The following is a 262,637-nucleotide window of genomic DNA, read 5'->3' on the forward strand; positions in this document are numbered from 1 at the left end:
TGTATAATTATGAAGTAATTTTCTCACTGCATTTTGACCTATTTTCTACTTTTTAAAGACGTGAACAAATAGATGTTCTGTTTTTGTTCCTAAACCTTGTCCTGAGCAGTCCCTAGTGACAAGTAATCATGTATCTCAATGTCCAAGAGACGGGTATTTACTCCTCAGCAGCACCGTTCATCACTCGGCTGCATCAATCCAAAACTCGTACCAGGCCAAGTGGAAACTGGAAACTGGAAGCTTACAACTCGGCATCAGTTTCGGGTGAAGCGACAACAGGATTACACAATTCAAACATCTTTTCCTTGTTTACTTTCTGACATTATATAATCATAGACAGGTGGAACCCGACTTTTTCTTATTGTAAAGGTTCGAGGGGAACCACCGTCCACTACACACACACACACACACAAACATACAGGGCAGGACTTGTCTCTGTTCACAAGGCCCAGAGCTGGTGTATTTGGACAGGGGCTTGCGGAGGTCTTCGAAACCTCTGGTTGCCACGTTTTACTTTCCGTAGAAACTGAGGCGAGCTGGTGAGTCTCTAAACAAAACACGACACTGAGATGCAGAGGGGAGGTAAACTGGGGGAGAGTGAATGAAAAGACCATCTGGTGCAAGAGGCTGATTATAAAAACAAACCAGAGGGTGGATGGAGAAGGAACAGGAAATGCATTAAAATAACTGACAGTATAAAGAGGTGATGGAGGCTCAGACGAGTCAAATGGAAGAATATGAGGAATCTGTATTCTGAGACACTATTGGTTTAAATGGACTGGTACCAACTGAGGATATGCCAGTTCATATATGTCATGATAATAAACCAGTCAGCGACACTGCTTATCCTGTATGACCCTATTTATTCATATATTCATTCATTTACTGAGGGATTTCCTATGTCACCTGCCTGTGCGCTGGTAAAACCGCCCATAACACACATGTATGAGTCATAACATCCCCTTAATTTAATGTTTCAAACTCAACACTAACAAATCAAAACAGGAAGTTAGCTGCTAAGATCCTAAAAATGTAATATCCTCTGCCAAGGAAATTATGCTTTCACCGGTCCATTTGTTTGTGTGTAAGCAAGATAACAGTCGGCAATTAAATTTGGGTGCAGATCTGGATCAGAGAGCAGATCCAGGATGTCTTTCACCCACTTTCATAAAAAATGCAAGATAGGACATTTTTCAACACTGATTCCTCAGAATAATTCATGGATCTTGATGGAAAAATATCTGACATATTTAGAGGACTGATATTAATGTGTGCAATTTGGTGCGCATCCACATAAAAATCCAGACGCAGGGAATTTAAATGTGGTTACATAAGGATCCTGTTGGAGGGTATAAACTAATGAGTGCCCCTCTAGTTTCAATAAGTGTTTGGAAACTGCCGACAGTGGTAGCATCACTCTTAACAAATACTTCTGACTCAGTCACTTAAGATAAAGTTTCAAGTGATAAAAGGTTTCGTAGATGAGTCACATGTACGTCTGTCGTCTTGAGTCAGAAACACGTGTTAAGGTGAGCCAGAGAGAAGAATCCCATGTTATCCACCGAGTTCGTATTTTACAAATCTGGTGACATTTGCTTCCAGGATCTGAAGACGTTGTCGTCGCACTTGTTTGACATTGAGCTGTGCTGGTTTCTGGTCTTTTCAACAGCAGGTTTAATATTGGTCTCCTGCAGTGAAACAAATGACTCAGCACAGTTAAAAGAGGTTGTGTTGTGCGTGGAGCAGACAAGTGACTTGGATCCTGAGTTTTCATCTTCCGGCGACATGGAGTTTGATTTTGTTGCTCTGACAGGGAACAAAACTTGAGATTTATTATTTTTGGTCCTTGTGGCTTTAAACATCTCAAGTGACCCAACATCTCATATTACACAAACAAAACATGTACGAGCTCCATTGTGACAACAGGAGCTCTACTGGTCTTAGCACATGCTATGATCATTACTGGCTTGTAATCACTTGTAATGCACCACGCTGTCATATAAAAGGCCCGTGAGGTGGAGGCTAATATACAAAGCAGATTAAAGGGAAAAACCCAGAAAGACTTAAATATGCATAGACAAATTCAACCAGTCTGTGAACAGGAGCACCACTCCTCCGAGAGATTTGGTGTTTTGGTGGTGGAGGAAAACAGTCTGACAAGATGCTCCTGGATTCTGTTGTTCTAGTGACTGCGTATGATCGTCATGATTTTCAAACCATTCAGTGACACCTCATGCTTTCTCCGTTCATTATGTTCTATTCAATTTGACATGTTTGTACATTCACCGCTGTCCCTTACGCATGGCACACAGACACTTGCGTGTATAGGTGGTCTGTCAGTGGGAGTTCAAACATGTAATTTTCTCTTCTGGTTGTGGGCCTGTAAAAATAAAAGGACTCTTTTTGTTGCCTTCTGACATCAAGAGGGTAAGTCCCGTCCAAAAAGGCTAAATGTTTGTAAGTTGAAGAGCGAAGCCACATTTCAGTCGACGTCAGAACTGTAGTAAAGAGGGAATAAATAGTAAGGAATACTAAAAAGGGCAGAAAAACCTGACGTTGCAAATTTTTCACCGATGGTTCTGCTTCCCATCAAAACAAACAGCCACGGCCTGAAAGGGCAGTGTGGGCACCGAGGCAGCCAGCGAGACCACAGCCGGGGGAGATGAGACATACTACACATAGTATATATTGACATGCAGGAACAAGAGCGCAATTAACAGTGTGTGGTACACCAAGACTCTATGGATTGTTTTGTTTTATTGTGCACATTGTTCTGGAGGCCAGGCTGTAGTCTCAAGACTGCAGATGTTTTCAGTATATTATGAGAAAGCCAAGTAGTCTTCTGACTGCACGTCATTAGCAAACTGCTTTTTGCACAATCCTTTATTTGAACAATAAACAAAATAGAATGCTGGAGGCTTAAAATTAAAGACAGAAGAGATTGTTTTTAGGTCAATATACCAACAATTTCCCAGCAGACAATATAGTGTTAGGAGCACATACTGAAAGGAGACATTTGTTGAAGCGTTTCACCAGCACATTTCCTGACCAGCCGCGAGAGAGGGGCTGGGATTTTAACTGTACAACAGAAAGCTCATGGTGTCCATTTCTAAATCTCAGCTTCCACACATTCTTTAAAAAAAAAAAAAAAAAAGGGGGGGGGAGAAAAGATGCAAATTAACAATTTTGCAATTTGTGCAGAAATGACCACAAAGCCAACAGCACAACTGAATTGTCATGTTAAGTTCTACGATGTATGGGCTGTCTAAGCAGCGTGCCGTTTCCTGTATGAAATGAACTGTGTTCTGTGACGACGGTGATATGGCAAAACGACGTCGGATGGAGAAGGCAAAAGAAACGTTTGAATGTGGAACGACGGAAGGCGTTCAGTTTTCCTTCGGTTTAGCTGGAAACAGGTATTTTTTTTTAAACCACAGAAAGTCAATATGCATCTCAATGTTACATCACACATGGTTAAAATCTGTGTAACTTTGAAATTCATTTTTCTTAAATTCATTTTAAAAGCAAAGATTGAACTTTTCAATCTATCAATTACCAAACAAGGGACATTTTAAATAAACTTAAATGCATGTGCTGCTCTTGAATACAGGAAAACGTTTGCACATTATACGCCGGGATCTGAAGCCTTTACATGTAGCATAACCACGTCCTCACCTGTGTGCCCTGATGGACAGATGTACGTGTGTGAAAGTGACGTCTGTAAACGTTGAGGAATTGTTTTTAGATAAGTCAAAGAACACAAGTGTAAATCATGAAGAAATATTGGAGCTGACATTTTTGCCAAGTGTTAATACTGAGATTGTGGCACTGGTGGTTAGAATGAAATGGGTCTACAACAAAAACTAATAAAAGAAAAATATGAAGAGAAAATGACAAAATGGAAATAAATATCAAGCAAAGAACTATCAATTTTATTCATTGTTGTGCTTTAGCCTGTGTAATTTCTTTTCAAACACCAATTCAAATGCAAGCATATTTTTCTGTAGGGAGCGAGAGCAAGGGGACATCCAATAAATGATCAATGACGAAAAAAATGAAAATATGACAACTTTTAGTAACTCAAACAAAATAAAAATCATTGTTATCAATGAAAGATCCTAAAATCATTATCTTCAACAAAAGCAAACACTATTTCCTTTTGTGCGCATGTCCGGGGGGGGGGGGGGTCTTTATGCAGAGCGCGGCACAGGTGTAGTCCCGTTTCCCCTCATCGCTCAGTTTCCCTCAACTGGGAGGAAACGCTGAGCCACAAAAGAGTCAAATACAGGAGGTGTGGGGTACATTCCCCGAACTCGTCAAAGAGGCTAGATTTGCTGTTGCTGCCTGATTTTGATTCTGATTTCTCGTACACTAAGTGGAATAAAAATAAAAAAAAGAAAGAAAATATCACACGTTGAACCGAAGGCAGCCCCCCACTTTCTGCTGAGTTGGGGATCAGAGGGGAGATGTGGCTCAGAACTACACTGATAAGCCACCTTTACACAGGTGGAACCTTTAGACGAGACAAAAGAAAAAACGAGTGGATAAAGAAAGAAATGTACAAAGTAAACAAGGGCGGGTTTTGCAGTGGAATCTGTCTTGATTGCTTGCCATCTCTCCAGTGCAGGAACTGATTCTAAAAACTAGTGCAGTCGTTTAGGACCCAAACAAGTTTTCAGTCAGCTAGATTTTATATATATTTTTTTTTTTTCAACATTTTAGTCTAAATATTTGCAAAATATGCATTTGCCTGTCATATCATAATCATCAATCAGTTTATACTTTGTGCACAGAAGCTTATTTGTTATTAAATTCTAAAGCGCATTAATATTTTTTTTTTAGGTAAGTCTTTCTAAACCTAAACCCAGATACCATAACAAGGGTCTCTCAAACAAGGAAGCTTTTCATCACACATTTTGTGTACCACTCGTCTTTTTCTTTCCTGTTTCTGATGGCTCGAGTACCTGGATTTAAAAGCATCGTAAAAGTGAGGAAATGGAGGACTTGTTGGTGTTGGTGGCAGCGAAGACGACAATCTGGCCTTGGAAAGAGACGCGTGATAATGCTGGTGCCGGGCCTTTTCAATGCATGAGGGCAAAATTCAAACAGGCAAATTCTTTAGGCCAACAGTTCTCCTTTACTAAAAGGCAAACACTGATGTTTCTAGGTCATTTCCTTAAAAAAAAAAAAAAGAAAAAGGTATTTCAAACAAGAGAAATTACCCCAGCAGTCCACTTGGTAGATAGTTCTTCCTGTGTGAGTGAGTCCACTGTTTGCCATCTGAGCCAGGCTGTGGGCTCAGTCAGGTGAGTCTCGGCTCATCACCTGTGACCTCAGCCCCGCCTGTCTATTCAACAGTCCTTCGTTGCTGCTTTAGAAGTAAAACAAAAAAGGAAAAGAAAAAAAAAAAAGAAGAAAAAACAGCAGTGGTGCACAGAGAAGAGAGAGCAGTCACAGGGAAATCTTTGTGAATGCAGCTTGTTTCTCTTCTTCCGAAAAGAAAAAGGAGACGAGGAAAAGGGTGTTGGAAAAGCTGGTTCTCAGGAAAGCAGGGAACAGGAGGGAAGAGGAGGAAAATCTTGCAAGAGAACAAGTTGGGCAGTGTTCCTGTTCATCGGTTTGGTGTGCGTGTCCATGTGTAGATGTACTGTACTGTCAACGAGTGCATTTTGAGCTTGTATGCATGTGTGTGTGTGTGTGTGTTTGTCAATACATTGGGGTATTCTTGCGTGTGTGTGTGTGTGTGTGTGTGTGTGTGTGTGTGTGTGTGTGTGTGTGTGTGTGGGGGGTATGTGTGTGCATGTCTACAGCAGGTCGACGCGGCGGTAGTACAGCAGGTAGGCGGTGCGCTCAGAAGTCTGCTTCACCACCTGGTACTGGCTGATGACCTTCACCGCCTGGTCGTCAATGCGCAGCCAGCCGTTAAGACCAATGTGGAAGACATCCGTGGTGTAATGACCGCCTGTCGCACTGTTCCCATGGTGATAGACAACTGGATGAGTAGAGAGAGAGAGGAGGAGATTAATGTGGAATGTTTTACAGTACTTTAGTTATTACTCATGCATTACTTTAAATTTGTTTCCTGACGTTTTGCATCTAATGTAAATGTACTAAAATAACAGACACTAAAACTTAAATTGAACCAGACTTATTCCAAAATCCCTTTGTTATGATCTCAAAGTATTTCCTGGTGTCAAATGAAAGAATGTGCTCAGATTTAAGACAGATGGATACAGACATTCTTACTGTAAACTTCTGAGCACCATTATCTTTTTGGATCAAGGAGTAGATGCGGAAAATTTTGCAACAAGACTTAAAAACATTAATAGCAAAACACAAGCACACCTGCAAAGAGCCGGTAAGTTCTTTGGCCTTTCACAACTTTGCTCCGGACTCCAGAGGACAAGAGATCTGAAAAGGAAAAACACATTTATAAGACCAAGAACATCTAATCCATGTATTAAATTATAATTAAATACAGAATTGGTTGCATCATGTTTTTTGCTGCAAAACAAGTCAGTCTTCAGTGAATTCTGCCTTCATACTGATGCAGGGTACAACCACAGATGTCCCAATCTGTCCCAATCATCAGTAGGACATTGTTCCGAGTTTGTAGAATTGTTAAAAAGCTTTTATCAAATGAGAAAGTACCAAGACATTTAAATGGTACATGTTGAATAACTGCAGCCACAGCTTAATTCTGATGCTATTCTTCTGTTTTCTCAAATGTTGCAATGCAATAATGTGAAATTAATTTAAGGCTGCCATATATAACATATGTCTGATGGAAAAAGTCTGTTTTTGCAAAAAATGGTGGAAAACAAATTAGGACATGCTTCACCACCGAATCGTAATCCTAAATCATTCTGAATCTCGAGCCTCCACAGATGTCTACAGCTACTCTACAGTAGTTGTACCTGGTAACCTGATTTTTCATTATTATATGTATTTATTTTTTGTTTGATGCTGCAAACCAATTTCCACATTGGGATGAATAAAGTATCTATCTAATCCGCAAGATGATTTTGCCACCAGATTCAATCAGGCAGTTCACTCCCCTTTAGAATGACTCGCCAGTCTTCTTAAATATCGAAGAGTCTTCTTCTGGGGAGCCATCATGTGCTGACTGTGACCTTTTCATGTGCAAACTCATTGATTTAGATATTTACAGGTAAACTTAAGAAGCCTCTCGATGCATGTTTTAAAACGTTTTCAAGGCTACAGTCCTGATGATTGGAAACAATACTACTTGTGTCTTAAATGCAATAGTGTTATCATGATTTATGGACAATATATAAATAAAGGGGGCTTTCATTCAGATTATGGGTCCGTACCTTTGCTGATTTCCAGGTCAACGGGGTAATCAATGTTCTTGATGAGTTTCTGGCAGCCTCCAGTCTTTTCAAAAACGAATCTTTTCAGATGGAGAACCAGCACAGGGGGCAGTTCTTCCAGGGTCACCCTTCGGCTGATCTCAATCTGAAAATGAGGACAGAGAGATAGACACGTTTATTTGAAACTCTAGACTTTGACAAAAGCCTAATAAAGTTCTACTCAACAACACAGAAAAGACCAAAACAAGTAAAGAACAGGAGGTAACATTGTGTTAGTATTACAAGAGCAGCTTGCTGAACCTTCCAAAGAAGAGACACGCGAATCACTATGTTCTCTGGCTTTTTATGAGGACAAAGGACAAGTGTCAGGCTCCGGACCAAACTTAAGTGTTTCTAAATATGATGAAGATGAGAATACAATACAATAATGTCACCAAAACACACACTTCAAAGATGTCCATTACACAGCTGTAGAGCAGATGTTGCATGCACCAGTTGGTTCCAGCTTCATGTTCACTGTCTGTACGGTTTCCAGTCATGTATTTTCCACAGTGGTTAAACCTTGTGCTCTCAGACCAAACGCAACATTTAACAAAAGTGAAGGTAATTAAATTAATACGAGGGGCCAACATTACTCCTCATTTGTATCTTAAACTGTCAGAACACAGGCCAAGCAACAAAACATTTCGACTAAAATAAAACATCACAAAGACCTTTGAGCGCTCCAAACTTTCCGGCAATAAATAAAGTAAAAAACAACAAGAACACAAAAATAGCCAATATATTTTTACAAAATGTTACAAAATGTATTAATAAGTAGTTTTATCTTTTTGTTTACCTCCTGCTTGGTTTTAGTAGTGTAGCCCTGGACCGACTCCCTTGCCACCAAGGTTTCTAGAGCCTCCTGGACAGTGCGGATCTTCTCTGACTGGATGTCCAGCTGCAGGGTAAAGAAAGGCTGCAGAGTGGCCGACTCTTTAGAGTTCTGTTGATAGACCACAGATCTGACAAAGAAACAAAATGCACAGTTAGAAATCCTGAGGAAATACAAGTTAGACATCTAGGAACTGTAGGGCCATCTACAACTGAGGCAGGTTCATGTTTAAACATTTCAATATCAGTGTCAATGCGATAAATTCCAAAAAATTATATTTTTACAATTTTCTTTGCTGCCAGTATGTGATCCAAACAGTTACTGGTGAATTCATATTAAAACTGAAAGACATTTTCAGGAAAAAACTATAAGAAATAACTTTCAAATTATTGCACTGATTCCTTGAGACAAAGCAATTACTCTGACGAGTGCCCAAAGAAGTCCACAGGTTAAAGCCAAACTCAGTGGGTGTACAGACTACCCTCTGTAAACACACACTCCTGTATTCCATTCTCTCGGGTCACAACCGTTTCTAAAAAAACAATTCTTTAAGACACTGTGCAACCAGTGTAGAGTAGGACTGTGCCAAGCCAAAACCACAGAGCATATTATTTAAGCAAGCTACACCCGCACAGGTTCTTAACTTTCCAATTTGTCTGAAAGCTAAGACCTTTGTTTGTGGATGGGTGCCCCATGTCTTGCTGTCCAGACTTCTGACCACAACAGACCCACAGTGGCTGTTATTTTGCAGGACTGGTATTTGGTGGACAAAGTGGGACATGGTGGCTGGTGGCAGACTGATCCTCGATGACCAAGAACAGGGGTCAAAAACTTATAGTCAGAAACCTTATTGAACCAGCAATGTCCCTTTGAGATGAGAACATCTCTTTTTCCAAGGGAGACATGGCAAAGACAGCAGAACACATAAAAACTCAAAGTTAGACAGAAAAACAAAAAGAACACAAAGAAAAGAAATCCAGACACGAAGATCCCATATTTAAGCTCTGTAACAAGGCATGTTAAAAACAATGACTGTATCCCATGCCAGGGGTGCAAGAAAACAAAAGAGCCATGATTCTTTCATGATTCTTTCCCCTAAATACAGTGGTGACCAAAAGTCTAAATCCACTTTAACCATAGATTTTATTAACTTAACATTGAAAAGTGTTTGTGAAACACATGTTTGCAACAACCTGTCAATGTACCTGATGTGACCACCGAAGATATCAGTGATGGGTGTGCGGACAAAGTCAGCTTGGCGAGTGATGGACGTCTTGTTTCTGGGACCAACTTGCTCCCACTCATCCTCGCTTCCTTCTTCCTCCTTTTCAGCAACATCTTCCTCCACAGCTGCCTGCGACTCAGGCCCGTTGGGTGTTGAAGCTTCTGTTGCGAAAAAAACCCCATTAAAGATTAATCACATCAAATGACCTAGGTATTGAAAACTGGCTTGAAGTAAGTAAAAACTTTGATTTCAGTTTAAAACTCACAAGAAAAGAAAAAAGGCAACTGTGAATTAAGTGGGTAATGATACAAGTTTCATTTTAAACTGGTGAACAAATATTTACAGGAATAATCTGCATCATTGTCTATCATATCCATAAAGTTCCTGTTTACTGTTACCGACACAGATGTGGAATTAATCTCTAACATATGGAGATCAATCCTATGAATAGTTTCCATTCAGTTAAATAAGTTTAATGGCCTTATCTCAGTTGTGATACAGTTTTGAAACAAAAGAGGTAAAAAACTGCTTACTCTCTTCCTGAGGCGATATTAGCTTTTTCAATGCCAGCATCTCCTCGTGTAATCCGTTGAGAGTGAAGCCAAGATACTCCTCTGCATCTTCTTGTCGGCCCTGAGAGCAGCGCATTAGGACATCAGTACCAATTAAAAACACGTGTGTGCACATATGAATGTCAATGAGGTAAACAGACAGGGAAGAATGTTTTACAAGTGAGAGAAAATGAGATTAAGTCTCATTAGGTATAAAAATGCCAACGTCTCATTCTGAGGATTTAAGTAATTTCATTCATTAAACATGCCGAGTTAGAATTGACTCAGCATGTACAACCGAAACTTCCTTTTTTTTGCCTTTCAGGTGAGTTGTAAATATCTGAGACGGAAACAACAAGAACATTTTCTTCGAGTACTGTCTGTTCCAGAGGAAGTGGCCATGAGCAAAACCATTAAAAAAAAAAAAATCGTAAATCACTGCTTCGAAGTGAATGAGTAATACATGAAATCCAGAGGCAGCATTAGTTACCTTCTCAGAGAGACTGGACTTGATGAGTGTGAGGAGTCTGTAAATGTAAGTGGGCTCAAACGCTGCACCAGGCCGGACGTCTTTCATGATCTTATCACCAACGGCTGAGGACACAAGTTTCACAACATGAAATTAAGACAGGAAATGTCTGTGTCCTTTTTAAACATCTTTTGTATCATCTTTGACAAAAAACTAAATGGCAACAATTACAGGGCAGAACATTGCAATTTAGGCAAAAATGGGAAGAGGATGCAGAAAAAATGCTATTGAATCAGTTCATAATCAATTTGTTTTTAAATGTATGTCCGTATCTTCCAGGAAATGTTTTTTAAAAATCTGACCCGTCTTACCTTGCTGTTTGGCTTTAGATGGCACAGGCATGTTGTTGAACTCATTCACCAGCCTTACACTGTCAGAGACAAAGAAACAATGATGACTTCTAAGTAAAAATCACTTAAACAATTTGAGATCAGCTTGCAGAGACGGCACTTACAAGTTGTCCATCATGGGAGTGGAGGTACAGGGTCTCTGCGTTTCAGTGTGCAGAGGAATAGACTTCATCAGGTGATACATGGGGGGACATGCTATCAGGGCCTGTAGGGTCTGAGTGTTGAGAGTCAGGGAGAAAAACAGTGCAGGAAAAGCAGTACAACACACTTTCTATCTTTCTTATCTGGTACAAATAGATTGATATGCTCCGCTATGTTGAAACTTCTCACAAAAAAGTTTTGAAGTTGGTTATTTTAATTAGTTTTATCTTCTCAAAGTACAGAAGAGAAATCTCACTTCAGTTTTCATTCGGACTGTAACTAATGATTATTTTCATTATCGTGTTATCTGCAGATTATTTTCTTGATTGATCCGTTTGTCAATTAAATATCAGAAAATAGGACTCAATATTTTCTGCAGTCCAAGGGGCTGTCTGATTTACTGCGATATAAAACAGAAGGATCAAATCATTTAAAAAATCAAAACATCTGCAGATTCCACCTTTTTAACTTTAAAAAATGACTGAAATATTTATTCGACCATCAAAATAGTTGACAGTCTATTTCAGCTTTAATTTCCATTAAACGCCACCAAAAACGATTAGTAACTCATAACATGTTTTGAGCTTTCCTTGAAAGAAAAATGAAATTCTAGGACTTTTCCTGGCAGAGTTGAAACTCACTTCTCATCAAGTGTCCGCCAAAGAAAAACAACTGCATTTCAAAATAGCACAGTATTTTTAAAACACGTGTCTGGGACCTGACTTCACCTAACTTAACACGTTAAGAGCAATTCATGCAGCCAACAGTGAACCAGAGAAAAGAGTAGACACAGGTCAGAGGGATTCAAAGAAGTGGGTAGACAAGTCGGAGTGAAAGGATACAGCATTGATATAGCACCAGTTGCCCTTGTTGATCAGTCCTCTCGGCTGCAAAGACACTGGTTTATGTATCAACTTCACATTCTCAATAAGTTCTGGGGATTCAAAACAAACAAAATGGTCTTTAACACGCAGCCCAGTACAACTTCAAACAATGTAAAGCCATGTCAGTACAACGTTTTGAATGAGATAAAGTGGTAAATATTACAATACAGATTTCCGTTACGCAATCATGAATAAATTTCATTTTGAACAAAGACAAGTGTTTCTCCTTCAATCCCTGCCTCTTGTTAAACAAGACAAGAGACAATCTGAGAAAGAGGGAGAAGTTGCTGTACCACGCCTAGGAAGGGAGACTGTCATTAAAAACACAGCTCCCATGGTAACGTGGATATTTATACAATCGCTATTTAAGACAGGAAACAGTAAACATTAATGCTTTAACTACAAGTACAATTACATATACATTAGTCAATACAAACAGATCAGCACATTCAATCGTTCCCCCAGTACTTACACAGAACCTAAAACTATTGCTTTACAAAAAGACGAAGCATTATCAGAACAGGCCAATCAGTGGTGGGTGATTACTAAACACACTTTATGCTGGAACAACCAGTTTTAATGGATGTAGCTTTATTTATTCAGACCCACCTTTCTGGCCAGTTATTTACTGTTTGTTTCACTTAACATTTCCCGGTGTATCAGTTAAAAGAGAAAGAATAAAGAAATATTGAGTATTTAAAGTACGAACTACTAGTGGGCAATACTGAATGAAAGATTTCTCTTTTAGGACAAAGATGTGACATACAGAGACTACAGACTGTACTGAATGATGCATGTTGAATCACAGAGAACTGTGGGATCTGAAAGAGGCTCTTTGCAAACGATCATTTACTTTGTAATTTTAGACCTGTTCAGTACATGACTATATATCTGCTTGTGGTCTCCATTTGTAACTTTATACACCCGTGACCATTTCTAACCATTTAAGGCACTTGTGCAATGCAAGGCTTTAATGAACAAGAATGCTTTTTACATTTCAATCAATTCATTCAGTTAAAGACTTCATCATCAGCTGGTTTGTAGCTGCGTGTGAACAGGTCTCTTTTTGCCTGCCTGCAATATATAGTGCTGATTAAGATGTATAGTGTTGTGCTGCAAAATGCTCCCCCATAGAAAATAGTAAGTCTGTAGGATCAGTATGACCCACTTGTTCTTTTCAACGGTGCTGGTGGTTTTAAGAGAAACACCGGGACTGATGCCTTTCAAGATAAATAAATTTCTGCGTATAAAAATACAGCCATGAGCTTTTTGGGATTCATAAGTATGCATAAGGAAAATTTTCCTCTTAATGGAAGGAACATAAAAATGAACAATGCGGATCTCTAGTTACGCCTGATAAGTGCTGGGTAGTTGAAAATGAGCAGATTTGACTGAAAAGTTTTGCATTCAAAGTGGAACTCGAACCAAAGTGTTTGAGTAGGCAGAAACCATTGAGGTCTCTGGTAAGTTCCCAACAACTCAAGCATGTTCATGCATGCAGCATTATCAGGTTTATCTAAATAAAGAAATCTAAAACACTGCACACACTTCTTTAAAGAGACAGAAGAAAAAGCAGTTCACAATGAGTTGGGGCAGCAAAATACTTTGCATCTTGTATCTATTAAATAATGATCCTCAACGTGATCTCAAATCAGACTTAACTGTGCTTGTAACTGATCCCTTTACATATGAGGCCAATCCACAATGGTTTGGCCTCAGTTTATTTTCTAACCCAACGTAATCAATGAGATGTTTCAAGAAATAATTTTTCCCTCTTTTGCCTGACAGTGATAGTTTCACTTAAGAAAACATTGAAACTGTCTTTATCAGCAAATATATTGGTCTGTTTTGTTTGATTCAGGTTATCATATCCCTAAGAACCAATAACAGGGTATGTGCAACGTATTATTTCACCCTTTAAACATCTGAATGCCTAATTCTATTTACTTTGCAGCTGTGAAGGGAAAGTGCGACTATCCGTGGAAGTAAATATTTTATGGGAATCTAAGCAGGAGCTTGAATTATGGCACTTGTACCTTCTTAACCATATCTTGAAATATAAATTATATATTTGCACATAACATATTGTAAGTCTCTTTAAATATCACACAGGGACAAGTGTACGTTCTCAAAGATCCCTCTAACAAGATAATAAGAGTCCAGAAACCACCCACCTGTCCTCCAAACGTATTCTCTGACTACTTATACTGGTGTTGGGTTGTGAGATAAAATGAATTACACAACTGTGCCTAATGACTTACTATCCAACAGCTATTCTGGATGTAATATCACCATCTAGTGTTCGTTTTTTTGAATTTCTTGAACATATAACATCATGTCTATATTATATTCTATGTGTAATAAGGTGTTATCGAGCAATTTAAGCTTCTTAATTCAATTAAATACAGGATATAAGGTAATCAGTAGCAGAATAGGAAGTTTGGCAACTTACCACTTGAAACATCAAATGTTTAAAAACTTATACTCAAGAAAACAAGGATTAGGAACAGAGCAGTTGACTCAATACTGCCACCAAGTGGACTAGAAGGGAATTTAGCAGCAATGCACATCTCTCCTTTAAGCTAAAACATGAAAACTTTGTGATGGTATGTTTCTAAACATATAAAATTAACATCTACATTTAATACCTGCAAGTTTAGGGGCCATGGGATCCTCTGATACATGGACCGGGCCATCTTTGATGTCCCCAACTTTCTCGGGCTCCTCTGGCGTAGCAAGGGTGGGAGACACAACTTCCACAACATTCTTTACCTCCACAAAGGCCTGAGGGCCACCAGGCAGAGGCTTAGAGTTGTGGAAGAGGCTAGCCCAGGACTTGGGGAGGTTGGCAGTGGGTGCAGCTGGAATCACAGGCGACTGGGCCTGGTCTGTCACTACCGGCTGTGCAGCAGAGTCTGGGGAGATCTGCAGAGTCTGCTCCACACTCTCAGAGTCTTCTTTATGTCCATCTGCAGTGATGGGAGTTTCACTTTCCGCTAGCCCATTGGCCACCCCACTATCTGCTACCTCGCTTTCCTCCAGTTCAGTAGTCGTAATGGAAGTGGCGACAGAGGGGGTGGCCACAGCAGTTGAAGCAGGAAGAGGTGATTTGGAGCAGGGGCTGTGTGGAGTATCTGAAAGTTCAGGGCTCTGTGGAGCCAAATGATCTGGCTGCTGATCTGCAGTCCTCGGTCCTTCTGTCATCCCTCTGCTTTGAGAGGAGGATGAACAGGAGGAAGTTGCATTGTTGCCATCTGATAAAGAGGCAGCTCCACTTGTTAAGTCCAAAGAAGAGTCATCAGGGCTATCACAAGTCCTCTGATTGGCAGTGGATGAGGGGGAAAACTTGGCTGCAGCCACAGCAGCTGTTGTTGCCGTGGAGACAGGTCCAGGGGTGGAAAGTTCAGCCCCCAACAATGCCTTACCGTCCTCATCCTCAGCACTGTGGTGTGGGCCACCGAGTGCATGTCCGTTTACCAGTGCTGTCATAGGCGTCCCATCTACTGTATTGCTGCTGTGGCCAGTTGATGGGTCCAGGTAGTTGTAGTACCCCGGCGGTCGCTTTTTCTTTTTCTTCTTCTCTCGCTGTCCCAGGCTGCCAGGGTCCATGTCCTGGCAGGCCTGATTGTCCATGGCCGAGACCTCAGAGTCAGGGCCATCCAACGAGTTGAAGTCAGTTTCATCTGGGAGGTCTGCTTCCGGAGAAGCTGTCTGTTGGGCTTTCTGGGCCGACTGGCAGCCCAGGATGAACTCTGGAGCCTGGGGATTGAGGGTGCTCGAAACCTTGAATAAAGGATCGTTCACCCCAATAGGCTTGGAATCCATCACCTCATCAACGCCAAACTCAATGCGCTGATAGTCTTCTGCTGCAGATGACATTTCAAAATTAGAATCAAAGATTTGCCTCTAAATACAGCACATAAATCATACTTCAATCAATAACACTGTTCGTAACTGACGGCTGGAGAGTTTGGATTGAATTGTTATTTCTGAACAAATAATCCATCACTCAATAAGAATCTTAGGAGCTTGCAGTCATACCAGTAAAAACAAAAGTGGGGTGATTCAACAATAGTATTTCCAATTCAGCACAGGGTCGAGGTAGTTAAGAATAGAAATATTATGACTTGCTTTTAGAATGATATTTTTATTTGCCTAACAAGTAGCAGCTATTAAATGACCAGACTTGAACTGGACCTGGACTTTGGTTTTGTATCTGCTCTGATTTTATCAACATTTTGTGAAACAATGTTAATGTGATGTAATACCAGAGGAGAATCGTAATAAAATGATAATATGGTGAATTCCGTTTCTGTTATTAACAGCACATTTGATTTATCTTTACCTCTAAAATCTAACCTAAAAAACAATGCAAAATTAACCTGTGCACAATGAGTGGAATTTTATTCTTTCTTAATTATTGATAGTTGTATTTTGCCATGAAATAAATTTAGACTGAAAATAATTAATTTCTAGTCATCTTAAATATCTTAATTTTAGAGGAAGGATGCTCCAATTGATCAGCCACTGATCGGTATCTGCCGATATTCCCTCTTATTAATTTGATTGTCGATCTCTATAAACGCAGATCAGGAAGCAAACTCTCAACAGAGGTGAGAAGGAATTGAGATTGCTCACTCGTCATTTTTCTGTAAATAAATTTGTATTCTCAGGTAGACTACTTTTTAGTTTTTCCCCAGAGCTGATCTTGCTTCTCTTCTCATCTTTGTTGAGAGTTGCACATGCGCAGTATCGATTAAATACGACAGTGGCTGCTGCATCGTGGGCTTCGCCGGTCGGACAGTTTTTCAGGTGTTTGTGTCCTTTAAAATCGTGTACTTTTGGAGTTGTTGAGAGAAGAGAAACTTGATCAACTTTGTGAAACATGTTCTACGACTAATTCTTTATTATTTGAGCGTTCTTGGAAATTCAGCAAATGTTATACATTAAGTTATTATCTTTTTTCTTTGTTTAAAAAAACATTTGCGTGAGTTTGTCCCAGTGTTTTGGCTAAGTAGTGTTGCAGCAGTCTTTGTTTAAACACATTGTATCTTTGCAAACTGGGTGATGTACGTGTTTATTTGCATATAGAGCGGGAGAATCTATCAAGAGTGGTCTGTCTGATCGGGTTGTTAACCGCCTCTACTGCAGTCCGCTGAGTGCGACTCCCGAGTGAGAGCCTGTCACAGCCCGGCAGGACAGACAACTGACTGCGGTGCGAACAGGACTCACATTTTCTTTTCTCTGGTATTAATGCCTTTCTCTGTCATCTATCTGGGATGTGAAAACATCAGATTTCCACACAGTCAGAGAAAGTGTGTGTCCTGCTCATACAGTTCAGCAAATAGAATCCAAGAGAGTTTCACTCCTGCAGGTGAAACATGTGACACTGACACAAGTTTAATGTGGCACTGAATTGAAAAAAACTATAAAACACTAACAACGTGAAAGTGATAATGGACATTTACTGACAAATGTAGGAATTCTGAGTAGGATTCAGTCCTGTAGTGTTTATTTGCATATAGAGTGGGAAGAGAAATCAGATCATAACTGGTCTCTTCAATCACCCAAGACGCAGGTTAATGAGACGCAAACAGGGCCATAGACCCTGTGATCGGTATTGGCTGACACTACTTTTAACGATCAGTGCTCATCCACCCAAAAAAACCTGATTGGAACACCCTTATTTTAGAGGCATGCTAAAAGGGACTGTCTAAATATTCTTCATTCAGTGATGTAGATAAATCTGTATAATTTCTTAAAAACCTTGTTTCAGCTACGCACAAAAACAAATATTACAAATCAAATTTAATTCATTCGTTACTGTTTGTTGTGTAGCAGCTTAAATAGAAATTACTGTGCAGTGAGAGATGCAAAGTGAAAAGGTGAAAATCATGAAACATTAGTAAGAGCAAATCAGAAAAATCAACCATGTCTTTCATTATGACACAGGTCACCAAACTGTAAACCCTGATGTTCAGCAGGAGTTAAGAAGGTATGAAAACAGCAGTTACTTCCTCTACTGTGATTAGAAGATCTTCTGTTAGTGTTATTGGAATCACACTTCATGACTGTAAAATGCATTTGCAGTAAAATCATTACAATTTAAGGATAAATACACACATGTTAGCAATCACATAAAACCTTCACTGTACCTAGCAATTTGATTGTTAAATGATATTGAAATTCAGATTTTAATTCAACCCTTCAGTGGTGAAAATGCATTGTATGCAAGAGAAGATAAGATACGTAACAGTATCTTGAGCATGCAAAGCTCTACAGATTTTACCAACAGGCAAGAGAAAGAATACAGGCGCAAGGTTTAGAAAAGCCACCAGTTTTTGAAACCTGGATTTTGAGTTTTACAGCAAACGTACAAAAGCTAGTCAAACCACAGGGTGTCGGACTCCTCAACTCACCGCAAACCTGCAGTCCCATAGACTCCATAATATAAGGTACAGCAGGAGTGCAGTAACTTCCTAAATAATCAATACAAATCAAGGTAAGGCAAATATCATGTGCAAACGAGAACCATTTCAAAGAGAGGTGCCTGCTATTACATTTTTCATATGGTGGCTCAAAATCTAAAGAATAAAAATGGTGCAGAAACGTATTTTTTTTTATCTTTAAAGTTATTACTCAAGATCTACCAAGATCTGTAATATGTTATACAACTGTATCTATAAATATATGGAAATATAAATCAAATGAAAAGCATTGCTCTGCCAGGTAATCAGGGCAGATCAGCCTGGGCTTCAAGCTTACAGTTTAAAGACCTACAGTGATATAAACTACGAGCATGGTAGCTCCTGACAGCCGGCAGGGAATTTTGATGAATAGAAATATAAAAACGCATTATCTACTAATGTAGTGTAAATGGAGTGTACATACCAGAAGTCTGACTGACGCACTGGATTTTGTCATTGAACGGAGGAAGCTGAGGAGAAAAAGAATTACAAATTAGAAGAAAAAAAACCCCCCACACATTTAGAAATTCAACCAGTATAAGAATTACCAGAACTTTTTATAGAAAAATATATAAATAAAATCACCCTCATTTGAATAATATTTGAGGGCATAAGCAGAATATAATTGTTTTATCTATCTGATTTCTGCGAGATTTATTGGATCCCTCAGTCTGAAGGTTTCAAACATCGTTTACAGGTAGTCCTTGTGGTGGACCGGACGACTCAACTCTAAACTTAAAAATGTCACACTGCCCATCTGAATTATGAGTGGCATCAGTGCGTGACAAAGACCCAACAATAATACAAATGGGCTATTTCACTATTTTTAACAGCAGGGTGCAACATAACTTTTTGGGTACAAGTTATTATAATGGTCTATTAAAGCAAATGACTAGGCTCCATTTTCTTACCTCAACATAACATCGTGGTGTCACAAAAAACTGATTGATCTCGTCAGGGCTGAACTCCCCGAAGATGTACTGTGGGAAGAAATCAATGCAACAGTTAGTAATCAAAATCTGGCCATGATGCAAAATTCGAAAGTAATCCTAAATTACCCAAAGTCACAAATATAAAAGAACATATTAAGCAAAATTCATATGTAAGTCACGCACCCAGTTCAGACCTGGCATTGAACACACCACAGTATTGATAACAGATTAAGATCCAATGGCTCTGACCGCATTCAGGAGGAGGTCTAGGAAACATTTCGTCCACAGTAAGTACATCTATTTGAATGGGTTCTTGGCCACATTGAAGCACCGCCAACTCAATTTCAATTCTCTGGCCTACTACAGTTTCCTTCAGAAGCAAAAGATGTTTACACTTAAACATACATATTTATTTGTGACCATCGCCACTATATTAACACTCACCAACACATACAGATTTTTGTCCTTTCAAATTAGTATAATCTTATTATTTCGAGCTGTGTTCAACACCGATTCAGTAACTGAGCCACCGCTCAGTCAAGACAGCCATGGTAGCATGTACAAAGGTAAAGCACAACATGAAACGATGAGTCATGCAGCGTTACACATGAACACAAACGGCTCAGATTTGATTCCTTGACCGTTTGCTTTTAAGTGAGTAGGGTTTTACAGGCGAACAAAACAAAACACAAACGTCATCTTCAAAACAAGCTAAAGCACGTGTTTGTATTGTTTTAACTCCACACACTTTTTTTGACGGAAGGAAAAAGTCAACAGAGCAGAGACATTTGACATTTTAAATTCTACATGGATCCAGACAGAACCTCTGCTAACTTCACCCTCCTTATGTCAGCTGGAAATGTGGATCAGTAAATAGTTAATAATTAAATGATGAATCAATCATTTAAGATAACAGCATTGGTGGCTGATTTTTTACACATTAAACACTAATACATTTCTCCAAGATGCATGATACAAAAATAAGAAAAAGGGAACCTACTGGATTGGTCTACAAGTTTCCATATTTTTGTCATTTAAAAGTTCAGAATTTTAATTTGGTGGGCTACTAGAAAATGTTAACAAGTTGTAATGTCTAAAATAAGTAGTATTTGTCTCACACCATACATTGCTCTGACTGGTCAGCTGGCTGCTTAGAGCCGGAAATTATACGCCCATTACCCAGAGTCATCCTGAGCAGGTTTAACACCCGCTGTAGAAATGGTAATTTCGGTCTCTATCTCTATTATACCATTCCAAGCCAAACTCGGTGAGCGGGAGTAGATTTTACTTGGTGATGTGGATGCTTTTAAGAAAAATAAATCAGGAATGCAAACAAGGTGTTTCAGGTCTTTCCAGAACACCGTTAGAGTTTGCTATTCCAAAGAAGGATCTGCTAAAATCAAGCAAGCCTCGTGGAAGAGTTCAAGGAATCTGGAAATGGTCACCAAGTCATTTCAAAGACTTTAAATATTAATCAGTCCACAGTTAGACAAAGAGTCCTAAGACAGTGCGGATGCTCAATGAAGTTATAAACCATTGCTGGTTACCATCTCTGATAATAAGTCCCCCATATGGAAATGCATGGAGCATGTTGTCCATATCAGGACTCAAAGGAAGCTGCTGCTCCCCCCCCCAAAAATAACAAACTCACTGCACACAATGCTACAAGAAAAATGTTTTTGTGAAGTGATAAAACCAAGGTTCAATTGTTTGGGATGATCATCTAGCCACAAGTATGGTGTCAAAAGGGAAATGCGGCCCACAACACAACTCCAACAGGGCAGCACAATAGAGGGAGCATCATGATTTGCAGCAGCTTTTACTCCTCTGGCGCTGAACAATATTATCAATGGGAAGATAAATTCCCCAGTTTAACACAGTATCTAAAAAAATAATGTCAGGGTGGCATCTCGCCAGCTGAACTGCAGAAGTTGGGTGTTGCAGCAGGACAATTATGCTAAACATGGAAGTAAATCTGCAGAGGTTCTGAGGAATGACCTCAAGACAGCGGTCATGGGAATATGTCGCAATTGAAGTTCTACAAAGAGGAATGGTGCAAAATTTCTCCTGATCTGCAGCTAATGGAAGCACTCGTTAGGTTACTTCTGCCAGAAAAGCGATTTTCAGAAGGGTCAGACTTTCTTCCCACTGATTTTTTTCAAAATTACACAACTAGCCATGAGAATGAGCAGTGAATTGAACTGACCTCACACCTCAGGAATCATGATTCATGAGGTATTGAGTGCAGTATTTTCAATTCAGCATTTTTACATCATAAAAGTGTTACAAGTCAAACTGAAATATTACTTAGCCGCAGCAGTGAGTGACTTCTAGTTCAACAACTGATTGGAAAGATACATAGATAGGATGAGCTCAAATGCTAATCATGAGCAAATCAACACTTGGAACCGACACTTTTAGTCGGTTCAAAGTCGCTGCTGCTGGTTACAACAACAAACGTTACGGTTCGTCATCAGCTGTCACTAAATAAACTTGGCTCCTGTTTGTGTGCTCACTGGGAAGTTCGTCAAATATTGTTTGTGAGACAAGAACCACCGAACTATAACATTAATGTACAACCACGAGTGAACCGATTCTTCAGTTCCAACTAATTTAGAGTTACACATCTTCTTTTGGGATGAAGTCATGTGGCTGTCAGTGTGGGCATTCACCTAAATGATATTTTCATAACACATCATTAATTCAAAGTTATAAAATGTATATTTTTGGACCATAATCTTGAGTATTTGGCTTAAGAAGATCTTAAAAATTTACTTATTTCAATGTGTCAATGTTTAATTAACATCCGAGTATCAGATAGGGCCAAGTATCAGCAGAAGTAGTAGTGTTAGTAAATGGACTCTGGTTTGCATCAGGACCTAAAAACTTGATCAGAACATCACTAATACAGTTTGAGGCAGAAGTGACCTACAGCCTGGATGGAATATTAACATGTGGCTAAAAATAAAACTAACCATTTGATTAAATTGTGGGCTCAGGCTCACCTCAGGCTTTTCCCCCACACTGCGCATTAGAATGTCGAGTTAAGTGCTCGTACCGATTGGGTGAACGGTCAATGTACCTAAGAGACGTCAATTACCACTCAGTTGTCTGTGTGTCAAACCCTAATTATCAGAGTGCCAACAAGCCAATAACCGGCCACTGACTGTATAATTAATAGCAGGTTAGGAAGAATTGCACAATGTGCTACACAAAATTTAATTAAACAAATGACTCAAATGCAATATCCCTCTACCCTGATTTCTCATTACTCCTAATATTTATGAAATAGATTGATTAATAACAAATAAACATTATATATCTTATTAATTGTGCAATTGTGCTACACCCCTGTCACATGACCTCTGGAGCTTCAAGGGAAACACCAAACTGTGTCCCCAAGTGTCCACATGAGCATGGAAAACAAAGCCACTGAGAAAAGGTGAAATGAACTCACTAGCCATGCCGTTAATCCTCTCAGTGCAATAAACAGAGGGACGTGAAAAGGGAGGGCACAGAGAAAAGAAAGTGCAACTCAAGCATATGTAACTCTTTGCAAACGAGGCCCCACGCGAGGGCCCACAGTGCTGAAATGGCACTACAAGCGACAAACAGCCAGCCATAATCCAATGGCCTCAGGACTGCTAATACAATCACAACAGAAAGAATGTCACTTTGCTTCTTTCTGCAGGCGTGCCACACGTACCACACTAAGCTTCCCTTGCTGTTTGTTTGGACTGAGGATTACAACAAATTAGCCATCTGTATGATTTCCACACAGTTAAGCGACGACACCACACACACAACAGGGATAGAGGAAGGGCCTAACATAACATAGCTTGGCTGCAGTAGTATTAGAAATTGGGTTGTAAAAGTATGTGATTTTGGAAGTGTGATGACAGTTTTAGAAAATATCAGTTTCAATGCATTACAAATAATATTCCTTACAGGAAAGAAAAAGGGTTTTTGGTTGAACATGTTAGTTTGCCTGGGCACAGCAGTGGTGGAAGTATTCACATCCTTTACTTAAGTAAAATGAGTAATACCAGACTGATAAAGTTACCACTACAAGTTAAGACCTGAATTTAAAGTATTAAGTCAAAAGCAGGATTTTACTGATGTAGTTGGTTGAGGTGGAGTACTTTTACATGTTTTTTTCCCATTGATGTTAATTTTCTCTATCATTTATTGGTTGTTTGGTCTGAAAATAGTGAGAGATGGCATCACAAATTCTCTATACACTATCAAAATAGTTGTCCATTTACTACACGTCGTCCCTGTGAGTGGGGAAAGTATATTTGTTTCTTTATAAGGTCAGATAAGGGTCAGTGTGCCTGTAAGTCAAAGGTAACCAACCAGAGATACAACTGAGATGTACCTGGATCAGTGATGTTGTAAATCATTTCGATAGCACATTTTAAGGTTGACGTTTAAATCTAATATGTGTTTGTTGGGGATTATGGTTTTAAGTGTAACACATTCTTTGATCTGCATGGAGGGATGGCATTTCTCCATGATGAAAGACTTTTAATTGTTTCCAACATCCGCAGCTACTCTGCACCGATGGTCCTTTGAGACATCTTAAGTAATACCATGCTGCTGATTTCAGTTTCTTTTTGGTGGATGGAGTTTATCAGTCTGGCTTCTCACTGTCATTGTATTTATGTGTGGAGAGAGTCTGACAGATAGTAAAAGAGACGAGCATGTGTCGCACAGGTGAGATTCTCCGTTTGTTTGCATTTTTTCAATACAGCAACAAGCAGATGGTATGATAATCTCATACTAAAGTATAACATAATTCCAGGATGCCACTGCAACCCCAATTCAGAAAACATACATCTTAATCCGCTTATCGACCATTTACTTAAATTTTAGTAACACAAATTTCAAGTAGAAACATATGGGCAGAATATGGAATCAGGTCATTTACAGGTAACCAAAGGAGGTGTACCAGAACACCTGATGAATAAAGCAATAACTTTTTTCTGTAGTCACAATATACAATTTTGGATAAACTCTTATTATATGAATACACAAATTAAAAAGGTCATAGCCGATGCATTTAGGTCGATGTGTTCCAACTCTTTTGCTCTGCACACAGGAAGCCAAAGCCTGTTCAAAGGTGATTGCTCAAACTAGAAACATACACCAGAAGGCTTCTAGCCCAAAAATCTTCTCCACACCTACAGATTCTGTATATTCAAATGCATATTCTGTTCGTAGAGACTTCACAATATATACCTGAGGGGTGTTTAAAAACATGATTAGTTAACCAGACAACTCTAAAAATGATTGTTCACTGGCAACAATCATTAAATCATTACCATAACTGGGGTTACAGCCAGCACTACTGTGCTCATTCCCTTAAATTGGCATGCAGCGTTATTAATGGAAAACTTGGCTGAACGTGATAATGCTTCAGCACCACTACAAATAAGGTCCGACCAGCTTTCAATGAATCCCTGGAGCATACCTGGGCCTGCATATTACAGTGATGAAGTAATAGGTTAACTCAGTGATTAATAAGCGTGACATATGGAGTATGACAATGGAAGAAAGGAATTATTGTCATGTATCTGCTTAAAGACAGGTGCTATCAAACGAAAATAACCCATTCAACTGTGGCAACACCATTTTTTGATGTCAGTGTTTCCCAAATTATAAATAGGCCACAAAACAACCATCTTAGTTATCAATTATTATGATTTAAAGTTATTCAAACTTGCCTTTTAGCCCATGAAGAAGGATGGTATTGGCATGTTCATTTTGCCCCCAACTTATATCAATGTTCAGAATAAAGATTAGTGCCATTATGTGCAAATTACAGACTCTGTAAAAACCCTTTATGCTTTTCCAGAGAGGTTACAAAGGAGGAGACAAAACCACCTTTAGAATGCTAAATTCAATAGTCCATGACAAAGATAGCAACTGTGGCAACTGTACAACACATGTTCCACCACTCTTCCAAAACAGTCATCTGTCTATCTGTGAAACATAGCAAGCCAACTGTGCATTGTTCTGTTGTAAGCGCAGAGTTGAGGTTTGTGACACTTTAAATTTATGGTGGCAGCAGACGCAGAGAGATGTCTAATCAACATGGAAGAATATAAAATAAAAGGTTTGTACTTTTAACTTTTTGATCAGATGCACTTCCTGAGGACGGCCACTCCAACAATGCACCATCTACATTCCTGGGACATTAGAACTATATGAATGGATATTCTACTTCCTGTATCACACTTAAACTGCAGAATAACCCCACAGCATGTAGACATGGGCACATGCCCCGATGCCGAAGCACCGGCGGCAACCATCCTGCAGCACCAGGTCGGTATGCTGGGCTGTAAAGGAAAAGAAAGGAGGAAAAAACAGTATCCTGAGGTTTTTAGAATGTTGGCATCGACTAAGTAACGAAGTATTGGTTCTCGTGACATCCCAAGTACTTGTGTTGTTGTATAGAAACGTTGGAAATTTGATCTGTAGGTGAGACCACAGAGGAGTAAAGTAATGCGTATTCATTTGTAGCTTTGCTTCTGGTGCATTTTCCTTCAGTAAGCATTTGGCCATGACTAAGCAGAAAACTTTGGGCAACTTGAACCAGTGTTGGATTTGTTTGTGCATATTAGGTTTTGTAGTATTCCCAAGAATGGTGGTGAGTATTACTATCTCACTCAGAATTATGCTTTGCAGGAAAAATAGCATAAAAAAATAAGGTGGATATCACAACAGCAGAGTTCATCATCACTTCAATGAACACAGATGATGTGGTTTACACTGAAACTTATGTTTGACTGCATTTTTTAATCACAGAAGAGTAGATCAGACAGTTATCAGTAAGCACGCTCTGCCATGGATGTTTCCGGCGTTCACCACATCACCAGACCGATGAGTCGAATTAGATGTACATGTACAATGCAATAAAGATGCGTCATTTGAGTGCAAAGTATGGTCCCTGTGTGATTTAAAGTCTTGGGATGAGCATATATAAAGGCATAAGGACATAATCTAATTCAAATGCCTGAAATAAACCAATGAGCATAAATGTGACTAGGGAAACTAAGTCTTTTTGTTTGCTTCGACAAATCTCCACGTCCATGGTGACATCTGCATCGACGGTGATAATCACAAATTACTGACTGTTTCATAACTGTTCAAACTAAACAACTGAATTGCAGTTTGTCTATATATTTCTAATTGCAACACAATAGGTTACTATAACTCAGATAGTATAATAATAACTATTTTAAGCATTTTTAAAAAAAGTAATTTGTCTGCCATCATCTGAAACAGTGGCCCAGCCTCGCTATATAGATGAAAAATAGACAATGTAAACAAACTTCTTTTAAAAAGGAAAGATCATGGATTAGCAGGATAGATTATTAACATATGTTGTCGAATTTTCCGGTTGTTGACAGAAGCTCAGTTTTATTTGCTGCTGCAGTCACATAACAGCATTTCCAGAATGACCAGTTTTGCTAAATTCTCTTAAATAAATGACATGCCCTCTGCTGCCGGTGTCTTGTTCTGCCTCGGATATTTTGGCTGCTCCACCTGTTTAACAGCTTATCATTCATTTGAGTGTGGTCGTCACATCGGCCTTAATGCTACAGTCATAAATGAAACTCCACTCGCTTATATATTGATAACTTCTGACAGAGTAAATCAATGTGACAGGAACACTTTCATTTAAATATTTGTTCAGACAATATTTTACACAGAGGGAGAGCTGTTAGGAGTTTTTGTTAGAAATGAAAAAACAGTTGCCAACAGGGACACTCAAACCCAACAAAACAGTTAATAGGGGTCGAAATGTGGTTGCCTGAGGACTAGGCTGAGGCAGAGTTGAAAGAGTTCCACTGTGGTGTGCAGTCCTTTCTGTCCCTTGTTACATTTGACAAAGTACAAAATCTATTGTCCACTTATTCGCTGCATATTTATACAGAACATGACAATAAACCAGCATCATGGTAGAAAATATTTCAACATAAAGTTGGAGCACGTGTTGTTCATTCATTTGTAAGAACAGGAAGTGTGAAAGCATGCACAGTTCAGTCTTTTGTCAGGTTTGTACAGTCGTTAGCCACGTTGGTTCAGAAACTGTCAGCCACGTTTGAAGCATGCATCTAAGGATGTTTTCATTTTTAATAATGTGGAGTTTTGTTTACGTTTCATTCGGTCAACTACCAGAAACCCCAGGCCTGGTGTGTCCCTGCATGCACAGCTCGACTTCAAAATGGGCCTTCCCACATGACAGCTAACTTCCTCCCATATAACACCGAGCTGGCTAAGTAACCGGCAGCTTCAGCCTCACAGATCCCGGGTATGTGACCGCCCAGCCGCGTGCAAGCTCCCCCGTGTTTCTGGTAGTTTCCATATTAAAGAAATCTTCGCTGTGAACCAAAGGCCTCCTGTCGCATTTCTGTTCAGCTAACCAGCTAGCGGGCTGACTGCAATGTGCAGCCACACCACCTGTGCAAAGCTGTTAGCTTGCTAGCGGCTGAAGGACCAGCAGGGAAACGTAGCATCCGAGACAACGGCTTAGAAACTGCAAATATTTAAACGCAAAACACTCCACAGACTCGCCAGTACGGCTCCTGAATGCCCAGATAACAAGTAATAAGCAGCTGTACGCGGCTGTGAAGATGTGCGCTGGTGGGAGGCCTGTCGCAGCACTGACTGAGCAGGTGGGCCATGCAATACACGCAGCAGTTTTGTGGGTCACTTTTCTCTGGGAAATTACACATGACACTTGTAGCATTTGGCACCGACGCGTCGCAGACTTCGACTAAATCGCAAGTTTCGTGTCTTTCAGCGAAACGTAGCAGTCAAGTCCCGAAAAACTGCAGCAGAAACCACCGCTGGCCCATTTGAATGGAAGGACCGAGGGCCTGTTAGCTACCATGCTGCTGCCGTTTCAATGAGGCTTAAGGGGGGCATTAGCAAGCACTTTTCGGTCCTTACGTGTTCAATGACACGAGGAGCGACACGTTTCATTTAACAGAGCGGCCCTGACAGATGTGCGACAATAATGTGGCGCGGATTTGTGTGTAAATGTTGAAGAAACCCGCGGCTGCGAGCAGCGCTGCACGGCGTGCGGCAGGGGTGGTGTGGCAGGCTAACGTTAGCCAGCTAGCTTAGCTACCTGGTTACTGTGAGAAGCCATGCTCCCGGTGAGGTTCCCTCTCCTCCGCTGACAAGACGAAAACTCCCCCGGGAAGGTGTCGTGGGTTTGCGGTGACAGTCACGAAACGTGTCCTACTTCGACGCCATTGTCATTTTTCCAACGGTGTCCTGCCAGTCGTGAGTTTCGCTCCGTGTACTGCATCAGCACTTCACGCCGCTCGCCTGGCCGTCACCGCCATTTCTGTCTGCCATCTTCCTCGCTTGCTAGCAGAGCCAGCGCGCGGTCGCTTGTAGCGGCAGCGTGAGCCCGACACGAGCCACAAACACTTCCGGTCAGGGTTCGCCCCCGGATTTCACAATAAAGGTGTCTATCCTCCCCCCAGAGAATTCCCCTCCTGTAATTTACTGTGGGTCGGAAGTATTAAAACTAGAAGAAAGGTTCCCTGTTAGTATTTTATTATTGTTTACTGTTATATAATAATTATATTATTAATCATACACTAACTGGCCCATCATAACAGTTAAAATAGTTCCGGATAAGTCATATTCCCAAACAACACATTTTATTAAACCAGGTGAAGCCATTTGATAGTAAGTCCAGTGCACTTGGGTCCTGAGGCTATGACAGCAAATATTGTAAATAATTTACTCACAGAAAAGAAAAAAAAAAAAAAAGCTGCCATAGTCAGTAATAATTAACATTACATACATCATGGGTGGGTTCCTAAAGTGAGGTACAGTATAGCTTCAACCATTGAGGTCTTTAGTTTAAATGGTAATATCACTACATTCCTTGGTCATTGCTTGAATTTTAGAATTTGATGAATACACCATTTGAATGCGCACATGGCCCATGTCGTCACACGAGGGACAAACATCCAACGGTCACACTTTTAAGACACATTTATTTTGAATTGTGAATGCCAGACCGGAAACACCAAATAGGACTTTTACCACTAGCTTCACGAGCGTGACCGCGTGCGCTGTGTGCGTTCACGTCCGGGTTGAGGCATGATTCGCCAATTTTTTGTTTTTGGAAGTTGAGTGTGACTGCAGCCAACATTTTTTATACTCTTTCCGGTTTTTATTGACATTTAGAGACGCTCCCTGTCAGCACTTTACACTCCAATATGAACAGAGCAGGGAATCTAAAGATGTCTGGTTTTATTCTGTCACCAATAATAAAAAAAACAATAACGGGTTTATAATCCGAGGTTTTGCATAAACATGATTCAAGTATTTCATTAACTTTATGATAGTAAAATGTGGAACAAGAAGCTGCAGAAAGTAAAGTTTAATTCCCAGGCGATAACTAGTGGGCGTGGCACATAACAGGTGGATGACTGCAGGAGGAAATATGAAGCCGGAAGTGTGATAAACTGGATTGCTACTTTCTCGGTGTGTGAACGTAAACAAAACCGGATCTCGGAGAGACTCTCACAGTAAGAAATTATGATTTATTCGTCTTCTTCACGAGCCTTCGACTCTTTCACTTTCACGTAAAACATTGAAATACACGGAAGAACTTTGTGAGAGGGGAGATCAGACTGTTTCATGTCGACAAACCTTTGGGCTCCCACGTTGACATGAAATCACGTTAACGACTCTTTTGATTTTTTACTTTATATGATCAGGTTTATAACTATGAAAGCAAGCGTATACAAACTGGAGACTCTTACTTAAAAGACCTCGATGGTGTAGTGCGAGTGACATGTTTGTGGCTGCAGGAGTCTTTTCAATCTATCCCAAATCTGAAAATTAAAATAAGCTTGGTCTTATCAAATATATGGTTTAGCACAGTCATGCTACTGATCTAAGCTGTGGATTGACATATAGACATTGATATAGCCTATATATGTTTATTTAAGTGTTTTTTTGTTCCTTTTTATATATTTTATTCTATGTAAGTAGGTAACTAAATTCAATGGGTTCATCTCTGGGCCATACCTCATCCGTCCACCATGTTTGGTGGAAATCTGCCCAGCTGTTTTTTTGTAATCTTGCATACAAACAAACTAACAAACCAGCCAACAAATGCATAGGGGTGAAATCGTACCGACCTTGGGGGAGGTAATGGAGAAACCTCTGTGTTTGGACCTTCACCTAACCCAACCGTTCATCTCCATTAATTAACCCTTAATGCATCTTTACTGTCCATGGTGGCAGCAAAAGAGGCATAAGCCAACAATCCACTTAATTTATTAGTCTGTAAGAGGATTCATGTCCACATCTTCTTTTGTAGGCAGAAGATGCCAGAGAGGGGGAGACACCAGCAGAGGAGCGATGAGTACAGGAGCAGGGAGAGGGAGAGGGACCACTCACATGATGGAGACCATCACCCTCCCTCCGGTGACAGAGGTCGCAACCAGAAGCCCAGAGACATGGACAACAGAGGCTCTGCTGGTGACAGGAGGCCCAAACAAAACAGGCAGAGGGACATGACAACTGCCCCTCACAAGGAGCCACCTGCTTACAGAGAACACAGCCGCGGCCGTGAAGGACCCTCCACACTGTAAGGGACCTGATGCTCTCTGTAAACAACGGCCAGCCCTCGCTGTCGTGTCTTTCCACACAAACTGAAGAGCACCTGGGGCAGGGCTCTGTAACGTGCTTATTTGTATTATATGTGAAATGAGATGTTTTGCAGAGGAAGAATTGATTGTAACTCACTGAAAACAAACTGTATTGTTTTTATAGGTCCAGAGAGACACCAGTGCCCCACTCTGAAGAGGAGAGTTATGAGCCACAACACAGACGAGCTCTTTACAATCTGAGATACATCTTAACCAGTAGAGGCAAGTATATTCATCACAGGGTCCTTCTGTGAAATGTTACGTGCAATCAAAGCTTCACAGACAATTTCTAGAATTTGTTACGAGGGCCCCTGAATATATTTAACAATATTACATTTCATGTAATTTTTTTCCTTTTTTAAATCACCCACTTAAAGTTCTTGAGAAGTGAAGAGCGAGCGACGAGTCAGAATGGAGCACTTGTGCTATTTTGAGTTGACTTGTGAAATCAGTTCAACATTCTCAGGTCTATGTTGGAACAGTGCTTGTTCCTTCAGTTGTTACCTTCACAAAGCACATACTGTACCTCCAGGGTTACCTCCTAACACCCAAACAGTCCCCCTCGAATTCAATTGAGCTGCACCGAAATTCACACATTGACAGATATCAGTCCCCTAAATATTATTTCAAAATCACGAACCATGAATTATAAGTGGAAAACACAAAAAAAATGGTGTTTAAGAAAAAGAAAAATACCGGATCCGCCCCCTGATCCAGGTCCAGTTTTTTGTGTAATCTTGTTTACGACCAAACAAACAAGTGCACAGGGGTGAAAACATAATCTCCTTGGCGGAGGTAATAAAGTAGCTTACTACTATGAGCTTTTTCAAATGCTGGAATGGGAAAACGTTTTTTGATGATTAATTATTTTGTATTTAAAATGTCAGAAAACAGTTAAAAAAAAAAAGCATCAGATTCATCCAGTTTCTTGGATTACATCAAAAGTCTTTTTTGGGGTTTGACAAAAGTCCAAAACCCAAAGGAATACAGTTCATTATCATTTATGACAAATAAAAGAAGCAAATCCGCTTATCAGAAAAAACGCTACTTATTTATTTTGAATATTTGAAATTCTCAAAATAAATTGTCTCATCGTTTCAGCTCTACATTCTCGTCAGTATCATTTTTATCCTGCCTCCAGGTCTGTGTCAGATTATGGAGCTGTTTGTGAATCTGCTCATCGTCATCTGTGCTGGGGTGCCACACAGCAACCAAGGGGGTTACCGGGACCTGGCCAGCCTGGGCGGCATCTACTATTACCACTTTGGTGGAGCCAATGCCTTCACCGGGGCTGACGCAGACAGGGTGAAGGAGCTGGACCGGCTGTTCCATCAGCTCAAGCTGCCTCCGTACATCTTCACCATGGCCTGCGGCGGGGTTCTGATGGTCTACGCCTGCATCATGCTCGGCCTGGGGATTTTCCGAGTCCCTTACCGCTTTCCGCCTGTGCTGCTGGGGGAGGCTCTGCTGAACTTCCTGATCGGCCTGGGCTACATCCCTGCCCTGGCCTTCTACTTCATTAAGCTGCAGGAAACCTACAATAATCCCATCTGTAAGGAGAGGGAGCAGATGTACAAGAGCAAAGGGCACAAGGGCTTTGAGTGCCAGTTCCACGGGACAGACATCGCAGGAGGACTCTTCGGGGTGTTGGGGGTGTTTGTGTTCATCTTTGGTACAGTGTTAGCTATCAGAGCTTTCAGGTCAGTACGAGCGCTAAAGAAGCAAAGGACAAATGAGGACGATCGTTTTTAAGCTGCCTTTTCTCCTCGACATGGCGGCGGTGGGATTGAGAAAGAATCCCTGTGAGAAGAAACCTTGTTAGGGTTTATCATATTAGGTCATATCAGAATCAACTTTTTATCCACTTTTTTATACTTTGATGAATTGTTTACTTTTACCTCTTAACCAGTTTACATACATGTTTATCTTTTTTGTGTAACTGTGAAGTTATAATAAAAAACTCAAATAGCATTTTATTATTTACTTCTAATGTCCTTTAATTCCCTCTGGAATAGGGTGTGTAAGTATATCAGCATTTGTCTTTACTTTTAAGGACGAGGTTGGCTGATTTGTTCCCCAGGTCAAGTTCTACAGGCCGACATCTCATAGGTAAAATAACTTATACCCCACGACTAAATTATTGTGGATTCCATAGATCTCAGCACAGTCTGTGGATCATTAATCCTTCAAAGTGAATCTTGATACACACTGATGAGGGAAAATGTGCAGTTATCAGTGTCGCTATTGAGCGACAGTATCTTTTCATTTTCTTGGAATCAATTTGAACAAAGCAGAGTCACATTTTGTTCAAGAGTCTTCCTGTTTAAACCTAATTCTAAACTTCTCCAATAGAACACAGTTCTATATTGTGTTTAGGAATTTATTCATGACATCAGTGTTAACCTTGATTGTTCCTGTGATTCATTTTCTTGACCTGAGAACCGTTTTCTGTGCATTTATCATAACTGAATAACAAAGAACATCCCATCCATAGGGACCTTGGCAAATATCCCTTCCTGTTACATAGTGTGGGTATTTAAAATGAATGACAACACACTACAATCCACATCATATCTTATACTGACCAAAGACAGTAACTTTGATCATATTTATTGGCATGAAATCATCACGGAATGGTGAGCAAAATGGACACCGGACAAAAAAAAACTAAACAAATCACAGTAAAAAGTTTATTGCTACTTGGCTTAAAGTTAATTTAAAAACAGCTCGTCTGCTTAAAACTAAAGATAGCAGCATTTCAAATAAAACGACGACTACCTTCCACTCTCAAAATTCAAGGGAGTACAGTTCTGTCTGACACACAGCGAAAGTGAACATTGTTAGTCCTTCTACTAAATAATAAATCATTAAACATAAACCTAAAAGTTTAGCAGCAATCTGCCTGCTAAAATACAAACCCCCAAAAATATTAGATATGATTCCATTTTTGTACAAATAAAACCCATTTTGTATGTGTTTAACATGACTTATATTTAGGGCATGCTTTGAACAGTAAATACAGTTATAATTAGTACCTTGAAATAAAAGTACCGTCATGAGAAACCGTTTTATGTGGAATCCCAGTCACTTTAGATTCTGTGGTGGAGAGAGAAATATAGATTTGCATGAAAACAATGAGGTACAAAAATAAACGTCGGCTTCTTGGCATTGTGAAAAAAATATTCAAGCATTTCTAGAAAATAATGCAGAGAAAGGAACTGTGAAATCGAACAACGGCTACTTTGGTCACATGTTAAACAACTGGAAAGCCTCTTCAATCGGTTCCATTCACCACGTTCACACGGAATTACAGTCGGTCCATTATTCACACGAGCATGCATACACTTACTGTACGTGTGCACTTAAGCTTCATTTTACATACACATAAAAGACATGTTGCAACAGACTGTAGTTGTACAAGGAGCGAGTTATGTTGTGCAGACAGGAAATTATCCTTTACACGTAGTAAATGATGCGCAGGTAAAAAAAAACCAAACACAGACGCTGTGGCCTACTCTTTTTCAAAATTTGGTGCAGGAAGGTGGGTGATGAGCTTTTTACCACTGGACCCCTCCACTTAAGAATTAAAGGGAATATTTCAATTCAATGCACTGTACCCTGTGCTCCCTCTTCCTGTATCTACGCACACTGTTGGCATATGTACATGCACACTGATTAAGATCCTAATGGCTTGTTTCATGGAATACGCTTCATGTTGGAAATGTACAGGAGACAGGACCGCAGGTGAATATGTGATGGCAGCCAGGAGACGGACAGTAGAAATGTACAGTGAGCGAACAGATGTGTAAAAAAAGTGACCCAAGTGGTTTTAGAGGAGCACGAAATGTGCGATACAGTCGACGCCTGACTTGGCCCAGAATAATAAAACTACACTGCAAATGAGCACAAAAAGAAAACACACAGTCATAAAGGAGCAAATTACATACAAAGCACATACATCATACATACATACACACATCAGTCAATATTTATTTTCAGACAAATTGAAAAAAATGATTTTTGTGGATTCAGGTGATGGAAAATGAAGCTCTGGTATACATTTATATTTATACACACTTTGCATATTTGTATGGGAGAGTTGGCAACATCTGTTGCAAACACCACTACTTTGTATGAAACCTTTAGGAAAGTTTAACTTCTCCAACTCCAAACTCACTATAAACAGCTCAGTTTCCCAAACTTTGTTTCAGACGTGTACTAATAATATTCACAATCATTTGTCTTGCAGCTCTTTCTAGCTCCTCCTGTGGCCTGTGGCAGGTGCACCCCCGGTGGCCCCCAGTGTTTCACCGACATCAGTCCAGACACCGGATAACGTGTGTGGGTGAAAGGCAACAGTCAGAACCACACAGAGTCGCGGGTGTTTGGCATCTCAGACACTGATCAATAAAGTGACTGGAAATAAACGATTAGCCTTAAATTCCCACTGGTGAATTTAGAAAAAGAAAATAGAACCTTCAGTTGAAATAAGTGAATCATGAATAAGCATAATGAGGAAACTAACAGTGCTTCGATGTGAGCTTTTTATGCTACTGTTTTTTTACATTATTTATTACTACTTAAATGAAGAGAGATTTCCAAAACCATTTCCATGTAGCTCTACTGGTAAGGTATCAATTAGCTCAATATTTGATCCAACTATAAATACTAGATATATAAATACATACATAAAGATATGTATGTATCTAGATACATAAATAATGGTAAACATAACTGTGTCCTCATTTTCAGCCAGAAGGGGGCCCAATAATTTAGTTTTTACTGAGTCAGATTGCTTTAGTGTTAGTGATGTTAAGGACGCTGCTGTTTGTGGTGCTGATGTTGAAACTTTAAATATCTGTCAAGACAAAATTCTGATGAAACTGAGAGAAAACTAAATCATATTTACTAAAATGGGAATGATTCATTATATTAAAAACGATCGTAAATGAATTGTTATGTCACTTTACATTGTCATCATTCTCACTGGCTATGTATTCTTAAAGAAGAGGTGATATGTTGGGCTGAGGGAAGCCCCAATAATCCCAACACACCATGTTGATCACTATCTCATATATTAAAATCACTACTTTTTTTTATGTACAAAGTGCCTTTAACAGTGTTTATTCCTTTCAAGAGACCAAACTTTTAAATAACAGGAAAAAGATTCAGACTCACACATCAATTAAGGCTTCAGCAGCGACTTATCACTCATTCCTGTGGAGCAAAGACAAAAGGAGCGAGGGGGGGGGGGGGGGGGGTTTGCTTTAATAAAAAAACCTCCTGCTCAGAGCTGAAGAGTTCAGTAACACACTGAACACGAGTGGATGAATCAAAGGGGGCTCCTCCTTCTAAAAACACTGAGTCGTGTTTTACTTTAAGGCTTAAAGGGAACACTGAAAGGTCCAGCTGGGTTTCAGCCGAGGAATGCCAGAACTGCACCACTACCAAGTTGGAGTGCTACATAAAAATATACATCTAATGTAGAAACCACGAGCTATTACCAAACGTATGGCCGTCATGAGCACAGCAGCCGAGCAGCAGAGCTGACCTCTCTTTTGGCACAAGGTGGGGGCAGTAATGTTAGTAATGTAGTTTTTGACAACCCCCTTTCAACTGAGATGAATATGATTGGTCCAACATATTTTAAGAAAACAATTAGGAAAACACAGCGTGTAACTAAATAGAGAAAATAGAGCAAATCCTCTGAATCCTACAGAAACATTGTCTCTAGATCAGGAATAAGGATCGATGCAATGTGTCTGAGTGACCAAGAGAAGCTATATCAAGTTATATAAAGGGATAACCTGCTTCTATAATTCCAACTAGAAATGTGGGATCTGCTGCAAAATGTGTGACACCTTGTGTGCACAGACCAGATCTTCCAGGAAACCAGACAAAAACATAACAATAACGCACACTGACAATCATCTGGGTTGTGCATTGGAGAGGTGAGCTGAAGAAAAAGATTTGAAATGAGAAGTTAAAATGTCAGCAGGTCCCAGGGACGTGGGTGGATGTTTAGACATGTAAAAGTGAAGCAGCCTCCAAAGTTTGGATAAATACTAAAATGTACAATCTTAGTACCAAGGAAAATATTTCATAATTTGCAATACATAAAAATATTGCATGTATCCTTCATTTTGTAACAATACACAGTGGAATATTTTAGTTTTGTGCCTCAACTGGTTTGTTAAAAAATAATAAATTAAATGAGATGATTATTTGGACACTGTTACAGGGACAATATTTAAACACTCATCCTTTCAAGACTATGAGTGGACATCTAACATGTTGACTTCAGACAGATTTACCATTTACCTTTTTAAATGCTATTTTGCTTGACCTTAATTATGTTTTATATATGTTTTCATTTATCTTTTAGTATTCTTCAAATATTATATATGTTATAATTCTATATCCTTCTTTATTTTCTCTGTTGTTTTGGTTTTTAAATGTTTAAATTCAATACTTTAAGTCATAAGAAAATAAATTAAACTTTTATTTTCCGGTGTAGTTTTGAATATGACCAAGTGAGTCACAGATTATACTGATCAAAGGATTTTTGAATCCACGACACATCAGCTCACGACAGTTGAATGACGTTTATATTATAATTGTCAGTTTTCAAAAATACATTGCTCTAAATGGAAATACCTTTCAATCTCAGTGTCAGCAGCTCAAGCACACTACATCAGCTAGAGGCTGATTATGAGTGTGTATAATTCATTTATCTGATATAGGAGATTTTCTATCTATATTGTGTGGGGTTATTAAAAATAAAACATGACTGCAATGGTTCTGGCCATGTAAATGCAGTTATTTTGTCCTCGCCTCTTCTTATCCGATGAGCCTTACAAGCATTTATACTGTGTGTTCCCTTTGTAAGCCACAGGAAGAGGAGGAGAGCGAAAGCTGTGCCAGCGCTGGTCTCTCGGAGACACGGTCTGTCCCTAACTAACAAGCTCACATCCCTAAACACAGCCTGGACGTGGAGGAGCTCTAGGCTGGATCGTAGGCACTTCTTCAAGTTTCAGTCACAGGGCTTTTCTCCAGGACCTGAGAGACCACAGAGTCCCCGGAGAGGAGATCTGACCTCACTGAACACCATCTTCCCGTACACACCCTCCAGATTGCTTGACTTTCCAAGTAAAGGGAAATGTTGCTGACATGTTTACACACATGAGGTACCCCATGTCAGGTCAGGTTTGTTTTACTCTATAGTAACCTGCAATCTTTTTCACAACATCCTGTTATGAAGTAGAAACTTGGTCACCCCTGTTTTTCTTGGATACTCACTAGTAGTCCATGACCTTGACTTAATGGTACCACATCGCTGATGACGACTGTCAAGGTCCAACAGGTTTGTCTTGTCCTCGCAATGGATCTGAATGGCAACTTGAATTGGAATATCCCACACGTGTGAGAAATATCTCTTCTTCTTCCCTGGAATGGCACGTTCACAGAACTGCAGCCACATGCCGCTCTGCTGTGTCCCCCCCTAGAGGGCAGTATCGTAGACTTCCTGCTGTAGAAAGGGAGCTGGGCCTGGACCTGGAACCATGTTGGAGGGAAATGCAGGAGGGTGCGGATGATCCCACACGGGCTCTTTGAAGGAGGGTGTTATGGAGGAGCCTGAGACGAGAGGGCTCTGGCCTCTTAACTGCTCCCTGACTTCCTGCTCCAGACTTGGTGGAACAATCAGCTGGTCCTCTGGGTCCTGCTGTGCTGGGGCATTGAAGTAACCAGACTTTTTCTTTGGAGCCTCCAGGGCCACTTCAATAAGATTGTGACTGTCCTCAGGAGCCACCACAGAGCCATTGGACAACTTCTTCCCAAACAAGCTGCATGTGGAAGGGGACTTCTTAAGGTCAGCGATCTCTCTCCCACATACAGCCAGCAGGCAGCCGTTTGTGGCAGAAACCACCACGCTGTTCTGTCTGCGCATTTTGCCGTTGGGGTAGTCAGAGTTACGCTTTTCAAGGTCAAAGTCCTGGGCGCTCTCAGTGGACCCTGACCGTAGCTGGAAAGCACAGCAGTGAATGTCCACCTCTACCTCTAGCTTGCTGCCATTGGAGATGACACCCTCAAGTGGAGCTTCATCGTCACTGTCCAAGCCGTTGTCGGACTGGTTACTCGAGAACGTGGCACAGGAGGGCTGACGCTGGAATAGGCCCGGGTGGGTTCCTGAACCACCTGAGCCTGGCACCATGATCCCACACAGCGTGGTGGCAGGGTGTAGGCTACACCGTCTCTCTGGGCGGGGTGCAGGCCCAGATGATTGGTGCTCGTCTGATGCGGTGGACCCCGCCTCACTGCCCACCTCTGAGGCTGACGTCTCACTGCTGAACTCAGAGACAACACCACTGCTGGATGAAAGGGTGGCCGGTTCACTGGGGCCCGGGGTCACGGTTACAGGCGCAGGGGCAGGAGGGGCACCGCGGGGTTCAGTGGTGGAGACTGGCGGCTCACAGGTGCAGCTGTCCACGCCGATATGCAGCGACACCACCACAGCCCCGATGTTGTCCTTGCAGCCATAACTCTGGGCGAGCGAACACAGCTTCTTGGCAGCAGCACGTGGATCTCGCACGGCCTGCACGGTGCACACGGCCTCCTGGTAGGAGACCCATTCGAACAGAGCTCGATTACCCAGGATCAAGAACTCATCCTGGGAACAGAGCGGCTCAGTGTGCACCCAGGGCTTTGGAAGCACCCAGGGAGACAGGTAAGAGCAGCCCAGCAGCCGAGAGCAGCATGTCACTCCACTCACTTTGTTATCCTATAAAACAGGAAGTGCAATTAGAGTTGTGAATCAATGTGAAGCTTCATAATAAAGTCTGCTATCTGCTGTCAGACTCTACAACACCATCCGATAAAAAAATTAAATACTGCCCTGTTTTTCTCATGTCACTCTACAACAGAAAAGGGCAGTTTGCATATATATACACTGTATATACAATTTTCTATAGTTGTACTATATAAAATATACACTTTTTATCCATGTATATACCTACATTTATATATAAATATATATATATATAATCTGCACATATATAGACAAATCTACACATCTATCCAAATATCTCTACCAAATATCCACATATCTATACAAATGCAGTTTTAGATGCTCGGGCAATCATCCTGTGCCATTGCACTTTCCTCAATAACATATTCAACCTTTATTATTCTCTCTATAGACTTTTTACATTTTGATTCTTTCGTCTACCTCATTCTGATTTGTCTGCTGCTGTAACAAGTGAATTTCTTCAGTGTGTCTATCAATAAAGTTTATCTTATCGTATCTTATCTTACATGTACCTCAGAATATGAAGCTACACATTAGCATTTGATCAAACGTTCTACATAATGGCTCTAATGTAAACACACAAACATATGAGCTGTTCATTACCTCTGTAATTATGGCTTTACTGAGTTTAACTCTCTCCATCTCCTCAGTGCAGTTCTCCAAACTGTAAACCTTAGAGAGAGGTACCGGCCGGCCGTCCCGACACAGCACTGCCTGGCAGGTGCCCACGTTGGCCACAGTGAGGCTGAGGTAGCCCCCCGGATCTGAAGGCTTATGGTGGATGTAACACAACAAGGCAGAAGCACCCAGTTTCTGTCCAGCCATTCCTAGTTTCCTGTCCCATTCCAGGAGAAACAAACTCTTAAAGTCACCAGTTACAGCTACACACAGCAGTCACTGCAGTTTCGTGATACAAAAAGGTTTAATGAAGACCAACTAAAAATCTGTCTTACCTGTGTGAGGTGAGGAAAGTGTTGCACATGTACACGTTGTCGATACTGGAGTGCTGAAGCTCCTCACACAGCACATCTCCCATGGTGCACTGCAGCAGCCGAGGCACTTCCTCATTGCGGTCGCCATCAAAGATACCGTAACATGCCTCCACACCGTCTCCAAACCGGTCGACAGTCAGCACAGACACACACAACCTGTCGCCAAAATGATATCCACTTTAACAAATAGACCTTACATTCAGAGATAAACGCTTCAGCATGCAACACTGCTCCTCCGGGTCAAGCGGGTGACAGCTGATATCAGACGCTGCTGTCTGGGCCCCTGTGGTGCCAATGATCCTGGAGGAACAGCCGGGCTGTCAGCACTAGCACAAGCATTAAATTGCATTAAATCCAACAGAATTATTAGGCCCCACTGCACCAACTAGGCTTAATAAAGATCCAATGACTGTCCTGATGCCAGAGCTATGTAGGTGCCTGTCAATGATTCAGATACTGACTCAGTTGTAGACATCTGCTCTGTGTTTCTATGGCAACATCCAGACAGAGATCTATACAATAAATCAACGCACAAAAACATTTTGTAAAGAGTTATTATATATTTGACAAAAGAATTACAGGGTAAACCAGACCCCATGTAGACAAGAAAGACACTGAATGAATAGTCAAGTGTCTTAATTTAGGGAAAGAAATGTAATTTACTTGTACGCAAAACAATTACTTTATATATGTAGCTCTATATGTTCACAAGCAAACAAAGAAAACACATAGGAACCCAAAGCAGTGCTCACTTGTTTCTTTGACCGCTCATTTCAGAGTAACCATGGTTCCATGGAGTGGAGGCACTCAATGAGTCCCCTGCTGTTGTGGTGGATTTCTGGTCTAATTTGAGGGTTGTGATGTGACTGAAAAAGGAGAAGAAATACAGTAGAAGGATGAATGCATGGATGCACAACATACATACACAATACATGTTTCACTTCAAGAATTACTCCATATACTCCGAGTAGGTCTATAGACAACCACACAATCTAAAACCAATGTGTCTGTTCTTAATTTTCTATTGACACATTCTCAGGAAGTAATTTCCAATTATTTTTTTTAAACGGGGTCAGGGTTTTGTTACTCACCTGAAGAGGTTGAGGGTTTTGTGTTCCAACATCAGGCTGTTGTTGCCCGTCAGGTCGAGATCCTGCAGAGTGGCAGGCAGCGAGTCGGGCAACTGGATCTCAGTCAGCTCATTACAGCTCAGATCTACAAGCTAGAAATGTTTTTAAAAGACACATTAGCTGAATCAGGCTAAATGTTATCATACACCAAACAAGTCAGGCTGGAAAAAAAAAACTGACCTTGATCTCAGGCAGGTTGAGGATCTCTGGGAAGACAGTAATGTGGTTGGAGTGTGCGATGAGGGTGTGCAGTCTCTTACAGCTGGACACAGTGGAGGGGATCGTCTTTAGCTTGTTGCCACTCAGATCTAGCTCCTCCAGCAGCTCCAGCTTACTCAACTTGCTAAAGACAGACAAACATTAGAGGGACATTATAATACCATCACCTCACTGGGTACAACAACATGACACTGTACATGGGCTTGATGTTAAATAAAACGACAGTAAGTGAATGATGGCAGAAACACAAAACAGACAATCAGTGATGCCAAAGAAGGGATCCAATCAAACGTGATAAATTAAGGGACAAAAGACACAATGAAATATAATGAATTATTCCATGAATTTGAGAAAACGATAAACAGAATAAAACAACAAAAAGCCACACTATGATTTTAATTTTTTTTTTTTATTATTACAAGACAAACACTTTATTTAAATTATTGACTAACATGAGAGCAAAAGCAACAAACCTGGCAGGAAAGGAGAGCATTTGGTTGTAGGCGATGTGAAGGACCCGCAGGTTCTGGTGTCCAACCAGCAGAGCACCACAGTTCTCATTCAGGTTGTTCCCCGTCAGGTAGAGCTCCTGGAGCGTGCTGAGGCTCTCCTCGGATTGGCTGCTAGGAGGAATGCTTTCCAGGGCATTGGCTGACGCATTTAAGAATTTCAGGCTGTGAGGAAAGACAAATAACAATAGAGAATGACAAAAGCTACAGTAGAGAACATCGCCAGCTTTTCATCCAACACTGTATCCAACCCTTCATTTCTTGTTGGCCATGGTTTTGGAGAAGTTAAAGCAAAAATTTAGGGATCCCAAATTCTGTTTGAGTCGGAAGGAGCAGCTCATTTTGGGCAAGAGGCCGGGTACATCCTGGACAGATCGACAACTATCCCAGAGCTGACATATAGAGACAAACAATCATTCAATTTATAGTATATATAGTGTATAGTCTTTGGACTATGGGCGGAAACCCATTCAGACACGTGGAGAACATGTAAACTCCACACAGAAAGGACCTGGCCAGCCAGAAACCTCCTGTGAGACAACCACTGCCCGTTTATCCCTTCCTGAATCCATTTTTAATCATCCAGGACAAAGTGGGTACAAACAGATTAGACGCTGGATGTAAGTGAAGCTGACCTCAGCTCCACCAGTGAAAAGGATAGAGGACAGATAGTTTTGTTGGTAGGACAGGATACTCTTAAAAAGTATCCACATAGGCCTGCGTAGAGTACGGACAGTAATTTGAGCTTCAGTGGTGCTTGTGCTGTTGTTAAGTTACTGCCTGTGTGTTCACATACTGAACAATAATAAAACCTGTCCTTCAGGCCCATGAACAAGTGAACCGTATCCCACTGTTGCTTTAAAACAAAGTCAGGCATCGCAGTATCTGGGCAGTGATACCTCTGCAGCCTTCGAAAGACTGTTGACGTCACCCTGTGTCTTCACAAGTATGAATATGATAAACCTGGTTTCTGAAGCCACACTCATACTGTTTTCATCAGCCCTGAGTGTAACCGCTCTCCCTCGTAAGCTGCACAGCTCTTGGAAAGGATATCAGGAAACCCATCATGCTGAAAACAGTTACTGCCATTACGTCTCTGCATTAGAGACAGTAAAGTACATTTGAGCTTCTGAACTGCTAATGGGTGTTAAGTGATTTACCGCACAGGAAATTGGAGTGCAAGCGAGGCTCCAGTTACCGTCTCAAATGCTCCGCTGATTTTGACCACAATCCCTACATAGACACTGTACATACAATATATACTTCATTATTTTAGAGATGAAACATACAATCTATATTTTATACTTCCAAAGCAGTCAGATGCGATGAATATTCAGCTATAACACAGCAGGGAACACAATACAAGTAAAAGTTTCGAAGCAGAGGAACGAGCTGAGAACGGACTTCGAGTAATGGCATAAAAAGACTTGAGGACAGAACGGAAAGGAAAAACACAAAGAGAAAAGGGAGAAAAGGGGTTGGGAGACTCACTTTAAGGCTTTGTAAAAGAGACTCTCAGGGAGTTCAGCCAGCCTGTTGTGCTGGAGGTCCAGGGCTTCCAGAGGGACATGGTCAAGTAGGTCAGGCACTCTCTGCAAACGATTGTTCCCCGCCAGCAGCTTTCTCAAACTCAAGCTGTTGAGCAGTCTGTCCGAGGCCAGAAGAGACATTAGAGAGCATGATTAGGACAAGAACAAAAAGAACAGCGCCCCCCCCCACAAAAAGGCAAAGAACCAAAGTACATCTTCTCCCCGTGCAGACTGGACCACTGTGAAGCAGAGGATGGATTTATCAGACATGGCAAAACACGCTAACTAATCCATCAATGACCTTTGCAGCTTGGCTACCCAAACAGACCAGCAGCCTTTTCTTCTCTCCTCAAACCCTCTCAGAAGTCATGAGGTGGAACAGTGCAGAGAGGAATATTATCTCATTTGCAAGAGCTTCTCACATGTCTTATTCAAATGCAAATGCCTCGGCTGAGAGCTGGCAGTGAGTGATGGCGAGTCTGAGCCAAGCACTACAGCAGGCCACGTTTTACTGCTGCGACCAGAAGACGGATACTGCTTTTCACAAATTGACTGATAAGAGCTGTTTTTTTGTCCCTTGTTCTTTCCATGATTCCACCACCATCACAAAATCTTCAACTGGGCATCGTGAAAAGCAGTTTGGCATTAGCGTGAGATATGAAAAAGCCCGACCATGTGTACTGAGACTCCTGATCTCCTGTTTCTGCACGGTATAGCCAGCTGTTTGGTACACAAGGCTGAATGAATTCATATTACACAACATAAGAAATAAAGCAGAGCAGAGAAGGTTCAGGACTAGTGAGAGAAAAAGGCCAATAACCTGGAAGGAAGCTCAGACAGGAGGTTGTGTGTGATGTCCAGCATCTCTATTTTCCTGCAGTCACACACCCAGTCCGGAAGGTACTCCAAAAGGTTCCTGTCTCAACACACACACACGCACACACACACAAGCGCACACACACATACAGATACACACACAAACCTCAAACTGAGCAGAGTTGGCATCTTGCATTTCACTGTACAGATGAGCAAACGATGTTGACATTAGAGTAAATAGGAGGCAAAACTAATATTTTCCAGGGTACATTATTATAATATTAAATTATGTGATTTTGTATGTTCACAAAAACATGGGAGGTTGAGTGGAAAAAGGAAATTCTACAGATATTTTCTACACCTGGCATCTGGTTCAAAAGCAGCTTGAGGCAAATATACGCATAATGAGCCCTGACATACTGTAGCATTTTCTACATAATTACACAGTAAACCTACAGTCACCCAGCTTTGAATACATACAATAAAATAAAGCAGCCGTTAATTCTGTGTATAAGGCAAACGTCTATACCAAGTCAATCCATTCTCAATTAGAAAGGAGGACTGTGGCTCATTATTATTATTATTATTATTATTATTATTATTATTATTATTATTATTATAATATTGTAGACAGGATTGTTCTTCTCCTTCAACATTACCACAAAAAAACAAGAGACACAACAGAGCTGAGGCGTCACTTCTTAAGAGTTTAACTATCAATTACACAATTAATCATTCAAATTTGGCTACACCATCTTTTAGATGACAAACTACTTTTATTAAAGCACAGAACTTCTGTTGAAAAAACAGATTATTCCCAACCAGAACTCACTGTGATAGCTCCATGTGTGTCAGCTGGTTAGGGACTGGATAGATGTTGACTGTGGTGAGGCCTGTGGACAGAGTAAAAGCGCAATCAGCAGCTCTACATCGGGACCATTTGTTTTTATGTGTGTGTGTGTGTGTTTATGAGATGCACGTATCACTGGGGAGAAAGGCCTGACACGCACAGTCAAACAAACAGTCGGGCCATAACAGCAGCGATTTGCCGCTCTTGTCTGACTCACGGTTGCTGCTGGCATGAAGCATGCGCAGTGTGAAACCGCTGAGCGTGAGTGTCACCAGCTGGTTGCGCTGGCAGTGCAGAGTCTCCAGGTTGCAGATGGAGCTCAGGTCTAACGTGGCCAAGCAGTTGTCCCGTAGGTCCAGCTGTGTCACCTGGCTCACCGCGTCTGGACTCTCACTCTTCACCCAGCGCAGCCCATTCAGCCTGGATTAACAGAGGAGGGCACAAGGGATTAAATATCATCGGTTATTACCGCAGGAGCAGAGGTGAACGCCTTTGAACGGAAAGTTAAGGTGACATTTAACAAAAGTTTCAGTGCAGGAAGTCCACTATGCAAACTGTATTTTTTATTTAACCATCTTCAGTGACAAATAGTCTAAATACGTGACTGGGAAGCAAATACAACTACTGTTTACTATAATAAATGCACTGTATTCTAAAATTCCCAGTGTGAACATATGAGTAAAACATATTTCTAGTTACAGGGGACCATGCACAGTCATAAAATTAATTTCACTGAATAACCTTAAAGCTATTTTTTATCTGCATATATCATCTTGTTTTCAGTACCCAGAAGCAAAAACACACATTTCTTTGCATAATTGAGCAAAATTACTGTCAGAAAAATCCACAAACTCTGTTATACTAGAGTTAATGTGAATTTGAAAATATTTACAAGTACACAATTACTCATTTAATGCTAATTACACACATTACTACCTCGGGTATGAAAATCTATTCGTGGCATCAAAGATTTTGTGTGTGTGTGTGTGTTTTTTTTAATGACAGATGCATTGGGGAAGCTTCTTTTAACTTTTTTTTTTCAGATTTGACTATTCAGCTCTAACAAAGGGTGTGAGTTTATGACTGTGCTCCACTGTGAGATCCGTGCTCTCCCTGACCTCATTCATCCCGTTAATAAACAACAATTTCTCTTTTTTTACGAGAGCTGCCAGGCCACTAATCCACCACAGACGCACCTTGCCCTCACAAATATCGCCTGCCACTGCCAAACCACAACTCCACTCCTGGGGTTGAATTATTAGCTGGCAGTGAGTGGAGCAGCCGTAGCTGGTCTGATCTGCACACTGGTGAGAAAATCAATGACCAAAGCTTTTCCCTCCATCATTACCTAGAGCAGAGGTTCCCTTGAGCAAGACACTTAGCCCCCAGTTGTTCCTAGGGAGCTGCTACCAAGCCAACAACTACATATGACTGAAGTTCTGGGCAGCTTCCAGGTGTGAGCATAGGTGTGAATCAAGGTAACGCAGAAAATAAAACCCATTTGGGATCAGCAAACCTGGCATCTACCAAAACAAGTAAAAAGGAGAGTGTTACAGGAGTGGTTGGGTACGTGACAGACGATCAGCATGTTTGTATGGGAGAGAGAGAGGTAGAGCGAGGCAAAGGGAGCTGTGGTTTCAGCATTTAAAAATAAACTGTGGATCCCACGATTTAGTTTGCAGCATTAACTATCAGATGCTCATCTACACACACAAATTCTCTATATGCACACGCACAGCCCCTCTCTCTGGTAGGGGATGTGGAGATCGCTGAGAGGAGATGGCAGAATTTACAGGTTATCAATGAGGATGGAATTTTGGTTTGAAGAGGATAGCATCCCCCCCTTATCCCCCTCATCCCACTAAAACTCGCCTAATGGATATGAAGATGCATTCTCTATCTCTTCCTGGTTCTTATTTGTCACCTCTCGACTACCAGCGGTGAAGGCTGTCAGTAACAGTTTCACCTCATCATCGCTCCAAGAAAAGAAATCCCTCACCGTACTTTTCACCCTTGTTGTTTCTCAAAGGTATTATTTTCCGTATCAAAGCAACCTGTGTCTGCAGAGTAGACACCAACTGCTTCCTGTTTACACCAACATGCACAGTGCAAGTGATCGGTGATGTGTTTTCGGGTGTGATAGTATGGACAAGGTTTATTACTGATACAGAGCTTAAACGTTTGTGTGGACAGATATAGTTTTAAAAATTCAAAAAGTAGTATGAATGTAACCTGATACGGCCGAAATCACACATTTACCGTACATTATCCAGACAATGACATATGGGAATGTTGAGAGAAAAGAAGGATGAGAGGATTAGAAAAGAGAGAGAGACAGAGAGAGTATGAACTATGCAGAGGTTGGGAGCTGTGTGTTTCGGGGCCGGGCCTCACCGGAGGTCGATGTTTTTCAGGTGGCTCATTATGGCCAGAGTACACAACTCCAGAGTCTCCACTCTGTTCCCAGCCATGGCCAACTTGTCCACTGCACTCAGCCTCTCTAGCACAGCAGGGATGTGGGAGAAGTTGTTGAAGGAGAGCCCCAGGCTGTTGAGCTGGGACAGGCCACCCAGCTCCTCGGGCAGGGAGCTGAGGTGGTTTCCATCCAAAGACAGAGTCTGCAGGCTACAAGACAAAAGGTCAAAACAGTCATGTTTTACTTACTTTTACTTCAAAGAGTGGACAAAATATCCGCTTTGTGGATACAGTCATTATCTGCAGGGAAACAGCCGACATCAAGTGGATACACAGCTTGAAAATTAGAGCGATTTAGCATCCTGACTTAGTCTGATTGCATAACCCAATTTATTCTTTCACTGACTTCATAAAAACAAAATGTAAGGACATGAATTATATCCCAAAAAATAATCTGAGAGAACAAAATTCAAGATCAAGATCACAAAATATTATTGAAATAAAAAATATAACATTTAAGAAAAGAAGTTAAAGAATAAGAATGTTGATACCGAAGACATTTTCATTCTCTTCCTTAATTCTGAAAGAACACAGATAAGCTGAAATACATTTTTTTATGTTTTCATGGTTGTTTCTCTTATGTTGGTTTGCACTGGAAATACTGGATTTTTGTAAAATTGTAAAATTATAATCAAATGATCATTATATTATAATTAAGTATGTTCACATTTTTGCTTAATGCAACTGTGGGGAATCTGTGTGACTGTATAGTTTCACATTTAAAACTTAACTCTCATTATATCTTCTAAAGGTGGCAACAATTGCAATGAATGCAGGGTTTCACTGTGTGTCTGTCTTTAGGATTCACCCCCTATGGCATCTATTGGTTTAGTTTCACATGTGCTGCTATAGTAACTTATTTAAATAGTGAAGTGTGTACTCTCCCAACGTATCTATTGTTTACTGTGTGAACTCTGCAGTGTGTACACGGTGAATGTGTCTCACTGTGTCGCACCTTTGAAGGTTGCCTATCTGTACTGGGACGACGTGGAGGTTATTGCAGGAGAGGTTGAGCTCGGTCAGGGTGAGGATCTCACACACACATTCAGGGAACACACCCAGACGGTTGTGAGACAAGTTCAGGCTCTTCAGCTGGGAAAACCTACACAAAGACAGAACAGCATGGAGGACCATAAGCATTTACAGGGTGACACCAAAGAAATCAGCAAAAACAAGGAACATCTCAACTTTTTCTGTTTTGTTTATTAAGGTTTGTTGCCAATTTCATTTTCTAAAAATAACATAAAGTAGTGCAATGATTCTGGAACGATTGCCCACAATCTGGAAACACTTTATTGTGATGTAGCATTGTCCTTGTGTCAAAGAAAATGTACATTTACAAAATGCAAAGCACTTTCTTTAACCCAACAGCAATCAAAGGCTGCTGTCTTGACTGTGGGAGTTTTGTGCTGTTATTTGTGCTTCAGGCTTGCACCATGTTATTAAGACACTTAAAAAAAAAGTAATGAGAGTAAAAAAGAAATGAGAGAGTTCACAATGGGAAAAGCATTAAAATTACCCCCACCGGTGCCTTAGTATTACTAGCAAATGATGGTTCTAGATTTAGACCAACCAGTCGTACACTTTAGTGCCTCTAAGCCAACAAGAGGATCGGAAGCACTCTGCTGATGTGTGTTTGTTCGTCCAGAAAATGTATTGTCGCACCTGAGGTCTCGGCTGTTACAAATGGTAACACAACCCAGTTCAGATGTGTGCAACATGCAGGAATGAGGTGATGAATGAGGTGGTGCAGTGCGTGTGCACAAGTCAGTCAGATCATCCACATTAATATTATATTTTATTCCTCTTGTTATCTCAGGTGCTGTGAGTGGTGGAAGTGGCTGCCACGAATCACAGCACGTTTCAAAGAACAGACCATTTCCTTTAATTCATGCTTCCTCTTACTAAATATGCAGACAAGCAGGAGGCAGCAACAGAGGGGTGCAAGACAGTTAGGTGTAAATCTTCTTCTTAGCAAGTTGCAGAATAGGTTCTGACATCATGTTATATATTCAGCAATACAACACACACACACACACACCGAGCTCTACGGCTGGAGGGATACAACGGGGACTGGAGGGGTTGGAGATGATTAGCACTTAATCCGTCTACTGATGAATCCTACTTTCCAGTGCAGAACTGGACATGAAGCTGAATTGTTGTGTGGAACTCGTTTCCTTAAATGAGAAGAGATCATAAGCTGTGTGATGAGCCTGGTGGCCTGGTGCTATATAAAGGGCCTAACAAAAAGCATGTCATGGTGCAACACTGAAACAGCTGAAAGCTGGTGACCATAACTGTGGAAAACCTGCAGTGATACAGCAGATTTTCTGTAGCACTCTTTAAGAGCTCGAGAGCATGTGTTTACATTATCAGTGCAGGAAACAGATAAGCTGGAGCCAAAATGACAGAGGTCTGGAGATATCACAAAACATGGGATAATACAGCACTGACTTAATGAACAAATGTAAATATCTGCATAGCTCAGGCAAAGTTTGACTGGTTTGATTGATGAAAGCACAGTATCAGCTCCAGAGCAGCACCTGAAAACACAGTGAGAATTTTCTCTTGTGCAAAAACATATATTTCAGTAACACCAACCCTGTTGGCCTCAAGAACGAGATTCACTGATTCTGATGTTCCTGGGCTGAAGGACAATCTCCTTTGTTCCATTATGTCATGACGGTGTGATTACCTGGGGAGGTTGAGCAGCCCTCCAGGCCCCTGCAGGCTCATGAAGTTGTGTCGCAGGTTGAGGTGGGTGATGTCCTGACTGTAGAACAGATACTCGGGCACTGCTTCCAGACTGTAGCAGGAAAGGTCCACCATGCTGACTGTCTGAGACACCACCTACACACACACACACACACACACAAACACACACACACAGTGAGTTACGAGGCTTTAGGTGCATGAAGGTACTATTCTCATTTTCTGTTTTGTGTGTCAGCATCACATCCTCCATATCATCACATCACAGAAATCCTCCAGCTTCACTGATGCATACATACATACATACATACATACATATTTCTGAACTGGTGCAACTAAAAATGAGGTAAAAGAATTTCCCAAAACTAAGAGCTATGACACTCAAGTTGACTTTGGCTTACATCTGCAGCTTTACTCAACAGTTAACCATTAGCTATGCTATCAGTGTAAAACCCAATCAAATCCAATCAAGAAAGACCGCAGCACTCATTTCCTTCTTTACCTTTGACCAACACAGGCAAGAGCCACACTAACACCACGTGCCTTGTGGTGAACTCCAACCCGACATACACCAGTAGTTTCCACTGTTTAAAGAGTCTTTATCTCAAGTGAGTTGAAACGACGGAGAGTGAGAGCAACTACACTGGCCTCAGATTATGCAAAAATCCAGCCGCTTTGCTAAGAAACTCACTCACTCACACTTAAGACAGACAAAGCCACAGTTTCCAGGCCATTAAAGTTCATCTTCCACGGGGAACACAGTGATTGTGAATTAAAAGACTAACTCTAATTAATGGTCATTACAGTCTGGCATTTGCAAACGTGCAGACATACTTGCATTGAGATTCCAGCCTAAGTCATCAGGTTTGTTTGTTTTAAGACTCTTTTTTTCCAGAGGACTTGATATGAGGTCATGGTCATTGTGAAGGCTTTAGTTTGTCGTGTTGTTGAGTTGTACTGTGTGAGGCTTGAAAAAAACTTGTTTAAAAAAAATGCAGGGTGCACAATGTTCTCGCATTGGGCCGCAGTAACATGTGCGATTGTGCTTGTTGTGGCACAGTTCAAGTCTCAGATATGACTGTCTGAGAACAGTCTCCTCCATTAACTACAGGACTGCACACTGTGCAGCAACGCAGAAAATGGGACTGCCGCTCAGCAGAGCGTGACATCACATCACTGCTTTAGAGACGACAAAGACTAAATCCGCTCATCTCCCACAACAACGACTGATCTGCCAGCCACTTTAAAAATCATCTCCTCTTTAAAAGGAGTAATTAAGTGATGCGAGAGTGGGCGATGGACACAGGCTGACGGAGAAGAGGTAGAAGGAAAACAGGACAGATATGCGGTTTTGGACGATTTGCATTGCAATTAAACAATGCAAAACACTTTGAAGAAATGTGATAGAGGACGTCGACAAGTACAGACCACGTCCATCAAAAATAATGGCTCTGTTGTAAGGGAATTAAATGGCACTAATGGAGCTTCAGTGATTCTCCAGTCTACACATACAACAGTGCTGTTGCAGAGCCAAGGAACCAGGGCAGTCGTGTTTTGTGCGGTTAACAAACTTGTACAATTAGCACCACTGACCAGAATTCTTGTCTGCATAGTGATGTGTATTCTGGTTTATATACTGTCAGGGTTTTGGATTTTATTGACAATCTTTACAAATATCTGGATGGCACAGTGACGCAGGGGTTACGACTGAGGCCTTAAAGCACTATCTTCCTCCCACAGTCCAAAACCATTAAGATTGGTTTTAGGTTGATTGGAGACTCTAAATTGTCCATATGTGTGAATGGTTGTTTGTCCCTGTATGTTGGTCCTGTGATATGGTTAGGGTTAGGGTTGGGGGTTATGGTGAACTGTGCCCCACCTCTCCAGCCCCCCGCAACCCTCAAAGGGTAAGCGGTAAAGATAATGGATGGACAGATGGACTTAAAAATAGGTTAACAGCACTGTTCACAAACCGCTCAACTGGCCACTTGTGTCATTTCGTCTAAGTTATCAAGTCCGGTCAGGTAGCACTTGATTGACACCTCCTGTCCCGTTTGTTGTCACGCTGAAAATCTCCTGATGAGGCCACTGACAGAAACATTCAAAAGATGAAGCGGTAGTTCAGCTTTCTCTTTGCATTTTGACCTTTTAAACACTGAGGAGGGTGTCATGTCGTCAATTTGGTCTGATGGTTCCTGGAAAATGAGTTACACAATACAGATCCTTCACTGAATTACTTTCCAACACACACTGATGTGTAGTTAGGTCTAATGAATGAAAATTAAATGAATCTACCGGTCTGAATTTCACACATTCTGATTTCCTATAAATATAAATGCTGATATGCTGCTCTATATAATGTATCTCTACGCTCCAGTATTCAGTCTCATCCTTCATGCTCATTTTTCAGGCACAAATGCACTTGCTGATTTGCTCTCTTTCTCTCTTAAAAAAAACACACACACACACACACACACACACACACACACACACACACACACACACACACACACACACACACACACACACACACACACACACACACACACACACACACACACACACACACACACACACACACACACACAATTTATGCAATGTAGCATAAACAGTGGCCCAAATCCACCAAAAACCTTCATCAGTCATCATCCCCAGTCTCCATAGAAACCTCTCAGAAGAGTCGCAGCCTTAACAGAGAGTGCTTACAGGCAACTCTAACCCAGTAATCCATACCACCATGGTAGAGAGAGATCCTGGATTTAGCATGAATCTGCAACTAATTGGATTTTCTTTTTTTATGTTGGCTCGCTCCTTCCACAGCGAACTGTACGCCGGCTCTGCCTCAGCGGAGCCGCTCATAGAGGCCGCTCGGGCTACAGGAAGGAGCTGCAGCACAATGGCCAATAATTAGGATATTAGAGACAAAGCGAGCTAAGCAGAAGAGACACAGAGCAGCTGAAGACCTGGCAAAATGATCTGAAAGACACAAAGTACAACACAAATACATGTACACAACTGTGTCATTCAGAATCTTCTAATCTACAGTGACATGTACTGTTGAATAAAAACACTACTGTTGAGGGGGAAAAAATGTCCTCTACGAGTAGTGTAAAAGGTAAACTGTGTGAATACAGGTGAGAGTTCATCTCTGGGGAGCCAATCAGATGCACCCAGACAAGCGGTTTCTGATTGGACGACTCACAAGGCAGGAGGCAACTGTGCTCCCAGCATCTAATCTGTGATTAAGTACAACAAGACCAGAGGGGCCGACTGGAAACAAACAAACTGTTGCTAAGAGAAAACACAGACAACAAACACACACAGTAACCCACACACTCTGTCTCTTGCTTACTTTGGACGCCTGTCGATGCCATCGCTGGTAGTCTGCCAGTGTGTCAAAATTGACAAAGTACGTCTGGGCCTGTGATCCAGCTGAGCTAAACATCAGACAGTGTAGCCTCCGTTTCACCTCCTCCACCTCAATACAAAGACAATACACAGATTCAATGAGGAGCAACACTGAGAGAGACCGCACAAATGGAAGATGACCATTATCATTAATCATTATTACACCAATTGAGAAATACAGATAGATAGATAGATCGATATACTGTATATGTCAATCTATGTTGTTTTAATATTCATTTTGTTATGTTGGATGTGCTGAAATTGACATTAATATCAACTTTTACTGTACCTGTCACTGTCTTACTCCATTTCAGTGATTGAGTTCCTAAATTTGCTAAAGGACCCCAGGAGAATATGTCTAAAAGGGTTCAGTGCAGCTGTGTGATAATATTGTAGAAGAGTGTGAAGTAAACAGTGAAAAATCTGCAAATTGAGTGGAGTGAGTAAGCAAAATGTGACTTTGAAAATCACATCAGCACAGACATTTAGGCTGCATCATTTTTTGTAAAATTGTTTCATTATTTAATGTGCACACATATTTTCCTCTACGTTGGTCAGACTCATGATGGATGGATAAACATGATGAAAATTGTAGAACAAAACGTACAGACCTGGCCCTTACATTACCCACAATGCAACCCGATCGACAACAGTTTACTCAGTTATAGCCTCAAGCCACTAATCTCAGGTAGAGATGAGGAGTGGGCTATAGAGGTCAGGTAACTTCCTCCCCCCTCTTACTGATGCCACACAGATTTTTTTATCATCTTCAAATTTGTAGTTTTTCGCTCTAACCAACACTGACTCAAGCTGCATGACTTGGGGAAAAGCTACGCTGGAGCAAAAAACACTTTTAGGCCTTTTTTGACTTATTTAAAGCCTCAGCTTGGTTTAGATGTGGGATCCAATGTTTTCAACAAAATATTTTTAAAGACCAAGAGGTTAAAGCTTTTCATTAAAACCAAACACTTGCTCTATTATCTACCCCTTGAGGATTCAAGGTGATTAGCTAATTCAGCAGCTGTATTTTCTCGGGTTAGAAGGACAAATACTGTGCGGCCTAAACAGCCTAAAAGATTGCGGTGTGTTTCTTTGTATGACGTAGCTCCCCATGTGAAGTGCTGCATCATCTTTTTAACTCCATCCAGCTGTTCAACCCAGCTGTGTTGTTGTAGGGGAACTACACTGAAACATGGTCCCTACCCCGGGGAAAGTGAAAGGTCAACACCTTGTCAGTTTGTCTGAATGCCAAACTCTGATCTCTCACCTTCCCCCCCACCAGGGGTAAGATGTGCAACTTCCCAGTCAGGCTGTCTTTCACGGAGGCCACGATCAGACAGGTGCCACAGAGGATGACCTTCCGCTCCGCCCACTTGTGCAGCTGTGTCTTGCCCTTCCTGACGCTGAACACGCCTTTCAGCAGAGTGCGCTCCTGCTGGTCGGCGTTCACCGGATGCTCTAGAAGAAAAGAGTCCACATCCAGAGGTTAGTGTTGATGTACAGACATCGATCTGATTCTGAAGAACCCCCACCCCTCCTGTGATAAACACATTTAGCAAATTAATGGAAAATGTTCTGCAGTGGAAGATGAAGGGGTTTCCGAAAATGAAGTCATGTAGAAACTCACAGGTCAGAATGATATCACCCATAGCGTGGTTGACTCATTAACGTAGTAATTCTAGGAACTGGTCTGACATCAGCATCGAAGGTGTTCGCTGCCCAATTATCTCATAAACTCTACATCTGGATACATCTCACTGCAGAATAATTGGTTTGACCTGATAATGAGACGGTTTATCCATTAAACTCCATTATTCAAAATCCAATCAATTAAAGCAACATTAGCGCTGCTGCACAAGATATTTGGGTCATTTTGTTGCATAAAGCTCGACTCAGCCGACTGTTTCACTATGAATCTAAAGTATTTCAACGCTTATCAGTGTGCAAACATTGAATTATTTGTGGCCACCACCACCTAATGATATTCTATTTTTTTTAATAAACATTTATTTCATTGTGAAGCTACATACATTGATTCACTCGGCCCTTCCTGCATGGCTCTGCTCTCTCCTTTAGTCCTTTACTCCTTCTCATCCCAAAAGACACACACACACACACACACACACACACACACACACACACACACACACACACACACACACACACACACACACACACACACACACACACACACACACACACACACACACACACACACACACACACACACACACACACACACACAGTGTTGCATCCAAATCCAATACAATGGCGACCGATTCTTCAGAGATAAAAAACAAGAACAAAACCCTGAAAAGGCCACCGTACTGCTCCTGTGTCGGGGCTTACAGACACTTGGATGACACCACAGGAGCAGTGTGGAGGCTTGCTATGTTTCTTTTCTGTTGTTTTTTTACGTGGTCACCAGTTACTTTAATTGTCACCCACCCCCCATCAGCATAGTGGTGAGTAGATAATGAGGGAGTCTTCATTTTTTGGGGTGAGCTATTACTTTAATCTTCACTCTTTTCAATTAAATGATGGCAACTTGCACAACACACAGGCTCAGCTGGCCCATGCTGAAGGACACACCTGGCATGAGCTGCTGTCTCTGCCAGTTTTCAAGTACACTCAGGTTAATGGCAGGTCGGATGAGCACAAAGGAGACACAGCCTCAACCTTGTGTCCTCTGTTGTTAAATGTTCCTCAGAACAGCCTATGCTGCCTCCCACTCATTGGCAATTTGCTCTCTTTCTCTCCTCTCTCCCTCGATGTTGCTCTCTTCCCTTTCCCTTCACATCCAAATGAAATGAAAGCCTCCACATGTTTTTCTTCGACGGGGAAACGGACGATGAAGAAGCCAAGTGCTTCTCACAACAAACTGGCTCCCCCTGGCAGATCGATAACAGCGTCTGATCCTCGGGTGTCCCCCTGACTCAGAGGGGAAATTAGAGACACAAACCCTTGCAGCATCAATGCTGGGTAGTATACAGATATCTAAAAAGGGGAAACACCTGGACTGTGTGTCAGTACTTCAAAATCAAGCAAAACACAGAAAAATGTCAAGTACCAAACGTTGGCATTGAATTCTTGCTCATACTCTTCTTTATTTAACCAAAAAAGTTAATATTTAATTGATTTAACATGACCAGTTCTAGAGGGTTATGTATTTGGGCAAAGGTCTGTTTATTTTCAGCTATCAGATACCAAAACTCAGATGTTTTAATCACCCTTTCCTGTGTATCATAGGGAAAATCTGAGGAGTCATCATTACCATCGTTTATACTGATTTTTAAACCCATTCAATGAATCCACACATACCTCCCTTCTCCAGAATACAGCCGGCAGCTGAAAGCTTAAGTTATAATAAACCAAATATAATATATTCATTAAAACAAGTAATTATGCAAAACACTCGCCCACTGCTGCGCGTACATCAATAAACTCATCATTGTGCGCCCACTCGCTACGAGCGGACACAGGTCTACAGGATCCCCTGGCCGGCTTCACAGCACATCACCAGCAACAAGTCCACTCCACACCAGGCCTCGATATGCTGTCCAAGGTCTTAAATACAGGATACCACCTCACAGTCTGATCCACCTTATCGATGTGCTGAACAGCTTTACTGCAAGAGACGGTTATAAAACAGCCCTAAAATCAGCTAGAAGTGGTTTGGTTAAATAATTCAGACCCTTGAATTCTATCATAATATCTTAATCTACAAGCTATAAACTCTATATATAATCGTTATAGCAATAAATAGCTCACCATTGTGATGATGTCTTCATGTTGACATATGGTTCCCTTTGTATAAGTATGTATGTGTTCTTCTTCCCATCTACAAAACATTCCCTTCCTTCAGCTGTTGTTGGGTTGTTTCACTTTCAATGTCAGGTGCCATGAGCGTGGGAAAAACATATGCATGCCCGCAAATCTGATGCTATATGGGTCACACGGCCTGTTGCCCTACTGCTATTTGACTGACTATTTGCTAATTTGCCAGGACAAACTTATATAATAATACATCTTTTAATGTTCTACAGCATTAAATTGAACATCTGATGATGTTCATCTGCTGAGGAACATTGTTAAAAATCAATCCGGTAAAAAAATGATTGGGACAAAAAGGCTAAGGTAGCTTTTCAAAGATGTTTTTTTCATGTATTTTCCAAATCTGTTATTCAGGAGGGAGAGTCAATAACTTGTATGGTGCTGATTGTGCAACCTGTCCAAAGTCATTTTTTCCCTATGTACACAACATATTGCCTTTGCACTCCCATATCAATACAACCACTTGTCTGAAAACCAATAGCCCATTTATGTAAACAGGTCCCAGCCATAAAGAGCCAACTTCTAAAACAAACACAGACAATCCCTCAACGTCTACAGGGCTGTTAGTTGCTTGGGCAACAGCTTGCAAACTAAATCAAAGTCCAACGAGAATCTTTAAACTTCCATCATGTCTCCAGCAAACTGTAGCTGCTCTGCAGAAAACCAGCAAATCAATCCCATCCCACGGATAATGAATATTGGTGACCGGTCCCAATGGCTCCAAAGGGGTTAAGTGACATGGCCGTAGATTATGTGTAAAAATGTTTTCTGTAAATGCAGTGGGACTCTGAGGGAGAGGCCGGGTTGCCTCTATTAAACAAATCATCAAGCTGCGGCAAATGTCCTCCTCGGAGGAAGCTGCCAATCCACAGGGACAGTGTGACAAGTGACAGATCAGAGAGTTGGTACGACTTCATATCTCTCAAGTGTGGCAGCAGCTTTCGCTCGCCTGCAAACTGAGTGACATCCCGCTTCACAAGGCAATTCCAGATTAGCAACAAGCTTGCGACAGGTCAAGTCCTGCTCCCTTTTCCTTGAAGAACGAAAATGGACAGAGAAACAGAAGGAGGGATGGACATGGATGGAAGGAATAAAGGAACTAAGAGTGATTTGAAAGGTGATGAAAAGTAAGAGAGGAAGTGAACTGAGGAACTTGAAGAGGGTGGAGGAGTAAAGAGGATTTGGTCAAACGGAAACAATTTGTCAAATAGATCATTACAGAAGAATAAAAGTGAGGTCACTCTGGGTCTTTACATCTATAACTGTAACTATGAAGTGATATCACTTCTGCTCTCTTCATAGATAGAGCAGCAAAAACGTATCGATTATCTAATGTTGACTAACAGAAAATTGACTATTTTGAAAACAAAGAAATCTTTTAAGTCATTTTTCAAGCACATATTTAATGTTTTTTTTAGCTCTGATAAACTGTGATAAAGACCTTGATTAAGTTTGTTGATGATTTATAGACCTTAAAAATTAATTGAGAAAATAGTCTGCACCTGAATGGATTAATGTCAAAATTGTGATATAAAGTAATTGTTGGTTGTAGCTCTAATTCAAATGATAAAGAACAGTAGGTGTCTATAATTCAGAACGGCCGTTGATCAGCTGCGCGGCGGCATGCATAATATATTTCGGCAAAATCCCTTTTCAAAGCACGTCTGTGCACTCAGTCAGTATCAAGACAGAGTTAGCACCACTCTGTTCAAAGTATCTGTTCTCCTGAAAACCACTTAAGAGTAAATGAACGCTGCAAAATGCTTCATTGAAAATGATTTGTCATTATAGGGAGGATCAGGAAAATTACTTTTTCCCCAAAACTATTTAAAAAATTGGCCATTTTGAGAGACTGGAGGGTGTTTACTCTCTTTTATTTGTTTTTAATCACGTATTGGAGTATTTCAATTATTGCAACTGTTGAACACTCAGCTGAACACTCATCCCTGTATCCCAGAGCTTTATGTCTTGCACAGTTCCGTAGCCGGCGTTAGCATGCAGTAGGGGGTCAGTGGATGGAGGCGGAACCATGGTCGGATTTGACTCAGAACAGCAAGCTCTTTTTGGCAACAAATTCAAATTCAACCCACCACCCAGATGCCTCCTCTTGGTGGTCTGTGTTTACCTCCATTTGAAAAAACTCTTTGTGCTAGAGACTCAATACTGATATCGAATATGGAGAGCCTGCACTGCGCAGAGCAACAGATGGAAGACACAAAAAAGAAGACTGCCTGTGAATACAGATAAAACAGACCATTAAAACGATGAATGTCTCTCAGCAGCAGTAAACCATCTGACTTGAAAACTGACCAAGAGTCTGGAGACAGTCTGCCAGTTTGAAATGGCAAACAGGAAATCCTCCACAGAAACAGAACTCCATCACAAAAACATCATTTTATGGAGGAGCTGGCAGGAAACCACGGAGAGCCCTCTCTCTGCAGAGCTCCCTTGCTCGGGGCGATTCTGTGGGAACCCAGATCTGAATAGAAATTCATTTTTCTCCTACACTTCATTCTGACTGCTTCTCCACTTTTTTCTCCCTGTGAACCAATTCCTTCTCCCTTCCAAGCGTAAAATGAAGAAGCAAACTTGGTGCTGGGTTATCCTGTTCCTCCAGGACATGATTATTACGATGAACCACTGGGCCTCAGAGTTTAAAACGTGACTCCGCCATCCATGTCATAACATCTTAGGACATCCAAATGCCTCGTTTAGGTTTAATTTCCGCTGGTAAATCAGCACGGGCCAAATCAATAACTCATTAGGTGACTTCAGGCTGCTGGTAGATGGCTTCCTTCTGCTCTGACACGGGGCCTGACATGAGCTGTGCACAGCAGCTTCAGCTCTCCGAGCTCAGAGACAAAGATGTAAGAGTGAGATCACCCAGGCAGAGGTGGACTGGGGCCCGGTGGACCAGCGCCAGTGCTTTCAGCAGGCCTCGTCTGTGCTGCAGCTGAATGGGCCGACACAGAGAAACACTGGCCCCTCAGGTCTCTGCGGTTGTTTTCACTAGAAGAGTTTTTTGATTAAGTCGGCATTTGGAAGTGTTTACTCGTTTCGCCATGTTTGTTTTCATCTCATCGGTGCACCTCAGCAGGAGGGTGTTTGTATGGGAAGTAGGAGGGTGGAGAAGGTTCAAGATGAGTTTCCTGAACAAATAAGAGGACGGTGAAGTTTAATCAATTACCTGCTGTATTGCACTTTGAAACAGTGGAAGGGCTCGAGAGGAAAAATTGAACTAATATGGGAATGAATGGGTACACAGACAAATGCACACATGAAAATGACAACACAAATATATTAAATAAAAGCATGGCCTCTAGTAGCAAGTAGATCACTGACTTCTTATAATATAATACTTATAACCCTGTGCAGGTTCCTTAGCCAAACGATCCACACAGCTAGATTCTTATCAGCCTAAATGCAGAGATGACACGCACAGTGCACCACGTCAGTCCATTCTCTAGCAGAAGCTGTAGCGAAATAAGGATTTTCCGTAAATCAGGGACCACAATTCACACAAAGCGGCCAATTATACATCCAAAATCCATTCACAGTATCTGATTCAGTAAGGTGCACATTTAAGTCACTCCTTGTTTACTGTTAAGTCAATAGCTTTTAACAAAGTCACAAATCATTGAATATATTTTGAAAAATATTCCTTGTTCAGGCATATTGTGTTCTTCAAAACAGCTTCTAAGATAACAATGCACAACAACTTGTCACATTTATTGTTAGTATTGTTCATAAGTGACAATAGTTTATTAAAAAGACTTCAGAGTCCGCCTCTGAGCAGACAAAGCCCTCCCTGATGGGCCACAGTTTTCCTTTATCTCCTTAGTGAGATCATTACCACCGACATTTTTCAAAAAACTAAAGGCGGTTGTGTGTTTTAACAATGCAAACAGAAGCTGAATGACTGATGAGCTCCTAAATAGGTAGTTCTATATACTGAGATAATACAAAACAAGCATAACAACAGGCAAACCACCAGTTCATTCTTTTCCAGTTCTTTGGGAATCAAACAGCCAAATCAAGTTGTCTACTTGGCGTGAGCTGGCTATTGAGAGTGTCTGAGAACCAGTCATGCTCCCGGTCCTCTTTTCCCATGAGTTGACAAAAAGAGGCAGGAAGTCTCCACGGAGCCCAGACTCCAGCCAATGTGGCCTGGCCACAGATAACAGCCAAGATCCGTTGTTATGTTGGCAAGAGACAAACAGCAGCTCCACTGGACACATACGAGTGAGGAATAAGACGGAGGTGAGCAAGCTTGAGATCTGACAACTAAACAAACACTCAGTTTTCTGACCCAGCAGAAATAAAGATGAAGCTGTAATACTAAAGAGTCTGGCTATAGTTAGAAAAAAACTAAATAAAAGCAAAACAAATTCTTTTCAATGAAAGATAAAGCAGGACAGGGTATTTTATTGCACACAGATGCTTATGATTCCCCAAGTACTGAGCATCAAAAATGTGAGAGAACTCACAGTTATATCAGACATATTACATTTATAGATATCTTTCCACAGTCAGGGTTTGTAATGTGTCCTCATGTGTCTCATCAACCTGGGAATTTCAATACAGAGATTTGTGTTCAGTGTGTACGTCTATTCATTTCAGTGCAGGGCGGGTTGTGTACTTTAAGTCGGGGGAATTACGTGTGAGCCCTTCAGACGATGTGGTTTGCTCAGTCTTCCTCTTTCTCTGGCACAGCAGCACGTGAGCAGTTCCAACCCAAAATATGAGGAGTTCCACTGACTCAGCAGAAAAATCAGTTAATCAGTTAATTAAATGAAAACACATCACACAACATCATTTTTTACCCTTAATGGCCAATCCCTTGATTGCCGCTACTGTAAGAGTATCATTAGACCACTGCACAGGCTCAAAGGAGAGCTGCAGACGTCTGTGGGCTGTAATAAGATACATTGAAGTCCTGTGCACAGCTCCTATCACGCCTAATGTCAGTGTCATCCAGAATTTGTCACCGTTTTTTTTTTACAAGGAGTCACATCCATTCTGTGACTGCATTAATAAATCCCTTTCATATATCACACCGACACATTTAATCACTCCAGTCCTGGGGTTATGGGAGAGTGTTGACAGTGGCAGGTGAAAAGCAGCCCACATGGGGATGGAGAAACACCAGGATGAAGGATGGTCACTCACCATGAGGCCATGATGGGCGTGTGTTTGTATTTCGGGCTATAATGAATATTACAGAGTGGCCACAGAAACACATTACTTTACTCCTACTACCTTACTTTTTGCCCAGAGGAAAATACCCACTGCGTGCACAGTTTGTTTTTGGGCCTTTAGGTCCGTTTTCAGAGGACGACATCAGGCTCCCAGTGAGCAGCATCAGATAGGGAAGACTGGGGACGATAACCCCCGTGTGTACTCACCGCTGTAGAACCGGATCAAGCAGCTGAGGTCGGAGTTGGCTGCTTCTTGCTGCACCCGAACAGGGTCTGCGTAGCCCATAGACGCCAGGTAGTCGTACAGAATCTGGAGCGGACGCTCGGAGGGGTCCAGCCTCCTGATGGACAAGAGAGAACAGAGAGGAGATGTGATGATGACCACCACACAAAACGACAACGCTAGTTTCTTATAGGGGAAATACATGGAATGAAACATTACAGTAAAGGTGGACGGTTTGAAGTTCATTAAAAGTAGCAGGCAGTTTTTGATTGGCATAGCAGAAGAGTCCGGGTCAACGTTCACGACGACTAATCTGTTCTAATTATTCCACTTGTCCAACAGGCCTTTTACCCTTTATCTTGTTAGTAGTAATAATGTATTTGAGTTGTAAGTGATCAAGCTACAGGGGTCCCACGAACCTTACTGAGGTTATGTGTGATCTTTCAGAACCAATCAGAGAGGTTTTCTGGTTCCTCATCATACAGAATGTAGAGCAGACACAAGCAGATCAGATGAGATTTGTGTGCACGGTGGCTGGCTTCACTTTACGTGTCAGAGTGAGGAGCTTGGTGATTTGGGAGGCCCGTGGTATCAAGCTGCTAACCCCTCTGAGGAGAGACAGTTGAGACGTCAGGGAGCCTCTCTCTGGGAGACGCTCAGGGCATGACAAACTGCAGGGCAACCCCAGGGATACCCAGGACATGTCAGAGCAGAGGACTGATGTATCCCATTCCCCTCCCCCTGAGGACCACTAGGGCCTGTCACCTCTGAGGGACAACTCATGCAGTCGGGCCTTCAAGCTCTTTTGACCTGACTCAGGTCCTCCACTGTGTCCACATGCAGGGACCGTCTGACATCACATTTAATCGTCTTCTGTGCTGAGAATCCTGTCATATATTATTCTGAAATTGGCTATTCTGCACTTTACTTCAAGTACATGCTGATTAGGGCTTGGTATCGCCACTGATTTCCCAAATCGTTTTGATTCCGATTCACAAGAACTAGATTCGTTTTGATTCAATATCGATTCAGCTAGGGATTCATTCTACAATACCAATTTTACCTGGATATGACTGGATATTCTCAGAGAAACAAAGCTGTAGACTGTGCAAGGAAACCTCTGACATTATTTAAAATATTAAGGGAGACCTGTCATGATAACAAATTATGTTGGATGATATATTATCCCAGAAATGGTTGTGATTAATGATATTATTGTTATAATTTACAATTTTATGATAATTTTTGAGATAATCCTGCAAGTCCACCCTTTCAAAGAGTAATGAACTTTGAATTCTTAAGAATATTCATTCTGGCATTTGAATTAGAATTAAAAATATAAAAATATAAAAATATAAAAATATAAAAATATAAAAATATAAAAATAAATAAAATAAACCACACACAACCAAAACAATAAATAAAAAAGGACTCTCTGGCTCTGCTAACAAAAATTGCTCTTGAATAAGTATGAAACATTTGGCTCAGGGTTTTTGATGTCGTCCATCAACTCAGTAAATTTATCTTAAAAGGGAGTTTGTGTGACTGAAAATAAAAATGTTACCATTGCAGGAAAGAAGCCAGACCAAGTCTTCCTGTAAGCAGCACATTACTACAAGCTATAAAAAGAAAATCACTAAAAACAGCTTCCATCCCTTCCATCATGTCCTTAGTTACAAATCCTTCTTCAGCTCTCGTCTCAGGGCTGTCACCAGCTTTGCATGCGTACTTGAAGAGTACGTGCATATATTGTCAATCACAGTAACAAAACCTACTACACATGGATTTACCCAGAGAGAACATATAAAACTAGAGGTCAATTAAAGGTTAAACATAAATAGAGTTCTTGCGAGTGTATTTTCCATTGAGATACTAATTCAATGCATTAAATGCAACCCTGACTTGGCTTTATTGTATTGCTTATGTGCTCTCTGTAGGAATGTAGACATTTCTTTTTCTGAACAGATATCATGGTTTTCTTCAGTCTCCAGTGGCCTGTTTTGGATGGAGAAGACTTCTAATATTACATTTAAATCCACCTGATCATACTCACAGGCAGACTGCGATTTAAGCTCAGCACTGCTTGAGTATAGCCTGAACCAGCGAAGCCTATCCACAGGCTTACCAGAAGCCTCTCACTTAATGCCGTTCTTCATCACTCTGCAATGCCTACGGCTTTTAATCAGCGTACATATAACGAACTGGGCCCATATGCTGTTGATTGATCATGACACACTGCAAAATCATTAACAGTCTCCAGTCATGTGTCTGTGGCACGATCTTCCAGCTCCCGATGCTCACTAACGCAACCTTTTACAGGTCTCAGACACAAATACACCCACTGGCCATATTGTTTCAACCCCACATTTCAGGAGATTTTAAGATTTTGCCGCATCAATATCCCACATCATTAAAAAAAAAAACGGAGCAGACAGTCAGACTCGCACAGAATACGCTGTGAGCCACTGCAATTTAAGCTATAGCGGTTTTGTTATTTTAGACTCTCCCGTCTAATATCTTGACGTTGGCTTTCTCCCAAAAGCAAAAGGAGGAACAGCCCAGATTCCTTGGTCACGGATCAGTGAACCAGCTTTTTATCCTTTCACAAATAATCAAGGGGTCATTTGCTATTTCTGTCTCCATATGTCTTCTCTCTGGCTGGGAGAGGCGTAGAGTCATGTTCCCTGAGGGTATCCTGGCTGCGACGCTCTGAGAGCATGGGATGTTACGTTAACTGCAGCGGGTCCTCGGCGCTGCGTTTGCCCACTTTGCAAAACTCAAGCCTGTTCATGGTGACATGTGGTTTTCAGGGACAGGATATCAAGTTAATGCTATGGCCTGGTGTATTTCTTACATAACATAAATGAGAACAAGATGTGGATATTTACCAAGAAACATAACTCTTCTAAATTGTTTTTGTTGGATGTCAGCGTATGTCATGATTCCCGTCTCCGTCGTGTGTTTATTTGTGTGTCTAATGGAAGAGATCCGCTTTAATGAATGCAGCTGTCTAAACCTGCTGCGTAACAGCTCATGTTTCCCTCGCGCTACACACACACACACACACACACACACACACACACACACACACACAACCACAACACAGAGCAGCTTTCTACGCTTCATGTCACGTTTTATTTCTTTCACTTTTTTCAATTTCATTAAGCTGCAAGCCGCTAGATGCTATGAGTGCACAGGAATACTGTATTGACTGCATGCAATGATGATACTAATGCAGAGCTGCAGCTGATGGATACTGGATGCACGCGTTTTCCCATTAAGAGAAAGTGATGCAGGTTTAACCCACATTACGGTGCTGCTCTAAAAGGGCTGTAGGGTATTTGCAGCACTTCTGCAATGGATCTGCACCGAGGAAGACACTTCAGATTCTGAACTACAGTTGGTCTCTAGGCAGCCATCTAACTTTTTTATTATATGCCAAATTATTAGAATTGATCAGAATTATAAGATATGAAGCATAACTTATCTTAAATGACTCAACACGGTGTGTCTTTACCTGACTAGGTCTCCGTGCAGCTGAACATAAAGTCCCTTTCCGTCCCTCTGAGCGCACAGCTCCTCAACTGTGGTGCTGGTGGAGCAAAGCACCAACTGCAGGTCAGTCTGAGGGGTGGAGGAGGCCTGAGGGCCGGAGGCAGGAGGCTGAGGGTCCACGGTTGCGCCATAGAGACACACACAGCCCCGCTGGGTGTCCCCCTTCAGCCAGTCCCGTTCTCGTGACCCAAATCTGGTCTTTCTTGTCACACAGCCACGACTCCCATTCCGCTTCATGTTGCGCTGATGACACAGAGAGAGGCATTTCAACAGAGACAGACATGAGCACGTCTAACAGCCTAGAGAGCTTGAAGGGGGTTGTTGTACTCAACACATCATCTGTGGTGGTAGTTGCATCTGTGCACAACTGGAATAACAAACCGGAATAAGAACTATGCTGTGGAATTAAGTGAATTTGACACTGCCTGACATTGGTGCAGTGGTGTTTGGAGTACGGAAGTAGAACCCCTCCTTCAGTGTACCAGGCTACAAATAATCAGTGTTTTATGATCAATATTTAGTCATTGGCAACTGTGCAACAAATAATTCCTGTCTTCTGTATCTTGATTGAATTTATGGTGGCCGTCAGGTCTTGGTGTGGTAGGCGGCTTATTGAGTGTCTTCTAGTTTATGTTTTAATTATGTTTTGAACCTTCACCTCCCTGTAGCAACAACTTTCACTTTCACTACTTAAATAAGTCCGAACTGGAGCAGTGTCATTCCAGTTAGAGAAACAGAGGATGTGACAGTGCAGAGGTCATGAAGTTCCACAACTGTTGCATAAACCGTGTGGCCACAGATTGAGTGAACTGCCAGCTTTTGTCGAGGTGTATCTGAATGAAGCACTGGGCTGCCGCTTGCTGCCGCTGGCTGCTGTGGAGCTGCCTCAGTCGACGTCAGATGCAGCAGACATCTGTGACCATGTGTGAATGGGAAGCAGGGCCATGCTGAATAAGGGCATGCATGTTCAACCAACCAAACCTGAATCAGAAAGAAGAAGATACATGCTGTGTATTCTCCTACCTCCTGAAGAAAAAGAGGTTTGTTAATGGCTGACCGGGCTCTGTTTCTCATTTAGCTATGGAGGTCCCTTGTGGACTCATTGATCTATGCAGTATGTACGTAACTACAACACAAACTGCATCTGGCTCATCCGCAAATCAACAGACGTCGACATCTCTTATCATGAGGGAATTTCTTTGCTGCAAAGCACTGGATTCCTTTCTGTCTTTGTTAACAGGCAGAAAATAAAACTAAATAACACTTTCCCTTCACTGTTGATACTGACTGAATTATGCTTTCACAGCCAATATCTATGAGCAGAAATACTGAATGGAAAAATCTACATTTTAGTTACGGCACTATGAGCTTGTTAACAGGGTGACCTATTTTACTTTAGGACTCTCGATGTGCTCCCTCCTTCAAATACAATAACGGAACAATGCGTACACATTAAATTTAATTGCACAACTGAGATTTTGTGTGCGTGTGTGCGTGTGTTAGCTTGTGTGCCTTTGTGCGTGTGCTGTCCAGGTATTACGTGTATTGTGGGGACCTCAATCTGTTAACACAGTCACATTATGGTGGCAAAAACCAAGTCACCATAGAGTAAATCATTACACATAACATGTTAAGGTTTAGTTTTGGGTTAAGGTCTCGATTAAGGTTAAGGTTAATGATCAAGTTAGATTATGGTTTGGTTAAGGTTAAGGGTTAGACAAGTAATGGTTGACATTAGAGTAGGTCTCCAGAAAAATCAATGTAAGGCCGTATAATGTCCTCTGAAGTCATGGAGACACAACTGTGTGACCGTGTGGTTGTGTGTGTGTGTGTGTGTACTTTAGGGACTTGTATGTTACAACTCATTTGTCTTGCCTTAAAATGTCATGGACAAATTGCTCAGAAGTGCAGGGCCTCCCAATGAAAGCTCTGACATCCTTCCCTGTGTGCGTGCGTGTGTGCGTGTGTCTGCTACGTTCCTCACTGAATGACAGTCATCTCCAGATCAATCATCAACCAGGGGGAGATCATCAATCAGCTGATACACAGCACGTTACGTAACACTATTGCGAGGATGCGTTTGAGTTGTGTTTGAATAAACCACCGCAGTGACAGTAAAAAAAAAAAACACACAACATGGAGAAATAGTCCGGTGGGAATCCGCCGCTGTCTCCTCTCCACTCACCTTTAACACTCGGATCCCCGTCGCAGCCCCCGGACCACTGCGGCTGCCGCGACCCGCAGTCTGATGCAGCCCCGCCGGGTGGACCCCCTTGTCCGGCTGCCTGTCTATGCAAGCCCCGGTCCCTCCGACATCCCCTCCCTTCTTGCTGGCGCCTGTTTGGGTGTTGTTAGTCGCGACGACCGCCGCGTTGACGTCCTCGTCCTCCATCGCCATGTCTCGTCCCTCCCATCAGCAGCGGCCGCGAGCGAGAGGTGTGCTGCGGGTACGTGACTGGCAAATTCCCGCGGAGCAGCGAGGACTGGTCCGGAGTCGGTGCAGCGCCGCCATGTCCACGGTGACTGTGAGCGCTGTCAGACGGGCCTGGGAGAGCCGATCAGTCCACATGACGGGGGCGGGATCAGGGGGCTGGTCCGGCGGCCACTGCCCCTTTTCTCACAGCGACACATCCACGTTCATGTGTGATGTTAGTCAGAAGTTCACCACGGTGACATCACGACGGGCCATCGTAGGGTGTGTCTGTGGCCGATCCGACGTTCTATCTCTGTTAAAGGGATAGTTCACCCAGAAATGGAAAAACTCACTCATTATCCAGTCACCACTGTGCTGATGGAGGGGGTGGGTGAAGAGATGGAATCCAGAAAACACTTCTGGAGCCTCAGGGGTAAACAGCGTTGCAGCCAAATCCAATAGAATCGAAGTTAATGGCGACCGATTCTTCAAACAGGAAAAAAACACAACATGCCTAAATACTGCTGGTGTGGTTCAAATTCAAAGTTTTTATTCTAAAGGTGAATTTGAATGTGTGGCTTACAGACACTTGGATGACACCACACCAGCAGTATTTAGGCATGTTGTGTTTTTTCCTGTTTGAAGAATCGGTCACCATTAACTTCGATTCTATTGGATTTGGCTGCAACGCTGTTTACCCCTGAGGCTCCAGAAGTGTTTTCTGGATTCCATCTCTTCACCCACCCCCTCCACCAGCACAGTGGTGACTGGATAATGAGTGAGTTTTTCCATTTCTGGGTGAACTATCCCTTTAACAGAGATAGAACGTCTGATCGGCCACAGACACACCCTACGATGGCCCGTCGTGATGTCACCGTGGTGAAGTAAATGGTGACACTTTGAAGAAGTGGTCACCATTTACTTCAATTATATTTGATTTGGCTGCAACGCTGTTTACCCCTGAGGCTCCAGAAGTGTTGTGTGGACACAAACACCCTACCCTTGACTCAGGGAATTTTCATTTTTAGGTGAACTATCCCTGTAATGTTTTATTTTAATCTTTCACTGTATCACGTCAATATTGATAGAATAATATTTAGTGTTATATTCTAAACCTTTATAAAGGTTTTCAGTGAATTGTAACGTATGTCTAAATATTTCAAAGTGGATACAAATCGAAAGCAGCATTATTATTTATATTATACATAATGTCTCCCTCCATTGACACGTCTGTCAAAATATTTTAGGGATTTTAGAAATATTAAAATTTTAACTTTTGTCATATTGCTTTTGATGAAATGTTCACTTAAAATCAATAGGTAAATCTAGTCTTTAGTTTTAGTAGCTCTAATCTAAAGGGCTGCAGTTGATCTGGACTTATTGTCGACAACCTGTTCTTTATAAGTGAAAAGCTATGACCCGTTATCAAGGACTTTATCAATATATTGAACAGGATTATTTGTTTTGTTTATGATATCTATAACCGATAAGTTTGTGGCTTATTAGGGGTGAAAATCTGGAAATCCCTACAGGAACATTTTTTTACTGAATGGTATGAATTCAACGACATCACTCGTGTATACAACTCTCTGACACTCATTAGCGATAATGTGATAGCTTGAAATCCATGATTTTGTTTATTTGTCATTTACCTAACTTTGCTTTATTATTCTAAAAAAATTATTTCTCCTTGATTATCTGTGATGAGTTGATCTGTGTTAAGTTCCAAAACCTTAAACCGTCGTCATTACTGGGTAGCATTTTGTAAAAAATCAATTAACATATATTCTAAACATGTCTGAACTTACTGCCTCTTTAAAATGATTTTAGAAGCTTTCATCATTATAGCTGAGTATTATGGCATACATACAGAATGTTGTCTATATAGTCTAGATAAATAAAAAAATCTGTTGAACAAGGGGTGGGCAATCGTGATTAAATCTGTCACATTAATTTATATTGCAATACTTCACATTTTCAGTAAAGTCAACTGAAGAACTTATGAACAAAAGTATTTTCTAGCAAAAGCAGCAAATTGAAAACCACTTTAACACATTGGTGCAAAACTCATGTCACATCCTGTTCTTCTAATTAACTGATGACAGTTCCACCTACTTTGGTGTAAATGGTATCGTAAAATCTTGGCTGACAAATTTAAATAGTCTCATATTATGTGTCCTCATATTTTCCGCCCAGCACTCCTTTTGATTAAATCAGAGTATTACACCACACCCCAAACAAAAATAAAAAAACAAACTACCATAGTTCAACTAGATTTTTATTTGACTTTATTCGCTTGATCATTTTCTCCAACCCAAAGACAAGAATACACAGCATAAATTGAAAATATCCCATTTAATAGTTTACAACTTCTCATCTTTAATCATCTTTTCATACTTTCAGTCTGACATTCACACTCACCTTGACTCCATGGAACTGCTGTTCAGTTCAACATGTCAAACTCGACTGGGAAAAAAAAAAGTGAACCTTACATCTCCACCCTCCCCCCCGACAAATCAGATACCATATTGTTTTACAGTCAGGACAGGCCTGGGGGGGAGGGGTTACAAACATTTTGTTTTCAAAATACAAGGTTTGCATTGTTTGTTTAAACAGGGAAACTGAACACGGTCGCAATTCAGATGCTCTTCCAAGCCCTTTACACACTGAATTCACCCCCAACAAATAAAAAAAACAAATCAGTTAATCCAAATAATCCAAATGACGGATGTGCACTTTCAACACCCTCTTAAAAACATTAACAGTATTGTGAGCACTAGCTGAACAACATCCTATTGTACATGTTAGTCCTGACCCATGAAGGTGGTGTGACCAATTTGTATCGTTTGAACTTGTCTTGCATCTCAAAAAGAATCTCAGGCCAAGAGTAGAAATGACATTATTTACACTGGTTTTTCACATGCAGCTCAGAAGCTGAAAGTTGAAATTGCAGCCCAAAAAAATCATGTCCTATCTAGATAAAAGACATGTCACACAGCGCCTCTCAAGCATCACTTCTTCTTCTCTCACACACTCGCACACACGCACACACACTTACACACAGTAATATAACTTCAAACGCTGATCACACCGCTGATGGGTATTTGTTTCCGTTTCTTTTCTTCCTTTTAAGTTACACTGTCCAAAGCACTTATGTTGGGTTCATTTCCATTTGTACATTTAAAACGGCATGGATTACAGTTTCATTAGAAAGAACTCAGATCAGATGTGATTAACAAGGGTACATACTGGATGAATAAGACAATACAAACAACACCAACAAAAACATTCAGGAATAGATGTAATGAAACTTCCTTTCCCATCCTATCAGCCTTCCGTTTTGCACAGCTCCCCCTTGTGGTTATCTTGTAGCACAGGCGTGTCCCAGGTTTGTTCTGAGCAGCACTCCACAATACAAAACCAAACAAAACAAAAAAGGAGAAAAAGAATTGATCCATTGCCTTCCTACTACATATCGTGCTAAAATAGTGAGGGCTCAGATTAATCTGATATGATGGGCTACAGCCCCACCTTTTATCTTAGCAACAGAGAAGCTGCAAGGTGTGTCATGCAGGTGATAGAGGGATGAAAGTAAAGAAAGGAAGTCAAAAGAAAACCCTGCACTGTTCCGACCAAGGGAAGGACACTGCCACTCCCAACATGCATATGTGGAACCACTTAGGACACAAAAAGCGGCACAAGTATCGGCTCTAAACTCAATTCCGATTTGAACCCACTGGCCATAATGTGGCTAAGTAAATCACAAGTGAGGATGGAAACATCCGCATGTGGCCTTGAGACACGAGGCTTGGAGGAAGGTGCTACATGCCAGACAAAAAGGCAACCTTGTAATCAACGAGAAGAGCCGCGTCGACAACGAGGGGCATCAATTCACAGATCAATTTGTAGGTAGAAGACAGTTCAAGTGATGTGAATTGTCGAGAGTGCAGGACACTAAACCGCACACGAGGCCAGAGGGAAGAGTAAGATCCTGGCAAGAAACCTGCTCCTCTTCAACAGAGGGCCCGGACACATGAAGAGTTTGAGGGGCAGGGAAGCAGGATGAAGTAAGGTGCCACTACTGCCGCCGCGCAGCACTGTGCTTAGGTTTCTCAGTAGTACAGTACATTATTCAGACAGATTCAACCCATATCTCAACAGCCAAGGGAACCCAGACAAGTAGCCTACCGACGAGATGACACATCTGATCCTGAATGAAGTGTGAAGAATAGCAAATCAAACCAAATCTAGCTCAATTGCATCCCTTTTTAAGATTCTGTTTTGTACATATATGCATACAATTATACTTCCTAGCTAATCTCTTAATTCTTCATGTGGGTTTTATTTCATCGGATCAGATTTGTTTGTTTTACAACTATATACAATGTACAGGCAGCAGATCATATATCTTTTACAATGGGTTATTGATGATACAGGGAAGTCTCAATAGACTGATGTTGACTGGATCGATTTAGACAATATACATCGTGAATATTTAGAATTTTTAGAAAATGGTATCTAAAAAAAGGATGAAAGATAGTACAAGAGACAAAATTGTAAAAGCCCTCAATATATACAGAAAAAAAAACCAATATAGCATTTGTCAACAACAGAAAAAAAAGTCCTAACTGAAATAATTTCCTCCATATACACATATCATAGCTCAAAAATATTTCCAAAGCTAATAGTCTCTCTGATTTGGTCACAGAAGTTAGATCGTGAAGCATAGTGAAAAGAAGAATACAGCCTGATTGAACATCTGAGGATCTCAACACAGCATCACAGGGCTGCTCAGCTTGTTAAGTAATGAACGTACAAACTACCACTAGTCTCTCTCTCGTGCAGACGCTCCCCTTGATTGCAATTCATGACTAAACAAAGCGCTCACACTACTGCCACTGACGGTTAACAGAAAGAGAGAACATCGTGAGGTATTAGGGTTACTGTCGCCGACAGCGTGGTCAGAATCGGATTTAAAGAAGACGAGAACTACTCCCCACAGAACAACCCGTACCTCACCGTGTGATCCACACTCACTTCAACGTTTGTCGACGAGGACACCTCACTTCAGTAGAATATTTTCAAAAACACTCTAAACCTCGATGTCAGCTTATGAAACGTTTACATCTAGTAGCTGCCGTAGTCTTGAAGATTTTCCTTGTTTTTAGGACACGTTATTAATAATATCCAATTTGTGTATTTGTAATTCTGCCACACAGTATAAGGGAGAACGATCAGATTTGTGAAGCTGTAATTTAAGTTTTCTATCAAATCCGAACTGTGGACAACTGAGTATGTCACAGTGAGGGAATGACTATTATTAACTCTTAATGAGATACAGAATTGAGAACGTAAAACTTCTGTGATGAAGTGATACATCTGTTCAAATCAATCAGGGACCATTTCTCTCAGATTGAAAACACAATCAGCACACGAGCAAACTTACAAAGCTCATACAGAACTCAAGAGTTTCGGAGCTTTTATCCAGCTAAGTCAGAAAGGCACATCACTTCGATATCAGGCATAAATAATTAAGTCAATTTACTGCAGAAATAAAAGTTTCACAAAAATAGTGCCAATAAGATGAGCGTCCCCATCAAAAAAGACAGCCATGAAAAAGAAGACTTGAGGGAGAGAGGGGGGGAAAAAAAGCATTCAGTGCATGTAACTACATTCATAACAAGCTTCATTTACATGTATGTGCATGGTGACCAAGTTCAACCAGGTTAAATTAATCTGAAATGTGTCGAAATTGCAAACATGACTGTGAGGACAGAGATGCAGTAAAAGGTTTAAACAGAGATCCCCAACACAAATGCAATCAACATGTCTTCAGATAAATTTCAGGCGTGGATTCAATCCATCCCGATGAGTGAACAGCGTCAAACTATGCAAAGCAATTATCCTTTGAATTAAATATACACATCTAGAACTAAAGCTACAGATGAGATGATTTTAGAGAGAGCTGTGTGGGCTGAGTATCTTCTCCTAAAACTTCCCGCGGGTGATCAAACCGGGCATCTCGGATCTGTTCATGCTCGTAGCGTCCATCGCGACAACACAAATGTAGACGACTTCCTATAGAAACATAGGATAAAGAGATCTACTACCAGAGAACCCCCTCCGAGCTCGAGTCAAGGTGTGATTGTGATCCTAACAATGCTCAAACATGCTTTAAGCAAATTAATGTAATTCAAAATGTATACAACTCTCTGAGAAGTTATATCACTTATGATATGGAGTTTATGACTGAACTAAATAGACCTTTCAAAGATTCTCTCCGCTGCCATCACAGGACCGAAGGTTCATAGAAAAATCCTGAATGCAAAACCAATCATGAATAATGGAGCAACGTGTTTATTTGAAGTTTAATCATAAATTTAAGTAAAACCAAGGTTATTGCATTGCTTGTAGCAGGCAACGCGTTTTCCCAACAGTGACTTGAGTGGTTAAGTGTACCACAGTGAATGGTGTACATACTGTATATGTGCTTTTGTGGGTGGTGATGGTGCAGGGTGGGGGTGGGGTGGGGGGGTGTTTGTGGAAAAGAGTACGGACTAAGCAAAGAGATCATGGAAACCGATTAAGAAAAAGAGAAGATAAAGTTCATTGATTGATATGTTTCCCCAATTATTCTGGTGATGTCAATAGTCAACAGGGTCTTCGTAGCATCCGTATTTTTCTCCTGTGTTAAGATGCTCTGCTGCTTCCCATGCAACTCGAGGGCAGCGGTCTGCATTGTCGTCACAGGGGGATCCATTGGAAGAGAGGAGGGAGGTGAAAGAAAATCGTTTTCATAGTTCCCTTGGTGGGGCTTTTAAGAGCAACGGGCGCAGCTCATCACTGCCAGGACTGAGGGGGGAAATTATTAACCTCAGCCAGGTCTTGCATGGGCGAGCCTTTGAGGGTGTACGTCAGCTTGATCCTCATTCGTAGCTGTTGCTGAAAAGTTGCGAGGACGGTCATGTTTATAAAAAAGTAGAAAATTCTGGCAAATCATGTAAAGTTGCAAATGTCTTTTTTGTCCTTGGTGTTTCAAAAAGGACAAAAATAACAGATTCAAGACAATTTGTGAAAAACAAACTCACCTTCTGTGGGTTGAGGACTCGGATGACCTGTGTGACAAATCCCTGGTTGAGTGCTGGGACAATATTACTGCTAGGGGAGAGGAGCTGCAGCTGGAATGTCTGAAAAACAGATATTGGACAGTTTATTAGAGGACAATTTAATGGACATCAATTGAGAAATGGGGTTATTATAGCCGTATGAACCAGAGATGCACTTATTGATTGGGCGCTGACCACAGATGTTCCGTTCAAATGACTCAATTGCACTTCTATCGATCAGATAAGACGATTGTATAATTGGTGATGTGGGCAAATGAACAACACTCAATGATTTTGTTGCCTGAAGCGTCATGGCAGCCAGATATTGACGGCACACATTTATGATTTGTTCTTTCTGTCTAAACAAACACAGACTTGTTATGGTGTCAGGTAAACACTGTTTTGTGGTTAGTAAAGCGATTAGATTTTTTTATTGGTCACAAAAGTTAGTGATTAAAGCATCCCTACATTAATTTAGGAATAACCACACCAGTTAGTTATATGGTTTATTTCCACTTGTCATAAAGATGTTTACAACATTCATGAGGTTATGGAGACATTATCTACATATCAGTGGCATTAAATGCTATAAAAGCCACTTCATTTCAGGAAGTGAGTGTGCCTGCTTACCTTTGGTACTGCAGCCTGAAAAACAAATTCTGTCATATCTGCCTCTGTTGAGTTGGAAGCATGGATGGTGATGACGGCGATGTTTGGATTGGGATTAGCTCTCTCAAATGTGAAGTCTATTTTCAGACCGTTCTTGTTGTACGCCGTCATTGGAGGAATACCTGAGCAGAGATATGAGAGGAGCAGACCATCAAAAGATTTAGATATATAGCTCCTTACAATTCACAGCATGCATCATGGTAATCCAAGGAATGAAACACAAAACAATTTAACATAATCTTTTAATACACAAGACCAGAAGCACAAACTACTGTTTATATGGCAGCAGATGGAGAGAAGGAGAGCAACTGACTCTCACCTGCAGCTGCAATGTCATTAAACAGGGGCTGTGAGGAGAGGCCATCCAAGAGGAAAGGGGGTTGGGAGGAGGGGGCAGGGGCTGGACCTGAGGGGGGGGAAGCAACACACCAGGGTTTAAAAGGACACAGACACACTATTATAAATCCCACTGTTCCCATGTTTCTCCTCTTAAGTTGATTTATAGCTAGTTTGACTTATGCTGCAGAATTTCTCAAAAACAGCGACCAACTTACAATATGTTATTGTTGTTGTCGTCGGGACACAAAGACCAAACAAACAATACATTTGTGCTACACCTTGTTTGAATCAATATTCTCAACAGAACAGTCAAATTCAATGCAGTTAAAAGTGAGCTCTATGGTGTTGATATTGGAATGATGAATAATGAGGAGCTGCTTCATAGCTGCAAAGTACATTACTATGGACATGTTCAAGCATCTCTGCAAGTCATTTAAGTCAAACTCCTAGTTGCCATGTCACCACGGGTATCAAGAAGTTAACATATGCTGTTTATACAAAAACCAGGCAGTTTAAGAGCAGATGCATCAGATTCCCACTTCTGCAAAACACAGGTTTATACTAGGTCCTTGCATTGCTCTAAATGGGGTGATGCAGAGCTGTAAACAGAGTATCCTACCACTTAGCGAGAGGTCACCAAGCAGATCAAGCAGCTCTCCTCCAGCTGAGGCAGGCTTGGTGGGGATTGTGGTCTGGATCACTGGCACCACATCATTACCACCCAGCAAGTCTAATAAATCATTAGCCTGGGGGACAGGGACGACATGAAAACATGACAAATTACTTACAGTGTTCACCACATTAATTAATCATGAGACAATAAACATTTAAAATATATAACTATTCATTATCAGTATAGTTAAATTGAGCTCAACCATCTATTTTCTGCTACTTACCTTTAGTCAGATCTTTTAAATAATTATATACTCTCTGAGTAGTACAGTCCACGTTAGGATTTTAGATCTCATATTGGGAAAAAAGTATCCTGCTGATTGCTTATCTAGTTAATATATTCAAGGTGTGAGTGTTTTATTTGTTCATTTTAAAATAATGAAAGCTGTCCTCACCTGGTTGGCTGGCTGGGTGACAGGAGGTGGATGTTTCGGTTCCACACCAGAGGGCTCTGTCTCCCCATTTGTCTGAGCAATCTCTGTGGGGCCATTAGATGCAGATTTCTCCATAATGGGCATTCGCTCAAGCAGAGCTGGCCTATAGTCAAGAAACAAGCACAGAATAAGGAGGGAGGCAGAAGATGTTCCAAACTCAACCATGTGAGGATTTTCCAAAATCTGCTAAATGGCACAATGAGGTTGTGATGGATGTGATGATGGAAGATAGGATTGCATATTCACCTCATGTGGTCGTATTTCTTGAAAAGCGCGTTGTACTCCACAGCTCTCTGCTGGAGCTCCACATCGATGCTACTGCCATATATCGAAACCACCTTCTTGATTCGGCTAAATATTACAGGTTAGCAAAAGAGAGTGGTTTCGGTTAATGAACTTAATCACTTTGGCAGCCAAAGGTTTGCAAAGCTTCAAAGTCAAAGATTAGTATTAAAGGTTGTTACTCACTTAACACCGTTGAAGCGAGTCGACAGCTTCATGATGGCAGTGAGGGAGTAACCCCGGGTCACAGGTGTGGACATGTTGGACACCAGGAGTCCTTCTAGCACGTCCAGAACTTCATCTTCAGAGACCTTGATTCATCAGGAAGAAAAGAAAAACATCACAGATTAAAGGTTTGTCTTCAGTTTGTGTGTGTGTGTGTGTGTGGGGGGAGGGGGGGGATCTTTCCAGGTGTACCTGGATGGGTTCCTCTTCTTCACATTGTCCGGATACTAGCAGGTCTCCATACTCTCCTATGCACCAGGAGGCCACCTGCACTAGAGGTTGCTAGAGGACACAGAGTAACTCACGTCAAACACTGATGAACTGTTCAGCCACCTGGAAACACTGCATTACATAACCAAAATGGATGTAGGCTCCATTAATGAAGATGTCCCAAATCTAATGAGAACTGCTCTGACCTGTGAGATGTCATCCAGCAGTGCTTTGTAGAGTCTCTGAACTGTGTAGGCATGCATCTCCACACTGTTGGTGATGAGCTGGATGAGGTTTGGAACGGAATCGTCTCGCACATAGCTCCCTGCCTGTTAGGAAGAACAGAGAGGCCAATGAGAAAGGAAAATTAATCTTCCTTAATCTTTCTAGATTTGCATTAAAATGAAAGCAAGTGTTGGCTAAGGTGTGTCCCCAGATTTGGTGAGAACACACGTGTTTTGTGGGGTAATACTTCTATTGTTTAGAATGCTGAGAATCCAAATCAAACGGCATTAGAGGTAGGATTGTTATTTAATATACGTACTGTTGTCAGGACTCTCATAATGGTGTCTATGTGCCATCTTTTCGAAGGGGCATACCTGTAAAACAAAGAATACATTCATTGGTCCCAAAAAAGGATGATGAGCGTGGAAGTTTAATAAACTCTCTACATCAAGGAGACAAATGCTGTCAGAATATAAATGGTATCAACATAGTCTGTCAGACGATGGATCACTCATTTTATCATCATACAGCATTTTAGCACGAGGCATCGTCTGTCCACTGGAGAGCAAACAAATGATCAGCTTGGTGCAGGTATATTTCATATTGTTTATATAACCTCTTCACAGACATAACTCATCTTCAATTCATGCAGACACAGTTACTTCTAACAGACTGTATCAACCTTGAACTCTGTGCTGGAAGTATTAGCAAAGAGCAAAAGCTGAGAATCATTTGCAACCTTGCACATGACAAGGTCACACGGAATGTGCTATCATATTACTACAGAGCAGCTGTACAGTTAGTATGTGTAGTGAAGTATGTGTGCCAGTGCCATACTTCTCTGCAGCTAAAAAGACTCCTGATGCACAGTCTGCTTTGAATTCCGGGTCACAGGAGTCCAGGAAGTAGAGCAGCTCTTTCATCATGCCTCGAATGTTGTTGCCGTTCACCAGGGCAAAGCTCAGTTCCATTGCACGTCTGCGCAGCAATGACAAATACATCAAGGTCAGAAACAAAAAGACTGAATAATAAGACATGTAAAATTCAAACCGAAGGAATGTGTGCAGTGAGACAGTCACCTCTTGATGGACACATCCAGGTCTTTTAAACAATCCACAATGGTGCTCCGGTGCCTCTGCACTGCATTGTGGTCCGTCTGTACCGTCTTTAGTAGGGAGGTCAATGCTACGTATCTAGGATAGTGAGTTGAATTACAGGAAGTCAGAATCACATTTTGGAGAACCTCCTGGCAAAGTCAAGTTCTGTGGGTGAATTAATTACCTTATATTTTTGTCATTGTTAAGAAGGAAGCGACCTAGTATGTTAATGGCCAAGACCTGGAGGAGAAAAGACATTTAGGTCATGAAAGAATATTTCAAACTGCTCGTACCGATGCATGCTCATATGTTCATTTAAATCAAATCAGCTTACCCTCAAGCCACTTTCAGACTTGATGTCCATTATGGTCAGCACGGTCTCATACAGGATCGCGTTGCCTACATTTTTACTCGTCTCTGTGTTTGTTGCAACCTGCAAGTTTAAACACAATTAATTTGTCAGAATGACATTTAATCCATGAGCGTTAAAGTGAAAACAACGACTGAAAGTGCAAGTCTGACCTGTGCGAGAATGTCATTCATTGCTTCACTGGAGTCGTCATCACTCTTGCCTAAAATTCGCAGTAGTCTCAATATCCGCACCTAAGAGAAAATAATCAATTTATTTGACAAATCGGACACACTAGTGATCCCTAATAGGAAAATTCAGACTTCTCTTGCACCATCCCTTGTTTTCTTCTTGTCTGTTGTCACTCTTTTGCTGTTATTGGTGTGCCATCCCACAATTACTGTATACATACATATGGTTTGTAAATCTGACCATTATCTCACAGTTTAACCTACATTAAATCAAGATCGGGATTTATTTTTAGATTTTTTTAACTTCCACAACGGCTGTAAAAATCTCTGTCCTGATACAACATATTTATTGCTGTCATTTGATCCTCAGGAGTTCTGACTGCTCTTGGTATGGAAAGCATCAGGATAAATTGGGCTCTGCATGTTAAGCATAGATGGCTCACTGGAAGAAAGAGGGAGATTTACCTGCAGGAAAGGGTCGCTTATGCCTGACACATCATGCTCAGGAGAATATCCAGACATGATTAGGTTCTTCAGGATTCTCACCAACTGCGGAACCAGCTACAGAAAGATCAACAACACAAGACAAAAGACGAGGTGTCACAATATTTGCGTGAATCTCACTAACTTTTCAAGCTAATAATTATTCATTCACAAAGGAAGCCATTTAAACTACTGTCAAGAGCAAGGGGTTAAAATATTTGTTTATTGAAGTAGATCGATATGGTTAAAACTCAAGATGATTTCAAATTTTTGGGGTTGTAAAAATTAAACCCTCGGTCGTATAATTATATTAGGTTAGAATATTTGGCTTAGAAAGGAAAATCTAGAAACCCTCTTATTTTATAAATGAACATGGCTAAATAAACTGATAAGTATTGAAACCTAGAATTTTACAAATAATTTTATTGTATTAAAAAAAGTAAATTTAACATAAAAAAATAATTGCATTATTATTTCGATCTCTGTGCCTTTCAAAGCAGCTTATCAAAATATAACCTGAAAAGAACACTTGAAATATTTTGCAAACAGCTTGCTGTCTTATGCAACATTAAATCTGAAGACTTGAGAGGTCTAAGATGTGTTCAGTTTTTTTGTTACAGGATATGTAGATACGAAATTAATATATATATATTTTACTCTGCTGTGGGTGTGAGGACAAACTTGCATCCCGAAACGCCAGATTTTCAATGTATTAACTTCCTTTTTGCTCGTTTGTTGTAGACTTCTTTAATGGCCAATATGACTGTAAATATTCTTAACTAATGAACCACAACAAAAAATTGACTAACGTAAACTCTGCAAAACTTTTGTCAAACCCTTAACTTTTGCTCAAGACAGATAAACACCTCTTTAAAGTTACAGTTATAAAGAGCTAAAACGGTTACTGACATGACCCATAAGCTACTCCCTTACAATGACACAGATACAGTGAAGATCACCTGATCTTAGTGACAACGTCCTGTGCAATTAAGTGAAAACACACCCACCCAACTGCTTTTAAGTAGACACTGATCAAATGAGTTGCATATATTTACACTGAAAACAATAGTGAAAAATGTATCTGACAAATGGACCAAAAACTCATTTGTACAATTCAAAAAACACTGACATAGTAATGATCACTGTGCAAGTTAAAGAAATCAAATTGTAAATCAAACACAAGATGACATTACTCAACACAAATTTGGTTACGGCTGAGGTGACTGTGAAGAGTGATTACTATTTACAGCATGCACCAGCTATGAGATCAGAATGTACTCTTACCTTCTCATTCTAACACAATGCAGGAATTGTAACAAAGACAAATGACAGAAAAAATATGAGGTAGATGTTAGGGAGGGGAAACTGGAAATCATTCACTTTCAGAGAGCTCAGAAATTAATGTTTAGATCATGAGCATGAGGAGTGGTGCTTCTGGCACAGTATTTGTCACACCTAGAGGAGGAAGAGGTACAGCAGTGTTTGAAATACATGAGGAAAAGACAGAGGTAGGAGATATAAGATTGAGACATACTTTGAATGTAGAGGAAACCTGTAGCACAATCTAAACCTCAAAGTTTGACTAGCTTAGCGATATCAAAAGGAAATGTGTACGCAAAGGGAGAATGAAATGTGACATGAGCTTACGACAAATGCAGAAGAAATTCCTGAGGAAATTTAGAGAGTAGTATCCATCTGTACCTTTCTGAAGTGGGACAGCATGTCAGGACTTCTTTCACACATTTCAGTGAGGAGGACAACTGATGTATGGAGAACACCTGAGGGAACACACACAGGAAAGGTTATGTGTTTTGAAAGAATATGTTGGCAAGAGTTCAGGTTTGTTCTCCTATTTATTACCAGGATATTCAGACCTGTGTAAAAATGGAAATGTATAGCCAATATAACCACTGTTACAGTTATGAATTATATAGACGGATAGCCTGAGTAAGAGATAGGTTTAAACATTTCCTGGACTAAGTTTTAAAACTTATCATAGCTGAAACACTGCATTGGGATCTTACAACTCTAAACAATGTCATGGTAATAATTATATCCTCTGTATTGACATTTGCAAGGTTGACCACAGAATCAACCTCATGTTATTAAGTAATCTTATAGGAATGTGTACTTGTCCGCATCTGATTGGTCAACACAGTACACGTGGAATGTGGTTTCTTTTAGAGCACGTGCCAGCATTTCTTTTATGTAACTCTGCCATTACGCCTTTTCAAAGCAACAGATATTTAGACACGTCATAGTAGAAAAGGCACATGCGCAAATATGATGATGATGACTGAAGCTGCTTCAGGCTATTGGTCATAAAACTTGTGCGTACCAGCTGACTGTCACATGTCTTGTCTTACTGGACCACTTGAACTGAACTGCCATTGTTAATGTTATCTCTCATACCTGTGCTTTCCTTACATGACAAGAAAAAATGTAAGCTACGCAGTGGCCTCATAGAAATTAATGAATGTGCTGTGTTATTGCCACGTACTGCCACTGGCAGAATATAGATACGAGTCAAATATTTAACTTTTCTTAGTGGGTTTTTGTAACAACCATATATTCTGTATGACAGACAAGATAAATATCTGCAAAGTTGTTTTTAAAATGTTTTACATACATTGCAAAACATATATACCAGTACGCAGGCTTTGCTTTTGTAGTACTTAGTACCAATATGATGTCAACAATTATGATGAACTAGCATACATATGATTAACCATAGAGGACGTCAGGTGACAGCCTCATAAATCTGCGCAGGTTTATCATTTCCTAGTGACCTGAAGGTTGAAAACACATCTGTGGGATTGGAGTGAAAAGCAGTGGTGGGTGAATTCTGAAGCTACGTGATGCATTCATAAGTATGTCATATTTTTAAAACTATGTTGAAACTTTAACTAATGTAATAATAATGTTTTCTATTTTTACATGTGAGAGAACTTTCCCATCAGTGAGCAGGCTGGTCGCTGAGTACATATTAGTGGATGTTACGACCATGTCACACCATCCTAAATTTACACTTTATTCAATGACGTTTACTAAAAGGACAGACATGAACCGTTTGTTTATTTTCTGATTGTCTATTTTCAAGCAAACATTAATGCATTGCCACACAATGTCAGAGAAGGGCAAGTTATTTCAGCACACCAGCAAACTTCCCTTGGAGCATATCTCCCCTGCGTGGGGGGGACACACGCGCCGAATACTTTATGACAGACTCATTAATTCTGCTCTCCTCTGCAAAGGACACCACCAAAAGGACACGAGCTGTCCAGCTGTTATGAGCGAGGCACTGTGAATGGCAGTAAATAGGACAAAGTCTACATTCGTGTCGTAGAACGAGCACATGAGACAGCGACGGGAACCTGACAAACCGTTTACACTCACCATGATTCTTCTCGCTCAACAGGTTTTTTGTGGCTGGAAGGAACATTTCCATGAGTTCTGGAACCTTCCTGATGACATGAACTGCACACAACGCTGCCTGTCAAATATTTACACATGAGAAAATCCATGAAGAAAAGTTCTGGTCTTCAACACTATATTGTACTTCAGAGAGTCAAGTGTAACTGCATACATGCCTACATTTTCTATGACATTTCATTCATGTAAAAATATATAAACATGAAAACAGTGAGGCTTACTTTTTTCCTCAAGTAGGAGTTAGATGTTTTGAGCAGCTTCTCTACCTCCCCTGCCAGGTCACGACACATTTCTGAGGAACCCATGCAGCCCAAAGTGCACAGGGCTAGACCCTGTACATATTGTGTGCTGTGATTTAAGTCACTGGTGTGGGAGAAGAGAGTTGAATCAGCCACGGAAACAGACAAGAATACATACTAAAATACTCAGGGATATATGAATTCAGTGGAAAAGAAGTTAAAACAAGTTATCAAAGTTTCTACAAGGGTTAAGTGAGGTTTTGGGGTGGTGCCCAAATAGACATCTACTTAGAGCACAAGTCATAAATTTGATCTGTCAATCATAAACAAATCATTGTGCCTCTCAAATGCAAATAAGCAACCACTTAAAAGCTGAATATTAACTATATTAACCGGAGATCTTGCACTTACTTCTTAATGCAATTTGTCATTAGTAGGTGGACGTCCTGCCTCTCATCCAACAGCAGCATAGCTCCCAAATAACCTATCCGTTTGTCAGTGAACTTCTGGGATGCGATCAGCTTCAGGCACTCCAGCTGGAAAACCAATCATCATGTCACAACACTACCCAGGGTATAAGCTTTGTTCCGATAATGTCACTGGAAATCTAAAAAAGACCCCCCCGCCCTGCCATCGCCAAACATACCTGCCCAAAGTGTGCTGGGTAGCCCAACATGTGCATATAAAGTAGCTTGGCCACATTTCTGCAACGGTATGTATTGTCTTCCTCTCTAAAGGACGAGCGGATAGCAGCACACTCTTTCTGGATCATCTCACGCTCCTCTGCCTGGGTCCGTGCTGTCCGGATGGTCCGGATTAGCTCCCGAAGTCTAATCGGAGCTGGCATTCTCTGGAAAACATGAAGAAGAGAAACAGGTTGGCACACATTGCCTCAGAATGGGACTGGGACACCAATACAGAACAGCTACATTTAGAATGAAGAAAAGGGGAAAGAGTCATACACGTCAGCATGGGCTCAACAGTATGGTAATGAGAAGGAAAGAAATTTGATTGCTGGCCAGCTGTTTAAAAGCCGCTTCTCTAATAGTACTGGTATGCAAAGTTGGATGGAAATGAAGGTGAAGCTTTGGAGAGCACACAAGCTTTAAACAACAGGTGGAGGTTTATATAGTAAATAAGGAAATGCTTAGTCGTAAGAATAACCTATTGAGAAACTAATTTCTCACTCAAGATGAATAAACTCTTTCATGGAGCATGATAAGTGTTCGGTTGTGTGAAAGTATATATATTGAGCTATTAATAAGTTCTAATAGACAAGCAAATAAAACTTCCGAGGAGATAAAACACAGTTCATTACAACAAGACAGAACTTAATAAAAGTCAGTGTTTTATGACAAAAACATTTAAATTGTTTTTGAATCAACAGGATGATAGTGCAGCTCTTTGGATGCGTTATGACATCTCTTAAGTTCCATTGTTTATCATCTTGTTCAGCATCTTAAACAAGTTTACCATATCATAAAATGTTCATATGTATGAAATGTCCAATAAGTATGAAAGCAAGTCGGTTTTTCAATAAGTGGGACAGAATCCGTCTGGTTGTTAGAGCAGATTTGAGGAGTGACAAACAGAAAGTTTGTATTCTCACTGGATAAATGAGAAAATGTGTTCCAAGTTTGATCTATTTTAATTAGCAATGAAATTGTCACAAAAAGGATGTGAATATTACTCCTATAAAACTGGAGAGTTATTAATGTTGGCTTCTCTATGAGAAAGGGACACATTTTTGTCTCCCATCTCCTGGAGCCTTTTATCTGGTAACATGCAGCACATAATTAAGCTGCTCCAGCAACAGAAACAATGGTTATTACTTGTCAACAGATCTATTTTCTTCAAATAAGTACCCAGTCCTGAAAAAGGATGTTTGGCAGAGAGAATAAATTTCGACAGAGTAGCGACCTTAAAAATCTAATGGGTGAACTAGTGGATGTTGTTGCTGATAGACAACTGTTCTCATAGATAATGTAATTATTCTCTTCTCTAAATGTGAGCCTGCACTCATTAAATCATGTCTACAATTTTAACTGCCCAGACAGACTGTCCAAGTTTTTACAATTCAAGGAAGGTAGAGGATTCAAATTCTCCTGGACAATTACTTCACCACAGGAAAAAGTGTTGTTAATTCAGACGCAGGCTGCCTTTGCTGATATATTTTCAGATTTTTTTGTAGTTGAGTTAGCATTTATCCCTGCGGCTAGATCGTTGTCATGTTAAGAGGAATAACTCTCAAAGTGGGGTATTAGATGCGTTAGCTTAGTGATTTTCCTCCTGTGATTTTCACTGACACTCACAGGTGTTGCTATATGTAGTGTACCACCCAAACCGACTCGTCTTGAGGCTCTGTTTAACTTTTATTTGTTTAAAAAAATGTTGCTGACAGTTATATTGCTACTATCGTTCTCACTAGATATATTCTATAAGACACCTGGAGATCTTACAAGGTCTTGAGCTGGCTAATTGCCAAAGCACTTTACACGGAAAGTCAACTCCAGCTCCTGTCCCCGCATGACACAAACTCTGATAATTGACTGTGCATTTTTAGATAAAGGTGACTGCAAAGAACAAGCCTTATTAACCATATGAACTTTAAATCTCCTTTCAGCATACCTAGTTGCCTTGTTTTAAGCCTGCATAACTGTGCAGGTTGTAGTATTTTTACCGGAATGTTCAGTGGAAAAGCTCACGACATACTTTTTAATCATTAACCATCACTGATGAGATCAAGTGAAATAATTTGAAACGCTGCCAATCTACTGAGGGAAATAAGTATTCAGATATACAGAGAATGAGGACATCCTTTGTTGAATGAAGTGGTGGTTTGTAGAGACTGTGAGAATTCATGGTCATTAACGGAATAGTTTCCAGCGTGGCCTGGGTGCTCGGGCAAGGCTACAATTTAATAAAGCCAGAGATCTACTGTCTGTCTTAACACCATTTAAATTACCTGAGCTGAATGGACCTAGTGTTGGGCTCCATGAAAAATGGCTCCCCGTCTCTTGCTGTGCTTATAATCAAATGTGTTCACATTCAAGAAAGTTAATCCGGCCTCTGCCGAGTTTAATTAAATTTCAGTTCCTTGTTCTTTCAGTCGCAGTATAACTGAACATTTATCTACAATCAACAAATGTTGTTATTATCTATAATGGCCATTAGTTTGTATAAATATTTATGGGAAGTAGAAGTGTCTTTAGCTTAAAAGATAAAACTTACAAAAAAGTGGGGGCACACATAGTAGGTGGGTTGCAAAGACCATGGGATGGGGAGCTGAGAGTTTATTTAATAGTTGGGCAGCAGTGTAGGGTTCCAGCTTGGCATCAGCAGACAAATTCACATTAGCAAATGGACCTGGAAGTTCTCGGTTGATTTTTTTAAAGTTTCCAAGCATCATTGTCAAGGTTCAGACCAAAACGCCTCAGGACAAAATTGGACCAATTACAGCAACATAAAGTGTGATATAAACAAACTGCTATAAATGCAATTCTTCTTTCCGTGAAAATTTACCATCCACTTCATTTAATACTGTCAAGTCAGAGGATTCAACACACCTCTCCACACCAGTGGCAGCCACCTTGGTTGTAACGAAAAACTGCGCCACTATTCTGTCAATTTATCAAAACTGGCCCCTTTCAGATGAATGGTTCTGATTGGCCCCACATGTCTCTGGAAGGATGGTAATCTGTATGAACTGCAAGGGGGGGGAAGGGACAGGACCTATCTACGAGAGTAAATCAACTGAGCTTCCTGATTGGTCTGGTTTCCAGGCAAGTGGTCTTTAAGGTCCACTTTACTACAAAGACAAAAAGGCTACCATTATATCACAGATAAAGGTGGTGACCACACACATGAGTCACTTCAGCTATTAGAGATTGTGTAAAACTAAACGACTCAGTTTACCTGAGGATATCTGGCCTGAGTGTGACTATGACAAAAATGTGCTGCTCTATGCCTTGGCCAGTGCCAAGGACATAAATAAAAAATGAATGAAGTGAATACATAAATAAAAACATTTTGTTAGAAAAGGAAAGTGTTGCACTCAGAGTTTTTTTAAGCAAAACATTTTTAACCAAGTATTTCAGAGGGATTATGCCCCAAGTCATCTTCACTTATACAAACAACACTATTGGAAGTTTTGTCAGCCAAAACAAAAACAAGACGTAATCAAACACATCTTAACAGGCAAAGTACAAATCATACGCAACAATTTATGAGACATCAAAGTAATAAAAAAAAATGACCATAAAAGCCATGATACAAACTTACAATGAGGTAATATGGATGCATTTGGAAACATGATCTAATATCAATAACATATCTTTCCTATGTAGGCCTACTTTGCATGTATTCTGAAATGTTCAAAACAAGCTTTTCCTCTCATGAGATTTGGAGAGCCAGTCGAGATAAGCTTTCAGAGCCTGACAACCAGCAACAAGCAAAAAGCTTTTACCACAGGGAGCATTCAACCTGTTGAGTATGAGACATCGTACTTGCAGCATCAAGAGATAGAACACAGTTAAAATGGTTTTACAATAGATAACTGAAAGCTGCCAGGAGTGCATGGTGAGAAACTTAAAGCACAGATGTGCTACCTTCTTGGTTTGGAAAGAATTGCACTAAAAGATCATCAGATGGCTGCAAGAGGAAAACATATACAGAGCTACCACAGGGGAGAAGCATTTTCCCTACTCAATTTTGCAGGCTGTTGGAGCCTGCACTTTGTCTCTTCATGTTCTCTATGTACTCAGTTAGAGTATGTACACAGATGTTGCAAATGAAATACTATAGAAGAAGACTTATTTCACCACCTCTAAGTGACCAGCTACGCACAGCTAAAAAATAACAGACACCAAATATACAAACAAAACTGAGGAGCAACCATGCAAGAGTATCAAATGTCAGCTTTTACATGTTTTACATTTATAATCTGCTTCATATAAATTCAAATGTTGAGTCCTGCACCTTAAGCCAGACTCAGAAGATTTGAAATACCTAACCAATTTTGAAATCATATTATATCCCGGACATAAGGAGGTACTTCTTAAACATCACATTTCTTGAAGAAATTTTAAACGTGCCTAAGCTCCAAGATTTCAAACAATGGCACATCACACACTACAGGATATTATAAACATTATCATTCCAGAGGGAGCAATCAAGGAGCAGTACAATGCCTCCTGTATTCCCACGTGATCCCATGGGAAAGGAGATGTAAACAAAATGGAGACAGGTGCAACAACTTTCTCTTCTGTTAGTACTAACAACAAAAAACAAAAGCATTAGGCTTAACCAGCCTACTTTAGAAGTGGTCAACACTGGTAGTCTACTCTTCATTGAGAACTGGAGGTCAGTTTTAATATCTGTCCACAGATCTATATCAGCATTAGTTAGCCTAAAGGGATAGAATGTTTACATTGCTCGGCATCACGCTATCAGCTGAAAGAAGTGATGCGGGCATAAACATTATCATCCAGACTTGATGTTATTGAGTCGGCCCAAATGGGTTTTTGGGCCTGCAGGTTTAAGACTGACTAAGTAAACACCTCACTTTATCAGATAATCTAAACATTGGTACCGACCAAGGTCGTGGACAAGAATTCTCCTCTGATTGTCAGGAGGGTGAATTCCTGGAAAAAAATCAGCCCAATTCTCCTCCGCCCAGATGATATTTAATGTATTCCATAGTCAAAATATCTAGATTAGTGTTGGGTGGTCAAGATTCTGTTTGAAAAAAAAACAACAAACTGAATTCATTATCTCTTCTTTTCAAGTAACTATAAAGGTGGATCAAAAAGTTGGCCAGATTGTTACATTCAACACTGTTTGCAGTCAGCCCCATTCCTCCTCCTACCAAGGTCCACAACCACATACAAGTGTTCAATCTGCTGAGGACATTGTTAAATATATGTGAACTTACTTGAAGCATATGTTCAAAGCCTTTACGAAGCTGAATTACAACTGCTCATCATCCTAGGGAATGTGTAGTTGAACATGAAGGGGCTCTCCACCTGCACAGCAGGCCCCCCCAATCGACCACCAATGGCAGCATCATGGAGGTCTAATAAAGAACTCGCTGAGTGCAAGGATTATGACATCATGTCCTAAACCCTGGCTATTATCATATTTTTTCTCTCAAGATGTTGGTTCAGTTAAGCTCTGCAAATAATTGCCAACTGCCAACAAAGTGAGAATATTGAATTTCAAAGTCAAAAGAGGAACATCACACAGAAGCATCACCTGCTAGTATAAGCATTAGGCCACAGAGTTAGTCTTTGTTGTCAGCGGACATGAAGGTTAAGTAGTTCTAATTAAGATCATAGCCGTCTTCTTTCAACCATATCAACTTGTAATGTTAGGATCCTGAGAGTTTCACCTGGAAGGACACCTGAAGTTTCTGTAGAATCCTGGGTATTTCTTCACCACGGGTAAATCATAGACAACTGAGTCATTTCACATAGAGATTAAGACAACAGGAGGAGGCTGACATTTTGGAATGGCACTTCGTAAATATGAAGGATCTGACACAGAAGTACAGGAATCACGCAAAAACAGTTCACGTCACACTCATGTGCACACTTCCTACTTACAGCTGACTTCCTTAGCGTCAACCTATTCATTGTTACGCGAAAACCAAGTGACAGTCAGATGATATAAAACGCATTATTAGAAGATAGCTGCTCTCTGCATTAAGGCGATGGGAAGGTAGCTTCGGGAACTGGCACAAAATGAGTCAACTTCTACCAAGACAGGAAGCTACCGATCTTTGGATCCACGGCTACAACCAGATGCAACGTGAACTAACTACTGACAGGTTTACTATTTGTCAAATGTTAGAAAAGTCTGACATCACTTAGGAGAAGTAGAGCCAAACATGAACCTTGTAGAGCCATATGCCCCTTAGCAAAGGCACATTACACCTTGCAAACAGCCAGCTAACCCCCAGCTAGCACACTTTGAGAGAAAGGGCAACATTTTGGGATGACACCACAGCAGTAGCTTCACCTTGGCTGACATGATTTAAGGGTTAAATGAAGATTTAATTCAACAGCAGCATAGAGTCCTGCGTAAAGGTGCTGAGGCCATTACAGACTGGATCTCACCGCCGAATGATCGGGACCTGATGCAGTTCAGGCCCTCCTGAAGCATTTGGATTATCAAGCTAGCGAGTCCCCTCTGGCGTTAGCTAGCTACCTGACAGTTTCTGTCATACTTACTTCGCGTACTACCTAGCTTTGAAAAAAAAAAAAGTACAGCGGCACAAATGTGGGCTTTCTGTAAAGACGTGAAGTGTCAATCCGGGATAACACGTTGTCACTGTGATGGTGACTCGTGGAGCGAGAACACAACACGAATGTCTGAGGAGTTTCACATCCCTAGCACACAGCAGGTAGTTAGCCGGGCTAAAGGGGCATGCTAACCGTGCTAGCTCCCTTAGCTGCTGACAGGCACAACCCCGGCGCACTGAGGGGCTGCGACTTCCTCTGCAGCGCCACAGTGAGCGTTGTCAACGTGGATGCGATCGAACCCCGGGCGGCCGGCCCCGCGTAAAGACACTATCACACACTCGCGCCGACATTTTATCCCTGGGAGATACTTACGAGCCGTAGTGGTGGCAGAAAACGACCGGATTCGCCTCTGTTAGCAATGGAGGGAGGAACACACTAGACATGCAAAATGGTGGCTACTCCAGCCTCGGCGCATCTACAGCAGGCGGAGGGTTACACTGGCGGAGCGCAGAGGTTTTGTGAAAGAGGCGCGGACTGGCCGTCGCACCGGGCTCGACCTCCTCACGCTGACCGCACACTAACCGCAGCCGTGCCCGGGATCGCACCTACTATGCCCGTGTTCACTGGACACCATGGGTAATGACCGATCCGCGTCTGCATGTCTGTCAAAGCTGTAGTTAGCCGATCGCCCTTGCTTTTCATTTGCTGGTTGCCGTCTTGCTAGTGAGCGTCTCCTCCACAATAAAGGGCTAACGGGCTTGATAACGTTAGCCAGCTCGCTAACGTCATCTCATTGATTGCATTAGTTATTGGTGTGTTTATCGGTTTGCGCGTTGATGTGTGTCACGTGCCACTTGTCGCACGTAAATCTCATGACAGGACGAGATTGTGTGTGTTTGTTTGTTTGATGCGATGCCGTATTTTCTCTCAACCTCGCGGAGGAACACGTTTCCAGCCCTGTCAAGGTTGTGCTGCGGTCCGTTTACTCGTGGCAGTCAGTGATGACGACTGCATGTGATGTTATGACATTATCCGTCCAGTGGTGTGTAGCGCCCTCTAGTGCTCACACCGCGCTGTTGAAGAGACACTGATGCTGTAGGTTGGGTTTAAAGGTATAAACTCTGTTAACTATACAGATACTGGACTGCATCAGGTTTGGTTTTATGTGTCAGTAACTTGTAGAAACTCCATTGATCTAAGATTAAGATCGAAATAAAGCTGATTGGAATCAAGTCAGATGGAAGTAACATTCCATTCCACTTCGCTGTAACGAATGATACGTCACAATAACAAAAAATGAAAAGTGATATAACAAAAAACTAATTTGGTGTCATTGAATATAAAAATGTTCCAAATTTTCCAAGGCTTTTAAAAGGTATCTAATCTACTCCTTTGTGCCGAGGATTAGATACGGTGACTGTTGTGTGACGTGAGGATTTTGAGTTTCAAGTTTTATTTGTCATATGTAAGTTAGCACAGGGTCAACAGAACAGAAGTCAAATATATTACAAAACTAAAAAGCTCTATACATTTTAAGGTGCAGTGTGACATTCGTTGCAAATGAAGTAACAATTTTAACTGTATGGAGTGTGTGTGACTAGTTATTGCAGTGTGTGTATCAGTTGTTTCACATTTTTCTAAGTAAAGCGGATGTGCAGAGGGTTGTTAGTCATGAGTTGACTGCAAGTTTAGAAACCTGATGGCCTGATGGTAGAAACTGTTCTTTCATTCATTCATGTGCTTGGGGCCTGAATGTCGTAAAATGATCATAAACCTGTCAGAGACTAGTTCTGTGTTATATGGTAGAAAAATAAACGGGGTCATTATGAAACTTTAAAGGAGTACTGTTGTTGTCAGTTAGTTGTTTGTGTAGAGTCTAATGTGGCCTTTCTTATTGGAAATGCTTTTTCTGAATCGTGCAGCGCTCTTTCACGACTCATTCTTTTAAGATTGGAGTGTATGAATCATCATTAATGCTTTCCAGTGCTTGCTCAAGCCCACACCCATCAGGTCACCTTTTCATATTTCTGACCGGCCCGCCCAGTGGCTTTTCATCTGGGTGAACAATCAGCATTCCTGCTCATTCAATCAGTGGCCTGTATCACACATGCAAACAATACAATGTTACCCTGGTAACGTTACCATGTAAAATTCAAAGCTTGAGAGCGTAGACTTAAATACAAAGGGTCTGTTCACAAGTCACAAAGTAATAAGTGGTAAATAGCAACGCTGATGAGTTTGGTTTAATGGGACCTCTTTGCCTCTGATATCTACTTCAGTGAATTTTCTTGATCTTCTGGTGAGCTGTTCTTCAGCCTTCACCAGGGAATATCTAACAGAGCCTGATCAGAGGATTTAAAGCTACTTTTAGTTCTGGGGAGAAGTGACTCAGAAGCTCAGCCTGGTAGCTCCATATGCCATATCACGCAGAGCTTCAAAGGTCAACAGGAACGTTTTAATATCATTTCTAATCCAGAGAAGTTGATAGATGATGAACCCAGGGAGATATGTGTTTGGACTGAACTGTGCAACATAAGTCATCTACAAAGGCACTTTAATGACGTGTATTCTGAAGCTATGGCAGGATAAAGCTTCCTGTTGTGTTTTATGTCTGTTTAATGACAACCAACACAAACTTAAATGTATCACTCACCATTAAAAGTGCTAAATCATGAAATAGTGGGAATAATATGCACATTAATTTCAGATATCCTACTTCTACTATTACTGCTGCTGCTACAAATATTAATAATTATTATTTTTTGAGAAAACATCATTTATGGGTTTTATTATAACATTAACTAAGGAAATATGTTTTATTCCCCAAAAAGTTTGATTATAACAGGCCCAACTGTTTTCTGTCTTTAGTAGTGATGTTTGATGTGATTCAAATATTAAATGAAATTTGTGTATGTAGTATATTAATATATATTACACAATAATTATAGTATCGAAATATATATATATATTATATGTTATTATATATATATATATATATATATTTTTTTTAAAATACACCACACCATGGAAATTCTTTTTTTAAAGAAGTAGATTGTAAAAAAGAGGAAAATGAAAGTATATAATAGAGTAAAAGTAGTAAATAAACATCATTAAATAAAAATATGGAGAAATGTACACAATATAGACCTTTTACTACAGACAGAATAGTCTTGGTAGAGAAAGCAGTAGAGCACAGGATGACTGATAGAATCAGGTAGAATACACAAAAATACACCAATATAAAAAAGGTACAATGTTATTTATACTGTTGCATAGTTTCACTCCATCGTCGCCTTATCTCCCACACGCCGTGAACGCCGCAGCACAGTATCTTTAACGTCCCCTGCATATCCCATAATCCTGTTCGGCGGGTTTACGCTGGAGATCAGCTGAGCTCATGCATCGCTGCAGTGAGCGCGCGGGTGCTGGCAGCGGAGGATCGGCGCGGCTCGGCTTGGCTCGGCTCGGCTCGGACCGGACATCGTGTGAACCCCCCGCCCCCACCTCCCCCCCCTGCTCGACCGGAGGACGGGGTGTGATTCCCGGCTGCGAGAATGTGACGCCTCGGTGTGTCCGGTGGAGTTTTTTTTAAAACTCACGAGACGAGCGGCCGATTGTTTTTTTTTGTGGTTGTGTCGATATTTGGTTCATCAGTCGTCCCCTCGCTGCGGGAACACCTGGACGGAGCCGGACGGGGAGCAGGAGGAGCAGGAGGAGCAGGAGGAGGAGGAGGAGGAGGAGATCCGTGTGTGTGGCTGATCAGCGGTTCAATAATATGTCCAGGAGAAAACAGACCAACCCCTTCAAAGTTGACTGTAGGTATCCCAGGTTCCAGCTCCGTGACCGGGAGCAGTTTACACCCAGCGTCTCCGGCACTGATGCGTTTAAACCTCGGCACATAGCATCACACTCTCGTGTTGTATCATGGCTGCAGCTGATATCTGGAGATTCTGCGTGTTTCTTAATGGAAACACGGAAACTCACTTTTAATTGGCTGAGTCAGTATCATGATTAATTTCCTTTTTATATTATTCATTATTCCACCTCTTGAGAATTTAAATGGTCAAATTTACACATGAATGGAAATAAGAGGAAGGATTGAACTGCAACTCAAATTAACACGGAGTCAGTATGAAATGGGCATCAAGAAAACTATTTTAAAAGCAGTTTTTGCTGCTTAAACAAACTCAGAAATGCTTGTTGGTGTCCGTAGTATTTTCAAATATGGTTTTTCCAACACAATCTCTCATTTCAAATTGATTATCTGTGTAAACTCTCGAGTACCGCCCTGGGACAAGAGTGTATTACATCTTAATTTGTATGTTACAGACTGATTCACATGTAGCTCCCTCCAGTTGTTCTGTGGCGGACCATGTTTCTGATCTCTGGTTTTGTTTAAGGTTTCATCTCTGCAGATTATCTGAGTGAGAACATGTCATGGGTTTTAAATAAGACGTGGGTTTGAGGGGCACCATAACTTAGCTTAATATTAAAGCGTGATCAGAGCGGACGAGCGTGTCCACTTTGTCACTGTGTGGATCTGCAGAGCACGTAGTATTTTTTTTATTTTTACATGATGGTGTTCCCTGAAAATCCATGTTGCTGTTATTTCTCCCTTTCTTCCTCTGTACAGTGACATACCTTCAGTGTTTGTTGCTGCACTAACACCATTCATGTATGTTTACACCGGTGCTGGGCTGCAGCAGGCAGGCGTATTGTAATCAGGGCTGTCACAGTGATAAGTCAGGCAGTTTTAATCTAATTTGGATTAAATTTGGCAAATTGATCGCAGGCAGGGTCAGGACCTGTGCTATAGATTCTTTTTTTTTTACCAAATCCATCAAAGGTCAAGGTCACAACATGTGATCAAAGTTGAAATGGTGGTTAATGCAGTTACAATTTCAATTTATTTGTCAATTGGTAAAATCCCTCATTGCCTAAATATTAAGACTTTTGATGCCTAAACATTTTAACAACGTATCACAAACTGAATATTAAGACAGCATGCAGCGCGGGTTTGACATCTTTCTGAATTCATCTCTACCTTTGAACTAAAGATAGTCGCCATTTCAAGAATTTGTCAATTGACAGCAAATGAATTTGAAATCTCCAAGCGAAGACACCGAACATTTTTCAGCTTCTTTGGTTTAATGAGATTAGTAATCTGGTAGTAACAGTCAGGTGTATTGTAATGGGTGGTGTGTATCTGCTTGTCTGTCACAGCCATGACTTGGGCAGTTTTAATCCAATTTGGATTCAATTTGTGAAGTTGGTTGGTTGCAGGGTCAGGACCTGTGCTATTGATTTTTGTTTTCTCAAATCAGTTAAAGGTCGAGGTCTCAACATGGGATCAGGAGTTTTATCCTTATGTTAATGCATGGCTACGACGCCGGTAGCACATATACATACATATACAATTGAAATTGTCTTTATAGTGATAATGTGGGAAACTACGAAAAGATGCAGTGCGTGGGAAGCGTGTCCCTGAGTGCATTTCTGATTTTGTAAGGTTTTGTCTGTTTGGTCAGATGAAACAAACTGTTTTGAATATGTCACCTGAGCCTTTGGGAAATTACATTTCACTACCCGGACATTTATTGTCCCAGTGATTCATGTGTTATTTGATCAGCAGAATCATCAATAATGGAGATAAGCGTTATTTGAACTTGCAGACTCACTGAAGTACCTTGATTCCTCAAGAGGAGGAGAATACATTTGATTGAAACAGCAGGAATTCTGGGGAGAGCCCTGATGTAGATATATTGTTGTCGTCCCCCCCCTCTCTCCCTGTGTGGCTTTGCCCCCTGGCCCTCTGCCCCCTGAATCCCCTTGTTGGTGGACAGCGTGCTGACCTCAACACGTCTCAGACCTCAGGAGGGGATTTCCCTCTGTAATCTACTGAGGTTGTGTATGCTGCCGCCCTCCTTTCTAAACATAGTTTGTTTAAACTGCAGTTGAAATACATGTTGCACTTGTGGCTGCAGTAATCCCTGCGAGCTAATGAGCTCATTTTCTGCTCCCTAACACGTCTCCACGAGTCTGGAGTGGGAGCTGAACACCCACAAGAGGGGATAATATAATGTAATGCTGGCTCGTATCGTTAGTGCACCTCACGCTGCGATAAACGGCATAACATTTTTTGGACTGACAAGCGGTACCCCCCCCACTGTGTCACCAGAGTGTGAGTTCACACGTTGCGTTTTTTGTACATTGATACTTTCGTCTGCTTTAGCTCGATTGTTACTTTATTACTTTGTCTTTTCATGTGAGGTATGAATTGCCTCAGAGCTGCCCCTCCCCCCCCCCCCCCCGGAGAGGGTCAAACCAGACAGACAGACTGACAGACCAGACAGGCAGGGAGACAGTCTGACAGGCAGGCAGGCTGACTGACACAAAAGCACACAGACACACACACACACACACAGAGCATTCCAGACAATAATACAACAGTGTCTTGCCATTTGTTTTCCTCCTTGACTTTGATTTACAGCAACACCAGGAAACACAGCATCATATAGAAGTTGATGAGGATTTGGAGGTGGTGCTTCCATCAGGTTAACAAATAAATAGATATCAGTTTGTTTAACAGTTTCCAAGTTTACACCCTGAACAACTGTATTTGAACTTGGAAATTATAAGAAAAAGATGATTTCCCCTGCGTGCTTACACTCGTCTTGGTCTTGTTGCCAAATAAGTTTGTACATGTTTCTTTTTTGTTGCATTCACCGAGGAGAATTTAAGTTTTAAGGTCATGGTGTCAAACTTCCTGGAAAATTTGGTGTATCATTTCATCTTCCTTTCTATAATGTCAGGTGAGCTGTGTCATAGTGAGAATTGATCACTTCTGGCCCACCACTCTTGTTGTGCTTGGTGTGTGTGTGTGTGTGCTCAAGACGGGGGGGCCCCAGCACATCCTTCAGACTTAGATAGTGTTGTGTGTGTTTTGGAGGGGACTGTGGCTGAAAAGGCGAAGGAAAGGGGGCTTTGAATTCATCAGGACCCCCATTGCTTGGTGTTTGAGTAGAGTTTTGGCATTCTATCTTTTGTCTGTTTTATTTTGCGCGCTCCCCACCCCCTCCACCCTCCCCACCCTTCTCTTCCTCCACCTCCTCCTCCTCTCTCCCTCTTCAATGTGTCTGTTGGCTGATGAGTTTGTCTCTTTGTCTGGATTCAGTCAGACACTGCGTCACCTCCTCCCTACAGACACACAGACTCAGAGATAACATCACAGTGGCACAGACCGGGGGGGGGGGGGGTTCTAGGAGAGACAGATGTACAGACAGAGCTCTAGCAGCGGGGGGATGGGTATCTCTCACACATCAATCTTTGGCTACGTGCCGTCCATGCAGCCAGCTTGTTGTAGTATAGTTTTAATAGTTCTGACCCACTCTGCCAACGCTAATGAATGCGTATGCATCTATGGGAAAAGTGCTAAACTGGGTTCACACACCAACTTCTCACCAGTAGCCCAGGAGCAGATTGACCAACTTCAATATTATACCTCACACACACAGAAAGAGCCAGAGAAATACCTCAGGCTTGTCATGGGGGCTGTAATTACTTCTGTCAGACTCAGGTAACTGAAGTCAGGATCTCTCTCCTATCTCTGATCTGTGGGGTAACAGAGCTCACCAGGGAAGAACGATGGATTTCAAGATATCGTTAATTTAAGCTTTCTGAGGTGGGAGGTTCTTGCGTGCGGATGCCGGAGGAGCTTCCACTGCAACCGTCTCCACTGAGGCAGTTTAATACTTGTTTTCAGGGTCAAGTGTAATAATAACAAAGGTGAAGGTATTTTATCTACTCCCGCAGCCGCCAGGGCGACTGTAAAACAAAGAGTGGCGTCACAAAGAGTTAAATGAGCCACATATGGGCTGTCATGGTATGAAGCTTTATCCTCCCCCTGCGAGCCGATGCTATAGATATGGAAGTAGTCAGAGCTCCGTACAAGCAGGGAGGACAGAGGGCGAGCCAGGCTGTTCATTGTGTGGGTGGTACTGAGAGAGAGAGATAGAGAGAAACACACTGAGTAGCAAGGCAGTTAGCTAGAGGAAAACAGTGCAGGCTGCCCCCCCCCCCCATGGGACTGCAGCATGCCTGTCGAACAGCGCTAGCATGTATCTGCGAGTGTATATGCGTGTGAAAAAATGGGGGTTGGGATGCAAATGAAGTGTGTGCACGTATGTCAGCGAGCTCGCCTCGCTGGATGCGCTTTCATTATGCTGCAGTGTCGGAGAGTTCACATGAAAGCAACAGAATCGATGAAGATGTTTTCGTGGTGCGCACATTGGTTGAATCCCAAAAGTCTTGGAGAAAATGTGGAATTGTATAAATAGAGATTATTTATTTTTTTCAGAGGCTTTTGTTGCTATTATGTGTTTTGTGTATAACCAGATGAGGAAATGTTCTGAGAGGCCTGGATACATGTTGCGTCTTAAAAATGTTAAAAATTCATATCTTCTTGTGGTTTGCTATGACAGTAGATGCTGTTTCTATGGAGATAAAGCACTCCTGCTGGAAGAAATGTATGTGTAGAGATTTTCACTTAATATAGTGATATGAGATTATTAGTTCCATCAATTGAAAAGCTGGTTATGTATGAAATCAGTTCCTCAACAAGAGGCGATGCCACCGTGGTGCACAGTCATAGCAGCGTCTCTCTGTAGACACACTTGTGTTTTGTCTATGCTTCACTGTGTTCAGGAAATTGCAGCGCGTTTCCATAGACAGAGACAGTCTCCTGTATTGTGTAACTTCATAGTTTGGTGTGGCTTTTCATTCATGTGTTCCACACCTTTTCATGCAACTGCAAACATAATAACTAGTTATTATTAACAGTTTCAATCTGTCATTCCAGTTCTTGGAATTGTGTTCCTTCATTGTCGTATACCAACCATCAATACTAAGCCTTTTTTCAAACAATGATGCCAAAGTTTTGCTCCATCAAATCAGATTCATTTGAATTAGGTTGATTAAAAATTAGAATCACTTAAGGTATATGTAATTTTCTATCTATCGTCATAGTAGATATCCCTGTTTACTGTATGGGGATAGAATACATTTTGTATATAATAAATTAAGGACTCTTTCATGGATAAACCAGATGGTAATGACTTGTTTTGCTCATCCAGCAAACTAAACATCACACTGAGGCAAAAATGATATTAACACTTCAAACAATATACTTAACACACCCAAATTATTAATGGGGGCATATGCATAATATAAGCGGGACTGCAAAATATCTGTTGATGGCATGAGGTAAATGCACCATGTGTATATACATATAATGGCAACAGTTATACTATGTATCGTGCTCTTCTAGTCTTACCGACCACTAAAAGCGTTTTACAGTTCAAGTCATTCACCCGTTCACACACACTTATTCATACAGCGCCTCCACACACAGCTCTTTTTCTATCACAGACCATTCAGACACTGTGGCCCAAGGACACTTTGGCGTGTGTACTTGAGGAGCCGTGGAGCGACCCACTGCCTTTCTGACCCGCTCCACTTCCTGATCCACAGTCTGTATTGTATCTCACACTTACCGTTATATGCGGGCTGAGATTTTTCTATATATTTTTATGTAGGTTGAGTATTAACAGACCTCCGACCCTAGTCACCTGTCCTACCTGGGGTTACCTGACTGGCATCACTTTTCTTCTCCCGTCAGAATAGTCCACTTACGCTATCTATTGTCTTTCTTTCTCCAGGGCCATTCCACACTTCAGGCATCACAGGAATACAGCACACTATTAACATGGACGGCAGGGACGAATTCACCGTAGACAGTGAATGCTGCAGCAACAACTCCCGGGAAGTCCAAGGGCAGGATAGCATCACAGGTACAGGATGGAGGGACGGGACGGGGACGGGGACGGGCTGGCTGGACTCTGTAGGAACATCCTCGGACTGAGGGGTGTTAGTGAGAGTAAGCCCTGCTCTGTGTTCTGTTGTCCGTCTGTATTGATAGGGATGTGTTTGCCTCCATAGAAGACAGCGATAGTGACCTTGACAACCACGGGGAAGACTCGTCCTCCAACACCTCCGCTGACGACCACATGTCCACCAACAGAACACCGTGCCGCCTTCAAGGAGCGGGAGTCAAAGAGGTGAGCGGGCTGGTGTCCACGTCAAACAACAGAAATCAGGCCAGACTAGTAATGACATAAACAGTAATTTTCATATGTATTATTTATATATTGGCCTTTTTGGCCTCTATAAGACTGTGGCAGCGAAAGAGAGGAAGCGGGGTGAGAGGAGGGGAATGACAATCAGAAAAGGGCCCTTGAGGATTATTTATGCTCTACGTTAGATAAGAGCCTTCTGTCCGAACTCTGTTAAAATTCCGTCCATATTTGTGCACGTCCTCTAAAAGCCTGCTGACATGGATGGAAACGACGAAACTTCAATGGTGACGGAACTTTGTGAGTTTGTAAGAAACTACAGACATCTACTGTGTGTGATGGTTCTTCACCCGGGCACAGGGACGAACAGCCATGTATGCCTCTTCTTTAGGAGGTACATTATCACAACCTCCTCCACCGTCGACGTGTATGTTGTTGTCAGGAAGTCTTGACTTTGGCGCAGTGGAAGTATGTGGGCAGATCGTTTGAAACCGACTCTTTTAGTATGTAAAGGTCGCATAAATGAACCTTTACTGCTCAAGGCTTATGTGCCCGAACCGTTTGCCATTGCCCCCCCTACACTTTTTAATGTGATCTTATTGTACTCCTTTGTTTCAGTGTATGCCACTGTAGTATTTGCTGCAGTTTTAACAGGTTTAATCTTAGTTACAGATCCACTTGCGTCGGGTTTCTTATCTAATGTGTTGCACGTGTGAGAAAAGTAGCAGATAATTTGAACTGTGAGGTCAACTCAACAGAAGGTATTGTTATCTGTCATGTGACATTTCCTTCTCATCTGCTAAAACCTTACTATACTAACTGGATTTCAACTACAGCACCCATTTGAATGTGTTTTTGACAACTTTTGTCAACTAAAATTTACCACCAGAAAATAAAAGTTCCAAGCACTCAGATGTCCTTGATATAGACTTGAATAGAACACCCCCTGGCAGAGGTGAATATGTTTTCTGCTCAGACCTTCTGTTTGAAAATGTTCTATATTTCATCTCGTGTGTGAGTCACAGATGTGACAGCAAACCGCATCATCGTGACACTCGTAGTGAGTCACTGGGGCTTGTGAGGATGTAGCTCATTCATACACTCAACACATCACCATGCAGGATTTGCAGAAATGCTTCAGATGGAAAGAAGTGAGGCGAATAGTGACAGAAACGCCTGCGTCAAATCACACGATGCAAACGCTTATCTCCTACAAATGAGGGAAAAACGATTCTATAATGGATCAACCTTTACTTTTCAGAAATTGTTGTGAAATAATATAAACATGGAGATGATAACGTTGCTTTGGAGGGAAATGGATGTTGCAGAAATGTTGCGAACACTTGCATGCATTATTGGATTTTCTCCTGAAGAGTGTTTTTAATGGTGCTTGGTTTTCTACAGGAGAGTGAGGACGGGACAGACCACATCAGCACCTTTGTTTGTCCTCTCTGCCCGCTGGATTTCAGCAGCCCTGAGAAACTCATCTCCCATGTCTACCAGGTGAGGACAACCTTGTCTCATCTGTCCTGATCTAGTACAGAACTGCAGTGGGTTTCTACCAAGGTAGCAGTCGCTTATCGCGTTTAAAAGCCCTTAAGTAGCTGTCAGCATCAGTACTTCAGTGAAGTGCAGATTTAGGGAGAAGGCGTTGACTCGTATGTTATGTTAACTGTAGAGCAGCCTTGCAGTTTGCAGTGTAAGGGCTTAATTAAACAGTAACATCACAGTAAACCAGACTGAGATGGTTTACGAGTTAAAATCCTAAGTTGATTACAGTTAAAGTTATTTAAACAAATTACAATAAGTGCTAAATATGTTTAAGGTTATTATATTGTAAACTTTTACTAATTCTCTGTTTTAAAACGCTGTAGTTGCAAATTGATCTCTTCTTCCAAGCTCGTTTTTCTTTCTGTTTCCAGTCATCTTCACTTTTCAACACTAACTATGTGTCTTCACCAATGTCACTTCATATGCACTTGCTTATTTTATATTTTTTTATTTGATACATTGTTATTAGTGATAAAATAATTAAGAGCAGTTCTTGGCACTCATTTGAACGTTATTTGTAATATGCGAAACGTCCTGTCATTTGATTTATATGCACAGAAACGGGGTCAGCTTTCAATTTTGTAATTCCACGTTTGTATAACATTTCTCGTATACATATATTCTGGCATTATTATTCCATTTAGCAGTAAAGACAAAACATGTTATGTTCATCAGATGCTTTCGTTTTCTTTTGATGAAAACCTAATTTGCTTAAAACATCTACAGTACAGTGCATTAGAATATCTTTTTTCTTTCAATCATTGATCATCTATATTTAAAAACATGTTACTCCTCAGTATTTCACAGCCATATTTCCATTATTATCTTCTCCATCATGGTTGGTAATGCACACAAGCTGAGAAGTATTGGACTTAAACAACAGTATATATAGAATGACTTTTGATTCAGATTGGTTTCTGTTTTACGTTTTGAGAAGTGACTGTTCAAAAAATCAACCGTTTTTTGTCGTGTACTTTAAATGTGTCTTTCTTTTTTCCCCTCTCTTGTTTTGCTGTCTCTAACAGCACACGGCCATGATGAGCAACACCAAGAGCTATGTGTGCCCAGTGTGTGGGCGAGCCCTGAGTTCGCCTGGCTCACTTGGACGGCATCTTCTCATCCATTCCGAGGACCGCCTCTCCAACTGCGCTGTCTGCGGCGCACTCTTCACAGACATTGACAACTTTAACAGGTTCGGCTCTGTCTTTTCCTGATGCCCCTGAAGTTTCTGTGTTTTCTTCAAATAATCGCATGTTATCAATAATTAACCAGTTGAGTTAAAAATGTTAAGTCAGCTGCTTCCACAATTTTCAGGTAAATAATAAATCAATATGAATAATTTAAAATACACCACCTCTGTTTTGTTACGGATCCTATTTTCACTTGTAACTTTATTTAACATTATCTAAGTGTTCAGTAACATACAACAGATCCTTTTTATCAGCATATAAAAATGCAGCAGATATTCAAAATGATTTTGGCAGGAATGCTGACAATGTTTCTTCAATAATACACTGAACTACAATGGAGGAGTTATTATAATATGAGTGTGATATTAGGCCGTATGCAGAACATGACTGATGAATATATTAGAACAGGAATGACTGGTTTTAATGGAAATAAACGTGCATGTTGCTTAGCAACTACCATTACCTACTACCCAACTACTATGTCAAATTCAAACAGCACAGACAAGGTCAGAACACACAGCTCTTTAGTAGAGGGAGAGAACATTCATGAGCTTTCATTGGTCGGAGATATGGTTGTTAAGATGTATAAAGTAAATATAAACTGAGCACAGATCTATAGAAAATAGATAGTTAAATGTGGAATAGCTATTTCAGTTTGTCATTGTTATGGCTGTAATAAACTATGAATAACTTTTACAGCATGTAACATAAAGGTTTTGTTAGGGTTGTAATCTGTCAGCTCTCAGGCCATTACCAGTGAACTAAACTCTTCTTCACGAGACACAGTGTGTGATTTATCTCTGAAACAATTATTTCAGGAACTGAGTCAGATGAAATGAGTCATTGTTTCCCATTAGAACAAAACGGTTTAACGTCATGTCAATCATAGATAAAGCCTTAACCAGCTAACTAACTATGTGACTAACAAGAACGCAAGGCAGGCAACTAAATGTTTAAATATTTCAAACGATACTTCATATAAAATGATTGTAACCTCGGTTACAGTTGAGTAAATACTTTTTATAGGCACGAATTCATCGATTTTATTATAAGCGATATGATTTGTAAGATAAAGAAAGTAGGAGGTGACTGTGTCTTGAGACTTAAAAAGTAATTTAAGACTAAACCCATAATAATATTGACTTTTTAGCAGTTCAATTTAGTTCAGTTTAAAAAAGAACCTGGAGTCGAAACCTTGAGGTTGTTCTTTTGCTTTTCCCAAGCTGATTAATGTTGTATCCTATCACAGGGAGAAGCTTAAAGACGTCCTCGAAACAAACAGGATGGATGTCAGTGGTGGAAGAGACTGCTCCATGTCCCCGTCCCTCTCCAGCAGCCCCATGGACAGCCCAGGCTCCGGCACTCGCTCCTGCCATGGACCAGGCCCCAGCCCGAGTTCATGTCAGGGTCCGCACCCGTGTCAAGCACCTGACCCGAACCCCAACTTATGTCAAGCCCATCGCACCTGCCAGGGACAAGGACACATCTCGAGCCAGTGTCAAGGCCCCAGGTCATGTCACGGCCTGGGCTCTGGGTCGTGCTCGGGCCCAGGACAGTGCACAGGCTCTGACCAAGGACCTGCCTTTCCCTCGCTGCCCGACAGTCTCCTCTCTGAAGGGCCGTCACTCACATCTATCCCTGATGCGCTTAACTCCTCTTCCTCAGGCCTTCCTCCTATCCCCGACATAATGAGCCCCATGCCGGTGTATCCTGCAGGGGTGCTGCTGGTGTGCAACAGCTGCGTTGCCTACCAGCAGTTGGTGGAGGCCCAGTCGCCGATGCGGAAATGGGCTCTGCGCAGGAAGAACGAACCCGTCGAGGCTCGCGAGCAGCGTCTGGAGCGCGAGCGCACGGCAAAGAAGAACAAGCGGGCGTGTGAGACGGACGAGGAGAAGGAGATGAGGAGGCTGCGGGACCGCGAGGCCAAGCGCATGCAGAGGATGCAGGAGAGTGAGGATCAGAGGTCGCGCAGGCTGCAGAGGGACAGGGAGGCCATGCGTTTAAAGAGGGCCAACGAGACGCCGGACAAGAGGCAGGCTAGGCTGATCCGTGAGAGGGAGGCCAAGAGGATCAAGCGACGACTGGAGAAGATCGACCCTGCTCTGAGGACACAGATAGAGCATGATCCCGCCGCCATGGCCGCGCTCACAGCTGACATGAGTCTCTTTCAGTTCCCCTATCCTATGCCGGTCCCTTCCATTGATAACGGCCTGTTCATGAAGCTGCCCTGATCGCACCAGGCCTCTGGGGGAAGGGTTTTATGACAAACTGGCTTCTGAACAGCATCATTAACCTCTGCACTCCACCAACATGCTGTCGTGGTCACAGCAAAAACCATTCCTCGCTGGTTTACTCCCAGCGTCTTCTGTGTCGAACAGATTCACAAACTGTTTGTTGAATACAGTAAAAAAAACGACATCAGTTTCTAATTTATTACAGTGGAGAAAACCTTGGAAACAGGGTTGAGAATGTTTCATATTGTATGGATGATGACGTAAAAGCATGTTGTAAAGAGATTTATCTTTTTTCTGTGGACTCTCAGATTTAACACAGTTCATTCTAGTAGGAGCAGTTGTACTTCCTTTGAGGGAAAATTTTAAAAAAAGTCTTTTGCACATGGACCTTCAGTAAAGGGAGCGGGGACTCTGTAGCCCCAGCCCCCTCCTCTCTGGTCCACTCCGCCAGCCCAGTGACTCGGGTTTACTGGTAGCTACACCTCTCTCTTCAAGCTGCCACCGAGGGTCCCTGGGAAGTTCACATTCAGTCAAACTACTACCTCAGCCGGCGCCGTGGTGGCGCCCTTTGTCCTGTGGCTTACTGCGCTCCCACTCCAAGCTTCTAAAGCTCTACATGTACTGTTCACTACTACAGAGGACGGGTTGTTTTCCCCCAGTTTTTGTTTGCATGTATCACTCAGGCACTTTAATAGGACACAAACATTCATAGGGACGAGCAACTGAACTGGTAAAAACATACCAGTACTACACACATTTCTTGTGGTTGATGATAATGATTAACAGACACACTCTGAATGTTTTGTCCTATTGAACTCGCCCAGTGTCGAGCAACATTCCCCCTCATCTCCTGAGTTGTACATTTGCTTCTTTACATTCTCTTTGCCAATATTTGTTTTTCTTTACGCTGTAAAACGTTTCGCCAGTGTCATAAATAATTTTGACTTTCTGTTACAGAGCATTTCTCTGGCTCTCAGAAACCACTGCTGTTCTTGTACTGTACAATACATTAGTTACCTCTTGTGTATTTTGGGCTCATCACTCACATTAAGGAGTATTGTGCTTAAATGTTCTGTTAAAGTGGAACAGCACCTGATTACGTTACCCATTACTTGAACTCTGCCCATAAAGATGCATTTGTTTTCCTGATGATGGATAAATTACGATATGAAAGTGGGTTATTACTCTGTCGAGGATGATGCAACCACTGCAGTACCTTCAAAATGTCTGAACAGTACCACTTTCTTATATTTTCTCTGTCTGCAGAAACACATCTGTTGAATCACGACAGGTGGGAATTATTTTAACTTCACGTTCAGATTTTTTTTTTTTTATTTCCCCATCTGCTACCGCGCACTGAGGCTAAACTCAAGTCCGTTCTGGGAGAGAGATTTTATTCATCGGTATTCATTAACCTCATTCCAGCACATATTTATGCAATATGATGTGAATATATTTTTCTTGTGAAAATATTTGGGTTACTTTGTTTCCGTCAAGTGGTGTAAAATTCTTTTCATGAATGTGTTGAATTAGAGGCCATGTTGGGATGATCCCGTGTTTTAATATCCTGCCTGTAAAGTTACCTCCAGCTTTTCTTGACTTCACCTCACCAGATGCAAACGTTCATAGCGTCGGATATGAACGTTTCTGAAACACTCTTCTACAATTATCAGAGACGGGGGACGAGTGCTGGTCCCGTTTGAGTCACTCCTAGACGAGAGTCCCTCTACCTGGCTGCTTGTTACAGAAAACCTAACGAATAATGAAGAAAACAAATTGGGATTTTTTCTTTCTGTCTCATCCTCAGAGACTCTTCTAGGAGTGCATCAAACCTCTATGCAACAGATGTGTTATTTATTCCAAGGGGAAGTTAATTCACTTTTCACTGAAACTATGCAGAATGCGACTTTAATTTAAACAGACTTCAATGTTAAAGAGTTTAGCTTCTCAGGCAATTTAACTCAGTGAGAGGGTTCAGAGCCTCGATGCAACACCCTGGTCCATAAGAATCATTTAAAGGTCGATCATACGATGTGACGGAGACGGGCTTTGGAGACAGTCGGCCTCCTGAAATGTGTTTTCTCTCTGAGGTTCAGCACATGAAAGCAACAGGGTCTCACTGCCATCCTGCTCATGACATTTAGAGGGTAGATCAGTGTTCTCGACAGGCGTCACTTGTCTCTCCTCTCAGACTGAATTCTGGGTATTCTCAGAGGTTGCTCTTGGAAACTGCTGTGATCCCTTTTGTCCCACAGCAGCAGAATAACGGGACAGGAAACTTCAGCGTCTGAAATACTCATGCTAAGGAAAGTACGAGGAACCCGGGAGTGACGTTGGTCTTTTACAAGCAGTACGCTCAGTCTGGATTAAATAAGCACTGCATGTCGTGAATCTGCACTTGTCCTAGAATGGTTCGATATGAGCTTGTGTTCTGTTAGTTTATGCCTGCCTGTTTTTTACAGTTAAGTCAAAAGAACAATGTTGTTGATGACGTTGGCCTTTCTATATTAATTCTATCAGGATTTTCTCTCGATGTCCATGTTTACAGAACAAATCTCGCTGAACAAGGCCAAATGAATGAGCTAAACTGCAAATGAGAACATTCACGCTCGCTGTGATATCAATGCATTCTGACTGGATGGGCCTCTGGGGGCGCCATCCTCTGTTACTGGATTAACAGATGTACAGACCCCGATGAAACATGGTGAAGAATGTGGAAATAAACATCAACTTTACTATAACGACAGTGTCCAGTGTAGTTTTCCTCCTCTGTGCCCTTTGTTTTACACAAACCACTGTTTTATTGACTCACTGTCACACAAACAATTCTCAAACACTGACAGGTCTTCTCAAAACAAAGTGTGGGTGGAGTTTCAATTTGATTTTTCTGTTATTTATAATTTTAAATCAATACAGAAACAGGCAAATAACAGCCATGTAATTTGTATGTATAAGCAACTATATGTAATAGTGAATTGAAATCAGTATTGAATTCCTTCAGTATTAAAATTCAATGCCACAAAATGTATGCCATTTTATTCTATGAGAATTAATTTTAAATTCAATAAGAATTAAGTCTTGGCTCTATTTTATTACACATTCAGTAATAACTATTATACAGCGATTACAGGTTTCTATATGAAAAAATGTATAAACTAAAAACAAATTAGTTTACATGTACATTTTTTCCAATTAAAGTTATCAATTGTGCTAAATTAACTTGAATATATAAATTTATTTGTTTGTGTTAGATTTAAGTATTTTTAAGTTGGTGCAACATTGTTCTTTTCAGTGCGAGTAGATTCAGTATTTGGTTTCAGTATCAGTAACTTATAAAAAGTAGGTTAATTAGCTCCTCTTTAATCAGCCCCAGCATCAAAACAAATCTTTCACTTTGCTTCTGAGCTTGTTCATAAACAAACTAATGCAGTTATTGCTACTTTCATTTTAGTAAAACATCAATACTTCCTCCACCTCTAAAACAAATAAGAACATACATTTGACTAAAGAAACACAGCACACCATTTGGATAATAGTTTATATTTATATTTGTATATATATATATATTATATTGTGTTTACTTAACAAACATGATATATGCAATGTCTCCAAGTTAGCTGTAACAATAAAAATACAATATCTTTGTGTCCTTACATAGAATTAAAACAGCAAAACAAAAGAACCAAAAACCGCCCTAAGTAGTTCACAGAGAGGTACAAATATACAGTACAAATCTATTTTATTCAAAAAGGGTACAAATAAAAATGCAACAAAATAGAGATATTAATGCTTTGTTAAAGTCAGGTAGGTGTAGGGTATTCTAAGGGAGCACTTTGGGTCGACAACTCTAAGGCTTCTGATAAAGATCAATACATATTGGTACGGCCATACGATATTAAAACTCACTATACAAAGTTCATACAACCTGGATTATACTTGAGGATTGAATGTTACACGTACATCATTGCATATATTTTGCAGATTTAGGCATTTAGAAAAAAAAAAAAAAGGATGCTGTTTTTTTTGTTTGTTTCGTTTTTCAATAGTTACACATCACATAAAAAGCAGTGTCACTTTGTGCCAAAAAAAGTACAATGTCAAATCTGAAAATACAGACTTCTTTAAAACTTTTAACCGTTCGATTCTCCTGATTTGAAATTCGACATCAGAAACAACATAACCGTCCTAAATTCACCTTTTTTGCAGTTCAAATACTGGGTCAAACGTCACGACAACATTAGAAAACCATCACATTACCAACAAGTGAACGCTACATATCGGATTTATGCAGCCGGCCTGTCTCTGAATTAAAACCCAACCCTCTGCTGTCCAGTGACTGTCGGACAAAACACATGACACCAAACACAATCCATTAATTCCAGGGATAAAATTAAAATAAAAAAAAACTACAGAGCTTGTGCAACAACAATTAAAAACAACTAATGTGTGTGTGTGTGGAATTAATGGACTGCCCTCTGTTGCCGACGGTTTCGGCATCGTCTTGTAAAAAGTGCAAAGAAGAGCTTCCATTTACTTCACTTGCACACACACTGAAAACTAGAAACTAAATGTTAAAAGTATCTAGAGTGTATGAAAAAAAAAAAAAAACCATAGCAGAAAACAGAATAGAAAATGAAAAAAAAAAAAAAAAAGGGGAAACCCACACACATGAACAAAAGGTTGCAGACTTCATGGTTGAACCGTCTGGGAACCAAAGAAGAGTCACTGTCGCCCTTTGAGACATCTGAATAAGAGTTTCCGCTGAGAAACATGAAAAGTGTGGAGCCTGAAAGGGGAACACCGAGTCTACCAGAAGCATTATTCCATTATTTCAATTTCACACATTGTACACAGCAGAATTTAAGGCATTATTGACAAGCATCATCAAAACTATACACAAAAAAAATGAGAAAAGAAAATACGTCTATCTACAGAAACACACAACCGGTGATTTCTCCATGATTTTGTGTGCTTTTCATTTTGAAAATCTTCAATTTGTCAACGTTTTTCAGTTTCAAAAACACTGAAGGAGGGCGTTTAGTGCAATTACAGACAGCGACAGACTACCAGAGATTCCCTGGACATCTTTGTAGAAGTCGAGCACACGCTGCTCGAAGCAGAGGGCTCATGGCTGCACACCATGGTTTTGCGGTGAGAATTATCAGGAGGTAAAGTCACAGGAGGCACTGCTTTGCACCGTTTGAATCCCATTCAATGCATCTTGACCTAGTAATACGATGTTGAAGTGGCTTGGCAGTTGTACCAAAATAACGCTGAATACACACGAACATCTGAGGGACACTCGTCTCGAGTGATTTGGCTCCGACTGTGTAGCATCATAAGAAGACAATGAAGACTGCGATGCGTCAGTGTGAGGAACTGAGGAAGATGGGGACCAATGAATAGAGGAAAAAAGCTAAATACTGGTTTATATTCCTATTTAAGAAAAGTCATTTAAAGTAAAAATCCTATAACCAGACATTAGCGGGAAATGACTGCATGTGGCAACCTGCCCTACAGCTTCAAAGAGCTGTACTTAAGACAATGAAGGGTACAACACTGAGGTTACTGCATAGAACAAGCCAAGACTACATGAAATGATATCAGGTTTATGCATATTGCTTAAAGCATGACAAAATAAGAAATTCTACAGGCTGAGCTTTTGATTGTAAGATGTTTAAAACTGTATTAAAAATATTTTAAAGTTCAAATGTTTATGTTGATTTTACCAGAACACTTGTTGGACTATAAGTACATTGAAAGATTTATTTGTCATTGTAAACGTTCCTCTTCTTCACATTGGCCTTGTAGTGATCTATTCCAAATGGGATTCCAGTTTAAGTGATGGGGTGAAGCACAAAAACCTTAAAGTCGGAGTTCTGTGAGTAAACACATTGACAGTTGATCTGTAGCTGATAAGAAATAACGCAGTAGTACTTCAAGAAGTCACGTGGGTGATTCATCTGAAGGTAGTAACTACATTGTTTTTTTTATATCGTCAGCAGGATCACACAAACACCACTTATCAGATTTCCACAAAACTTGATGGAAGGATGGGACGTGGGCCAAGAAGCAATCAGTGACATTTTGGCAGTGTTCCAAACAAAGGGGCATATCAGGAATGTTTTTCTCCTCTTTTTAACTTTGTAAAATGGGGCTTTTTATTTATTTTCACCATTTGATGAAAAACTAAATCATTAGTTTTTTATCTTAGAGGAGTGATTTCTACGAGTGTGTGAAATTTGTTGCCGTTAGATTTAATCTACTGGGGCTTTTTTGGCTTGGCCGGAGATGTGCACTAAACTAATTGCCACTCTGGTTTGAATATAAAATTCTGTTTCCTTGCTGAGCACAGGAGCAGTAAATTAAAGAGTGAATTTCGTATCCTGATAACTTTGGAAGATTGATTCGTCTCTGACTGCCTCAGTCTCATATTAACTTGAAGTGCTTTACTTAACAAAAACATGAAAGCTGGTTTAGTCCCATATCGCTTATTACTGGAATAACATCAGGAAGGAATCTTTACGCAGCCACGGAGCACAGGAGGAATGTTTACAGCGAGCAGTAAGTCTTTATGGGGTTGTGAGAACTGCTTTAAAACAGAACTGGAAAAATGTGGAGCCATCTTTTAAAGCTGCTCGTAGTAACAGCACCAGAGGAGGAGAGTCTACCGGGGCCGGTTCAGGTTACCCAGTCTGATACGTCACCTCATGGCGCCTCCATCTGCTGACAGAGGGTCAGGGTGTTCTACTGAGGGAACCACGGCGGCTTCAGAGAGAAACAGACGTACACAACAGTGTCTGAGGCTGATGAACAAACTAGTTCAACACATTAATCACACACAACTTTCCAGGGGGAAAGACATAAAAGAAAAAAGAAAGAAATATTCAAATGTAATCCTATGTTTTGACAAGAGGACAGTTTTAAGATCGATGACAGAAAACAAGAGAAGTGTGCGATTTCTATTTTGCGATGGGAATGTCCGCGTGAGGAATGCTATCTGATCATAAACCTCTGAATGATTTTATGTGTGGTCTAATTGCACTTATTTTCTGTTTCACCCTTTTTTTGATCTTTCGAGTGACAAGGACACGTCAGGAGGAGGAAACTGCAGCATTCATCTTGGCTAATTTGTAAACAGAGAAAATGCACATCAGTTGTCTTTCTTTCTCTCGCACACACACACGCCACAAAACAATATTACTTCAAACATATTCCCTTCATTAAAAAAACGAAACACCTACTGTGCTGTGATTCCTATTAACAAGGTCAGTGTGAAATCAATGAGTGACATTTTCTATGTGCAACACGAGACAATCTTAAGATACACTGGATAAGATATCCTGGTACAAAAAGAGAAGGATGTTAAATGTTCAAAACAAAGAAAGAAGAGGTGGAAAAATAAAAGATCATTGGTGAGATGGAAAATCAAAGACGAGCAGGTTTATCTACAAAGATTTCTGAAGGAATCTGTCAGAGGATTTGCTTTTGTAGAACTACTAACGAATCAATAAAAATGAATAGTGCATCAGCTTTTAAAGTCTGGGTTAAAAGAGGGTCAGGAGGGTCTCACACCTCTGATGTTTAGAAATATAGAACCAACGGATAAGAGGGCGGTAAAGCCACAAGCTGTAAAAGAACTATTGCTTTTATTTTGGTAACTGAGCAAGAGGAGCTCAAGGTGAGGACGAAGAGTCCTCTTCATGCAGGGTTTAGGCTGAAGTGGGCTGCAGCCACTGATGTGACAGGGTAATGTCACTCCCACAGATGGCTTTGGTAAGGTATCATGAGGCGGGGGGGAGGGGGGCATGATTCTGAAAGAGGGTGAAGGTAAATGCTAAATAATGGATGTTCTCACTGATGATGCTGGAATGCAAAACATTTCTAATTCCCAATAAAAGCAAATTTCAATCTGCGGCATTCATGCAAACAAACACACTCGTAAAGGCCCTCCAACTAAACCAGAGTATGTTATAAAAGCTAATATTTTTTTGGAGTTGACACTGATTGCAGAATAGACAACACTTGATTGATTGATTTATCATTATTTCGATTGTAAGACAAGCAGGACATGCTGCACTTGAGGCCTGAGAGAGAATCCCATTCCTTGCAGACCCGCCTCCTGAAGAGGAAGGAGGGGAGAAAGAATCTCTGCTGACAGCAGAGGTTTTAGACTCCTGTCGGAGAAGCATAATGTAACATACACTGACAGTTAGCGTCAACAGTGCCGACATCACCAGAGGAGCAGCTGATATCAGCAACTCCACTCTTTTTTTTTTTTTGGGTAAATGCTTTTGAAGTAAACGGGATCCTGGGAATGGAGATAAAAGATCCCTGGCTGTGGTCTTTGCAGAGTCGATAGCTTTACTGTGCTACAAACACATTCTCTGTAGTCCGTCGTCTTCCAAAGAGACAGTTTGGTCAAAAAGGAAGCGAGACCGCTTTGAATGCGATGGGAACCTCCAAGCATGGGTATGAGGAAGTGGCGACAAAGGAGGGAGGGAGGAAGAGAAATGCAGTGTGTAAGGACTATGGTAGGCATTTCATCAGCTACATACTTTCTACTCAGCTTCTCATGTCCCCATCAGCCCTCAGCTGGCTGGGAAAGCACTGGCTCCGATCCTTTGGCAGAGTGACAACCAAAACAAACCAGAACTTCTCACCAGACACAGAAAGATCTTGTATTTTTTTGTATATTTTAGGTGTGCAAAATCTCAAACATTCTGAGGCTACATTCACACTCTTTGTTTCCTCTTTCTCTCCTTGTCAGACTCATTCTTACTGATGGCAGTCTCTTCTATATTTGCTACCAAACGTGATGCTACTTCCCTGCATTAGAGCGCCCCTCTATGGACAGTTTGACCTCCTGGGGGATGAACGAGGGCCTTATGTGGCCGGAGTTGCTTATCTGAGGGCGTGGCCCTTCGTCTCCCTTCATACTGTATCTTTGGAGGCCAGGTGAGGACCAGCGTCTCTGAGAGGCACCGAGCGAAGGATGCATTGCTCCCATCCCCGCCCCTGCAAAAGCAGAGCCTTCTGTGTGCAAGTGGTAACTGCTCTGGCTCCTCGGATGCTCTGCTGAGGTCCTACTTGGTCTGATGTGCGACTCAGTGTGGCCAACAACCCCCAAATATGTTGCTTCCTCCTTATCAGCCATGTCTTTCTCCCCATCCCTCTGTCTTTCTCTGTGGATGCGGTCTATCCTGAAATGAGACTGAGGCCGTGACTGCTGGGGGGCAGGAGGCCCCATGAGCTGGTGACTAAGTCCTGATGTGGCATTAGTTTTGCTCAAAGTCCTGGACAGGTTCTGCTGCTGCTGCTGTTGTTGTTGTTGTTGTTGTTGCTGCTGTGAATGATTGTGCTGTGGTTGTTTCTGCTGCTGGGGCTGAAGCTGCTGCTGCTGCAGGGTGATGGACACACACACATCTCCCACTTGCAGATGATGGCAGGCCAGGCCATAAAGCTGGGCCGTGCGCTCGGGGCTGCAGGACGACCAGCCCTGTCCGAACACAAAGAAGGGGTGCTCCGGAGGCACGTCGATGGTCACTTTGCTCTGCTGCTCACCAACAGTGAAGTGAAGCGACACGAGACCTGGTCTCTGCTGGCTGGCTCGGATGTCCACCACCATGCTGGAGTCAATCTTAAGCCCCCCACTCACCTCCGCACTCCGCACAAAGTCCTGAGTCTGCAGGTCCTCCACACGCTTCAGTTCCCCAGTTGCCAGCTGGATAATGGCGCCCTTCATGAAGTGTGACGGGTTGCTGGGAGTGGCGGCGGGAGCGAGGCTTGAAGCTAAGGCCTGAGTTATATCTGCTGAAGGCTGGACAGGAGGATGATGGGCAAGCTGCTGCTGAACTGTGGGCGGCTCCGCCTTTTCAGAGAGGCACACTCTGGCTGAAGAATCTGAGGCTTTAAAGTTCGGGTTGAAAGAGGCCATGGTGGTAGAGGCATGGCTTGCTGAGGCATCATTAGCCAGTTCTTGGTAGTGTTGCTGTGGTGCTTGGGGCTGATGCTGCAGGTGATACTCCAGGGGAATAAGAACTGGTTGCCCATTAGCAAGCACAACAGCATGTTGTCCTGTTTGCTGCTGGAGACCGGTCACTCTGGGGTCACTGTAACTCGCCTGCACCGCGTACGCCGTCCGGCTGAAATTGATGCCCGTGCTCTCTCCATGGATCTCTCTGGATCTCTGGTGACCCTGAGAGAGGTTCAGGGGAGCGAAGGAGACCTCTTTCCGCACGCCACTTCCACCTTGGTTAGAGGAAATCAAACGACCAACCACCTGCTGCACCTGGAAGTTTAAAAAAAGGAAGCGAGTTTCAGTCACGAAGCTTTGGCCTAATGAGACTTTGGGCAATGAGTGAACGCACGATTACCTACGGACTCCTGCACGCAAGAAAGGAAAAGTCGAAAATTAACATATTCTATAAATAAATACTGAGGTGAGAAGGTGTAGAATGCACACACACTCCACATGTTTAAATAATAATAATGCAGACTACAACAACTTCCTTAAAATGACACAATTACATGTAATTATTCTACTAGTATCACTACTACGAGTGTTACAAGTGTTTGATAGTAGTTAATATAGGTGTATTGAAAATAGAGGGGGTCTGCCTGTCACAGCAATGTCTCGGGCAGTTTTGATCAAAAGTGGATTAAACTTGGCGAGTTGGTTGGAGGCTAAAGGTCACAACATGAGATCAAAGTTTTAGCCTAATGCTAATGAATGGGAAATACATTGAGAGCAAAGATATACATTTGAAATCATCTTTAATTCAGTTACACACGTATTAATAAATATTCACACACATAAATACACTGTGCTCTATCAATGTATTATTATTTTACTGGGCTGCATATCACTTATATTAATCAAGTTATAAAAATAAGGGAACCTCACCAGGGCTTAAAGGTTAAAACTTAACAAATCGCATACTGAATAATTAAGACTGCATGCAGTGCGGGTGTAGCATCTGAGTGTATTTCTAGTCAGTCATTCAGTATTCCTTCCCTATTTTTTCAAAAGATCTGTAAAAGTAATAGTATCACACATGTTGCAGTGAGGAGCTCCCTGTGTATTTTATTCTGTTCATCATGTTGAACGGTTTTGCACTGACATGGATTATTAACATCACCTCTGCTACCAGTGGGGAATATTCACATTAACAGAAGTCACATTATGAGGCCATCAGTGAGTCTTACCTCCAGGTCACTGTCTGGAGTGCTGCGCTGGCCAGGTGAGCTCCTCTCCTCCAGCCTTCGGTTCTGCAGACCTCTGTCCTGGTTGTGCTCCTGTGCTGCAGTGCTCGGTGCTACCTGCAGCAGACGTACATTTCTGGCAGCGTAGGCCGAGTCCAGTGCAACCTCCCGGGCTAACTGCTCTTTATCCCTTCCATTCATCTCTGGTTCATTCTCCTGCTGGGCACTGTGGGGGTCTCGGATGGCAATGGCAGCCCTGGCGCCCTGAGTGTGGTAGAAGACTGGCATCCCTCGAGAGCTGAGCTCGGCTGAGGGCAGGACTCCCACAGCACTGAGGTGCTGCTGGGCAGCTTGCTCTGACTGCAGCATCATCGGGACACCACTGGATGCTGCAACTTTGGCAAATGTATGAGCAGCTACCTGGGCCTGGGGAGGTGGGGAAACAACCCCTTCCTGTATGACAGATGGATAGGGAACCAGATGGGACACAGAGTGGGACTGAGAGATGGCGCCTGATTGAGAGATCAACGATCCCGGGACAAAGCCAGGGGGGAGAGCGTAAGGTACCGCTGCATAGGGGGAACTAACAAACTGCAGAGAGGAGTGAGGGATCTGGGTGTAACCAAGAGGAGGATAGGACAGTCCTGGGTGCTGCAGGAGAGGAGAATGAACAGTGTAGGCTGGAGAGATGTGGCTTAACACTGGGTGAAGACTGGTAGGCGAGTAGGTAACAGAGGGAAGAGCCACTTTGTAGAGCATGCTGTACTGGTCAACAGGGACTGCTGGTATGCCATCAGAATTATCCATTCCATAATGAAGTCCTTGCTGAGCTCGCAGCCACTCTGCAGATGGGTTCCCTCCCTGAGTGTCACTGTTGGCTGCAGAGTTCTGGATGGAAACCACTTCATCTTCTCCAATACCCCCACCTGTACCACCGGCACCACCGGCACCACTTCCACCTGTAGCCCCAGCTCCCCCGCTCGCTCCAGCTCCACCTCCGCTGTCACTAGGTGGGAGGTCCCTCTTCTTCGGAGGCAGGGACTCCTGGTTCCGCTCCTGAGCTGGTTTCATTGTGATCGTCTGACTGGGCAAGTTGCTTTACTGTACTGCACAGGAACCGACAGGAACTGCAGGCCAGTCAGCCGGCACTGGAACCAGTTCAGAAATCACCTGGCTGACCTTGTCTGCCAATTCACCTAAAAAATAGAAGAAGAATAAAAAGATGGACATACTGCCTCGTCACACCACAACTAAATGATTATCATACATGTCAAAATTAGATGAAAACAATATAGTTATAACATTTTGAGCACATTAACAATTCCAAAGATTCTAGTGCATGTGTTCATTTAGTGAACATACATCTCTGAACTTTTCTGCTTTCAGGCAGTTCAGTCTTTTGCCCCATTTTGAAAGATGTTCCATATCCTCATGTTGTTGAGCCTGTTAAAAAGTCTATCTACATGCACTTCACTTCACAGCATTACAGAAGTTGATAAAACTGTAAAACTGACAATATGAGCTCTACTGCTGCTTTCCTAAAACCTTTGATTTTGAGTTGTTGCACACTAGAAAACTACAGTGATATTCCAGACAAAGTGTTCAGTGTTAGGTTGCAGCTCATGGTTCCTCTTTCATTACTGGTGTGTCTGTTGAATATTTTCTTGATTATTAATTTAGTCTACGATTTGTCGACAAGTAGTGAAAAATGCCCATTCAAACCACTGACCTCCCGAGGCGAGTCCAAAACTCAGAACATATTTTATTAACATCTCAAACACTACAAAAGAAGCAGCAATTAGTCACATTTAAAAAAAAGTTCAAATGTGGCAAATGAAATATATATAAAAATTATATTACGATGACTATTGATATTATTTTAACGTTCAGCCCTAAGTTCTGCGTGACAGAAATTCTGTAAAATTACATGAATTCAAATACACAAATGTCCCTTTGTACATGGGCAAACAGCAGTTTTGTTAAAATTGTATTTCCTAGAGGTGGGCACATTGGGCTGTATCAAACAGCATCAATAGTTATTGATGATTAATTTTCATTAGTAGCAAAATAAGTCAAATACATATCAATATACTGCTTTAAGTGTAAAAACACCATTGAGGAACCATAATTGATCTACGTCAGATTTGTAAAATGTTTTCCATTTATCAAGTGTCATTCTCTGCTCATAAAGAAGAGTTTAAAACCACAGCCTTCACCCAGGAAGAGAAATCAGTCTCTAAACTTAACAGAAACATCGAACACTATCGAGTGAAACGAACGCGTTTCTATCCTGAAGTCACATCGTCCAGTGCTTGTATTTCCTGCTGGTTTTTGGTGTGGTTGCATATTCTCTCTTCTAACACAACAAGACACTAACAGCTGATCCTCTTCCGTCCTGTGGGCTTGGGTTGTAACACAGTCTGAGCTGTAGTAAACACCAACGCGTTCAGTGACTGGACCCGATCTGAGGAGCAGATTCACTCATTACTCACAACTTTGGCTTCACATCAGCCCACACACCAGACCCGAGTGTGTTCTCGGTGTCACTCGACACTAAACACAGTCACTAAAGCTGCCTCCTGAGTCAAAGTCCTGACGAGGAGCAGAAAACAAACTCTCTGCTTTATAAAGTTAGTTCAAACTTAGAAGTAAGAGGTTTCTTCCAGTTGCCGCCACACTCCTCTTCAGAGTAGCTGTATTTACCGTTAGCTAGTGGCTGACTTGGCTAAAGTTAGCTCGCCGCTTAGCCTCGTCATTCCCCCGTGATCACAGTGAAACGACAGCGTGACACTTGCTACACTAACACCACGCACATGTTGCCCGTTGCTGTCTGGAGCCGTTTACTTGTCACCACTACAACCCACTGGGCAGGTCCAGGCTGGTTTAGCATCCGCGGCTAGCACAGCTGCACCTAGCTTACATGAAGTCGCCTCACACATCTGCCCCCGGCTAAACGTGGCTGTGCTCGGGACGCGGGTCACGCGTGTGTCCGCGGCGTGTCGTTGTGTGGACGTACCTCCACATGTCATCGCGATCAGACGTCCCCTCATGGAGAAAATGAAGTCGACGAGCTGAGGGAGAAACAGCAGAAATCAGGGCTCAGCAGTCGAGCCCATTTGGAAGGCCAGCAGAGGCGCTCACCGATGACGTCACCGGGTTTATTCAATTTCCTGTTTGTCTTTTTTTTTTCTCGCCTGCACAAAGTCCAACACGCGCACAAGAAATGACTTAGCTTTTTAGTAAAAGTAAAAAAAAAAAGTATATTTGTATCTAAAGCTAACCACAGTTTAAATATAAACTCATAGTGTGATCCCATAACAAAAATAATATCAAAGTTTATTTGATTTTTACATTTTAAATGTAATAAAATAATAAAATAACTTTTATAAAATAAAGATTAAAACAAAATTCAAAAAACAAAAAAAAGACTGAAGATATCATTGAATCTCAAGCTGTACAGTAGGGGGCGCTGCAGCCACATACACTGATTATATGTTTAGCTGCACCAAAGTCTATAATTATGTGCATTTACACAGAAAATAGGGGATTTCTGGAACCAGTTATTCCACTTATTACAGCGAGTGTAATAAAAGTGTATAAAGTAATTGCTATAGAATCTTATCCAGATGCATCCCAGCATGTCATGTGTGCAGGCGATGCAATCTGCTCTGACCTTTACAGTAATTTGGTGCAGTAGTAAAACGAGCGGTTTCATTGTCGCCTACACAGCTGTACTATTCTCAGTGATGGGATGTAATGAAGTACATTTACTTGAGTAGATTTATTTTCAGGTACTTATCACTTGTACTTCACTGTCATCAAATATCTGTAATTTCTGCTGTAGTTTCTGCTTTGTGTTACATGTTCACAGTTTGTATATCTTCAAAAGTACTCACAGGGTTGAACAAACGCCTACAATGGATCGGGAAGAAGGCCACAACCAAGATTCAGACATAACAATGCAGTAGAGAGTTGCATTATGGAAAAGGCTACACTCAACAAGTACTTTTACTTGAAATACTTTAAAAGCATGTACTTAATGACTTTAACTCAGGAAGAAAAGATGTGCTGCTTTTACTTTCACATAAATATTTGAGTACTTCCTCCACCACTGACTACACTATAGTACTATGCTGCTATGTACCATGCGTACAACATCAAATAAAATGACAAAGGTTTCAAACCAATCTTGAGTGCTATACTACATATTAACTTTTTGTTCCAGATGTGCTACTTCTTCTATTGTTCCTCTGGTTTTAATGACACAGCAGCACAATGTAATAGGAGGATTCAAACAGTTTATATGTTTGTGAGTGAGTGAGATAGATTAGATTAATAGATAGATTAATAGATAGATAGATATAATATGATTAGCATTTGCAACCAAACTTTACCTGTGAATGATCCAGATCACTTGTCCTTTTCTTATCCTCGTTTTTTTTTCTCCTCACTATTTTATTTTTGCAGTTTACACCAGGAGTGATCCTAATGGCTAATAAAGCCATGTATTTATTTTTATTAGGATTTAATATTTTAAATATACGACTGTCAAAATAAAAAAAGGTGAATTCTTAAAGCACATAATATTTTCATGACCCTGACACCAATGAAATAAATACCAGAACACAACTTCTTTTGAAAAATATTGTAATTGATTGGTTACTGGTACACAGTTGAGCCTTATTTTCTGTTAGGAAAGACAGCTTCAGTGCTGTACCTCTGGATTTCACTAGAATAGATTATAAAATCATCAGTTTTGGAAATTTAAACTATTTAAGAATATAGTTATAGAAATGATCAATCTTCCCAAAAAGGCACGGGGGTGTACAGTAGCATCTGCATCCCTCTTAGAGAACATTTGCATAACTGAATAAATACATCTGCTGCTAATCAATATCCAACTGTGTCAGGGTGGAAACACCGTCATCATACAATCACAGCAGAGTGCAACATTGTGTATTAGTGGAAGAACACAGTATATAAATATCTCTCCATAAAATATAAAAACTAAATCAAGGATAAAAGCTATTTAGTACCATTAATCAAAAATATTAATTGGAAGATTTTCAAGCATATACAGTATTTATAATATTTGCCAAAACTATATTCAAAAACCACTTTAAACAAACTATCCTATATATTGAGTAAAATGTGCAATGAATAGCATTCAGGAGCACAAACAGGTTTGCACTCACACTATACACATCTATGCAAAAAAAAAACTCCTGAACTAGCTATTGCCAAAGAATCATCTAAACATCACGTGAAACTAGCATGAAAAGGATCAATGCTCCTGGACAGATATTCCATCTATCCAGTGGTGTTAGATTCATAATGACAAAGAGCTTCATAAAAGCTGTGTTGTTATTTTAAGAAATATTAAAACAGTGCTAGTTTCTTACCAGTTTTTAAAAAGGGACTCTGGATGACTGATCCCATTTCCCCAGATGTGTCTCAAACCAGTCCCTTGTTCAGCTGTGAGTGAACTTCGCAGGGAGACACTTCGAAATGCAAAAGAAAATCTGTAGCACAGTGGAAGTGTAGCTCTCAAGAAATTTCACTAATTGCATCAGTAATAGCCTGGAGCACGTTTGTGAACCACACTCACTCTCACCATCCTGACTGGAAGTACAGTGACGTCACTGTGTTTTCTGTTTTATCATAACTCCATGCAGAGCAGCGTTACTAAGGAAAATTAATTCATATTAATACAAAAGTATTGCTATAGCCAGATATACAGTATATTTAACAGTGTATACAGTTATTGCTGTCAAGGTTTTTCACTCCAAAGAAACACAGATTGCAGATTGTGTTCAATATAGACATCTGACCTTACTTTCATTGGAAATGTCAAAACTACACACAGTGTAGTTATTACACTTACTATCCAGATGATTTGATGCTGATGTTTTTCACGTGCTGCCTAGAAACAGTCACTTGTCATCCACCCATTGTTGTTGTGTTCATTGGATCAGTGACTCAGTGCCTGAAATTCAATTCACCAGGCATTTAACCAGGGACTGGTTTGAGTCAAAGCCCTTATCTGTCCCTTTGCTTTCAAATATTTACCCATTTAGCTACTAATAATCAGAGGATTCTCCTCAGTGCCTTACCAGAAGGCTTCTAGTAAAGTTTAATAAAAACCCCTTCAAAAGAGAAAAGGAAATATCTACCACAGATTTAAGTCCTCAAAGCGCCGCTTTCCCCTCAGTATCACCTGCATCATGACACTAAAAATATAGGCCCTTATCTCTGCTTCAAAAATAGAGTAAATCTACAATGTAAGACCCTGAAATCACACAATTTGCTACTTACACCAAACAAAAGCATTACAATATGGGCACCTGGAGCAAATAGCATTTGGTTTGTCGAAATAAACGCCCCATTACATTCAACCAGACCAGATCCTCTTCTATATAGTCGAGTCGTTAGCAGTGTTATTTTCTGTTCCTCTTTCTGACCAAGTAAAACATTACTTCTTCAATTAAATTTTCCTGGAAGGCACAAAATAAATGGAGTATTAAGAAATCAGTGTTCAGTGAACGCATGATTGCTGCTGCAATAAAAAGGAGGGCTTTCTAATTTCAAGTATCATTATTCCATTACAGTGGAGAAGTCCTACTGTCCAATGGAATTCAAAGAAAGATCAACTTCACTGAATTCATTACAGTTGTGCACGCAGTGAATCAAAGGTAAATCTTGGACTCTAAATGTAAATTTCTAAAAGCGATGCTCTTGTGGGTCATGAAGTTTGCTCAGCACAAAGGAAAAGCAGTGGACAAGAATATACATTTAAAAGAAAAAATTATGATCTTTCACAGTCAGAGGACACCTCACAGTAACAACTCACTGGCCAGTTAAGAGGGTGCACTACAGAGAATCTGAATTCCTCAGCTGTAATGGTGAACGACTGATGACACTTCAGTTTAGAAATTACCTCAGATTTTGGTGCAGCATCAATGGTGCCAATTCTAGCTTATAAATAAATCAGAAGTTCAAAGTTACATTTCTTCTAATGCATGTTTTCATTCTTGGTGTTTACGAAAGAGGTCATAGAAAATAAACAGACCTGGACAGAAAAGTGAACCTAAAAGCCCTACGTCCTCAGACAGTGTCATTAGAAAGAGTCTCTGTCGAAAGCCAGATCCTCGCCCCGTTCAGAAATTTGCTAATGGGAGTCCCGTGGATACTGCGGCGGCACAGATTTCCCACTGGGGTGAAAGGAAAGGAGGAGTTAAGGAAGTCTGGAGGTGTAGGGGGGTCGTTCTGGGGACTGGCCTTAAAATACATCCTCCTTTGGGTTAAAGGGGGCCCATGAGGGCTGGGGAGTGGCGTGCTGCCCGGACTGGGTCCCTTATACTGCCTGAGCTGACTCTGCAGTATCTCAATTTCATCGACCAGTTGGGAGAGCTTGTGGTAGGCAGTGATGGAGCCCCCTTTGGGAATGCAGGCTTCAGGGACCCAGCGGAGAAAGTAGAGCTTCCAGAGAGCCACGTGCGAGGGAATGAGCAGGGGAATCAGGAGGCCCTGCTGGTCGGTAGGTTGAGAGAACCAGTCCCTGAAGAAGCGCTCTGCCGGGCTCTCTTCTTTCACTGTTGAGAAATCGGGCTTCAGCTCCGACAGCAGAGATGCCCGGCGGGTCAGTGTGTCCTCTCCAGCCCTCAGCCCATTACGCAGAGAGGCCGGCGACGCTCGCACAGAGGAACTGTAGGTTTTCTGCAGGAGGAAGGACACAGTATTAGATTATTCCCACTAACTGTCTGTGATCTGCAGTAGCAGATTTCACATATTCCACATTCTCAACTTTACCCCTGGATCATGACCCTGAAAACATCAAGTTTAGCCAAAAGGTTAATCTATTTTCTGTGTGGTAATTCCTCTTCGGTTTGTGTTTGCTGATGATACCACAACAACAGGCTGCCCATACAATCTCAGCAGCAGTGAACAAAGTTGCTGACCGGATGGACTAACAACGTTAAACATTTACTCTCAGAATCTCTGTTTCCGCAAAGTGATACCTTCCAGGCTGAAGAGAGCAGATGACTGAAGTGACGTTTATCTAACATTTCTACACATTATTACTGATCCTATTCTGACCTTGATAATAACATGCCTATGTAATGAACAGTCACAACTCACCTACTATATTTCCAGTGAAAGAATAATGTTTACGCACATAAAATTCTGTCTGGGTATAAGTCTACATACTTAGTAATTGATCTGAGTTCAAAACAATCTTAACAAATTAAAGATATGGGTGAGCATAAAGAATGAACGAACTTATAACATGGATGAAAACAATAAAACTCAGTCTTAAGTTTTTGTAGCACATCCATTAAGAGGGCAAACACATTTAACAATGTGCCGTTACTGCTTCTATAAACTTGTAAGACTCTGTGCGTTACATACCTTTGTGCGTGTGAAGGTTTTCACTCCCCCGTTCTGAACACAGGCAGCTCCTTTGCCCACGTACATGGGGTTGTTAAAGAGGGTTTGATCTTTGGTGGAGAACTGCTTCGACCAGTCCCAAACAGGAGGGAAAAACACAACCTGGTCTTCTCCTTGAGGGATGGCTTTAATCTTGGCAAATTCCTGTAATGGAAAGACATTATTCATTCTCAGTACATCTGCACATACAGTGGTATTACACAGACAATACATGACAGTAAACAAGAAACATAATTTTCTTGTGTAAAATTAGTTGGTGATGACAAGATGTTATTCTATCTTTGTGCAATACGTTGCACTGTTTCCTGTCAATTATCTGAAACCCACAGAGGAAATTATAGTCTCCAACATGAGGTGAGGCCTCAAAAACTTGTTGCTTGGCTACACACTATCACCTGGTATAATAACATGACTTCTACTACTCACTTCCACTGACGCATATGGATATTTTACGTAGGAAAACATTAAACTAAATGAAAAAGTATATATATTATATATGATATAAGCCATCCCTTACCATTAAGTGCTTAGTGCGTTGTTTGGGAGAATTGAAGAGGAAAGTACTGAAGAGTGGAATCCACATGCTGTCACTCAGTACTGTCAGATAGGTCTCTGTGAACTCAAACGCTGCTGGGTACTGGTTTATCATCTGCCACACGCAGTCCAGGAACAGCATGAACAGTGGAGACTAGAACGACACAACACAGAGAAATAAATGACAAAGAAGCACGAGTGTCTCAGGAAAATCGTTAGGTCAGCTACTCTGACTGGATTAAGTTTAGTTCTCCACAGCATACCTCCTCTTTGTCATTCTTCTTTAAGTGGTTGCATCTGTCCAAAAAGCGATGGCCAGCCATCACCCACTCCTTCTGCACCAAACTCTGAAAGCCAGTGAGGCTGCGATACTGAGGGTCCAACATGAGCTGCACCAATGACGACACCACACAGTTCAGGTCTCTGTCTTCTTCCTCTGTGCAGGTGCAAGGAGAGACACCAAAAGTCAAGGAAAGTATTTTCACCGCACTTTCAGGTGGGAAAAATAGTTTAATTTAAGGAATTTTTAAATGGGTCATGTGGGATATGTAACATCTATTTAAAGCTAAATATTGCTGAAAGATCACAAATGATGGACCAATAAAATTATCATAAAAAAAGAGTTTTACCTTGGAGAATGACTGAAGCATTCTTTCCATCCAGAGTGTAGACAATCTCAGCTGAGTGCTTCAAAAAGGCCCTTGGGTCACAAGCAGAACATACATGTTAACAGACATTGAAATATATGAAGTACTATTTCCTAAAAAGAAAAAACTGATTAGCATTCATAGCTTTACATTGAAATAAACTTGATTATGTATTTTTCGATTGTTGACAGACATATAATTTTAAAATAATCCTGCTATCCAAACAGTAACTCATCTCATCGGTGTATATTTATATTATTCTGACAATAAAGAAAATTAAGAACTTACAATGTAGTTTCAAAGAAACACTTGAAGTTACATAGGATATGTAAATGTATCTACAATGATAATTTTTCACATGCAACTTAATCCACAAGATGTTCATGCAGGTTTGTTATATTCCAGATAAAACTAGGAAAATACAAATAGCATTAAGGCCAGCAAGACATTTAAATTTTGAGTCTTCATAAACTACCAGTCTTGTGGTAGTTAATGAAGAGTGTTGTGTTGTTTACATACCTGACGTGCTCCAGCCATCGTGAGTTTTCAATGGATGTAAGCCACCTCTCTTCAGACTCCTCAAAAGGATCTGCACATAAAAGTCAAACCATGTAAATAAACTTCTTCCATTTCCACAGCATAGAATTGTGCACAGGACAGAAGTTTATTATTTGCAGTGGTAATAAGAGTGTGACTGTTAAACCGTGCAGTGGAGCTCACCAATGACACAGATGTGCCGGACTTTGACAAAGGCGCTCTGGATGTCCTGGATGTTGGGCAGACACTTGTCCAGATCCGACTTGAACACGTCACTTCGCTGTGGGTGGCTTTTAGTGATGGCAGTAAAGATCCTACCACAACACAGGACAGATTAGTATCAAAACTGCTGTAACAACCAAACGCCATTTAACTTATTACAGCAGTTAAACAGTTAACTATTAAAAACCGAAAGTAAAGATATATTATTACACTCTCTTATAATGATTAGGTTAAATATAAAGAGTGAAATTGAGACTTTTGCTCTACCTCTGTTCAATCTTCCTCTGCTGTAATGGATCACTTATGCTGGCCATACGGACAAGAGCGCTCCCATTGGGGTGATTCCAGCACCAGAGCTTTGAAAAAGAATGCAATGGTTAATAGAAGAAAAGAGAAAGGATGCACTGATGAATCAAACTAGCAGATAATGATCACAAATGACCACACAGGTGACCCTCAAATGTACGTAGATCTTAATGCATATCTCATATGGATAGCAGAGTTTGACAAACAGATCAAATTTAATGGGGATTTCTGAGCTTAGATACTCACAGGGATGCGATTATCAGTGAAGAATATAGAGTACTGCTTCAGATCTTGATCTGCCAGAGAAACTGGGACAACGACGTACTCTGGAAGACTGAGAAGTGGTTTAGAGAAAGAGAATGGGGTTACAAAGGAATATAATATAAGACACCATTAGAAAACAAAATGCAGAGGACACACGTGAGAAAAAAAAAATACTTTCATGTTTCCCAAAACTTTTAACTAAAGTCACAAAGTGTGATCCCACAGGAAAGAATGAGCCGAGCACAGCTTTGACTGCGTCGTTTGATGCTTTCATATAGAATTATACTACTGGTAATGAAGCCTTGGTTGTACTGAAAATAACCTGTTAGCACTGGTTTTGTTGTTCTGTGTCTCTGCCACATATTCAAGCTGGTGAATGTCTATAGCAGCAAGGTTTGTTTTAATAAAGGAAAAGTTAATCGGAGTGTCAGTTTTGCTTCAGCCCCATGTGATGTGTACGGTTTGGTGGAAACTACTATTAGGCCATACAGGCGTCTTTTCTCCACCTGCACATTTAACACTGTACAATCCTTATTCCTTACTCTGAAATTCACCATGATGTCACCACTGAACTCAGATGAATAGTGTGTACTGTCTACAATGGACTTGCAAGTTACAATGCGACATTCACAAAAACATTTTCTTGACAAGTCACTTATGAAATAAGCAGAAATGTGCACAGTGTACATACAATGTCCTGCCAAAAAATACCAAGTATGAGTAGTGGATTCAATTTAGAGTTTCAATTTAGAGAAACTGTTGGAGCTACAGACATACATTTCCTACAAAGTCCATCATAAATTGCCAACAACAAAAAACACAAGTTAAAAACCTCTGTGAGATGGCATAACTCTCGTTGACGGAGCACACCCTCCACCCTGAAGCACTCGTCCTCTTGACCTCTCGATCCCAGTCAGATGGACGGTCAAAAATGGGGGTCTGCAATCCTCCTCGAGGGGTGGAACCATTGACTCGATCCTCTGGAAATACAGAAACACTGAGATGATTTCTTTTGCATAATGCAGATATATCAAATCCTAGTTGTAGAATTTGGTTAAGACACATGTTATGTCTTTCAGAGTCTTTCAGAATGAGTTATTCTGTAGGGTACCTTTAGATTCATGGTATCGTCGTCCTTGATACTCAAAGCCAAATAGAAGATGGAGATCAGCTGGATGGGAATAGTGGGCAATAGCAAGGCAAACCTAGAAGATATAGAACAATGGTACTTTTATGGGATATACAGTACAATCGACTTCATTTGAACTCTGGTTTTTGCTAAAAATTCAAGTTCTTTACCACACAAAACACAAGAACAAGTGAAATCTGGGAAAGTAAATGTTTGACAGTCTGCTGCTCAGGATTGATTCTCTCTGTGGCCCCACCAGAGTCACACAAAGCACTCCATTCAGTAGTAATGCTGTGAATAAAAGTGTGTGTGTGTGTGTGTGTGTGTGTGTGTGTGTGTGTGTGTGTGTGTGTGTGTGTGTGTGTGTGTGTGTGTGTCCAACTCTGTAATTTCCTTTGGCAAAATACACTATTATAGACTGGCTTAATTCCATATGTCACAAAGAAAAAAAGACCTGAGCCCTGTTTTAGGTTCACACTGTAATTATGTACATGGTGTCCAAAAATAAACTCACAAGGCGTGAGGGAGGGCAGACCTGTTTCTATTTCAGTTCTCTGTACATAGTCAACCTTCAATATTTTGTTGTAAACAAATAAAATGTTAAAAATGGCAAGAGATATATAGCTCCCTTACTCCATAGTGAGACTTTACAATGAAGATAATATGTGCTGTTTACATTTTATGCTAAAATGCTGCTTATTTTTCCAAGTCAAGCTCTATGAATTGGGTTGTATTAGTGTTTTCTTTTTGTTTACACTAATTTATAGTAAATATACTGTATATCTATAATATAATAATATCAAGCCTCAAATTACATTGGCCGATACATTGGTATCTCAGATCTTTTACTCCCAAATATCATTATCGGCATCAGCTTACAAAATTCCACATTAGTCATAGTCTTCTACTTAAAATTCCTTTTAATTTCCTTTGTGGAAAAATGTCTGAACGCACCACCTCTCGATTTATGATATCTTCAACTATTAAAACGTTATATTAATATACAAAGCTATTGAAGTATCTGTATATTTGACACCAGTTCCCGAACCTTAATTAAAAGACACATCATTTTAATGTATGCCTACTATAAAATTCATCTCATCACAATGTCCCCTACTTGTAATACTTGGACCCGACTAAACTGAGCTCCAGTGTGAAGAATGAAACATCTGTCCCTCCAATCTCTCCGAGCAGGAGATGAGTCAGAGTCACGCTGCCAGTTGTTTCTGCACTCTGGATGACTCTCGGTTTCCTCTGCCCTGAATGCCATTGTTTAACGTCTCCTATCCATTGTTTGGCTAATGGCATCACAGAAATGTTGTTGTGAGAAGTGTCATTTCTCTTCAGGTTGAGCGCGAGTGAGAAGAACTAAACTGTTTTTATGATATAAATATCCTTGTCTCTGAGGAAGTTGTCAAAGCTTAGTGTGTAGTGAGTGCATGTAGTGAGCTCACAGAGTCAGAAAGGGAAAAGTTTGGTCAGCAACAGCCAACAGTGAAATGAGCAGAGGAAACTCAGAAAAGGGAACGGTAATTTCTAAGTGAAGTAACAGAAAATAAATACTAATACTTCATTAGCTGAATTTGGTGTGATTAAACTGTGGAGAAAACTGGTTCCATCTGTGTCCCCTGGTCAGATCTAGGCCCTGTTCACACCTGGCATTAAAATACATCCTCAATGTGTCTCTTGTGATTGGATATCACTTCCGGCTCCACGCGCAAAGAATCATATACATCATTTGTGTTCGCAAAGACCAAATTATGTCGTTTTTACGCACTCCGAGTTTACACATATGGCCAATGACAATGTTTGTGCCACAAGGGGTGCCAAAGTCAGTTGTGAAATTTTCAAGTTTTACACTTAACCACTTTACTTTTCTTGAGTTGCATTTAGAAGAATCCTTGCCATTCATTTATCACAATTTCCACTTACAGACTTTGTCTCCAAATCCAAACTGAGTGGATATGTTAGAAGTTTCTTAAATAAACAGTCTCTGAGCAGAGTTTCTGTATCACCCACCTTCTTGGCACTCTCAGGCCCGGCCTCATCAAAGCAGAACCTCATGATGCGCAAGTCTTTGCAGTACAGGATGAGCTCAGTGGGATTGAATTTCAGCTTCTGGTTGGACCCCAACACCTTCTTCTTTCCCTTTGTATCATTCACTGAGAGGAACACAAAAGACGATGATAAAACTTCAACTAATGCAGATATAAATATGCAGGACTGAATTTTAGAGCTTCCCCTTTGCACTCATCTACAAAACACTCACACATATCTGTGCTACAGCTGAACGCACTAATGAATGCCAGATGCACTCTTTTACATTATTTTTAGAATAAAAACATTTGGTTGCTATTTCACAAAGTGTTGTATCAGTTTATATCAGATAGGCCACAGCAGAGCAATAAGAATTTGAAAAGAAAACTGACCAATTAAAAACTAAATGAAAAGCTTTTTTCTAAGCCCAACAATAATATTTAATGTTCCATCCTTGTGCATCGATACGTCATGTTTGCAGGATATTTGTGGGAGTGGGGGTGTCAGGTTGCAAGAGTGCTGCATTTATACAGGGCAGTAACCCATGAGTTTAACCTCAATATATAATATTACAGATCATATTTTAATTCCAGGTGTAAATGGAGACATGTTAAATTGAAAGAATATTATCCATTATGATTCATGAGTTTCAACATGAAGTTAGACATAATTGAGGATTTTGACTCTCTCTGGTGGATTGAGACCATACTACACATCCTAAGCATACATTATATAAAGAAACAAGTAGTTATGTCAAAACATCACTCATCGGTATTGTCAGGTTAATTTTAATCTCAACGCTCCTGTATTTGTGCAAATCCCATAATGGCAATGTAATGTCTGGTGGCCCAGTTCTAACAGGTCAGAAAAACAAGCAGGGTAAAACAAAGCCTTGTGCTGTATCACTGTAACACAACAAACCTTGCTCTGGGCAGTTGCCCTTGCACTGTCAGCAATTGACAGCAATGAGAAATAAAAACAAGTCTAATCCTGGCCAGGCTGCGCAGCCACTAAACACGGCCTTAGCTGTGACTTCACTTATAATCAGATTGCTGAGCAGGAATGATCAACAAAAGGGATCCATGCTGTCAAAGATTAATGAGGGAACAACTGGGCCCCTCTAACTTTACATACGACTGTGGATCACTCGACAATGACTGGGTCAGGCTGTTTGTGCTGTAAGAGCTGATTGATTATCCAATCATCAGAAATTTGACTGATTACACATTTGATAAATACATTGTAAATGTGCTAATAAAAGAATGCTTTTATTCATCTAATATCATTATAAAAATAATAAAGCTTTTTTTTATTCTAGTAACTAATCAGACATTAACATTTAAAAGCTGGTAACCAGATGCAAAACCTGTGATAAACTTATGTTTGCCAATACAAATGTGGCGAACAGACGTACCTGTTACTACTTGTTCAAGACAGGTCAGGGGGATGTCGTGCTCTCCAAGCAGCAGGTGGGACAAGTGGGACTTCTGTGTTAAAGGCAACAGCAACAATAAAAAAAACAGTACTATTGATATTCTATACAAAGTTCTCCTGCACCCATAAATATCATCTGAAAACACTGCATGGTGGATCAAGTTAATTCCCTCAACCCGAGGAGTGATCAGGTTCAACTCTGTTATCACAACAACAATCTGCAGCATGGCTGGAAATGACGTCTGTTCTCTCACTTCTTGTGCGATATCACTCACAATGTTGTGCAGGAAAATACAGTTTTCCTTCCTCCTTGCCAGATGCACTGCACATGCAATCATGGCTGTGGAAACATGAGCTATTCAGGAGGATACTTGTGGCACCAACAGGTTTCACAAATATTAAGCTAAAAATTGTACAAGCCTGATATACTTTAGACAACATTAAAAACAGCTATCTTAAACCTTTCACACTTTAACAGATCCATAGCATTATAGATTTGAAGGGTGGATAATTATTCATAGCAGAGTTTGACAGCTTTAAAAAAACCTCAAACCACACAAATACCTGTTTAGGTGGGGCATCCTGGAGGATGAAGGAGACCTTAAAGTTGGTGCATATCAACTTCCCCCAAAGGTCATCCTGGCTGCTGTCGGAGCTGATGCATTTCCTCACAAAGTTCACCTCATTAACAACTATCTCCCCTGATGACCAACAAATGGAAAAAAAGAAGTTTGTAAAGTTAGTTAAGTTCTACAGTTCAAAGAAATATGCAGAAAATGAGGATTAGAAAGGCAAAGTAAAAAGCTACTACAATGAAGTAACATCCTGTTACCACACAGACAAGTGGCAGAACCTTTTTCTCTTTCTCAGTATTAGTTACACATCTACACCTTAACCCATTGTGAATGTTACATGCGATTTAAGTTATTATGTATAATCAATGTTTAACAATAAATATTAAAACTCACAGAAATTGTGACAGTAAAGATATGTCTAACTTACAAACATACAGCTTTGACCTGGGTATATTTCATGGATTTAAGATGATTTGCTCATCATTACAAATGATCAATTTAGAGATTTTGGTTTACATCTCCACGCATACAGAATAACTCCTGGATAACATCTTCTGCTTTCCACTGTTATCCTCCCGGTTGACATTGTGTATTAAAATGCATAAAGAGTGGTAGCTCAAAGTTACAGGTTTTAGTCTTAATGACACTGTTGAAGGTAAATAGTGACATTGATAACCTGATACTGATATAAGTCACAACACACATATTGCTTATGAGTAACATGACCTTAGCACATACATAATACTCAATTTCACAAGAATGTGGCTCAAAAAATGCCTACAATTGCCTTTCATTAGAATAAGGAGTGTTAGCTACTATCAACTATCCAGGATAACACTTTACAGAGACTTCACATGCCTTAAAGTCACATCAAAGCCACTTAGTCAAAAAACAAGTTCAACTAGTTGAACAGAGATTTGACCTGTTGACTGTGAACCTCTGTTGTTTTCTGTCTTAGTGAGCAGGAAGGAAAACGGCAGTAATGTTTCATAAGCTTCCTAAATAACATTGCTTCATCTTGCTATGCTTAAGATCAACAGAAAACAGCACGTTATGCCTCATTTTGAATTGTCAGTGGTAAATGTTGTGATTCTGCAAAAGCACATCAGAAACCATCACATAATGCTCTACCATCTATCAACAGTAATGACAACAAGCAGGAAGCTTAGGTCATTTACACATAACAAATTATAAATCTTTTTCTGAAAGGGTAGCATTGTTGTTGAAAAAAAGAAGCTACGTTACACAAGGTTTCTGTCTGGCAGAGAAAAAGCTCAGAGGCCACACACAGTTTCTACAGTGATAAGTGGAACAGTCACTCCCTTCAGTTCTGGCACATGAAAGTCACATTATAGATTTTATTTCCACTTAGGGTTAATCAAGCAGCTATTCATATACTGTATTTCATGGGTAAAATGACCCTTAGCCCTTAACATGATGACCAAATAAATGCATAGACAAAAACATGGCTATAAAAAGTTGCCCCTGGGATTTTTTAAAAGATGAACTGGGGCAACAGGGTGGAGTCCTGCAGTCACTTCAAAGCTCTGCCTCTGAGTAGCGCACATCTAATGTGCAGTGTGTTAACAACAAGGAAGCTGATCATTGTCTAACCTCGTCTGTCGAGCTCCAAAATCGGGATGGTGAGGGAGCTACAGTCCTTCAGCAGTAAATGCTGCCTGGGACTGGATGGAAAGTTTGCTTTAACAGCCATTTAGCAGGTCAATCAAATTCTCATGTTGACATTGGCCTTATTAAAAACACACTTGACTTCAGTAAAGCAGGTTTGAAACCGGTCTGAAAAGTGATTAAAAAAACAATATGCAAAAAGATGCAAAAGTTAACTTAACTTAAATTAATCTGTTCCTCTTTTTATTTATTTTTAAAGAGGATATATCTGCATAGTTACTCTCAAGAAACACACAACATGACACTATGCAAAGGGCGTGTCCATGAGACTCATGAGTCAACTACTCACCCTCTAACCAAAATAAATCTTTATAATGAACGCTCTCATCACTCATATTAATTAATTAACTGCACTTATTGTAAGTCACGTGTTAGCGGGCACAGTATTATGAGAATCCATATCTTACTTTTTTTTTTACACTAAACACTTAAAGCAGTAAAGAAAGAAAAACATTTGACCGACAGATGGAAGGAATGGCACTGTGCTGTAATTAGCACTTTGCTCCACTTTGTTGCTCATGCAAGTATCACTGGCAGGGAGACGTTTGCAAATCCTCGTGACATCATGAGAAAACAGCAAACACGATGACTGAATAGAAACCTCTTAGAGTTGTGATGACTAACTAATCTATTGACGATTGGGGTTTGAGGCCTTCTGACGATGCTCGTGATAATCTTAAAAAGAAAAAGGCCTTTTTAACACCATATTAACGATCACTGAATTCATTCTATCCACACGTTATTTTCACAGATTAAAACCAGTAGTACAGAGACTGAAGTTGCTACTGAAATTCTGGAGAGTAAAAGGTACATTGAAACAAGTACAAGTAAAAGTAGAGACAGAGAGTAACGAGGGATAACAGACTCATAACTTGAGGCAAAGGTCTATCAAAAGTTTCTCATGAACTTAAACAGCATTGTTGAGCCTTCACTCATGTCTTACATATAGTATAGTATACCTAAAAGAGCTGCTACTTCTGTTGCATGGATGTGGTTTGGGTATGAACAAAATCTGTACTTCCTAAAAGCTGCAGACGAGTCCCCATAAGAGACTCAAAGACGTCTAACCTCTTTGACCACCTACACAACAATCACCACAACAGTACAGAGAGTTTACTGATGAGAGCTGCAAAACAAACTCCAATATTAGATGTCGTGAGAGGCTTTTACCCGCAACACCATACGGCAAAGAATCACAGACCTGAAAGGACCATCTACTGTAAAAACTTACATATTGCCTCCATTTATATGAAATGACACTTGTGAAAGCTACAAACGGGAAATAATATGTGGAAGTGAAATTTATAATGCTCTGTGAAAACTGTAATGTTCTGTGAAGACAATAATCAATGTCCACAACAATTGTTAGCACTGAGATAAGTTTTAAGACTGCCACAATTTGCATAGGAATAGACAGATTGACATGTTTGCTGAAAGGCTTGTTAGACCAGTCTGATTAAACACAGACGGCACTGTGAAAAATATAGGAGGACTTAAAGTCCATCCATTCTTTCATGGTCAGAACTGGAGACAACGAAAAACCCACAATTTTTCTATTTTTCATTTCTGAGGTTTTACAATTTAAGTCATCAGAGCAATCCCATTTAGTGTGACTTGGAACAGCTAGTTCAGAGAAAATTCTGCTGACAGCCTCACCTCAGCTATTAATTCAGATCCAACTACTCAAGCACCTTCTTACAACTGTTTAGATGGAGCTTATTATACAATATGTCTTGAGTAACAACACACAAGTCTGATAATCAGGCCAATTTGTACATTTTGTTTTTGCTATCATTAAAACAAAATGGACTGATTAAGAGGTCTGTAAAAATGCCAAAGACATTGTTCTGTCTAGTTGTGTATACGATTCTGAAGTAAATACAGTCTTTTGTCTGGTTATTAACATTGTGTCTAGATAATATTTTAATATGCTGAGAATGTGAGAACTGCTTTCCAGTATATGTTTGTGCTTTTAACTATTTTTGGGATAATGCATAAAATAAAAACGTACCTGGAAGTAACTTGGGTTCCAACTTCTTAATAGGCGGTTCAAAGGTTTTCTTCCCATCAGTCTGGAGAAAAAGCATAATTCACATCAGAGTTAGTTAAACACTAAGTCATTGGAGGGTAAATGAATTATGGCAAGGCAATCACCTGCCATTACAAGGGGGAGGGGCGAGAGAATTACAACTCAAATGTGTCCGTTCATTGTAAACAAAGCACGAGACTTTTAATAGGACTTTCAAATACCTATGATTCATTGACAGCTGTCATAAAACCATGCTGATTATCCTAACAGCTGTTATGGTTTGTTTTGGGGAGTTCATGTTGCAAATGTTTCATCTACAGCATGCAGTAAGTGAGGATAAGCCTGTTGCAAGATTTCTGAAGAAAACTAGAAGATACTATTACACCATCCACAAATACTGCTCATACTTGCATATGCAGTGACATTCCTTTAGTGTCTGGGCAGTCCAGTGTTTTCCACTGTTGGCCCTACTTCAGCACAATGACTGTGAATGAATGACTAAAAGAAATGCTGAGTTTCAGGTTTAAGAGTGTCAGTGTGTAGGGATCATTCAGGAATTTACACATATGATTATGTATAAACGTGGTCACAATTTCTGTATTGCACATCACATCTGTGTAGGTGTAAATATCCTCAAAATAAATCTAAAAGTAAGTGATTTAACCTCACAGCAATTGTCTTCTTGAAGATCCAATGTGCTCAGAAAAACAGCAACAACAAATACTAGGACTGCACTGTGCAAGAGAAAGCTGAATGAAATAGTCAAAGCACTTAAAGAGCTGGAGCTTCCTAAGGTGCAACAACCCATCTCTTCAAATAGTGTAAAGACCATTACTTAATTAAATAATACCACTACCACTTTGGAAAATGTCTTCGGTTTACACTCACAGTCCACTCCTCCATTGTTCATCTTGGAGAAGCATTTCAGTGATGCTCTCTCTCCTATCACTGCAAATGGCGGATTTAATCCTATCTTGAAAGCATAAACCTTGAAAATATATAAGTAATCATTGCTTTTTCTATTTAGTCTTTGCTTTGACAGTTTGCTGTGCAGACTATAAAACAATCAGTGGCAAATTTGTCATACAGGACTAAATAAATAACACGATTAGCTCTACCAGAGCAAGTCCATGACAATAACCTTAATCCTAACCAATGTCAGCTACTTTCAACACAAACCACTTCTCAACACTACTGCTGACCATGTTCATACAAACACTGGATTTGTTTGGGTTGCACCACCAGGGTCTGTAAGCAAACCCCATTTCACTTGCTGTGCATAATATACATCAAACTGTTGGTAAATCCAAGGATGCCAAATTATAACAGTATAAAAATTAAAAATTAAATCTACGATTCACTTTTAGATTCACTCTGCAAGTTTCAATTCTCTAAATTTTACATCAGCAGGAAGGAACTCTTGTTGCTATTAGCCACCCGGGGAAAACACAGAGCAAAACACAGTGTAGTTATCCTACATGCTTCAGCTTTCTGGTGATGCTGCTTTAAAGTTGAATCCCACTACAGCTCGTTTTAAATGCTGTCAGACCTGCACAGCCCAGTATCTTCTCATAAGCTCAGGCACACGTCAGACATCCTCGACACCCCAGTGACGACAGCTTCACACCAGAATAAACTCAAGAAATGACCCGACATTGTTTACTGGCAGCCCGGAGTGGAAAGCAAACACCCGCTGTGATAAAAACACTCACCTGCACAGGAGGAAGATAACTCTTGAAGGTCGGTTTCATGGGTTTCATGGGTTTGACAGAGAACATTGTTTACGTCCGCCCCGTCGCACGCTCGGCGGCTGCCAGTGGAAAAAATAAAAAGACACAAACCAAAAGGGGGAAAGCTCCTCTAAAGATGGACTCAGCCTCGCACCGAGTCAGCCCGAGCCTTCAGTGGGTAATAACACATTCATGCGGACACGCTTGGCCGGACGCGGCAGCTCTCCTCCATTCCGTCACGCAGTCAAGTGGCACGTCGGACTCGCTGGATGAAAAAAAAAAAAAGTTGACAGAAGTTACCGTTGAGACGTCGGCGTTAGCTTCGTTGGCTAGCTAGCTTAAAGTGCTGCATGGAGTTTATAAAAGCCGTCCTCGCGCTGAGGGGAACCGGGTGAAATAGCTCAGAGACCCCCCGTCGCGTGTCCACATCTTCTTTCCGCCCGCTCCTGTGCTAGTTTACCTCGGCGACTTCCTCAAAGTCTGACTAATTCACCCACACGCAGTACCTGGTGCTGCGAAGGACTTAGCGGCCATGTTTATACAGAGCCGAGGTCCCGCCCTGTTTCCGGGCTCCGCTCCTCAGCCTTATTTCTGTCCCGAGACTTTCTCTGAGTGAACTGGAGCCGGACACGAAGCAACTCTGCTCATATTATCACACAGATAGATATATACTAGTGTGCGTGGTGATATATATGGATACTTTTCTTATTTGAGCGATAAAACAACGATTATTCTTGTTTGCGTTCATCAAGTGCACCACCCACTGACTACAACTCCCATGAGACCCTGGGAACTTGAGGCTAAACGGGCGTGCCTCTTTTTTTTTATTTTTTACAATAGCTTCGCTCCACACAAACTCGATGTGTGAACAATAAGTTAGCATGTTCTACTTATTAAAATGAAACTTCTGAAGCTCAAACTTCCATAAAATACAAAAAATAAAAATATGTATATATATAAAACACAATAAACTGCAAAAACTCTTATCTTTTTGCTGCCTTCTGTTTTTGCAAACATCCATTACATTTTTATCCCAACACTATTTTAAATTTGTATAATTTTACGAAGCCTTTAACAGTTCAGAGCCAAGTGTATTTTATTTGAATTTATTCAAGATCTTCCAACAGAGTTACATTTATCTTGTAAGTCTTGTGCACTAGGTGGCACTATTGGTTAATTACTGGAGTTTTTTTGGCTGGCTAGAGTTTTGCTCTTCTCTCCACATCTGTTGCTGAGATGTATTCGAATGATTCAACGCCGAAGATATAAAAAAAAAAATTGTATCACATTTAGAGCCAAGTCAATAATATTTAATTTTGCTGCCCTTTCAAAACACATCAGAGAATGGCATGCACTGCACAAAAAGGGTCCCTGAAAATTGTTGTAACCATAAACAAAAAATGCAAAAATAACGTATCTTTGGCCTTGCTGTACATAGCAAAATTTGATTTGATAATTAGTACCTGTAAAGAAATAAAAAATCCTCATAAGACATGATTTTTGTGTCCTAAAATGTAACACACAAGTTGACAGTATTACAGTATATAAAGCTGTTAAATGCATGTAAAAATGTTGACAATAACAGTGCTTCATTAGAAAAAATGGATGCCTGCAAAGACTCTACTAAACTCTTGCATAGATTTTCATAATGCTCTTTGTAAATGCCTGCTGTGATTGCACATCTAAATCAACGATGCACAGATATTTTCAAGTTTTTGTCCTGGTGTCTGTTTTGTCCTACAATGTCCACTGGGTGGAGACAAAATACTGCACCAACAGTATCACCAGTATCACCAAAGCTCACTTATCTTTTCTTTTTACAGTAGAACAGCTTTTGTTTGCCAGGGGTTTGTTGGGACATGGGTTACACCTGTTTTATATGTTGTGGTGGGGAATTTATATTGATTTAATATTCTTAGATTTATTTGATATAAAATAACACACACTCACACGCACATTAGGCCTATGTGTCAGCCACATACAGAGGCAGCCTGTTAGACAGGTCACACCCAGAGAGTCGCCTCACTGCCCAACATGATTTCAAGGCGAGCCTCAGTCTGGCAGGAGACGGGTTGAGAGAGGAGGATGCCAGTGCCTCTCCTTCACTTCAAAAGAGATTCCCTAAGGCGCTTGTGGATTGTATTTGTCTGAAGAGAGAGTTGGGGTTATTTACAGGACACAATGTGAACTTCTTTTTAAAACAGTGTAGATATAACCCAGTGAAACAGAGACACTAGGATCCAACATCTATCCAGCAAATGATTATTTCATGACAGGATGTAAAGGTCGTCTGATAATGTTGTGTCACAGCCTTGTACTATTTTGCATATGACACAACTCAGGGAATTGCCAGCTGCCTCTAAACAGAACTGCTGTAGGTCAATGTTTAATTTGACTCTATAGTGTTAAAAGGCTTCATTTGACAAAGATATAAACAAAATGATGTTAAAAAGTAATAGACATTTGAAATACTGTTGGAATAAAAGTTGTTATGGATGTTTGCAAAAACAGAAGGCAGCCAAAAAATATTAAATACAGTTTTTACAGGTTTTTGTAAACATTTATTCAAGTTGTGTACTTATGTAGTATCACTTTTGAGGAACTTGTACTTTACTTGAGTATTTAGCTTTTCTGCTAATTCGGTCAACATCATTTAATATTTACTTGACTACATTTATTTGGTAATTTAGTCACTAGTTAATTTGATAGGATCCGTCCAATAATTCAAAAATAATTGCATTTACCCATAGATCTAGAAACAGAAATAAACATATGGCAGGTAAAGCACTTTCAAAGTCCCATATAGTCCATCCCTTCACCAGAACTACATAATGTAGTATTTTAAAATTGATTATAAAAAGTTGCTGATCCAGCTTTGAAACTTAAAAACAATACCTAGCTAAATAATCACATTTAATATCTGGGGATTGCTTTCATCCAAAAGCCCAAACATAATGTTTAAAGGTGAAGTAAAATGTGTGGAACTTTGGACACTGGCCCACAAACTTACGTGTTGACAAAATTAATTCATTCTCTTTCTATCTGCATGATGCTGATTGTTAAAAACTCTTCATCTCAATATGATGTTGGGCCATGTTGTGCTGCTGCTGCTGCTGTTGAACCTTTTTTGTCCACTTGTGCCTGACCCTGTTGTTTGGACGTCCCGGAGCTGCGCATGCCCAGTTGCGTCTCTCGGTGTAACTCATGAATATTTAATGAGGCTCCTCGCTCGGCGCCCCGTGATTGGTCGCCGTGGCCCAGTTTCCTGTGTTATGTTGTGTAGAGGCGATGTTTGAGGGCATCGGTCTCAGTGTGTGAATCCAGTGTGAACGCCGCTGCTGTCAGAGTCGAACCCCTCCGGAGCGATCGCACCATGGACGGAGGAGCCGCCTCCACGCTGTCCGCACACTAACGGGAATAACATCTGGCGTGAACTTGGATTTTGTGTTGTCGTCCTGTGGGTTCGGGAAGAAACGGGTCGAGTTCAGTGAAAGAGTTTGGACTTCACTGAGGTTCCTCACACAGAGCAGCTGGACTGCAGACAGGGAGCACTGTAGAAGACAGGATGGTGAGTGCTGTTTACATTATTATGGCACAGTCAATATAATCCAAATATTTAACATAGATCCACGTGTGACCGATACAGGCTTCAGTCAATACATATCTAAAATGACACTAATTCCAGTTTCCATAAGTTTCCTTTTAACTTGAAAATCTCATGTCTATATTTGTTGTATTTTTCCACATATTTACAAATAAGTGCTGTAGTGCAGGTGATCATAAGTCACTGACCCAGAACTGATGTGATGTCAGGTGTCATTTAGAAACATTGGTTCAGCTCATTCTTTAAAAACCGGTTTGTCTTGGAGGACGCAGCAGGGAGCGTGTGTCATGTGGAGTGTGTGTACCGTATGTGTGTGGCTTGTTGTGGGTGCGTGCATTTCGTGGAGACAGGTTTTTCCTGGTTACTGGGTGCCATTCCTGACACGCCTAGAGCCAGGTAATGGAGGAGGACGTCATGTTGCCTCATCCTTGCGTTCTGGCGACAGCTCCTCAGGTCACTGTGGATGATCTGCCACCTGACTGTGGAAGATGGTCGTTCTGCTTGAAGTTTATATGACTGTGACAATATGGCCGCTTCTTCCTTATTGGATACATCGATATTAAGTAATTGTTTGTAATTTGGTTTTGTGTTGAATTCTAATTAACACCTCAGGAATGTTATGAAAACATGTTAAAATGAAAAGAAAGGTTGATCATCCTCATAGTTATCTCCTCTTGACTAATCCCATTCCTCAATATGTTTCATGCATTATGGCATCTTAGAGCCTCATCAATAATCCATCAGCCAAATATATAGGTCTATCAGATCAGAAATCATCAGTACTTTATTGTTCCTTGGGAAAGATTGGGTTTCAGTGGCTCCAGCCAGGCAAATAATGTATAAAGACCAAGACAATAACAATAATATCAAATATAGGTCAGATATATTTGTATTGCTTTATATGTTGTCCATTTGTGCTAATACAAAAAAAGCCTTTTTTTATAGAACATAATGTAGAAAAAGATGCTTGTAGTAACTTAGAAATGGTGAAAATGCTTTAGTAGATTAAACTCAAACAAAGAGAAAAGATGCTTTGGACGGAATAAGCTGATTTAGCTTTATTTTGATTTGTAGTTCCGTGCCCAGGTCAACCAATAAACAAGCATTTCATCTCAACTACACCAGGACCTATAGAGTATATACATCTGTTCATATTGATTAATATATCAGGATCAGAACCTTTCAACTCCATACATTTGTTATCAGCATGGGCCCAGTATCAGTCTGGCTCTACTTCATTATCTGTTCTTATGTTAATAAACACACAAACACTGTCTGTTTAAAACAAGTACAGGGCTGAAACCTGCATCCTGCCATCGTTACTGCTCAAATGACCCTGTTGGTGGTGTTTCCCAGAGAAAAACCCAAAGTACAGGGGTCAGCATTACAGAGCGTTTGCACTTGGAACTGTGACAAAGACAAACAAACCAACCATTCTTTGAATCTGCTCATGAGGAGACATTTACACACTTTTAAAGCAGGAGTTTTTACGGTAGTATTTTCCTAATGTATAGCTGTCATGGTTAAAGTAATGTCGGAATGAATGGGAGTTGTTTTCTCCCTGTGAGGTATTATAATGATGTTGAGGTTGAAAACGTAACATCTTAACTTTTTCGAGGATTTGGTCAAAGTAAAGAAAAGTTCATGTAGGTTTTGTCTTTACAATGTTTTAGAGCAGGTTAGGGCGAGTATCAGCTCATGTAGTAAAAGCGTCTGATTGTCATCCTCACTGTCTGGAACAGCAGACTCCAGCATCGCTCACTGGATCCCTCTCTGCCAGATGCTGAATAGCGAGTCGGTATGACAGCAGATGGTTTGCATTAGTTTCTCCTACAGGGAGGTGCGTACCGAGCAACCCCCCTCTCCCCTTCATTTCAAAGCTGGCGCTCCATTTTCAAACCCATCACTGCTGTAGAGATTTGCTCAGGAATTCAAGCCCTCGCTCTGAAAACAGGACGAACACCCATTCTGTGGAGCTGGGGAACTCGTTAGGCTTGTCGCTGTGGTTCAGTGCGCTCACACACTCCTCCTGATCAGTTCCATACGTCTTTATTACAAAGCTGCAGTGTTTGCACTACTCTGCTGTTTGTGATGATGGACCTCCTCTGTGTTGACTTAGCATACAGTGGCACTTGTTGTAAATCATTTTGGATCAGAGGAGCACACAAACAGCACACTGTTTTTTTTTTATTTTATGAGGAAATGTAACATTTCCATAAATTTAAATATTAAAATAAAAACATTTCATTACACACACACACACACACACACACACACACACACACAGATTTCATGTTTGGCTCTCATAGGCATACAGAATGATGAGAAACCTTACTAATACAGCAGAGGGATGATGCTAAACTTTCGGTCATTTGTTTGTTTGTTTCTTGCTTTCTTGGTTTATTTGTAAGAAATATATCACAAAAACTAATTGACGGATTTTCCACTGGGAGAAGGATGCGTTATGGGTCAGGGAAGAACACCTTACATTTTGGTTCTGATGTCGATCAGGGAGCATATCAAGGAATTGGCTTTAACATTGGGATATATGGCATAATTAAACATTTTCACTGTTTTCCCAGAGAATAACTCATGGATCTTGATGGAAAAAATCTGGCATATTTAGGGAACTGATATCTATGAGTGAATGAAATTTGGTGCAGCTGGATTGAGTTTAAGGGGACTGTTGGGCCTGTCTTTTGTTTTTGTTCAAACTCAGACATGGAGCCATTCATCTGGTTTGACTGTACATTTTACACTTACACATTTAAAAAAATGTATTAAGTGTTTCATGTTCCTACACAGATAGGATTCATTTCCCATAACAATAAATATTTATATTTGTAACTATTGTTGTCTACTGGCTGCCATCTCACCATCAAATTTTAAAATGAGGAACATGAGGAAGGCTAAGCATCATCTCCACAGAAACCAAACGCCTGATTGGTGTTGTTATTTTTATAACGTCGGGTGGTACATCAAGAAGTCCAGTATTCTAGTTACGGTGAAACATGATCTTCTGACCCTGGAAGTGGTGAGGTGACGAGCACTCCGTGGTTTTCTCTCCCTGTGACTCAAGTTTGTTTACTGTGTTGTCTGAGTCCCCAGAGCACAGTGCAGCTGCACAGTTTGGCTCGGCGTGGCTTTCATAGTGTACACGACTCCGCTGTAGTGCTGGTCCTGTAGTCGCAGCCAACACGGCGTGATGAGGAGAGGAAGCAGATACATCAGCTGATGGAGCAACTGAAACAACTGAACAGATTGGTGTGTAGGATGCATGTTCACAGAGATGAAAGTTTCCTGCTTGTACAATCTATTACAATGCTTTGTGTTTGTTCACCATCGAGCAGATAAACACTCCCATCAAACAAGGAGAAGTGAAGTCTACATTCCTGCGTCTTAGTTTCTGTCTGTAACAGTTTCAAAATGTGTCAGGTGTTAAATCATTTTACTCAGCTGTTATCGGATCATTGTTTGCAACTCAACACCCGAAGAGACCACTTACATTAAATAATGATCTCAAGAACACAATAATGCTGTTACCCCCAGCAAGGAGGTTATGTTTTTACGTCCGATTTTTTTATTTGGATCTGCACTAAATTACACACTCATAAATATCAGTCCCCTTAACATGTCTGATTCACTCTATCCATTAATTATTCTTTGAGAAATTAATAAAATCATTGAAAAAGGTAGGAAAAAAATATTGAAAAAAAAAACAAAAAAACCTGGATTACCCCCTGGTCCAGATCCGCAACAAAATGTATAGGGTTCTTTCCTGATCCATACCACATTCTACCACCAAGTCTCGTAGTAGTTTGTCCAGTAGTTTTTGCGTATTTAACAAATGAACAAACAAATAAATGCAGACAAAAACATAAACAACTGAGATCTTGATGAAAAAAATCAGGTATATTTAGGGGACTGATATATGAGTGTGTGTAAGGGACTGTTGGGCCCTGGCGGGGGGTCTCTGCCCTTGTGAATGCCAGTCAAGTGGTAAATGTTATTTGTGACAACAGAAGTCCTGCTTCGTGCGAATGTTAATACCAGTTTCATGTTTGTTTAGTTTATCTTCCTTGCTCTTCGATCATTAACCGAGTCGTGTCCTGTCACAGCCGCCTAGTTGAATTTGCATGTATGACTTTCCTCATCATGGAAAGGGAACAAGGTCGGACTCTTGCTGCTGTCCTCTGCTTATCTGCTCTAATAGTTTCTCATTGTTTGGCCTCTGACTCAGTGGTTAAAGCCTCTCACTCTGACCAGTGGAAACATCATGCATCTAGTTGTTCTCAGTCTGCTGTAGGATTGACCTTTACACTGCTATTATTGAACCTTACTTCCTTAACACAGACACTGTACTGGTTCAGGGAAGCAAAATGACAGTCATATCATAAGTTGAGTTTACTGAGTGGCATCTTGTCTTTGTATTTGTTTGCTCTGTTGAGTCAAAATTGGATGCCACCTTTTGGTTTTTGATGCTTTTTAATATCCAAAATCAGTTAAAAATGACCTGTATTTGAATATCTTACAGTGATAAGCTCAAAGTGGCAAGTGTTTAACTTTTCCACAGACCATCAAGGAAAAAGCTTTTTAAAGGGTTGTCAGCTGTTGTATGGGGAAGACGTGAAGGAACCGGCTGGAAACAAAGTCAAAATTAGCTGGTTTTAATGAGTTGTGTTTTCTGGCTCGTGTCCCATCATGTCAGGTCTGAATCAGTACATTTCTCACTATGGAATCATGCAGTGACTGGAGTATTAAAATAGCATCCTGTTGAGCTTTAAATACTAGTTCTACAGTGTATTACACACACTCACAAGGTTCAACTAAATATGGTCTGAGAGTAAAGATAAAACTAAAAGTCAAACCGATTCCCAATCAGAGTAGATTCCTGCTGTAGCTGAATGATAGAGACCACATGCTTTATCTTTCATGCTGTATTCGGTAGCAAATCCATTACTAAGGGTTGTGACGGCCGTGATGTTATCATGTCGTCACTTTTGCTCTCCATGTGGATTTGTCTGTACTGGGCCAAAATAAATATTGACTTGGATCTGATTGACGTTGGGTTTGGCTGCTTGCATTGGATCCCTGACATTATCGTGAGATGTGGTTTATTTACAGCAGCAAGGGTCACAGTTAAATGAATTCAACTAAATACATCTCCAACATTATTTCTTATTGAACTTCCTGATCTTGTGAATTGCGTCTGTCTGTACATTCGTAAGCTAATTTTCCTGTTGATCATATTTAAAAGTGGCAGATTGTGGTTGAAATTAAAAACTGTGATTAACCACTGCAGAATATGCTTTGTTCTAAAAAAATTACAGTGAACAATTATGCATTTATGTGTAGTTTCATTGTACTTAAATTCTCAGACATTCGGTTAGCTCGTTCTCATTAATGAAAGATTAGGGGAACTAGATAGCGCTCAGTCCAGCCAGTGCCTCCGCCAAGGCCAAATAGCCCAGTTAGATTCAATAAAGCTGCACCAAATTACACACACTTTTTATTTTCCCCCATCAAGATCCATGAGTTATTCCCTGCGAAAAGTCAATGAAAATGTCAAAAAACACCCTTTCTCAAAATGTTCCCCGAAATTGAATGGGTTCATCCCTTATTCATATCTCATCCGTCCACCAAGTTTAATGGAAATCAGTTCAGTTGTTTATTGTGTTATCTTGCTCACAAACAAGCAAACCAACAAACAACAGGGGTGAAAAGATGATCTATTGGCGGAGCTTGATCACAACCCGACCAATCATGCTTCTCTACCACAGTTCTCTTTTAGCTCTTCATAGAACCTCCTAGATTTGGAACAAACTAAATAAAATGTGGTTTACTGAACCACATGACCCACAATGACCTTTCTCACAGCAACACCAGGCACCTCCGACCAATGTTAGACTGTTGGACTGGGCTATTATCAACACTTATCAACACTAATCCCCATGATGTTACTGTTATTCAGTGATATACCTCTGCTTTAGAGGTTTATCTGTTTGAATGGGGATGATAGATTTCCCACAAATGGATGCACTGACCCTGTTCTGGGTACAAACACCCTGATCCAGCTGGAAGCTCTCTTGGAGACCTTACTTGCCCAAACTCATAATTCTAACTCCACCTTTCTCCTTTTACCTTCCAAGATGTGAAGGATGTGTTGAAGTAATTCCTGAGCCGCAGCCAACACAGAAAGCCCTCAGGTTTAGTGGCATTTCACCAAACCATGTGCTCTGTCAGGCTTCTCCTCCCTCTTCAGTTTGAGATGAAAACACTGCCGTTTGTGTCCAACATGTATTTTTCATGTATCCAGTTGCTAGAAGAGGAGATGCTGGTTTGGATTTCATTAATTGACACTTGCAGTCTTGTTGTGGCACGAAGCACGGCTATGAATGAGTTTCCACTGCGGATGGCTTGTTTACATTCAACCACTACTGAGACTGCTTTACAGAGGAAGCACAGCACTCTGTGACATGTCTCTTGTCTAGGATTTCAGCTGAGTTCCACCCGAAAACCACATTTTCTTTGATATCAACGTCTATTAGTGGCCTTGGTGCTGTTGTCATCCATTTAAGAGACTGATTTGGTTTGAGACGTTTAAAGTAAGCAGCTCTAGAGTGTCCACAGTTTCACTCCAGTTAGATAAAGTAGGATCGAGCCTGTGTGAAGTTGAAATGTAGCTCAGTCTGAGATGTGTTAAAAATCATCCAGTGTCTGTTTACACTTAATCATTCGGTCCTGTTTGTCTCTGGGAGGGCTGGTGCTCACTCCCGTCCTGCAGGCACAACATTACAGCGTCATCACAACCAGTCACTTCTCAAGTTACCACATCGCAGCAGGATAATACATTTCCTTTCATTCTTCCCTTGTATGTGACCTCTCTCAGTTCAGATCACAAACACTGTGGCGTATCTAGTCATGGGCAGGGCCTGGTGGTTGCATTATTTATGGTGGTGTGCCCATTACATGCAAGTGACCAAGGCACCGTTTGAGATGCCAAGAGAACTCGTGATCTCTCCTCAGCATCATCTTCTACTGTGTAGTGTTTACATTTTTATATATTTCTTACTTCCAATGACTTTGTGGTGATGTCTGAACTGCTATGGTTAGTTATCCCTGGCTATTCTGGGTATGTGAACAGATTTGAACCATATTTTAGATCACACAAAAACTTAATGGCTCCACAAATTCACAGCTTAGTTCATATTCAGCTGCAGAAATAGAATTACTGCTGTGTTGACAAGCATCAGTCAGGGCTTTAGATGGAAGTAGATGGATGGAAATGACTTCAGATGGTATATCAGAAAGTTGTATTTTTTTCCTTTTAAATTAGGTATTGACATTTAAGAAGCTGGCTCACCTAAAATCACTTTATTTACAATCTTATAATGCTGTGATTTAATGATTTTTCTAGAGATTTCTGTGGAAAACAGGGCACATTGTCAGTGATATATAGGTCAGATGTTTTAAAAGAGAGTAAGTGTAATATGTGAGGCTGCAGGCCTTATTCTGTACATTTCTCTATGTAATAAGAACAGATGCTTCTCTCCAGTTTGTTGGCAGGTGAAGCAACTGGTTACCTACTTTCTTCCTCCTCTGTGGTGCTGGCTCAGATGTTACTGCATGTTGGCTGTAGCACCACATGATTGATTGTGTGGTTTCAACCGGGAGAGAGATTAGACTAGAACATGAAAATGTACACATATAAAAGAACTTTTATTTGTCAGAATATATTTAGTTATACCAGTGTTTCAACCTCAGGGACAGTTTCAGTTTAGTTGTGCAGCAACACTTTTCCACTCTGTGTAATTCACTGTGGATTTACTCTCTAATCAAGTTCCAGCCGCATCTGTATTTATCAGCATCACTTTAGAGGGTGTGTGTGTGTGTGTGTGTGTGTGTGTGTGTGTGTGTGTGTGTGTGTGTGTGTGTGTGTGTGTGTGTGTGTGTGTGTGTGTGTGTGTGTGTGTGTGTGTGTGTGTGTGTGTGTGTGTGTGTGTGTGTGTGTGTGTGTGTGTGTGTGTGTGTGTGTGTGTGTGAGCGTGAGCTTGATGAATATCCCATTCCTCAGAATTTCAGATGGAATCAGACTGTCTCTCCCTGTGGGTCACTGCTCCTCTGACACCACACACACATGCACGTACCCCCACAAACACACATACACAGATGCACATTGCTTCTTCTGCTGCTTCTAATACACTTCACATCATTGTTGGTCTTCCCCCTCTAAAGGCCAAGATCTCGCTCAGCAGTTTTATCAGTATCTCGCCTGAAATAACACACACACACACACACACACACACACACACACACACACACACACACACACACACACACAGTGAGTGTCTGGACAAAGTGCAAACACAAGCAGCAGAGACCAGGTGGAAATGCTGTTTAGAGAGTAATACTTCCTTAAGCCCTTCTGAGATCAGATAGAACCAGATATGCTTCAGTTTCAAACAAGAGCAAGAGAGGAAATAATCGGTCAAAATCAGCCCTCACGTTTTTGCAGTGAATTTGTGCTGGAGCTGTTCCCCGACTTCTTTTGGCTCCGTTCAGGAAGTGGACAATCTTGGGAGCAATTAGAGCCCTTTCAGTAATTCAGTCATACCAGGCCGGTGAATGGTGTGAATGGTTGTCTTTGATTTTATTTCCCCACTATTGACTGCATGCACTGCCTTTCCTACCTTATCCTCAATGATAAGCAGATATGGCTAATGGATGGATGGATGGATGAATGGATAGCAGTGCTATACAAAGACAATGAGACAGACATGTATATTCAGTTCGGTTTTTCTGAGGTTGGAGGTCAGATTTTTCCAGAAATGTTTGAACTAATCAGTGAGCTCTGAGTGTAGAAGACATTTTTATTCTTTCTTCAACTTTTATATCCAAAAACTAAAAAGAAACGAAAGTCAAATCAGTGGTTTTGAGACTACAAAGACCGTTGAGTAAAATAATAAATAGAATGGTACAAGCTCTTGATAAAGGCTCACAGTGTTCTCTAAACATGAAACATACTCAGAGAACACAATGACCTGTGTATTGCTGCTGTGTGTAGTTAGACTGTGTAATAATAAGAACTGCGGAGCAACAGCAGATTTCCTGTCTGGTGTTTTTAATTTTGATGGCGAGCCAAACCCTTTTGTCTCCATTTGGACGACAGATTCTCTCAGAAAGCCCATTACTAAATAATTACTGAATGTTCCTATAAAAAAAAAAAAAAAAAAGAACATTTAGAAAACCCTGCTTTATGTTACCAACACAAATCAAAAACACAATGATTTTTTCGTAGGGCAGACAGAGTTTTGTTGGAAACTCTTTGGATTTGTTCAAGATAACTGGAATTATCGTAAATTTTTGCTTTAATTTGTGACACATGTTAACTAAATTGGATTACTATTGGTTTTTTGTTCTTGGCTCTTTCACCAGCTGCCTTTTCATCACACAGTCTTTGGCAAGTCCTGATAATAATGTGGAAATAGCTTTTACGTCTGACTCCCACTTATTCAGTGCCCCTACACCCACAGGCTTTTATAAATGAAGAATTTTCTTCTCTTTGACCAACACTTGCCCTTCAAAGTAAAAAAGTACAAGTACTGTATTGTTCTGCAGCCACTAGTGCATATGAGAGAGACCTGATTCTTACCTCTGCCAAAGAGGTTGTATGTTTTCAACTCTGTCCGTTTGTTTGTAAGCAAGATTAAATAAAAACAACTTAATGGATTTCCATGAAACTTGGCTGAGGGATGTGGTAGAGACAGGGAAGAACCCATTATATTTTGGTGCAGATCTGGGGGCGGATCTAGGATTTTTCTTTTATTGCTTTCTTTAACATTGCAAAATTGGGCGTTTTCGAAACAATATAACCATTTTCCCATTGATTAATTCATGGATGATCTGGCACATTGAGGGAACAGATATTTACGAGTGTGTGAAATTTGGTGCAGCTTCATTGTATTTAAGGGACTCTTTTTTCTAGGGCTGAGGTATGCACATGTTTTAATTGTGTGTTTTTTTTCACAATCAACACAACCACAAAAACATGCTATAGCAGCTATGAAAATGTCCTTTTGTAATACTTTAGAAATCAGGTCAAGTAAACTGGTGGTACATGGCAACACTACTAATCTTAATACACAAGGGTTTATCAGACCTGGGGTCTAACGTCTGTTCCCAGTCAAAGTCAAAGTCATATAGCTCTAGAAGACAGTGTTTTTTAAGATAGATTTCATTTTAGAGGCTTCAACTAATACATCCTGCAGTTTGTACTCCCCTTCATTAAAAAAATGCCTTTTCTAATCTGCTGATGACAAACGGGAGACTTGGCGTGTTCCTTCACAGAAACCCAACATGTGTGTGGGACATATAAGCCCCCAGATGTTGAGATACTTGACCGGCATTAGATTTACTTTGACCACTCGTGGTGAGCTGTTTTCCTCAGTCATTCCCTTGTATTGAAACTGGGTGATTTCTCCACACCTTTGGAACGGAGCGATGAACGGCTTCAGTTGCTTCTTATTTTGGAAGAGAGGAGTTTGTTCTCATGGCGTTCATCCAGATTTGCTACCAGAGGGCAGAGCTAAAACGCAGCCCTAACCAATGGTGGACTGTGTGTCAAATCCTGGTGTGGAAAAAGGAGAACGACACAGACGGGAGAGAAATGAGGGGAAAAGTGCCGCTTATGATACTGAATCAAACCCAGCCATTTCCTGTACCTCGAGCCAGAGCTGCGCAGCACTCTCCATATATGGTGATGGTATTTGCATGAAGGGAAAGCCTGGGCTTATGGATCAGGAACTGGTGTCGAAATTCCTTTGTATTAACTTCTGGGAAAAGGTTGGGTCCTCTACTTCGGGTTTTTTGGGCGGTCTCATTATCTGCCCAATGGGAAAACAGATTTTTTTTTGTATTCCTATTATTAACTTGTTACGATGTCAAATACTTAGCTCTTCTTATCACCATGTTGTGGTGATGTCAGATACAAATTTCTGGGTGTTGCTCAGCTCAGAGGGAAGCATGTGGTTCCATGGTGATGGTTGTTATGGCCACCATAGACACCAATATTTCGTGTGTGTGTGTGTGTGTGTGTGTGTGTGTGTGTGTGTGTGTGTGTGTGTGTGTGTGTGTGTGTGTGTGTGTGTGTGTGTGTGTGTGTGTGTGTGTGTGTGTGTGTGTGTGTGTGTGTGTGTGTGTGTGTGTGTGTGACACAAATTCCCCTCATCTGCATAGGGGCGGTGTTTACTGCGTATGACCAGTCACTAACATGGACAAGTGAACTGACAGCAGACACAACTTTTCTCAACGAGGAGCAAACTGTTATATTAAAAAAAAAAAAAAGTTACAGCTGCTAAATGCAGGAAGGACATCTGGTAAAATAAACCTCTGTATGTGTGAATGTTTAAGTCCCAGAGCCCCCCGGGGACATTTGGGGGGAAATAAAATATGACAGGACCATGACATAATAACCAGGAGATATGAATCTGATGGGAGGAGGGAGGGATGGGGTCTGTCACAAGGTAAATCTGTGAACTATCTATCCCCCATTCCAAAAATATATTTGATTTCATAGGATAAACCTACTTAAAGGGAAGGATAAAATAATAAAACTATGTCTGGTTATTCTGCCACTAACACACCCACTAAATCAATATCAGTAACTCCCACAAGTAATGTAATGTAAGTAAAGCGATGCAGACAGTCTGTGTTACTGTGAGCACGCTGCTCCTACGTGTCAGGTTGGTTCTGTTCTTCTCCAGCAGCTGACAAAGGTTTACCATTCCCTCCGATGAGGATCTATATCTCTCATAAAGACACTGATTAGGTAACAGGATTTTGTGGGTCTCTGAAGACCCTTGTCCTCCTCAGAGACTCTAACAATCTGCACCCATGCGGCTCCACGTGATCCTTTTTTTGTTTTATTTTATTTCGCATGTTTCAAAGGAATTGATTGGTCAGTGGGCGGAGCTTTTACACTGGTTGATCTATTATCTCAAACTTAACCTGCTCTGGAACAGGTTAGCCATTCAGCATAAGTTACCATGGTGATTTACCCTGATAAGAAGTGAACGAGCCTCGTAGGACTGAGAACCCTGAATTAAACCTGAAGTTACCCCGATAACCGCAAATCCTGCTTGGTAGTACAGGCCCCTGGTCTTTTGTTGTTGTTTTGATGGCGAGACCCCTATAGCGGCTGGATGTTGGATTACTGTGTCTGCAGTTGGTATGAGAAGAAAATCCAGAATTCACTAAAACAAAGGGTAATTTATCATTTTCCAGATTTTTTTAAAGTACACAGTCAACTCACAGTAAAAGTATTTTTATTACGAGGATGAAACATCTGCAGTGAGTGCAGAATATTACTGTGTGATTAGCTTTTCAGGTGAAGTGTCTGGATATAAACTGGCATAGCAGAAATGTAATGTTGATATGCAGAAGCATTTTTATGAATAGCTACTGGTTCAGTGACCCCATCACCTCAACATCATGCTATGCTACATTCACTTTAGTGTTGGACCTCCAGCGCCTGGTTGCTGTGGAGTTTCTCAGCAGCAGAGGAGTGCGGTTGTTTTCGGGCACCTCCCTGACGTCTTTGTGTGTAAGTGTGCAGCCCACTTTCCCTGTGCAGCTACTCCCTTATGGTCCACTCCTTGAAGCAAGAATATTTTCTTACTCCTCTCGCCTCATTACACAAGGCCTAAGTCAAAACAGATGAAACAATCTTTGGAATATTTGACGTTCACCTCCATGGTCTCATGTTCATTACTTCTCCCTCCTTCAGTCTGCGCTCGTTCATTCCAGACATAGCAGAGAGAGGTTAAATATAGCGTGTTCAATTGTTTTCACTTTGTGGTCGGGGCCAGCACTCTCTTAATGTCTGCTTTTAGAGAGAGGCTTTTCATTTGCCTGAGTATTACTCTTAATAAGAAGGTGGAAGTGAAAGGATACCTAGTAATTGCTTGAATTAAAAAAAACATTTGGTGACAACAACAGTAAATAAAAGATTCAGGTTGTGCTGGACCTGGAGATCACTGAGGCCCAGTGAGACCCTCAGAGGACAAAGTGAAGTCAGATGAATGAACACAAACCTGCTCTGAAAGACTCAACGTGCTGGTAAAAATTGTTTTAAATATCCTGAAGCCCTAGAACCACAGGGAATAAGGCCGCTGTTATCGAACCTTGTCCACAGCCACAACCTTTAAACCAAACACTTAACATTTTGCCTAAAAGTTTACCATGAAACTCAAATCACACTTATTTACTTACCCAATATTATACTTTTTATAAGTTATTGACTGAATGTTGTCATTCTTTATCTCCATTTCCTAACTGTACTCTCTCTACCTCTGTGCAAACTGTGTAAAGGACATATATTGATTGTTCATCCTGAAAGAGCCATTTCTTCTTGTTCACGTTGGTGTGTTGTTTCTCTCTGTGTCTACTTTCTCCACGTCACAAATTAACTACTTGGCCTCCCCGAGACATCAGCTCGTCATCGTTGCTAAGGGAGGAGGGAAGTCAGCAGCTCCCTCTACAGCGCCCAGCAAGTTGTAAAACTTGTTAATGGGTGTGATCTGGAGAATTAATCCAGCTATAATTGGCTGCTTCCCTCCTGAGGAGAGAAAACTCACTGAATTAGGCTGAAAAAGTTGTTAACATTCCTCACCACAGCACCATCTCCCATGCTATGACAGAGTCTGTAAAGTGGTTTTAATTTTTTACTGCTGTAAAGAATAAAATCAGCCTGGAGGACATTAAAAGCTTGCTGGCTGTCCTCCATGATTTAGTAAGTTCAAGTTAATTACTAAAAGTACAATAACCTTCCACTGGTTTGGTTGTTTATGGTCCTTGATATTCACCAAGGTTTCTGTCTTTTACTTTTTTTCTTTCTAGTTGTGTCTAGTGTACAGGCAACTGCATTTATTGGTTCACAACATACATAACCTCAAATAACTTTACATAGTGAGGTTGAGACCTTACATTAGAGAAACTAAACAGTTCCCAGAATGAGCACAAATTTTCTTTATACAGGAAAAAAACTTGAACAGAGCCAGAATGTGTGTGAATTATGATTATTGAATGTTACTCTGCTGTTTATGATGTGCAATACTGTTATCAGCAAGATATTACAATCTCTGAAAGTGAAAGGAAAAAGTAGGAGACAAAAATACAGCTGAGGTTTAAAGTGCATTCTTGACATTGGAAAGAGCAGTTGAGAAAACAACTGGAGCTTTCAATCATATCACTTGAGCTTCATCAGCAAATTAACAGTGTCCTGCTGTTGTGGAGTTATATTGTTTTAGCAATTAAATTAAAATAGTTGCGTAAGAGTTGTTGTAGTACTTTTGTATAGTAGCTGTGGCTGCTGTTGCAGTCTTCAGACAGTTCACTCAGTGTATAATAGACTGTTTACTCAGAGTATATTCGAGATGGTTCACTCAACTGCTTTTCAATAATGAGTTTCGGAGCTCAGCTTTTAAGACAACACAGAAGAGTTGATGCTCAGAACAAATAACAAAGCTACTAAATACAGCCACTATACTAGAATGGCACTCAGTAGAGCGTATACATCCGCCATGGCCCAACAGTCCCCTTGTTTTCAGTCAAGCTCCAACAAATTCATAGGTATCAGTTTACACCAGATTTTTTTTCTCCATCAAGATCCATCAATTATTCCCTGGGAAAACTGGGAAAATATTGAAAAATGCAATTTTGCAATGTATAAGTAAGTGAAAAAATAATAATTCTGAATCCGCACCAAGTTTAATTGGGTCTTTTCTGACCCATACCGCTTCCTTCAACTAAGTTTTGTAGAGATCCGGTCAGTTGTTTTTTTCATTTTAACACAAATCTAGATTATTCTTCAAAATGAATTACTTGCTACATAAAGTACAGTGTCTTTGTGAAAAATCTATTCTTTTATTTTCCATTGGGAGCATTGTTTATTGTCACTTCCTCTTTCCACACTTCCTCACTGAAGACGGAGGAAGTCAAGAGTTAACTTGTGTGATGACTAATGTTCTGGACGCTCTCTGTGGCTTCGAGTGGTTCTGTGTCCAGGAGAAAGAGACTCACTCCTCCGAGCACGTTGTGACTCTCGTCCACAGTAGCCAGACAACACTGACTCATAGCGCATGATGAATGACCTCAGTTCTCCAGAGACTCATTCAGCTCAAACAAAAACAGGAACGTAGGGAGAAACTCAGAGTGGCTGACTGTGGGGGGAAAAAAATCTGGGTCAGAGCATCTTTAACATTTAGACAAATAACACGAAGCACTTCTGGGAATCTGACCTTGCACTATTTCAAAGTAAACATGGCTCATTATACTGCTGACATCAGAAAATGTCTACACGTTGAGGTTTTTACTGGACTGATAATAAACATTTTTTCCCCTGGCTTGAGTTTGGTCTGATTATCTGAACACTGTGATAAAAACCACACTACCTCGGCCTCTGAGTGCGTTTTAAAGCCACAGTTCCTTAATGTGTGTCTGTGCAACCTTTTATGTCAGACTCTTGTATCGTCCACACCATCTCATTGTGTCTCTCTCAGCGAGCTAACAGTTGCGCATTGTGTGTGTTTTGTTGCAGGGGAGCCGGGGCCACTACCGGTACCACTGGCAGAGCCACAATGTCAAACACAGCGGCGTGGACGACATGGTGCTGCTCAGCAAGATCAATGAGGACGCCATCGTGGACAACCTCAAGAAGAGATATATGGATGACTACATCTTTGTATCCTTTGTTCACGATCGCAGCTCACACCCCAGTGAGGAATAGCTGAGTCCCATCTCATCTGTGCCGTTACCAGAATAACTGAATGGTCATCACAGTGCAGCAGTGAGTAATAAGTCAGTGTTGGAAGGTGACGCCTTCCCCCCGAGACACTGCTGTGAGCGGGGGGGGGAAAGGGCCTCTCTGTTCAAACTTCCTCCCAGACCTCTGGCTCCTGTTACTCCACCAGTGTCAAATTTACTCTAGCTTTGTCTCACCGTGGTGCAAAATGTGAACAAAATGGTGTGAAGAGTAGCAGATTGCATAAAGGAGATTATTTTTTCTTTAATCAGAGCATTGCTGCTATCTTTTTCATAGTTTTCATTGTGGTAGTGAATTCGACTAGAGTCAGTGGCAAGTTTGGTGTGATTTGTACACAAAATATTGGCAATATACATACAAATTGAATAAACAGGCGACCAGACATTCACGGGTGCTGAGCTCTGTTATGGCAACAACATTCTTAGAATCCCTTCCTCTTTAGCAAATTGTCTTCAAAGTAAAAGCGCAACGTTCATATTGTTGCTGTAATACTTTATATCGAGCTGAATCACAGAGCTTTTATTTTGAAAAGTGAAATGTGAAATGGAGTCCGAAACGTGTGTTGATAGCTGAAAAGACCTCTGAAATAGCCGACATGCAATGTATAAATAAATAACAGCAGTTTGGAAACTCATTTAAAATGATATGAAACCTTCACATTCTAACAGTAATGAAGCAAATTTAGTTACATTTTATGAAAAACATTGACTATGAAATCTTCATTGCAGATAAACCAGGTAGGATAACATAAAGTTTTCTAACTTGACTCTGCACCATAGACTGTTTGTAAAAAGCTCTGCACCCAACGTCCAGCGCACAAACAAAAAGTGACAGTATATTGTCAAATAACTGTTTGAGGAGGACTCACTAATTCCAAGAAATAATTCAGAAGTACCTCCAAACTGTTACCATAGGCTTAACAAACAGTCCCTTCCTAACAAGCATGTTGAGAACGGGCACTGCACTAGTCACACAAATGCTAGGTTTGGGCTTTAAAAGTACAGCTGTGGCCATGGACACACACACTGTCACTGTTAGTGACGTAAAAAAGAGTTGATGAATGAATGAATGGAGCCCTTTGAAAAGCAACATTCTCAGGGCAGCACATTACATAAACTCCAATCCACGCTCTGGCAGCGCTCAGGATCATGAAGTTTGGTAAATGCCGGCAGTTTTTAGGTTTGACAGCTCTGAGTCGGGCCTTTGATTTGGGTCAATCAATCGCTGTAACTGTGAGATCGGCCCTGCCAAGGCTGCGGGTCGCTGTCGGCCGCTGAAGGCCACCCACAATAGCAGCTTTATTTGCCTCGGGCGGTATTTTTGCTGCAGGGCATAAGAACCTCACAGTGTTACACGGCCAGTCTATTCTCTGTCATTTCATAAGCACTGGATACTCATTTAGACTCAGGCCTCATCACCAAATACTCCACTGCTGCACTGGTGCACACTCTGTTGACGTCTCGGCCTCAGATGAAGTCATCTCTTTCCTACACAGTCTCATTATCTCTCTGTAAAAACGTTATTTTTGCAGACTCTTGTTGGAATTAAACATTTTCAAACTTAAAAGAAATGTTTGAACTTCCAGGAAAAGATGATTTTAATGGGATCTGTTCTTTTGTGATATTTTTGTCTTCACTGTATGATCCTTAATGCATCATGTCATCAGACGTATATCGGCCCTGTGCTCATCTCTATCAACCCTTTCAAGCTGATGCCGTACTTTGGAGAAAAAGAAATTGAGATGTATCAGGGTGCTGTAAGTACAACTCTATCTTTTCAATGACATGCGATAATACATGACACACTCAGCATATTTTAGAATTATTGACGTGCAACTGAATTATTGATGCCTTATTGAAATCCTCAGGGTTACTGAAGTGTTACCGGTGTATTACTGAATGGTTTAGGATGGGAGCAGAGTGAAGGACAAATGCTCGGAAATGAACTGGGTTAGGTGCGGTGCGATCTTCCCAGCAGGCTGGCGCAGATGTTGCTGTCAGAAACTTGACTCAACCATTGAGAGGCTTGGCAGCACCTTCACAGAACAGCCTGTTCGAGTCTGCCTTCTCTTGGCCAGTCTGCTGAAGAGTGGGCTCGTCTACTTAAAGCCAGGAGCACACTGGAAGACTTTTAAAATCCTCCGGACTGACTGTGAAAACACTCAGTGTGACACATGCCAAATTTCACAGATTGGCAGATTATCATTTTTGCAGAAGTGCACTGGGTTCTGATTTGCAGAGTGGGCCAGCTCAGATTACAGGATGAAGTTCAGATTCGATCAGAATAAGATGAAACATTCATGAAGCTGCTGACTTTGTTTCCTATTTAAAGGGCAGCAGATTTGTCAGAGCAGTGCAGACGTCACAGACTTGGGCTCGGTAATTTCCTCAAGCATGTGGACACAGCAGTTTTTAACAAATGTTTTACGAGCAGGAGTTGAAAGTGCATTTCTTGTAGACTATTTTGAGAGGTGGATAAACACACATTTAGCACACCAGTGAGTGTTAACATGAAATTTGTTGACAGTAAGGAAAATAGTACGTCTGCCAAGGCCCAGCAGACCCCCGCATAAAGACTTCATGGAAAATAAAAAGGAAAAACCATTTGCTTAGCAAACAGACTAAAAACGTGGGAGTTACAACCACGCTGGATCTGTCCAAAGTTGATGAAATACAACGATATCTTACCAAATGCTAGAATGACCCTAAGTAGAGTGCAAACCTCCACCAAGGCAACAGTCCCCTCAAGAAACCACATTTAAATGCACAAAAACTGGCTTTTTATTTGGATCTGCACCAGATTGCACATACTGTCCCATAAAATATATATTTTCCTCAGGATCAATTAATTATTTTCTGAGGAATCAACGAAAATGTTGACTCTTGTAATGTTAAAGAAAAAAAAATCTGCACCAAAATTGAACAGGGTTTCCTCCCTGACCCATGCTGCATCCTTTCAAGTTTCATAGTAATTTGTCGTTTTTGTGTTAATCCTAACTAATAAACACAGATGAACGCACAACCTCCTTGAGTTAGGGAGGTAAATATACAATATCACCAGATTTATCCTCAATATGTTACAACCTTTAGTTTTATGATAGCTACCTCCACAGTGTTTAAAGAAAGCTGTTTAAACACTGATATTTGCTGAATTATTCTTGTCAGGCTCAGTATGAGAACCCTCCTCACATCTACGCTCTGGCAGACAACATGTACAGGAACATGATGATCGAACGTGAGAACCAGTGTGTCATCATCAGGTGAGACTCTCGCACAACATTCTCCACCTTCTCTCACACACCGTGAACCAATGACATGTGACAGCCATAGTATGTCGCAGCACACAACAGAGAAAGTATTCATCTCTGTGCAATACGATGGCTCGTAAACCGATTGAATGTTGACCCTGTCACGTCACCTGTTCGCACTGTGCAGGACGGGAGCGAGCGAGACAAAGAGTGGAGATAGTAATCTGTGTGCAATGTGATCTGTGGGAGGATATAATGAAGCTGAAGTGAAGCGGAGCCAGTGCAGGTCATGATAATGGTTTGGGAGGGGAGCAGCTCGGAGAACCGACCGAACAGGTTGCACCACATTATTCGGTGCAGCTGACTGACCGAGAGTGACACACCCGTGGTGAAATGCAAAGGAATGAAAAAGTATATAAATGTGGATCATAAACAATGGATAAATCTGCCCATTGCTTTTATGCACCACATGCTTGGAATGAGCTGCAAGACGTCCTAAACTTAGAATCATATACCCTCCCGTGGTGCATTTAAAAATCATAGAACAATGCTATTGTTTTTAACATGTGCCTTTTATTTTCGATAGTTTCTTTTAGCCACAGATTCCTATATTCTTGTATGTCCTTTATTTTCAGTCAGTTTGCTGTTTCTGTGTGGTATTTGTCCCTGCTGGTATTTATATTAGAACATTGCTGCCCATCTTGACAAGGAGGCAGAAGAGATATTGTACTCAATGGGAAATTTACCCATAAAAAAAGAATAAATGAAAATGCCCGTATATGGAAACAATGTGCGGTTAACAGCAGGATCTGGCCTCTTTTAACTTAGGATGTGAGATGAGAACAAAGCATCGTTTATAAAGGCTATTTTTAAAGAACTTCCTGGTTGAAATAAGAAAAAACACCTGCAATTCCCTCTGTGCAGAATCACTCTCTCACTGTATTTGGGGGATTTTTAGATCCTTTCACAGCCTGTTTGAGTTTGTTGGTGGTTTTATTTTTTTGCGCTGCAAAGCTGCAGAGAGAAAAGTGTGGTGTCATGATCGGGCCTTTATCCTGTAGTCCTGTCACCTGAGCACCACGGTTACTATAGTGCTTACCTCATGATGAATGACCCCTGCTTCAGCACTTTCGCCCGTTGTTTGGACAGCCAGCAGTTGCTCGTTCAGTTTCCCACATAAAGGCACCGAGGTGGATTTTGTGACCAACTAAATCAGCAAACAAAAGCATGGAAGTGGTTTTTTATGATGAACCAGGTCTCGGCAAACAAAGGCTCGCTGTGAACTGCTGGCCATGCAGGCGGTGCGGTCAGCATCGGCCTGTGCAGGCGCTTTTTCATATTTACTAAGGAAACCCGTGTATTAAACGTAAGGGGAATTCAGGACAAAGAGGTCGAGCAGTTTTGACGACTCTTGAAGGGATACTGTGACTTTCCCAATAAAAAGTTATTTGTTTTATTCAGCAGTTTATCCATTTGCCATCTGCTGACCATAGCATGTGACTGACGTGCCTATCCTTAGAAAACCTTTATCAGATTTTAAAAGGAAGAATGGGAGCAGGTAATGTACGTAGGTGGTGATATCAGTTTGTCTCTCAAAGTATTCGATGAAATCAGGCCCATGACATCTTTCAAAGGATGATCAACCGAAACTTTTGTTATGTGAGAACCAGCTGCTTCACATCTGTCCCGTCAGAAAGAAAAATGTTTCTCGCCAAACAGAAGCTCCTTAATGCTTTAAAAAAGCCAGTTTATTCTGTGTCAGCTGGGTTATTAGGACTCCTTAAATTAGTTTTTCTTTTTTTAATGATCGCCTCATATTCCCAGACATGACTTTCTTTTCATCAGGGCCAACTGAGCTGGCTGTTAAAATAAGACCTGCTTTTAAAAGTACAACGTGTATTGAGAGATTGCCATGTTCTTTTTAAAAGTACAGGTGTAGTCACAGGGTGTTGCATACTGTTCCCTCGTAAGTGTTCCTTAAATTTGTTTAGTTAAACCAACAAGCAATACATTGATCTACTGTGTTAATGCACGAGGCAGAAAACGTTGTTCAGCCACCTATATAGGATTCATACAGGAATGAAATTGGATTACATATTATATCAAATTGTTTTGAATAAATAAGTAAAGGTCAAAGAACAGGCCCCATCTACCTGCTCAAACACCGATTTACAACCTGGATAATTATTACCTCTGCCTGGGCTGTTGTGTCTTCACTTTGTCTGACTTTGAGCATGATTACTGGACGGATTTCCACGAAACTTAGTGGAAGGATGTGGTGTGGATCCGGATCAGGGGGCGGATCCAGGAGTTATTTTACTTCCTTTAACATTGCGAGATAGGGTGTTTTTCAACATTTCCCTTGATTTCTCTGAGAATAATTCATGAATCTTGATGAAAAATGTCAAGACATAGACAAGACGTTTAGCAGCCTGATATTTGTGTGCAATTTGTTGCCGATCCAAATAATAATCTGGATCTAGTGAATTTAAATGTGGTTTCTTAAGGGCAATGTTGTGTACCATTTATGTATATATAACAAAGCTAAGCTATGATCTAAAGCTTAGGTGTCATCATGTGACCAATATACAATAACAGTAGTCATAGACCATAGTCATACAGTGGATCATCACCACTGTCTTTGTTCAAATATGGAATGTCGATGAGCTTTTTGATCCTTGTTCAACTGTCGACCGACTCCTTTGTCCGTCGATGACTTTGATCTCATCTTGAAATGAATCCAGCTCATTTTACAGATGTGCTGTTCTCCACAGCTGTTGCATGGGATGTTGTTCAACACTCCATCATTTTTGGGGGCAGCCAATGCGTTTTAGGCTGAATGGACGATTGAACGCACTGCTTTGAAATGACCCCATCAGCAGGTCAGACCGGTTCAGACACGGTTTTGTGCCAAGAGTCAGATGTGAATCAGAAACTTCATCAAACACTGAAGATAAATATTTGTGTAAAATAATAATCAAAGCAGCGAATGTCTTAACTCTTCTGCTACAATACGTCATAACATCATACTTCATGTCGCATTGGAATTCTGTCATTGTCTGAATTTGTCTCCATTTTGATTGTTTTTAGACTTTATTTATTTATTTACATCCATAAAAATGTTTAACCAATGTTATTAATTTTCTCCTGTTAACAGAAGTTATTCAAAAAATGCACATAGAAATAACAAGTACAATCCAATGGCAATAACCACTTATTAATAGAAATCATGATACAATTCTAATGTAAAGAAAAAAAGAACATAAGTGCTTTAATAACACAACCACATGTAAAGCTTCAAAAGTCTCCAAGCACTCTTTTGTTTGATTGCTTGTCATTTTATTTGTATCCGTTAATATGAATTTGACACAGACTCCAATAGCTTGGAGGGCATACAACGAAACCTCAAGTCTTTCTGTGGGAGCGGAGTCTCTGTTATACAATACCAAACCACCTCAACTAGAACTCAGTGTTGCATGTGCATCTACTCTCATAGCGAGGGTCTGTCATGACTTCTGAAAGTTAATGTTTAAACCTCCCTTCCCCCTGCATTGCCTTTTTTAAACTCATGTCCTTGTTTGGTTAATAAATCTCTGCAGAAGTTAACAAAGCTTTCAGCTCAATGGGTTTTCCCCATTGGGAGCTCAAATATGACTCAAGACTCCGAGCAGCTTCTACTTAAAATAGCTCTTAGGAGAATAACTTGCAGGAGCAGAAACAATGCTAAAACTCATTCAATATTTGTTCCCCCACTTCTGGTTACTTGAGTCCTCTGCAGAGAGGATATGGAAGTAACGAGGAGTTACATAGGGGGAGGGTTACAAACCATACAGAGAGACTGCAGTGTAATAGAGTGGCTCCCATGACTTCCTCTGGCAGCTCCTAACAGCCTGCAGCTGTGCTTCTCACAGAGGCATTACCAACCTGACCCTGCTTTAAGGCACAGAAAGAAAAACAGACTCCACTGTCATCCACTGCCAAACCACATATGTCAAAATAAGTATGACCCTGGCAAAGTGAAAAGGCAAAGAGGAAAATAGACAAGTGTGGGTCGAGGTAGGAGAGATACGGGGGGGGGGGGGGGGAGTCCGTAAATGTGACACAACTGAACCAGTCTCATTATTACTGCAGCAGTTCATCGGTCCAGAGGTGCTGCAGCCAATCATTCATCCAGAGTTGACTTTTGCTTCTAGTTGTATAAACCATATTTTGGTCCATGCAGTAAATGGAGTGTGTACAAATCTTGTCAGGGGAATGGATTTGACCTGTTAATTCAGCAGACTCAATATGACTGATGGACTCAAGGTTATCTTTACTCAGCTGGAAACATTTGCACAGAAACAGAGACGCACACAAAAAACCCTGCAAATTTGTACATCACAACTTGCTCTTACTTGTTTAGAGTGTGAAGGTTTACAATCTCTAAAACATAATGAACAATAACAACAGTTATGACTTTATTCAATGCAGAATTTTGACCATTTGAATGAGGAATGTGAGCTTGTAATAGTTTTGTAACCTCAAACATCATCATCAGGTGGAACATGCAGAAATTAGGTTTTAATTAATCCACAGACATTTTGTAGTCGGACCTTTTCCTCAGTGGGACATTTGTCAGACATCAGACGGCCGCAGTGCATCGGCCTCAGATATTCACAATAGCGGCACAAAGAAATAAACAATGAATACAAAGTGTCTTTATCCCTTAGTGGACGCTTCCTGCTCTCAGGGTCCATCGAGCAGCGTGGATAATGGAACAAACAAGGCGTTTTCATGCCTCTATGCCAGCAGCAGACATGGCCAGAGGCTTTATGTGTCTGGGTTGTCAGTCCGTCCATCTGTCCCAATTCTCAGCAACACCTCGAGGGGATGTCTTTGAATTTGGCACAAACATTCACTTTGGACTCAAGGATGAACAGACTGGATTTTGGTGGTCAAAGGTCAAAGTTATTATGATCTCACAAAATTGATTGTTGGACATATTGCTCGAAGACCCACAAACTAATTGTGACAGAACTGCGCACAGACATCTTAAACACTCAGGTCCACCTACTCTTAAATTACTATCTGCCATTTGAACTATTTAATCTATTATTTAATTTATTAAGCTGGACCTGTTAGTGCATCTCAACTGAGCAGCTTTTATTGTGTTATTGTTTTTGTGGATCTTTGTCAACACATGTCTGTATCTTGTTTCGTCTTCTTTTACTTGCCCTAAACCAAATTGCCCCCAAGGATTAATACAGTTGTATTGTATTGTTTTGTAAATATCTAATAGGACTAAATGATGAAGTGGTTAAATTTCATATCCAGAAGGTCAACTTCACTGTGACATCATAATGTTCTGCAGAAACCCTTTTCTGGTCATTATCCAAACCATAACTCAGGAAGAGTAGAGGAGATTGTGACCACATGTAACATTTGGTTAGATATTAAATTGCAAACACTAATCCTTGGTGCCCACCTTGAAACTGTCATGATCGTATAAATCAGGTCGACGCTGGACAGGAAACATTGATATGTTTTAGCATTTGTAGCTTTTTTTCATTTAGCTTTTTTAGTTTGTCTCAATGAATTACACAGTAGGAACACAGCAATAGGGCGGCACGGCGGTGCACTGTTCGTATCCCGGTTCGGTCGGGGTCTGTCTGTGTGGAGTTTGCATGTTCTCCCTGTGTTTGTGTGGGTTTTCTTTGGGTATTTTGAATTCCTCACACAGTTCAAAGATATGCAGATTGGGGTTAGGTTAATCGGAGACTCTAAATCGTCTATGCATTTACACAAAGAAAATCAGTTGATGTGAGGGACTGAAAAATAGTGTCAACCTGAACATGCACATGCAGTCACTCACTTGCCCTCCGCAGCCATAGGCTATCATGCCAAACAATCACTCAAGTGCACATGAAACACTTCAGGTGTTTCATGCCATTTCACAGTGCACCTGGTGGGTGGACTTGAATTTCACACAGCGGATCAGATTGCTTGTAAGAGAAAGCATGTGCTTACATTTTTATCTTGTCTTTCAGTGGAGAGAGCGGAGCGGGGAAGACTGTGGCAGCCAAATATATCATGGGCTACATCTCCAGAGTGTCAGGGGGTGGACCCAGAGTACAGGTGAGACTGGCTGCTTCTCTTTCTCCGTCAGGACAGAATGTAAAAGATGCATGAAACATGTGAGATGTTGAGCAACAAAGATCTAGATGGAGATGAGATTCAACGTCAAGCAGGAAAGTCATTTGCAAAATGTATTGACTGAGGAAAAAAGGTGGTCAGGGACTTTCTTTAAGTATCCCTTCTTAAATATTGTATTACAATATTTTAACTTAAATTAAACATTTGATTATCTCTTACATTTTGACTTCTCAAATTAGTGTTTGATTATATTTTGTCAGTCCTACTTGTAGAACATATAAATAAATATATAAATATAAATAAATAAATTGAGCATAACACTCTCATAACCTGTTGCTACTTCATTCCTGCACTTCTCCCTCCCTCTCGGATCCGGCCCTCATCTTATCATCCTCATCCCTATTCCCCATTATCAGGCCATCAGCGGCTTCTTGCTCACCCAGCCCCCTCCTCAGCCATCTGGCAGCCCCCCAACTAGCAGATGTCCAGTTCCGTAAGCTAGATAAAGATCTAAAGTTTGATGAGGAAATGCCTTCACCATGATGGCTGTGCAGTTTTTTTTATTTAATCCAGTCGGAGCTGCTGCTGGCATGGCCACATCAGAAATCATCTTTTGGCTTTGAACAGTAGAGTTGGTAGACTTTTTAGATTAAAATGAGTTATACTTCTATGGTATAATTCATGTTTTGTGTTGCAATTAACAATATAAAGGCACTTTACTGAAGGAAGTAAAAACATAAGTTATTATTGTTTGTTTGAACAAATGTGACTCACATTTGGTCTCCTCCACCTCATCCAGCTGTGTTGAGCTCAGTAATGCGTAGGACAGTACATTCTTATGCAATGTGGTCACATAGTTTTGAACAAATAACAACTCCCTGTCTGTTCCATATCTATTCATCTGTCTAAACATTGCCCTTATGAAACAGCATTTAAATTCCTTAGATCTGGATTTTTATTTGGATCTTCACCAAAATTGCCACACACATTGATATCGGTCCCCTGTAGAAATCAACAGAAATGTTGTTCAAGAAAAGGGGGAACAAATCCTGCATCAGTTTCCTGGTCCGGATCAAAACCAAAATTGAATGGGTTCTTCCTTGATCCATACCACATCCTTCCACCAAGTTTCGTGGTAATCTGTTTTTGCACAATCCTGTTTACAAACCGACTAAAAACAAACAGACAGAGGTGAAAACATAACCTCCTTGGTGGATGTAAATCTAAGGTTTTAGTTTTGGTTACTGAACTCAGCACGGATTGTCTTGGAGGAGTCAAATGTGATAAAATAAAAGACAAAATACTGCTTGTTTAGTTCCTGTCTTTTATAAAGAACAAAGTTTGATTTAACAAAGAAAACAAGAAATAATATTTCCACTCAACTTCTGTGGACAGAAATGGAAGTGGGAGTAGCTGTGTCTGCTCTACCGATTTAAAACTCATGTGTTTCTGACATGCAGATGGCTCACAGGAAAGATAATGTCTTCCAGACCTGTGTGTGTGTGTGTGTGTGTGTGTGTGTGTGTGTGTGTGTGTGTGTGTGTGTGTGTGTGTGTGTGTGTGTGTGTGTGTGTGTGTGTGTGTGTGTGTGTGTGTGTGTGTGTGTGTGTGTGTGTGTGTGTGTGTGTGTGTGTGTGTGTACATGCTTGTATTTGAGTGGAAAGTTCCAGGCTTGTACACAGCAGCCTGTTAGTGAGGGTGTGAAGTGTGTGGTGTCTGTACCTGCTGCACAGACCGTCTGTGACGTAGCTAACAGCTCATTGCGTCTGTCTCCTCGCAGCACGTCAAAGACATCATCCTGCAGTCCAACCCGCTGCTTGAGGCCTTTGGCAACGCCAAGACAGTGAGGAACAACAACTCCAGCAGATTTGTAAGGATTTCGTTTCACTTTTTTGTGAATCAGCGCCTCACATTCTGGCTCAATAAATAACTGGTTCTCGTTAACCAAAGAACTCGTATTCTTCCAAGGACACATTTCTTCAGCCACATTTCGTGTGTGTTTGCCAAATCTGGTTTGCAGCCTAAGTGAAGATGATGCTGGGAAAAAAAATGAAATAACACACCGTCAATGCAAATCCTATGTTTCACAGAGAGAAATAAATGCAATCGGTGCTGGAATAACTTGAGGAGTCAACTTTTTTGTGGTATATACCTTTGCATTCGAGCTGAGTCTTTGGAAAACAAAGATTTACAGTGACCGTTTTTTCGCCTGACTCCTGTTTTACTGGATGAGGCAGCAAACATCGTGTGTGTCCTGGTTAACCAGAGCTGTGCTGTGAGAGGGCTGTGCACAGAAAGACATACATGCACAACCACTGAGGCACATCCTCCACTGCTTATTAAGGAAGATGGTCAGCAATGACTTTAAAAACATGTTCCCTCAGAGTTGATTGGTTAAGTGTTTGCATACAAAGCAGTATTGTCTCAGGGTTTGCGATATTTTAGGAGTTGAAGTTTTGGGGGAAAAAAACGTTGGTTTCTTTTAAGAAACTGTCTTTGGATTAAAAGTGTCTCCACTTCAGATTTGCTCCCACCGTGACTGGAACAGATATTACATTACATTCAAGAGAAGAGGGCATTGCAAAAAAACAGGATCAGATTTTTTTTTAATGTACACACACATGCACACACCAGCAGCAACATTAGAACAACCAGATGCCAGTTTTTACAGATCTTACAGCTTAAACTTTATTGCAGCTCCCTCTGATACTAAAAACAAACCTGCTTTGATCCATCAGGGGAAATACTTTGAGATCCAGTTCAGCTCCGGTGGCGAACCAGACGGAGGGAAAATCTCCAACTTCCTTCTGGAGAAATCACGTGTCGTCATGAGGAATCCTGGGGAACGGAGTTTCCACATATTCTATCAGGTGATTTTTCAAGCTGGAGAGTTAATGGGACACATTTGTGGAGAAGGTGTGTGTGTGCGTGTGTGGATCTCAGGACATATCGGACTCAGTGTTCCCTTTGGCTTCAGGAGGAGGGTGAATCTGTTTTCATTGTGCATGACCTGATTTTCCTATTCCACATAGAGCTGTTCAGATTTCTCCAGAAACAGATTGAGTAGATGTGCACACTAACACTACTACAGTATTTGTGAGATGTCACGTGTATAACTGCATAAATATACACTGTTGATTTCTGCCGTACAGTTGATAGAAGGAGCCAGTGTCGAGCAGAAGAACAGCCTGGGAATCACGAGCCTGGATTACTACACTTACCTCAATCAGTCTGGTTCCTACAAAGTGGACGACATCAACGACAAGAGCGACTTCCAGGAGACAATGGTTTGTTTTCTTTTCCAGACGATCCCCTGTTTTTTGTTGACCGGTCAAACCACGAGAGGAGTAATTAGAGGACAAGTACAGCAGGAGTTTGTACAGTATAAACCAAGCCCTGATTGTTTTTCTTTGCTTTCTCAGCACGCCATGGAAGTGATCGGCATCTCGGCAGGGGACCGCTCCATGGTGCTGCAGATTGTGGCCGGAGTCCTGCACCTGGGAAATATCACTTTCAGGGAATCGGGCAACTACGCTGCTGTGGAGAGTGAAGAGTGTAAGTGGGATCACATCAGCAGTTGTTTTGTGCTCAGTGTGGTTCAAACCAAAAACAAATAACCAAAGCTCACATTAAAACAAACTATTTTCAACGTGTTGTTGAGATTTTGCTGGAATGGACAAATAAAGAAAATGAAAGCATGAAAACAAATATGTACAGAGAGAAAGTATCTAATTATAACTGAAAAGACTAAAAGTTTAAGATAATTGTTTATTAGTCCCACCATGGGGAAACTTACAGTCATGCTAGTGGCTAGAATGGTGAACTTTGACTCTGAGGCACAGCTTTGTGAGCTAACATTAGCTGTTGGCACCAATCCTGCTAGTAGCTTTCTCTGTAGCTTATTCTAGAAATCTAAGCGTTGAGTGAAAACTTTGACATGATGGTGGCGTCAGAGAAAAAGTCAGCACGATTGATCGTTTGGGGACCATGAATACTGAGATATTTCAGTGTGGACCATATTGTGTATGACCAGCATTGCCATGTGGGTCTTGTTGTCGGCGTGGCAGCACAGATACACTTGTATTGTTATGACTGAGGTGTTGTTCAGGCTGAGCGGTAACTCTCTTCTTCTGATTTCATTTGTCCTTCTCTGAATGTCTCTCCTCTTTCCAGTGCCCTGAGCTGCTCCTTCTCTAGTTTCCTTTTCTCTCACCACACTCACTCCTTAAAGTCTCCTTGAAGTTTTATTGTGTTAATGCAGGGATGCAGCCAACTGTCTGGAGTAATCCGAAACCATGCTAGATTACCATAAAATAAAATGCTATTGCTGAAGCTCTGGTCATATTTCGTCACAGACTAAAATGACTCGGAAAAATACTTCTCCCTCTGTTCCCTTCCCTCTTGCCACATTTTATTCTTCTGTCCTTTTTCCCCTCTCTCCTTCCTCCTCACTCTGTTTTGGTATGATGCAGTTGAGCGGTTGCCAGTGTACAAAGCCTCGGTCTGTTCTGTGCAGACAAAAGAGTGGCACGTCAAAATCTCTGCTTTTCCTGTTCCCTCCAGTCTCACTTCCTGTGTGCTTGAACTGCACACTCCTACTCTGCTCTCCATATAAAACTACATCAGCCGAGTTCACATTCAACATCACATCACACTCAGCAGTGCAACATCATCTGATGTTGACTGTACTTCCTATAAATGACTAATTTAGCTGGTTGGACATTAAGGAACTTGAGAGTGGTACAAATGACTATTTTATTTCAATTTCGTTTTTTTTATAAATTCTCATCTTATATAAATGTATCTTCTAAAACAAAAAATGATTATATACACTATTGAATTTCATATTTAGTGCATATACACAAATCTGTTGCCCACAAAGGTGAACGTGTGAGAATCTTATAAAAATGGATAATGTTGATAAAAGATGAGGTTTTTTTTGAGCTTCATGGTTTTTTTTCAAGTCTTTCTTGAGATTTTCTGAACTTAGATATTCAAATATCCAAGATGCTATAATTCCGACATTGAAAGTTAAGCAGAGTCAGTACTGTAAATGAACGTGAAAGGATCACTGTGTGTGTTACAGCTTATTGAAAAGAATGAGGCCACGAGCTTGACAAACTTCTGTACTGATAACCCTTCCTCCAGTTGCTTTTATTAGTCACTGCTGTTTTAACACATTTCCTGCAGGGGAACTTGTGCATTGTTCCTGATATAAACAATGTGTAACAGCTTGCAGTTTGTACACTGTAGTATGTAATCCATAGTTGTCCTGCTGAACACATACGATGGCTTTTCCTGGTGATTTAAGCCGGCGTATGGTCAGTCACACCCTAATGTCCCAGAAGGGGAGCTACTGCAGAGGCCTGATGCATTCCCAGACACAGTGAGTCTGCAGGTCTGAGAGCTATTTCCTTTTAGGGGAAGTGAGTCACTGTAATAAGGCAGGGAGGGGCTCTCTGGGGACGATATCAACGCCAGGTTGGGGCAAATGATCTGTGGTGTGCTCAACTTTTTTTTTTTTTTTTATTCCAATGCTTAGCCCAGTACTGTTCTTCTATTTAGCTGTAATTCAGAGCTCATCTGTGTTGAATTTTCTCTGGAGGAAGTTTCGTTTTGGCGGTTTAGCTCCAATTGCATGCGTTGTGATTGTCAGTAGAACCTTCTCTGACTCGTGAGACCGTAACACTGATTAGTGAGAGTCAATGTAGAGCTGAAGGAACGTTGGAACCCTTATTTGCAAAGGTTACATAAGGCTGTTTGTGAAACGTATAACATCCTGCATATTGATTTTCATACAGATTTTTCCTCCTGGCTATTTCCGAGCAGAACCCAGGGCAAACTGCCTTAACTCTCAGTTTATCATAACAGTACAGCAACTACACAATATACCGTGTAGTTGCATGAACAAAATGGTTATATTCAATATGTATTTATCCTCCAATTATTTTGTAATATAGATTTCAAAACCCAACTATACCAGGACAAGACAAAGAAAAGCAGCAAATCATCACATTTAAAAGGCTGAAACTAGGCAATGTTTGACCCATTTGCTCCAAAAAACAAGTTTAAGGATTGTCCGAATATGAAAATAATAATACCAACTGACTCTTTGTTAGAAATGATTGTGGGTGGTATTATTATTATTTATATATATATATACCATTAGCTATATTTTTACGTATATAAAATACAAAAAAATAGTAACTGTCTGCTGTTACATGATTTATTCCAGTTGAGTGTACAGATTCCAGCGCTGTCTGGAAAAAGATGACTGGAACAGTTTCAGTTGGGAAAATAAACATTTATAAAGTTACCTTGCCTTTATTTATTTCCCCTTGTCTCCCCTTCTTCTTTCTCTTCCCTCTTTTAACAGTTCTAGCCTTTCCTGCGTTTCTGCTCGGCATTGACCAGAACCGCCTGAAGGAGAAACTGACGAGCCGGAAGATGGACAGCAAGTGGGGGAATGCGGTGGAGTCCATAGACGTGACACTGAATGTGGAGCAGGCGTGTTACACTCGTGACGCCCTCTCAAAAGCCCTGCATTCACGGGTGTTTGACTACTTGGTCGAGGTATGATCTTACTGCTGTACGGCTCAGTGCGTCTCAAATAAATATCCACATATTTCCACGGATAATAAAGCTGCAATAAATCTACAGTAACACACTCTTTGATTTCAGTCCATCAACAAAGCCGTGGTGAAGGATCATCAGGAGTTCAATATTGGGGTGTTGGACATTTATGGATTTGAAATTTTCCAAGTAAGTGTTTTTTCTTGTCTGTTTCACGAGCTGACACATGGCAACGGGACGTTTACCCTGCAGCAACACATAAGTTAGATTAACGGGCATTAACTTAAACAGATTAAACATCAAGGATAAAACTAATTTATTAAGTATGTGGATTAAGTCCCATCTCCTGATTGAGGCAGCAGACTTCAACATGTTCTTCTAAGCTGATTGTATCATTTGCTTAATAAGACGTCCTTGATGTGTCAGGAGTGGACGACCCAAATGGAGATGTATTTGTTTTATTTTGGTTTGTAAGGATATCAAGGTTGTTGGTGCTGAGCACGATGACATCTACTCTGTCAGTTTAGTTTCTTTGTATGCACAATGTCAGATAAGGCCAGCTGCATCTTGGTAGCCAAAGATTATTAACACAGGAAGATGCAGGCCGCAGTAGCATAAGGGCTGCTGTATGGGCTGTGAATTGCACAATATGGCCCTTCCTTTAATGCCAGCCAATCTGTGTGGAGCTCCCGCTCCAAACAATGGCCCCTGAGCTCAGAGGAAATCCGTCCTCCGCTCAAGATAAATCTCACTTAGGCTTTGTGGGTTTTATTAACTACATCGTCTATTCATTAGAAAAATGGATTCGAGCAGTTCTGCATCAACTTCGTGAATGAGAAGCTGCAGCAGATTTTCATCGAGCTGACTCTGAAGGCGGAGCAGGTAACGCCCCCCCCCACACTCTTCTTCTTTTCTTTTTTCTTTTTTTTAATTTATAAGTTCTTCACATGTTTTATGTACTGACCCCGGACTCTCTTTTGCAGGAGGAATATGTGCAGGAGGGCATCAAGTGGACTCCCATCGAGTACTTCAACAACAAGATTGTCTGCGATCTTATCGAGAGCAAAGTAAATAAACAATACATAAACAATACAGAGAACAAACTATGAGTTCACTGAGTTCACAACTCCCACAGAGGGTGCATCATTTTTACAAAACACAACATCACATAGTATAAATAGCCCTTGCATCAATTTACTTTAAAAGAAATTGGGACATGTAGAGTAGTTTTTATATTGAACATTTGTTAGTGTTAGAGTTCCACAAGTTCCTGCCAAGTTCCTGCTCTGTTGCCAGGACTTGCCGCTTAATATCCTCAAATGTGCCGACGTACCTCTTAATTTGATTTATCTGCCCCACTGAGGGGTCTAATCCATGAAATCCACAACAAGGGCTTTACAACAAGCCTCCCTCTGAGAGGAGCGGGGGGGATCTGTATCGGTGCCTGACACTTCAGCTCTGTACACCAGACCCACTTTAGTTAATCCAGAGACAGAGACGCGTGTTCTCTGAGTCCGACACACTGTTAACACTGTGCACGCACGGAGCAACACTGATCAGCTTTAATGGAGCCAAACAGGGCAAAGTGTGAGAGTAATGTTGGACAGAGGCCGAGCTTAACCTGCGACACAGTCTGATGTATTTTACAACTCTTTTAGATGCTTCTTTAGTGTCATAAAGATTTTGTACAAAAGTTTTTACATGACTGTTAAATCTACAAGCCGTGAATTGATTAATTCAACCTATATTTCAACTCGTAAATACATAATAACACAATCATTTACTTTCCTAGAGGCTATAAGGTGACTTAAAATTGTCTTTTTTTTATCCCACCAACACTTCAAATATCTATTTGATATTGATTTCACATAAAATACTAAAGAAACAAAAAATAACAGAAGTTGAAACCACTACATTTTTATTATTTTTTCTTTAAGGATTTAAACAATAACCTCAAACAATACGTGGTTTAGAGGATGGATAGATGGATGAATTTAAACAATAGTTTTCTCAACGAAGTTTTTGCTATTTCAATTTCTGTCAACCTTATAATTATTTTAGCGATAGCACATTTTAAACCTTGTATTGTTATTTTCATTTGGGTCTTTTTATGATTTTGTCCCCCATTAATTATAAATAAAGTAGCGAAAGGTAAAATATTATCTGCAGTATCAACAGTGTGTGAGCGACTAACTTCATCATAAGTGACACAAGTGTTGTTAGTTAAATGTCATATGTTTCCTTTGTGTTTTCCCAGAATCCTCCAGGCATCATGAGCGTCCTGGATGATGTGTGTGCCACCATGCACGCGGTGGGCGAGGGAGCCGACCAGACCATGCTGCAGAAGCTCCGAGTCCAGATCAACACCCACGAACACTTCAACAGCTGGAACCAGGGCTTCATCGTCCACCATTACGCCGGAAAGGTCAGTGTCAGTTTGAGTGCACTTCGCCCAGAGTGTGTTCTCGGTTTGAGCTCTTTATGAACACACACACACACACACACACACACACACACAGAAAAAAAACCTCTTGTTACTACTTGTTGCTGCTTGCATGCTTTGGTTGCCAAAACAGAAAGATTTAATATTCAATATAAAGTTTACAGCAGCTCTATGCACTTGTCTTTGCTGTGGTAACGACTGTAAATCAATATGTAATGCCGACTGCCTGCAGTTGGGAGCTGTAGCTTCTACAAATAGAAGCTTATTAACATGTCATTTTTGATGGTGTTGGTATGGAAGCTGTTCCCGTCACTCCCCACTTCTACGATCTGTCATAAATACCAGTTTTGCAGCTGCTGCTTTATTTCTGGAGTTTCTGTCGTCATCTTCGTATTTTTAAACTTTTCAGTTCTCCACTCATTCTTCTTCTTCGTCATCTCCCAGCTCTGTTTTTTGACTATTTAAGGTCTGTTTGTAACAGTGTCTAACGACGTCATGCATGTTGATCAGCTTTATTTCGCCCATTCATTACAGTCCAGTAGCTGCCTTTGTTTTGCCATCCTTCTTATTTCTGGTGGTCTGGGCCGAGGTCGTCCCGTGTCATTCTCCAGATGTGCGGCGGCCTCAGCCTGGCACACATGCCGCAGGCTTAATGAGCCATGCCATAAAGACTTGAGGGGCTCCCATGACCGGGCTCAAAACATTCCTCCAGCCTCAGCCGACACTATAAGAGAAATAAAATGGTTCATTTTCTTCACTTTTAAACCACTGCTGGGTTTATAAGGGAGCTAATCCTGGGAGGTGTAAAGCCTGGATACGCAACCCGTCATTTTCTTTCCCCATAAAATTCAAGCCACTGATTTAGGTCAAAATATCAGTTACCATTTTTATCTTCGCACATTTACAGGTGTCGTTTTTTCCTTTTTGCAAGAGGTTTCAAATGGTTCCACCTCGTCCTCTTTGGTTATCATGGAATCTTTCTCTGTGTCTCTCGTCCAGGTGTCCTACGACGCGGAGGGTTTCTGCGAGAGGAACCGAGACGTCCTTTTTTCCGACCTCATTGAGTTGATGCAGAGCAGTGAAATGTAAGTAACTCCCATTTGCACATTGCACCAACAGGTGGTGAGGATTTCTATGGCGCTCAACTTGAAAGAACTCTTGTATTGTGATGCATATGGTTATAATTGAACACATGTGAATGAGCGCATCAGATGCTCCAGTGCATCTGGGAACTGGTGGGAGTAACAGAAGTGTGCAGGGCTGGGTTGTGCCGTGCCCTCTGCCCCAAATCACGTCCGGCTGCTCTCCCGGTTTGCCTGCTTTATGGGGGTTTTCTCAGTCCGGCCTTGAAAGTGGGGTCTCCCTCTGGGGAAACACAGTGGTGTCTGGTCCCTCTGTGTCTTGGTTTCTTGGCCTTTCTTTGTGTCAAAGGGGCCATCTGTGCAAACAGCCGGCATTATCTGTGTAAACCCTGCAGACCTCAGCCGACGCTCGTCCCCTTTGTGGGCAAGTGTTGTGAGGCGTCACAGGCCATTGTGCCAAATTCACAGTCACGCACGCGTTGTAAAATACATACTTGAACTTCACTCTGCAAACATGTGCACATATAGATAGTTTGGCACCATCGGAGATAAAGGAAGCACGAGGAGGAAGGAAGCAGCCTCATTCCTTGGAGCAGCAGGTCTGAATAGAGAAGAAAGGAATGGGCAGTATTGTCAGCTGGATAATATTAGAAGACTTCTGGTCTATTTGTACACACGACATGCTGATCCTTTCTTCTGTGTCCATGGCCCAGAGCCTGAAATATCAAATCAAACAAATACCAATGTGGGAGCAAACTGGAAAGGGGCTGGAATTAGAAGGGAGAAAAAAAACTACATGAAAATGCACTTTGAAATAATAAAACAATAAACATCAAATGCAGCGACATATGCAAGTTGAAATGTGTGGAATGCTCAGCTGCACTACGTGTTCGACCAGGCCTGACGGTCACCACATTTCTGCCTGAATGACAGATGTGGTGAAAATAATACTGAAGAAAGTGTTAAATATAACTACTGTCCTTAATTAAATTTGACCTCAATCAGATTATATATATTAGAGTATTTTAAATGTGTAACCTTCAAATAAGTTTTTGAATAAGTCGGACATTTATAACCTAAGTCTGCTGAGAAAAACTAAGACATTATTGTTCATTTTATTTTACAGCTGTGAGTAAAACCCTGGTGTTATTATAATATTCCTGTGTGTATTCATTTTCCTTAATACAGGAACATGTTGACACACAAGAATATGAGACATGAGTAACAAAAGAGTTAAATTGTGTTTTATATGAGATCAATATTTGTATTTGGTGTCTTATTGTGGCTCAGTCCAGTTCGGCAGGTGGCTACAAATGTTCCTTTGTCACCATATATACACACATTTCTCTCTTTTACCACCATATATCAAATTCTATTTAAAAAGAGAAACCTTCAGTTTTACTGTTTGTATACATCTGGGCTTTGGTTGAGACAAACGTGACGGATTTTCTTCAGCTGCTGAAAGATTCTTATTCATCATTTCACAATCAGAAGAAATGTATTCTTTTTATTTAACCAACCTTGTTGTCAGATAATAGCAGCATCACTATTCCTTTATATAGAGCTGTGGCCTTGGGGAGATCTGGTGCACAGAGAGGTGTCACACACACAGACACACAGACACACACACACACACACACACACTTTTCCCACCAGCTCCGACCTTCCCAAGAGGTTCAGGAATTTAAACCATTGACCTCCGTTAAATGTCCTTGGTTCTTTAATCATTAACTTTGTCTTTGTTTTTAGCTTCCATGGTAACTCATTATATATGTTTTTAGGTCTAAGATACTTTGTTTTGGTTGGAACGAGGATGATACCAGTGTCTCTGTGTCCTCACTCCGTGTCCTCCCCCTCTCCCCCTGACAGCGCCTTCATCAGAGCACTGTTTCTAGAAAACCTCAACGCTGAGAAGAAGGGTAGACCCTCAACTGCAGGCAGCAAAATAAAGGTGTGTGTTCAGTAAAGTTTGCTTGTGTGTATGTACACCTGTCCCTCCGCCTTATCAGGGTGGCTGTGGGAGAGGCCTTCATCAAGAATATGTGCGTTTGTTGTTCAGTGGCATGTCCTTCAGCCAGTCATTCATTCTCAGTGTTTTGGGTTTTCATGACTTTGACATCGTGATCCTCAGTCTCATCATCGTCTTCTTTCCTCTTTTCTTGATATTTGCTCAAACTACTCTCCTCAGAAACAAGCCAACGATTTGGTGAGCACACTGATGAAATGTACCCCGCACTACATCCGTTGCATCAAGCCCAATGAAACCAAGAAGCCCAAAGACTGGGAGGAGAGCCGGTAAGTTTCACTGTGGCCCCTCACAGTCACACACACACAGACATTAGAGACAGCAACCATCCACGGGCTGTATGTATCATTATATGTAAGAGTGCTCTGAAGCAGCAAAGTGAGAGTAGGATAGAGACTGAGAAGAATAAAACACACTTATCAATTTCACAACAACAGGGGCATTCAGGAGAGGGGTGGCACCAGAGTAGAGCAGGTACAAGGTCGGATATGACGTTTAAATTCCCCTGCGGCGATCTCATGTTTGTTTTTTTTAAACACATCAACACCAGAATTGGCTCTTACAGCCTAAAGCTCTTCTCCAACTCAAATATTTGTCAGAATCTTCTTCGTGTATGACTCCTCCTTTTCATCCAGAGATATTCGTATTCTTTTCGTTTTGTTTTTTTTTACTTTTCCATCCGTCGCGTATTAGAAACTCCATCAACACGTAAACACCATATTCATTCAACTAGGTTATCCATCATCATATCCAGATTATATTTTGTGTTTGGTACAATCACTCTTTCATTTCAATTTTTTTTGACTTTTTGTAGTTTGATAAACACAGGCCTGTCTTTTTAGTTCTCACACAAACACAGGATCTTATTTTGTATTTTTTTTAATGTTTGTCTTCAGACTAAGTCATGTGAGATGTGTTGGAGACATTCCCTCGCCGCTCTTTATCCCTTTGTTTCAGCTTCCCGCTCTTTCTTCCCTGCTCGCAGGCGTCAGGCGCTACATGTTCAGATGTATTGTTCAGAGCCGATGACCTTCCTGTTGTGAGTCAGGCACAGGGTGGCTCATTAATTAGCAACGGAACCGTTGTTTTCACAGGAAGTCTGAGTGCACTAAGTAGTCCTTAAGTTCTTTGTGTGAGGAAAAAGTTTGCAACATGCAGCTGTTTTACATACAATGACCTGTGATAAGTCCTTCCGCCAGTGGAGAGGAAGCTTCTTGTGCTGAAGACATGGCAGCTAATATACTGGTGAAATGAAAAATTGTGGGTATCAATCAATGTTGACTAGAAGGGCACTTTGAGAGTGTATACTTCTGCTGATTGGCCACTTTATCAACATATACGTACAGAATATTGCTTCAGATACATAGACCATGCACACACAAAGGAACTGCTTACATTACACAACACAATATAGTGAAAGGGATATTTGTATATTTGAGGAAAGAGCATTCGCCTAAAAATACTTAATTTGATTCTCAAAATGTGGATCATTATCTGGATAATGATCTGCACCAAATTCAATGAGTTCACAAATATTAGCAGTTTAAAGATCTGTGCATTCATTCTAGTTGAAAAACGCCCTAATTCGCATTGTTATAGAAAGTGAATGTAAAATTTCATGTTTAAGGTCTTCCCTGATCCAAACCTTCCACCAAGGTTCATGGAAATCAGTCCTGTAGTTTTTGCATAATCGTTGATTAACTGAAGAAACAGAAGCTTGTTCATTTTCTGCTCATGTTGACTCTGGCTTCTTTTTGTCTCGTCTTCAGAGTGAAGCACCAGGTCGAGTATCTGGGTCTGAAGGAAAACATCAGGGTGAGGCGTGCTGGCTACGCCTACCGCAGAGTCTTCAAGAAGTTCCTCAACAGGTAACTAATTTCACACTCACAGCACGGCCACATGTGTTTCTGACGGGGATCTCGTCTAAAAGTTGGGCTTCGCTTTAATGGTATCCAATGGAGTTCCACCTGGAATGGTTCTAATAAGATTTTTACCATTCAGGTATGTGAGTGATAAATATCCAGATTTTAGGTTTTTGGAATTCGATTCAGGACAGAAAACATTGAGTTGGTCCCACATCAACATTAAACTTCATCCAGCTTTGAACCAGTGTCCTATTGTGCGGATAAACAAACACCCTGTCATCCTAACACATACAAGCAGCCCATCTAATGCCAAATTCTTCACAACCTCCTGGTGCTCAGGTACGCCATCCTGACCAAAGAGTCCTGGCCAACGTGGCGAGGAGACGAGAAACAAGGCGTCATTCATCTCTTACGCTCTGTCAACATGGACCAGGATCAGTTCCAGCTCGGTCGCACCAAGATCTTCGTTAAAGCCCCAGAGTCGGTACGTTTTTCGTCTACCGTGTGTCCATCATGTCTTCTGCTCTACTGCACTTTGTAAACCCACAGAGTTATTAGAAAGCTTTCCAGGAAAATGCGCTACGGGGCAAAAAAAACTTGCAGACCAAGTTTTTCACATGTTGTTCTTGTATTGAGGGAAAACTCGGATCACATGTCAGAAAGTCCGCTGGTACGTAAAGGCCTGTTTGTAAGAAGGGAGAAAACTGAACGTGCTCATTTTACACTAAATACCATAAATGGGCACTAATGTCCCAAATCATGCGGAAATCCTTGTAGCAGGGGCGGAGATTGAACCCGACCCTCGCACCACGTCAGCACTGAGTCAACACCGCTCTGCAACTAAAACATAAGCACAGACTGTGGTTGCAGAGTTTGGGGGGGGGGGACATCATAAAGGCTCGTCTTTTTCCACCATAACTGCCCTTTTTTCATGAGTCCTATGAAAGCAGCACTTGTGTGACGCCTGTGCGCTCACTTGTTGACATTTGTACACTTTGTGCACAAATGAGCATGCACGTGTACACACACACACACACACACACACACACACACACACACACACACACACACACACACACACACACACACACACAGATGTATGTTTAGAAGCTTATACACAGGCATCTTAGTCTTAATTCAAGCCTTACAGCTGACCCTGAATGCCTTTACTTATTCATCGCAGCCAGGCACTGCCAAGAGGGTCCCATCCCCCCACGCTGCCAGACTGAGAGTCCAAGTCATGGAGGTGTGCTTATGAAAGGCAAATATCACACAGGGCGGGCCGCTGAAATGAGCTGCCAGGCTTCTCAAAACAGCTCTGTCTGATAAGACACTGACACCAGTTAATTAGTCGTAGGACTGAAGCTTTTTCTTTTTCGGGTTGGATAGAATTAGTTTGTTTGACATGAAGCCAGATGTTGGAGAAGAGCTGCTCCCTCCAAGTGTTGATGGATGAGCTGGTGGGTCACTGTCAGTCAGAGGTCTCACTAAGGCTGCACTGGGAGCTGCATTTGGCTTTAAATCCCTTCATTCTTTAATTTATAAACAGCATACAAACATGTATTTAATGGTTTATAAAGCAGGGTTATGTAGCTGCTGTAGGGACATTTTAAATGTTTTTAATTTACACTATTTGTCAGCATTTATAGTTTTTCATATGACGACTTTTACATTTTCGTTCATTACCTGTTTATACAGCAGATATAGTTAATTAGACATATAACATAATTATTTAACTGTATGTTAATCATTAATTAACAGAACTATATTATAATGTCTTTTAAACCATTTATTAAATGTGAGGGGTTACTGACTAACTCAGCAAGTAACTACCTAACTATTATTCACTCAAACAAAGAGAATTTCTTTTTATAATAAAAATAATCGATAGTTGCAGTCTCAATAATGATTATTACTGGTTTGGTACAAAGATGTCGGATGTTTTTTGGTAAAACTATATAATATAAACCCAAACCCCACCTGCTGTTTGTTCTTGGATTTGTCACAGTTCTGGTGAAAAACTCTTGGTTGTGTAGTTCCCTTGTCTCAATCAGTGACTCAGTACATTTTTCTCCTCACAGCTATTGTGGTTAAAGTTTGTTCCGTGACGTTGTGTTTTGGTTTTTGCTCGTGGTCGGTTCCGGCCCCATCGCCCTGTGGCCTGTGGCCGGCCCAGTCGATGCCAGTCCCGTCTCAGCAGCGAGGCAGTGGGCAGGATGTTTAGTCTGGGTGGGAGAGGACAGAGAGTGTGATTGCATATCTACAGGCCTGTCAGGAAATGACATAGGCTGGTGAGAAGACTGGTGGTCGTCAGCTCCTTGTACAGGAAATTATGAAATGACTTTATGGCCAAAGAATAAAACTATATATTTTTTATATTATGGTAACCATTATATTTATATACAATATCAAAAATCATGCCACCTTAATCTTTTAATCTGGCCAATAAAATACTAACATAATCCTATTATAATTCAAGTATCTAAAGTTTAGTTGACTAGGGTGAGGAAAAGTAAAACACAGAAACATCAGGAGAGTCACAAGTGATGGATCCCTCTCACTCTAACTGGACAGAAGTGCAATAGAAGTCACGTTTAACAGAGCACGTCAACAAAATAACAATATTTAAAATATAAAAGATATTTTCTAACATAGAGGTTTATGTTCAAGCTTTTATGCAAAAAGCAAATGTCAGACAGAGCAGCAATGACAGTGGTAATGATAAAGGTGTGGCCTGCAGCATATGTGGGCAGGCACACTGTATGTGTAACGATTACAGTAAAACGTCATGTCGGCACAGTCGTCAGGGGCACTTTGGGTTCAGTATCTTGCCCATGGACACTTGGGGAAGACTGGGATCGAACCACTGACCTTCTGGTTAGAGGACGACCCACTCTACCTCCTGAGCCACAGCTGCCCAAAATATGGAAGACTGTCGATACGTTAGAGAAAAAAAATCACACACACACACACACTGACAGGTTTGTACGTTGCTACTCTACAGTACTGAACGATCTGATCCCAGCACTCGGCTGTTCCTGCTGTCAGATAGTGATCAGGACAGTTCAGTAGTTGAGTTGTTAACGTTATCAGTTGACACCAGAGTTTAGTGAATTCACCTGCACACAGGTATGTTCAGTATGTACGTGTTCTCATTCCTTGTGTCAGTGTTTGGGTTCGTGTCTCTTACATTGTTTTCCTCTCTGTTTGCCCTCACAGCTCTTTCTGCTGGAAGAGACGAGGGAGCGCAAGTTTGACGGCTACGCCAGGACCATCCAAAAGGCCTGGAGGAAATATATGGCTCGCAAGAAGTACGTCCAGATGAGGGAGGAAGGTGAGTCTCGGGACATGTCACAGCTTTATCTGTTTATCCATCTCCCTCCGTCATGCTCCTCTCACTCTCTCCTCCTCCTGGGTTTATCTAGCTTCTGACCTGCTGGTGAATCGAAAGGAGAGGCGGCGACACAGCCTCAACAGAAACTTTGTAGGAGACTACCTGGGGATGGACGACAGGCCAGAGCTCCGGCAGTTTCTGGGAAAGAGAGAAAAGATCGACTTTGCAGACAAGGTCACAAAATACGACCGTCGCTTCAAGGTTGGTTTCCTCAGGCTCCGTCTGCAGCCTGTTCTCTTTCTTTCCCTTCAGCTAAAGAACATCTATGGAGTTTTTGTGTGTTTTTCTGCTCTGTAGGGAATCAAGAGAGACTTGATCCTGACGCCAAAGTCTGTGTACCTGGTTGGAAGAGAGAAGGTGAAGCAGGGACCAGAGAAAGGTCAGGTGACTGAGGTGATGAAGAGGCGGATTGAGGTGGAAAAGATCTTGGCGGTATCACTCAGGTACGAACTAGTCAGAGAATTATGGAATTATATAAATAGGATTACTCAGTGGAAATAAAAGCCAATGTCAATCATTTGTGAAAGAGATCTCCATCTTGGAGAGGCAATACCGATGTTTATCCTCGTTTCTGTCATCACCCTTTCCAATTTTCGCTTCTTTGACGACACTGGTCTACGTTCCCTTGCTTTTTCTGTTGTTTCTCTACAAGTATGATCCTCCATTTAGCGTAATTTCAGTTTTCAAACTTCTGGAAAAAATTTAAGAACAACCTCCTCACCCAGCTTCTTCTTCTTCTTTGGTTTTTCTATGGACGCGGTTCTTCTTCGTCCGTCAAATCAAGCAGCTGCATCAATGTACAGACACGAAAAAGCCATCTCTAACAGATTTGTCCGTTCTAGGCTACTGTAGAAACCATGACGGTGCAACAAATGGCGATTTCTTGTTTGAGCACTTTGTAACCTCGTTTAAATAAGAGATATAGAAATGAAGTATTATGATGATGATTATTATGGTTGGATAGGATTGAATTTGAAACCTCTGTGTGTGTTCTGTGCTTGTGTGCGCTGCTGCGAGCGGATACCAGTGGGTAATGATTTGTTTCCACAACAAGACACTGGCTGTTCAACGAGCAGCAGATTGTTTTGCAGGGACAGTGCAAAGAGCCGTGAATCTACTTCAAGGCCACAGCCTGTTTTTGTAATAACACAAGAGACATGTGGAGATTATTAAAATGACCTCTCGTATCCGTCTGTGTCCCTGTTTGTAATGTTGCTGCAGAAATGTTGCTGTGATAATGAACAATCAAAAACACTCGGGTGAAAGAATGTAGACTGGTTCACTACAAAGAAAGAAGAAAAAAGGAAGAGGAACTGAAAGAGTCGCGGGGCCTTTGTTGTTGATGGGAACTCTGTATAAGCGGTTTGAGAGGTAGGATTCACAGAGCTGCTGGTGCGGGCATGTGGCTTTTGAGTCACTGGGGTAATACGGACCAGGTGGCGCAGTGAACGAAAGCAGGAGTTGTAAAGGGCTCATCAGAGAGAGACTCCACTTCACTGGGAGGAACAAAGTATCCTTGTGTGGGTTACGGGACACGAGCTGTCTTCCCTCTTCAGAAGTGAGCGGGCCCCGTGAGGCTCCCTCTGTGTCTATGCAAATGTGAAAGACGATTCTGACGCTGAGGCCTCATCAAAAGGACAAAAGCAACAAAACCAGCTGTGAGATTTATCCTTTAACGGAGTACGTCTTCTTCACGGTTTTTCCAGCACGATGCAGGACGACTTCATGATCCTACACGAGCAGGAGTACGACAGCCTGCTGGAGTGCGTCTTCAAGACCGAGTTCATCAGCCTACTGTCCCGCAGGTTCGAGGAGAAAACTCAGAGGAAGCTACCACTCAAGTTTAGTAACACGTAAGTCAACACACGCAGCACGATCCCAGACAACCACACAAACCAACCACAACACATGATCCTATACTTCTGATTCTGGTTTTTGAATAATTGATGAATTTAAAATGAATCGATCAGATAATAGATGATAGATGGTCATTTGAACTAATATTTTGTATTAACTATGAAAAGAATGATGCCGCTAAGTAGCCTCCTTACTGTGATGCGTAAAAAAAAAAGGATCCATGAATCCGTGATGCGTTTAGTAGCTTTTAAAAGCTAAATGTGACGATCAACAGAAAATATCGGAGCCCACCGCCTTTACCCGGGAGTTAAATAAACAATAACAAACACTTTGGCTACACATACTATGAAAAAGATCTTATAGTTGTCCTCACTTAAAAGAATCAGAATCAAACCGGACCCTCGCTGTAATATGAAGCTTTTATCCATGTCGTTTTCAGACTGGAGTTGAAACTGAAGAAGGAGAACTGGGGCTTCTTGAGCGGCGGCGGCTCCCGGCAGGTCTTGTTTGTCCAGGATCAGGGAAACGTGGCCGTTCTGAAGCCTTCCAGCAAATCCCTGCAGGTCAGCATCGGCCCCGGGCTTCCCAAGAACACACGTGAGTATAAACAGCCCCGTCAATGACCTGCTCTGACAACGAGCCTTAAAAAAAAAACATCTGACTCTTGGATTTGAACCTCATCACTCGAAGTAGATGATGTCAGAGGCTCATTCAAAGACAGCACAGATGTTTTGGTGTTTAAAATATAAACATAGAAAAGTATTTAACCTGTATAAGAGGATGTATCTATCGCAGACATCTAGTCTCATGTCTACCATATGTACACATGTATTTCAAGCATAACCTAGGGAACTTTCACACCTTGTTAGATCCAAAACAAGAGGTGTGAAAGGCGCCTCAAACCACTGTCGTGATCGTTTGCAGTGTGAAAAACTTTTTGGGACCAATTGCAGGAAGTTGAGAGAGCAGTAAACAACAGAAGAAGATTAAGATGCAGAAACAGCTTCAGGATTTGCTTGTAGTCTTCACCTTAGACGATATAATGTTTGAAAGATGAGGACGTTCATTTTTACTGCTCGAAAATAATATAATACAATGATGGTGCCAACGAAATTAACGTGTTTGATTCATTTTCTCCATTCAAACTGAAAGACAACTATTTTTCTAGGCACTTTCTTTATAAAAGTTAACGATACAAAAGCTGAATCAACAACAGGCCGACGTCAGACACACAAACCAATCTATGTCAAGTAAAGCTGACACAGCCCATGTAGGTGATGACAACAGGACGTATGTGACGTCATACAAAAGTCTCCAGTCCGCTCTCTAAGCTTCAAACTAAAACTAACTGGATCAAATGTTAAAATGTATAAATGTTGGCCATTTCTACAATTCCTCTCTCTCTCTTAGCATTATGTCAGATATTTACTTTCTGAAAATCTCTTCCTCAGGCCCCACCAGGAAGAGCTTCACTCAGAGTCGCACGTCCAGAACCCACCAGAACATCCCTGCGCGGGCTGCACCAGGACCTCCAGGTACGGGGACCCTCACGGTGTTCCAGCTCCTCTTCTACACTGTCCCCAACACAGCATCACACAAACCCATACTTTGTTTCCTCTCCACAGGCTCTCACCAGAACGGTGGCTTGAAAAACACCAACCAAGTAGCCAATCAGAGAAACTCGCAGCATCACAGCCAGAGGCCTCCGCCGTCCGGCAACTCAACGCGCCCCTTCCTGCCGAGCAACATCAGCCAGCTGAAGGAGCGAGGCGGCAGCCGGCCGCCGCCCAACCTCGACTGTCTGAAAGTGCCTGATCAAGGAGCTGCAGGGTGAGAAACCCAAAACGCACACACACGCAGAAGTAGATGAAATAACACACACACACTAACATGTTAGTGCTATGAGGATGGGCCATATTAGGTTGAATTTAAATGTTTCAACCCTTCACACTGGAGCAGAAGTTTATCATATCTCTTCTGGTTGGTTTCATCGTGTGAAAACTCTTTCCAGCTCTCACTGTAAGTTGTACAGTTTGATTATAAGTCTCAGTGCAGGGGATTTGGTCTCTTTGGAGATGTTGTGTAACTTTGTGTAGATCAAGTTCATACGTTCAGCTCACAGCTCCGAAATAAAAATCTCACACCTGCACGGTTAAAACCTGAAAATAAAAAGCGTTGTGAGTGATACAAAGCTGGTGATAAGCAACAAAGGTCAAAATCAAGGAACGAGTTTAGTTTCCATTGGCACAAAGGGCAAGTTGTTGGATCTTTGGTGAGACCAGACTTCCTTTTTTTCTTTCCATTATATTTCATTAGTCTCATATATCAACTCATCAGCTGAAAAATGCTGTTTATTGTCCCTGAACCTAATACGGCCCAATGCTGTAGCAGTGTGATTCACAGTTCAAAGTTTATGATCCTTATTTTTTATATTAGTTTGACTTCTCTGTGTAAATAAACGTACGAACTCACATAGGACTCACATAAGACACATTTATTTATATTTGATGAAGTCTGGATTTCTTGGCGTGCGAACAGCATCTCTGCACAAAGCGGTAAAGCTCTCAGGCTGTTCTATGTCAATAGAACACTCATACACGTACCTGTGTTTCTGTGATGTGACATAATTTGGATGATTTATTCTTTTGTAGTAATGGAGACAGACGACCAGCTTCCAATGGAGGAATGTGAGTTGAAGTGTTTGCGGTGATTCTGGTGGTGGTGGTTCACGAGTAGCAAAGCTTCCAGCAGCAGCACATGTTGATGCTTCTGCTCTTGTTTTTTTTTATTTGATCATCCTGGAAATGAAATAGTTCAACCTCGCTAAAGGAGCCGACTGTAGCGCACAACTAATATTTCATTTTCTGCTGCTGATGCTCATTCTAGTGGATATCAGAGGTGACCTGTTGGGACGCATCTTTCATGTGTGTCATGAAAGACGATTGAAAGAGTTTTTTTAGTGAAAGAGTTCCTGCTGTGCCTCAGGGATCCTCTTCACTAAAGAAATTCATGACATTTACTTTCACGTACATGGGCCATAACTGGAAGACATATATTTTTATTCAGTACATAAAATATATTGTATAAACTAACTACTTCCCTCTGTGCTCACTGCTCCCTGAGGTGACGCCACCTAAACTATTTGGTCCTCAGTTAGTTGAGTCGTTCTTTGACAGGACCTTTTATGAAAAGCACTAGAGCACCATCTTGTGGCGAATGTGTGAACAGCTGAAAAAAATGGATTTTTCATATTCATCACAATATTTACACAAAGGAAAAAAAAATCTAAATTGGAGTATTTTCATACAGTGAAACAAGATGGTGATTATGCATGTACTCGTATGTTGGGATATACTCTACGACGGTGTAATATCCCATTTTAAAAAGCCTTCACCTGAGTTTCCTTCACAGCCACTGCAGCACAGTGAACTCAATCTTTCACTTCTCGTCCGCCTGCATGGAGCTCGTCCTGACAGTCCTGTGGTTTCTCTCTTTGTCTCATAATCCCTCAGAGCCCACAGACCCTCAGCCAGCCGACCTCCGCCGGGAGGAGGACGACCCAAACCTGCCCCCAAACCCAAGCCTCAGGTGCCGCAGTGCAAAGCTCTGTACGCCTACGACGCTCAGGACACGGACGAGCTCAGCTTCAACGCTGACGATCTAATCGACCTCATCAAAGAGGGTGAGCGCACAGCAGGACTCTCTCTTTCTGGAGGTAGAGGGGGGGTCGTCCACTAACCAGGAGGTCGGTGGTTCGATCCCCAGCTCCCACAGGCTGCATTCCAAAGTGTCCTTGGGCAAGATACTGAACCCCAAATCGTGTATAGAACCTGTGTATAGAATTACTGTATGAATGTGTGTGTGAATGGATGATTGTGACTTGTACTGTACAGTAAAGCACTTTGAAGGTTCAGTGTGTAAAATTTAGTGACATCTAGTGGTGAAGTTGCATGTTGCAGCTGAATACCCCTCACCTCACCCTCCCCTTCCAAAGATGAACTAGAACCTGTGGCCTTCAGTTGTCATTAAAACTCAAAAGATGTTTAGTTTGTCTAGTCTGGGCTACTGTAGAAAACATGGCTGCCTCTGGAGAGAGGACCTGCTCCCAATGTAAATACAAAATATTTCAATATAAAGGGACAGTTCTAGGGTAAATAAAAAATGTATTTGTACAGTTTAGATGAAACACACTAGTGAAAACAGCACTAGGATTATTATATATTCAGTTTCTACCAATAGATCCCTTCACCTAAATCTTATACACTGAACCATTAAGACTGGAAAAGCAGTAATATGAATACTGTCCATTTATCTTAATAAACTTTGTCATTCTTGCCGTACTCTCGGTTTGAGACTGCAAACTAACTGAGTCATGTTTTCCCCAGATGCATCAGGATGGTGGATGGGACGACTGCGTGGAAAGCAGGGACTTTTCCCCAACAACTACGTCACCAAGATCTAAGAGCTGCAGGTTTACAGCACAAGGAGGAGGGAGCCTGCTGCGGGCCCGCCGACCCCCTCAGGCGACGGCGTGGAGACAGGAGCACTGCGAGCTTCCCTGAGGAGAGAAACTCCCGCTTCCTCCACTTTCTGCCTCGTGGTGCATGAGGGGTAACCCCTCGGCTCTGCCACCAGACCAAAAGACCGTCAGGCTCGACAGCGAGGCTCCGCTTTAAAGACAAGAACACTGTTTGACCCAGGGGTCTGGTTCCCTCCACAGTCCCTTTGAGTAGTGAACAAAAACTATTTATTGTATTTATAGCTTTCTGTGTTCTCCTCGCTGCCATTTATATTCTTGCAGAGGATTTGAGCTCAAACGTTTTGAAGCGCTGGAATGAAGTATGCTTTATCTGTGGGACCAGGCTGTGATTTATTTTTATTTTTTCAACATGTCGTCTTTCGATGAAGGTGTGCTCTCCGAAGCCCGGGCGGTCGTCTCGGTGTCCGAGCTGCAGAGAGACGGCTGTTTTACCAGGTTTTATTTATTTTGATGCAAAAGCTGTAACTGCTTCCTCGGGAAAGGACGTTCAGTAAATCACCACACTGTGATTGTTTTTAAATGATTTTTACCAAAGGAATATAAATTTGAACAGGTCTGTCCGAGGGCAGCTGGGTGACTCACCTGGAAAAAAAACACCTTCATCTTTGTCTTTTTTTTTGTTTTTCTATCACACCAGTATACTTAACCTACAGAGTCGAGGCCATACTGTAACCTGAGCATGCTGTCTGTGGTGTATTAGCACTTTATTGGTACAGGTACTACCTTTGGATACAGACACCGTCACTCGTTCATGCCACAGCCAGTAAGTTTAGTCTATGAAGGACAGGTTGCCAAGCTAAAGCAATAAGCCCAGTTACTGAGGAGAAGAAGTTGTTTACATGAGATGATGAAACTAAACAGGCGTCGTAGAGCTGATTCTGTATATGTGTTCATATTTAGGAACGTGCCTGTCGTTGGTTAGATTTTAAATTATTTTTTTTTTTGTATTTTCTCTGAAGGATCTTAGTATTCTTTAGTTATTTTTCCTGCTTTTGATATTCACGGAGGGCTGCTTTGTTTCCATTTCAGCTACAAATAGATAATAATAGTTATCACACACGAGGGTGAATGGATTTTTGTTTTGTCAAGTTGTTTTGGTAGAAAGAAAAGATTTGTTCACATTTTCCCCACGGCACTACAAAGAATTCCTTTTGCTTCTGCTTGATTGTTTCTGCACATCCTTTGCACTGCTGTTGAATTACTCACACATTCCTTTAGTCATTTGTTTTTGTTTTATTTTCATTGAATAACCACATTATACTCGAGTCAGTAAAGAAACATGCTGGGACTTCTTGTCACAGATCTTCCGCATCATCAAATATAGTTTGATCTTGGATGGTTTAAAACATCCTTGTGCAATACAAAAACAGTAGATGAGTCTTTTAATGAAGCATGTAATATTGTATATTGAACTGCTTTTTTGTTTTATTAAAAAGATCATTAAATGAATGACCATCAATCTGAGGTTCCTCTTTTTTATCTCGCACACATGGCACCAGGGCTGCGTGGCTCAGGGTAAGATACATGTTGACACATAATAAACTTAATAAACTTATGTTGAACAGAGCCCAAACTGTCATAAAGCCCTGATGAGGAAATAACTGAAACCACTGAACTGTATTTTTTTAATAGATGTTTTTTTAAATTAATTTTTAAATAATAAAGAGGCTGGATTTAATAATAACTGCTGTTAGCAGGATGACCATTACAAAGATCTGGATAATGGGCAGATCCAGGATTGTTTTTAAAGTGGGTTTGCCTTGGCGGAGGTCTGTGTCTCTGATTGTTCTTCTAGTTTCTTTGAACCACGGAACAGATTTGCACAGAACTTGGTGGAAGGACAGGACATGGGAAAAGAGAGAGTCTGGGGAAAAAAGGGACAACTCCAGGATTTCATTTTTTGTGTATTTATGTTTTTTTCCCCAAATACATTGAGGAAAATCTGGCAAGTTTAGGGGATTATTATCTGAGTGTATGCAATTTGAATGTGGATTCATGAGGGGACGGTTGGGCCTTGGCAGAGCTATGAACTGTACGAGTGTCATTCTAGTTGATCCAGTTTCTTATGTGACAACCTTTACAGTTCTCTTACTCAGACCTGAAGATACTTGTCTTTCTACTTTCAATTAACTAAACTAATAGAATCATTTTCGAATATGTAACTCAAACATCACCACATCATTGCTGTGTGGTTAGTTTGTTTCAGTCACTTGGTCAGAGAAAATAAAATCACACTCTAAAGTTTAAATGCAGAGTATCACAGTTTGTATCATGGATCTAATGACGTGAACAAACTCTTCCCTTCACTGTTTATTCATGGTCACTGATCTGTCCTCCACTGCAGCTCCTCTGCTCTTCCTGAGAAATACTGTCTGCCTTCCTGTCCACCCTGCGGCTGAAGCTGGTACTACATCTAGAAACAAATATGCTCTGTTTTTCTAAATTGATGAAATAATTATCTGTTTTCATGATAAAAAAAAATCTGCTCTTTTTGTCTGAAGTAGCAAGATCATTTTCTGTTTCATTAAAAAAAAATTCTGTATTTCTGAACAAACGACAACAAAAGCTCAAAATCCTGCGAGAAGCTCTCATCTATAACTTAAAGACAACTATTTCCCAATGTCAGGAAACTAAAATAAGACTGAATTGAACTGCACTGTCGGGACATGTCTGCTTCAACGCTCTCTGAGCTACATAAGAGCTTCTTTTGGGATTTTGCGTTAGTTTATCTCGTTATTTCAGACAGAGCATAGTTTTTCTCTCAGGTGAATGCACTACACTATACATTACGCTTCTGTAGCATTGATTATAGTATATATAAGCATTAAAGTGAGTATAACTTTTATAATAACACATTTGTCTCAGACATGAAACATGATCATTAACTGATAACACTCATGGTCTGTATGGTTTTACTGAAAGTGACCTTCAGCCTTTATTACATCTCAGAAAACTCAATTCATCCCAATTCATCCTCACCGTTTTCATTTCCTTTGAATCTATTCATGTTTTGTTCAATTTTTTGCAGCCTAATGCTCAAATAAAATCAACATATAAATACATAAAGAAGTGTTGCATAGTTGTGTTAATGTGATATTTCAGTCTTACTTTTGGTGAATTTGCAAAAATTGCTGAAAGTCAGTTTTTGCTTTGGTAATATTGGTTATGAAGAGAAGACTTATGATTGAAAATTACAAATTTGTTTTATTTGAGTATGAATGGACTGAACTTCTTCCTGAAAGGGGACATTTTCCTCTTTATACAGATTTGTGCAGTTTAGGTTTTTACACTTTAATAAATCTTGCAGCCAAATCACTTTGAGTATATACTATATTAAGTATATAACATTGGATGTGTTTATTATTAAGATACAACTTGGAGGTGATTATTGAAAACGATAATATATCCTAAAAAATTGTGAATAATTTTTCTATGTCAAAAAATGCTTTTAACCCGACATTGTTTATATACATGATAAATACATTTCATATTTGAACATTTTCTTCAAATATTTTCAGCACTTATTTGAACAAATACAAGACGTTTTTAGGATGAGTGTATTAACATTGTGTATTTACTAAATCAAATTAAAACATATTAAATCATAAAACACCAACAATCACTCAAACATCCGCGTTTTCAAAGAGCACGCCAAGGAAAGGAATCAAGAGTTATCCAAGTTTATTATTTTTTAAAACTAATATAAATCCCACAGAATATGATCCTGGTGCCTTTAAGTCAATGAATGCATGGATACCTGCTTTAAGTACTGCATTTCAACACTCCATTCAAAATATTGTTTTTTTCTTCTTCTTTTTTCATATTCATCAGAGTCGAAATACATGCCCTCAGCGCACTGTCATATTCACTACTATTCTCCTACCTTTTTCTCTCTTGTGCAAGTCTATGCGAGTGAGTTAGTCAACAGTATTAGTGTTTTTCTTTGCTCAGCAGCCGGAGCGGACGCTGCTGCTCGACCACAGAGAGACAAAAGGGCAGGTGGATAAAAATGGTTTTGAAGTGCGAAGAACAAACAGTAAATATTAATCCCACATTGAGCTGTGCATTTCCCTCTGAACACACACTGGAAACCAAAGTCCACACCACTGCCAGTATCAAGTCGACAAAAATGACCCCAGGTTGCAGGCTCATGCGAAATGTCTTTACACTCACACACACAGCCCTGAGATCATCCTACCGAGATCGAGTAAACTGTAACAGGCCTGTCTGCAGGGGGGGGGGAGAACCCCCCTCCCCCCCGACTAAATGAAGAAAAAGATTCACAGCAGATTCCCCCAAAAAAACGCTCGGTTTAGAAAGAACAGTCAAGAGAGGGATGTGACATTCTTTTTCTGGTTCTCTAAAATACATGAGATGGTGGTGCTAACGGTGTTCTCGTCAAATGAAGGTGCTGGAGGAGGGGGAGGAGGGGGGGGGGGGGGGGGGGGGGAGGTGTCATCGTAGCAAAGCATGTGCATATTCTGGGAGTGAGGTGAACATTGGAGTTTATTTCCACTCTAGAAATACTGGGTGTGCACTAATACAGCAGCTGATCTGTTAACATATTTCCCTAGTTAGGAATGTCTTGATTTACTTAAAAAACATCTTTCACTAACAATCCACATCTTCTAAACATAAACTAATCAATACAATGATCGGTAAAATGAATCCTGCAATGTTTTTTTTTTTTTTTCAAACTGGAGGCTGACATTCTATTCTAGTAAAGCAAGGCATTAAGTTTACAGAAATGCGTCTTTACTAGAGCAGCTATCCTCACCTGCAAATTGTTAGGCCGTGTTAAGCCCACGTTATATGTGCAAAGAAATGCATTGCAAGGAAACATGCAGAGAAACAAAAACAAAAAAATGACACTTGAGGAAACAATCAAAAGCTACATAAAAGCTTTATAAATACAATAAAATCTTAAACCCTTAATGGAGAATTCTAGCTGTTGTAGTAATATGTGATAGCTGGCACTCTAGGCTCAATGCGTTTATGTCAGATGTTTTTTTTTTTATTTTCTCAAAGTGGAGCTGCACAGGTAATTCATGCCATCTTTGGTTGACTGCAGTACTGAAGAGATAATTCATATGATCTCAAAATAAACTTTGAACAAAAGGGGTTGTTAGAAAAACAGCATCAACTCTCGGCAGACAGCTGCGCCTCGATGTCCACTCTGCAGATGGGGCACTTCTTATTGGTGAGGAGCCACTGGTCCACACACAGCTGATGGAAGAGGTGCATACATGGTAGACGTCTGCAGGAGAAGACACACAGGCCAAGAGAGATGAGGAGCGGTACAAACGGAAACACACATCTTTTTATAAACCTACGTATATGTGGGGAGATCCAGCTCATCATCTGATGTACCTGCTGCTCTCTTCCTGCTCTTTTTACCTCCACCAAGGACCTTATGTTTTCACTTCCTTTACCATTGCAAAATAGGGATTTTTGTACATTTTCAGCAATTTCTAGGGTGAAATTCATTTATCCTGATATAACAAATTGATATCTGTGATATGTGTGCAATTGAATGAAATAAAGAGAAACTGGTGCAAGTGAGTGCCATTCTAGTTTTTAGTTTTTTTGTCGTAGTAATGTACTTAGACCATGTGGTTAGTTTAAATATCCAGGTGAAAGACTATATCTTTTTACTTTCACCAAATCCCGTAAGACCATTTCCAACAATGACATCATCCCTCTGAAATGCGCACAAGCAGGTTCGCGCACACACAATCCTCCTGCAGTAAAAAGCCTGTAGTCACTAGACTTTAAATGTCACATTTTTGACCAACTCTTATCGCAAACTATTGACTGATGTAGGAACCTGAGGCTAAAAAAGCCTGAACACAAAGTGTTTAAGTCCAACAGGTTTGGTCTGTTAATGGTAAATGGTCGCAGTAAAATGTGAACTATCGCTGACCTCACACACAAGAGCGAGTAGGGAGCCGCTGATGTTTCACACTGACTGAAGTGTGAAAAACATCAGACTAAAGGAGAAATGTGTAAAATATAATATACAACCAGAACCATTTGATACATGTACACACTCAAAATCTTTAAAATCTTTGTGGTTCAAGGACAGTAAAATGTTTATCAAAAACCTTGATTTTAAAAACCTGAGTTTTTGTACAAACTGAAATGTGAGGCTCATCATCACCTTTGTACCAACAGAGGGCAGACAACGCTCTCCCAAAACCTGAGTGTGTGCCAAAGTACAATTCCTTGAGGTGGGTAATTTTGAGGCACTCTGGGGTTTTCTGCTGATTAATATACCTCTGGGTTTTTTCAAAAACATATCTCTAGAGATGGTGGCGAAACAGAACAGCTACACCTGCCACATGTCTGTTTTTAAAGGCTCACACAAAAACACACACACAAACACCGACACACTCCACATACAAAGCGCAATTTAACACACTTAAAATTGTGAGCAACAAACACCCAAGAGGGGAGCCATTTACCTGACGTCCTCCCCCTCCTCTAATATTGACAGACAGATGGTGCACTTTTCTTCCGTGTCTTCATCTGCCCCCTCGTCTTCCTCTTGCTTGCCAAGCAGCTTCCTCTGTTTGTGAGAAACGTTTGGACACGTGACTTTTGATCAGTACACACTCATTACATGTGGTTAATAATCATACTAAATCAATATTGAACTGCTCAACTAAACACTGCGGTAACATTACAAATACATATTTTACATTTGTATGAAAATAGAAATGTTGCTCATGAAGAGGTAACTCTACTTAGAAAAAAACATTTCAACAAAAACATTACATTCTTTGGGGACAGAGAGAATGGTCATTTTGTCCTTAAAACTGTTTCTATACTACACAGATAAAGTTGTTCAAATCAAAAGGTATTAGCCGAATTCCCTGACCCACAAGACTAACACTAACATCTACTGTACATGTGAGCAGAGACATGATTCCAAATTGATTTGTTCATTATTTCTCACCGATTCTGGGGTTGCGTGCATATTTTTCCCAATAGATGCCCAAGCTTCAGGGGTTAACTGTTGGTCAATGTCTCTCTCCAACACCTTCTGTATTGGGTGGCAGGGTGTTAGATTGCTTATTTAGATACATTTGGAAAACTCTAAGGAAACTTTTCCCCAACATTGTCGTCACAGCTGCAATCTCTGGTCAAAGACACTACAGTATTTTCTAAATGTTGGCAAAACATCATATGTTTGAAAAGAGCACAAAAGACCACTACGCACTCTGTCCCAGAATAAACTGCAACAGTCATGCACATCTACATACAGCTTCTGTAAAATACATTGAACACTGAACACAGCACAAAGCTGAACACAAATTCTCACAGGTCCTCACCTTTTTGTACTTGTGTGGGTAAGTGCACCTCTCTATGGTTCCCTGAGAGGCTCCTCGGTTCACAGTCCCCAGTCGTTCCTCTAAATGCAGCAGGTCCTGACGGAAATAAATTAAGAAGAACGCGATGAGACAATAATCAATAATCGGGACAAACTTGGCGGAGACTAAAATAGTCTGCCAATTAGTTCTATTTTTAAAAACATCAGTGATCACATTGACACCCGTGTGTCTGCCCTGAACTCTGGCAGAGATTGTTGCATTCAGGTGTCAATTTGCTGGAAAAACAATCGAACAGCAAACTTTAAACATTATTGTATTTCCAGCTCAGAGCAGGCAACTGATATCAAATTACATTCACTTAGCAGAAACTCCTGTACAAAGCAAATTTAATTTTTCACATACACATGTATTGGTATTAATTTGAGGTTCAGTCTCTTGCTGCAAGGAATGTTGACACTTGGTCCACATCTTGTGGTATCAGAGTCAGCACAAGTCAGTGCCGGGAAGGGGAAATGGTATCTGAACATATCTGCTTGTTTCCCTGAGTTTTACGACACGTTAAACTGGAGGCTGAAAAGCTAGTATGTGAATTTTACTTTTTTCTTCTCCTTTCCTTATGAACACTGTTCATCCAGTTCCAGTGATGGTTCTAAATATAACTAAACCAATATTGGATGGTGACAGTAAGTAATAATGACTTGCTTGTTTGTTTTATGTGTTCCCGAAGCACACACAACCACAACAGTGGTATTTCAAACAATCAAAAACAGTCCTCACCTCATAAGTTCTTCCGAAGCCAGATGAGATGTACCGAATGTGCGGATAAGTCACATCAGATATGCCAGTGTGCTGCGAGGGAGAAAACAAAACATGCACAACACATTACTTTTAACCCTGAGAAAACACTGTTTCATAAAAAAGACTACCTTCAGACACAAGACTACTGTACATTCTTACCACACAGTTCTTATTTCTTTTAACAGGCTATAAATACAGGGTTAAATCAGTGACTTTGACTTTCAGCTATAGTGTGTATTTATAGTTGTGTAAATAGCAGAGCCAGGAAGGATGTTTCTTATGGAGAGAAGGACGTGTACATTTTCCCAGGGAGGTAACATTTGGTTTAACTACATCTTAAAAAATAAACAGCTGAAAAAAGGGAACTTCTTTGCAAGATGAATGTAGGTATTGTTTGTATTAGAGGAACAAATAAGAGGAGCATCTAAAAGTGTTCACATGGCACGTATGTAATGATGAAGGTCACACACAAAACTATAATTAAAACTCATCTGCTGAGTTCATCAAAATTCTTGGGTTCCACTTTGCTACCACCGGATTCTGAGCATCATGTTGTGATTAACTGGATACACTCAAAACATCTGGGAAACTTTAAGCTGCAGCCTGACTTCACATGCACTTGCTTTGATGCTTCAAAGAAGAAGCGACTATAGAGGACAACTGATGTTCTGTTGTTTGAGGGTGACCATGGAAGGAAACAAAAATGTCACAAAACTGTCGACTATATTTGCGCAGGATCTGACTCGAGGCTTTTGGATTTGTTGAGTGTGCATTTGAAATGCCTGATGAGCCACTATTAATTGCTAATGCATTATTCATCTGGTTCACCAAACCATCCTTGAAATAACTGATGTTATAAATAAGAAGCCAGCACCATTAATCTCAGCTAGACTTCATATAAAAGTGATTCTCTCATTTATGCTAATGTATGCATGTGTGCTGCTCACCATGAAGGGAATGGGGAAGTGGTGCAGTCTGGGGGGTGGGTGGTAGTGGGGCAAGTGGGAGTGCAGGTGCCCTGAAGGGTATGGTGCCATAGTTACTCCAGCCTCAATGCCAAGCTCCCTGTTGACAAACACATAAACAGCCATTAGTCATCACTACCAAGGAATCATAGCTCCGCGTTAAACATCTGTAATATTTGCATGTCTGATGCTGACCATGCTGTTCTCTGCTCGGGCTGGCGAGGATGGGAAGACATAGTTTGTGGCACATGGATGTGGTGTCCATGGCCATAGTTGGGGTGCATTCTGTGGGGGTGTGGAGGCGGCCGTTCATGTGCTCGTCTGCAAGGAAATTAAAATTTCAGTTTGACACTGATGTGCATCACAGCTGGAGATTCTTCTACAGAAATATAAATACTCAGAATACTCACGTGGGGTGCTGCATCATCCTGCGCCTCTGGACCTCCATCCTCTGCAGCATCTCGTGCTGATGGAGCCTCTGCACAGATGTCCCCAGCGCCGGCATATGGTGCGGCAGGGTCTGGTGTTCTGTAGGCAGGTGCTGGGCCAGTGGGGCACTTGAACTAGAGAGGTGGTGGCCAGACAGAGGTGGGGGAGGGGCAGGGGGCACAGCGTGGCCTGGAGGGTGGGATGGCAGTGGCGGATGAAAGGTGACAGTGTGGGGTATGACATAGTCGCCTTGTGGAGCCGGCTGAGGTGTAAGCTGGGGGTTCCCATGGGAGTGAGGGCAGGCGGAGGAGGGCTGATGATGCAGTGAGCGTGCTAGAGAACCATCTGGGTGAGAGGAAAGAAAAACAATTATGTTTTTAAACACAAAACAATAAGGCTGCTGATATTCTTCATTTTTGTTGTTGTTGAACAAATCTCGGTGAAAGGCCAAATTCAACAACATTCAAGTCAGTGGATTTCATTCATTCTTACTAAAGGCAGAAAGGGGTATTAATAATGGGTTATGAATACATGCTTACATAATTAGAAGGCAATGATTCATTTTTATGGCATTGAAAACAAACTACAGAGCCCATGCTCGTTTTAATGAAGGAACATATCTCACATGGATCCCTGTTTCTGTCTTGGGTTTGAGATTACTTTTTCTACAATTTTTAGTTCTATCAGACTTTGGCCACACAGGAAATGGATGTTTATGAGATTTAGGTGTTTGTATGTTTGCTGTCAATAAACATTAGAATGTCACCTGACCTTAAAGTTGCAGTGTGTAGAATTTAGTGACATAAAGTGGTGAAGCTGAACACCCCTCACCTCATCCTCCCCTTCCCAACATGAAAGAGAACCTGTGGTGCCCTTCAGTTTTCATAAAAACTCAAAGGGTGTTTAGTTTGTACAAGAAACATGGCAGCCTTCATAGAGAGGACCCCCCCTGATGTAAATATAAAGTATGTCATTATAAAGGGCCCATTCTAAGGTAAATAAAACAACAATTTGTATAATTCAGATGAAACACACTCGTGAAAAAAATCCCTGGGATTACTTTATATATAATTTTTGTCAATAGATCCCTTTCACCGAAATCTTAAACACTGGACCTTTAAAGAAAATATTATTTAAAATGTATCAGCAGAAATCATCAGGTTACAGATATGTTATGGGATTCAAATGACTGTTTTCTGGGGGGGAAACAGCAGTTTAAAAGCAGTTTAAATTGACTTGTGGCTCATCCAACTAATAAATGTTCAGTTTTATTGTAGTTTGGAGAAACAAGCAAGAGAGGGGTGATCACAAGCACCAGCAGCCACTAACTGTTTTGTTCCATACCCACATGAAAGCCTTGTCACTCTGCTTCACTCTCCATACTGAGCCATTCTGAGTAGAATGAGCATTTAACTATTTCTGCCTGGTACAGTGCCCACAGCACTTGGGACATTAAGCATCAGCCTGTGTTAATTACTATTAGCATTAGGATTTAGGAGTGTAGCTGTCAGCGGACAATTTTCACTAGTACCGCTAGTTTTTTTTTTAACAATTCTGAGAAACCAGTGGTGAATGTCTGGTTTCCTGAACTGCATAAGGGCGATGTACTCACATGAGGGGTGGATGTAATGTCTGCAGGGCTGGGGCTGTGTTTGTGGCTGGGGCTGAGCCACCATGGGGGAACTGAACGAGTCCACCACGGCTGGCTGGCTGGGCCCAGGGGTGGCCTGAGAAACGTAAGTGGGAGGCCGTGAGGTGGAGCCTGGGCAGCACGGGTCAAAGGCCGAGGTGCTGCCATGGAAACTTGCGCCGCTATTTGCACCACCACGAACACTGCTGTTGCTCAGATCCACTGGCAGAGTTTGCTGTGGGAGAAAGGCAGAGAGGTTTTAGAAAGAAGAGGGACAATGTTCCCCTGTGGAATGCGAAATTAATCTACAAGTTTCCTTCAAGGGACATTTTCCCAGGCTTCAAATGTACAATGAAATCTACTTTTTCTGTTGCTCTTTCAAGACGGTAGCGTTGATACCAAAATCAGGACTTTGATACTATTCCTGCATAAATAACTCGACACCAATACTGAATACCAAGTCTGTTTTCATTAACTGTGTTTATTAAATCTAATTTGACTGAATAAAAAAACTAGAGAATGTGCTCAGTAGAGTTCAGACTTCTGCCAAGGATGTGTGGGAGACTACTAACGGTATAAATCACAAGCTACTGTACAACTACAGCATGTAGGTGTTAAAGGCAGCATAGGTATACCTGGTCGTGGAAGTGGCCTGTGTTGCTGCTGCTACTACCGCTGTTACTACTGCTGACTCCAGCGCAGGGAGCAGGCAGAGCAGTGGGCCTCTCCACAGGGCAGCTGGCCTCTTGAAAGGGCAGGGTCCCTGGGGGCTGGGGTGCTGGGTGATGGACATGGTGGAGGAAGTGGTGAGCATTGCTGTGGCTGTGGCTGTGGCTGTGGCTGTGCTGCGAGCCGCTGGTCTGCTGAGATGACGACGCCTGCAAGCAGCTTGAATGGGAGTGGCTCAGGGACAGGTGACCAGGAGAGGGGCCTCCACACGGGGAGTGCTGCTGACAGCATGATGGGAGTCTGGGCATGGCCGCGCCTGTGTTCTCTCCTGCTGTGGCTGACAAACCTGGTCTGCTGTCATCTATAAGAGTCAGGAATATGATTGGGAAAACGTTTGGGTAAGACAGTACAAACATCTTAAATTATATCAGCAGCTGAAAAGATGTAACATTAGAACCAAGCTGCCTCCGAGTTTAACAGCTGAAATAAAGTAGTAAACAGCAGCTGGTTTCAACATGCCTTGTCCCGTCTTACCCTCTGTGGCTGTACGAGAAGAGCCACTTGGCCTCTGGGTGTGCATACTTTCAGGTATTGACCCTGGGCAGCTAGTAGAAGGGCCTGGGGCATCATTGAGCTCTGAGGTAGAGGCATGATGGGAAGATGATGATGACGACGACCTGACTGTTTGAGGGTGAATGCCGCCGGAGGTTGTTGGCACAACTGACAGATCTGGGGAGACAGAGGAAAACACAGGAGATTCTGTCAAAACCTAGCTTGTGGCTGGACCATGTGTGGTGAATGTGTGAATTGGAGAACTTAACTTAAACTGTAATATGCTAATTAACCCTCCTGGCATCATTGCAGTGTATTTACATTACGTATAAAATCAACCAGTTTCAGCCCTTCATCTGTTTGCACATCAGCTCAGACGGATATCACACAGACTTTGCAGAAGGGATCTGGAGGTGTAATATCTATTTAATGACTGGTTCAAGTAATTTGTACATTTGCGTTCACACATGAAAGCAGCTTTTTTGTGGCACATAGGTGGAGCAGCAGTTTGTTACCCAACGAAGACTGTACACTCTCTGCCACTATCTGAGCACAGGAGACGTAGAGACTGGTCTGCCCCTCACTCACAGGGCAGCACCGATGACTGTTCTATATAGCCTCTTTTCCACTGGTTGAAAACACTACCAACACCTGATAACATCTGGCTTTTGTCTGCAGGGGGAATGGAGACAATCACCTTCCACTCGCGGCTCAAATGACTCTGCAGTTGATACATGTTTGTTTAAATCAGCCCTGGCTCCAATCACCAGTGATGGAAACATGACACATAGGTAAATGCGCCAATATCTTCTTCTTCTTTATTTTAGCAGACTAGATGCAAGTTTCAGGACTTTGGTGCATAAATAGCCTTGAACATGCTTAAGTGATTTTGTCTCCGTATTACACAACACTGGCAAGACAGCAAGTTGAGAGAGCTTCTCAGTTTCCGGCAGGTTTGTGATGTCAAACACGAATCACACTCATCTACTGGCAATAGGAAAAGGCGTCAATCCTCTTTTTCAGCAGGTGTTCAGTAAAACCTGTGTGTACCCACCACTTTTGGTGTAAAAGGGGTGTAAAGCAGGAACTGTTCAAAGTAACTATTCATGTCATACACAGACATGATACATTCATCCATTCAGGGATGTTAGCGCAGGACTGGCAAATAATATGAAAAAAGGAGTCCGTAGGGAAAGAAGGATTAGTAACAAGTGTTTGTGAGAGATACAGGAATCATTTCACCAGTCTGTATATTAAAAATAAGGAAATAAAAGAGAACACAAACAACAGTCAAATCTCGAATTACTGACACAAATGAGAAATAATGAATGATCCCAAAAATCTGCAAACAGTTCACAACAAAATCAACAGTCGCTACAATTAGAAGGGTCTGGGTTCTGAGTGTGTGTTTAGTTGTACACATTATCCTAATATCAATGACATTTTATGATGTTATGCAATGTTAGGTTTCAAATTAATTCACAATAACACTTGATGACATAAGAAATCAAGAGGTACCAGTTGTTAATTTGTAGATAAACATATATAATTCTCACATTTCTAATGACCATCTAAAATCCATCCTGACACTATTATCCTCATTTTGGGCTGTAGCATGTGTGCCTGCAAAAACTGAGCAGCCAAGGAGAAGAGCAGAGCTTATTAGCATTCCAGTGTGTGAGCTCTCTCTGGTTTTCATATTCACAAATTAATTACCCCCTCGTTCTCCTGACAAATGCAAATATTCTAATACTCAATGCTCCACAGTTTTTCTGTCCATCATGGGTGTGGGCTGATAAAGAGACTGACATTAGACTTCAGTCACATAAACACCTATGGTCACAAAGCAGCCTGCTTTTACAGAAATGAAGGCACTTGTTTACTGTTGTAAGAAATGCATGGATATGGTACTGCTTCAGGTTAATGGTTAATAAGCAAAAAAAAAAAATGTAGATTTTAGATATCAAGACTAATATTCCTTTAATTAACAAACATCATTTCCACATCTGTACAACTATTTTGATTGCTCGGACTCTGACAACGTTCTAATGAGAAATTGAATACAACATATTATTTGCAACATTTAAGGTATATCTTAAATTCTAGTTTCATAAGTCTTCCATAAAACTCTACTCTCATGTCCAACATAAAACAGAGATTTTGTTTGGGGCCTAATTTAGTACAATCTCTTATTTAAAGTTAAATCAGACAGTGCAGTGAATTGTCCCCCTTCAAAACCCTACTCAAACCCACCTTTTCAGAACTGCTCTTAATGTTTGATGTGTATTTTATATTTATCATTTTTATTTGCTTTCTGTTTCTTTGAGATACTGTAAAATGTTATTCAACAGTGTTAAAGTTGCTATAGAAATAAAATGTATATAATTATTATTTTCAGATGCAGGTGCAACTTCTGTACAATTAAATCCAAGGTGAAACATGATTCTAGTCGCTAAGTTGTAAGTTATATCTCCCTCTCTCGACACTAATGTCTTTAGTTAGATTGTCTAAATACATAGACCATAATTTACATCTTCAAGATACTAATTATCACTATAATTTATCATTTCACAGATAAATAGTTACTGTGATTTCATGAGTAGTTTGCTTTAAGAAAGCATCACAGAGTAATGGCATGTGCTTTTGTGCAGCTGGGAGGAGGCAGATTACTAGAAAAGTCGAACCTGAAGTAAAGACATGGTGACAATGTAGTTGGACGGGGGACTTTTCTCGGTTCATTCTTACCATCTTCATCAACAGTGAGATCCACCACCTCCCCAGCATTCTGGCGCAGTGGTTGGATAACAGTGGAGAGTCTGTGACGTCCTCGTGGCTCCTGGAGGCGATTCTGAGAGCAACTATTAGCCCAAATCCTGCCAAGACCTCCCACTGAGCGTGACCTGTAGATACATAGACATAAAAAAAAAAAATCAATTACACCAAACCAGCAGGAAAATCTTAACAGCTCAACTGTGCAGCATTTGCTTTGCCAGAGCCAGACTCTTGTTTCCAGGACAGCGGCTGCTTAGAAAAGTCAGCTGGTGCAATAGTATGTGTGGAAGAAAACATGGACAATTATGATAAAAGCATTCAGATCTGCTTTCAGAAAATGTATGTATTGTGGTTTTTACTGCAGTCTCTAAAGCCGTTTTCAGACATGAAATCCGCAAAATGTCTGGACAATAGAGTCTGGCCTTTCTCTATCCGGAACATGGTGGTGGCTGGGTAATGCATGCAGGAGGCAGGACATGACATACAAATTATGCTTTATTTTGAAGTTGACATCTTCGGTGATGTCTTCTACGTGTATGTCACCTCTTTTTTCTCCTGAGATTTATGTATTCTTGTTTTTGTTTTGTTTTTCAGTTTTACGTGGCCACTCGCTCACTGTACATTTTTCAGACATCATCCTGCTTAATTCTCACATGGGCTCACTCTGACATTCTCTGGACATTTTACTTGGGGGCTGATTGCAAAAACTCTTTACATGCAGCCCCCTCGGTGTGTAAAAAGGTGATTGATCCTTATATGATTACTAAGACAACTTTTGTTTATTATATTTAAGTAAATTAGTGGTAATAAAACAGCACTTTAAGGGCATACAGACATATCCGAAGCTGAAATGGAATACCTGCTAAGACTTGTCTGTTCTATGACAACTATTTAGGATAAACATTTTCAAATACATGTTTATAAATGTGTGTTGTTTTCTCTTGTGTCACAACTGATCATGTAACAAAACAGTGTTTATAGTCTGTGTATTAAACGCTGTCAGCTGTATCCATGACCACCCCAACACTTCCTTAGAAACCTTACTATTCATTCCAAATGTTTTCCTTTTCCTCCCCGCTTCTAAGTCGAATTCACTGCACCTCTCTCGCTGTGGCTTCTGCCCTTCCTTTTTTTTTTTCCTCCTTTTAATTTTCTCTCTCAAAGGCTTCTGTCGCGGTAGCCCTTGTTCTCTGAGACTGGAGTGAGAGGCCAGGGAATAGTTGTATTTCCCCACAGTGCCGTAAAGCCAGGTGATCAGAGGGAGGAGGGATGAGCCTTAGGGACAGCTGATAAGAGACTGAATGGGAGTGCCGTAAACCTGGACACCATGGAGATGTGCTACTCAGGGAATTCACTGCTTCTCCCTGGGTGATTTTTAAAAATACAAAGGAGCAAAGGGAAAAGGCTGTATATGTGAGTGCCAACAGCACGGCTTTATTAACCACAGAGCTGTTTGTGTCGAAGGATATTATAGACAAGCTCACTTATTCTTATAGATGAAATCATAGATGCATACAAAATTACAAATGATTCAATTAATCCTTTTTGTGATGATGTGAGTTGTTTTTTCTCCCTTTGGCTGCATGGATTTCCCACAGACCAAATTCAGACAGGTAACGTGGATTAGAAAAATAAAACTGGCTTCATGTCAATGTACTGTGTATGTAATATAATGTATTTGTCTTTGTGTTAGCCTTGTGACAGATTAACAAGCTGCGCCTACATATAAATACAGTGATAGGCTGCACACAACTGTGAGGAATACATGGAACAATTATTCTGACAATACTTCTGTTTGGCTATTCTACCTTTATGATATGAGCTCTTAACTAGTAACTAACTCGTGACTAGTGTGTATTTAAAAGTGTTTCATTCACTCAAAAAAATTAACAAATTTGTTTCTACAAATCAAGATAATACTAAAAGGTGTGATCCTATGAGAGTGTCCTATGAGAGACACTGCACAACTCTGAAAATGGAATTAAGGAAGTTGCTTATTATCTGTCTGAATTCACAAATGGGAAATACACACACACACACACACACACACACACACACACACACACACACACACACACACACACACACACACACACACACACACACACACACACACACACACACACACACACACACACACACACACACGAGGGTGATATGCAGAGGGGGGCGTGTGGTGGTTGTTGTGGGGTCTAATTGGCCAGGCTCCACAGCTCTGGGTTGATCCCAGGGAGCCGGCCTACCCACTAGGGAGGAGTATCTAATTAGGTAGACCTGGGATTATTTTGTAAATATCTGTTTACCACCATGACCCCCTGAGTGTGGGGGGGGGGGGGGGGGGGGGGCAACCAAGAGGAAAACAGTACATTATAAACATGAAAGCTATGGGAATGGGTGGCTTGGTTGTGCCAAACCGATGTGATGTGAGCCACGTACCCCGGGGATCTGAGCAGGGCTGAGCACTGCGATAATGTGGAGTAAACTGCTGGGACCGATGCTACTGACAACCAAGGCTGGGAGTTTGGGAGTTAAAGAGGAGGAGATCAAGCAGGTGAAGAATAGCACAATGTAAGTGGTTAACAAAACACGTAGAAAAGCATTGAGTTGGACTTTACAATTAATGATAACATGATGTCACTTTCTAACTCTCAGCACTGAATATCTGTCACTGAGCACATATCTGACACAAGAGGGGTCTCCACGACATTAGGCAGGTAGTTTTAATGTAGTGGCTGATCGGTGATAAAGTGTTGAGGTTTCAGAAATGAAAATGGGAGGCTACAAGATATATTTGGGAAGAATAGATTTTAAGCTGGAAGTTGCAACATTTGCTTAATCTCCAACTTGAATGGAATAGGTTTTTATTTTAAGTTGACAGAATACACTTATGAATCAGTCATGCAACCTGAATTACGTCAATACCTGATTGTTTTCAGCCAAACACAGGTACAACATTACCATGTTGTACATGATCACTGGAGTGACAGCTGATGGCAGAGTGTTAAAAGAAAGTCTAATAACATACAAAATGTTTTGTGATCCCACGACTGTTTGTGTCCTGAGCTGAGCTGCAGAATCAGGGCAGAGAGTGATCATGGCCTTTTTAAATTGATCCATATCAGCTACACAATCCTTGTTTATTGTAACTCACTGCGCTCTGGGTAAAGCAGCTGCCAAACACGCCCCACAGTGCGCTGTTAAAGCACTGGAATGTTCTCCTAATGCACTGCTTTACAAGTGAGCAAAGTGTGGAGTGGCATGAACAAATAAATAACACCCTGCAGTTCAAATTAAAGATAGAATGGCTCTGAGCAACGTGAGAGGAGCAGGTTTGAAATGATGGCTTTACCCAGATTTCAGTAACTTTTTGCAGCATGTCCCTAAACTGCTGTTGTTTGAATTCCAACATTTTGTAGGAATGAAGCTGGGAATGAAGAGAGGCTTTTTTAAATCCTTTCCAAGCCTTTGAGCCACAACTTCACCAGACTGCCACTCTCGTATTCACAGATATTATGATAAATACTTGTTAGACTCTATCGAAACACCAAAGGAAACATTCAAGGTAAAGCATTATTTGTTCATATAAATGTTAAGTGATTTTTACTGAATCAAAGAAGGCCAATCTGTGCACTGTATAGCTAGCTTATACAAGATAATGCAAATACCCCACTGAACATGGTATTTGCAAATAGTCAAAACTTAATGGATGGGATCAGAGGCAGCATACCAACCAACTACCAAGTAAATGAAAAATACTTTTGAAAAAACTATGATAAAAAAAAGCCATGACACAGTATGTATGTGTGTTTTGTGTATGTGCAAATGTATAGTGCCTATGTTGACATAAACTACACACACAAACACACATCCACCAATTGGAGCACCGACAGTGTAAACAAAGATTTCATTGCTCATTCTGTTGGCCTTTGATTCTCCGCCCTCCCGCTCCACTGCTGCCCATCCCCCCAGTTAGTGAGGCTCATCTCTACATTCTCTAGCGAGCCAGGACATCTTTGGAAGTCAGGAAAACAGGCAGATTAGACAGGAGGCTATGGCATTCCTTAGTGGAATCGTTTCCGGGGAACTATTTTCAAATATTACTGATACATTAAAATAAAGTACGCAAAGAGGGAAAGGTACTGGAAAGGCAGAGGCTTGTAAATTTAACTGTTTATGCACCTACAACAGGAATTGGGGGAGTTCTAAGACAGGAAGTCATATCATGAAAATGAGGAAATAAGATTTTCACCGGGTAGAGGAAAATGGAGATAACTGAAGTAGCGGTGGTGGGAAATATCTCTTGTAAATGTATTGCTCTCGCACTGTATTTATATGTATGTATTTATATGTATGCCCTGATGTATCCAGTTCCCCTGAAAGTGTTATGTTCCAATTCATAGATCATCCACTGAGAAAACCTTAATGTACTCCCTCATATAACCAGTTACAGATGAATGATATGTAGCATTTAATACATGATATGGTTTGAATGCTCTAGTGTAGAATGGGTGTTAATTGTCATCACACTGCACAAAATAGTTTATTTTCTAGAAATCTAATAAAATTGTTCACATTTAATGACCTGGGGTTGTAATGTATGAGTTTTTCACATGTAGCGATGGACATTAGCTCTGCGCTCAGTCAGTGAGCATCTTGTCGAACCTGGTACATTAATTAAAACATCTATTACTAAGAACTACGTAACAGAAAATCTGAACTACCATTGACATGAAGCTTACTGAAATACATTTTCTATCTCCTGCTAGTTTTGGCTGGGTGGTGTGACAACGCATTTAACACTAATGTATTTCTTGAGAAATGTTTTGTTTTAAAAATCAGAGTCTATATAATTTACACTAAATGGGCTACAGCACACAAAACACTTTTATAATAATATTATATAATATATCAATATTGCAACATGGGGCAATTTTCAACACTTTGATAAATCTTTCAAGAATTAATGCACAGGTTTTTTTGCTTTTATATTTCTACAATAAGAACTGGACAATGATGTGTAGGATTGTTTGGCCCTGGTGATCTACTGAGTGCCATTCCAGTTACCTAATGTATTTCATTTCCTGGGACACTTCTTTGATGTCAAACACCAGATCAAATCAAATATTAGCAACACATGGTTTTAATATGTGAGTTGCCTGCGAAACAATGACCCTTTCACATGCTCAAAGTGCCATGTCCACTCAAGCCATCCATCTGGGAGAAAACTAATTATGAACATTCAGTCCGACAGTCGGAATGTTTTGGGGTAATGTCGACTGAATTGGCATATGACGCTGTGTACAGTGAAACATCGTGATGAGGGGGGTGTTACAGGTTTGCCAAGCTCTAACACTAATAATCGTCAGCAAACATAATTCGCATTAGCAGTGCAAAGCTGTCACCAGGGTAAAATAACAAACATGGTCGTGATTCTCCGTCAAATAAGCTGTAAATGATTATCTCGATGAAGGGCCTAGATTAAACGTGTCTGTTGTGTGCTCTCTGCTGCTCCCAGTTCTTGTCAAAGACAGTTTGTGACTAAAGAACAACCACTCTGTAACACAACTGTACAACCACAAGCAGAGTGTTTTTTCAGTGAGACATCTCAGCATTTTCATCATAGCACTGACAGTGTTAGTATACTCAAGAATGAAACCATTCATTCATATTATATAATTAATTAAGCCAACAAACTATATATTTTTAACCATAATTTAAGCATTTGTAGGAAAAAGCTCAAAGCTGGGCTAAGTATCATGATGACTATCAGCCATCGGCAAAGGATGAGGACATCGTCCATCTGCCCGACCCTGATGTGTGATGATTCTAGAAAGAGTTAAATAACAGGAGCGTTGCACACATTGCTTCAGAGTGATGTAGTTTAACTATCCATACAGCTCTACTATGCCTGTGCTGTCTGGGCAAAGTCAGCAGGGCTATGGAATTCATGAGCAAATCCTAAAGCAAATCCATGGGAGCAATACAACACACTCTACCCTGTGCTTTTTCATCTAAAGAACTATCCCAAAGTCCTTAAAGGCAAGTCTTGCCACTTGGCATCCATCTTGAGAACGCCCCAGATGGCTTTCTAACAAAAGCGGCATCCTAACTAAATGAATGGGTTGTGAGTCACAACTGCACTGTCACTGGCACAAAAACTGTATACAATCCCCCATTCAAATCTGATTTTAAATAATGCTTTCAAAATTTGGCTACATCAAAATGCTTTTCCTCCTCAGGTTATACTTCTCTGCATGCACACAGCATCACAGCCAATGGCCACACTCTAGCTAATGTTTTAATAAGATGAAGGTATCACATAATCTAAAACATTATCCAGCTGGCCAATAATATATATAGAGTAATGATTGAAGTGGCAGAACATTATCTATCATCATTGCCTACCCTGAAAATAAAAGGTCTAAGAACAAAAGGCATGAACAATCTCCCACTCTCATGATGTACTACTTTTTAAAAAAACACTGAGCATCACAAACAACTGTCAACACTTCAATATGCAGATAGTCTTCATACAGTAAATATCATTTGTAAGGTGCACATAAACCTTGTGTTTTCTCTTGCAACATTATCCACTTCTCAATTGTTTGTTCCAAACACTCATCGGATTGCCTGAATATTGCTGCACACACTGCTTCCGTTAGTTGCTTGCTCATGGGTGCAATCAAAAGTGTGACAGGCTCAAGAGGACGCCCAACCCATATCACCAACTCTAACTTCTGCATTTCACAAACAGTACGCAGGTCGGTCCTGTGTGCTGCTCAGCTGTAGGTACAGTGCTGTGTGAGTTACTCTGAGATATCTGCACCAAAAGTTACTGTTTAATTTCAAGTTACTGTTTCATAAAAGGTAAAAAGACACAAGACTACCCCGACATATAAATAGCATTACCTATGCAGAAGAGGGAAAGGGGCTTCGTTTTGTTTGAGGAGTCCTGCAAAGATCCTGATGAGAAGCTTTCCCTCAGCCCCAGGCTTCTACAGACCTGACTCCTCGTGAGTGAAAAATGTTCCGACAAGCAATGACACATTTCAGATACTTTTCTATCTGGAAAGAAGTTTGATTTATAGCTCTGCAAATGAACACCTCTGTCATCAGTCTACTGTTCAGTTTTAGTTTTACTGGAACCCAAAGTTTATAAAAGCTATGGATGCCAGAGCGTGGAAAATTTCCCAACGGGTAATAAACTCATAACAACACAGGTGTTACCAATTACACCTGACAATTTACAAGAAACGACAAGTGTCAGCTCAATATCTGTCGAGTGCTTACTTCTGATCTTTAACGTTAGATTTTGCTGCGGGCATCCTCACTCTTGTGCTCTTGAATGTGTTTGTATATAAGAAGTGTTACAACCAAGTGCTGCCACCTTTCTCACACAAAGTTTCGCCCCATCAATGTTATCAGGTTCCATTTTGGCATCAGACACCCAAATGCTCAGCCTTGTCCATCATTTCTCTGCTCATCACATAGCAAGACTCAGCTACTCTGCTCTTCTCTGCATTGAACTGACACGTTTCAGTAATTGCAGTGTACAACTAAGTATTAATCAACATTTTACAAAGTGAGGTTTTTTTAGTTGATAAACATGGGAGCTACCGCTGAACATGCAAAAATTAAACAAGACTTTTATGTTATTAAAAAAATGTTCAGAACAAAGATCAGGATTTTAGCTGGGCAGCGTACACACATGGCTGTAAAGAAAACTTTAAAAACTAGAGCAAAAGAACATGAAGTAAATAATGAACTGAACTGTGTTTCACAACAAAGAGAATAAATATCAAATATTTGTATCCAATGTATCTGAGCTACAGCACAACAACAAAAAATGTATATGAAGCACACAGCGCACATCCATTTTTCCTGAGGGTTAATTTTATCATCAAACATAATGCAAAGTGTGGCTGAAAGAGCTGAGGTGCTTACCTGAAACCATCCCCGACAGTGACTATCTCCACCTCGCTGTCTGTTGACGTGACGTTGATCTCCTCATTTGCAGGGACAGCGGGGGCTGGAGCTGGAGTCGCCTCAATCACCACCACATCCTCATCTAAAGCACCTGAATACATGGGTGGAAGTTAGTATATAGCTCTGTTGTACACATTATGATCTCACAAGTATACAACTAAAAGAACTAAACATGCCTGAAATGAGTTTATGGCTATTTGTCATTTCATTTTAATGCTTTGCTCTGTCTGGAATTTGCACATTAAAGTTGGGTGAATAGTTTGATGAGAAAAAGAAACACATAAATATGCCTTTCTGTGTTTTGAGTGCAACAACATTATAAGGCCATCGAGATGTACTTCTATTCTGTGGCATCACCAAAACAAACTGTGTCCTTCATCTGTGCCAAAGTCATTCTGCAGCAACAACAACAACCCCAAACATACAACTTGAGTCATCAAGAACTATCTTCACAGCCAGCCCCCCCGCAGAGCCCTGATCATGACATCATGGGATACATGAAGAGACAGTTACAGAGATAGTCTACCTCCACAGAAGAACTGTGACAAGTGCTTCAATCAGCTACCTGCAATATTAATTGAAAAACTCTGCACAAGCGTTTTAAAGACTAGGTGCATTATTTTCGAAAGAATCCTTACTTTACTTTTAGTGCCTGAACCATCTGCACAGTAATCTATCCGTGTTAAACTGACCAACAGTGAATATGCCTGTATATACTTCACCTCCTGCATGTGTATTATTGCCGTCCACCTCATAAACAAGGGACCTAGTCCATCACACGAGTTAGTCATAGCAAACTAATTTGAGACAAATGCATCATTCTCCTCAGACAGTGGAGACTGTGCCAGTGCCAATGGAGAGCAATGAGGGCAATGACTCCCTGAATATATCTGAACACACAACTTAATCTACAGGATTATTTTAGGGTGAGGCCCAGGCATTTATCTATCATTAGTTACCACCAGTTATGAATATGCAGCATATAGTCACAGACAATGAACATTTGTTACTTGTGCGACAGTCTTGAGCATGTTTCTAATTATTATCACATTTTCTCAGTGTTAGTGAGTGTTGCTGACTCATGCATCTGATATATGACTCAACTTTACAAATACTCTCCCTGGTTCTCATGCCTAACATGTAAATACCATGCCAAATGTTTATGGCAAATGTGAACTATACCATTGTCAACCTGCATTCAAGACATATATATATATATATATATATATATATATATATATATATATATATATATATATATATATCTCAACCTATAAGATCTAACACCTTTTTCATATATTTGTTAACTGCTAACACTATGATGACAGTGGGAAAAACTTGACCACATTCACTTCATCTAGAATTCAGCTAATTTTAATCTGGTCTGTGAACGCTTGTATGACTTGCAGCATTTATTTGTGTTGTAGGTTTGTGGTTTAGTTTTGAGAGTTAAGTTTTATGCTTCAGTAGTGCAGATTGTGTTTTTGTGTACAACGCTACATGTCTCATGCGAGTAAAGTCCACAAATCCCCAGAGTGATTTCTATTCCAATGTCTCCTGAGAACTGCTGCTTAGCACCCTCTGCAAGTCTCGCTGCCTGGCACTGATGTGGTCTTCATGTGGTTACGCAAACAACAACACCTTTCAAGTTGTCAGAGAAGTGTAACAAATATTTGTAGAGTTTGGCCAGGTAAACAACCTCTACTACTATTTCCTAACGCAATTTAGTAACATAAGACAAGACAAATATGAATGCCCTCTCAAATCCAACATGGGTAGCAACTTGATCAGATAGTAGTAAGAGGATTCAATATCCTCTGTAGAGTGTAGGTTAGAGGTAGGACTAACCTGTTTCCTGACTATATCACACACCCACTCTAACTCTGGAGCTGGTGTGTGATGAAGGCAGGTTTCATCACTTGCTTTCCCCTGCTGTAAACACATGGCTTGTTTTCCCTGTGAGACCGGCTGTTTCTATGCAAAGGCTAACACTCAACAGCGACTGAGTTTTCTCCCACTTGCCTCCCACCATAGAGGCATAACAACTAACTTTCCATTCTCCCTCAGGGCCACAGCAAAAGAAATATTGCTGAGGCCAAACAGCTACATGAGGAAAACAACGAGACACAGTAAAGGTGGGGCTTTTTCACAGGATACATTGAGTACATTTTGGATAAGGCAGTAGAAAGTGCCCTTCATGTGCATAGTGGGCCGAGGTTCTTCGCTGAGAGCAGAAAGTGATGGTTTAGATTTAGGAGCGACATTAAACTGTTGCTTCAACAAGTACAGAGGGCAGCCCTTTCCATTACATCCTGCCAGGTGAGGGGTCTTGAGAGGCACAGGGGAGTAGATGTTCCTTTATCAGTGGTGCAGAAGCAACAGAGACCATATTCTCATGCAAGCTGCAACATTTAGCAAGAGCAAGAGCAAAGCTATAATAAAGGTTTATAACTATCACCAAGTTATTTGTAACTACACCTACACCTGGGGCAGATAAGAGCCATTTGTGAGAATATTTTCTAACCTGTCAACTAATTTGGAAACACTATGCAAGGTGGGTCCTCTAACTATATGTGTGGGAATCTCATGATTTGATTCATAATCAGATTCTTACTGTCATGATGATTCTTGATTCAATAAAAAGAAAGTTGAATTTTGATTCCGAACCTGACAGGCATTCTGTTTTTTGTGTCCAAACCCCACCCGAGCCCTATGCAAATGATATATGCTGCATTGAGTTTGTGTTACCCTGTCCCTGACACGCATGGTTATTTCATGTTTTCCCTGATGACAGACATGTGCAGTTCAAAGGAAACCTCAGCCTAGCCAACTTGACTAACTCAATAGCAGAAATAAGAAAATGAGCATGGCTCTAGCCAACATAGTTATGGAGAGATTTGGTCTGACATACTCTGAGCTATATACGTATGTGCCATGACCAAGCTAGCTTGCTTCTGAGTCTTCTGAATGTTATTCTGATCACACTGCAATGACACTGTACTTCCCTGTTGGTTTACAATGCTTTTAACCATATACCATAGCCTACTTAAACATACCCTGATGCCATAAATCAACATATGTTATATACAATGCAGAGATTACGATCTAAAACAAAGACACAACAGTACTAGGGTCAGGGTTTGTAATTACCTGTGGCTACAGCAGCACTGTTGGCCTGGCTGCTGGTGCTGCTGACATCTACATACAGCTCATCTTCTGCTTCGGTAGACGAGGGGGAGGAAGAATCACTACTTAGCTCCTCGCTTGAACTACTGGTGCTATGGAGAAGAGCATACTTCCTACGTGCAATCACTTCACGTTTCTTCCTCTGCAGTAATAGTCGCTCCTTTTGCTTCTGAGTCCGCTGACCCCCTCCAGGAGTTGTTTTCACAAAGCGTTTCCTATGCAGAGGCCGTCGGCTGTTCATACATGGCCGCTTCAGCAGCACTGGCTCAGCCTCAGACCGCACCCACTTATGAGAGCGATTCCCCCGAGTTCGACCCAGAACAGGACGCAAGCCATGTCCAGTGGCTCCTCCTGTTGTAAGGGCAGGAGCCTTGTTTTGGCCCCCTGTCGCTCCAGTTTCCCCATCTTCCTCTGAACTGAGAGTGTCCGATTCCCCAAATCGTAAGCTCGAGGAAGGGGAGGAAGCACAGTCACTAAAAGAGGAATCGTGATTATGTTCATCCTCGCTGGGGTGCTGTAAAAGTTCTACCCTGGGACGCTGAGGGGTCAGCGAGCTCTCACTGATGTGGCCCTCCTTCAGTGAGCAGTCTGACGGCCCTGCCTGTTGACCTTTTCTTTTTCTTCGTCCAGGGAGGCTGCGTTCTGAGTCTCTGTGTGTTGCTGTGTCCCTCAGAGGCCGATGCCTGGACTCACACAAGGTTTCAAATTCACTGCCTGCCTTCCCGATCACCTCCATGTTGTTGGGAAAGCTCTTGGCTGCCTCCATTGGCTCTGGGTTAACCAGTGGCTCCTTCAGATGCTCCTGTCTGCTCGGGGCCTCAGATGGCACCTCACTCTTCATCGTGGCAGGTCTATCCTCACAAGGGGAGAAGGACAGATCATTATGTCAGTGACAGAATTGAAAGTGTTGGAATATCAAGATCAGTTTCACATCACAAACCAAAACCGTGTTATCATCTAATAATAAATTATCTAAAAATATTTCATGTTGGTAATCAACCATTGAATACATATCTGAAAGGAATCATTAGATAACTAAACTCAAATTAATGAATTAAAACATATGCATTGAACATAACGAGATGTCAAATCAATTAATAGATCACCTATACCTAAATCAGCTTTTTTTAAACTAAAAATGTATCTCAAGTCATGGTTATGTCATGACACTGGAACATTTCTGTATTTGTGTGCAACTCCTAAGAGAAAGAGACTTGTTTCCGCACATTGCAGTGGGACAATTTTAACTGTGGGGTAATGTCTCCCAGAGCAACAACACATTCCAGCACTACCAAAAACGTTGGCAACTTCATAATAATGCAACAAAAAGTCGATATTATGATTTCATGGGTATCTTCAGAGGCCACATGGCTGAATACCCCCTCTGTCAACCAGAAGTGGTGTTAGCATTGAGAGGGGTTACAGCACTTAGTACCTGCACTTCTAAATTGGCAAGAAAGAAAAGGTCTGTATGTCCTGTGCTGTCAGTAATATTGAAGCTTTTAAAGTAGGGACTAAATGCTGGATTTTACTGATCACTGCTTTCATGAAAACTGAGCTGTTTTGGTAAATGTACTCCTCAGTAATACCAATAACCTGCTGCTTTCAACTCACACTGTTATAATGGAAAGCTATTGTATATTTGTACATTAAGAAATAAGGATTTAGGTAAATCATATATGAAAATGATTATAGTATAATACCAAAGATCTTTAACCAATATCAATGGTGTTCTATCAAGATTTTAATGACTAATAAATTAAAGGATTCTAAAAAACATGAACCCCAATACTGACCACCCATATCAGTTTGAACATCGCAATTGAGTATCCTAGCCAAGAAACACTCAGAGAGTTCATGTAGCTGCAAAGAGCAGATATGATTCAAAAGGATTCAAGGAGTTATCAAAATTGTTGTGGATATCTCTGTTGCAGCTATTACTGTGAAATTAATCACACAGGGTGACATGTTTCCAGGCATTTTCAGTGACTGCATGTTAGCGACAGATGGGTAAATGACACAAGAGCAGGCGTACACACTGAATGCAATTGGTGATAACACCCACAGCAAGAAGCTGAATACACCTCTTGATATGACGTAATCAGAAAGACAAAATCACAGTACTATTACTTCAGCAAGTGATTTAAGAACATATTGTACCGACGCTTTCTTTGTTGTCGTCTTGAAGAACAAGTGATGCAACACAGCAGAAGAAATCAAAACCGATGCTCTGTTATTGTCATCCAAATAGTTTGCTGAGTATACACAAATGAAGAAATGTTGGTGTCTTACTTCCTAGCCCTGATATGAAATATTGAAATGTTAAATATGTTATTTTATCTACATCATAACAAAGATATTTTAACAAGACAGGTATTTCCATGTTGGGGGCTCAGCTGTAAGAAATGTTAAGACTTAAAAAAATATTGGACAAATCTGCTTTCCGTTCCAGTAAAAATGTAACCACATTTGTGGTAATGTTTGCTGCAGGTTAACTGTACACTAGAGTGTCCATGATGTACCTATGTGATGCAGTGAGAACAAACGGCATTGCATTCTTCCTTCCTGGGTTATTTCAGAATAATGTGCTAGTTCTCACTTGACCTGAAGCTGTAACTTTATGTTAATGGGGCTGATGTCATTGATGCTGCCAGAGGATGTTTCTCTACAGAATTTAGTGAATTCAGTGAAAACACTGAATTCATTGAGCCTGCTATTGATAGCACATGCAATAATGGTCTTTCTGTGTTTAAATAAATGAGTATGAGAGTCCTTCAGATGCCACAGAGAGAGCTGCGCAATGACATGCATGAATTCAGGGGCCTCAGAGGACAGCCCTGAAGGAAGAAAAAACACCCCCAGGCATCAAGGCTGAATAATACAGGTTTCTGAATAACGATGAAGGGGAGATAATGTTTGTAAGTCCAACAGAACCGGTGGGAGCGACCTGTAGAAGAGAATACATGGTGTAACAGAAATGGAGTAAAGCAATTCAAGATGTACGACTGAAGTGCTGAGCTGCTGCTAGCGATGCCCACTGTGCTTCCAGCCTGTGAAAACCCAGCACCAGCCTCTCAGATTAAACAATAAACACCGCTACGCGTTTCTCTTGACAGCATCGAGCCTGGGACCGGTGCTGTGCATAGTTTTCTACAACGTTTAACAATCACAATAAGCCCAGCAGCAGCTGTCCGTCCGCCTGTGCCCCACGAACGCCGCTGATGTGACTGAGGCCAAAGCTATTCGCGTTGACGGGGAAGCCATTAAAATGTGAAAAATCAAATGTTATGAACTCGCGTTGCGATCGTTGCAATAAGGACTGGGGGGGAAGCGGAGTGGACCCAGTGGCCAGCTCGCCTGACACATACCCCAGACAGAAGACAACAAAGACAGCACGTACCTGGCTCCGAGTCCTTTTTTCAGAATGTGTCACCGTCCTTTTCCGAACATGGGAGGTTAAATCCTGTGGGGGGATAATAATGACACACGTTGAAACCGGGGCAGTGATCCCAATGTTACGCCGAGCAGCAACTAGACAGGCCTGTACAGAAACCGCAGGAGTCCCGCGGAGGCAGCGGCAGAGAGTGAAACTGACAACAGCGTCCCGAGCTGAGCCGAGAGGCGACGGCAGCAGCAGCGGGCCCTGCTAGCTACGAGCTAAGCTAACGCAGAGGCTAGCTCCACTTCACTCTGCAAATACCCGATTATACTCAGCCATTTTGACTCGCGCGGCTGTTCTATCACACCGTAAGAGCTGCTGCGACATCGCTACCATGTATGTTTTGGACAAGAGAGAAGAGTCTCACTATTAGCCCTCGACGAAGCTCCCATTCCTGCCTTGTTTACCCAGCAGGTCGTCGTTCTGCTGGATACGGCTCACGGCCACAGCTCTCGTCGTTACCCCGAGCGCCGTACGGGGGCGCCAACTCGCCGTCAGCCAGCAGCGACTTTGCGACACTTCGCGACAGTTTGAGTTAATCCTGTTTTTTTTATGGAAATTTACACAAATTCCACACATAACATTCGCAGAGATCACACACGTGTTGACAAAGAGAATATAAATGTTGAGAAAAACAAACAAAGGGGATCTATGCAGACCAGACTAAGAATGAGACTGAAAACCAAACACACACATAGATTACAATTAATGGGTCCGTGTTTAAGCAGCATTTCATTGTTGGAGCTGAGGTGTAGCCAATTGAAACTGCTTTATATACAATACTGTATGTTTGTGGTGATTCTCAGTCATAATGAGAAATTATCTGGATCTCTGGGAAGCTCTAACAGGCATTTTTCACATAAAACGAATAAATGATTAAAAAGAAAATCATCAGCTGATTAATTGTTTATGAAAACAATTTGCAATACTTAAGATTCTAATTATTAATAATAATAATAATCAGAGGGCCACAGCAAAGTATCAGATTAAATAGGCTGGAGAAATGACATTAAGAATCCTGGTATACAAACAATAAAAAATGTTTATATACACAAATTATCCATATGCACGCTGCAACAACTGGTTATTCAAGATGACTTTTGAATAGGTAAAAAAAATGTGGCTGGAAAACCATATAAACCACGCATTAATTTCCTCCACTATCATAATTAGTCACCCATACAGAAATAAGTATATTAAAAATTATCATAGTCAAATGTTCAACATGCCTGACATAAAGGTATACAGTATTTAACAATGAAAGTGAAAAGACTGGAGAAATGTCAGAATATATATATATTTTTTTATTTTTATTTTATAAATTTCAATATTTAGATATTTGGATATATTATAGGTTTTTTAAATACAATTCATGTTCAGTGAGTGCTAAATTGACGGGTGTGGTAAGTGTGGGGTTCAGGAATTAAACTTGATTTGTGTCTCTGAAAGGTCTTCCATGTGACAGTAGGTCTTTCCAGTTTTGTCAATGGTCATATGGTAAGAAAAAGCTATGGCTTTTTAGATTTACCTGATGAAGATCTATAGAGCCATATTCTGTCTCCACTGGGAGAAACAGGGACAACATTTCTCCCTCGCAGGTTTAACTGAGCAAATTTACAATTTACAATAGACCAAAATTAGTTTAGCGCGGGTATAATAAATCACAGGTGCTGTACAACACAAGACGGAATTTTACTTATTGTGAAGAACTCTATTTTGAGACAGTAGACATAGTACCTGAGGTTGTTGTGACAAAACTAAGTTGGAAAAGCTAAATGTCTTTTGAGATCAAACAGCAACAGAAGAAACTGATTATAGTGCGTGTAAAGGTATGTGCAGGATTCATGTGGGATAAAGAAACTCTGCTGACCACTCTGAACAGGACATTTTCAGCTCTTAGATTATACTGAACACCATATATCACAAGGCCTGTACCTGTTGTTTTTAACAGCACATTGTCTGTTTACAATCACATTAGTATTCTTCTCTATTTTTTTATTTTATTCTTGCTTCTGTTGCATGTTAAAAGTGTCCACATCCCCCCCACTCACTCAAAGTGAATCCTGTGGCGATTCTCCGGCTGTTTTGTCATATCAGCTCCTTCAGACTTTCTGCAAACTTAATACCGGGGGGGCAGACGGAGAAAGTCATCAGAAAGTCTGTAGGCTCTCACTTGGACATTTTCATTTACACAGCCCCTCCGGACAAAGTTTGAAGGATCTCCAGAGTTCAGTTCATGTTTGAAAGCAGCTTAAATAAGTTTCTCTGCTTCTTCTGCAAGGAACCCATATTGAAGGGCCCTCTCACCTGATCTTTGGATTCTTCAGGACGGAGCATATACTGTTGTGGGGGCAAGAGAGACAAAGATTATTTTGAGCAACATTGAAGGAACAATACCACAAATAGAGAAGAGGAATCGCACACACTATCCTGTACTTGAAAAAATGTTATTATTATTATTATTCTCAAGTGTACAATGTTTCGGTCCTGTGGACCTTCATCTGGTAAACAGTGAGACGTAGGACATTCATATATAGGACACATATATAGGCTACACCTCTTTGAAAGCAGCCAATCAGAGAGAATAAACTATCAGGCTCTCAGACCCACTGTCTGTTTCCATTTCACTAATTAGTAAATATTTCACGCCACCAACAGTAAGGAAATAGCCTGCAATCAAGAAAGTAAAGTTAATATGAGTACAATAGCTCATCAGTGTAACATATTACTGTTTAGGTTAACTTCTAAAAATGCCTCTAAATGGGTTCCCATTATACAAAGTACAAATCGGATAGCCATAAGCAATGACATGGTGAAATTAAAGATTAATATATAAGATAAGATAAGATTATTGTTATTGTAAGTCACTTTGGATAAAAGCGTCAGCTAAATGAAATGAAATGTAATGTAAAAGATAAAACAAGGGATATCAAATCAGGGCTGGATGAAGATAATGTACAAGCACCGACCAAATGGAGATACAAAACAAGGGATGATGTCAAAGAAAAAATGGTAAAGATCATCCACTCAAGGTTTCAATACCTGGGTGAATAGAAACATGAAAACATTGGTGGATAACTCTGAGAATCTAATCAAAAAATTAAAGTTATCACACTATAATGTGTAAAAAAACAACATAATTAGAAGTAGGGGTAGTACATTTTAGAAAAATGTATTGTCACGATAAAATCCATTCGATCTATATAATCAGAAAGAATCTTCGTGATAACAAAAAAATCAGAATGGCTTAAATGCCTTGACAGTAGAAAAAATTGACATAATGAAAACTTTAAGGCTAACCAAAGTATTGATGACTAATGTGCCAACAGTGTGTGTATGTGTGTGTTTTGATGAATAGTTTACGAAGCTTTTATCTTACACTAATTCCTTCCATTGAAATGATTGAACAGTATTTATATGAAGATTGGTTTGATGTTTTGCTCCTGCGTTATTTTATAGGTCATCGGTTTGTTTACATGTTGCCAGTCACTGGCTCCTCCACAACAGTAGGTGGCGTCTAATGACAACGGATGAAAACAACGAAGAAGAAGAAGTGTGGCCAAAATGGTCCACGCACGCGCGCGGTCAGTTCAGTAATCTCGAGGTAAAATGGCGTCGGGAGCCATTTCCACGGATTCGAAGAAATTAACCGAATTAAGAGTTGTCGATCTTAAATCCGAGCTGAAGCGAAGGAGTTTGGACACTTCCGGTGTGAAGAGCGTGCTTCTAGCGAGGCTGAAACAGGTGAGTGAAAAACCAGCCTGTTTGCTAGATGAGTGGTTGCTATGCAGAGATGCTAACGCTAGCTACATCCGTGACAGGTTTGCTGTTGGCTCGATAGACGAGACCTGCTGACCCAGTTTAGCTCTACACACGTCAACCTCAACACCACACCTGGTAAACAGACGTATTAATATCGCTCGACCTAGAAACGCGTGTGAGCTGCTGGGGTGTGAATTAGCACCGGAGCCACGAAAACAACGCATTATCCTAAACGTTAGCATCGACCACGATAGGCCTCGAGACGACATGAGAGTAATATGAATTTAAAAAAACAAACATTAAAAGCCTCACATTGTTAAATACGACATTGTTTATTTCCAGAAGTAGAGGCGATGTGATTGAGCTCGGCTTGTTACTTCTTGCTGGATCGTTCGCACAACCCTTTTAACTGTGGTTTTTAAAATGTCGAAATGTGCGCAGGGTTGGTTTGTTTTCCCACTGGTTGGTTACTATGAACTCAGCCGTTAGGAGGCATGGGTCAAGGTGTCGGACGGTTATTAGGGCCCGAGCACCGGACAGTGGGAGACAGTGGGAGGCCCTATTGAAATTGTAAGGATTATTATTATTTTTTATTTTTTCAGGCAAATGAATTGGCTCTTTGAGGGCTTTAACATGCTCAAATTCTTACCAAAGATTGCAGAAAATTAGAAAGTGGTGAAAATGTACGTATTCTGGAGTAATTTTAAATGGGCGTGGCAAATGAATTGAACAGGCAAATGAATTGGCTTTTTGATTCAACAGTTGAAAAGCTGGAACTCGCAAATACTTAGCATTTCTGCTTACAAATGATAATGTTTATTTTATATTTTATAACGTTTAATTGATTTTCCGTTGATTGAATGATAAGTTAAAAGCTGTAGCTGTCTTTGGTCTTATAACATACATTTTTAACAGATTATTTTGCCAGTTTGAATTACATGTTTTCTTTAAATGTTTTAAGGCTGTCGAGGATGAAGGTGGTGATCCCGAAAAGATGCAGCTTTCAGGTGATGCGTTACCTCGGAAAGTTGGAAAAGCTAAAGGTAATTTTGCCCTTGTCTTCACTGATGAGACAGGGTGGTGAAGCAAGTCTGTTATTTTATCCATGTTCATCTTTCTTTATTTAAACTTTCAGTGAAAAAAATGGATTCAGACGCCGACACCACCGTGGAAGAAGATGTCCTTTACAAGGTGACTGGCACAGGATTTTCAATGTTTGCCACATGACTGTTGATTTTAGTATTTATCCACCATGGTCCAAATTTCTAGATACAAATACAATCATTTCTAATAGCGTACATCTTGGGTAATTTTTTAGGAAGTTGTTTTAAGAGTTAGCAAAGGATTGTTTTGTTTGCCTGATCACCAAAATGAAAGGTGCTTGAATGGATATTTGGGGAGTTTTCACACTTGGTCCCTTTCAGCCCTCCAAACGAGCTCAGAGAAATGAGTCAGCATTTTTTGCGCATATTTGAACACTCCAAAAGAACTGAGTTCGGCTCGGCTCGCTTTAACTCTGCGTTGTGGTTCGCTTAACTTTTGCATTGTGAACACAAAGCGATCCAGGTTTGTGTCCCACGGCTGCAATATTATTATTATTACCAATGCTAATACGGAATCAGGACAGAAGCACATTATAGGTCCGGTCGCCATTTACCGCGTCAGTCTCTTGTGTCCTTCCTCCTCACTCCCCCACTGACCTGCACTCACTTTACACTTAAACACTATCACTGATCAGAAGGGAAGCACTAAATATACTGAACTGAGCTTAATTTGCTTAGAAATAGTTTACAAATCGTCACACTTGCTGTACAGAATGTTTTTCTTTCCCAGTTAGAGCTAAATAACTGAAATTTATGTCAGAATTCTCTGGTAAATGATTGAATAATTTTAATCTACACCTTGTGGCTGTGGGATTGTTTCAGGGAGTCGTAAAGAAGCATATACTCATCTAGAGGGAATATTACTGAACTAATGCAATGAAAACTTAGCCAGAACTACTTTTCAACTACTCTACCGAACAACTTTCCTCGCTTGAAATAGTTGTTTGGGCTTACATCTGTGTTCTTTCCCCCCCCCCCCTAGGAAACTGAAGAGTATGAATCAGAGAAGGGTATGTATGCTGGCAGTCTTAATGCCCAAAGTTAATATTAAGTCTCTTTTTTTGCAGCTAACGTCTTATGATGAGATTATTTTGTGCTTCTGCTAGCTGCTATGGTATTTCACAATATGCTAAAAGCAGCCATATAGACAGGCTTGATGAAGCAGACTCCAGGGTTTTTTGGTCATTGGTACATGTAAGAGTCATCGAATGCGGGTTGCCTTGACTAAGGCACCTGATTTCTTTGGATTGCACAAAATATTTCAAGTTAAAGAACTGTTTGCTTCGGTGGATTTCCATGCCCTCTGGCACCCAGCGTCCTACACTCCCCATGGAGACAACGAGGGAAGGTTCGCCAACAAACGGACATTTTATTACAAACAATGAATTTGAAGTCAGCAACTTGTAGCCCTCGAGGATCACTGCACCTTGCTGCTGACATTTTGATTGACATCATTGGTGGACAGAGCAGTGACAAGTGCACCGAATACTTCACCCCCTTTACCACAGGAATCTGGCAGCTTGTTACAGGTCTTGCCAGGTGAGACAGCCTGTGAGTGAGGCTGGTATTTGGGTAAATCAAGGACAGCTACACAACTCAAAACAAGTCTGAGGCCTTGTGTCATGAGATTCCTTAAAGACCAAGAGACGTCATTCATCACAGTCAACATCCATTTGACATACAGCATCGCCTAGGACTGCAGACAGCAGACTGTTATAACCAAAGGGACACAAACATTTTGACCACAGTTGGGTACATTTGACAGGACACATCCCAGCAGATTGGATTTGATGAGTGTCCTGAAATCTGCTGATCACACCACAACGTCATTCATTATTGACGAGATGTTAGACGATGTTTGAGATTGCCTAAAAATCAGATGACTTTCCACGGACTGATGCCATGCATTTTGTGTAATGCACAAAACTGAGGGATGAACTGATGGCCTTTTCCTCCTAATATGTACTTGGCCCAAGATTCCCACCTGGAGAACTATTACACATTGTGGGGAAACATCTGGACTTGCACATTCAGTATGAATTGAAAGTGAACCAACTCATAACAAGTCAAGAAATGAAGACCACAGAATCGTCCACATTTTCAGTGAAGATTGTGTGTTTAGTGTCTTCCTATGGTGTCTACGCCCTCGATGACCATTAACACTAAATGTGCTTTCTATTCTACTTTTTAGGTGAATGAATATGCGACATGAATGCTAAAAGTTGTTTTGCCATGTTTATCCTATTAACTCCCTCAGATGTAACTGATACAGATGATGGTACTCGCGAAAATTCTAAGCCTGCACCGAGAGAGGACAGCCTCGCTCAGTCTGAGACTGAGGCTGAACCAGAGCCTGAAGCTGTGGCGGCTGAGGCTGATTCAGAGCCTGAGCAAGAGGTGGACGCGGAGACTGAGCCAGAGGTGGACGCGGAGACTGAGCCAGAAATAGACGCGGAGACTGAGCCAGAGGTGGACGCGGAGACTGAGCCAGAGGTCGATGCTGACCCCGACGAGGATGACGATGCTGACCCCGACATGGATGACGATGCTGACCCCGACATGGATGGGGAGGCTGAGCCAGAGGTGGAGCTCGAACTGGCTGGGATGGATGCTGACACCGAAGCCATGAATTCCTCTAAAGATGTAGAGGACGATCACCTATCCGTCTCAATCCCAAATGAAGATGCCATCACCCTAGATGTTGATGGTGACGATCTCCTGGAAACAGGTAAACATGTGAAACTTCCAGATGCCGAGAAGGGCACAGATGAGCCAGAGGCCTCTACTGATACGGGCCCAGATGATGACATGAAGGATCAAGAGACAGAGGGCCACAGAGATGGTAAGAAAGACGATGGATCCAGGTGTGAGCCCACGAAGAAAGACAGCAGAGAGTCCTTGAAGAAAGCTGACACGGGAGATAAAGAAAAAGACTCTGGGAAGAAAGGCCCCTCCACTACTGGGGCATCAGGTCAAGCAAAGAGGTTTGTCTTTCTATGTCAGTTCTTTGATACTACTACCAAGTCCAGCTCACTAAGAACGCACCATTGTGGGTAGCCTCAAGATTTTTTTCGCATAAGGGAAAAGTTCACTGATGTACCTAATCCTGCCATTTACTACTTTGATGTATTTTTGTGAAGTTGGTTAAATTCTGACATTAACCAGGAGATGAAAAAACACCTTATTTTGTTACTTTGACGTTTCCAGAAGTTTTAAAGCCCTTTCCAGTTTCCACACAAGGCATTGTAAAAGAGCATTAGTCCCCAAGATGACAGTTTTTTTTCTTTTTGGCCAAAACATTCACTGAAGTTGAACAAAGCTCCGAAGATTTCATTGGTCCAGGGAATAAATTGGCTGACAACCTGACCCATCTCACCTCTGGAAAAGCAATGAAGCCGTTGAGTCATTGATTCAGATCCACTCTTTGCCTACAGGAATTTTTTTTCTGAAAAGTACTAAATATGTTGCTGTTTTTTTCCCACAAGACGTACGTCTCTCACTTTACACCTTGGTTTTATTTGTCTGCGCTCATTTTCATCTGTTTGTTGTTGCAACATTTGCTCCATAGCTCTTCAAGAGACCGAGATGGAAAAGATGACAAGGGTAAGATATTGTCCAAACATTCGAAATAAACCCAGGAAATCACTTTTGACCAGTTGATATAGTATCTTTGTGTGTTCTGGCCAATCTCTTAATCAGGAGTCGTTAGCAGCAACGGTTCGTCTCGTAACATCTGGGTGAGCGGCCTGTCCTCGAACACCAAAGCAGCTGATCTAAAAAATCTGTTTGGCAAATATGGGAAGGTAAATAATGTGCAGTTAGTTGTTGCTTATTTTGAATAAGTCTGAAATTATCGGTCATAGAAAAATGTTGAACACATTTTGCTGCCAACAGGTTCTGAGCGCCAAGGTGGTTACAAATGCTCGCAGTCCTGGTTCAAAATGCTATGGCTTGGTGACGATGTCGTCCAGTACAGAGGTGACACGTTGCGTCTCCCACCTTGACTGCACAGAGCTCCATGGACAGCAGATATATGTGGAGAGGGTAAGTTAGTAATCAGATAAATGGTTTCTGACCAAAACTTGACTGATCTAATGCTATCTTTTTTATTAATTGAATAATTTGGGGCATGTGTTCTTTATTTAATATTCTGCTGTCGTTTTTCAGGCCAAAAATGATCCGTTCAAAAAAGAGCCTTCAAAGAAAGAAGCAGAGGACAAAGCAAGTTCCAGCAAAACGAGTGACAAGCGCAGTTCCACAGGGATGAAATGGACTAACAAGTGAGTGACAGAATAAGTTGAACAGTTATTCCTTTACGTGAGGACAACAAGATATTAAATGTGTTTTCAATCCAACAGAGCACAGCCACCTTACAAGAAGGAAGACAAGAAATCTGATAAACTGTCAGAAAAGGACAAAGAATTATCCAAGAAACAGGAGGCGAAAAGTGGAAAATCTGACTCGGTTTCATCCAACTCGGGAGCAGATTCTCTGAAGAAAGATGACAGAAAGCATGGCCGTAAGTTTTATTCCTCTTTTCATCACCGATTTCAAGAATTCAGTTAATCATTCAGCAAGGCCTTTGTTGTAAATAGTCATTCTCTCTCTTTCTAGGGACAAAGAGCCCATGCAAGGTGATGGCAGTAGATTATAACAGAGGAGATCCCAATTTTGGCAGAATGAGACCTTTCAGAAGAGGGAGGTATTTTGAGAAGGTAAGACCTTTTATTTACAGTCTAATTATATTTTATATAAATATTTTATATACTCTAAGTTTAAATCAGTAGATATCAAATGAGAAACTTTTTGAAATACTTTTCAGCCTCCAGTCAACATGAATTTTCAAAGGCGGCCTAAGTGGTTGATTCCTCCTGAAGAGGTATGAAGCTCCTGATACGAGGGACACACACGTTTGTCTTTTCATTTACTGTGCTTCACCGATGAGGTTTTACAACTATAATCTCTCTTCTCCTCTCCTAGTTGGAGATGTTCAAAGACAAACAGCGACCTTTCATGAACAAGGGGGAAGAAAATGACATCCTGCCTTTCGAGAAGATGAAAGAGCAGAGGATGCGTGAGCGAGTGGCTCGCATGGAGCGGGTCCGCAGAGCCGTGGAGTTGCGCAGGTATCCTGGAACAACACGCATTTTGTAGACTCAAAATTTAGTTGCTTTTTTTTTATTCTGCAGTTTTAAAATGAGGCATATTTTCTCGTTTGTAGGAGGCGTGAAATTGCTGAACAAGAACGACGGGAGCGTGAGCGTGTCCGCCTGTTGCGAGAGCGTGAAGAAAGGGAGAATCTGCTCAGGGAGCGCCAGAGACTGGAGATGGAAAGACAAAAACTGGAGAGGGAGCGCTTGGAGAGAGAGAGGCTCGAGAGAGAAAGAATACGCATTGAGCAGGTACAGTGAGCATGAATACATTCACCTGTTTGTAAAAGTACACATCCTTTTTGCAGTCACATCTTTATCTTCAACTGTAAAACTGGAAACTGTCCACCTCAGGGATGAATGATGTGTCAAATTGCATTATTACAAACGGTAGTATCCATCCAGTAACCATTTGTCAATTAAGCACCCCCTTCAAAAAAATTAGGCCGGGGGAAAGACAAGTGTGGATTAAACTCCTACAGACAGTGAAAGAACTCGTATCGTCAGTTAGCTTGTAATTTAGCACTTCTTTACAAATGCTTTTGATTTTTATAATTACTTGTAGCTATAACAATATCCACATCTCCTAGTAATTGATTTTAATTCGAGTATTTTAATTTAACCTCTTTCAGGAGCGGCGTAAAGAGGCAGAGCGCATGGCACGTGAACGCGAGGAGCTGCGGAGGCAACAGGAACAGCTCCGCTATGAGCAGGAAAAGAGAAACAACCTCAAAAGAGGCCGTGAAGTGGAACACGGGTACACACTGTTTGAATGTCCCTCAGTAGTTTGGTAGTTTTACCTTGATTGTAGTTAATTTATTGTCCCTTTTTCAAGCTATTCCCTGGTTTGGTTTGATGCTTTGGGTTTGTTAAGGGGTTTTACCTGTTAAAATGTACATCAATGCATAACCCCCTCTAAGCAAATGTTAGTGTTTTAATTAGGGATGCACCGATATGGAAATTCTTGGCCGATACCGATACCGATATTTAAAACAACAATCTAGCCGATAGCCGATGCCGATACCGATATTTGTTTATTACTTGAATAATATGAAAAACAGAAAAAGTGAAAAGTGTAACTTTAGATGCCATGTTGAAATCCTTGGTGGTATTACCCCCTCTTGAAATGTCGGTGAAGGGCGCTGGCGCGGCGCATCGCAGCCCATGTGAACCGCACAAAGGTTTAACGGGGGTGGATGGGAGGCGCCTGGCTTTCCTTGGCGCGGCGCTTCAGCGCCCGGTGTAAACCCGGCGTCAGTGTACCATAATCTGGATGCCAGATTGGCAGGCTGCAGAAAACATACCAATGAACATCGGCCAATGTTATCGGTGAAAGTCAAGTTTATTACCGATACGCCGATGGCAGTAAACGAGGCGAATATCGGCCGCTACCGATATACAGCCGATACATCGGTGCACCACTAGTTTTACTAGAAAATGTAACACTAATGTCAGCACAGTATTTAATGCATCTTCAGTGTTTCTGCTACGGGATCAGGGCGTACACGCATTATAGACCCGTTATCCTTGTACTGTCCCTTATCACCCGCAGCATGTCCTCCCTCCCCTGCTGACCTGCACTCACTTTACACATTAACAAAAAAATGCCATCACTAATCAGAAGTAGTTAGGACCCAAACAGTACTTGAAGTTTACTTTGTTTGTTTGATTCACACTAGAGTTTATGAGACGCCTATTTAAACACATTGAAAAAAAGTCCAACATTTTGCGTTCACCTGCCACAGACGAGACATGGTGCTCACAGCCAGTACATCTGGGTTAAAGTGACCGGAACGATACAGATTCATGATCCGGCACCATCGATTAATAACTAAATAAATGTGATCATTTTGGTTTGTGTGAAGAGTAACAGACGGCCAGACATACGTACACACTCCTGACATGTGTCTCCCCCCCCCCCCAACACGAAAAAACAATACTGGGTGAAACGCTGATCTTGAGAGAAGCGTTTCATTGAGTTGTTTCTATTTATTCCCATTGCTCATGAGGTGTGTCTGTATGTGTTGTTGCAGTCGCAGGGACGATCCCTATTGGAATGGCAACAAGAAGATGCAGTCAGACTCTGATGTCCGCTTGAACCAAGGCTCCAACTACAACCGTCAGCAGAACCGCTTTTCAAACTTCAGCCCCCGAGAGAGGGGACGTTTTCCAGAAGGCGGCGTCGAGCAGACCAACACGTACGAAAGGTACAAGTTGTGGTGAACTGGTAAAAAAAAACAGGTCTTTGTTTTTCTTTAGATGCCATTAGCTTAGTTTCGGTGTTCATCGTCTCCTTGGACAACATTGAAGATATATCTGAACAACTGTCATTGAGCTTTCGTTCCCACTCGTCTTAAAATAAGCTTTGAACAGACCATCAGTCAGACGAAGCTCCTGAACCAGCGGGTGATACTCTCATCTCATGTATCCGCACAGATCTGTTTCTCAGTGTCAAGTGTCCTCAACCTCTGTGTTTAAACAACATGAAGGCATCTGTGTGATTACTTCACAACAAAATCACAGCTACACTAAGGAATAGTTGCATATAATCAGTTATATAGGCTTTACCCCAAAAATATTCTGCAGTTTGAAAAAAGTGTCTGATCGGAGACTACTTATAAATCTGACTGACAGATATTTATGTTGCCTTCTGGCTCATTTGATGTTTCATTCTATCATTTTAATCACATTCTGTTCTTCTTTTTTTTTTGCCAGACGTAACCGATTTGATGGCGAGCCAGAGGTAAAAAAGAGTCGCCCTGCTCCTCACAGAGAGGGTTCTGGCTTTGAGCGCTACCCCAAGAACTTTGAAACAGTCCGCAGAGCTGAGCCGCCGCCTCCTCAACGCAGTGAACTCAGGGACACCGACCGCAGGGACAGAGATGAAAGACGACCTGTGCCCATGCACGCTCGCCCAATGGGAGCCAGAGCGGGGATGCCTGGCATGTCACACAACCGTTCACCCAGGGACGGAGGGCATGGATGGAAGAATGATGGAGGGATGAACACTAACAAAGGAGACATGCGGTAACAGAAGAGACTTTGACACTTGAGTATTTCTTTTTCTAATACGTGAAAAGTAATACGTTTTAAACCCGATCTGTCGTAATGCTTGGTTGAGCAGAGGACCGATGCGTATGCGAGCTGAGCGGTCCGGTCGGGAGGTTCCAGGTCCTGTGCTCAGAGGAGGCTCTTCGGCCAGCCGTGGACGGAGCAGCTTCGGTGATCGAGATGGAATAAGACCCATGGTGATGAGTAATCAGGTCAGCTCATGTTGTAATGAAATTCTTAAATTAAACATAAACTAAACATTTACAAACAAACTCCAAAACTCCTTGATGGAGGTATTTAATGAGACCAAATTTGTCAACTTAAGCTGTAGCTGACACATACATTTAACAGATCTCTTGTCTCCAGGCGTTCAGCTCCAGCCGCCAGGTTGTGGTGGAGCGTCACGGCAGGGATCAGGGCGTGAGGAAGGAGTGGCACGGTGGCTCAAGCTCCCAGCGCGGCGGCTTCTCTGACAATCGCAGGATGGGAGACACTCGCAGCAGCATGATGTCGGCCTCCAGGTGTGACAGATGTGTAACTAAATGATGACAGCAGTGACTCTTGTTCCCAGCAGACTTTGACATAATGTTTTTGATCTCTCTGCAGTCACTCTTCATCTGGAATGAACCGAATTGTGCAGATCACCAGCAACTCCATTTCCAGCGGTGGCAACGTGGGCGGATTCAAACCCTTCAAATCGACACAGCGGCAGTTCTAACTGCAGCCATACTCTGTAAAGCCACTTTAAAGCACCTGGAAAATTTCGGAACTCTTTATTTTTTAGGATATCAACTGTTTTAGGTGGTACATTTGTAGCCGCGAGGTTGACTACTTCATTTTATTTTGTATAGACAAGTGTTTACCTCAGTGTAGGGTTTTCCTGACAGTTCCGCTGTTACCAATAAACAACCCTTGCACATGTTTTACTTATATTTAGGAAAATATTGTACAGCCCTAGGTCTTTGTAAGTAAAGTTTTCCAGTGATGTTATGATCTTCTCTAATTGAGTGTTGTATGTACATTTTCAATAGACCAGTGTCTCTCACGGTTTCTCTGTGTACCGTCTAATTTTAGTGTATTATAGAGCTCCCTCAGTGATGAGCGTTCACTAACTTGGATGTTTATTTGTCAGGAAACATGACGCAGGACACCGGAAAATTCATACTTTGTGTTGCTTTGGAAACATTAGATTGTAAAATAACGGGCACTGTAGCAGATATTCCTCTCAAAGGCCATGAATTAAATTACACAGGCCAGTGTCTGAAATATAATCTAACTTTCAAGTGTGTTGCTGCAAGGCATTCACTCAAGTCTTTGAAAGGACTATCACACAGTTTCTTTAGTTGCTCATTGTTATTGCAGTTATCCTGTTTTCAGTCAGTTTTCTGGTTAGACTGATTTTGTAAGATGTATGATATCATGGCTTTATTTAACCATATGTTACAAACAGGAAGTTATCTGATGGCAGCATATAAAATGTTTGAAAAACTTGGTACACGACAAAAGGTGCATTTTGACATAGTTGACCGGTTGATTCTGTAGTGGAGGAACCATCATTTATTTCAATTTAATTTATTCTCGTTTTCTTTTTATACCTGTCGAGTTTCTTTAATCCTTTTGTATTTGGACCAGTGCTACACACCCGGGGCTGCCATGCACCTACTCATAACACTCTTTACCTACACATCTGCTGTAAATGGTTGATAAAGCTTGATTAAACTACAACGAAAGTGAGACTCAGAATGACTTGTGCTGATTGTTGGGTCATGCTAGCTGCTGTTTCTCCTCTTTTCACCTTGTGTTGGTTCTATGTAAACTCTGTTTATTAGTTACACACAGCTTCATTGTTTTCTATAAAGAGCCAGTGTTCTCATACATGAACAATACATGTAATTTTATACTACAGTAAAATACCAGTTTTAAGTTGTGGTTTATTCTGGAATATGTATCAGGTAGGATTAACAAAAATAATTGAGGTCTTAAAACTAGTATGTTGGAGGTTTTCACTCTAGTGTAGAACATTAAGTTGATGTGGGTTTCTGACAGGACCGTCACAAAAAGTCCTTTTCTCTAGTTAGAGCAGCTTCCTCCTTAGAAGCCTGTCTCGTACCTTATTATACATACAAGACAAATGTAATCTCAGACTACAAAATATAAAAAAGATAAGGGAATTGAGTGCTTTTCAAAACCACTGTACTCACCAAAAGTTATTGTATTCTTTAGTAATTAGCAGGGAGATTAGTGAAAATGTTTTAAAGGGGAAAAAAATCCTGGATCCACGCTCTCATTTCATGTTTTTTTCCTTGGTCCATGTTCCATCCTAACATCAAGTTTGGCGTAAATCAGTTCAGCAGTTTTATTTAAATAATACTAACCAAGCAACCATCAAACCAATCAGACATGGGTGAGAACTACCTCCTGGGTGAAGATTATGATCATAATGAATTAAGTTGAATCCTGTCTAAGCAGCAGAAAATGCAGACTTTGTGAAATTGGTTCTTGAAGGATAAAAAGTGTAGGAATAAGTTGCGACAGAGATAAATAATTGACACTGAAGTTACATTGTGATCAACAAAGTGATCGGCTGACTGATTACCAATGACAACACCAAAACCAATGATTGATCTTATTCTTTTATTATCCTCGTAACTTCTAATCAGGTTGAATGTCCCTCGTCTATAAGGCATTTTGTTATATATTTATAACCATATACAATATGTGACTGTAATGTGAAAGGCTACATACATTATTTGGTCATTTATGTAAATAGATGAACATTGAAATCAACACAAATGAGTAACCTCCCATATTCACAACCCCATTCCTTTTTGCTTGTGTGTTGTGTTGAAATATAAACACTATGAGCCGCACAGTTGAAATGATATTCCTAGGGGGGGGGGGGGAGGGAGTTGACGATTTCATTTCTCTTAACCTTAAACTGTTGGGTCCACACGATACTGCACGAGCACCACTAAGTCTAATGTGGGCGTCTGATATTGCAATAAAGGAAAGGTCTCCCTTTAGATTGTTCAGCACTGTGGAACGTCTGTCTCGCACAATAAGAACGGACAAGTCCCTCTGCTACATACATGACAACGCTCGAGCCTTGTGAAGCAGAATTTCCCCCTTTTTTTTTTGTTGTATGTTTAAGTTTGGGTGCGTCGCCCCTTGTTTGTGAACATCATGTGGTTAAATGATGGGACTGTGGTCTGGAGAAATAACCTGAATTAGAGGTACACCTACACCAGTTTTTTTTTTGCTGATTGAATGGATGCCAGTGTCGTCTACGTGCTTTGTAGAAAACTGCTTTAAATGATGTGCATGTAGCTACTGTTGTCATCCATTACGTCCTTCACCACCCACAAGCTGTGTGCTTGTACTCAGACCTTTGAATTGGTCGAGTCTGGTGTTGGTGTACCGCTAACCTGAATATACCAAATTGCATCAAGTTCTATTGAAGTGGAGCGATCATGTTGTTGTCTTTTTACAAATGTACTCATGTCATTTGAAGCCAAAACATTTAAAAAGCCCTTTCATACTTTTACAAATGAATATTATTCTCCCGGCTTTAAGATCAACCACTCGAGATCATTCTTTTGGCCATTATTCAGTTGTTGTTTTTTTTTTTTTTTTAAAAGGTACCAATAGAACAATAGCACTCTTGCACAATTTCTGTTCTGTATAAAATGAGGTATGTTTCTCTTCTGTTAGTGCATATAAATGTAACAGTGCAAAACCAATTACAACGATTATATGTTCAACAACCACCTTGTCAAAATACTACTTTTACAGCATTTACCCCACCATCACTTTTACAAGGCATACAAGAAACCACGCCGAGACACTGAACACACAATATCCTTCTGATCGATTCGTCATAGGGGGGAAACAAACACGTTACAACAGAAAATATTCAAATTCTGGTAATAATGACTCGGGATAGCAAGCAAAAGCACAAGGTAGTCTGAAATAAAAACAATAATAATAAAAATGTGTGGCTCCACGTTCTTTTCACTCTTACAAACACCAACCAAGTAAAATTGAACTCAAACTGCCCGAAGTGAAGTCTCATTTAAACCTAAACTTCCACTGGAATGATAAATCAGCATGTTCACTTGATGGGCTGAGACGTAAATGAGGTGAAACTCGGTAAAGACAAGAATAAAAGGGAAAAGAAAAAATATTGCCACAAAGCCGCCCTGTTGCCTTCTGGCTTTCACCTTATGATTATATCTCAGCTGCATGGGAAATAAAACAACAACTAAAGGAGTCAATGAAACGTGTACATAGTTAACGATGTTCCTTAACCCTGTCCAAGGAAGGAGTTTATTTTTCTTTACATAGTCCAACTTAACACAAGAGGAGCAGCTTTAAGTCAACCCTATATTGTTTTAGTGTGACGTTCACCCAGCAGGGTCTTAAATAATAATAGTGTTAAGTCCTTCAAAGTGTCAAATAGTAGTTATGATCATACACACACACACAGACACTTAAAGTCGTGACGGACAAAGTGAATACAGGCCGAGGAACTGTGCCATTACAAAGAATACCATTTGAAAAAGACACTCGAGGATATATGTCCCTTCAGTAAAAGGCCTGAGAGTATTTCTGATGTCTGTGTGGAAAATGCATGGATTGTCTCATTCTGCTAATACGCCTGTTTCCTTTTGTCCTATAAAATATGCTGAAATGTCGTAAGGCGTCATATATATATTTATATATATGTACATACAAAACATAGACTTGTTGGGGCCAAGCGAACACACAAGCTCAAACTCAAACTGCAGGCTCCCACACAGTAGGTAGCCCCGCTGCCTCCGTCCTGTCCCGACAGTGAACCTGTTCTCACCGAGCCAAAATAACGGAGGCCGTTTTTTTTTTTTTTAACAAGCACTGTGAACACCTCCTGTCACAACTGTCTCCCTCAGTCTGTGGTCGAAAGGCTTGAGTCAAGGCATCCAATTGGAATGTATAGGTAGAAAAACGATTCTCAGGAGGCAGTCCCATGGTACAATAACAATGGCGCAACCCACCAGCTGGAGAAACGCATCAGGTAAATATGTACATCGTGTGTTTGCACGCTCGGTGCTGAAATGAGGACAAGCTCGTACCACAGAGGTTCAGCATTCAGAATGTATATTCAACACCTCCAGCGCAGATCAATATGTAAACCTTCTAATTTACACATCTCTGAATGTGACAGAGGGGCTGATGGTAATTTCTACTGTAATATTAAATTAGAGATAACAGTGGAGAAAGAGAAGGGAAATATCTACACAATAGAGCAGAGTCCAAACATTGTGACTGGAGTTAAAATCCATGCTTTGTCTTAATGTCCCAGTTTTGTGTCCAGTTACATGTTCACAAATATGAATCGCACTTTCCTAGTGTAGTGGAATATTACATGTGAATTACTGAAGTCTGTGGTATTTCTTTTCAAAACCTGGGTGCAGTGGAACTTCTACATCCGGAACCTAACAAAAGAGATCAGGATAGTGCCGCACACACGTTTGTACTTCTATCTTAGTGAGGACACTCATTGACACAATACATTACCTAGCCCCTTACCCTAACCATCCAAACTAAATGCCTAACCCTAACCTAAAGCTAATTCTAACCCTAAAACCAAGTCTTAACCCTCAAACAGCCCTTTGAAAAAGTGAGGACCTCACTCTGTAGGGTCTATGCTTAAAATGGTCCACACAAAGATAAAAGTACAGGAACACACGCACACATGCGCAAACACAAAAACACACACACACACACACACTGTGTGACTGTGAGGAAGAAGAGGGTCTTTCAGAACCACTACACTCCAAACTGGGTGTAATCTCATACAAATCTAATCTGCCAACAGCTCGTTGTGTCTCACACAGGAGCATCAGCTCCGATCAAAATTTGACCCAGACTTTTGTTTGTGTGTGTGACATATTATCACAACACAAAGGACATCAAATGTCCCGAATTTGCAGCTTAACTAACACAGCGTAAAAGAGTTTGGCTATTTCCAATTAAATGACACATGCCAGCCGCACGCCGCTTTACCACGTAGCACACATGTACTGTACAAACCATACACATGGAAACAAATACACATTCAAACAGAGCAGGATACGACACTGCCACTCTCTGTTAAGGCAAATCTGAACAGGGCAAGCTGTGATGAGTATTGTTGTGAAGCTACAGTATCTGGCAGCTATCTGGCATTGAGTGTTTCCATAGTGTTTCAGAGGGGACACAAACGGTGTCACCGTGAGTTCCAACAGGCAAATTATCAACAAAAGAAATCCCTTTCAGCTTAAAGAAAAAAAAAAAAAAATGCTCCCAAAAGCTTTGTGTTACACAGAGACATAAATAAAATGTGAATCTTGGCATCGACAGTAAACTTACAAAAAACAATACAAACATGTGGGTTTTTGTCTACAAACGTTTTGTAAATATTTAGTACAAGTAAAAAAAAAAAATTAAAAAAAAAAGCTTATAAACTGCAATAATGAAAAATTAGTGAAATGTACGATGGGTGTTTTTTTGGAAAAGATTATGGTGAAAGCATAACATTTTGTTTCTTAAGATTATATATTTTTGCTATAAAATATACCAACCCAGATAAATTTGACCCCACATCACAAATATAGTGCACTGTGCAACTTGTAACAAAGTTTGACCGACTCTATGAAAGATAAGGGGTAGTTGTTGTTGTCGTGTCCCTTCCTCTGATGTCTAGGTTTAGAGGATAGCAGGCACCAGTGGTTTGGGAACAGCAAATCCTCTCTTAGTCTCTCCTAAATTGTCTCCTTCCCTTGTTTGTCATCCAGTGGGGCTCCAAGTTGTGTGTCCATTCCACGGAGAAACAAATGCTGTCCCTTTCCTCACAGATTAGCAAATGCACAAAACACACACACACACTCACACACACACAGACACGCTGTATGTTACAAAATAACACATTTGTCTTTATCCTTCGCTTCTTTCTTGGTTTTGCGCTCCCCACTTGAGGACTGCTTTCCCGGGCTGGGCGTGGCTCCAGCTGCTGCTGCTGCCGTCCCGGCGCCGGCTGCTGCACCACCTGCCCCTGCACCTCCTCTGTCCGCCTCGTCTCCCTCCGCAGCCTCCTGCTGGCCCTGTTGCACAATCAGGATTGAAGAGCAAAAGTGTATAAATATATATAGATATGTGCATGTTATTATGAGTGTGTTAGAGCTTTTATTTGTAAGCTCACCCACAAAAAGCATCTGCTGAAATTAATGATTCCTCACAAAAAAGAGATCTTTGAAGACACACGATCAAGAATTGTTGATTTGCATAAAGCTGGAAAGGATTACATCTCAAGCAGTTCAGATATTCATCCGTCTACAGTTCAACAAACTGCCTACAGATGAAAGATGATTTAGTTCTGTGGTTGCTCCCCCCCTTGAAGTGAGCGCCCAATGAGATGACACCATGTAGAATGATCAGTGAGGTAAAAATATGGTCCAGAGCAGAAACAGCTGAAGGCTTGAATGAATCACTGGAACTGGTTAACGTCCCTGTTCATGAGTCACCAAACACAAATCATGGTGCCTGGTTGCATGGAGCAAAGTGTTCATGACCACACACGACGGAGGGAGCTACAGCTCTCTAAAACATCTTCACTGCACACCTGAAGTTTGCCACAGAGCATCTTCACAGTGTTACTGGAAAACTGTTTTGTGGGTCGATGAAGCTAAGGCTGAATTGTTTATGACCAACATGCTGCTCTGCTCATGGGACACACCAAGCTGCTCGGCTGCCTCTGGGCCTGGATAGCTCTCCACCATTTAGGGGAAAATTAATTCCCAAACTAATGAAGACAAGTGCAGCGCCCCTTCTAAACCTGCCTGTTAAAAATGGGCTGCTTGCTCGGCCTGCGGTGACGCTGGCTGCAGCTTTCTTTTTGAAACCAAAAGTGACCGGCAGTACAGCACCCTCCTGCTGGACTCAGTCCACGGAACCCTGAAGCTGCACCACGGCTCCAGAGCGCTGGTCACCGGTGTATTCAAAGTTTATTAATATTGAATGTATCGTGTTATAAAATCCCACCAAATTCGTCACTGCACCAGCACCTCCCTGGGCCCTTAACAATGCCAAGTGTGAAGGCAATGAGATGAATGCTGAAATTATTAAATAGATATATCTTTCAGACTAATGTTATCTGATTCACATCAGAAGCAGAAGGTTTGACCTGTTCTAAAATTCGAGGTTTCACTTGCTTATCCCTTCAGGGCTGTGAACGTTTTAAGGATGTTTTCAGTAAAGACACAAAACACTGTTATTCATTGTGTGTCCTTGGCATGTGCCTTGTGCCTTGTGGATGAAGCTCGGATCACATTTTGATGTCAAGTTAATGCAGAAAACCGTGGAAACCACTGGAATGGATCATTTTTCTTGCCTCTGATTATCTGCAACAAGGGAGTGTAATGACTTTCCATAGCACTTATGCAGCTCTACAGACGAAGCGTGCGTTGACCTCCTGATGAACAGTGGCAGCTTCACAAGAAAGAAGGAGGTACCACTGTCCCTTTTCATCCTCAGTTCCTCCTTTATAGCTCAAACTCTCTGCTGCACACATCCATCTGTCTCCTCCTACATTAAATGACCCACATTTGTTCAAACTACTTCTCCTCCCTCTCCCATCTGCTTCCATCTCCCTGAATCCCTCCCTCCCCACCTGTGCCTCTGCCGCTGCCGCCGCCGCCGCCTGCTCCTGCTCTTGCTCCTGGTAGTACTGGGAGGCTCGTCGGTCCTCTTCCTCCTGAAGCTTCTTCGCCAGCTCGAGGTCGCTGATGCCCTCGGGGAGCTGCTCCCACTGTAGGTCCTGGCTTTGCTGCTCCTGCTGCAGTGAAAGCGCCATCAGGTAGTCCTGATACGAACACACAATGAAAGACTCGATCATTTAGGAGCACAGCTGTCAGTTTGGGGCCGTGTTCTGATTATGCAACTTGGTCATTCCTCAGCCTGCACAGCACGGACCAATCAACAATCCACAACCACAGTTCTTTGCTTATTGATTGACTGACCGAACTGGGCCTGTTGTTATCAATTTTCACTTATCTTCCTATTTTTAATGTTCTCCTTTTGTATTATATTCAGTAGGTTCCACTTCAAAGACCCAATTTCCCCACATGGAATTACAACAAGTTCTCTCCAATCTAACTGAATTGATTATGAGTACATAAATTGCCTGAATAGATTTTTCTCACTGCGCTCTATCTTGCAGATACTGAGGCCTGGGTAAGCACAGAAAATAAGAAAATAATAGCCCCCATGCTCAGGTCCAGCCTCTGTGTGTATGTGTGAAGGCAGATAATTTGTCTTTGGGCCACTCTGGCAAACCAATAAGCAAACAGCAGGGAGTTGAAGCAAAACGGTATAGGAGACGTAACCCTGCTGCATTGCTTTCGGGGCCTGTGTGGTTGTATAGTGAAGCACAGATCAGAATGAAGGGAGGGACTTGGTTGCACTTGGCAGATTGGTGTAGTGAGGCATAACACATCTATTATTTAAAAGCCCTCTCGTAATTTTTTTAGCCTCGGATGTTGCACAATTGATTTTTCCCTGTAATCACTCCCTTCTATGACTGTGTGACTTTCTGGTGTTTCTACATTTTTGTCTAATATCTGATGATTGTTTTGTTTTGTTTCTTTTTATTTTATTTTTCCACACATGCTTGAATAAAGTACAGTGAGGAACAGTGTGCCAATGCTGGTCCTGCATTCTGTCCTAACGTTTGTGGTCCACTGATGGCGAGAAAGGCGCATCAATAAATAAGCATATCAAGATGTGGCGGTAGACAGTTGCTTGGTTCTGCTAGTCTTGCCTGCGTCAGTGCTCAGACCTGGTCTATCTGATCTTGCTGGCCGCGGTACACCGTCTCTGGATCGGAGGGCGGCCGCAACCGGAACTCGGAGTCACAGAAGTTGCCATCTCCGTCGACGTTGTGCAGACTCTCCCAGACGACCTTCTCCTCTGTCAGGAAACCTTGGTCTGTAACCAGGTGGTACAGCTGGCCCTGGGAAACACACCACATACACATATCTTATCAGTGTAACGCTACACACTGACCGTTAGTACACACCCACGCGACCTACATATGGCTGTTTATCATGTGTGGCTATATGTGTTCATGCACATGTCTGCAGATGAGTGATTACAAGAGAACCAAGGCCGAGGCTGAGGTTATAGGTAACACACACAGCTTTGCTTGAATTGGCAAGGATGGTGTACGATTAAAAAGGGGGTAGTGTGCAGACTTCACTTCCCCTCCTGTGGTCAACAGGAAAGGCCTGTTCCAGCTGCAATGATATGGTGAGCCAGCTGTGGGCAGTTACAGATGGGACGCACTGAATGGGAATGAAAATGATCTAATATTGTATATATCAGTTACAAAAAAAACACGTACCATTTATTGTTTTAAGAATGTGTTATAACAAGTCTGTGTGGTGAACAATATTGTAAAGTACTAATGAGCTTCGTCAGAAAGGTAAGAGAAACAGAGAGAAGAGGGCGGAGGGTAACTAACTAGAAAAATCTGTAAATAATTCAAAATCGAATCAAATTTAATCATCATCAGATTTCTTTATAATAATTGTAAATAATGATTTCTCAGCAACGACTCAAAAACCAAAGCTCAACATTTCTGGAGGGCTTGATGACAACTTGAACTCTTCTAATCACTCACAATACTCTTAGGATAAAGATGGAGCTGGAAAAGAGCTTTAAAATGATATGAGAACCTGCTGCGTTGTGCATGTGTGAAAGTCAAACTGCGGGTAAACTCCGGCTTTAGACACGACAAGTTTTGATAGCTTTGTCATTTAAACCATATCAGCAAGCCGAATTTCATTTCGATTTGTGATGGTGCAGCCTAAAAGTGTGATGATTTCACATGGAATTACCCACAGGTGGATCAGCTGATATTTGTAATGAGCATATGGAGAGAAATACAAATTCAGTTTTATCTGCTGGTTATATCTCTGAAGCAAAAAGCAATAACTGTCCTATAAAAGATTTAAGGGCCTCACTGACTAATGACAACATCTTCTATTCAAGTTGTTGCAATTTCTACGTTACGCTCAGCAAATGAATTTTGGTTTATTGCCCTAACAAAGCCAACAGTAATAGGCAGGGAGTTGTTAGAAGCCTTTAGTGTTGTACCTTGTATTTGATCATGGTGCTGAAGTGGTTGTTCCTGAAAAAGACACAGAGCTCTCCCTCCTGTACGGTGGATGTGAGCTCACATAGGCCGTGGTACGTCAGCTGAGTGGCTGTGTTGCTCAGGAACTGCTCCGCTACGATGCCTAGGATATATATGAGAGAGAGAGAGAGAGAGAGAGAGTGAGAGCGAGAGAGAGAAGGAGGAAATGTGCAGAGAAGAAGTACAGAAGGAGAAACTGAATTAATGCTTGATTTTAAAATGCAAAAATATGGAAGCATGATAAATCTTACTTGAATATTTTACAAAATCGAATGACTTTAGTGCTCGCATGCAATCAAACACTCATACATGAAACTATTCTGAAAGCATATAGTGGCAAAACTGTTAAGGCTGAGAGACAGATGAGCGACTTCTGTGAGGCAGAACAGCTTCCAATTGGTTTTCTCTGAGTTTTCTGAGTGCTGAAAGGATTTCCCTATGCTGCACATGGAGAAGCAGAGTAGAAAAGAAGGGAATCTTCCACATCAATATCACCATCGACTAAGATGTTGATGTGTTGACTTGGGCAGCAGCCCAGCGGACGACCGCTCAGGAAACTCAGTGTTGAATGAACAAACATTTACTTGAGAAGTTTCTGACAGCTGGGAAAGTGTGAGCTGTGGAAGTAGGTCATTTGATGAGTGCCCTCGTGTGTCCTGGTTGGATTTGAACTCGGTGCCGAATGTGTTTGCACCTGACGGCCCAATAAGCACATGTGGTGTAATGAATGTGCCTCTGATTTAATGTTAAGCTGCACACTGCTATTCCTCTGCAAAGTGGCACATGTGCCACCACAAAAACAGAGACCGGAGTCAGACAAGCCAGAAGAAAGTAGTAGGAGGGAAGAGAGAGCACCTACCTTCACCTGCCCGCTCGCTGTTGTCTGACTGTTTGCAGGATATTATCTTCTCCACCAGCTGGTTGTAGCTGCAGTTGCCCACTGCCTTGACAATGTCATGCATCTGCAAACACAGATAAAAAGCTGTAGTGTTGTTTTACTGAGCGCCACTGAAGATCTATTCAAAATTTAAAACCGGCAACAAGGGGGTTTATACTAAAACTGCTACCGCTGTGTAAACCTGATTCCTTTGGTTCCACTAAACTGGAATATAATCCATTCGTTTGGTGGTATTAGATAGGACATTAGTCTAAATTAAAAAGCTAAACGATTACATTTACAGAATCCATCTGCTGTTCGTAGGAGCCATCAGGGAAGTCATCTCCTATAATTATTCAAAATGAAACATACAAATACATATATCATCACTGCTAAATGGACCCTACAGCAAGTCAAACTAAACTTTACAAAACCTGATCATGAGCATTATTAGTCAAGTTAAATTTAAGACCCTTTGGGGATTTTTTCCAGACCATAATGAATGAAATGTTCGGCCTGGGTTAAGTTCGACAAATATGAAGGAATATGAGAGTCCCAGAATTACTCACACTCCCCATTATTAAAGATTTTGTGAAGTAGCCGAGTAGAGAATGACCCTCGATATGCTACATTATGTCTCAGGTGGAGACAGTAGATCATCTTTCCCACAGACAAGCTGAGTGTAGCTGAGATCAATTCTGATAGAAAATCTGTTCTATGTTGTCTCGTTTGTAATTTATTACAGCATGTTAATATCTGTATCACTGAGAAAGAACTACAAAACACAGAGACATTACAAACTGTACAGGCCGCCATATTGACATATTGACAACATATTGAAGACATTTAAGGCCTCAAATCCAGATGATTGAATTTAAGACTTTTTAAGACCTCCCAGAAACCCTGTTATTTATCATACATTGTGTGAACTGTGACAAAAATATAGCAACAGGAAAAAGAAGACACAGTTTACTGCTAAATCACATGAGGCAGGACGTAAGCACAGTTTGCCTCTTTTTTTTAATCCTTTTCATTTTCTGATTTGTTGATGAAAGTCATTCTGAAGTGCTGACAAATATATGTGTTACCACATATACCAAGGAGTTTGCGATTAGCCATAACAACTAATGTTTACTGTGCTTAGTTTATTTGTAATAAGTTAGTCTGAATAAAAAACGGAACAGAACTACGAGACAATGAGGAAATTGTTTTACCATTAAACTGGACCAAATATTCCAACCTTCAGATGTGAGGCAACCACAGACTACTGGTAAGAATATCAACAACATTTCATATTCACAGTGGATTTTAAAAGAGAAGAGAGTGTCGAGGATCAACAGCAGAACAAAACAAAACAAAAAGATGGGCTTCAGTGAGGTGAGGAGAAAACAGAAGTGAAGCAAGTAAGGTCCATCTCACCTGGGGGTCGACCAGCCAACCGTGGTAAAGGGGGATGTCCAGCAGATCAAACACAATGCATTCTGGGGTGTACTCGAAGACTCGCACCCCCGTGAACTTCACGTTCACGTCCAGACCGGTCTGCAGCTTGTGCAACACGGCCATGGCATCACTCATGTTCTGGGATACAAGGAGAACAAAGACACAGGTTCTTGTTCAAATATAAGAATTCAGAAGACAGGTTAAACGATGTGAACTTGAGGTTTACTCAAACAACTATAAAATCACATTATGTCGACCCACTGAATCCAGCTGCTTAATGTGCTGTAAGCTGTCTTTATCTGTGACATTCTTCCTGGCTGCCCGCACCGGCAGCACATCTGAAGCTATCAGCGATTGATTTTTCTACCTTTACAAGAAACCATTAGATGCCATTTATTCCTGTATAATACAAATAAATCAGCTTCACAGTCGCCTCATTGTGACGAAGATGAGCTGTTTTCATATTTACTGCTCTTAATGGCTTCATCAATCAAGCTGCAACCACAGGAAGAAATGGAAGTCGCTGCCAGGAAACCATGTGATATTGCATTTCTGTGGGAGCTTTCAGACTCCTCATCATGAGACATGATATTTCCCTTTGACAATATTAACAATGACTAGACAGATTAACAGGAATAAAGGGCAATACAAAGCAATCCAGTAGCTCTGCAGCCCAAAGCTTTTGTTTGATTTTTGGGGGCATTGCCTGCATTTTTTATAGTGGACAGTAGAAACATGAGAGTGAATGAGGGCAGAGACAGAAGGGGAATGATGATGCAACTACGGTCCTCAGCTGGGCCGAGGCCGCTGCGCTACATGCTCAGTAAACACCAGTTAAACGTTAAAGTTTTAGTTCAGTCACGTCAGACAGATGATTCAACTTTGTTTCTATGTTAAATGTACAATGTTTAACTTCAACCACTAGGGGTCCCTTAATCAAAATAATAACAAAAAACCTAGTTTGATGATGTTGTGAGGCAGCACGCGATCATGGGAGTTGTCTTTAAGTGAGGGCGACTCAGGTGCAAATCATGTTTAAAAATGAGCTAATGCAAAGTTTTATTCATGTAACACATTAAACGGTTCATGAATTCTCCTCAATGAGTCAATGAATTAGCTTAAAACTCACTACTTCCTCCAGTGAAAGCCGTAATTATTGAAGATGACTGGGCAACAAATATAATTCACATTTTAGTAAATTGAAATGACTTTAACCATGAAAACTTGTGATGTCTTCATGTCCAGTTGATGGGAGATGAGTCACTGCAGCAGCAACATGCACTTAAATCACTCCTCACTGTTACTGTGCAGCTATAAACAGCTATTAAGCTGCGACTCCAAAACAAATAAATGCTAAAATCTTGAAAGAGTAAAAGACCAGAAGGAAGTGCAATGCTCTGTGTTATAGTAGCAGACAGTTTGCTGAAGACAGAAAACTAGGTTCCTGGTGTATATACACACACAGAACCTTCACACCAGTTGAGTAACTTTACACAAAACAGAGAGTGAAGGCACAAAGATGCCGGGGGCAGGAAACTAGATACGTTTACTGAGTAAAACCCAGAATGCCCTCAAACACACAACATGGTGTAAGACGAGCTGTTCTGGGATTCAAGGTTTCATTCAGCAGAACCCAACCCATGATGGGCTTCATATTATAATCTGTGTATAGCTTTGCAAATATAATTTAACATTATTCCATGTTTAATCCAGTAAACTGCTTTGATTGTGGATGTTACACATACTCTGAGAAAGTATGACTTCAGCTTGGCTCTCTTCCCTTTGACCTCAGTAGATTTCACTGAAATAATATCCGACTTCATTTTTTTTTCTTTTTAAAGCTGCCTTCATGCTTTTGAGAGGAAGACTAGCATCAGTCTTACCAATTTTCAACTTGTTGTCTCTCTAATTAGAAAACCCTGGAAAGAATTTAGTCAATTAAATTCAATGAGAAACAAAATCTGAATTTGACCTAGATATCTAACATAGGTAATAGAAATAAGCACAATTTGCTCTGTCCCAATTTTTTATAATGACATTGTAAGAAAAGTTGTCTGTTGAACCTCTCTCTCGTTGCATCTGCCAAATATATGTGGATAGAAATTCCTTTATTTTGAATTAGTGACTGAAGGGTTGAACAGAACATTTATCCTTTAACAATAGCTGAGGAATTCTTTTTCAGACCAGCCTTTTACTGCACTGTATGAACATTAGGGGAAATACTTTACATCCACATCACATCATAAGTGTGCCACATGCAGACACACCTGAGAACCCAGTGAGAAAGACTCATTTCTGCTTTCCGCCTCAGAGCTGCGTTTCCCAGCTGGCTCCGAACCTCCGCTGCCATTTAACTCTGAGCTCAATATAAACCGTACAGCTGAGCCCCGAGTCCGTCACAATGCAGAACAACAGAACCATGAACCAGAGTCTACAAAAGTTTCTCAGCTGAAATAAATCTGGATGAGAAGTAAATTTGATTATTCATCATCTTTAAGTGGGTTTGTATTGTAATAATAATAATAATAATAATAATAATAATAATAATAATAAGTAGTTATCATACAGTTTACTCCAATAAAACAGTATTGACATAAGGTGGTTATGTTTACACCCCTGTCTGTTTGTTGGTTTCTTTGTAAACAGGATTAAGCAAAACCTATGGGATGGATTACCACGAAACTTGGTGGAAGGATGTGGTTTTTCTGGCCATTAACAAGGAGATGGCGTGTTTTTCAACATTTTCATTGATTTCCTAAGGAATGATTAATTGATCTTGATGAAAAAAATGCATGTTTAGGGAACTAATATCTATGAATTTGGTACAAGTTGACTGAATTGAAGGGGACTGTTGTTCCTTGGCGGAGGTATGCACTTTACTGACTGTCATTCTCATTCTAAGTGAGAAGAAATTGGTCAGATTACTTTATGTGTTTGTACCATGTTGATGTAGATACTGCCGTATTCATTTCAGCCAGTGTGTTTTGCTTAGTTTGCTTTGACACACAATTGTTGAATGGTTAAAAAAAGCATCACTATTGTGAACATGGATCTTTAATCATCCATGCTACGCTGCATTCCTTGCCTATGTACACATTACGAAATGTAATGACCCATTATTTTTTACCGTCTTTCATTGTCCTGTGATGGTGTCATGATATCACATAGCCTAGGATTGAAATAACAGAAGAGCAAATGTTCACAGTGCAGTGTGTGGACTCGGGTTACAGAGTCAGATTCTATACATCCCATGAGCAGTGAGTTACTTCAGCTTTACTGCGGAGCTGGAGGTGAAAAAACTTTCTGAGTGTGCGGATTAGGACGCTTCTGAGCAGCACTGATGGCGGGATTAACCGGGCTGTGTAACGGACCACATCTTTTCACTTTAGGGCAGAGGGCTCCAACAGCAGATGAGCGCTCAGAGATCAGATGATTAGCACTGCACCGCTCACATTCATCTGTGCTTGTGTTGGATACATTTTCACAGAATAACATTGACTCTGCAGAGGCTTTGCTGGGGGTTTTTTTCACTTTCACTCTTCTGTCTATGGGAACTTCTCTCTGCTTCTCAAACTAAATTTACCCGGAGTTGATCGAATGAACTGGTGGGTCACAGAATATGGTATGAGGGGAGGTCTCGCTTCGATATGAGCTACTTTCCTCACTTTGGTTTCACAGTTTAAAACCAATAGAGCAACATTTTTTTACTTTAGAAATACACATGAATATATACATACATCGTTCTCCTGCTGTATTCTCTCATGGGCTCATTCAGACATTTTACTAAGGGGTTTGGCAGGAAAGGTTCCAGAAACAGTTTGGCGCAACTGACTCTGACATTTATGTTCTCAAATACATCCCTCTGGAAAATTAGTACCTGTCTGAAAGCAGCTTAATACTGAAACAAAAATATTTTTGCATCATAGGGTTTCTGTTGATGCACATTTTAATCGTCTGACTATATTTGTGTCTATAAAAATCTTTAAAATAAATAGAGCAGATCTATGCACATTAAAAAACCAATACAGTGAACTATTACGTGATGCCATGAACCATCAGTGGGAGCTGTAAATAATGAACTGTTTACTAGACTGTAATGTCCCATAATGTGGGTCACACTTGCATGAAACACATCAGTGGCTGCGACTGCTCTACATTTTAGACCTGATTTAAATACATAAGGACAGAACACCTCTCGATATAATGCGATCTAGGCTTAACATTGACCAAAGGGGTGAATCAGCTCCTTTCCCACATAGTCAACATAAAGGGATTATAAGCTTTAAAAAAATCATGCATTGTTTTGCACTGGAGCTACTGTAAAGGATTGCATTCGATTGTACACGTGTACTTCACACACTGATGACAAGCCTGTTTGTAGCTTAATGTCTGATTATATAATAAGATGGGCCCTGCCTGAATTAGTCCAGCACCATAACCTGCACAACTGATAGCACAGTCTCCCCCTCTACTCGCCCACTCGGGGCTCTGTTCTCCATACGGAGCTAATAAACTGAGCTGTTTCTTTTTATGAGACTTTTATGATTCTAATTTTAAAAAGAACCATTTATTTGCCTTTTGTGTTTCTGTTATTGTCTCTGCATATTCATAGATATATTCCCTGTTGATTAATCCCAGCCAAGGAGGTTGTGTACGTTTGTTTGTTGGTAGTTTAGTATGTTTGTATTACACAAAAACGCCTGAGTTGATTTCAAAGAAAATTGGTGAAAGTATGGAATGCGGGTCAGCGACCAACCCATTAAATTTTGGTGGATCTGGATCAAGTGGCGGATCCAAAAAATGATCTCACTTTCTTTAACATTGCCAAATGGAGCGTTTTTCAACATTTTCCTTGATTTCTCAGAGAATAATGTCTTGATGAAAAAAACAAGGCAGATTTATGGGACTGATATCTATGAGAGTGGGAAATCTGGTGCAGCTTGACTGAATTTAAGGGGACTGTTGGGTCTTGGCGGAGGTATGCGCTCTACAGAGAGTCATCCTAGTTAATAGAGTGTCTATCAAACAGATATGCATGAAAAATTTGCATCCACTCATTATTCGTCAGGCCCGGGCTAATGTGCAAGATCAGAGAGGGATGCTTTTTGAAACCCAAACTGGGACTGTATCTGCTTCAGTCAGCACAAAAGAAATGGAAACATCAGTGAACAACGTCCATTACTGCAAATGACGTCAAATTAAAACAAGAGGCTTCTTGACCGTGAAAACACATTTTTACTCCAATGGCTGAACAGTCATCATTTTCCTTGCTGCTGAGCTGGATCCGCTGAGACAAAAGCAGAGCAAAGCTGTACTCTCACTTCCACAGCTCCTCCGAGTAAATATTTAACAATAGCTAAAGAGCCGCTGTGCAACTGCTATTTTAATCCCTCATACACTCCTGTGACAGATGATGTTTTTTCAAGCTGAACATATAAATAGAACCACTTCTGTTATGCACTCCTACGGCTCTTTACTGAGTCTGAGCCACTTCAGTTGTATTTTATCACAATAAGCGATGAGAAGACATTTCTTTATCGTGTATAGAGGAGGAAAAACCTCCTGTGTGATGTGCACATGAACACAACTCACAGACTTTCTCTCACATCCCTCAGCCCCGCCCACCGTGGCCTCCAAATTCTGTGTCGACCACAGCACTGACACGCACGGCACATGACATGAGGACACCCACATGCTAAACAGCTCCCCAGGCACTGGACCGCCATAATAACTATGCAACACAAACTTTCACCACTCCCTGGCTTTAACTGTGCATGCCGAGTGCACCACTGACCTATTTAAGAGGCTGCATTTTAGTTTCAACTTAAATTTAGAAATAGCCATTCAGTGAGCATCTATGAGGAGAGCGATTTTTTTTTTTTTCCTCCTCCTCTCTAAACGAGGGACAAGTGTGGCTTCAAATCATTCACAGATGTGCTGGTGCTCTGCCACGCAAGAGGAGGAGAGGCAGGGACCCTCCCACTCCATCGGCGGGCAGTGGAGATGGGAGGAAGCAGGGGAGTTAGTCGGAGTTGGAGCTCCATCTCTAAGTGTCTTTCATGGTTAACCACACACACACACACACACACACACACACACACACACACACACACACACACACACACACACACACACACACACACACACACACACACACACACACACACACACACACACACACACACACACACACACACACACACACACACACACACGCACGCACACGCACACACACACACGCACACACACACGCACACACACTAATAGCCAGGCGCTGAACCCAGCCATGCATCCCTAAGCATCCACCGCCATGTGAAACAACATAATCGGACACTCCTGACCTCTGTTGTTCCCTAGACTTTGCAAGACACATCTTATGTAACCTATAGAGCAGTGGGAAAAAAAAAAACGCTAAGCTGCAGTTTAGTGTGGTTAGTAATCAACCTGATGCTTATTTCCATTTTACGGAACATCCACTGACCTTCTCTGCAACTTTAATGCAAATGTAAAAAAACCTGCTTTTAGCATGAAGCAATACTGAATGTGTATGTGAGCGGGTACATCAGAGAAGCGTGGTGATAATATATTGATAATGGTCACAAGAACAGATGAAGATATTTGAGTCTGTCAGTGCGACATGAAAGCTAACGTTAAACTTGCAGTCAGAGTTTTCGACACAGAGAGGGAGAAGGAGAGGAGACAAAGAGGGAGTTCATTCCAACAGCCCTGCTCGAGCACCATAAACAGTCAGCAGGTTACAAATGCACACAGATAAGCAGAAACACATGCCCGTTTAACAGTAGAACAGTATTTTGTGTCGACTGGGCAGATCTTACCTGCTCATAGTTTAGCCGCTGAGCCTCAGTTATCTCTTTAGGCTTGGTTTCCAGGATGTAGTCTCCTACAGGAGGGACAGAAAGACAAATATGTTGAGCTAATGTATATTGTATTAACAGAGCAAAACAGTAACTATCTTAACCTGCTCTGGTTATGACTGAGGATTCTAATCTTAAGTATTCGTAGGAGAGGCTGTGCCAAACAGCATCATCTGAGTCCCTGTCCACCGCGGTGTCACCTGAGATCTCTGCACCTCGGCTCTGTAGCAGCGCGAGCTGTATCAGAGCCTGGCAGATGTCTGGCTCCTGCTCTGTTCCGGCCCGATCAGCACTTCAAAAAACCCCGTGCTGAAACCTTTAAACTATTTCACACACTCCGAAGGGCGAGCGAAAGCCAAGCAAATGCATTCTTGCTATCGCCTTCGAAAGTGTTATTGCGTGTCTACTCCTTACTTCTCAAACTCTGGTGTAAATATTGTTGCAGAATGTTTCTCGGCAAATCATTAATTTATTAGAGAGCTGGCAAGAGCATCATGCGGCACTGTCGACACAGACTATCCCTGAGCATTTACTCAAAGAAATTCCATCAACCTCTTGTCATCATCTGCTATGTTGAGTAAAAACAGCTACACATGGAGATAAATGTGCACAAGCAAAAAGAACGAGCTTACGTTTTTGTTTATATAGTTGCAATGCCTGACCTACAACAGTAAAATGGACGGATTACCACGTTACTTGGTGGAAGGATGTGGTGTGGATCAGGGAATAGCCCACTAGGTTTTGGTGTCGATCAATTTGTTGCCAGATAGGGCATTTTTCAATATTTTTTAGCCATTCTAGTTTCTTGCTGTGAAAAATGACTGATTAATCTTCAAACTAAGCACAGAGTATAGTTAATATCATCATTTTGTATTGTAAACATACACTTTACTAACTGAAAGGTCTCGTCAGACTCGAAAACTTGTGAACTTTAAGTTTTCTCAAGAGGTTCGGACTGACCAAGACCCAAGCTGCTGGTTGCACTTTCAAAAAACCTTCTCACTTAATTGTTATGCTGTCACCGTACATTAAGTCTTCAGTGCGAATGGAGATTGTTCCCAGCAGGGGGCTGGCCAGCTGAGAGGCTTTACTATGGTGCCCCCCCCTTCACTGCTGTGTGGTCCACTGAACTGTGAACTCTCTCATCCGTTGTCCCCCCTGAATGTATCTGTATCCGTCCGTCGGGATCGTGACCGTGCTACGCTGCTAATTTCCGAGCTGCCGAGGGACCGTCAACCACCGCCCACTTTGTACACCACATCTGAAATTCATCACCCATCTTCAGCCTTGGTGTTTTTTTGCGTGTATGTGTTATGACAAACACTGTGCAGTTTCAAAGTTATCCAGCAGCCCCTGAACATAACACGAGATTAACTGTGTGCAGGGACAGAACTCGGGTTCCTGAATGGCACACAAATGGACAAATTTAGATGAAAAGAACTAATTGATCAGTTTCTTTACTATTTAACTGGGATTTACAGACATGAGAGTCCTGATGGAATCGGGCAGCTAAAAGACACACATTCAACTAGAATGGCACATACCCACACCGAGGCCTGACAGTCCCCTTAGATTCAAGCCGCAACACATCTCCTATCAGTCCTAACAGAACATCTAGGTCAAATAATTCCATTGATACTGAAGATGGATACTGGAGATAGATACTGAAGATAGATACTGACACTCTGCTTTGATATTGTAGGTGAATTTAAGTTATGACGGGCAGGAGACAGCCAGAGAGAAGAGATGTATCTCTTGTTTCCCTTGCGACTGCAGAGGATTGGCTCATGGGGGTTTCCCCTGCTCTGGTCTCTCCTTCCTCTGTTGACTCTGGAATATATATATCTGACCTTAAGTATCCACTCATTTGAGGGGAAGTGAAACCCTAGAATGTTTACTGGGTTCTGTGAAGCTCGGTGCCAGTGGCTTTTGGGCACTAGTCTGTTTACACGTGTGCACTCTGGTAAACAAGGTCCAGCACAGTGATAAGCTCCACTATAAATGTGTTATAATCCCCGAGTTAAGAATCAAGTTGTTATTGTGAATGTCCCCTGTAGATAAGGCACGATGCATCACCCTGCTCTGGTCTTGTATAACAGGTTTTCATGGTGACGTACACTCACCTAGATACTCCATTAGCTGCTCAGCGGTTATGATCTCCATCATGGGTGGCATCTTAACCTGCAACACAGACATGTGGACACTCATTGTTCATTTGTTTATTCCCCCCTTCATCGGACAAGGCATGGCCAACCAAGTTCACCCAAAAACTATTCACTACTGGAGCATCAGCTGGTAAGAAACAGGCCTCACATCTCCTCCTCAGAGTTCAACGTGTGCTGACATGGTGAAGTAAATCTACATCTAATTCTGACATTGAGCAATCATATATGAGCGAGTCCGGACAGACATATTAAAACAGGAAACGATGAGGGATCCGGGCACTATGGTCTACACAGTAGATCCAGTGTTAGATGTGTATGTCAACCGTTAGCAGAACTAAATGTGAGATTATGAGTCTCACAACAAACGTTCCTCTGTGAGAACATGAAAACACTGGTGATGATGACGGATGAGCTCAGAGCTGCTCCTCATGAAATATGACTATTTGTATTGAGTTAGAATCAAGTTTCTATTGATCTGTGCTCGTCTCAGAGTCTTTTACCTTCCATGCGAGCAGAAGGACATTCATAATTGCCAGTAATGGACACGGGCCGTTCTCGTTCTGGGTGATGATCGGGGTGTTCTCCTCCCTCCACTTGATCCACTTAATGTGGTATATGGACTGTCCGGCGGCCCGGTCCTTGCTGCAGGCGGTCTTCGACCCCTCGGCCCCGTACTCGCCCTGCAGGGCCAGGGCCAGCCCCCGGTCCTCCAGCCCCTCGCTGTTCAGGTCCGAGCTGGGGCACGAGTTGAGGTTGGAGAAGGACTCGAGTGAATCGATGCTTCGGGACTCTCCGCCGAGGCTGGGATCGCGGTCACTCCCACTCGGCAATCCCTCCGATAAGGTGCGATCGCCGGACTTACCGTCCGCCGTGGTCGCGTTGTCCGGACACAGATGCGTCGGCTTGGCAAGTTTAGTCGCTTCACTTCCCGCACAAGCCGAACCTGCGCTCTCCTTTGCGGGAGGCGAGGACGCTCCATCGCTTGTGTTGTTTACTAACTTTGAGGCACCACCCTCTCTATCTCCTGCGGCCAGCAGCACCGAGTCATGCCCCATCCCGTTACTGACCCGATCCCCGGACCCAGATCCGCTCCCCTCGGGTTTCGCAGCCTCCTGCGCGGGGGGGACCTGGACCGGCACCGACGCGTCAGGCTTCCCGACGATGGACGTGACAGGAGCGGCGCCGGGAGCAGCAACGTCCGCGGTGCTGTCACTACAACTAGCGTCCACCAAAGTACCGAGGGGAGCCGCACTATTCCTGCATTTCTCGGCGGCTCCTTTCACTCCGCCGCCGACCGAGACGTCGCCCATCTCCGGCGCGATCGTGGCGCACACGGAGCTCCCGTCGGCGTCTCGGTGCAGGTTTGCATTTTTCTCCATGTCGGCTCACGCACCGTCGACAGCTTGTTTTTTAGCTAAATTGCAGCAGCAGCACCTTCGGTCCCAAAGACGCCATGACAACTCTGCGAGTGACGTCATCAGCGTGAATCGCTTTCAGGCCGAGGAAGAGGGGGGGGGGGGGGCGGCCCGGCGCAGCTGCGTTTGGGTGCGCTCGTATTCTGTAAAACTATTTAAACCATCCGAGGTTTTCATCTGAATTAGAAACAAATGTAATAGTTTTTTTAAATGAAGATTTAATGTTGATAATAATCAGAAAATCTGAATTAGAAAATTTTGAACATAATTTTTGCTTGTAATTTTTCTTCTTCTCCTGAAAAGCACTCTCACTCACCCAAATTAACATATCATGTCATTAAATCTTGAATATCTTAGGAGGATTATGTTATACTTTAATAGTTTTAGCCATATGGTTTATACTCAGATGCAGATTTACAAATAGAAGACCATTGTTTCAAATCTTTTGAATGGGGTTAAAATAAATAGTTGAATTGAAAAATGCCTTCTTATTTATGACAATATGGAACTTTTATTTCCAGCCTTGACCTCTGACCCTTTTCTTTCTTTCAATTTGTTTTGTTGTCTGTTTATGTTCTATATCTTCTTGCTCAGTCTGGTTCTGTATGCTGATCTTGAGTTGACAACATGAAATCTGTATTGGCCAGCATTTGATACTTAATAGATTTAACAAAAAACAACATATTGTATGCTAGCTGTATTTCTTCCACTGTAGCAAATTATTCTGTTGTTAGTTGTTTATACAAATCTATATTTGCATGTTTATTTCAATATCTCCTTAAACATAAAGCACAAATACAGTAGGTATACATCCTCGGGCAATCATCCTGTGCCACTGCACTTTACCAAGCACGTTTCTCTACAAAAATTGTATTTGATTAAATTCTATTTTAAACTTATCTTATCTTGACGTGTAGATAAATTATTCCACGAGCTCAAATCTTTGTAGTGTTTTGCTGACCGCTAAACACAAAGCTTTGAGTTCTCCTTTTTACGAGGATTCATGAACGTAGAATGAAAAGAACCTGCCTTGGCCGTGACCGTGTTGCGCACGCGCATGTGTAAAGGCAGTTCTCGCGTGATCTGACCTCCCGAGCTCCCACCACAAGCGAGACTTCAGAAATGTTGAGGCAGTGAGTTTGAATTTGAATTTAACATTTTTTTACCCATTAAAAGTTTATAATTGTTTTTCTACATAACGATGTGTTGAATTTCTCCAAATATAGTCCGCTGTTCATATGGGGCAGTTTTATTTATTATTTATTATTTTGACAGTTTCACATGCAGTAACTCTGTAGAAACACTGGGTGGCAGCCATTTCTCAGCTGTACAGGAGAGAAGCCTGAGCACAGACACATCACATAACTGCAGACTGTATCAAAACATTCTTCCAACATGAATGATTCATTTGTATCAGTAAGACAATGACAGTGCAGAGGAAGTTCTGCAAAGGAACGTTTAATGTTCAATTTAGTTTTATTTTTTAGAATAGAAGTAGTTTGATTTAATTCAGACTCTAAATGCCAACACATTCAGTGTAAATGATTTCATCAAATATTGATCTGATTTTGTAACTGTGCCGTGCTACATATACAGACTTTTACTGCCTTAATAAAAAAATGTTTTCACTAACTAATTACTTTGATTTCTCAATAACTTGAGTGATTGTGATTCTAAATGTATTTGTTAATTTTAAAAGTATGTTTTATTTTATTTGCTTCAATGCAGGGTAATAGTAAGTAAGTAGACCATTTAGACATCAGTCACAACTTTGACCCGGTCAGCTCCTGTAACAAACACCAGATACATCCACATACAAAAGACTCATGTGGTTGAGAGGCCTGCAACCAGATGTGATATCTTGACATTACATTACATTTTATCGTTATTATTGATATTATCATCATCAATGTCATTATTATTATTAGTATTAAATTAGAAAAAATTAGTCAATTATTTGAGGAATTTGGGTGAGTTGCAATCAAGGAAAAATTTAATAAATTATATTAATTCTAAAATTATTATAGTTTCAAATGCTTATTTGATGTGTAATATTTAAGATTTACCCATGGGAATAATATCTTTGCGTTGCTTTTCTCTATTTTTCTCAGAATCAGGACATAGTTAGTGAATGAGGAAGTGAAGATCTGAGGATGTAAACAACTTGTAGACTTATGAATGAAAACAACAGCATTCTGGATCGTGTTTTCTGTTTGGTTACAGAGAGGTTCACACATCAGTGTTTTACTTGTAGAAGATGTAAACAGTGTTTTAAACTGCGGACATTGAGGTGCGGCGAAGGTTGATCCTTCGCCAAAGGAGAAAAAGTTGTCATAACTCCAATGTGCATTGTCCAACCAGCACCAAATTCTGCATGAGCAGTGTCCCGGCCTGAACAGCTCCATATGTCAATGTTAACTCAGGGCCACAGCGCCATCTACTGATTTGTCATGAAACAGGAAGTATTTTTTGACTCCACTGTGCACTGTCCAATAAGCACCACAATT

The 262,637-nt window shown here is 41.1% G+C and overlaps 11 protein-coding genes and 2 long non-coding RNA genes across 32 annotated transcripts; 5 read left to right on the forward strand and 8 right to left on the reverse strand.

The window, feature by feature from the left end:
- Positions 1 to 2,874: 2,874 nt before the first annotated feature.
- On the reverse strand, positions 2,875 to 28,809 carry usp10 (ubiquitin specific peptidase 10). Of its 7 annotated transcripts, XM_034576929.1 has the most exons (16): positions 28,430 to 28,673; positions 19,267 to 19,335; positions 18,780 to 18,825; positions 18,308 to 18,367; positions 14,537 to 15,754; positions 11,847 to 11,938; positions 10,968 to 11,077; positions 10,825 to 10,883; positions 10,475 to 10,578; positions 9,967 to 10,066; positions 9,414 to 9,594; positions 8,173 to 8,338; positions 7,335 to 7,479; positions 6,346 to 6,411; positions 5,803 to 5,992; positions 2,875 to 5,771 (listed from the first exon to the last, which is right to left on the reverse strand). In XM_034576929.1, exons 1-15 carry the CDS (start codon positions 28,448 to 28,450, stop codon positions 5,805 to 5,807), a joined length of 2,625 nt encoding a protein of 874 aa, XP_034432820.1. In that variant the 5' UTR covers positions 28,451 to 28,673; the 3' UTR covers positions 2,875 to 5,771; positions 5,803 to 5,804. The 7 variants fall into 7 exon arrangements, with proteins under 7 accessions (XP_034432820.1, XP_034432811.1, XP_034432826.1 ...); XM_034576920.1 differs by having other exon boundaries at positions 2,875 to 5,992; positions 28,430 to 28,809; XM_034576935.1 differs by having other exon boundaries at positions 2,875 to 5,992; positions 9,414 to 9,591; positions 28,430 to 28,790.
- Positions 28,810 to 29,500: 691 nt separating this feature from the next.
- marveld3 (MARVEL domain containing 3) lies at positions 29,501 to 32,874 on the forward strand. Its single transcript, XM_034581724.1, has 4 exons — positions 29,501 to 29,852; positions 30,653 to 30,922; positions 31,108 to 31,205; positions 32,125 to 32,874. Exons 2-4 carry the CDS (start codon positions 30,660 to 30,662, stop codon positions 32,733 to 32,735), a joined length of 972 nt encoding a protein of 323 aa, XP_034437615.1. The 5' UTR covers positions 29,501 to 29,852; positions 30,653 to 30,659; the 3' UTR covers positions 32,736 to 32,874.
- Positions 32,875 to 37,438: 4,564 nt separating this feature from the next.
- On the reverse strand, positions 37,439 to 69,909 carry phlpp2 (PH domain and leucine rich repeat protein phosphatase 2). Its single transcript, XM_034581716.1, has 19 exons — positions 69,425 to 69,909; positions 67,202 to 67,482; positions 63,669 to 63,802; positions 55,697 to 55,887; positions 54,374 to 54,499; positions 51,005 to 51,159; positions 49,265 to 49,411; positions 48,229 to 48,459; positions 46,052 to 46,254; positions 45,817 to 45,877; positions 44,989 to 45,084; positions 44,131 to 44,286; positions 42,604 to 42,804; positions 42,092 to 42,254; positions 41,873 to 42,003; positions 41,534 to 41,647; positions 40,743 to 40,937; positions 40,393 to 40,624; positions 37,439 to 39,762 (listed from the first exon to the last, which is right to left on the reverse strand). Exons 1-19 carry the CDS (start codon positions 69,635 to 69,637, stop codon positions 38,485 to 38,487), a joined length of 4,308 nt encoding a protein of 1,435 aa, XP_034437607.1. The 5' UTR covers positions 69,638 to 69,909; the 3' UTR covers positions 37,439 to 38,484.
- A 2,008-nt stretch (positions 69,910 to 71,917) lies between these two features.
- ap1g1 (adaptor related protein complex 1 subunit gamma 1) lies at positions 71,918 to 93,346 on the reverse strand. Of its 3 annotated transcripts, XM_034581717.1 has the most exons (24): positions 93,219 to 93,346; positions 86,252 to 86,455; positions 86,017 to 86,141; positions 85,588 to 85,729; positions 85,331 to 85,427; positions 83,636 to 83,712; positions 83,219 to 83,227; positions 81,917 to 82,012; positions 81,434 to 81,514; positions 81,246 to 81,344; positions 81,096 to 81,151; positions 80,894 to 81,007; positions 80,652 to 80,792; positions 80,134 to 80,188; positions 79,796 to 79,918; positions 79,572 to 79,661; positions 79,341 to 79,465; positions 79,119 to 79,223; positions 78,834 to 78,975; positions 78,386 to 78,512; positions 77,747 to 77,833; positions 77,389 to 77,549; positions 76,741 to 76,839; positions 71,918 to 76,594 (listed from the first exon to the last, which is right to left on the reverse strand). In XM_034581717.1, exons 2-24 carry the CDS (start codon positions 86,450 to 86,452, stop codon positions 76,493 to 76,495), a joined length of 2,454 nt encoding a protein of 817 aa, XP_034437608.1. In that variant the 5' UTR covers positions 86,453 to 86,455; positions 93,219 to 93,346; the 3' UTR covers positions 71,918 to 76,492. The 3 variants fall into 3 exon arrangements, with proteins under 3 accessions (XP_034437608.1, XP_034437610.1, XP_034437609.1); XM_034581719.1 differs by lacking the exon at positions 83,219 to 83,227; XM_034581718.1 differs by lacking the exon at positions 93,219 to 93,346 and having other exon boundaries at positions 71,940 to 76,588; positions 86,252 to 86,452.
- Positions 93,347 to 93,350: 4 nt separating this feature from the next.
- On the forward strand, positions 93,351 to 108,313 carry LOC117759546 (zinc finger protein 821). Of its 4 annotated transcripts, XM_034581721.1 has the most exons (7): positions 96,045 to 96,542; positions 96,579 to 96,661; positions 102,563 to 102,694; positions 102,843 to 102,961; positions 104,381 to 104,479; positions 105,553 to 105,719; positions 106,967 to 108,313. In XM_034581721.1, exons 2-7 carry the CDS (start codon positions 96,622 to 96,624, stop codon positions 107,946 to 107,948), a joined length of 1,539 nt encoding a protein of 512 aa, XP_034437612.1. In that variant the 5' UTR covers positions 96,045 to 96,542; positions 96,579 to 96,621; the 3' UTR covers positions 107,949 to 108,313. The 4 variants fall into 4 exon arrangements, with proteins under 4 accessions (XP_034437613.1, XP_034437612.1, XP_034437611.1 ...); XM_034581722.1 differs by lacking the exons at positions 96,045 to 96,542; positions 96,579 to 96,661 and adding an exon at positions 93,351 to 93,482; XM_034581720.1 differs by having other exon boundaries at positions 96,045 to 96,661.
- A 3,878-nt stretch (positions 108,314 to 112,191) lies between these two features.
- On the forward strand, positions 112,192 to 131,578 carry LOC117755000. The gene is made up of 3 exons (XR_004612521.1): positions 112,192 to 112,397; positions 120,543 to 120,545; positions 131,548 to 131,578. It is a non-coding gene; the product is annotated as an uncharacterized LOC117755000 (long non-coding RNA).
- On the reverse strand, positions 114,873 to 122,363 carry atxn1l (ataxin 1-like). The gene is made up of 3 exons (XM_034574386.1): positions 122,173 to 122,363; positions 119,160 to 120,352; positions 114,873 to 118,242 (listed from the first exon to the last, which is right to left on the reverse strand). Exons 2-3 carry the CDS (start codon positions 120,225 to 120,227, stop codon positions 116,773 to 116,775), a joined length of 2,538 nt encoding a protein of 845 aa, XP_034430277.1. The 5' UTR covers positions 120,228 to 120,352; positions 122,173 to 122,363; the 3' UTR covers positions 114,873 to 116,772.
- Positions 123,791 to 125,933, reverse strand: LOC117754999. Its single transcript, XR_004612520.1, has 2 exons — positions 125,808 to 125,933; positions 123,791 to 125,774 (listed from the first exon to the last, which is right to left on the reverse strand). It is a non-coding gene; the product is annotated as an uncharacterized LOC117754999 (long non-coding RNA).
- On the reverse strand, positions 125,982 to 141,349 carry mtmr10 (myotubularin related protein 10). The gene is made up of 16 exons (XM_034574398.1): positions 140,720 to 141,349; positions 138,990 to 139,050; positions 135,279 to 135,415; positions 134,695 to 134,767; positions 133,263 to 133,405; positions 131,226 to 131,319; positions 130,947 to 131,094; positions 130,097 to 130,184; positions 129,812 to 129,900; positions 129,506 to 129,636; positions 129,305 to 129,374; positions 128,768 to 128,838; positions 128,402 to 128,574; positions 128,122 to 128,292; positions 127,566 to 127,748; positions 125,982 to 126,872 (listed from the first exon to the last, which is right to left on the reverse strand). Exons 1-16 carry the CDS (start codon positions 140,783 to 140,785, stop codon positions 126,261 to 126,263), a joined length of 2,310 nt encoding a protein of 769 aa, XP_034430289.1. The 5' UTR covers positions 140,786 to 141,349; the 3' UTR covers positions 125,982 to 126,260.
- A 2,678-nt stretch (positions 141,350 to 144,027) lies between these two features.
- myo1ea (myosin IEa) lies at positions 144,028 to 194,779 on the forward strand. 3 transcript variants are annotated; one of them, XM_034574018.1, is made up of 30 exons: positions 144,028 to 144,305; positions 159,937 to 160,080; positions 161,828 to 161,917; positions 163,326 to 163,420; positions 169,435 to 169,522; positions 171,321 to 171,410; positions 172,279 to 172,410; positions 172,693 to 172,827; positions 172,963 to 173,095; positions 175,917 to 176,113; positions 176,222 to 176,302; positions 176,909 to 176,995; positions 177,097 to 177,180; positions 178,371 to 178,538; positions 179,556 to 179,641; positions 181,508 to 181,589; positions 181,827 to 181,933; positions 183,434 to 183,532; positions 183,869 to 184,013; positions 186,749 to 186,863; positions 186,955 to 187,124; positions 187,221 to 187,366; positions 188,630 to 188,776; positions 189,220 to 189,377; positions 190,232 to 190,315; positions 190,406 to 190,610; positions 191,432 to 191,467; positions 192,293 to 192,462; positions 193,166 to 193,276; positions 193,308 to 194,779. In XM_034574018.1, the coding sequence occupies exons 1-29, from the start codon at positions 144,303 to 144,305 to the stop codon at positions 193,240 to 193,242; spliced, it is 3,354 nt and encodes a 1,117-aa protein (XP_034429909.1). In that variant the 5' UTR covers positions 144,028 to 144,302; the 3' UTR covers positions 193,243 to 193,276; positions 193,308 to 194,779. The 3 variants fall into 3 exon arrangements, with proteins under 3 accessions (XP_034429909.1, XP_034429919.1, XP_034429899.1); XM_034574008.1 differs by having other exon boundaries at positions 144,029 to 144,305; positions 193,166 to 194,779; XM_034574028.1 differs by lacking the exon at positions 191,432 to 191,467 and having other exon boundaries at positions 193,166 to 194,779.
- A 2,205-nt stretch (positions 194,780 to 196,984) lies between these two features.
- rnf111 (ring finger protein 111) lies at positions 196,985 to 223,575 on the reverse strand. Of its 3 annotated transcripts, XM_034574040.1 has the most exons (16): positions 223,448 to 223,575; positions 223,042 to 223,104; positions 219,606 to 220,492; positions 216,414 to 216,546; positions 208,443 to 208,597; positions 205,680 to 205,874; positions 205,112 to 205,506; positions 204,459 to 204,711; positions 202,828 to 203,191; positions 202,613 to 202,738; positions 202,400 to 202,517; positions 201,432 to 201,503; positions 200,655 to 200,750; positions 200,279 to 200,365; positions 199,785 to 199,888; positions 196,985 to 198,577 (listed from the first exon to the last, which is right to left on the reverse strand). In XM_034574040.1, the coding sequence occupies exons 3-16, from the start codon at positions 220,480 to 220,482 to the stop codon at positions 198,460 to 198,462; spliced, it is 3,093 nt and encodes a 1,030-aa protein (XP_034429931.1). In that variant the 5' UTR covers positions 220,483 to 220,492; positions 223,042 to 223,104; positions 223,448 to 223,575; the 3' UTR covers positions 196,985 to 198,459. The 3 variants fall into 3 exon arrangements, with proteins under 3 accessions (XP_034429931.1, XP_034429940.1, XP_034429950.1); XM_034574049.1 differs by having other exon boundaries at positions 200,279 to 200,362; positions 223,042 to 223,552; XM_034574059.1 differs by lacking the exon at positions 200,279 to 200,365 and having other exon boundaries at positions 223,042 to 223,552.
- Positions 223,576 to 226,646: 3,071 nt separating this feature from the next.
- On the forward strand, positions 226,647 to 237,887 carry sltm (SAFB-like, transcription modulator). 2 transcript variants are annotated; one of them, XM_034579132.1, is made up of 21 exons: positions 226,647 to 226,824; positions 227,804 to 227,885; positions 227,978 to 228,033; positions 228,928 to 228,955; positions 230,203 to 230,366; positions 230,415 to 230,929; positions 231,514 to 231,548; positions 231,645 to 231,748; positions 231,840 to 231,989; positions 232,113 to 232,225; positions 232,304 to 232,464; positions 232,560 to 232,660; positions 232,768 to 232,824; positions 232,926 to 233,071; positions 233,167 to 233,347; positions 233,728 to 233,852; positions 235,129 to 235,302; positions 235,811 to 236,122; positions 236,220 to 236,358; positions 236,513 to 236,667; positions 236,753 to 237,887. In XM_034579132.1, the coding sequence occupies exons 1-21, from the start codon at positions 226,690 to 226,692 to the stop codon at positions 236,862 to 236,864; spliced, it is 3,045 nt and encodes a 1,014-aa protein (XP_034435023.1). In that variant the 5' UTR covers positions 226,647 to 226,689; the 3' UTR covers positions 236,865 to 237,887. The 2 variants fall into 2 exon arrangements, with proteins under 2 accessions (XP_034435023.1, XP_034435022.1); XM_034579131.1 differs by having other exon boundaries at positions 230,203 to 230,929.
- Positions 237,888 to 241,215: 3,328 nt separating this feature from the next.
- On the reverse strand, positions 241,216 to 261,016 carry mindy2 (MINDY lysine 48 deubiquitinase 2). 4 transcript variants are annotated; one of them, XM_034579133.1, is made up of 9 exons: positions 259,216 to 261,016; positions 258,674 to 258,731; positions 256,512 to 256,576; positions 249,655 to 249,813; positions 248,218 to 248,320; positions 247,319 to 247,461; positions 246,000 to 246,173; positions 244,833 to 245,024; positions 241,216 to 243,267 (listed from the first exon to the last, which is right to left on the reverse strand). In XM_034579133.1, the coding sequence occupies exons 1-9, from the start codon at positions 260,092 to 260,094 to the stop codon at positions 243,079 to 243,081; spliced, it is 1,962 nt and encodes a 653-aa protein (XP_034435024.1). In that variant the 5' UTR covers positions 260,095 to 261,016; the 3' UTR covers positions 241,216 to 243,078. The 4 variants fall into 4 exon arrangements, with proteins under 4 accessions (XP_034435024.1, XP_034435025.1, XP_034435026.1 ...); XM_034579134.1 differs by having other exon boundaries at positions 244,839 to 245,024; positions 259,216 to 261,015; XM_034579135.1 differs by lacking the exon at positions 241,216 to 243,267 and adding an exon at positions 245,365 to 245,391 and having other exon boundaries at positions 244,903 to 245,024; positions 259,216 to 261,015.
- Positions 261,017 to 262,637: the final 1,621 nt, after the last annotated feature.

The sequence above is a fragment of the Hippoglossus hippoglossus genome, chromosome 3 (assembly GCF_009819705.1).
Source record: "Hippoglossus hippoglossus isolate fHipHip1 chromosome 3, fHipHip1.pri, whole genome shotgun sequence".
Lineage (NCBI taxonomy): Eukaryota > Metazoa > Chordata > Actinopteri > Pleuronectiformes > Pleuronectidae > Hippoglossus > Hippoglossus hippoglossus.

What these genes read in the sequence shown, in the direction of transcription:
- mtmr10 (XM_034574398.1), bottom strand. Translation starts at nt 140,785, where the DNA reads ATGTTCTCTGTCAAACCCATGAAACCCATGAAACCGACCTTCAAGAGT. An exon ending in ACGATACCATGAATCTAAAG is followed by an intron (nt 131,095 to 131,225) that starts GTACCCTACAGA and finishes CTGTATTTCCAG; the next exon opens with AGGATCGAGTCAATGGTTCC. An exon ending in AGAAGAATGACAAAGAGGAG is followed by an intron (nt 128,293 to 128,401) that starts GTATGCTGTGGA and finishes GTGTCGTTCTAG; the next exon opens with TCTCCACTGTTCATGCTGTT.
- ap1g1 (XM_034581717.1), bottom strand. Translation starts at nt 86,452, where the DNA reads ATGCCAGCTCCGATTAGACTTCGGGAGCTAATCCGGACCATCCGGACA. An exon ending in AACAATGACAAAAATATAAG is followed by an intron (nt 81,008 to 81,095) that starts GTAATTAATTCA and finishes TCACTATCCTAG; the next exon opens with ATACGTAGCATTGACCTCCC. An exon ending in TGCTGGATGACATCTCACAG is followed by an intron (nt 79,662 to 79,795) that starts GTCAGAGCAGTT and finishes TGTGTCCTCTAG; the next exon opens with CAACCTCTAGTGCAGGTGGC.
- marveld3 (XM_034581724.1), top strand. Translation starts at nt 30,660, where the DNA reads ATGCCAGAGAGGGGGAGACACCAGCAGAGGAGCGATGAGTACAGGAGC. An exon ending in CGTGAAGGACCCTCCACACT is followed by an intron (nt 30,923 to 31,107) that starts GTAAGGGACCTG and finishes TTGTTTTTATAG; the next exon opens with GTCCAGAGAGACACCAGTGC. An exon ending in ATACATCTTAACCAGTAGAG is followed by an intron (nt 31,206 to 32,124) that starts GCAAGTATATTC and finishes TCCTGCCTCCAG; the next exon opens with GTCTGTGTCAGATTATGGAG.
- usp10 (XM_034576920.1), bottom strand. Translation starts at nt 28,450, where the DNA reads ATGGCTTCTCACAGTAACCAG. An exon ending in TGGCTTCTCACAGTAACCAG is followed by an intron (nt 19,336 to 28,429) that starts GTAGCTAAGCTA and finishes TTCTTCCCACAG; the next exon opens with TACATCTTCGGGGAGTTCAG. An exon ending in CATGGCCCCTAAACTTGCAG is followed by an intron (nt 11,939 to 14,536) that starts GTATTAAATGTA and finishes TTGAATCCCCAG; the next exon opens with AACTTATTGAGAATGTGAAG.
- atxn1l (XM_034574386.1), bottom strand. Translation starts at nt 120,227, where the DNA reads ATGAAACCAGCTCAGGAGCGGAACCAGGAGTCCCTGCCTCCGAAGAAG. An exon ending in CTCCAGACAGTGACCTGGAG is followed by an intron (nt 118,243 to 119,159) that starts GTAAGACTCACT and finishes TTAAACTTCCAG; the next exon opens with GTGCAGCAGGTGGTTGGTCG.
- mindy2 (XM_034579133.1), bottom strand. Translation starts at nt 260,094, where the DNA reads ATGGAGAAAAATGCAAACCTGCACCGAGACGCCGACGGGAGCTCCGTG. An exon ending in CAGCGAGCGGGCAGGTGAAG is followed by an intron (nt 247,462 to 248,217) that starts GTAGGTGCTCTC and finishes TATATATCCTAG; the next exon opens with GCATCGTAGCGGAGCAGTTC. An exon ending in CGGCAGCGGCAGAGGCACAG is followed by an intron (nt 243,268 to 244,832) that starts GTGGGGAGGGAG and finishes ATTGTGCAACAG; the next exon opens with GGCCAGCAGGAGGCTGCGGA.
- phlpp2 (XM_034581716.1), bottom strand. Translation starts at nt 69,637, where the DNA reads ATGGCGATGGAGGACGAGGACGTCAACGCGGCGGTCGTCGCGACTAAC. An exon ending in GGGCTGCTCAACCTCCCCAG is followed by an intron (nt 49,412 to 51,004) that starts GTAATCACACCG and finishes GTCTTTGTGTAG; the next exon opens with GTTTTCCCAGCTGAAGAGCC. An exon ending in CTCTTTTACAAAGCCTTAAA is followed by an intron (nt 42,805 to 44,130) that starts GTGAGTCTCCCA and finishes CTTTCCTCACAG; the next exon opens with CCTGAAATTCTTAAATGCGT.
- myo1ea (XM_034574018.1), top strand. An exon ending in ATATGGATGACTACATCTTT is followed by an intron (nt 160,081 to 161,827) that starts GTATCCTTTGTT and finishes TCATGTCATCAG; the next exon opens with ACGTATATCGGCCCTGTGCT. An exon ending in CGTCCAGATGAGGGAGGAAG is followed by an intron (nt 186,864 to 186,954) that starts GTGAGTCTCGGG and finishes GGGTTTATCTAG; the next exon opens with CTTCTGACCTGCTGGTGAAT.
- rnf111 (XM_034574040.1), bottom strand. Translation starts at nt 220,482, where the DNA reads ATGAAGAGTGAGGTGCCATCTGAGGCCCCGAGCAGACAGGAGCATCTG. An exon ending in AGGATGATGCAGCACCCCAC is followed by an intron (nt 202,739 to 202,827) that starts GTGAGTATTCTG and finishes ATTTCCTTGCAG; the next exon opens with ACGAGCACATGAACGGCCGC. An exon ending in CCCGAGCAGAGAACAGCATG is followed by an intron (nt 202,518 to 202,612) that starts GTCAGCATCAGA and finishes GTTTGTCAACAG; the next exon opens with GGAGCTTGGCATTGAGGCTG.
- LOC117759546 (XM_034581720.1), top strand. Translation starts at nt 96,622, where the DNA reads ATGTCCAGGAGAAAACAGACCAACCCCTTCAAAGTTGACT. An exon ending in AGGGCAGGATAGCATCACAG is followed by an intron (nt 102,695 to 102,842) that starts GTACAGGATGGA and finishes TTGCCTCCATAG; the next exon opens with AAGACAGCGATAGTGACCTT. An exon ending in AAGGAGCGGGAGTCAAAGAG is followed by an intron (nt 102,962 to 104,380) that starts GTGAGCGGGCTG and finishes GGTTTTCTACAG; the next exon opens with GAGAGTGAGGACGGGACAGA.
- sltm (XM_034579131.1), top strand. Translation starts at nt 226,690, where the DNA reads ATGGCGTCGGGAGCCATTTCCACGGATTCGAAGAAATTAACCGAATTA. An exon ending in AGCAGATATATGTGGAGAGG is followed by an intron (nt 231,990 to 232,112) that starts GTAAGTTAGTAA and finishes GTCGTTTTTCAG; the next exon opens with GCCAAAAATGATCCGTTCAA. An exon ending in ACTAACAAAGGAGACATGCG is followed by an intron (nt 236,123 to 236,219) that starts GTAACAGAAGAG and finishes TTGGTTGAGCAG; the next exon opens with AGGACCGATGCGTATGCGAG.